The 247,454-nt window shown below is 46.5% G+C and overlaps 3 protein-coding genes and 1 long non-coding RNA gene across 10 annotated transcripts; 3 read left to right on the top strand and 1 right to left on the bottom strand.

The window, feature by feature from the left end:
* Nucleotides 1-30,275: 30,275 nt before the first annotated feature.
* On the top strand, nt 30,276-135,728 carry pom121 (POM121 transmembrane nucleoporin). 4 transcript variants are annotated; one of them, XM_072469311.1, is made up of 14 exons: nt 30,276-30,962; nt 55,422-55,637; nt 58,650-58,799; nt 66,079-66,159; nt 70,390-70,561; nt 75,974-76,071; nt 77,121-77,200; nt 88,353-88,477; nt 96,801-96,903; nt 98,474-98,665; nt 106,407-108,227; nt 112,210-112,248; nt 126,185-126,307; nt 128,024-135,728. In XM_072469311.1, exons 1-14 carry the CDS (start codon nt 30,421-30,423, stop codon nt 128,113-128,115), a joined length of 3,834 nt encoding a protein of 1,277 aa, XP_072325412.1. In that variant the 5' UTR covers nt 30,276-30,420; the 3' UTR covers nt 128,116-135,728. The 4 variants fall into 4 exon arrangements, with proteins under 4 accessions (XP_072325412.1, XP_072325411.1, XP_072325414.1 ...); XM_072469310.1 differs by having other exon boundaries at nt 30,277-30,962; nt 128,021-135,728; XM_072469313.1 differs by lacking the exon at nt 112,210-112,248 and having other exon boundaries at nt 30,277-30,962.
* Nucleotides 135,729-136,964: 1,236 nt separating this feature from the next.
* nsun5 (NOP2/Sun RNA methyltransferase 5) lies at nt 136,965-182,735 on the bottom strand. Of its 3 annotated transcripts, none has more exons than XM_072469308.1 (10): nt 182,581-182,735; nt 181,270-181,392; nt 176,524-176,695; nt 171,077-171,185; nt 166,395-166,533; nt 164,703-164,818; nt 162,363-162,541; nt 161,355-161,568; nt 139,102-139,260; nt 136,965-137,611 (listed from the first exon to the last, which is right to left on the bottom strand). In XM_072469308.1, exons 1-10 carry the CDS (start codon nt 182,671-182,673, stop codon nt 137,476-137,478), a joined length of 1,440 nt encoding a protein of 479 aa, XP_072325409.1. In that variant the 5' UTR covers nt 182,674-182,735; the 3' UTR covers nt 136,965-137,475. The 3 variants fall into 3 exon arrangements, with proteins under 3 accessions (XP_072325409.1, XP_072325407.1, XP_072325410.1); XM_072469306.1 differs by having other exon boundaries at nt 182,467-182,688; XM_072469309.1 differs by lacking the exons at nt 161,355-161,568; nt 162,363-162,541 and having other exon boundaries at nt 182,467-182,689.
* Nucleotides 182,736-182,806: 71 nt separating this feature from the next.
* On the top strand, nt 182,807-188,288 carry LOC140386715 (uncharacterized). The gene is made up of 3 exons (XR_011933659.1): nt 182,807-183,057; nt 183,172-183,458; nt 188,030-188,288. It is a non-coding gene; the product is annotated as an uncharacterized lncRNA (long non-coding RNA).
* Nucleotides 188,289-202,443: 14,155 nt separating this feature from the next.
* On the top strand, nt 202,444-240,212 carry LOC140386714 (E3 ubiquitin-protein ligase TRIM50-like). 2 transcript variants are annotated; one of them, XM_072469305.1, is made up of 6 exons: nt 202,444-202,965; nt 219,445-219,540; nt 230,277-230,474; nt 231,924-231,946; nt 236,018-236,142; nt 239,373-240,212. In XM_072469305.1, the coding sequence occupies exons 1-6, from the start codon at nt 202,561-202,563 to the stop codon at nt 239,915-239,917; spliced, it is 1,392 nt and encodes a 463-aa protein (XP_072325406.1). In that variant the 5' UTR covers nt 202,444-202,560; the 3' UTR covers nt 239,918-240,212. The 2 variants fall into 2 exon arrangements, with proteins under 2 accessions (XP_072325406.1, XP_072325405.1); XM_072469304.1 differs by having other exon boundaries at nt 202,445-202,965; nt 230,244-230,474.
* The last annotated feature ends 7,242 nt before the right edge of the window (nt 240,213-247,454 follow it).

Genomic DNA, 247,454 nt, shown 5'->3' with positions numbered 1-247,454 from the left:
GGCCGGCGGCTGGATCGTCTGGTCCCTCCTTGGCAACGGGGTTTCCCATTGAATGCACCCCTTGCCGCTGGGAAACCCGAGGTGGGGCGGTGGGGGTGTACGGTTGGCAGGAAGGTCCCGCCACCCTGAATGGCTGGAAAATTCCGGCCCTGGTTCTAGATTCTCCCACAAGAGGAAACGTCCTCTCCAGATCCACCCAGTCAAAGCCCATCAGGATCTTACAAATTTAATTCAAGAAAATGCTAAAAAAGGTCAAGGAGATTGGTCAGGCTGGATGTCGACAGACTGCGGTTCACGAGATTATTGGTTTATAGTTAATCTTCCAGGTGCTTCTTAAAAACCAATTCCATTCGTGACACGGAGCTGAAGGAAAGGTGATCAGGCAAAACATAATTTCTTCTGGGAATTCTGCTGACATTATAATTTTGGAAATAAAATAATAATTGTACAGCCTTCAACAGAAACCTTCAGGGCATTGTTAAAATAAATGGTCAAAATGTTGAACTACTTGGAGAGATGTAAAAACAAAACTCATTGACCAATCCCACAAGTCATTCTATTAGGATGCATATATAAGGATAGCAATTATTCAAATGAGAAACAAAGGAGTGGCAATCATCGGTTAGTTTTGTTGGTTGATTTTAGGTTCATTATACCAATGTGTTATCTCTTTGGGTCAATGTGCCTCCAAAATGACAGAGCAATGGAATTAAATCAAACCTCGGTAACAGTTTCAACAATTTGATTTCTGAGATCAAAGTGAGTCTGCAGCGCTATAGGTGGAGCGCGAATTAACCAATCAACCACTTCATTCATGGGGTTTGTTTGTGCAGGCATATCACTCAGAGCAATTGTCCTTCCCACTTGCCTCCAGGTAACCTTGAAGGTCAATGGCTCCGTCAAAGTCAGTGGGAAGCTTACACTTGCTCAGTGTCAGAACCCCCACGAGCTTTCATTGATCACCTCGTGGGACAGAGGCCACCCACCTGGGGCTCGTTATGAGCAAAGCTGAAAGGCAGGCCCAGATCAGGGTATGGTGAGATGAGTCCTCCGAGCTAGGATTGCACTCGAAGTGAGATGCTGTGTTAGGCTGACCCTTGTAAATACTTGTATATAAATCTATCGCATGTTTACCATGAGCTTTCTCTGTGTCATTATACTCAGTTTCATTGGAACATAGGAGCAGGAGTTGGCCAGTTGGTCTGTCAGGCCCACCCAGCCATTCATAGAACATAACGTGCAGAAGGAAGCCATTCGGCCCATCGAGTCTGCACCGACCCACTTAAGCCCTCACTTCTGCCCTATCCCCGCAACCCAATAACCCCTCCCAACCTTTTTAGTCACGAACGGCAATCTTTCATGGCCAATCCACCTAACCTGCACGTCTTTGGAATGTGGGAGGAAACCGGAGCACCCGGAGGAAACCCACGCACACACAGGGAGGATGTGCAGACTCCGCACAGACAGTGACCCAGCGGGGAATCGAACCTGGGACCTTGGCGCTGTGAAGCCACAGTGCTGTCAAACAGATCATGGCTGATTGTTGTCATTAGTATCCAGAAATCCATCGATTTCTGCCTGGATCATGCTCAGTGATTGAGCCTCCACAGCCCTCTTGCGTAGAGAATTTCAATGATTCACCACCTTCTGAATGAAGAAATGCCTCCACATTTCAGTCTTCACTGGCCTACCCCTTATTCTGAGACTGTGCTCCCTGATTCTAGACTCACCAGCCAGTGGAAACAGCCTCTCTGCATCTACCCTATCGAGCCCTGTAAGTATTTTGTAGGTTTCAATGAGATTACCTCTCATTCTTAAAAACTCTGGAGAAAACAGACCCCATCTCCTCAATCTCTCCTCATAAAACAATCCTGCCAACCCAGGGATTAATCTGGTGAATCCCTGTCGCACTCCCTCTGCAGCAAGTATATTATCCTTCCTTAGATAAGGAGACCAAAACTGTACACAATACTCCCGGGTTCTGTCTCACCAAAGCTTGAAACCATTGCAGCAAGACATCTTTACGCCTGTACTCAAATCCCCTTGCGATGATGGCCAACATACCATTTGTTTAGTTACTCATGAGCAAGGTCAACCAGATCTCTTTGGACATCAACATTTCCCAAGCTATCACCATTTACAGAATTCTCGGTCTTTCTGTTTTCTTCTCCCAAAGTGGATAACTTCACACTTAATCACAACATATTCCGTCTGCCATGTTCTTGTCCACTCATTTAGCCTGTCCAAATCCTCTTGAAGCCTCCTTGCAATCTCTTCACAACTTACATTCCCAATTAGTTTTGTGTGATCAGCAAATTTGAAAATATTACACTTGGTCCCCACATCCAAACTATTCATATAGATTATGAACAGTTGTGACCCCAGCACTGATCATTGCAGTACCTCACGAGTAACAGCCTGCCTTCCTGAGAATGACCCATTTATTCCAATTCTATGTTTTCTATTTATTAACCAAAATTCTCAATCCATGTCATTATATTACCCTCAATCCTATGCACTCTCATATTGTTCAACCTTTGTTGAACCTTTCCAAAAACCATCTGAAAATCCAAGTACATCATGGCCAGAAATCTCTGCTTGGGAGACAATGGGAGCAATCTGCCAGCCACATCCTATCCGAATGCAGGCGTGGCTCAGACATTAGGTGCCAGGAGTGGCCTCTTCCCGGGTTTACCCGGCTCGCTATGCCTCGCGAGGTCCAGTAGGATCTCCTGAGACTCACGATCTGGATCCCATCCATAGTGGGTGGGATCTGTATTTGGCACTCTGCATATTACAGTGAGTAGCTAGTCTCACTCTGGCTGGAAATGGGATTGTGTGGTCTCGGAAGGGTGTTCCCTGGTGAAGCCCCTGATTGCAACAAAGCCTTGTTCGATGGTGTGGTCTTTCACAGCATTTCAAGCGTCAGGAAACACCCAGCTAAACGCAGTTGACACGGGATTCTGTTGAATTTGGTTAGATCATGGCCTATGTTCTCTCACCAGAGCTGAATCTCACCTGATTTGCACTCGTGCTGTGAGTGCAAATTCGAAAGTGATTCAAAATTATTCGCTATGCAAATGTTTTCATGGTGGGGATTGCTAGGGATTCTGCCATGGATTTTGCTATTGGGTCACCATTTTGAGCAGTGGCCCGATAGCGAGGTCCGGTGGCTGGGTGGTCCAACGCAATTCACCTCCTGACATCTCCTGCATCACATCAAAGACAATTAAGTGCTTTCTGCAGAGAAAAAGAGAAAGTGAGACACTGAACTGGTTAGTTTCACAGCTGCCTACTTGAAAGTCACTCAAGGTGAAGAGAGATGAATTAAACAATGCAGACAGTGTGTGGAAGCTATCAATCACAGTCTAGTTAAAGCAATTTCACACAGAGCTATGAATGAAAGGCTTTCAGATCAAAGATCTGAGGTGGTTTAAACCCAGCTAACTGGTTTTCTCTTCCCAGGAATTGACAGGTGCAGCTTCCTCTGTCTGAGCCAGCAGATGTATTGCACAGATCAGTTTTAAGGCAACAATTTTTTTCACTGCCTCTGCCTGAACTAATCTCTAGCTTCCTGTTGGGAGTCTTTATTAAATGAAGCTGCCAGGCAGGGTTCTCTCATGGGGACTTCCCAGGCAGGGGTCATTCTTGGGGAGCTCCCAGGCAGGGGTCTCTCATGGGACTTCCCAGGAAGGGGTCTTTCTTGGGGAGCTCCCAGGCAGGGGTCTCTCATGGGGACTTCCCAGGCAGGGGTCTCTCATGGGGCGCTCCCAGGCAGGGGTCTTTCTTATGTGGGGTTTCCAGGCAAGGGTCTCTCATGGGGACTCTGGTGGGGACTGTCTCTGTTTTTTTTAATTTTTTCAATTTAGAGTGCCCAATTCATTTTTTTCCAATTAAAGGGCAATTTAGCGTGGCCAATCCACCTACCCTGCACATCTTTGGATGGTGGGGGTGAGATCCATGCAAACAAGGGCAGAATGTGCAAACTCCACACGGATAGTGACCTGGGGCCTGGATTGAACCTGGGTCCTTAGCGGCAGGAGGCAGCAGTGCTAACCACTGTGCCACCGTGCTGCCTTCGAAACATTTGAAAAAAAATAAATTTAGAATACACAATTCATTTTCTTTTCCAATTAAAGGGCAATTTAGCATGGCCATTCCACCTATCCTGCACATCTTTGGGTTGTAGGGGTGCAAATTCCACATTGGCAGTGATGCCCTGAGGGAGGGGGTTGTCTCTGTAATTGAGGATCTCTGTTGGAGGTCTTTGTAATTTGAGGGGTCTCTGGTGGGGGACTTTGTAATCGGGGGGTCCCTGGTGCGGATCTCTGTAATTGGGAGGGTCTCTGGTGTGGGGGAGGTGGTGGGGGTCTGGTGGGGGTGGGGCCGGCAAGATTCGCATTGTGGGGGGTGGGGGTGGGGGGGGGTGGGGAGAGGGTGGCCCTCCAATGGACTTTGGGGCAACTCCCTTAAAGAGTTATCCCCTTGGCCCACCATGAGGTCCACCGCATCAGGTACATGCTTATCAAGACCTGCATCAATTCACGCCTACGTGATTCCCGGCCCAGAGGACCGGAGAATTATGTAGGCTTGGAGATCATATGCCCGACCCGTTAATAGGATGAAAATGGGTTTTTTAAAAAAAAATTTAGAGTACCCAATTCTTTTTTTCCAATTAAGGGGCAGTTTAACGTGGCCAATTCACCTACCCTGCACATCTTTGGGTTGTGGGGGTGAAACCCATGTAAACACGGGGAGAATGTGCAAACTCCACATGGACATGATCCAGAGCCGGGATTGAACCTGGGACCTCGGCGCCGTGGGGCAGAGATGCTAACCACTGCGCCAATGAAAATGGGTCTTAATGACCTATTTGCATCTTCCCTACGGCGCAGAGCACGAACCTTGGAAACTGTTTTTCTGCCCAACGCTGGGTTCTCCGCCTCATCGGGGTCTCTGCTACCGGCAGTAGATGGTGGTGAATCCAGTCCCACATCCACAGGTTCTCCTTTATCTATGCTACAGGTAATAGCCTGAAAAAAAACTCCAACACGTTTGTTGAGCATAATTTCTCTTTCATAAATCCATGTTGAATCTGCCCAATCATATCATTATTTTTGAAGTGTTCAGTTATCATGTACTTCATAATAGATTCAAACATTTTCCCCATTACTGATGTCAAACTAACAGATCTATAGTTCTCCGTTTTCATCCTCCTTCCCTTCTTAAAAAGTGGAGTTACTTTTGCCACTTTCTTGTTTTGCTACATAAGCTAGGATGTTTTATCTGGTTAAACTCCAGCAATGTCCCTGTGCACACGTGGGAATTTGGAGTCACATCAATCTATGCATAAACTCCTTGAATTCAGGTAAGCAAGATGCATGCCTATTCTGAGAATCTAGTCTCTTTTCTTTGGGAGGTGGATCTGTGGCGCGATTCAAAGAGCAAGGAGTTCTCCCAGTTTCCCAGCCAATATTTATCCTGAAACTCCCCTAAAATACTCCATCTGATAATTGATCACATCACTGCCTCTCGGACTTGTTGTGTTCAAGTTGCCGGCCGTGAGTCCGACATTGCAACAGCGACGACACTTCATAAAGTACTTCACTGGTTGTAAGAACATCCTGAGGTTGTGAAAGCCTTGATTATGAATGCAGAATGTTCTTTCTTTTCCTTTGTATTAGACAGGAAATGTGACAAATTACATGAATAATCAGTAACAATAAATTACAGTTATGTAATGCCTTTGACAAAGCTAAATGCCGCAAGGCGCTTCACACAAGCATCAATGAAGTTTAACACTGAACCACTTCAGGGGATACTGGGTCAGATGACCAAAGCTTGGGAAAAGAGGTAAGTTTTCAAGGGTTACACCATAAGACCATAAGGCATAGGAGCGGAAGTAAGGCCATTCGGCCCATCGAGTCCACTCCACCATTCAATCATGGCTGATTTCAACTCCATTTACCCGCTCTCTCTCCATAGCCCTTAATTCCTCGAGAAATCAAGAATTTATCAATTTCTGTTCTAAAGACACTCAGCGCCCTGGCCTCCACCGCCCTCTGTGGCAATGAATTCCACAGACCCACCACTCTCTGGCTGAAGAAATTTCTCCTCATCTCTGTTCTAAAGTGACTCCCTTTTATTCTAAGGCTGTACCCCCGGGTCTTAGTCTCCCTTGCTAATGGAAACAACTTCCCTACATCCACCCTATCTAAGCCATTCATTATCTTGTAAGTTTCTATTAGATCTCTCCTCAACCTCCTAAACTCCAATGAATATAATCCCAGGATCCTCAGACGTTCATCGTATGTTAGGCCTACCATTCCTGGGATCACCCGTGTGAATCTCCGCTGGACCCGCTCCAGTGCCAGTATGTCCTTCCTGAGGTGTGGGGCCCAAAATTGCTCACAGAATTCTAAATGGGGCCTAACTAATGCTTTATAAAGCTTCAGAAGTACATCCCTGCTTTTATATTCCAAGCCTCTTGAGATAAATGACAACATTGCATTTGCTTTCTTAATTACGGACTCAACCTGCAAGTTTATCTTTAGAGAATCCTGGACTAGGACTCCCAAGTCCTTTTGCACTTCAGCATTATGAATTTTGTCACCATTTAGAAAATAGTCCATGACTCTATTCTTTTTTCCAAAATGCAAGACCTCGCACTTGCCCACGTTGAATTTCATCAGCCATTTCTTGGACCACTCTCCTAAACTGTCTAAATCTTTCTGCAGCCTCCCCACCTCCTCCATACTACCTGCCCCTCCACCTATTTTGTATCATCGGCAAACTTAGCCAGAATGCCCCCAGTCCCGTCATCTAGATCGTTAATATATAAAGAGAACAGCTGTGGCCCCAACACTGAACCCTGCGGGACATCACTCGTCACCGGTTGCCATTCCGAAAAAGAACCTTTTATCCCAACTCTCTGCCTTCTGCCTGACAGCCAATCGTCAATCCATGTTAGTACCTTGCCTCGAATACCATGGGCCCTTATTTTACTCAGCAGCCTCCCGTGAGGCACCTTATCAAAGGCCTTTTGGAAGTCAAGATAGATAACATCCATTGGCTCTCCTTGGTCTAACCTATTTGTTATCTCTTCAAAGAACTCTAACAGGTTTGTCAGGCACGACCTCCCCTTACTAAATCCATGCTGACTTGTCCTAATCCGACCCTGCACTTCCAAGTTGGCTATGACTGGATAGATAGGAATGGAACGAGGCAAGGGCAGTTTAGTCAGATAGATTCAAATGTGTAAGCTTGGCCATGCATTTGGGAAGCAATGCCACATTTAAAGAGCTTGATGAGGAAGTGGTGGTCGTGAAGTACATTGCAACGGCAGATGGGTAAACGGTTGCTATTTCACGGTAACACAGTGGTTAGCACTGTTGCTTCACAGCTCCAGGGACCCGGGTTCAATTCCCAGTTTGGGTCACTGTCTGTGCAGAGTCTGCATATTCTCCCCGAGTCTGCATGGATTTCCTCCGGGTGCTCTGGTTTCCTCCCACAGTCCAAAGATGTGCAGGTTAGGTGGATTGGGGGCAGCACAGTGGCGCAGTGGGTTAGCCCTGTTGCCTCACGGCGCTGAGGTACCAGGTTCAATCCCGGCTCTGGGTCACTGTCCATGTGGAGTTTACACATTCTCTCCGTGTTTGCGTGGGTTTCGCCCCCACAACGTAAAAAGATGTGCAAGGTAGGTGGATTGAACACGCTAAATTGCCCCTTAATTGGGAAAAAAGTGAATTGGGTACGCAAAATTTAATTTAAAAAAGGTTAGGTGGATTGGTCACGCTAAATTGCCCCGTTGTGTCCAAAGGTTAGGTTGGGTTGCTGGGTTGCAAGGATTGGGTGGAGGTGTGGGCTTATGTAGGGTGCTCTTTCAGGTGGCATTATAGGCCCGATGGGCCAAATGGCCTCCTTTTGCACTATAAATTCTATGATTCTATGAAGCTGATTTGAAGGGAGTAACACTTTGCCTGTGGAGAGGGATCCCTAAACAATAGTTTCTACCACGGAGGCCAGAGAGAGAAATCAGATGGTCAATTGTTTTCTGGGAATAGGGTCAAGCCTCATAGCTTAGGTAGGGCATGATGAGACGGAGATAGGAGAGAAAGTACGAGTTCAGTGCAAGGATAGGGGAGGAGCCTTGGGGATATTTCACCCAGTGGACTAGGGGAAGGCAGGGAAGTGGCAAATACAGTTTGATGGATGGTCTCAGTTTTAGTTACCAAGAAATCCATGAGCTCCTTGAATTTGTTGTTGGAGGTGAGAGTGGAGGAGACAGTCAGGAGAGTTTGAAGGAAGCCATTTGCAGTGGGGGGGAAAAAAAACCCAGGGGTTACCTTTGCACTTCAGGCTGACCGAAGTGATGGAAGATAACAGAACAAAATGTGAGAGCCTGTCCAGCTTCGTCAATAAACATTCAAGTTGTTTCCCTTGGACTTTTGCAAATTGAGATGAGGGCCCAAATGAGAGAAAGGAATAGTTTTAATGGTATGGGGTCAAAGGTGGTGTTGCCTGATTGAGGAGGTTGTTGCTGCAGAAATGTGGTGAATGAGGGTTTAAAGTTGGGGATCTGAAAGTGCAGTTGTAAGTGATTAGGACAGAATTATTTCCAGCAGTGAGTACATAAGCAAGTGGGAAAGGGGGAATGTGGATAGAGAGGGGTTCAACTTGACCTGAAATTGACAATCTGCGGGGGGGCCACGTGAAGTGGCATGATCGAGGGAGTGGGTCTGAATTTGTGTTGGGGAGCTGAAAAGCTGTGAGAGATTAAGGGAGGATCGGAGGCATTTACCTCAAAGAGAAGTGAGTGTGACGTGTTGTGCTGGATGCTGAAATCGCTGAAGATGAGAAATTGCTCAGTGCAGAGACTGAGGGAGCAAAGCAGTGAAGATATTTTAGTGAGTAATGTTTTTTAAAAAAAAAATAATTTTAATTAAGGTTTTCATAAAATATCAATAACAAAATGAAAAAGGAACCCAACAGGGTTAAGTACAAAACAGTCAAGAAAAGCAACCCTCCATACCCCCCTCCCCCCGTCCCTCCTGTACATAAATAATAAATTAACATTAACACCCCGACTTAACACAACAGGTATATACACCCCCTCAGACCCTCCAGTGTAAATAACAAAACAAAAATAAAGTAAACCCCCCCCCCCCGCGAGTTGCTGCTGCCATTGACCAATGTCTACTGTTCTGCCAGGAAGTCTAAGAACGGTTGCCACCGCCTAAAGAACCCTTAAGGTAAATTTCACCCTCTCCAATTTAACAAACCCCGCCATATCGTTGATCCAGGATTCCACGCTTGGGGGCCTCGCATCCTTCCACTGAAGAAGAATCCTTCGCCGGGCTACCAGGGGTGCAAAGGCCAGAATACCGGCCTCTTTCGCCTCCTGCACTCCCGGCTCCCCTGCAACCCCAAATATTGCGAGCCCCCAGCCCGGTTTGACCCTAGATCCTACCACCCTCGACGCCGTCCTCGCTGCGCCCTTCCAAAATTCCTCCAGCACTGGGCATGCCCAGAACATATGGGTGTGATTTGCTGGGCTCCCTGAGCACCTAACACACCTGTCCTCACCCCCAAAGAACCAGCTCATCCTTGTCCCGGTCATGTGTGCCCTGTGCAGTACCTTAAACTGTATGAGGCTGAGCCTCGCACACGAAGAGAAAGAGTTCACCCTCCCTAGGGCATCTGCCCACGTCCCCTCTTCGATCTCCTCTCCCAACTCCTCCTCCCACTTACCTTTCAACTCCGCCACCGAGGCCTCCTCCTCCTCCTGCATCACCTGGTAAGTTTCCGAGATCTTCCCCACTCCCACCCACCCACCCTCCCGAGAGCACCCTGTCCTGTACTGTGCGTGGCAGCAGCCGCGGAAATTCCACCACCTGCCGCCTGTAAGTATCTGAGGGTGTTCCCTGGGGGTTGCCCGTACTTCTCCTCCAGCTCACCCAGGCTTGCGAACTTCCCGTCCACCAACAGGTCCCCCAACCTTCCTATCCCTGCCCTGTGCCACCCCAAAAATCCTCCATATGTTCTCCCTGGGTCGAACCAGTGGTTCCCCCATATTGGGGTCCACACCGAGGCCCCAACGTCCCCCCTGTGCCGCCTCCACTGCCCCCAGATTTTGAGGGCAGCCGCCACCACCGGGCTTGTGGTATACCTCCTTGGAGGGAACGGCAGCGGTGCCATTGCCAGCGCCCCCAGACTCGTACCCACACAAAACGCCATCTCCAGCCTCTTCCATGCAGCCCCCTCCCCCTCCAACACCCACTTGCGCACCATCGTCGCATTGGCGGCCCATTAGTACCCACAGAGGTTGGGCAGTGCCAGACCCCCCCTATCTCTACTCCGCTCCAGGAACACCCTTCTCACCCTCGGAGTCCCTCGTGCCCACACAAACCCCATTATACTCCTGTTGACCTGCCTCAAGAAGGCCTTTGGGATAAACACAGGGAGGCACTGGAACAGGAACAAAAACCTTGGGAGCACGTCATTTTGACTGACTGCACCCTACTCGCCAAGGACAGCGGCAACGCGTCCCACCTCTTGAACTCCTCCTCCATTTGCTCCACCAGCCTTGTGAAATTAAGCCTATGCAGGGCCCCCCAGCTCCTGGCCACCTGGACCCCCAAATACCTGAAGCTCCTCTCCGCCCTTTTTAGTGGGAGCTCACCCATCCCCCTCTCCTGGTCCCCTGGGTAAACCACGAACAGCTCCCTCTTCCCCATGTTGAGCTTGTACCCCGAAAAATCCCCAAATTCCCTAAAGATCCTCATTACCTCCGGCATTGCCCCCACCGGGTCCGCCACATATAGCAGCAAGTCGTCCGCATAGAGCGACACCCTATGCTCCTCCCCACCCCGCACCAGCCCTCTCCAGTTCCTCCACTCCCTCAGTGCCATAACCAGGGGTTCAATCGCCAGTGCGAAGAGCAGGGGGGACAGGGGACACCCCTGTCTCGTCCCTCGGTGCAACCGAAAGTACTCGGACCTCCTCCTGTTTGTGGCCACACTTGCCATCGGGACCTCATACAACAGCCTAACCCACCTGACAAACCCCTCCCCAAACCCAAACCTCTTCAGCATCTCCCACAGGTACCCCCACTCTACCCTATCGAAGGCTTTCTCAGCGTCCATTGCCACCACTATCTCTGCCTCCCCCTCCCTCGCCGGCATCATGATAACGTTCAAAAGCCTCCGCACATTCGCGTTCAACAGTCTCCCCTTCACAAATCCCGTCTGGTCTTCATGGATGATCTGCGGCACACAATCTCCAATCCTCGTGGCTAAGACCTTCGCCAGCACCTTGGCATCTACATTTAGCAACAAAATCGGTCTGTAAGACCCACACTGCAGGGGATCCTTGTCCCGCTTCAGGATCAAGGAGATCAGTGCCCGGGACATCGTCGGGGGCAACACCCCCCCTCCCTTGCCTCATTGAAGATCCTAACTAGCAACGGCCCAACAGGTCCCTATATTTTTTATAGAATTCGACCAGGAAACCGTCCGGCCCCGGTGCCTTCCCCGCCTGCATGCTTCCTATCCCTTTGGCCAGCTCCTCCAGCCCAATTGAGGCCCCCAATCCCGCCACCAGTCCCTCCTCCACTTTCGGAAACCTCAATTGATCCAGGAAGCGGCCCATCCCTCCCTCCTCCCGTGGGGGCTCGGACCGGTACAATTCCTCATAAAAGTCCCTGAAGACCCCATTGATGCCAACCCCACTCTGCACCATACTCCCTCCCCTGTCCTTAACTCCCCCGATCCCCCTAGCTGTGTCCCGCTTCCGAAGCTGATGCGCCAGCATCCGGCTTGCCTTTTCCCCATACTCGTAAATCGCCCCCTGGGCCTTCCTCCACTGCACCTCCGCCTTCTTGGTGGTCAGCAGGTCGAATTCGGCCTGGAGGCTGCGTCTCTTCCTCAACAATCCTTCCTCGGGCACCTCCGCATACCTCCTGTCTACTCTCACCATTTCCCCCACCAGCCTCTCCCTCTCCCCCCGCTCCTTCCTCTCCTTGTGGGCCCTAATGGAGATCAGCTCTCCCCTAGCCACCGCCTTCAGCGCCTCCCATACCATCCCCACTCGGACCTTCCCATTATCGTTGGCCTCCAGGCACCTCTCTATACTTCCTCGGACCCGCTCGCTCACCTCCTCGTCCGCCAACAGCCCCACCTCCAAGCGCCACAACGGGCGCTGGTCCCTCTCCTACCCGAGCTCTAAGTCCACCCAATGCGGGGCGTGGTCCGAAATGGCTATCGCCGAATACTCGGTATCCTCTACTCTCGCTATCAGCGCCCTACTCAAAATAAAAAAGTCGATTCGGGAATAAGCCTTATTATAGGCCTTGCAAATCTCCAAGGGTCCACCCCTCCATAAACTGGTCCATAAACCCCTTCAGCACTCTAGGCGCCGCCGGCTTCCTACCCGTCCTAGACCTGGAGCGATCCAGGGCCGGAACCGGCACCGTGTTAAAATCTCCCCCCATTATCAGGCTCTCCACTTCCAAGTGAGGGATCCGCCCCAACATGCGCCGCATAAAACCCGCATCGTCCCAATTCGGGGCATACACATTGACCAGTACCATCCTCTCTCCCTGCAACTTGCCACTTACCATTACGTACCTACCGCCATTGTCTGCCACAGTGTTCAACGCCTCGAATGACACCTTCTTTCCCACCAAGATCACCACCCCTCGATTTTTGGCATCCAGCCCCGAATGAAACACCTGACCTACCCACCCTTTCCTCAATCTTACCTGGTCTGCCACATTCAGATGTATCTCCTGGAGCATAACCACATCTGCCTCCAGCCCCTTCAGGTGCGCGAACACGCGGGCCCGCTTGACCGGCCCATTCAGTCCCCTTACATTCCAGGTTATCAGCCGGATCAGGGGGCTACCCGCCTCCCTCCCCCGCCGACTAGCCATAACCCCTCCTCGGCCAGCCACGCGCCCGCACCCCACGCCCGGCCCGTTCCCCACGGCGGCAGACCCCTGTCTCGACACACCCCCACTCGCTCCAGCTCCCCCTTGACCATAGCAGCAGCAACTCGGCTAGGACCCATCCTAGTTGTTTTACTCCCCCCATTGCACTTCCGCAAGTCAGCTGACTCCTGCTGACCCCGGCCACTCCCGCCTCTCCTTCGACTCCTCCCATTGTGTGACACACCCTCCTCTTCCGTTCCCCATCCACAGGCTCTCCCCCTCCCCCTTCCATCCTAAGCACGGGAAACAACCCTGGCTTCCCCGCCCCGGCCCCGCCCCCTCCATTCTTCAGCGCGGGAAAAAGGCCGTGCTTTCCACCTACCCTACCCCGCCACCTCTGACGCAGCTCCTTTTACAGGCCCAGTCCCCTCACCCCCGACTCGGGCCTCTCTCTCCCCCGCGGGGCCCCATCTCACCGCCGACCATCCACACCTGTTCCATTTGCTTACCCCCCTCCAAGAGCCCCCCCCGACCAACCCAACCAAAACAGTGCCCAACCCGCCCAAACCACCCTCACCGACCAGAAAGAGAAAAACACAAAGAAAAAGAAACCAAGAGCAAAGGACCCCCCCTCAAAAAGTAACATATCAACCACAGTCCCTAAACGCCCATCTCGACCCTCAATCTGTGTCCAACTTCTCGGCCTGAACAAAGGCCCTCGCCTCCTCCAGAGACTCAAAATAATGGTGCCGGTCCTTGTAGGTGACCCACAGTCGCGCCGGCTGCAACATGCCAAACTTCACCCCCTTCCTGTGCAGCACCGCCTTCGCTCGATTGTACCCGGCCCTCCTCTTCGCCACCTCCGCACTCCAGTCCTGGTATATTCAAACCTCTGCGTTCTCCCACCTGCTGCTCCTCTCCTTATTGGCCCACCTGAGCACACACTCCTGATCAGCGAACTGATGAAACCGCACCAGCACCGCCCACGGAGGCTCGTTAGATTTGGGCCTTGTGATGAACGGTTACTGCCTTATCATCATGTAAGGTGATGTCCCCTGTAAGACCGGGCTTGAAACCGTGGGGACTCCGCCTCTGGCTCCGCCCATCTGTGAGCCATATATAAAGGGCTGCCTCATGGACTGTGCAGCAGTCAGCACATGTCTCAGCTCTAGCATAGTTCTTAGTCTAATAAAACCTCCTTTACCGTTTACACTCTAAGCATCGTTATTGAGGGTACCTCAGGCCTCCTCGCCAGCACTCTATGGGACCCTTCCAGCTCCAGGGGCCCCTGGAAGGACCCCGCTCCCATCAGCTAGTTCAATATGGTGACCACATAGGCCACCACGTCCTGCCCCTGCAGCCCCTCCGGGAGGCCCAGAATCCGCAGATTCTTCCGCCTCGACCGATTCTCCATCTCTTCGAACCGCTCCTGCCATTTTTTGTGGAGCGCCTCGTGCGCCTCCACCTTTACCGCCAGGCCTAAGATCTCGTCCTTGTTGTCGGAGATCTTTTGTCGGGCCTCGCGGTTCGCCATCCCCTGGGCCGTCTGTGTCGCCAGCAGCTTATCAATAGAAGCCTTCATCGGCTCTAGCAGGTCCGCTTTAATCTCTCTGAAGCAGCGCTGGATGCCCTCCTGTTGCTCCTGCGAAATGGAAGAAGTGGTCGGGGCGGGAGCCCCGCGCCTAGGTGACTGGAGGGTGCAGGAGGCGCGAGCACGGGACTGGCCTAAGATAGGAGATGGCTAGTCGACCGGGGAGTGGGGGGGGGGGGGCGGGATAGGTAACCCCCCAATCCGGCTGATCACGTGGAATGTGAGAGGCCCAAATGGGCCGGTTAAGAGGGCCCGAGTGTTCGCGCACCTAAAGGGACTGAAGGCAGACGTGGCCTGCTTCAGGAGACACATCTGAAGGTGGCAGACCAGGTCAGGTTAAGGAAGGGATGGGTGGGACAGGTGTTCCATTCGGGGCTGGATGCGAAGAATAGAGGGGTGGCAATACTGGTGGGAAAGAGGGTGTCGTTTGAGGCCAAGAACATAGTAGCGGACAAGGGAGGCCGATACGTGATGGTGAGTGGTAGATTGCAGGGGACGGAGGTGGTACTGGTGAACGTATATGCCCCGAACTGGGACGATGCTGGATTCATGAAATGGATGTTGGGGCGTATTCCAGACCTGGAGGTAGGGAGCTTGATAATGGGTGGGGATTTTAACACGGTGCTGGACCCAGCATTAGATCGCTCCAGATCTAGGACGGGGAATAGGCTGGCTGTGGCCAAGGTGCTTAGGGGGTTTATGGACCAGATGGGGGGGCGTAGATCCGTGGAGATTTGCCACGTGGAGAATTTTCTTTTTTCTCCCACGTACATAAGGCCTACTCCCGGATAGAATTTTTTGTTCTGGGCAGGGCACTGATCGCGAAAGTGGAGGGAACGGAGTATTCGGCCATAGCCATTTCAGATCATGCCCCGCATTGGGTGGAGCTAGAGCTGGAGGAGGAGAGGGACCAACGCCCGTTGTGGAGGTTGGATGTGGGACTGCTGGCAGACGAGGAAGTGTGCGGGAGGGTGCGGGGGTGTATCGAAAGGTATCTGGAGGCCAACGACAACGGGGAGGTTCTGGTGGGAGTAGTATGGGAGGCGCTGAAGGCGGTGGTCAGGGGAGAGTTAATCTCCATCAGGGCTCATAGGGTGAAGAGAGAGGGCAGGGAAAGGGAGAGGTTAGTGGGGGAGATTTTAAGGGTGGACAGGAGCTATGCAGAGGCTCCTGATGAGGGACTACTCAGGGAGAGACGAAGTCTCCAGATGGAGTTCGACCTGTTGACCACAGGGAAGGCAGAGGCACAGTGGAGGAAGGCACAGGGGCTGATGCATGAATATGGGGAGAAGGCAAGTCGGATGCTGGCACATCAGCTCCGTAAGAGGATGGCAGCGAGGGAAATAGGCGGAGTCAAAGATGGTAGGGGAACTACGGTGCGGAGTGCAGGGAAAGTGAATGAGGCTTTTAAGGCCTTTTACGAGGAGCTGTATAGGTCCCAGCCCCCAGGCGGCAAAGAGGGGATGCGGCGATTCTTAGACCAATTGAGGTTCCCAAGGGTGGAGGAGCAGGAGGTGGCTGGTTTGGGGGCGCCAATTGGGGTGGAGGAGCTGGTTAAAGGACTGGGGAGCATGCAGGCAGGGAAGGCCCTGGGGCCGGATGGGTTCCCGGTGGAGCTTTATAGGAGGTATGTAGACCTGTTAGCCCCGTTGCTGGTAAGGACCTTCAATGAAGCAAGGGAGGGGGGGGGACCCTGCCCCCGACAATGTCGGAGGCGACAATCTCTTTGATCTTGAAGCGGGATAAGGACCCACTGCAATGTGCATCGTTAAGACCGATCTCGCTCCTTAACGTAGATGCTAAGTTGCTGGCAAAAATGTTGGCCACGAGGATTGAGGACTGTGTCCCGGGGGTGATTCAACCAGACGGGATTCGTAAAAGGGTAGGCAGTTAAATACTAATGTGCAAAGGCTCCTAAATGTGATAATGATGCCATCGGTGGAGGGAGGAGCGGAGATAGTGACAGCCATGGATGCGGAGAAGGCCTTTGAACGGGTAGAGTGGGAGTATCTCTGAGAGGTGTTGAGGAGGTTTTGGTTCGGGGGAGGGTTTATTAGTTGGGTTAAGCTCCTGTATAAAGCCCCGGTGGCGAGTGTGGTCACGAACCGGCGGAGGTCGGAGTATTTCCGGCTGTATCGAGGGACGAGGCAGGGGTGCCCCCTGTTCCCTCTGCTGTTTGCATTAGCAATTGAACCTTTGGCCATGGCGTTAAGGGAGTCGGGGAAATGGAAGGGGGTGGTTCGAGGGGGAGAGGAACATCGAGTGTCGCTGTACGCAGACGACCTGTTGCTGTACGTGGCGGATCCAGTGGAGGGATGGTTGAGGTAATGCAGATCCTACGAGAGTTTGGAGACTTTTCGGGTTATAATCTCAATGTGGGAAAGAGTGAGCTCTTTGTGATCCATCCGGGGGACCAGGGAAGAGGGATAGACGACCTACCGTTGAGGAGGGCGGAAAGGAGCTTTCGATACTTGGGGATTCAGGTAGCTAGTAGGTGGGGGGCACTGCACAAACTTAATTTGACGCGGCTGGTGGAACAGGTGGAGGAGGATTTTAAAAGGTGGGACTTGTTGCCACTCTCACTGGTGGGTAGGGTACATTCGGTTAAAATGGTGGTCCTCCCGAGGTATCTTTTTGTATTCCAATGCCTCCCAATTGTGATTACTAAGGCCTTCTTTAAGAGGGTAAGCAGGAGCATTATGGGATTTGTGTGGGCGAGCAAGACTCCGAGGGTAAGGAGGGGGTTCCTGGAGGGTAGCAGAGATAGAGAAGGGTTGGCGTTGCCGAATTTCGGTGGTTGCTATTGGGCAGCCAACGTGGCAATGATCCGTAAGTGGGTGATGGAGGGAGAGGGGGTTGGAGATGGCAACCTGCAATGGAACGAGCCTGGGGGCGCTGGTGATGGCACCGCTGCCGCTCTCGCCGACAAGGTACACCACGAGCCCAGTGGTGGTGGCAACGTTAAAGATCTGGGGGCAGTGGAGACGGCACAGGGGTGCGACGGGAGCCTCGGTGTCGTCCCCGATCAGAGACAACCATCGGTTTGTCCCAGGAAGGATGGACGGGGGGTTTCAGAGCTGGCATCGGGCAGGGATTCGAAGAATGGGGGACCTGTTCATTGACGGGACGTTTGTGAGCTTAGGGGTGCTGGAGGAGAAGTTTGGACTACCCCTGGGAAACGCTTTCAGGTACATGCAAGTGAGGGCGTTTGTGAGGCGGCAGGTGAGGGAATTTCCGCTACTCCCGGCACAGGGGATACAAGATAGGGTGATTTTGGGTGTATGGGTCGGAGAGGGCAAGGTGTCGGCGATTTACCAGGAGATGAAAGAAGAGGGGGAGGCTTTGGTAGAGGAGCTGAAGGGTAAATGGGAAGAGGAGTTGGGGGAGGAGATTGAGGAGGGACTGTGGGCTGATGCCCTAAGTAGGGTTAATTCCTCTTCCTCGTGTGCCAGGCTTAGCCTGATACAGTTTAAGGTAGTTCACAGAGCGCATATGATGGGGGCGAGGCTGAGTAGGTTCTTTGGGATGGAGGACAGATGTGGGAGGTGCTCAGGAAGACCGGCGAACCATGTCCATTTGTTTTGGTCATGCCCGGCACTGGAGGGGTTCTGGAGGGGAGTTGCGGGAACAGTATCTAAGGTGGTGAAAGTCCGAGTCAAGCCAAGCTGGGGGCTAGCACTATTTGGAGTAGTGGACGAGCCGGGAGTGCAGGAGGCGAAAGAGGCCAGCATTCTGGCATTTGCGTCCCTAGTAGCCCGGCGAAGGATCTTGCTAATGTGGAAGGAGGCGAAGCCCCCCAGCGTGGAGGCCTGGATAAGTGATATGGCAGGGTTTATCAAGTTGGAGAGGATAAAGTTTGCCTTGAAAGGGTCTGCGCAAGGGTTCTACAGGCGGTGGCAACTGTTCCTAGACCATCTCGCGGAGCGTTAGATGATGGTCAGACAGCAGCAGCAGCAACCCAGGGGGGGAGGGGGGAGGGGAGGGGGGAGGGGAGGGGGGGGGGGGAGTGGGGGGGAGATCGTTCGTGGGGGGGGCGGGGGGGGAGGGGGGGGAGGGGGGTTTCTCTGGGGGGCATTTGAGCAAGAAAACACATGAATGATCCGGAAACTGACATGTACGGGAAGAATCCAATGTACAAAGTTCTGTATCGTATTGACTTGCCATGTTCATGTCTTGCCACGCGAGCTTTCTTTTTTCTTCTTCTTTGTTGCGGGGGGGGGGGGGGGGTTCTCTGGGGAGCATTTGAGCAAGAAAACACATGAATGATCCGGAAACTGACATGTACGGGAAGAATCCAATGTACAAAGTTCTGTATCGTATTGACTTGCCATGTTCATGTCTTGCCATGCGAGCTTTCTTTATTTTTCTTCTTTGTTGCGGGGGGGTGGGGGGGGGGGGGGTTGTGGGGGGGGGGGGGGGTTTGTTTGTATGGGGGGAAATATTGTTGAAAAAAAAGTGAGGGACTTTGCGCGGAACATATTGAGAGGATTTCCCAAGCTGCCGGAGTACACTCTACTGGAGCGGGTTGCTGCTCCCGGACGTGGAAGGGGAGGGTAGGATTGGGGTACAGATGGGTGACTGGGGGAGCAGAGGGGACTGCAGGTGGTGACGGTTAAGGAGAAATGGGAGAAGGAGTTAGGGGATGAGATAGGATGGGGAGTGTGGAGTGAGGCAATGCGCAGGATGAATTCCATCTCCTCGTGTACGAGGATGTGTTTGATACAGTTTAAGGTGGTACACATGGTGCACATGACTCGGGCAAGGATGAGTGGGTTCTTCCAGGGGGTGGAAGATGAGTGTGAGACGTGTCGGCGAAGTCCAGCAAACCACATACATACATTCTGGGGCTGAGAGAAGTTGGAGAGATACTGGGAGGGGGTGTTAGGGATGTGAGCAAAGATTGCGGGGCTAGAGGCCGAGCTGGACCCTATGGTGGCGATTTTTTGGGTATCGGAAATGCCAGACCTGATGGAGAGAAGGAGGGCCGACGCTGTAGCCTTCGCCTCTCTAGTTACCTGCCAACGGATTTTGCTGGAATGACGGTCGACAGCGCCACCGGGGGTGACGGCCGGCTGGAGAAGATTAAGTTTGAATTGAGGGAATCAGCGAGGGCTTTCAGACACGGTGGGGACTATTCATGACCATGTTTGAGGAATTATTCATTGCTGGGGGGGGGGGGGGGGGGGGGGGTGAAAAGAGGGGGAAATGTGTACAAACTAAACTGTGAGATACGGAGAATGTTCTCTTGATTTATTTATGTTTTTGTATTTTTGAATACATTTGGAATAAAATACATATTACATTTTTTTTAAATGCCTTAATGCAGCAGCTGGGAGGGGTGGTGGGCAGCGACCCATGGAGGTTCAATTGCCTGAGGGAAAAATAATTCTCCATTTTCTCCCACATGCACAAGGCCTACTCCTGTATCGACTTCTTCATCGTAGGGAAGATAAGGGTGGAATACTCTGTGATCGTAATCTCTGACCATGCGCCGCGCTACATGGAGATGAGGTTGGAGAAGAGCTGGGCCCAATGCTCTCCATGGAGGTTGGAAACAGCCCCCCTCGCTGATAAGGGATTCTGTACAAAAATATCCTAAGCCATCAATGGTTATGTAACCTGCAACCAGAATGGGGAAGTCTCACCCTCCACGCTCTGGGAGGCACTGAAGGCGGTGATCAGGGGGAAAATAATAGGGCCCTTAGGTACAAGAAGGAAAGGATAACGAGGCAGCGGCTGACTGACTCCATACTGGAGATGGATCGGTGGTACTCCATGGCCCCAACCATGGAACTGTTGGCGGAGAGGAAAAATCTGCAGATGGAATTTAATCTGTGTGGTAGTATGCATTAGGGGTCATGTGGGACTGTGAAGCCGTGATGCTATTGGCTGACAGATCCCGGGTCCTGGTTGGCTGTTGATCCCTAGCTCCGCCCTGAAGGCGGAGTATAAGAACCTGGGCTTCTCCCCGCAGCTCCAGTCTGTTGCTGAACTGCGGGGAACAAGTCACGCTTAATAAAGCCTCATTGACTTCATCTCTATTCGTCTCTCTCATAAGTCGTTGTGCGCTACAATTTATTAAGCGTGCTTAAAGGACTATGGAGCTCAGGATCGCCCCGGAATGCCTGCCCTCACGCAGTGAATGCGGCAGCAGTTTTTAAACACTGGCAGACTTGTTTCGAAGGCTACCTCCGACGGGCCCCGGCCGGATCACAGAAGACCAGAAACTACAGGTCCTGCACTCAAGGGTAAGCCCGGAAATTTACCCTCTCATAGAAGACGCAGAGGATTTCCCGACGGCGCTCGCAGCACTAAAGAGCGTCTCCGTTCGCCCAGTGAACCAGGTCTACGCACGCCACCAACTCGCAACGAGACGGCAAAGTCCCGGAGAATCGGAGGAGTTCTACGCCGCGCTGCTAATTTTGGGACGGGGCTGCGGCTGCCCGCCGGTAAACGCGACTGAACACACGGACATGTTAATTCGCGATGCGTTTGTGGCAGGTATGAACTCTCCCCAAATCCGCCAAAGACTTTTAGAAAAAGAGTCGCTAGGACTCTCAGAGGCACGGGCCATCGCAGCTTCCCTAGATGTGGCCTCGCAAAACGCCCGCGCCTACGGCTCCAACCGCGCGGCAGCCCCTTGGGCTCCGTGGACCACCGTCGCGACAAACCCCCCCCCCTCCCTCAGAGGCTTGCGCGGTTAAGGCGCCAGATCATCCCGGGGGGGCCCGCTGCTATTTCTGCGGGCAGGCAAAACACCCCCGGCAGCGCTGCCCGGCCCGCGCAGCGACTTGCAAGAGCTGCGAAAAAAGGGCCATTTCGCGGCTGTGTGCCGGTCCCGGGGGGTCGCCGCTGTCCCCGGAGAAGAAAGAGTCCAGCGCATCCCAAACGCTCCCCAACCCCCCCAGCGCCCCATGTGCGACCCGCGGGCGCCGCCATTTTGGGTCCCGGCCACCACGAGGGGAGGATGGGCGCCGCCATCTTGTGACCCCCCAGCCATGTGCGATGCATGGGGGTGGCCATTTTGTCCACCCCCGACCACGTGCGATCCGTGGAGTCGGCCATTTTGTCCACCCCCGGCCGCGTGCGATTCATGGATGCCGCCATCTTGGATGACAACAAAGGACCCCAGCATCGACAGCTCCACGGGGTCCGAAGAAGACGCTGAGACACTACGACCACATCTGGCCTCGGTGACGCTGGATCAAGCACGGCCCCGGACGCTCCAGACGACGACAACAACGGTGCTGATCAACGGACACGAGACACCATGCCTGATCGACTCCGGGAGCACCGAAAGCTTCATCCACCCCGACACGGTAAGACGCTGTTTTTTGACCATCCGTCCCAGTACGCAAAAGATTTCCCTAGCTGCAGGATCTCACTCCGTAGAGATCAAAGGGTTCTGCATAGTGACCCTAACGGTGCAAGGAAGGGAGTTTAAAAACTACAGGCTCTACGTCCTTCCCCAACTCTGCGCGCCCACATTACTGGGATTAGATTTCCAGTGCAACCTGCAGAGCCTAACGTTTCAATTCGGCGGCCCTATACCCCCACTCACTACCTGCGGCCTCGCAACCCTCAAAGTTGAACCGCCATCCTTGTTTGCAAACCTCACCCTGGATTGCAAACCCGTCGCCACGAGGAGCAGACGGTACAGCGCCCAGGACCAGACATTTATCCGGTCCGAAGTCCAGCGGTTGCTGAAGGAAGGCATAATCCAGGCCAGCAATAGTCCCTGGAGAGCACAGGTGGTAGTAGTAAAGACCGGGGAGAAGCAAAGGATGGTCATAGACTATAGCCAGACCATCAACAGGTACACACAGCTAGATGCGTCACCTCTCCCCCGCATATCCGACATGGTAAATCGGATTGCCCAATATAAGGTCTTCTCCACCATGGACCTCAAGTCCGCCTATCACCAGCTCCCCATCCGCCCAAGTGACCGCAAGTACACAGCCTTCGAGGCAGATGGGCGACTATACCACTTCCTAAGGGTCCCTTTTGGCGTCACAAACGGGGTCTCGGTCTTCCAACGGGAGATGGACCGAATGGCTGATCAACACGGGTTACAGGCCACGTTCCCGTATCTCGACAACGTAACCATCTGCGGCCACGATCAGCAGGACCACGACGCCAACCTCCAAAAATTCCTCCAGACCGCAAACGCCTTTGAGGATGCCTTGAACCTCACATACAACGAGGACAAGTGCGTGTTTAGCACAAACCGGCTGGCCATCCTGGGATACGTAGTGCGCAATGGGATAATAGGCCCAGACCCCGAACGCATGCGCCCCCTCATGGAATTTCCCCTTCCCCACTGCTCCAAAGCCCTGAAACGATGCCTGGTTTTTTTCATATTACGCCCAGTGGACCCCCCAGTATGCAGACAAGGCCCGCCCACTAATACAGACTACTACCTTCCCCCTGTCGACAGAGGCTCGCCAGGCCTTCAGCCGCATCAAAGCGGATATCGCAAAGGCCACGATGCGCGCCATCGACGAGTCCCTCCCCTTCCAGGTCGAGAGCGACGCCTCCGATGTAGCTCTAGCGACCACACTTAACCAAGTGGGCAGACCCGTGGCCTTCTTCTCCCGAACCCTCCACGCCTCAGAAATCCGCCACTCCTCAGTGGAAAAGGAAGCCCAAGCCATAGTGGAAGCTGTGCGACACTGGAGGCATTACCTGGCCGGCAGGAGATTCACTCTCCTCACTGACCAACGGTCGGTAGCTTTCATGTTCGATAATGCACAGCGGGGCAAAATTAAAAATGACAAGATCTTAAGGTGGAGGATCGAGCTCTCCACCTTCAACTACGAGATCCTGTACCGTCCCGGACAGCTGAACGAGCCGTCCGATGCCCTATCCCGCGGCACATGTGCCAACGCACAAATAGACCGTCTCCAAACCCTCCATGAGGACCTCTGCCACCCAGGGGTCACTCGGTTCTACCATTTTATAAAGTCCCACAAACTCCCCTACTCCGTGGAGGAGGTCCGTACTGTCACCAGGAACTGCCACATCTGCGCAGAGTGCAAACCGCACTTTTTCAGGCCAGATAGAGTGCACCTGATCAAGGCTTCCCGCCCCTTTGAACGCCTCAGTCTGGATTTCAAAGGGCCCATCCCCTTCACCGACCGAAACACATACTTCCTGAACGTGGTGGACGAGTACTCCCTTTCGCCATCCCCTGCCCCGACATGACAGCGGCCACAGTTATTAAAGCCCTTAGCACCATATTCACACTGTTCGGTTGCCCCGCATATATCCATAGCGACAGGGGGTCCTCCTTCATGAGTGACGAGCTGCGCCAGTTCCTGCTCAGCAAGGGCATAGCCTCAAGCAGGATGACCAGCTACAACCCCCGGGGGAACGGGCAAGTAGAGAGGGAGAACGGCACGGTCTGGAAGACCGTCCTACTGGCCCTACGGTCCAGGGATCTCCCAGTTTCACGGTGGCAGGAGGTCCTCCCGGACGCTCTCCACTCCATCCGGTCGCTGCTGTGTACCACCACTAACCAAACGCCTCATGAGCGCCTCCTTGTCTTCCCCAGGAAGTCCTCCTCCGGAACGTCGCTGCCGACCTGGCTGGTGGCCCCAGGACCCATCTTGCTCCGGAAACATGTGCGGGCGCACAAGTCGGACCCGTTGGTCGAGAGGGTTCATCTCCTCCACGCGATCCCGCAGTACGCCTACGTGGCGTACCCCGACGGCCGACAGGACACGGTCTCCCTGCGAGACCTGGCGCCCGCCGGCAACACGCACACCCCCCCGACACCGATCACCCCCTCCCTGCCACCGGCGCACCCCGCGACCGCCCCCTTCCCGGGAGGATCGGTCCTCCTCCCATGTCCGACCAGGAGTGAAACAGAAGCAGACACCGAAAAGCTCCCGGAGACGACAATGCGGGAACAAGCACCTGCACCACCACCGGGGCCGAGGCGATCGACAAGGAAGACCAGACCGCCCGCTCGACTCGTGGCATCAGTGTAACACAAGAATGTTGTGGACTTTAACGAGAATGTTCTTTTTCCTCTTACGAATATTGTAAATAGTTCACAAACCCTGTACATAGCCCAATGTAGGGCAAAGTGTAGAGCATTGAAAGGACATGCCAAAAATTTTCTCCTCCCAGGATCAGCCTTGTAAACCCCTACCACCATGCGAAGCACCACCCCGCCGGGTTTATTTTTAACAAGGGGTGAATGTGGTAGTATGCATTAGGGGTCATGTGGGACTATGAAGCTGTGATGCTATTGGCTGACCGATCCCGGGTCCTGGTTGGCTGTTGATCCCTAGCTCCGCCCTGAAGGCGGAGTATAAGAACCTTGGCTTCTCCCCGCAGCTCCAGTCTGTTGCTGAACTGCGGGGAACAAGTCACGCTTAATAAAGCCTCATCGAATTCATCTCTATTCGTCTCTCTCGTAAGTCGTTGTGCGTTACAATCTGCTCTCCACGAGGAAATCAGTCCACCAGCTCCGCCAGTCTCAGGGGCCTTTTACGAACATGGAAACAAGGCCAGCCGCATGCTGACGTACCAACAAAGGAAGCAGGCTGCCGCAAGTCAGGGACAGGAAGGGCAGCACGGTACCGCAGTGGTTAGCATTGCTGCCTCACGGCGTTGAGGACCCAGGTTCGATCCTGGCTCTGGGTCACTGTCCGTGTGGAGTTTACACATTCTCCCCATGTTTGCGTGGGTTTCACCCCCACAACCCAAAGAGGTACAGTGTAGGTGGATTGGCCACGCTAAATTGCCCCTTAATTGGAAAAAATGAATTGGGTACTTTAAGTTTACAAAAGAAAACGTCAGGGACAGGAATGGGAGGATGGTTGTGGCCCCGAACGAGGTCAACGAGGCCTTTGCAAACTTTTACCGAGGCCTGTACACCGCTGAGCCTTGGAGGGGGCCTCGGAGGTTAAACAATTCCTCGATGGACTGGATATACCAGTGGAGGAGGAGGACAAGAAGCAAGGGCTATAAGCACTGCCATGACTCGATGAGATCATAGAATGCATTAATTGAATGCAGTTAGGGAAAGCTCCGGGACCAGATGGGTTCCCAGTAGACTTTTACCAAAAATCCGCAACAGTACCAGCCCCACAGCTGCAGGAAACTCACTGTCAAAGGGGGCTCAGCCGCCCATACTGGCACACCCCAATCTCATTGATCCCCAAAAAAGACAAAGAACCGACGGAGTGTGGATCATACAGACCCATCTCTCTCTTAAACACTGGCGCTAAAGTCCTGGCGAAAGCATTGTTGAGGCCCCTGGAGGGTTGTCTGCCAGAAGTGATCAGGGAATATCAGACCGGATTTGTCAAGGGAAGACAGCTACCAGCGAACATCAGATGCCTGTTGAATATAATAATGACCCCATTTGGGGAGGAGACACCAGAAGTGATCATCTCGGGGCGGCACGTGGCACAGTGGTTAGCATTGCTGCCTACGGTGCTGAGGATCTGGGTTTGAATCCCGGCCCTGGGTCACTGTCCATGTGGAGTTTGCACATTCTCCCCATGTCTGCGTGGGTTTCACCCCCACAACCCAAAGATGTGCAGGTTAGGTGGATTGGCCATGCTAAATTGCCCCTTAATTGGAAAAGAAATAATTGGGTACTCTAAATTTTAAAAGACAGAAGTGATCATCTCCCTGGACACTCAGAAAACCTTTGATCGAGTAGAATGGAGGTGCTTGAACAGTTTGGAGCAGGATTCACCATGTGGATGAAACTTCTGTATAGCACTCCCATGGCGAGTATCCGGACGAATGCCACCAGCTCCGAGTACTTTCACTGTACAGCAGCAGTGCCCCTGATCCCCACTGGCAATTGAGCCACAGGCAATCGCCCTTAAATCGGCGGAGTGGTGGCCCAGCATTCGGAGAGGGGGCAGGGGAGCACACATTTTCACTCTATGTAGATGACTTGCTCCCCTACGTGTCAAACCCCCCGGCCAGCATGGCGAAGATAATGGAACTCCTTAGAGAGTTACAAACTCAACATGGAGAAGTGTGAAATATTCCCGGTGAACCGCCAGAGGGGGAGGAGCGAAGCTGGAGGAACTATCATTTAAGATGATCCAAACTAAGTTCAGGTACCTGAGGATGCAGTTAACTCACAACTGGACCAGGCTCCACAAGTGGAATAACTCCAACCTGGCGGAGGAGGTGAAGGGGGACCGACAAAGATGGGACTCACTCCCGCTCTCGCTAGCGGGAAGGGTACAGACAATTAAAATGAACGTGCTGCCCAGGTTCCACTTCATATTCAGATCGCTCCCCATCTACATCCCCAAATCCTTCTTCACCAGGGTTGATAAGTTAATCATGACCTTTGTCTGGGAGGGAAAAGTCCCTCGGGTACAAAAAGCCATCTTGCAGAGAGGGCGACAGGTGGGAGGCCTGGCCCTGCCAAACCTCTTAAACTACACCCGGCAGCAAACGCAGAGCGGGTGAGGGGGTGGTTGAAGGAACCAGAAGCGGATCGGGTCCAAATGGAGGAGGCCTCCTGCAGGGGCACGTCTCTCCAGGCACTGGCCACCGCCTCACTCCTGCCCCCCCCCCCCGCCCCCCCCGCACACATACGCTAGGAGCCCTGTGGTAATAGCCACATTAAAGACTTGGCACTGGTTCAAGTGCCACTTCAAACTCAGTTGTATGTCTGTAGAGGCCCCCATCTGCAACAACCATAAGTCCATACCGGCTAGCCATGTGTAGGACATGGAAGGAGGACAGAGGGGCCTTGAGGGTGGAGGACCCTATGTGGACGGTAGATTAGCGACCCTGGAGAACACTTGGAGAAGCTCCAACTGCCAAAGGGGAACGAGTTTCGGAACTGGCAGCCACGTGATTTTCTCCACAAAGAGACAAAGACATTTACCCAGCTAACCAGACACACACTTTTGGACACAATGGTAGGGCTGGACTGACTGGGGACAGACAAATGTGGCGACATATACAGACATCTCATAGACAAGGTCAGGACCCCACTAGACGAAACACAACGGAAATGGGAGGAGCTGGGCATGGAGATAGGGGGAGGACTCTGGATCAAGGCACTGCACAGGATCTACTCCACCTCCTCTTGTGCAGGGCTAAGCCTGGTGCAGCTCAAGGTGGTGCACAGCGTGCACCTTACCAAGAAATTGATGAGCGGATTCTTCGCAAAGATGGAGGACAAGTGCGAGCGGTGTTAGGGGGTCCTATCCAACCACACCCTGGTCCTGCCCCAGACTCAATGGGTTCTAGACAGCCTTCTTCGAGGCCATATCCAGGGATTAAGATGGAGCCATGCCAAACTCTGGTGGTGTTTGGGGTGTCAGAGCATCCAGAGCTCTCCATAGGGAAAAGGGCGGAGACCCAGCGGAGACTGCTGCCAGGTTGGAGATCGACAGCACCAACCAGAGCCTCGGAATGGCTCTCAAATCTGGCTGAATTCCTGAAGCTAGAAAAAATAAAATTCATAATCAGGGGGTCGAGGAGAGATTCCATGATACGTGGAGAAGGTTCACCAGCCTTTTTGAGGACCTGCTCATAACCAGGAGCGAGGGGGTGCAGACAAGAAGGGAGGGGGAGGCACAAAAGGTGGTATGGGCACTGTTAGGGACTTCAATTACCATCATTAAGAGCGACACCACTGCAGTGATATGCATCACTGTATATACACAAGGGGTTAATGTAAATACATTACAACTAAGTAACCACTAGAGGGAACACGAGAAATGTCATTACAACCAATGGGTCATTCGAACAGGACAGAATGGGTAATCAGGACACCCAGAGGTGGCATTACCACAAGGGGGCACTACACAGCCCATATAAAAGGACAGGGCACACAGACTCTGCCTCTTTCCACAGACAGACATCTAGAGAGTTAGATAGGGTTGATCAGCAGCATCACAGCCCAGCACGTGGCCTAGAGCAAGCTGGTATAGTTAAACTGAGTTACTAGAGAGGTAGATTAGCAGAATGTCGAACTCATTTAAGAACTGTGTTAATAGTTCAATAAACACATTGAACTCATTTCATAGTCTGGAGCATCCTTTGGTACAGACTACAACAAGGCAGCAGCTTGTGTTATCCGAAGCAGCATAACACAACAACCACTACTGAGCTGGCCACACCCTAAACAATATAACTGCTAGACTGGTCTGCGATCAACAAGAGAGAAAAACATACCTGACCTCATCCTCATCAACTTGCTGCAGATGCATCTGTCTATTACAGTATCGGTAGGAGTGACCACCGTACAGTCCTTGTGGAGACGGAGTCCCGTCTTCACATTGAGGATACCCTCCATCGTGTTGTGGCACTACCATCATGCTAAATGGGATCAGAATAGATCTAGCAACTCAAGACTGAGCATCCATGAGACGCTGTGGGCCATCAGCAGCAGCGGATTTGTACTCAGCCATAATATATAACATCATGGCCGGGCATATCCCCCATTCTACCATTAACACTAAGCCAGGGGATCAACCCTGGTTCAATGAAGACTGCCAGGAGCAGCACCAGGTATAATGAGGTGTCAACCTGGTGAAACTATAATACAGGACTCCTTGCATGTCAAACACCATAAGCATAGACAGAACGAAGTGATCCCATAACCAATGGATCAGATCTAAGCTCTGCAATCCTGCCACATCCAGTTTTGAGTGGTGGTGGACAATTAAACAACTAACTGGAGGAGGAGGCTCCACAAATATCCCCATCCTCAATGGGCCCTGACAATAGTACTGAAGACTTGTGCCAAGCTGTTCCAGTACAACTGCAACACTGGCATTGTGGAAAATTGCCCAGGTATGTCCTGTACACAAAAAGTAGGACAAATCCAACCAGGCCAATTACCCCCCTATCAGTCCACTCTCAATCATCAGAAAAGTGTTGGAAGGGATCTCAGTACGAAGTCTTACAACACCAGGTTAAAGTCCAACAGGTTTGTTTCGATGTCACTAGCTTTTGGAGCGCAGCTCCTTCCTCAGGTGATCTCAACAGTGCTATCAAATGGCACATACTCAGCAATAACCTGCTTCCGGACTCTCAGTTTGGGTTCCCCCTCATAGGGAATGCCTCGGTCAGATCCCCTCTAGCAATGACTCTCCAGCAAGTTTGGATAAAAAACGTTAAGATTCTGGGGGGAAAGGCTGGTTGCTGGAAGTTGTTTTGATTCGTTCATGCGAAATCATTGGTTGGGCCAATATTTGTTGCTCATCCCCAATTGTCCTTGAACTGGGTGGGTTTTGCTGTGGGTTTGGAGGTACACACGTCAGCCAGCCAGACTGAGTAATGATAGATTCCCCTCCCCAAGGGCATTAAAATGATGAATCAGATTGATTTTACGACAATCGTTAGACTTTTAATTCCAAACTATTTTTCATTAAATTCAAATTTCACCATCTGCCTCGGTGGGATTCGAACCTTTGTGCCCCTCCACCAACCCTGATTACTCTCTGGATGCCGACTCCACTGACAATACCAATCTCGCCCCTCCCACCTCTGTGACGCCACTTCCCCTCTCCCTGTCCCACTCCATCCCCTGTGACGCCGTTTCCCCTCCCCCATTAACGTCCCTTCCCGCTCCACCTCGACTCCCCCTCGCAGTGGCGCCTCCTTGGGAAGGGCGCGTGCCGTTGTCACAAGCCCTCTGACGAGGACGCGTACGTATGGCCGTCCGTATTGCGCGATGGGCGCGCACGTTGCCTGGCGACCAGCGGCGGGGATGGGAGGGCGCATGCGCGTTGTCGGTGGGGAGTCCGGCGGCGAGACCGGGGTGGCGGCTTTGCTGACGCTTTCGGGCAGTGGATGCCGGGTAATGGCGCGCATGTGCACTGTGTGAAGCGTCCGGTAATGGCGGACAGACCGAGAGCAGAATGGCGGCGAATGAGACGGGATTGAATCCGCCGCCATGTCTCCCGCACACAAGCGGTCTGTGATAACGTGGGCGGCGGGGCTGAGCTTTGCTTTGCTGCTTTCCTTCTACGTCCTGGGCTGGTACCTGCTGGGCCTCTTGGCCGTGGCGCCCGCTTGGGTTTATTACTCTTCGCTGCAGGGGGAAGGCACCAGGCCCGGGCCCCGAGTTTTACTCGACCGCGTCAAAGCGTTCCTTCTGGGGACGCGTTGGGCCGAGGTGGTGCACAGCAAGCTGAACGGCGGAGGCGGCCAGTGGAAAGGGAGAGGCAGAGGTGCCCGCGGCAGGCCTCAGCAGGGCCTCTGGAACCCCAGCCGGGCCCAGGGGAACAGCTGCAAGTGGGAGGTGGTGAACTGCGAGGAGCGCAACTCGCTGGTGGTGGCGGCTTATGCGAGCGAGCGGAGCCCGGCCGGCTTCATGATGGGCAGCTACTTGTCGAACGAAAACTCAGGGCAGGCCACTTTTGGCAGCAAGGAACTGAAGAACCGCTACAGTCGACCGAATCCCATCCAGACTCCCACCAGGAGGCTGTCCTTTGGGTAAGAGTCTGGAGACAAGGGACCTGACAGCAGTTAAAACACAATGACCACAACCTGTTGTTATTCAACTTATTCTCATAAAGCTTTCTGTTGTCTCATATTGCTCAAAAATTACCAAAAGGCTGTTCATCCCCTGATGTGCTGTGAAAGAAATTGAGATCTGAGTTATTGAATAATTTTGGAGTATTTTACTGGGTTGGTAGCACGAAGATTGGAAATTATGGGACGTGGGAAGGTGCAGTTGAGGTAGAGGGTTAGTCATTTTAACGAGTAACGGAGCAGGCTGTGGAGGTTGACTGAGCCCACTCCGACAAGAAGATTGAATGTAGAAATAAAAATGAAATAAATACTGGAAACCTGAAGTAAAGCCAGAAACTACTGGAAATGTGTATCAAATCTGAAAAAGATAATGTAGGTTTGTAGTTCTCAGAACATTACAGATTAGGGCTTTTCCGATTTTAAAATATGTTTCACCATTTTTTGCTTCAGTAATATCTCTGCTGATTTTTTGTGGGCATTTCAAACTTCTTTATACATAGTTAAAGTTCTTTCAGAAAGACACTTTATTTGTGGAAACACCTTTAATTAAATAAAGAGCTGCATTTCTATATTGTCTCTCATGACCTCTGGTATTGACGCTTTACAATCAATTGAGTATTTTTTGAGGCTTAGTTACTGTTGTAATGTAGGAAACCTGGTAGCGAGGGTGCACAACTGGATCTCGTAGGCAGCATTGTGATGACCAGATAATCTGTTTTAGTGATGCTAATTTTGGGATACAATTTTGGTAGGTTGATGGATAGGGTGCTCCTCTTCGAAATAGTGCATAGGATATTTTACACCCACCTGAAAGGCAAGGCAGGTTCACTGTTTAACATCTCACCTGAAAGACTGCACCACTGATGGTTTGTCAGCATGAATTTTGTGCTCTGTATTCTGGCTTAACAGCCAGTGAAAAACTTCTGAAAATCCATATTCAGGCCTCTTGTCCGTTATATTGGTATAAAACCTTGATATTTCTGCCTTCGGTCAAGTCATGTTTATAATTGTTCATTTTGAAGCCTGGTATTGAAAAATAAAATTAACCCATAAGAATTTATACTGGGTATGTTGTAAAGGAATCTAGGAATGAGTTACGCAAATCACTAAAACCGGTTAATAATATCGAAATAAACAAATAAAAGAAGAGACTTAATTTCTCTGAGTTTAGAATTGAAAAGCAGAGAAGTTGTATAAAACTTGAAAAGAGTTTTGTTTAGATCACTGTTAGAATGCCAAGTGATGATTAAAAAGGATAAAGAGACACTGGATGAAGCACCAAAATTATTCATCAGATGATACCAGGACTGAGGTCATACTTATCAGGAAAGACTGAGAACACTGTGGGGTGTTCTTTGTTAAGTAATGGGCTAAGAGACATTGCATGATAAATAGATGTTTTCGATGTGATTCTCCATACCATTGTCTTCAACTGTTCAAAACGTTATGATAGTGTTTGAAGCGACACATGACACGGAAGAGTCAGAAGAGGAAAAAGATAGTGTTCAGAGAGAAGACATTGTCCTATTAACAAGCAGTTTTACGCCAATAATGAGGATGTTGGTTGCAGAATCCTTCAATTGTGCTGTATTGGACAGTGGCTGCACATCTACTGTGTGTGGAATTGACTGGTTAAAATGTTACCTGGACTCCTTGAATGCTGAAAGTCGTAACAAGATTAAAGAATTTGAAAGTTCCACAAGTTTCAGGTTTGGGGATGATAATACTCTGAAGTCGCTGAAAAGAGTGGTGATCCCTTGCAATATTGCCGGAGTGAATCATTTCATTAGCAAGGATGTTGTATCAAGTGAGATACCTTTGCTTCTGAGCAGACGGTCGATGAAGAAAGCACACATGAAACTGGATATGGAACAGGATAAGGCAACCGTTTTTGGAAAGACGGTGGACTTACAATAGTGTCCCGACTGTAAATTGTATTCCATTACTGACAAATTTCAAGTAGAGTGGTTAAGGATGTGTTAATGGCAGTTGAAAATGGGACTTTCGCTGATAAAGCTTGTTGTATTAAAACTGCACAGGCAATTTGCACATCCGTCTCCTCGGAGGCTGAAAAATGTATTAAAGGATGCAGGGGTAAGGGATGAAGACTATACTAAACTGATAGAACAGGTTAGTGACCGCTGTGAAGTTTGTAGGAAGTACAGAAGGACAGCAGCACGACCGATAGTAACCCTACCGTTGGCCAGGGATGTTAACGACATTGTAGCTGTTGACCTTAAGATCTGGGATAAGGCCATTTTTCCGAAAGGACAACTACCAAAAGTTGGTACAAAGGTGCCATACTTGCCTGAAGGGCCTAGTCAATGGAAGGATGCAACTGTTATTAGAGCAGGGAAGGCCACTGGAAAGTATAAACATTGGTTGAATGTACAGCATTCAGGGCAGGGAGTTAAGACAATGGATTGGGAACACGAAGTTCAAAATTGGAGGTCACAGAAACGCAGTGCCAGTTCAGATAGTACATCGGTTAGTGAACAGGTCCGCAGGAAAAGGTCGAGAATTTTGAAAGGACATCCCACAGCAGATAGAAATGATCAAGCAGTAGCAGTATAGAACAAGTTACCAGGCGGGAGAGGGGACGAAGTTTATCAAGGTCTCGGAACATGAGCAAGACTACGGATACTAATAGGAGTAGAAGCCCACATGCACGTGAGACTTTGGTGGCTTCCAATAAATTATATGAAAAGTTATCAAAGATGCTAAACAACAAGAATTGCATAGTTGGAGTGAATTTGGGGTACACACGGAAGTACCGGATAGGGGACAAACAGCTCTATCCCACAGATGGATTTGCACGGAAAAGGTTCTTCCAGGTGTAACTTGTAAGGCAAAGGCCAGGCTTGTGGCAAGGGGATTTGAAGAAAACTTAGAAGATCAGGATTTAAGGGTAGATTCACCTACAGCAGGAAAGGTTATTTTAAAGATCTTCTAAATGATGCATCTAGAGTCTGGTATTTTTCGGTAAGGTCAGTTTTGTTAAAGTTAGGCAGTTGCCAGTTGAAAGCAGATCCTGCAATGTTTTGCTGGCACTATAAAGGAAATCTTTCTGGCATTTTTATGATGCACGTCGATGATTTTCTATGGGGTGGGACTAGTGATTTTGAAGCTATTGTAATCTCTGGTTTGAGGAAAGAATTCAGGGTTGGAAGTCAGGCTTCCGGTGCATTTAAATATATTGGACTGGAAATTGGACGGACTAAGTCAGGGGCAACTTTACGTCAGCAATCTTATTTGGAAAGCATCAGCCCAATAGCAATTAGTCATGGCCGAGTTTCACAAAAAGACGCAATGGTTTCAAAGATAGAAAAAGAGCAACTGCGAAGTTTAATTGGGCAACTGAACTGGTTAGGTAGACAGACTAGACCGGATGTGAGTTTTGATGTCTGAGTTGAGTACAAAAATGAATGATCCCCAAGTGGAAGACATAATAGCAAATAAAGCGTTGGCCAAACTAAAAAAAATGCAGGAGTGTGTTTTGAAGTTCCCGGTTTTAGGTGATCGTTTATAGTGATGCGTCCTACGCAAATTTATGTGATGGGGTTTCAAGCGCAGGCGGTTTTATAATTTTCCTTTTGGGGAACAATGGTAAATGTTGTCCACTTGTGTGGGAAACAAAGAAAATAAGGAGTGGTAAAAAGCACTTTGGCTGCTGAGATGTTAAGCCTTGTAGAGGCGGTGGATATGGCCTTTTATATAAGTATGATATTGACAGAAATTTTTGGATTAAGGGATTTGGGTAATATACCTATTGACTGTCACATTGACAATAAATCCCTGTGGGAAAATGTGCACTCTACAAAAAGTGTCAATGAAAAGAGGTTACGGATAGACATCGCAAGTTTGAAGCAGATGTTGGACAGAGGGGAAATAACAAAAATTAAATGGGTCGACAGGAGCTATCAACTGTCAGACTGTTTTACGAAAAGAGGGGTGAGTTCACAGAAACTTTTGGATATTGTTAATGAAGGGCACTTGTTTCTGTGACTTTTTTTTTTCTCCAAACAGAAAAAGGGGAGGGGGGGAATCATGTGTGTTTTTGAGTTTCTTGAAATTTTGTTTTCACCTAATTATTTTTTTTCTCCAAGGAAGGGGAGACTGTTAAGTAATGGGTTAAGAGACATTGCAATTAGTTGTCTCATTTATGTTAAGTATCCATTAATTGACAGATATGTAAAGGGACTTCAGGTGGCCTCTGTCAGGTGGTGTGTTGTTGGAGTTTTGTGCAGAGGCTGTGGAAGTGAAATAAATGGGGTTTGGTGAAAAGGAACAGGACTTCTGACTCTTCATACAACGGTAACTAAAACGTATAACATTCTTGTAGAGGATTATAATATTATTAAAGGATTTGATTGGGTACACCGAAGATGCTCACTAAAATTCAATGGGGAGTTCAGGAGACTGCAGAACTAGCTACACATTTAGTTGAGTCTAATAGTATGGATGAATTTAAGGGGGCAGCAGATAAACAAATCAGAGAAAGAAATAGATGATTTTGCTGATACTTTGATGAAGAGGGGTGTGAGGAGGCTCTAATGGAGCATAAACACCAGCATGGATCAGTTTGGCTTAAAGGCCTAATTCTGTGCTTTCTATTCTGTATAATCTTGGAAAGTGGTTGGTGTTAGTATGTTTTAGATAGTGTTCCAGAAGTCAGTTGCTGCATCAATGTTATAATTTGGAAGAATTTGGTATAGCTCTTCAATGTGGGTTTAAATTGGTTTAGTTTGCTACAGTATAGCCAAAGATTTTGCCTTGAATATTTTTGGTTTCCCTCCCCATTCTTGCCCCCCAGTATCTTTTAAGCAAATGAGTCAGCTCACTGGAAAGCAGGAGGATAATTTGAATTTTTAAGAACAATTGTTTGTTGAGATGTTAAAATTGTAGATGAAGTTAAAACTGACTTTTGGGAATTTTACAAGTCTTGAATATGCTGTTGATGAAGTACATAAAGCACCTTGTGATAAAGTTACTGTGTGAAAAGGGTGCCAGGGTAATTTGTAGCGCAGTGGGTTATGCAACATACAAACTCAAACAATGTTGGTACATAATTGCCTTATTCATATAATATTTTGAAGTAAGTGTCTCTGCCTCCTTTGTCAAAATGGGGCATACTCACCAATTGATGCAGTGTGTGAGGTGTTCTGTTTAAATTAAGGGAACGATGAATAACAGGAAGACAGAGTACTGGGCTAATGGTAAGATTCTTGGCAGTGTGGATGAGCAGAGCGATCTCTGTGTCCATGTACATAGATCCCTGAAAGTTGCCACCCAGGTTGAGAGGGTTGTTAAGAAGGCGTACGGTGTGTTAGCTTTTACTGGTAGAGGGATTGAGTTTCGGAGCCATGAGGTCGTTGCAGCTGTACAAAACTCTGTTGCGGCCGCATTTGGAGTATTGCGTGCAATTCTGGTCGCCGCATTATAGGAAGGATGTGGAAGCATTGGAAAGGGTGCAGAGGAGATTTACCAGAATGTTGCCTGGTATGGAGGGAAGATCTTATGAGGGAAGGCTGAGGGACTTGAGGCTGTTTTCGTTAGAGAAAAGGTTAAGAGGTGATGTAATTGAGGCATACAAGATGATCAGAGGATTGGATAGGGTGGACAGTGAGAGCCTTTTTCCTCGGATGGTAATGTCTAGCACGAGGGGACGTAGCTTTAAATTGAGGGGAGATAGATATAAGACAGATGTCAGAGGTAGGTTCTTTACAGAGTGTAGTAAGGGCGTGGAATGCCCTGCCTGCAACAGTAGTGGACTCGCCAACACTAAGGGCATTCAAATGGTCATTGGATAGACATATGGACGATAAGGGAATAGTGTAGATGGGCTTTAGAGTGGTTTCACAAGTCGGCGCAACATCGAGGGCCGAAGGACCTGTACTGCGCATTAATGTTCTATGATGGTCAGGGTTCAGCCATGAGTTGGACAATCATCCCCTGCCAATTCAATAGGATGGTGACAAAGACTGCAGTATCTATACCATTCTGTGTAACTGGCAGAGTATATGATCAGGTGAGATGGCACAGTATTCGCCATTCAAACTCTTTTTGGTGTTGATTGTAGCTATATTGTAGAACATCAGTTTGTTGCTTTTTGTGTGTTAGCTGCAGTTGAATTATGATCAAGCTCAAGATTGACAGGGCTTGTGACAGAAATTGGAATTTGTTTCCAATATCATGACTCTACATGTGTATAGAGTACTGGAGCTATTAACCATTTAGAGAACAAAGTTATCCAAGTGGTTAACAGCTGCAGCCATTGTGTAACATTGCAGCGAAACTGGAAAGCAGGTCCACAGCAACTGTGGTAGGCTATTGCAGAAAATACGGAGGCTGGGGATTGAGGGTGATTTAGAGATGTGGATCAGAAATTGGCTAGCTGAAAGAAGACAGAGGGTGGTGGTTGATGGGAAATGTTCAGAATGGAGTTCAGTCACAAGTGGAGTACCACAAGGATCTGTTCTGGGGCCGTTGCTGTTTGTCATTTTTATCAATGACCTAGAGGAAGGCGCAGAAGGGTGGGTGAGTAAATTTGCAGACGATACTAAAGTCGGTGGTGTTGTCGATAGTGTGGAAGGATGTAGCACGTTACAGAGGGAAATAGATAAGCTGCAGAGCTGGGCTGAGAGGTGGCAAATGGAGTTTAATGTAGAGAAGTGTGAGGTGATTCACTTTGGAAGGAATAACAGGAATGTGGAATATTTGGCTAATGGAAAAGTTCTTGAAAATGTGGATGAGCAGAGGGATCTAGGTGTCCATGTACATAGATCCCTGAAAGTTGCCACCCAGGTTGATAGGGTTGTGAAGAAGGCCTATGGAGTGTTGGCCTTTATTGGTAGAGGGATTGAGTTCCGGAGTCGGGAGGTCATGTTGCAGCTGTACAGAACTCTGGTACGGCCGCATTTGGAGTATTGCGTACAGTTCTGGTCACCGCATTATAGGAAGGACGTGGAGGCTTTGGAGCGGGTGCAGAGGAGATTTACCAGGATGTTGCCTGGTATGGAGGGAAAATCTTATGAGGAAAGGCTGATGGACTTGAGGTTGTTTTCGTTGGAGAGAAGAAGGTTAAGAGGAGACTTAATAGAGGCATACAAAAAGATCAGGGGGTTGGATAGGGTGGACAGTGAGAGCCTTCTCCCGCGGATGGAAATGGCTGGCACGAGGGGACATAACTTTAAACTGAGGGGTAATAGATATAGGACAGAGGTCAGAGGTAGGTTCTTTACGCAAAGAGTAGTGAGGCCGTGGAATGCCCTACCTGCTACAGTAGTGAACTCGCCAACATTGAGGGCATTTAAAAGTTTATTGGATAAACATATGGATGATAATGGCATAGTGTAGGTTAGATGGCTTTTGTTTCGGTGCAACATTGTGGGCCGAAGGGCCTGTACTGCGCTGTATTGTTCTATGTTAGTAAAACTCTTCATCTTCCCAGGTGTAGCAGAAACTGTTAGTGATTTGACAGCATTTTGTTATTATGCTTTTTCATATTTATACTTGATCTGTGGTTTAACATTTTAGTGTTACACACAGGTGCATGTTTCAGTTGCGGTGTGTGAGACCAGTAGCTGCAGTTAAAGGCACAACAGAAGTGATTCTTCATGCACAAACAAGTGGATCTAAACTTATTAACCTTTTTAGGGCTATGGAAATATTTCTGCTCCAAAACGAAATGAAGCAGAGCTAAAACTGGAGGAGTAAGGTAATATCTTGATGCTCTCTGCCTTTCTGAGTCCTCATTTATTTTCAACATTAAATTTTAATGTTCAATCTTGAGTGTCAGTAACTGGTGAAACTAAATTTTTCAAGACATGGATAAAGAATGGACAAAAACACCTGTTGCCCTCTTTCCTTTGTAATATTGCTGTATTCCCAGTTAAGTTGTTGATGCAAGCTTCATGTAAAAGAATCCTCTGGAACATTGACCTTTTGATCATGACTTGTACATTTTCCCACATTGAGGCGTGTGCCAGCCGCAGAATGAGGAATGCCATTCAGCTCAGCTTACCTCACCAAGAAAAGCGATCACTCCATCACTGGATCCAGCTTGCACACTTATGCGAAGAGCATCTATACAACTTTATTGCTTAATATTTCTTTCCCCTGTGTCCTGTTCTCCGGGTTTAGTTTGCAGTGGTGTTCCAGATTCACACTGCCACCATCACAGTTTATTATTCAAAAATATTACTTCTCAGTTGTCTTCCTTCAAGATTCATTAGCCCAAGTTCCTCCAGTCTTTCTTAATAGTTTGTCATCAGTCTTGAAACTTTTTCAATGCTTTCAAAGTTTAAAGAACTAGAAGTTGGATTCAAACTATAAAATTATCACAACTCTATACAATTAAGGCTTATGCTCTGACTTGCTTGGCTCTGTAGCAGTAATTGTAGATTTGACCACTCGATTTGTGTGCTTCACATTCCAGAGTATATGTTTGAGCCCCAAAGCGAAGTAACAGTTGCATTTTTAAAAATCAGTTCTCTCTCATCTAAGCTTATTCCAATGAGCTATCCTCTGCAGGTATGCAATCTAACTGTGTGATGCATTGAATCATCACAATGAGGGGCACTTCCCAAGTGCATTCTCAGCAAATGGTAAAATACTGCATAATTTAAATTGAATTTCATCTTTGGTGTTCCCATTAAAAGAATATGTACTTGTCTCTCAAAGCCTTGTGTGTTGTAACCAATGAACTACATTGTGGCATGGTCACTGGTATTTTTTGGATAAACCTGGGATTATTTAGGTAATAGGTTGTCAGGAAAATGTTGAGTTCATCCGTTCATGTTGGCATCTAATTTGTCAATTCATATTGTTCCTATCATTACAACCAGCAGTTGCTCACCTTGATTTTACAATGCCCAGAATGCTTTCTTGGGATAGCACAGCATTTGTGTTCTTCACGGTTGAGGCAGTATGAAAAATGTTCATACCCACAATTGTACTGTACTAAATCTAATGATGACACTGAAACTGGCCATTTATAATTGGGGATTTAAATTTCAGCAGTTTGTTAATTACACGTTGCAGTAATTTTTCCAAAAGTAATTTTAGTATGATTCTTCATGCTGATAACAGATACTTTAATGAAGGGATTGAGCAATTTCCCAGGATTTGTAACCTGTTACGAACCACGCTGAAGGGTAACTTGGGAACACTGGTTTGTAGTGGTGTATCTGGTTTTTTTGGTACAATGTGAGGAACGGTGTTCAACCCAGTGAGGAACAGTCTAGTCGTTGTGTGAAAAATCAATGAAGACTATTTATTAACTTAAAAGAAGATGCACATGACAAGAAGGGCTATAATACGCTATGACACTTACTACCCCTTGGTCCCCGACTATGTTGCCTGAACTCTGAGACGCCCCTTTTCCCAAACAACATCCAATTTTAAGTAACTGAGTGAAATCCAGCAAGTCATTACCACAAACAGGTTACGGTGGCCACATCTGGGAAAAACAGTCTTCAGGTTCAGCGACGAGGGAAGCAATTGCTTCTTTCAGGAGACTATCTGCAGCTTGATGCAGTTCTGATGTTATCTGCCTCTCACTCTCCTTGGTTGGGGTTCTATAGTTATACTATTTCTTTACCTTTTATGTTCACCTGTGGAGTTGGCTTTTGGCAGCTAATTGTCCATTCCTTTATCTCTCCACTTTTAAGTTACCGCCTCTAGCCCCATTGTTTTCTCGAACCACGTTTGTAAAATACTTGTTTTTCACAATCTCATTGTTTCTCCAGACGTCTGCCTCTAGTCAATTCCCTGTTTTATTTTGTATTTTTAATCTTAATTTTCCCCAATTCTTAACACTTTCCCACTTTAAAAAAAAAATTGTTTAATTTACACAATTTAATTTATTATCAATTCTACCTTAACCATCACAAAGATTTCAAAAGCATGCATTAACATAAAATATACCTCAGAGTATTTACACCCATTGTTCCCAAATTGTCTCTTTTACCCTCTGCATGAAGCATCCGCAGTGATGTTTTCTCTACTGGCCATATGAATGATTTTTAAATTGAACGGTTGTAGTAACAAACTCCATTGAAATAACCTGGTGTTCTAAACGTGAGATTTCTCCAGATATTTAAGGGGATTATGGTCCGTATATATGGATTATTGGCAACATAAATTTCAATGTTGCTACTACCAAACTTGAAGTCTCCTCTTCAATTGTAGAATACCTCTGTTGGTGACGATTTAATTTCCTCGAGAACTGCCCCACAGGCTTCTCAAGTTGTTAATCTTATAACAACACAGGTCCCACACCAATGTCACTAGCATCCACAACCATTTTAAACAGTTTGTCATAATTTGGTAGGGCTAATGCTGGCTTTGTTGTCAACACAGTTTTCAGATGTTGGAATGCAGTTTGGCAGACCACCGTCCAGTTAAATTTCTTGTTCTTCAAATGTTCTGTTAGTGGTGTTACCACACTGAAAGTTTGCCACAAATTTACGCTAAAATCCACTAATTCCCAGAAACTTAAAAATCTCTTACTGCTGTCAATTGCCTGTAGTTTCACATCTCATGGGGCCATTTGACCATGTCCCACAACGTGTCCTAAATATGAAAAATTTGAGCTGTAGCAAATTTGCTTTTTGTCAAATTCATGGTATGATTAGCCTCTTTTAAACGCTTAACATGTTCTTCCCAACTTGTCTAAACCCCACTAAATCGTCAATGTACACTGCATTGTGTCTTGTCCTTGAATAATGTTGCGGGTGCATGCTTTATCCCGAACGGCTTAATTTTAAATTGATGAAAATCTATTTGGTGTCATGAATGCTGAGATTTCCTTTGCCCTCTCAGACTAGCCCTTTCGCAAGTCTATTTTTGTGACTTTCCAACTCTTTCAATGCAATCCTCTATTGGTGGTAGAGGAAAGAAATCCCTCCTGGTGATGGCGTTCATTTTCCTGTGGCCCATGCAAAGTCGTTGTGTTCCATCCGGCTATGGCACCATTACAATCAGAGGGCTCCAATCATAAATTCAGTAATGTCAGATAATTTACTTCGTTCAATTTTCTTTCAATTTGTTACGGTCCACAAAAGCTAGCTTTGTGGTTGTCCAATCCCAGGTAGTAACACTGGCACTTTTTCTCCTTTAAAACTGAGTCTGCTTTCATTCCCTGCTGTGCTGTCGTTCAATGCTTCCGTACCACTTCCCAAGCCCCATTCAGTCTTTCTCTGAAATTCAATACATAGTCCAAAAGTGTAGTCTCTTGATTTATTACTGAACTTTTCCTGGGTCATCTAGCTTCATGTTGTTAGGAATTTGGGAAATTAACGAGTTTTACAGTGAATTTGAGATGAAAGCAAAATAAAAGACATATAACAAGACTAATGGGAGACTCGAGGAATATTGAGTCATAGATTTTACAGTGCCGAAGGAGGCCATTTGGCCCATCGAGTCTGCACCGGCCATTGGAAAGCACACCCTACTTAAGCCCACGCCTCCACCCTATCTCTGTAACCCAGTAACCTCACTTCACCTTTTTTGGACACTAAGAGCAATTTATCATGGCCAATCCACCTAACCTGCACATCTTTGGACTGTGGGAGGAAATCGGAGCACCCGGAGGAAACCCACACAAACACTGGGAAAACGTGCAAACTCCGCACAGATAGTGACCCAAGCCGGGAATCGAACCTGGAACCCTGGAGCTGTGAAGCAACTGTGCTCCCGTGCTGTGGGATGCAATTTGCCCAGTAATAAGATTAGCAGGCGTTTAGAGACATTGAGATGAGAATGGCCAGATGAGAAACCTTGTTTATCAGTGGGGCTATACAAATTATATATTTTAAAGATCAGGAATTTGAGAGATGTAGATAGTCAAATCCACAGGATGGAATATCACAGAGACAGAGCAGTATATCTGTTAACACCCTCAATGGGGAAGCAAGCTAGTTCTCCATCCAACTGTTAGGCAGGCCAGTCCCATCTATGATCCGAAGTATGGAGACCTGTGCCATCTAACATTTGGAGCCGCTGCAGATATCCTTCACTGAACCAGAAAGATGTTTTCCCAGACTTGATCACCTAAACGGTATTGTGTGGTAACTATTAGCGGGCTGAGTTACTAAAATTGGATGTTGCTTGGGAAAAGGGGTGCCTCAGTGAGTTCAGGGAATGTGGGTATATTTTGGGTTTAGTTATTAATCTTCTTAAATGTCATAGTTGTATATTAGTCTTTTGCGGTGTTTTTTTTTACTGTAATAAATATTCTGTATTAATTGTCTATACAGTGACTGGACTGTTACCTCACTCAGTTGTCCATTGTTCCTCACATTATTCCAAACAAATATGCACCACTAAGAAGATGTTTCATTCTATACTTCGGGATTTTGAAACACATTCGCAGGTAACATCGGGGTTGTTAACAATATCCATAGACCAATTCAGAGGAGTAAATCTGGCAAAATCATTTGGTGCATCCCTCATGGCAAAAAATAGAAATGTGATCCCTTGGTTGCAATCATGAGGGCAGTCTTGGCGATAGGTTGCATCATTGCTTTCAAAGTTTGATGCCACTTCTCCAATACTCGCTGTGACTCTGGATGATACGGCAATGAGTTGTTTTATTTCCAGGCTGTTCATGACCTCTTTAAATACTCCTGACATGAAATTTGACCCTTGAATTGATTGTATCGCTTTTGGTAAGCCTTATCTAATAAAGAACGTGGTTAATTCCTTTACCACTGTCTTGGCTGTAATAATAATAATTGCTTATTGTCACAAGTAGGCTTCAATGAAGTTACTGTGAAAAGCCCCTAGTCGCCATATTCCGGTGCCTGTTTGGGGAGGCCGATGCTGGCATTGTTCTGTATTACAAGCCAGCTGTTTAGGCCACTGTGCTCTTAGCAGTACAGCTTCAAGAAATCTAGGGGATATATTGGATTGGTTTATTGTCACGTGTACCGAGGTACAGTGAAAAGTATTGTTCTGCATGCAGCTCAAACAGATCATTCTGTACATGAAAAGAAAATACATATTCGGGCAAACATAAAATACACAATATAAATATATAGATGCAGGCATCAGGTGAAGCGTACAGGAGTGTAGTACTACTCAGTAGAGAAGATGTGTGAATAGATCAGATATATCCATAATAGTTGACCAGTATTGGATTTCCACTTGCCGTTTTCGACTCCGGTCTTACACAGTTGACTAGAACACTTGTAAAAGGTTCTTTGAAAGTTGGGATAGCGATCAATGTTGCTGGGTTTATTGCAGCTTGTGGTTTCCCTATTACTTGACATGTGTGACATTTTAACTGCATCTTTATGTAGCGCTGGCCAGTAAAACTTTCTGTATCTTCGCTTGTGTTTTCTTTATTCCTCCATGTCCCCCAAACAGAATTTCATGAGCTATCCTTAGAATCTTTTTCCTGTACGCAGAGGTAATACAATTTGATGCATTTCTGCCCATTTGTCATCTGCACTAGCATGTGTAGGATGCCAATTTCTCATTACTATCTGATCCTTCACATCGCATTCAGGAATACACTGAGCCTCCAAATCTGAGTAAACCGTTTTCGATATGTTTTAATTTGGAATCACTCTGCTATTATTCTTTTAGAACTAAACACACAGTTTCTTTCCCTTAGTCTGTTCAGCTTAGTAAAGATAATGTCAGAACCTTATCTTACCTTTCTCATCCTGTGCTCATGACTCCTCTGTTTCTTGTCATATCTTGTGTTCCTGTGACCTCGTTACTCCCCTTAGTCTGTTCAGTTTAGTAAAGATTATGCCAAAACCTTATCTTACCTTTCTCATCCTGTGCTCATAACTCCTCTTTCTTGTCGTAACTTTCGTTCCTGTGACCTCGTTACTACACAATCAGGAAACACTCTGGGATGGTCTGTTTGTAATTTTTTTGTAGCTAGATTTTCTACTGGCTGTTCAACCACAGTAGGCTACTATCTGTGGTCCAGTGCCATCATTCCCGAGAATGAATTGAATACCTGCAATGGGCAATGTTTCTACTACTCCTACCATCACTTCTCACATCTTCAAGCTACTCCAGTTTATTTTCACCAAAGGAATTTCTCTTGTTTCTCCATGAATACAGCTGACCAGAGGCTGTTCCTTCAATACTCCTTCTGGACAACGAATATCCTTATCCCACAACATTAGGGATTGACTTACACCTGTATCTCTTAAAATTTTAATATCTTTCCCTCTCCCATTTTTTCCACATGGAAAAACCTTCTCTTCACATACAAAACCCTATATCCTCTAGTAATTGACTTTTCCACCCTGGGAAATAGCGTCTGACTATCAACTCTTTCCATGCCACTCATGTGTAAATCTATCAGGTCACCCCTCAACCTTCGTCGTTCCAGTGAAAGCAGTCTGGGTTTATCCAATGGCACAGTGGCTAGCACTCATAACTCCAGGGACCTGGGTTCAGTTTTGGCCTCGGGTGAGTGTTGCACTTTCTCCCCTTGTCTGCGGGTCTCCGGGTGTCCCAGTTTCTTCCCACAGTCCAAAAATGTGCAGAGTAGGTGGATTGGCCATGCTAAATTGCCCCCTAGTGTCCAAAAGGTCAAGTCAGGTTACTGGGTTTACAGAGATAGGATATGGTAGGGTGCTCTTTCCAAGGGCCAGTGCAGACTCAGTGGGCTGAATGGTCTCCTTCTGCTCTGTAAACCTGTATGAAAATTCCTGAACACGTCAGCTACCTTCTGGCCACTCTGCCCCAGTAAATTTGTGCACACGTTTTCACCCCTTTTGTTTGGTCTTCTCTGTGTAAATCCTATTGGATGCTCTAGTTTTCCATTTTCAGATGAATAGTTCCTTTGTTAAGATTTATAACTCCAACCGGCTTTTTGTGTAACCTCCAGCATGATGATTTGGTGTGGCCCAGTTTATTACAATGAAGGCTTCTAACTTTCTTCATATCTCTCATTCCCTCAGCGTTTTCTTTTTTTAATTTGGAGGTGAAGTCTTCTTGGAACTTGCAACCACTTTCTGTCTTGCTTGACTCTCTTTTCTCACACCTTCCCATTTTCTATCTTTCTTAGATTTAAAAGTGAGTCGAAAAAAAAAAAAAGACTTTCATCTTTGAACCAACTCACGCAGCTTGTCTTGCAGTTTTAACTCTGTTCCTATCACTGCAGGTAATGAATCTTTGAATTCTTCCAACAGAATTACTTCTCGAAGGGCCTCATAGATTTTCCTATTTTTAATGCTCTCATCCACATACCAAACTTACTTTGTTTGACCCTTTCAAATTCAATATAAGTCTGTTCAGGATGTTCTCTTACATTTCTAAACTTTTGTCTGTGAGCCTTGGGTACTAACTCAAGCACCCAACATAGCTTTCTTAACTGCATCGTACTCCCCAGATCTTTCCTCTGACAAAGACGCAGAGATTTCACTAGCCCTACCTAGAAGTTTACTTTAAGAGCAGTGTCCAAACATCTTGCTGCCATTGCAAATATATATATTGTTTTCTTCAATAAATGCACCCTACTCCCACTTTTTCACTCGCATATCTCTTCCTTATCGAAAAAAAAACACACTTTAATAATTGCTAATAACATCTTCGAGGTAGCCTCTTTTTTCATCAGTCAGATAATTGGTAACTGCGATCAACCCACGTGACCTTGTGAGTCTCCCTGTTCTCTAGCATCTGTTTAAGGATCGCTATGTCATTAGGTGGCCTCTTCTTTGACACATTTTACAGAGTGGACATTCTCCCAAAGAGACTCATTGTCTATGTGACTCTCTATCGGTACTGTTCCCGAATACCCTGTTCCATTTAAAATTTCAATCACAGGGGGCAGCACGGTGGCGCAGTGGTTAGCATTGCTGTCTCACGGCCACGTTAAATTACCCCTTAATTAGAAAAAATGAATTGGGTATTTAAATTTAAAAAAGAAATTTCAATCAGGATCTTAGATTTAAAAAATGCCATATCTATTGCCTCCACTAGGGCAAGTGTCTCCACTGCCAATGTACTTTTTACCACTCTTTTTAGTTTCCCATGCCGAAGTGCAACATTTTACCTTGCTCCCCATAGGGGAATAATTATAAATCCTCTTGCACTCAAAGCCATCACAGATTAGCATAAGATGCGTCACTATAAACAATCGGTTTCAGTTGTCTAATGCCACCTAAAGATGTGAATTTCAAAACACAATTCTCCAATTTTAATTTCACCAATGCAGCACGGTGCATTTAGCACTGCTGCCTCACAGCGCCAGGGACCTGTGTCGGGTTTGCACTTTCTTCCGTGTCTGCGTGGATTTCCTCCTGGTGCTTCGGTTTCCTCCCACAGTCAAAAGATGTGCAGGTTAGGGGAATTGGGCATGCTAAAATTGCCCCTTAGTGACCAAATTTGTGCAGATTTGGTGGAGCTGCGGGGATAGGGTGGGGAGTGGGCCTGGGTGGGGTGCTCTTTCAGAGGGTTGGTGCAGACTCGATGGACCACATGGCCTCCTGCACTGTAGGAATTCTATGTTCTAATGTTTTGTTTGCTCTAACAATTTCTCCAACCTTGGGATCCTTCATTTTAGTGCTTAGTTTTAAGACATCAAAACCTGTGTCTGGACTGGTTTGTCCAGGTAACCAATTGAGCTTCCGAATTAAACTTCGGAGTTCCTCTTTTTTCCTTTTAGAAGTTGCCATATCCTTCAGTGAGACCCTACCATGAGGAATTGCACCTGACCTTTTGGACACTAAGGGACAATTTATCATGGCCAATCCATCTAACCTGCACATAGTTGGACTGTGTGAGGAAACTAGAGCACCCGGTGGAAACCCACGTAGACATGGGAGAATGTGCAATCTCCACACAATCACCCAAAGCCGGAATTCAACCCGGGTCTCTGGAGCTGTGAGGCAGCAGTGCTACTATCCCAGTATTTTACCATTTGTACCTGTAACCGTTCCTGGACCTTTCCACTCGTTCAATCCATCTCTTTATTGTATGCCATGTTTGAAAATAGTTTCCAATGGCTGCACATTGTGCCTCCAAGCTGTCCGAATTCTGAATTTTTTACTTTAAGGAATGCTCTTCTGCCCGTGTGCAGTGCATTCAAATGCTCAGAAAAGGTAGAGCTGACTGCCCTTCCCAAACTGGAAGATGATCATTTTTAAAAAATAAATTTAGAATACCCCATTCATTTGTTCCAATTAAGGGTTAATTTAGCATTGTCAATCCATCTAGCTTGCACATTTTTGGATGTGGGGGTGAAACCCACGCAAACACGGGGAGAATGTGCAAACTCCACACACAGTGGCCCAGAGCCAGGATCGAACCTGGGATCGTGGCGCCGTGAGGCCGCAGTGCTAACCCTGAAAATGATCCTTCATGACTGAAGGAATTTGGGAATTTGTCCCAAAAACCAACTGAGTAGCCGGCAATCATCTGTAGTGAATTATTTGCATGGGCGGCCTATGCTAAAGCTGAAGTTAATTTACAATTTTGGCTATCTGCCAAAATTTTAGAAGCATTTCATCTATCACAGCACAATTTCTCTCTCACCCCCATTACGAAATGGGCTTTCTGCAGCTGTATTCATAACTATTTCTCGCACATAACCCGATTTTCATGATTAGCGAATTCCCCCCATTATCAGTGAGGAACTGGGCCAGTGGCCCCAGTCTGGTCCCTATCTATTACACCATTATCTGTTCCACAATTATTTTCTTTTCTTTACTATTTGTAAACATTGACTGACTTTGCCAAGTATATAAAATGTAAAGTGAAAATGTTCTTTATCCCACACCTTAAGATCCATAGTCACAACTTCTGTCATTAAGGCCATACTCACTCTGGGGAGTTCTTACATAGAGATCAGATAGATGTTCAGACTATAAATTGTAAGTCCACAGCTTTTCCAAATATGATGGCCGTGTCGTTTTCAATGCCAGGTTTCATGTGTGCTTTCTTCAATGATGATCGGCACAATAATAAAGGTATTTCACTGGATAGGGCATCTGTGCAAAAAAAAATATTCCTTCCAGCGATTTTGCAAGGAATCACTACTATTTTCAGCGGATTATAGAACATTGCAGCGCAGTACAGGCCCTTCGGCCCTCGATGTTGCGCCGACCTGTGAAACCACTCCAAAGCCCATCTGTACTATTCCCTTATCGTCCATATGTCTATCCAATGACCATTTGAATGCCCTTAAGTGTTGCCGAGTCCACTACTGTTGCAGGCAGGGCATTCCACGCCCTTAGTACTCTCTGAGTAAAGAACCTACCTCTGACATCTGTCTTAAATCTATCTCGCCTCGTGCTAAACATCACCATCCGAGGAAAAAGGCTCTCACTGTCCACCCTATCCAATCCTCTGATCATCTTGTATGCCTCAATTAAGTCACCTTTTAACCTTCTTCTCTCTAACGAAAACAAGTCCCTCAGCCTTTCCTCATATGGGTATTATCATCTCCAAATCGGAAACTTGTGGAACTTCCAAATTCCTTAACCTTGTTCCGATCTTTGTCACTCGGTAACATTTCAATTAGTCCATTCCAAATACTGTAGATGTACATCCACTGTCTAATATGGCACAATTGAACGACTCTACGACCAGCACCTTCATCACCAGATTGAAATTTCTCGTTACTTAGGCAATGCCTTCTCTTTGATATCCTCTTCTTCAGAGTCTTCTGTCTCTCGTTTGGTGTCAAACTCTCAATTGTATCGCTTCGGAGTTTATTGCATCAGAGAACTTTGAATCACAGCTAAAACATTGATCACCCGTGAACATTTCTGGGGTTAATTTTTCTGTTGAAATTTCCCAATTCATTCATGTTTGTGTCCTTGTTATGTTTTAATTATAAATCCTTTCATGTTGCCACTTGCAGCTTATTTCTAGACCACCTCGCCATCCCTTTAACTTAAGTCTATCTTATTGCCGATCAACCCATTTGAGTCAAGAAGGCTGCTGTGAAGGAATATTCCCCCAATAACGTTTTTATTTTAGAGCTTCTGACATTTGTTCTAGCAGGATGCATCTTTCTGCAAATTTAACTCCCGTCAAAACCAGAAGCCTATCCATATTTATAACTTTAGCACAGTCCAATAACTTGAATATCAGCACAGATTGAGGATTTTCGAGACAAAGTTTGAAGCCTTGTTTACGATCTGTTAAATTCCATTATTTACTCTTCTTTGGAGATGCTCTGACTTTCTAAGATTGTCAAAATCTGACCAAATCTCATCAGCACTTAAGTCATCCTTTCACAGTAACGTCATTGCAGTGTTAATGTAAGCCTACTTGTGACCCTAATCAAGATTATTGTTCAAATGTATCCAAACCTTCATCTGAGTTTAAATGCTGCAGCTCTAATTATGAAAAAAAAACCCTTGCATCTAATTTTGCTTTCATACGATAGCGAAAGTGCCAAGGCCATTCCTTGTTTTTTTCCTTGGGCAAGGACGTAACCCATGTCCACATGCTAACTTCAGTCTTCCATTGGTCATAGGGCTGATGCTCAGAAAATAATAGTGGGCAGTCTCGATACTATCCTGAAATTCAGTCATTTGTTTTTGCGATGACTGGAAGACTTTAGGATTATTGGATTCGAAGTATTGGACAATTTCATAGAATCCCTACAGTGCAGAAGGAGGTCATTAGGCCCATCCAGTCTGCGCTGACCCTCCGAAAGAACACTCTACCAAGGTCCACCATGCACGATCCCTGTAACCTAACCTGCACATCCCAGGACACTCAGGTAATTTATCATGGCCAATCCTAATCTGCACATCTTTGGACTGTGGGAGGAAACCGGAGCTCCAGGAAGAAAGCCATGCAGACACGGGGAGAACATGCAAACTCCGCACAATCACCCGAGGCCGGATTCAAACCTGGGTCCCTGGTGCTGTGATGCAGCAGTGCTAACCACTGTGCCTCCATTCTGTCGCAGGTCCCACATATAATTCAGCCAAAAGTATTATGAATTACTCCCCTCCATCCAACTGCTCTGCTGAGATGCCAAGTTCCACTCTCAATCTGTATGGAGTTAGCTGATGTAAAGCCAGGGGATGTTAGGACACAACAACTGACCTAAAGGTTAGAGAGGGAAAACACTTCCGTCAGCTCCCCAGCAGACACAATTTAAAGTACAGACCCATTTTTTAAAACTAAAACTGTCTGACCCCTCCCTTCATTTTTTGGATGACGCGATGACCTCCAGTTACCAGTGGACATAATTTTTCCCTTTGGCCCCTCATAATTCTGGAAATCCTCTTCTTATTCTCCACTAGAATGCAAAGAATCTCCGTTTCCCTAGTTTTGCCCCCAAATCGGCAGCTTTTCATAAACAATACGGCATAGCAGGAGGGGGCCATTCGGCTCATCGTGCCCATGTGGGCTATTTGAAATAGCTGCCCAATTCCCATTTGCCCCATTTCCTAGTTCTTTCCTCATAGCTCTCCAAAAACATAATCCTTCAAATGTCTTTTTAACTGTCTTTTTCAAAGTTGGTACTGAATCTGCTCTAATCACCTTTCTCATTCTGCATTCCAGATTGCAGCAATAAAACATCTCTCCGCATCTCACCTCTCCTTGCCAGTTAATTCAAACCTGTGTTCTTTGGTTACTGTTTTGACCGCATCACGAACCAATTGCTCACCTACTTCATCAGAACCATTCAGGATTTCGAACACAACTTTGTCAAATCATCCCGTTGAGCGTCTCATCTCCAAGGAGACCAGCCCAACCCCAGTTTTCCCACATGACCCATTCCAGCGAAAAAGTCTCTGCGTCCTCTCCAGGGCCTTGATATCCTTCCTAAAACCTGGTGCCCAGAACTGACCACAAGACTCCAACTGAGGCAAAGGTTTGGCCGAGCTGCCTCTTACTGTAAAAAGATTAGGTGGGGTAAAGGGGTTGCAGGGATAGGGTGGGGCCTAGGTTGGGAGCTCTTTCAGAGTGGTGCAGACTCAATAAGCCGAATGGCCTCCTTCTGCACTGTAGGGGTTCTATGATGTTGTAGTCACAGGCTCAATAATAAATCCAACCCTGGCTCTGGGTCACTGTTTGTGTGGAGTTTGCACATTCTCCAGTGTTTGCGTGGGTTTCGCCCCTACAACCCAAAGATGTGCAAGGTCGGTGGATTGACCATGCTAAATTGCCCCTTAATTGGAAAAAATGAATTGAGTACTCTAAATTTAAAAAAAAAATAATAAAGCTAACAATCCTTTTTAACACTTTCTTCAAAACACCCATCTTAACTTCTCCTGCCATCTTCAAGGAATTGCGTCAAGGAATGAAGAGAGACATTTTGAAAAGCTTTAGAGAGGCAGTTTTGTGGAGAAACTTTAGAGAGAGGAGTTGAATTCTGATCTGCCTGATGCTGAGTCCACAGTCCTCCCACAGGAAGATAGATTGAGAGCTGTATATTTCTTGTTGAATAGGAAATTGAGTGGTGGTCCTTAAGGGGTAATTGTAAGCTGTTCTTTTCGGGTGTGGAGTTAAAGGGTTAATATTGTATTCATAATAAAATTTTGTTTTTTTCATGCAATCACTCCTGGAGCGAATCATTCTTTCTACAGTCTTACAAATAAACTAAAATATTGCGGTTTCCATCCAACATCCTAGCCACTGTTTGGTCTGGTCTGGGATTGTAATAATTTTCCAAGTTACTCAAAATCCCTCTTCAGGTTTGAATTCAGAAATCTTAGCTTGCAATCTTTTTTTCTTAGACGCAGAAACCATGCTCTGCTACCATTGCTAAGTTCCGATTGTAATGATATAATAAGAACGAGAAACAAGTCTCGACTTCTTCGATTCCCAAGTTTATTGTGTTTAGTAATCATTCTCTGACACAAAACAATGCCATCTGTATCCCATTTATATATTGGTGCAGTCCATTAAACAACAAGTGCAACCTGTTAAACAATTAAACCCCAAATTCCAACTTAAGTACTAGGGAACGTAACTCTCCTAACATTGATGACTATTTACACATAATTGTACATGAAACTATCCCTTGGTCAAGAACTACATTAACTGAACTCTGAGAAACCCCTTTTCTCAAACAACATCCAATTTTAAGTAACCGTATGAGCTAAATCCAGCAAGTAATTAACATAACCTGGTTAAGTGGCCATGTCTGAGAAATAGTCTTCTGGTTTAGCGGAGGGGAAAATTGGAGCTTCTTTCGGGAGACGATATCTGCAACTTGATGCAGTTCTGATGTTAGCTGTCTGTCTCCCAGTTAGTTCTATAGTTATATTATTTCTTTCCCTTTGATATTCACCATATGGAGTTGGCTTTTGGCAGGTAACTGTCCATTTCCTCATCTCTTCACTTTGAAGTTACGACCTCTTTCTCGAATCATGTATGTAAAATACTTGTTTTTCATAGGCAAATTCGCATCTCGTCATTTCTCCAGACGTCTGCCTGTAATCAACTCCGTTTTACTTTGTTTTTTTATCTTCATTCTCCCCAATTCTTTACAAGCACTTTGCAACTTGGTGAGATGTCCGTTGCTGAACTGAAGCTTGAATTGCAGTTGAATTCTTTGCTTTCTTGCAAATCTTCAAACCTGAAATTTTCTTGACAGTAATAACATTTCAGTCAGAATTTATATCCAAGTAGGGCAGCATGGTGGTGCAGTGCTTAGCATTGCTGCCTCACGGCACCGACGTCCCAGGTTCGATCCCGGCTCTGGGTCACTGTCCGTGTGGAATTTGCACATTCTGCCCGTGTTTGCTTGGGTTTCGCCCCCACAACCCAAAAGATGTGCAAGGTAGGTGGATTGGCCACGCAAATTTGGCCCTTAATTGGAAAACCTGAATTGGATACTCTTAAATTTTTTTTATATTAAATTTGTGGTCTGTAACTAGTATTTTCCCTTTCTAATTCCTTTCTCATCCTTCTTTGAAGATGTTTCTGATTTATTGGGATGTGGCTCCATTTGTTCCAGGAACTCTCTGAACCATTAGTGGCATGTCCACAGTTTGTGGGTGAGGCTGGAAGTTGAGTGTTATTAGGCCACTCCATCATGGAGGGACACCATGGCCAAACCCATTCAATATAAGAGTCACTAACAAATGTAATAAAGAACTCCTGACCGAAGTTACCCACAAAATGGTTAGAATGTGGAATTTACGACCCCGTGGAGTAGTTACAGCAAATATCATAGATCCATATAAAGGGAAGCTAGATTAGGATGCAAGCGAGAAAGTAGTAAAGGAAAAATTAATTGAATGAGATGAAGAATGGGAGGAGACAAGTATGCTTTCCAGTTGGCATAAGTGGATAGCAATGGAGGTGGGAATTCTGAATTCTCTTTCCCACCATCCTTTATCTGGACCTTTGAGGTCATTTACAGCATCCTCTGGCTGAAATCAGGACAACCTGTAATCCTTGGTCAAATGAACCAATCACAAGATTTGTGGTAAGAAGTCTTACAACACCAGGTTAAAGTCCAGCAGGTTTGTTTCAAACACTAACTTTCGGAGCACTGCTCCTTCCTCAGGTGAATGGATCCTCAGGATTTCGCAAGCCCTACCAACTGTCCTGGCTTGAATCAATTCACACCTCTTTAACCTGGGGTTACCCCTATCTCTGGATCTGTAAAGACTTAATTACCTGCAAATACTCGCATTAAAAGCATTGTCTTGCATCTTTGACTTTGTCTATGCCATGGAAATCATAATAAAGACAAATTCCTCGAGGTTCGATTTAAGGAAATTTATTTACACAAATATATTTGCGGAGAGGAAGTGTTCCAGCTGCAAAAGCTAGTGCACTGCACTCTGAGATTCGATTGAAGACAGCATGTTTTTATAATCTGAAGTAAACAGGCATGTTTATATTAAATAGACATTGGAAAGTACGTACGATGAAATACGTAGTACGTATGTTCTTGCCCTTGGCTTTGGTTTCTTTCGGAGGACAATGTGTTTTCATAATAAGGCTGAAACCAGAATATTTCAGCAGTATTTCATTTATGTTAGTTTCCCTTCCACAGTCTTATAGGTTTCTGGAACATACCTCTTCATTCACCTGAGGAAGGAGCAGTGCTTCGAAAGCTAGTAATTTGAAACAAACCTGTTGGACTTTAACCTGGTGTTGAAAGACGCCTTACTGTGCTCACCCCAGTCCAACGCCGGCATCTCCACATCATGATTTGTGGTGCCGCTGCTCATTGGACCATGGGAGGACATGGAAGTTATTTCTGAATTTGTATTGAGTTTTCAACTAATGTACAACCATTGACCATATGGATTTTCCTGGTTTTGTGCAATCAGCCTCTTCAAGGGCAATTAAGGGTGACCAACAAATGATGGCTTTGCCAGGGATGCGCACATCCCATGAAATAATTTTTTTAAAAGGTGCAATTCTTTCACACAACAAACAAGTAACTTTCAAGCTGTCATGGACACTCTACATCTCAAGTTAACCTTTGTTTCTAAACCATTTTGTCATCTTTAGGGAACATCAGGCTATGATGAACAAATTTACAGTGACCCCTCGGAGACGGTATCCAATTCATCAGCCCCAGTATTCAATACCTGGAACTCTGCCAACTGTACGGTGGGATGGCTATCAGAAGAAAAATGTTTTGTCCTCCAGGAACTCACCCATGGTACATAGTCCAGTGACTGTAAAAATTGCACGTCCTGATGCAAGCATAATGCGGTCACCTCTGTAAGTATTCTTGGTAATTATTTTTATATTCAAACATTTCTCAGGACCTTTGTTAAGTAGAATGATCTGGAAGAGTGCAAATTCTAAGTGTTTTATGTATCCGAATCAGAATATTGGATAGCAGCAGATTTGTTTGGGGAAGAGGAGAGGGAAACATCATTGTCTGTTTTATATCCATCTTCAAAATCCGATAGAAGTTGAATATTCTAATAAAACAACATATAATATCTTGGTGAAATCGATGGACAATAAGTTTTACAGACCCTTCTAACTCATCAAGCTTGGAAGTGAATTTTGTTTTCAGAATTTGCTTTAATGGCATTTTCATATTCACATGGCTAACCTCGGTGACAGAAGTTACAAGCGTAAATGGGAGAGGATGTTCACAAGATAGCTAAGTATTGGGTTGTTTAGCTCGTGGCTGTCCCTCCAAGTCCATTCTTCCTTCCACTGTAAATGTGATACCAGTGTCCTTACCTCCACTAATCCACCCTGAAGTTTTTTCTATATGTTAAGTACTTGTTGCATGAAGAATTCCTTCCTGACAATTGTCTCCAGTCACCCTTTCTCGTTTGATCCTGTGCCGTCTTGTCACTATTTCCGCGGAGCAGATTTCGGATTCCCCTTTTTAAAAAAAATAATAAAAATTGAGTACCCAATTCTTTTTTTTCCAATTAAGGGGCAATTTAGCGTGGCCAATTCACCTACCCCCTGCACACCTTTTTGGATTGTGGGGGTGAGACCCACGCAGAAACAGGGATAACGTGCAAACTCCACATGGCAGAGCTTGACCGTGCCTCGTCACTTTTCAGCATCATGTAAAAACTGTGCATCTAAAAGCACTGTGCCCATGCTACTTAATGACTACGGATTTCTTAAACCTGTCCTGTTGCTCAAAGGTATCCGCTTGGGGTGTGTTTTCAGAGTTGTTTCTTCCCGATAACCTTGCCTAAGGGACCATTAGTTGTGTGCTAACCTAAACACCAAAGTGTTCACAGGCTAATAGACTGACTGTCATCACATCTGATCATCACATCTGAGCCTGTCCCCACACAAACACTGATCGCAGTCGGGAATGGTGTTTCTTTTACCTGTTTCTTTCCCTTGCATAGTTCACAGTCAAAGGTCACTTGTAGGGTTCATGTTTCTGCTCTGGCTGAAATGAGTGAGGGGCACTGTTTAAATGATAAAAGATTTTTGTCTAGCTGCACAAAGGAATATAACAGCATCTGAATGTTGCCTCTTTTGTGGGTAGAAGCAACATCACTGAATCACAAAAGCACATAATGACGAAGCAGCAAAATGCCAATGCCAGTATATTATTCTTTCTCAATCTGAGCTGAAAGTATATGTCAAATGGTGGTAGATTGAAATCAAACCCAGGGTACTTGTTGGCTTTGTGGCTCAGCTGTTACGCAATCAGTTGAACCTTTGCGAAACTTATCGAGTGTTGATTGAATATTGATGCTTATTAAGATGAGAGATTTTCTCCCAGCCCCTCCTTTGTTCCCCATTAATTCTAATTCACTCTTACCTGTTAGTTTAGACAGACTCATTGACATTGACCACGGTGCACCTTGCAGCTGAAACTGATGTTGATGTGCATTTTGCAGGAGTTGGTTCCAGATAATCAAGAATGGGAGTCCTGGCTACTCAGTCACGGGGCTTGGAGCTCTTTGTGGCTAGTGGATGCATTTGTGAGGCTGTGGGCTGACCTTAGGTCTACATCCGTGGATATATTCGTATTGGATTATGTAGACAACATTTTTTTTTCAATATAAATTTAGAGTACCCAATTCATTTTTTCCAATTAAGGGGCAAGTTAGCGTGGCCAATCCATCTACCCTGCACATCTTTGGGTTGTGGGGGTGAAACCCACGCAGACATGGGGAGAATGTGCCATCTCCACATGGTCAGTGACACAGAGCCGGGATCGAACCTGGGACCTCGGCACCATGAAGCAGCAATGCTAACCACTGTACCACCGTGCTGCCCACAGACAAAATTTATATACATGAATAAATAAATCCGCCGTTACTTGCTCCTGCCTTCCCTGACAGCAGATTTTCACTGCTTAATTAGGTTATTTTCGATTCAAAGTAACAAATATCAAGTTGCTGCCATCGGATAATTTAACCATTTTCTGAAGCAAATATTCTCTTTGTAGCATCAAAGCAAAAAAAGGTGAGAATAGTTCAGTCGTGGCTTATGAAGCTACAATCAGCACGGTAGCACAGTGGTTAGCACTGTGGCTTCACAGCTCCAGGGTCCCAGGTTCAATTCCCTGCTGGGTCACTGTCTGTGCGGAGTCTGTACGTTCTCCCCGTGTCTGCGTGTGTTTCCTCCGGATGCTCCGGTTTCCTCCCACAGTCCAAAGATGTGCAGGTTAGGTGGATTGGCCATGATGAATTGCCCTTAGTGCCCAAAAATGTTAGATAGGGTTATTGGGTTACGGGGATTGGGTGGAAGTGAGGGATTAAGTGAGTCGGTGCAGACTTGATGGGCCAAATGGCCCCCTTCTGCACTATGTTCAATCAGTACAAAGGAACTAGTGCAGAGATTGGAACGTGGAAACAGAAATAGTTCATTTTGTCGCATGAGATCCTGGTTGATTTGTGACTCAACGCCTTGTCCCCGCCTTTACTCCACTTTGGTTAACAAAGATTTTAAATTAATAGTAAATTTAGCATCAGTTGTCTATTGCGGAGGTGACTTCTAAATTTCCACCCACCTTTTGTGTGTAGAAATGTATCCTAAATTCTCTCTGTCCTTTCTTCCCAGCTTCACTGTTGTGCCTTTCTCTCTTAGTCTTAAGATCTGATGAAAGGGCATTCCTGCAATGGCATAATCTTTCCTTTTCTCTTGGTGCTGATCGTGATTTGCTATTTTTATTCCACATTGCTGACAGTGTATTCATTTACATACCGTCTGCATTTGATATGTGACAGGCGAAATAATTCGCAAATTTCCATGACATCTGTGACATGTATTTAAATCCTGTTGACTTCCCAGGTTTGACTACATGATATCCCCTGCTGTATCTCCTCTGATTGATCCCTGCTCTAAAGCAACTGTGTTGAGTGCACTCAAGGAAAGCCGGAAGAGAATGGTTGAAGATGATGCGGAAAGAAATTTGATATCTGAACGAGAAAATAAGCGCAGGTATGTGTGTTGGTTAGTTATGATTCTGATTGGCTATCGCGGTGGGTTGAGAAAAGGGGATTTAGGAGGGTGCTGGAGGGAATGCTCGAGATATGAGGTAGGAAGAAATCATGCTTTTTTTTACCTGCAATGATAATGGACATAACTGAAAAGGTCCAATGAAGATGTATTTTACTTAAAGTAATGTGTGTTGCTCAGTTTTCATTTTGAATGAATTGTTATAGAGCTCAGTGAAGTTGGGGGTGACACTTGATCTGGGTGAGAAGAAAGGCCACAATTACTTCTCTGGTTGGCCATTCAGGTAATTCCTCCACCTACCCCCAATCTCCTGCTGGGACATGGATGTTGTCTAAGGACAGACATTTATCATTAATTTATTTTCCCAAGAACTGGTAAAAGCTAACTGGCCACTTGGATCATTTCATTTTTTTAAAAATAATAATTTTATTCAAATTTTTACATTTTCAACAAACACCCCCTTACAGAAAAAAGAAAAACTAAGAACACATAAATAAACATCTTACAATTGCATCACGAATTCCCCCAATATACGAGCCCCCCATTAAGCAATAATAAACACAGTAGAAAACACAAAGTACACCCCCCCCCCCCCCCCCCCCCCCCTTCTGGGTTGCTGCTGCTGCTGACAACCTCCTAACGCCCTGCTAGAAAGTCTCGGAACGGTTGCCACCGCCTGAAGAACCCTTGCACAGACCCTCTCAAGGCAAATTTTACTCTCTCCAATTTAATGAATCCTGCCATGTCGCTGACCCAGTCTTCCACGCTTGGGGGCCTCGCATCTTTCCCTGTAGCAGAATCCTCCGCTGGGCTACCAGGGACGCAAAGGCCAGAATACCGGCCTGTTTCACCTCCTGCACTCCCGGCTCGTCCGATACCCCAAATAGTGCTAACCCCCAGCTCGGCTTAACCCGGGTGTTCACCACCTTAGACACTGTACTTGCAATACCCATCCAGAACCCATCCAGCACCGGGCACGCCCAGAACATACGGTTGTGATTTGCTGGGCTCCCTGAGCACCTCCCACACCTGTCTTCCACCCCAAAGAACCTGCTCAGCCTCGCCCCTGTCATATGCGCTCTGTGAAGAATCTTAAATTGTATCAGGCTAAGCCTGGCGCAAGAGGCGGAAGAATTGACCCTACCCAAGGCATCCGCCCACGAACCCTCTATCTTCTCCCCAAGCTCCTCCTCCCATTTATCCTTTAGCTCCTCCACCGAGGCCTCCACCTCCTCCTGCATCTCCTGGTAGATCGCCGAGGCCCTGCCCTCTCCAACCCACACCCCCGAGAGCACCCTATCCTGCATCCTGCGTGCTGGAAGCAGCGGGAACCCGCTCACCTGCCGTCTTACAAACGCCCTTACCTGCATGTACCTGAAGGCATTTCCGGGGGAGGCCCGAAATATTTCCTCCAGCGCCCCAAGGCTCGCAAACGTCCCATCTAAAATCAGGTCCCCCATTCTTCTAATTCCTGCCCTGTGCCAGCTCAGGAACCCTCCATCCATTCTCCCCGGGATGAACCGATGGTTCTCCCGGATCGGGGACCAAACCGAAGCCTCTACCTCACCCCTGTGGCGTCTCCACTGCCCCCAAATTTTCAACGTCGCCGCCACCACCGGACTCGTGGTGTACCTAGTAGGCGGGAGAAGCAGCGGTGCATTCACCAGCGCTCCCAGACTCGTGCCCACACAGGACGCCGTCTCCAGCCTCTTCCACGCCATCCCCTGCCCCTCCATTACCCACTTGCGTATCATCGCCACATTTGGCAATCCAATAATACCCACACAGATTAGGTAACGCTAACCCTCCTCTGTCCCTACTCCGCTCCAGAAACACCCTTCTCACCCTCGGGGTCTTTTTCGCCCACACGAATCCCATGATGCTCCTGCTGACCCGCTTAAAAAATGCCTTCGGGATCAGGATGGGGAGGCACTGGAATACAAAAAGGAACCTCCGGAGCACTCTATTTTTCACCGACTGCACCCTACCCGCCAGGGAGAGTGGCAGCATATCCCACCTTTTAAACTCCTCCTCCATCTGCTCCACCAGTCGCGTCAAGTTGAACTTGTGTAGGGCGCCCCAGCTCCTGGCCACCTGGATCCCCAGGTACCGAAAACTCCTTTCCGCCCTCTTAAATGGAAGCTCGTCTATACCCCTTCCCTGGTCCCCTGGGTGTACCACGAAGAGCTCACTCTTCCCCACGTTGAGCTTGTACCCGGAAAAGACCCCAAACTCCCTGAGGATCTGCATCACCTCCGGCATCTCTCCCCCCCCCCCCCCCCCCACTGGGTCCGCCACATACAGTAACAGGTCATCGGCATACAACGATACCCGGTGTTCCTCTCCCCCCACGGACCAGCCCCCTCCAGTTCCTGGGCTCCCTTAGAGCCATAGCCAAAGGCTCAATTGCCAATGCAAATAGCAAGGGGATAGGGGGCACCCCTGCCTTGTCCCCCGGTACAGCTGAAAGTATTCCGACCTCCTCCGATTCATGGCCACACTCGCTACCGGGGCTTCATAAAGTAGTCTAACCCAACTAATGAACCCCTCCCCGAACCCAAACCTCCTCAACACTTCCCAAAGGTACCCCCACTCCACCCTATCGAAGGCCTTCTCCGCGTCCATCGCCGCCACTATGTCCGCTTCCCCCTCCACTGCAGGCATCATGATTACGTTAAGGAGCCTCCGCACATTGGTATTCAGCTGCCTTCCCTTAACAAAACTCGTCTGGTCCTAGTGGATCACCCCCGGGATGCTGTCCTCAATTCTGTAGCCAACACCTTCGCGCCCACGTTGAGAGAGATTGGCCTATACGACCCACACTGTAATGGGTCCTTGTCCCGCTTCAAGATCAGCGAGATCAACGCCCTGGACAGCGCCGGGGGTAGGGCCCCCCCCCCTTCCCTTGCCTCATTGAAAGTCCTCACTAATAGAGGGCCCAGCAGGTCCATATACTTCCGGTAAAATTCTACTGGGAACACATCTGGCCCTGGTGCCTTCCCCGCCTGCATACTCCCCATCCCCTTTGTCAGCTCCTCCAGCCCTCCCGGTGCCCCAAGCCCAGCCACCTGCTCCTCCTCCACCCTCGGGAACCTCAGCCGATCCAAAATCTCTCTCCACACCCCCCCGCCCGGTCGGGGGCTCAGACCTATACAGCCCCTCATAAAAGTCTCTAAATACCCCATTTATTCCCACCGCAATCCGCAACGTGTTCCCCCCTTTATCCCTAACTCCCCCAATCTCCCTCGCTTCCGAAGCTGGTGTGTCAACATCCGGCTAGCCTTCTCCCCGTACTCATACACCACCCCTTGCACTTTCCTCCACTGCACCTCTGCCTTCTTGGTGGTCAACAGGTCGAACTCGGCCTGAAGGCTTCATCGCTCCTTGAGTCGTCCCTCCTCAGGGACCCCTGCATACCTCCTATCCACCCTTAAAATCTCCCCCACCATTCTCTCCCCCTCTCTCCTCCTTCTCCTTGTGAGTCCTAGTGGAGATTAGCTCTCCCCTAATCACCATCTTCAACACCTCCCAGACCACCCCCACCTGCACCTCCCCATTATCATTAGCCTCTAGATAGCTTTCAATGTACCCCCGGATCTGCCCACTCACCACCTCATCTGCCAGCAAGCCCACATCCAGGCGCCACAGTGGGCGCTGGTCCCTCTCCTCCCTTAGCTCCAGCTCCACCCAATGCGGGGCATGGTCTGAGATGGCTATGGCCGAATACTCCGTGTCCTCCACCCTCTGGATTCGTGTCCTGCTCATAACAAAGAAGTCTATCCGGGAGTAGGCTTTATGGACATGGGGGGGAAAAAAAGAAAGTTCCCTGGCCCCCGGCCTGACAAACCTCCATGGGTCCATTCCTCCCATCTGGTCCATAAACCCCCTCAGCACTTTGGCCGCCGCCGGCCTCTTACCCGTCCTGGACCTGGAGCGGTCCAATGCTGGATCCAATACCGTGTTGAAGCTCCCTGCCTCCAGGTCTGGAATCCGGCCCAACATGCGCCGCATAAATCCGGCATCGTCCCAATTCGGGGCATATCCATTCACTAATACCACCCGCACCCCCTGCAGCTTACCACTCACCATCACATACCTACCACCATTGTCTGCCACGATGTTCCCCACCAAAATCACCACCCCTCGATTCTTTGCGTCCAACGCCGAGTGGAAAACCTGCCCTACCCCACCCCTTTCTCAGCCTCACCTGATCTGCCACCCTCAAATGTGTCTCCTGGAGCATAACCACATCTGCCCTCAGTCCCTTCAGGTGCGCGAACACACGGGCCCTCTTGACCGGCCCGTTCAGGCGCCTCATATTCCAAGTTATCAGCCACTGATTAACCATCTCCTTTTCTAGGCCAGCCACGTGCCCGCACTCTCCATTTCCCCCAGCAGCAGACCCCTGCCCCGACTCTCTCTCCGAGCTCCAGCTTTCCTTTGGCCAATGCAGCAGCAACCCAGTGTCCCCCCCCCCCCCCAAACTAGGTTCTCCACACTGCGTTGCTCCCCCCATAGCACTCCCGTAAGTCAGCTGACTCCTGCTGACCCCGGGTACTCCATCAACCCCCCCAAGTGTGGTAGTCTCTCCTCCCCCACCACCCCTCCTGCCCCCCCCCCCCCTTTCCCCCGGGCCCCACCCCCTTCCCTAGCGTGGGAAAAAGCCCGCGCGTTCCATCAAACCGGCCCCGCCCTCTCTGGCACAGCTCCCTTTTGCGGCCTAATCCCAGCTCCCCCACCTCGGGCTTCCCCTCTCTCCTCCCCCCCCCCCCCGCAACGGGGCCCCGTCCTTCCAACCACCGACGCCCACACTCGCACAACCCCTACTTCGAACCATTTCACCCTACCCCACCCAGCACCCAAGGAAACAATACAGAACAGAACATCCCCCAAAGCACAGTAATCACAAGAGCCTCCCGCGATTTCCCCTCACAACCGACCCTCAGTCCGTGTCCAACTTTTCGGCCTGAAATGAAATGAAAATGAAAATCGCTTATTGTCACAAGTAGGCTTCAATGAAGTTACTGTGAAAAGCCCCTAGTCGCCACATTCCGGCACCTGTTCGGGGAGGCTGTTACAGGAATTGAACCATGCTGCTGGCCTGCCTTGGTCTGCTTTCAAAGCCAGCGATTTAGCCCAGTATGCTAAACAGCCCCTAATAAAGGTCCACGCCTCCTCCGGTAATGGTGCCGGTCCTTAAACGTGACCCACAGTCGCGCCGGCTGCAGCATCCCAAATTTCACCCCCTTCCGATGCAGAACCGCATTAGCCCGATTGGACCCAGCCCTCTTCTTGGCCACCTCCGCGCTCCAGTCCTGGTATAAATGGACCTCTGCATTCTCCCACCTGCTGCTCCGCTCCTTTTTTGCCCATCTGAGGACACACTCCCTGTCCACCAAGCGGTGAAACTGCACCGATACCAGCCGCGGCAGTTCATTAGACTTGGGCCTCCTCGCCAGGACTCGGTGAGCCCCATCCAGCTCCAGGGGCCTCGGGAAGGCACCCGCGCCCATCAACATGTTCAGCATCATGACCACATATGCTCCAGCACCCGACCCCTCCTCTCCCTCCGGGAGACCCAGAATCCGCAGGTTCTTCCTCCTCAACTGATTCTCCATGTCCTCTAACTTCTCCTGCCATTTCTTATGCTGCGCCTCCACCTTCACCGCCAGGCCCAATATCTCGTCCTCATTCTCCGAGGCCTTCTGCCACACCTCCCGGATCGCCGCCCCTTGGGCCTGGGTCTCGACCAGCTTGTCGATCGAAGCCTTCATCGGCTCCAGCAGCTCTGCTTTCAATTCCGTGAACCAGTGCTTAAGAAACTCCTGCTGCTCTTGTGACCACTGCGCCCACGCTGCCTGGTCTCCACCCGCCGCCATCTTGTTTTTCCTCCCTCGCACTTTTTGCTGCACCAAAATTACTTTTTTCACCGCTCCACTCCTGGTCCAATCCATACAGTGCCGGGGAAATCATACTGTCACCTTCCCACACTGGGAACCGTCGAACAAATGCTGCCGGGGCCCTTAAAAAGAGCCCAAAATTCAGTCTCTGGCGGGAGCTGCCGAATGTGCGACTTAGCTCAGCATAGCTGCAACTGGAAGACCGCTTGGATCATTTCATAAGCAGTCGCCACATATGGAATCGTACTCAACAGTTCAGTTTCAGGGAAGGGGGGTGGGGGGGTGGGGGGGGGGGTGTGGAATTGGCAAATTGTGATCTCAACTTCTATGAAAGTAGACTTGATCTTGCGTAGTCCAAACTGGTATGCACAAAATTCATTCCGTCTTATTTGGTGAATGGTGTCATGTGAAATTGACAGGCAGGAAAAGGACATGCCAATCCTAAGGCTTTAAATTGAAGCATCTTCAACTCTGTCAAAAATAGCGAATCATATTGTCTTCGTCCGAGAGAATTCCTTTTCCTTAATTCCCCGACCACTTGGCATCTCTGTATCCAAGTGACCACATTCCCCTCGATTTCAGGTAACGCTGTTGTCAAAGGTGCTACAAATGCAGCATCCAGTAAAGACCACCTTATTTCTACCATTTTGGTTTTAAACAAAAAGCTCATGAAAGACCATGAGTTCCTCTCAATATTTTTCATGCAGTTTGCCAGTTCGCTCAGTAGATGTGGGCAGCACAGTAGCATAGTGGTTAGCACAATTGCTTCACAGCTCCAGGTTCGATTCCCGGCTTGGGTCACTGTCCTTGCGGAGTCTCCACACTCTCCCCGTGTGCGTGTGGGTTTCCTCTGGGTTCTTCCCACAGTCCAAAGGTGTGCAGGTTAGGTGGATTGGCCATGCTAAATTGCCCTTAGTGTCCAAAATTTCCCTCAGTGTTGGGTGGGGTTACTGGGTTATGGGGATAGGGTGGGGGTGTGGGCCTGGGTAGGGTGCTCTTTCCAAGAGCCGGTGCAGACTCGATGGGCTGAATGGCCTCCTTCTGCACTGTAAATTCGAAGAAAAAATGTACACCTCAAGTGACTCTGTATCGAAATGTATATCTTTGATAATACATATGCATCTAAGAATTCCGCTGTGGTTGAACAAAGCCAAAATTTAACTTTGTAAATCCAAATCTGAGAGAGAGAAGCTAATTCTGTTAAATAAACTAATTTCCAAACTTGGTGTCAGTGACTCTCCTGTGAAGTCCCATACATTTCTCAAGTGTGGGGTAAAATGAACTCCATGCCTTTGATAGCAGATATCAAGTTCCAATCAAGTCTTGTAATGTTATCCTAACTTGTTGCTTTTTGTTTCCAGGCGCCATGACAGCAGTGGAAGTGGTCACTCTGCATTTGAACCCCTATTGGCCAATGGAGCTCCGGCTTCTTTGATTCCAAAGTAAGTTGTGGGGCAGAAATGACCGGAATGATGCCGTGAATGGGTGCTTAATAAACTGGTCCTGACAGCTGAACTTACACCCATTGCTATTTTTGAGACAGAATTTCAAGATGCCATTCCGGATAGTTTTATTACTAATGGAACTATACTGTGTTCCACTTTTATTCAATCACTTGCATCTGGTCAATATCTGGAATGAATGAGTATCTGCCATTCCAGTAACTTTTTATCCAGTGCAATTTTATGACTTTTGTGACGGTCAGGGAGTCCTATTTTTAAAAGAATAAATTTAGAGTATCCAATTCTTTTTTTTTCCAATTAAAGGACAATTTAGCGTGGCCAATTCACCTACCCTGCACATCTTTTTGGGTTGTGGGGGTGCGACCCATGCAGACATGGGGAGAGTGTGCAAAATCCACACGGACAGTGGGCCGGGATCGAACCCAGGTCCTCGGTGCCGTGAGGCAGCTGTGCTATCCACTGTGCCACCATGCCGCCCTTGGTCAGCGACTCCTCGATGTGCTGGCATAAAATGGTTGTCCCATCTGTTATCATCACATGAATGCTTTTCTGTTTTTAAAAATATATATATTTTATTCAAATTTTTTTTCGGTCAAACAAGAACAATACAGGATTTTCCCTTTTTTACAGCTTTAAAACAATATAAATAATAATGACCGTTTTTTTTTAACAAATAAATAATATATTAACTAAACGGCAACTGCCAACAACAAAATAATAACTCTCCAATACAATAAAGTCCCACACGCCAGTATAAATAACTAATATATAAACAACTATATGAAACCCCTGAGTGCCCGCGTGCCCCCCCCCCCCCCCCGGGTTGCTGCTGCTACCTTCTCCATTTCCCTTATCGTTCTGCGAGGTAGTCAAGGATCGGTTGCCACCGCCTGGTGAACCCTTGAGCCGAACCTCTTAGTGCGTACTTTATCCGCTCCAATTTTATAAACCCTGCCATGTCGTTTATCCAGGCCTCCACGCCCGGGGGTTTAGCTTCTTTCCACATAAGTAGAATCCTTCGCCGGGCTACTAGGGACGCAAAGGCCAAAACATGGGCCTCTCTCGCCTCCTGCACTCCCGGCTCATCTGCAACCCCAAATATAGCCAACCCCCAGCCTGGTTCGACCTGGACCCCCACCACCTTTGAAATCACTTTTGCCACACCCACCCAGAACCCATGCAATACTGGACAACATGAATGCTTTTCAACTTGATTACAGAGTAAAGATCAGGATTGTGCACCCTTTCTTTGCAAATCTTTGAAATGGCTGGTACACACCAGTGCTTCTTGTTAATCTTCATGTTTTTAAGTTTTCCTTCTGCTCCCTAAATCTAAGCAGGTTTTAATGGCTGTGTGTGAAGCTTCTTTGCACAGTAGTTATTTTCTGTACTCTCGGGCAGCTCAGCCTTGCTAATGCCTTGCTGAAAATCTAAAATACCGTGCCGCCAAGTACTAGGGCATGGGTTTGCACCTCTGGCTTCCCATTCCTATAAGGTGTTGACTTTGCTGGACTGTTGGCACCTCCCCTGGTATCTTTCTTTGGGAAGATTCGAAAATTGAGGAACAGTTAGCTGCAACTGTTGTTGTAAACGTAGAAACTGCCCATGCAATGGAAAAAAACCTGCCTTTTCAGGTAAAATCGCTGAATTACTTTAGCAGCTCGCAAGGTCTTTGTTTCTCATCATTGTTGGGCCATGTTGTCGAATTATCATTTCTTTTACCTTGATATATGCGAGGAAGACGGTGGTGTAATGGGAATGTCACTAGGCTAGTAAACCAGAGCCCCTGGCTAATCCTTTTGGGGGCATGGGGTTCAAATCTCACTATGGCAGCTGGTGGAATTTAAATTCACTCCATAAAATCTGGAATTAAAAGGTAGTCTCTGCAATGGTGACCATGAAACCAAGGTACATTGTAGTAAAAACCCACTCATGTCTTTTAGGGAAGGAGACCTGCCGTCCTTAACCCGTCTGGCCCACATGCGGCTACCAGATCCACAGCAATGCAGTTGACTCTTAACTGCCCCCTGAAATGGTATTGCAGCCACTCCGTTCAAGGGCAATTAGGGATGAGCACCAAATGCTGGCCTTGCCTGCATTCCATGAAAGAATAAGTAACAATATACACTAACTCTGCCTGGAGTTGACTTTCCTGACCTTATTTTCTACCCTTATGGTCATGTTCACTCCCCTCTTCTTTCAGAGTGTTCAATCTCTCTCGTCTCTCAACCTCTGAGCACCAATAGGAAAATGGCATGGCTTACTTTAACAAATCATTATTCAGTACAGTGTAAATTGTTGTACTGGCTTTTTCCCAGACATTTTCCATTTTTGGTCGAAACAAATCTGACTCTGCTTGTTCAGTCACGTTTGAAATCAAAGCAAGTACTGCATATGGCGAAAAGGTTTTCGATTTCTGCCTTTGAATAGAATATCCTGAAGACAATGAATGTTCTCGAGTTGTCTCCTATATGGCTTGCTATATGAATAGTCAATATTGCTGTGTAGTCCCAGAGGTTTCCAAGTTCTAAACCTTGATTGCCAAGATTCACTAACCGTTGTAGCATTGTAATTTGCTTCTGTGCCCCTCATTTGTTCAGTAACACTGATGGAAGTTATCTGCATGGCTTATCCTTTCCATTAGAAAAAGTAATTCTGAACAAAATTAATGGCCACATGGACAAATGCAGGTTAACTAAGGAAAACCAGCCTGGATTTCTTAAATGGAAATTATGTTTAACTAACCTGCTGGAGATTTTTGAAGAAGTAACAGAGGATGGACGAGGACAATGCTGTTGATGTGGTGTGCATGGACTTCCAAAAGGCCATTAATACAGTGCCGCACAACAGAGTGTGAGTAACGTTATGGCTCAAGGAATAAAGGGGCAGTAGCAGCATGGATTGACCGAGCAGCAGGAATCAAACATGTTTTATGTAGTGGAGTTCTCCGGGGTCAGTCAGTGTTGGGACCCTTGCTTATCCTGATAGTTACCAATGACCAAGATCTTGGTGTACAGGAGAACAATTTCAAAGTTTACAGACAATATGAAACTTGGAAGCATTGTGAACTGAGCATGATGGTGTCGAACTTCAAAAGACATAAACAAGTTGGTGGAATGAGCATACAAGTGGCAGATGGAATTCAATGCAGAGAAACCTTTTGAAGATAGGACTTGGAGAGAAAATATAAAATAAAGGTTTGGATGAGTAAAGGGACCTGGGTGTATATATGCAGAAGTCATTGAAGATGACAGGACAGGTTTAGAGTGTGGTTAATAACGCTCACAGCATTCTGGGCTTTATTAATAGGGGCACAGAGTACAAGAGCAAGGTAAGTTCCTAGTTTTTCCTCATCTGGAATAGTGTGTCCAGTTCTGGGTGCTGCACTTTAGGAAGGATGTGAAGTCATCAGAGAGGACACAGAAAATATTAATGAGAATCGTTTCAGGGTTGAGGAACTTCAGTAATGAAGATAGATTGGAGACAATGGGGCTGTTTTCCTTGGAGAAAAGGAGGCTGAGGGGAGATTTGATAGAGGTATTTAAAATCATGAGGGGTTTGGACAGAGTAGAAAGGGAGAAATTGTGTTGCTACATGTGAAAGGATTGAGAACGAGAGGGCACAGATTTAAATAATTAGTAACAACAGCAAAAGTGATATGAGGGAAAGCCTTTTCATGCAGCGAGTGGTTGTGTTTGGAATGCCTGTTGGTGTTGTGCAGGCATGCTCAATTGAAACATTTAAAAGGGGGTTAGACTATTTGAAAAGGAAGTACGTACAGAGTTACGGGGCAAAAGTGGTGGGGTGCTGAGTTGGAAAGCCGGTGCAGATATGGCCTCCTATGTTGAGGCAATTCTGTGATTAGGGTCATTATCTAGTGGAAATAGGACCAACTCAGTTGGTGGGATTCCTGTAATCTTGTAGGTTATACAGGTTACATTGAGAAATTCCTCTTGGTGGAGCACCAGATCTCCATGCTATTTGTGGATATGTACCCTTGCAAGAGACAGTGCATTGACAAAAGGCTGAACAGAATATTGGAACAAGAACAAACGTTTGCAAAAAATAGATACAGTGTACTTTAGAACTTGATACGTAGGATATTGAAAATAAACTCGTAATGGATTATTTTTTTAAAAAGGCAACTCTAGCAAAACAAAGGCCACATCATTCTCCCAGTTTTGATTTCACTTTTTTCCTGTTTTCTAGACCTGGAACCCTAAAGAGGAGCACTAATTCCCAGTGTTCAGATGACCCCATCTCGAAAAGGTCGCGAACATCCTCCATCAGTTCACTGAACAGCACATGCGTGGGTGGGAAGCACAGTTCCCCTCGCAATCCCATTTTCAGTTCTTATAGTTCGACCCGAGGTCATGTTCAGGTTAGTGTACAGTGGAATATGTAGTACGAACATGCGAAATGGGAGTAGAAGTAAGCCATTCATCCCTCGAGCTTGCTCTGTATTCATGGCTGATTTGTTTGTGTTTCAAATACCACATTCTCATTCAGCACCGATAGCTTTTGGTTCCTATGCCAAACATAAATCTATCTCTACCTTAAAAGTGTTCAATGATCCCACCTTCTGAGGCAGAGAGTTTCAAAGTTGCACAACCCTCAGAAAAAATAAAATCCGCATCTCTGTCTTAAAAGAGCAACCCCTAATTTTAAAACAGTACACCCTAGTCCTGGACTCCTCTACGTAAGGAAGCATCCTTTCCACGTTCATATTGTCAAGACTCTTCAGGATCTTGTATACTTCAATCAAATCACCCCTCATTTTTCTCAATTTCAGTCGAAACAAGCCCAATTATTCCAACCTTTCCTCCTAAGACAATCCATTTGTTCCAGGTATCAATCTTGTAAACCTCTGCTGAACCGCGTTCAATGCGTTTCCGTCCGTCCTTAAATAAGGAGGCCAAAGCTGCACACCCGTGTTCAAAATGCAGTCTCACCAACGCCCTGTATAACTTGAGTAAAAAGTATGACCTTTATGTTTGATTCCTCTCAGAATAAAGAATAATGTTCTATTAGCCGTCATAATTATTCACTCTCGCTGCACACCTTTTTTGTGACTTGTGCACGAGAACATCCAAATCCGTCTGCACCTCGGAATTCAGCAACCATTTTCTGTTTAGGTAATACTCCGCTTTTTTATTCTCCCTGCCAAAGTGAACAATTTCACATTTCCCCACATTATACTACAAAATCTGTCAAATTTTTGCCCATTCACTGAACCTATCCAAATCCATCCGCAACCTTCTTTGTCCTTTTCTCTGCGTAGTCCCAGCCCCCCCCACTAAGGTCCAGCAGGTCCCCCGCCACGCCAAGGCACAAGCAGAGAAGCTGGCCTTTACCCCAACAAGACCCGCCTACGAGCAATCAGTGAGGCAAAGGCTAAGATATCTGCCCCTGCATCCTTCTGCAACCCCAGCCGGTCCGACATCCTCCACATCAACATGTACAACCCCCAATATTGTGCTGAAAACGGCCTTCCAAAACCTTTCCAGCTTCGGGCAGGACCAAAACATCTGGTTCGCAGGGCCCTCCCACATTGCTCTTAAACATCCTCCACCCCCTCAAACAGCAGGCTCATCCTTGACTTTGTTAGGTGCGCCCTGCTCATCACCTTCAATTGTATCTGCCCCAGCCTCCCACACAAAGTTGAGGCATTCACCCTCCACAGCACCTCACACCACAATCCCTCCTCCAGCGCTCCCCCAGCTCATCCTCCCATTTAGCCATAACCCTTTTCATGGACACCTTATCCACCTCCAAAATACTGCCATAAATCGAATCGTGACGAATGGTGGAGCAGGCTCGAATGGCCTCCTGGTTGTTTCTGCAATGAGACTGCGTCCCTCTCAAACCCCACCCCCCCGTCCCCAACTGACAGCACCCCTTCCAGCAACGAAGAGGAGGGCACTATCGGGAAGGTCGGGGAAACCTTCCTCGCAGACTCCCATACCTGCATGTACAGGAAACTCTCCCCCACTCCAACACAAACCTCTCATTCAGCTGCTCCAAGCTCGCAAACTGCCCTCCCAGAAACAGATCCTTCATCTCCCTAATCCCCTTACGGTCCCTGCCGCTCCCAATCGAAAATGCTGCCAAAATTGCCTCTAAATCTTTGGCGTGGCCGCCACTACTGGACTCAGCGAATACTCCTCTGGGGCCATCAAGAACGGTGCCATTGCCGGTGCCCGCAACCCCGACCCCTACATGAGCTTGCCCACAACGCCTCCACCTCCCTGTTCCATTCCTGAACCTTCTCTGCATTCGCTGCCCACTAATTGTACATCAGATTCGGGAGGCTCAACCCCCCCCAGTCATCTATCCATTTCAATATGTTAACCGCTACACCATGAGCTTTTACTTTCCACAATAACCTTTGATGTGGCACCTTGTAAAATGCCTTCTGGAAATCCAAGTACAGTTCATCTACAGGCTCCCCTTTAACCACAGTGATTGTTAGTCCATTAAATTGATTAAATATAATTTCCCTTTCCTAAAACATGCTAACTCTTCCCGATTACCGTGGGCTTTTTGAACGTCCAGCTATAACTTCCTCAATGATTGATTCCAGCACCTTCGCTATTATAGATGTTAAGCTAACTGACCGAGAGTTCTGTTTTCTGCCTGCCTCCCTTCTTGAATAGAGAGATCACATTTGCTACTTTCCAATCTGATGCAACCTTTCCTGGTTGCATTTAGCAAATTTAGGAACATTAAGTGTAACTGAATACTAACTTTGTTGTTTGCTGTTCAAACATGGTGGGATGTTGGAAATTTTCTGTACATTTATTTTATATTTTATTTGAGAAATGGTTTCGAAACTCAAGTAGGTTAGAAACATAGGAATTGGAGAACCTGCTCTGCCATTCAGTAAGATAGTGGGTGATCTGGTTGTGATCTCAACTCCTTTCCTATCTGCGCTGTATAACCCGTGACTCCTTTGTCCATCAAAAATCTGTCTAACTCAACCGTGAATAAGTTCAGTAATCCAGCTTCCATTAGTTTCTGGGGAAGAAAATTCCACAGCCAAGGATCTTCTGAAAGAAAAGTTTTTCTCATATCCCTCTTTAAAGGGAGTCCTCGTATTCTTAAACTGTGTCCTCTGGTTTTAGTCTCCCCATATTATTCATTAATTGTTTTTATGTCATGGAATTTACAGTGCAGAAGGAGGCCATTCGGTCCATCGAGTCTGCCCCAGCCCTTGGAAAGAGCATCCTACTTAAGCCTACACCTGCACCTTATCCCCGTAAGCCAATAACCCCACCCAACCTTTTTGGACACTAAGGGCAATTTAGTATGGCCAATCCACCAAACCTGCACTTCTTTGGACAGTGGGAGGAAACCCACGCAGAAATGGGAAGAAAGTGCAGACTCCGCACAGACAGGTAACCCGAGGCTAGAATTGAACCTGATACCCTGGAGCTGTGAGGTCGCAGTGCTAACCACTGTGCCACCATGTAGATGTACATACTACATAATATCGTGCTTGCCTCAGTTTGCACTGTAGGTCACCACATTCGTGCGGTACTTTTTTTCTGTTCCTTCATGGGATGTGTACAAGGCTGCCTAGGCCATCATTTGTTGCCTATCCCTAATTTCTCTTGTGAAGGTAGTGATGAGTTGCCATCTTGAACTGTTGCAGCCCAAGGGGTTTAGGGATACCCACAGCTGTTGGGGAGGGTGTTCCAGGATTTGACCCAGTGAAGGAACGACGGTATATTTCCAAGTCAGGGTGGTGATTGGTTTGGAGAGGAACTTTCAGGTGGTGGTGTTACCATAGGTCCACTGCCCATGTCCTTCCAAATTGGAGTAGTCATCGGTTTGGAAGGTGCTGTTTAAGGAGTCTTAATGAGTCCCTGCAGTGTATCATGTAGATAGTACACACTGCTGCCATTGTTCATCTGTGGTGAAGGGAATTAATCTTTGTGGATTGAGTGCCAAATAAGCAGGCTCTTTGTCCTTCCTGGTGTTGTTGGAGTTTCACTCATCCAGGTATGTCCCTTGTAGGTGGTGGAGAGGATTTGGGGTGTCAGGAGCTGACTTATGTGACGCGAATGTTCCTTGCCATTTGTGAGCCCCAGCCTGGATATTGTCCAGGTCTTGCTGCATTTGGTAATGGACTGCTTTGTATCTGAGGAGTCGCGAATGATACTGAGCAGTAGTCCATTGACTGTAGTCCATTGACTGTAAAACTCTTCCTATCCCAGATGGACTGGCCTTCACCTCTTTTACCAACTTTACAAAGTCTATTTTTTCTTCATCTAGAATCATAGAATAGTTCAGCACAGAAGGAGACCACTCAACACATTAAATCTGTACTGGCTCTTTTGAAGAGCAATCTGATTCATCCCACTCCCCTAAAAGGTTGAATGATGTCCTGTGATTCTTCTTTCCTTCCTCCTGCTTTGCTGACATTTGGATTTCATGATACACGATGAACAAATATTTCTGTAAGAAATGCAACTATTTTACAATCTATTTTTCTTTGTGTACACACAGGTTAAACTAGGATGCAATCCTATCACAAGCCTGACTATGTTGGGTGAAAACAATTCAAAATCCAGTAATGAAAAATGGGGGGGGGGGAAATATGCATCTTTAGACTGAAATACACTGTTAAGTGCTCATTACTTCCCCTTTTTGCAGCACTGTTACTGGCAGGAGGGTACAATGGCCATGTTTGAAGTTTACCTAGGACGTTTCTATTATAACTCTGTCGTAGGATTGTATTACGATCCCGGACCAGATCCCAACACTGTCGAGGATACTGGACAGAAACCCCAATATTTAATATAATTTTGTAAGTCTGAGGAAAGGATGCCTTGCTCCAGGACTGATTCCACGCAAAACAGGGATATGGTATATTAAAACAAACGTTATTAACACCGTATTAAAACACAAGAAAATAGCTTACAATTACTCCTTAAACAATGCTCAGCAATACAGTGGCACAATAACTCTTAACTGCTATCTTTACTCCTACTCAAACAACAGAACCATCTCCGACCCCAATCCATTTTTAAATACAGTTACCACTTAGGAATACTTGCTGTACACAGATGTTTAGATACTCTACTTTGAGAAAGAGAGATCTTTGGAGACTGCTTTCAAGAAAGGGACCTGACCCTGTTAGAACCATGCAGAATATCATCAGAAGCTTGTTCCTGCTTGCCTTCCAGCCACAAAACTAACTGAGCTGCTTGGAAAGAAACTGCCAGTTTGTCCACAGACAGATCTTTAACTGAACTGTATGGAGAGCAGATGCTTGATTTCTGTTCACATCCCAACAACTATACCGTTTTTCTGCAAAATGCCTCCCATTTGTTACATCATCTTACCAAGCTGAAACACGATGTCTAAAACTATGTACTCCCCAGGGAACCCTCTTCATTCCAAATAACAATCCATTAGCCCAAACTTTTGCAATGCTTTAATTACACCTCTGGCTCCCAAAAGGTCTAGCTGCCTTGCAAACCAGGATTTAAAAAAACACTAGTGCAGTAGTCATACACACATGAGCCCAGGCTTTTAACCCCTGCTGCACCAAATACATTTAATATAATATATTTGAAATTCTCCATTCATCACAAACGTATAATGGAAACATGACCAGAAGTGTGAGCAAATTTCAGATCTTTTAAAAAACACTTGGTGCCAATGGTCGATATGTGCCTTAAGCTCTTCAATGCTGGATTTTTTCATGCTTTCTTCAGTGCAGTAGCTCATTGCTGTGTACCTCTCTGTAGATAAAAGCTGACTGAATTTCTTTGTTAACCTGCAGGGTTTTAAGAATTATCCCTCTGTACGGAATGCATCCCCACTCTCGAGCCCTGCATCTTCACGTTCTCAAACACCTGAGAGACCAGGCAAGAAAATAAGGTAACTAACTGTGGTCCTGAAAATGTGCCTGACTGAAGTAAATGTCATCGAATTATCCACATGTACCTGTTGAACTAGCACAAGCACCCACTCCCGGTAATACTTCTGATAATCAGGGATACAGTTGCAAAGATGTTTATGATCAGTATTGTATTCCACTCTGCTAAGCTGTGTAACTGATGTAAATTCAAAAATGCTCTTGTTGAGTTGTGGGTAAAACCAAGGCTGCATATATTGCCTATTCTTAGTTGCCCTGAGAATGTAATGGTGGATCTTAGGCCATCATTCATTCATGATTGCACACGCACAGTAACTTAAAGGGGCTGACCTTTGTACGGCCTACAAGGGAACTTTTGGGGTGTTGCCTGACCGCGCAGCTTAGAGGGAGCATTGTTCATGAATCAGTTAGTTCAATTTTACAGATTTCATGGTCTGTTGGCCTATGCTAATCCGCATGAGCAAATCTGGTGAATTAAATTTCACATCTTGCCAGAGTGGAACTTGAACATGGACTCTTGCTAGTCCAGTATCATCATAAACTACAGTACCATAATATTTTTGCGCCCAGTTCAGCTCATTGTACCAGTCAGGCACTGACTTTTACATTTTTCATATTTGGCTGTTGGATTAGACTGGCAGAATTCTCCTGTTGTTCCCCTTGCTGCTCAGTCAACAAAGATACTATGTGATTCATCCATATATATACTAGCAGCTCCTAGGATCAATCCTCTGCCACGATAATTGTTCTTGGACCAGTGCAAATGAGTGTTGCAAATGATCTCTGTCCGGGGAGAGAAACTCAATCAGAGGCTTATCACAGCTAGTTCAGTGACCCCAGTTGGAAAACACCCGCTTGTTAGGAGAGGGCAGAATTTGGCTCGTGGCGCCTTAATGTAGGAAAGTGATTATTTTGGTGCAATGCCAGAAGGTATCTGGCACCTTTTGAACTGTACCTTGCAGGAAGGGAAGTTATTATGCTGCAAAGCAAAATCTTAAGTATTCATTTCTTGAATTGAGGAGGAATAAATTCTTTTGATGTTTATCCACAGAGAGGAGGAAGTACAAAGATCAGATGCTTCTACTCCAGTTAAGGTGGACAGGGTAGACAAAGAGCAACCTGTGGAAGAAGGTAAGAATCGAATGACATTGCAGAATAATCAGGAATAGAAGGATATGTAGGGACAAGCTGGTGGAACCAAATGTTTCACTTGCAATTTCAGGTACTTGACATTGTTTTGTAAATTTTGAGGCAAGCATGTATCTTGTATCATTGACATAGCCCCAACTAGCGGTGTCTGTTGTACTCTCTTTGCCTTTTTCTGTACAGGTTGCACAACAGACTTACACACCATCATCATCAGTGTTGTTACTATCTTTCAGTGATGACTGGAATATTTCTGTTCTGTCCACCTGAAGTTCAAATGTTCATTTGCATATCTTGTTCCAAACTTTGGCTGTACTTTGAGCAATTCCAGCTGTTGAGTTCTAGGTGAACTTTTTATAAGTTTAGAATACCCGATTTATTTTCCAATTTTCCAATTAAGGGGCTAAATTGCCAATTTGTGGCCAATTCACCTATCCTGTACATTTTTAAAAGAAAATGTGCAGGATTGTCAACAAATCAGCAAGAATGTCCAGTGTCCTATTATTCTTGAACCCAGTTGAGGAGACTGTGAAGTAGATTAGGGGCAGATGTTCATAACCATTTCCGTGAAAGACCTTTAAAAGAACAATGCTGAGCATGCAGGATGATAAATACCTACGGTTAGTAAGGGCCAACAAAACGAGCAAGGCTGACAAGTAATTAAGATTGAGCATTAAAAGCAACATTACAAATCTTGCATGAAGATCAAGGAAGTGATTAACTGGGAGGAATATGGAAATGCACTGAAACATATAGAAAGTTTGATTAAGAGTAGCAAATGAGATGTATGTAATATTAATAAATAGTTGCAGTGGATAGATATGTAGAGTAAAAACATTGCTTTAGTATTCAGAACTGGGTGAAAACATTCGAAGATGCAAATAAAATTAAAACTGAGGGTGAAATGGTAAATAATGTAAATGATTAGTTCCTTAATTGTTCACAAGCAAACAATAACAACTTTACTCACAAAAATGGTCGAGCAAAATTTGACTTAAATATGTAGACAGTAAAAGTCCCAGGCAAACTAAAAAGGTTTAAGACAAAATAATATCCCTTGGATAGTTTAGAACATAGAACTTAACAGCGCAGTACAGGCCCTTCGGCCCTCAATGTTGCGCCGACCTGTGAAACCATTCTAAAGTCCATCGACACTATTCCCTTATTGTCCATATGTCTATACAATGACCATTTGAATGCCCTTAGTGTTGGCGAGTTCACTACTGTTGCAGGCAGGGCATTCCAAGCCCTTACTACTCTCTGAGTAAAGAACCTACCTCTGACATCTGTCTTATATCTATCTCCCCTCAATTTATTTATTTATTTTTAATTTTTTATTTTTTATTTTTTTAAATAAATATTTTATTGAAAATTTTTGGTCAACCAACACAGTACATTGTGCATCCTTTACACAACATTATAACAATACAGATAATAATGACCTTTTTTATTTAAACAAGAAAAAAAAAACAACAAATAAATAAATATTAAATAACAAAAATAAAAACTAGCCCTAATTGGCAACTGCCTTGTCTCAGGCCACACCCCCCCCCCCCCCCCCAATCCCTCCCCCCAAGTCCTGGGCTGCTGCTGCTGCCTTCTTTTTCCCCCATCTATCTTTCCGCAAGATATTCGACGAACGGTTGCCACCGCCTGGTGAACCCTTGAGCCGACCCCCTTAGGACGAACTTAATCCGCTCTAACTTTATGAACCCCGCCATATCATTTATCCAGGTCTCCACCCCCGGGGGCTTGGCTTCTTTCCACATTAGCAATATCCTGCGCCGGGCTACTAGGGACGCAAAGGCCAAAACATCGGCCTCTCTCGCCTCCTGCACTCCCGGCTCTTGTGCAACCCCAAATATAGCCAACCCCCAGCTTGCTTCGACCCGGACTCCTACTACTTTCGAAAGCACCTTTGTCACCCCCATCCAAAACCCCTGTAGTGCCGGGCATGACCAAAACATATGGGTATGATTCGCTGGGCTTCTTGAGCACCTCGCACACCTATCCTCCACCCCAAAAAATTTACTGAGCCGTGTTCCAGTCATATGTGCCCTGTGTAATACCTTAAACTGAATCAGGCTTAGCCTGGCGCACGAGGACGACGAGTTTACCCTGTTTAGGGCATCTGCCCACAGCCCCTCCTCGATCTCCTCCCCTAGCTCTTCTTCCCATTTCCCTTTTAGTTCGTCCACCATAGTCTCCCCTTCGTCCCTCATTTCCCTATATATATCCGACACCTTACCATCCCCCACCCATTTCTTTGAGATGACTCTGTCCTGCACCTCTTGTGTCGGGAGCTGCGGGAATTCCCTCACCTGTTGCCTCGCAAAAGCCCTCAATTGCATGTACCTGAATGCATTCCCTTGGGGCAACCCATATTTCTCGGTCAGCGCTCCCAGACTCGCGAACTTCCCATCCACAAATAGATCTTTCAATTGCGTTATTCCTGCTCTTTGCCACATTCCATATCCCCCATCCATTCCCCCCGGGGCAAACCTATGGTTGTTTCTTATCGGGGACCCCCCCAATGCTCCGGTCTTTCCCCTATGTCGTCTCCACTGTCCCCAAATCTTCAGTGTAGCTACCACCACCGGACTCGTGGTATAGTTCCTCGGTGAGAACGGCAATGGGGCTGTCACCATAGCCTGCAGGCTGGTCCCCCTACAGGACGCCCTCTCTAATCTCTTCCACGCCGCTCCTTCCTCCTCTCCCATCCACTTACTCACCATTGAAATATTAGCGGCCCAATAATACTCACTTAGGCTCGGTAGTGCCAGCCCCCCCCTATCCCTACTACGCTGTAAGAATCCCTTCCTCACTCTCGGAGTCTTCCCGGCCCAAACAAAACCCATGAGAATCTTTTCTATCCTTTTGAAAAAAGCCTTCGTGATCACCACCGGGAGGCACTGAAACACAAAGAGGAATCTCGGGAGGACCACCATCTTAACCGCCTGCACCCTCCCTGCCATTGACAATGCTACCATATCCCATCTCTTGAAATCTTCCTCCATCTGTTCCACCAACCGTGTCAAATTTAGCCTGTGCAATGTGCCCCAATTCTTAGCTATCTGGATCCCCAGATAACGAAAGTCTCTTGTTACCTTCCTCAACGGTAGGTCTTCTATTTCTCTACTCTGCTCCCCTGGATGCACCACAAACAGCTCACTCTTCCCCATGTTCAATTTATACCCTGAAAAATCCCCAAACTCCCCAAGTATCCGCATTATTTCTGGCATCCCCTCCGCTGGATCCGCCACATATAGTAGCAGATCATCCGCATATAAAGATACCCGGTGTTCTTCTCCTCCCCTAAGTATTCCCCTCCATCTCTTGGAACCTCTCAGCGCTATCGCCAGGGGCTCAATCGCCAGTGCAAACAGTAATGGGGACAGAGGACATCCCTGCCTTGTCCCTCTATGGAGCCGAAAATATGCCGATCCCCGTCCATTCGTGACCACACTCGCCACTGGGGCCCTATACAACAGCTGCACCCATCTAACATACCCCTCTCCAAAACCAAATCTCCTCAACACCTCCCACAGATAATCCCATTCCACTCTATCAAATGCTTTCTCGGCATCCATCGCCACTACTATCTCCGTTTCACCCTCTGGTGGGGCCATCATCATTACCCCTAACAGCCTCCGTATATTCGTGTTCAGCTGTCTCCCCTTCACAAACCCAGTTTGGTCCTCATGAACCACCCCCGGGACACATTCCTCTATTCTCATTGCCATTACCTTGGCCAGGACCTTGGCATCCACATTTAGGAGGGAAATTGGTCTGTAGGACCCGCATTGTAGCGGATCCTTTTCCTTCTTTAAGAGAAGCGATATCGTTGCTTCTGACATAGTCGGGGGCAGTTGTCCCCTTTCCTTTGCCTCGTTAAAGGTCCTCGTCAGTAGCGGGGCGAGCAAGTCCAAATATTTTCTGTAAAATTCAACTGGGAATCCGTCCGGTCCCGGGGCCTTTCCCGTCTGCATGTTCCTAATTCCTTTCACCACTTCTTCTACCGTGATCTGTGCTCCCAGTCCCAGCCTTTCCTGCTCTTCCACCGTGGGAATTTCCAGCCGATCCAAAAAATCCATCATTCTCTCCCTCCCATCCGGGGGTTGAGCTTCATACAATTTTTTATAAAATGTCTTGAACACTTCATTCACTCTCTCCGCTCCCCGCTCCGTCTCTCCTTCCTCGTCCCTCACCCCCCCTATTTCCCTCGCTGCTCCCCTTTTCCTCAATTGGTGTGCCAGCAATCTGCTCGCCTTCTCTCCATATTCATACTGTACACCCTGCGCCTTCCTCCATTGTGCCTCTGCAGTGCCTGTAGTCAGCAAGTCAAATTCCACATGCAGCCTTTGCCTTTCCCTGTACAGTCCCTCCTCCGGTGCTTCCGCATATTGTCTGTCCACCCTCAAAAGTTCTTGCAGCAACCGCTCCCGTTCCTTACTCTCCTGCTTCCCTTTATGTGTCCTTATTGATATCAGCTCCCCCCTCACCACCGCCTTCAACGCCTCCCAGACCACTCCCACCTGAACCTCCCCATTGTCATTGAGTTCCAAGTACTTTTCAATGCATCCCCTCACCCTTAGGCACACCCCCTCATCTGCCATTAATCCCATGTCCATTCTCCAGGGTGGGCGCCCTCTTGTTTCCTCCCCTATCTCCAAGTCTACCCAGTGTGGGGCATGATCCGAAATGGCTATAGCCGTATATTCCGTTCCCCTCACCCTCGGGATCAATGCCCTACCCAACACAAAAAAGTCTATACGTGAATAGACTTTATGGACATAGGAGAAAAACGAGAACTCCTTACTCCTCGGTCTACTGAATCTCCACGGGTCCACCCCTCCCATCTGCTCCATGAAATCCTTAAGCACCTTGGCTGCTGCCGGCCTCCTACCAGTCCTGGACTTCGACCTATCCAGCCTTGGTTCCAACACCGTGTTAAAGTCTCCCCCCATTATCAGCTTTCCCGTCTCTAGGTCCGGGATGCGTCCTAGCATTCGCCTCATAAAGTTGGCATCGTCCCAGTTCGGGGCATACACGTTTACCAAAACCACCATCTCTCCCTGTAATTTGCCACTCACCATCACGTATCTGCCCCCGTTATCCGCCACTATAGTCTTTGCCTCGAACATTACCCGCTTCCCCACTAATATAGCCACCCCCCTGTTTTTCGCATCCAGCCCCGAATGGAACACCTGCCCCACCCATCCTTTGCGCAGCCTAACCTGGTCCATCAGTTTCAGGTGCGTTTCCTGTAACATAACCACATCTGCTTTAAGTTTCTTAAGGTGTGCGAGTACTCGTGCCCTCTTTATCGGCCCGTTAAGCCCTCTCACGTTCCACGTGATCAGCCGAGTTGGGGGGCTTCCCACCCCCCCCCCACCCCCCCCCCCCCTTGCCGGTTAGCCATCATCTTTTTCCAGCTTCTCACCCAGTTCCCACGCAGCTGTATCTCCCCCAGGCGGTGCCCCCCCGCCCATCCTTTCCCGTACCCACTCCCCCCTTTCCCCAGCAGCAGCAACCCAGTAATTCCCCCCTCCCACCCCCCCCGCTAGCGTAATTACTCCCCCCATGTTGCTCCCAGAAGTCAGCAAACTCTGGCTGACCTCGGCTTCCCCCCGTGATCACGGCTCGCACCGTGCGACGCCCCCTCCTTCCTGCTTCTCTATTCCCGCCATAATTATCATAGCGCGGGAACCAAGCCCGCGCCTCTCCCTCGGCCCCGCCTCCCATGGCCAACGCCCCATCTCCTCTCCCTCCCCACCTCCCCCCATCACCACCTGTGGGAGAAAGAAAAGTTACCATACCGCAGGATTAAAACATAAAACCCCTCTTCGCCCCCCCCCATTCGCCCCACCACTTTGTCCAAACGTTCATTTTCATAATCCACTCATTCCAATTTTTCTTCTACAATAAAAGTCCACGCTTCATCCGCCGTCTCAAAGTAGTGGTGCCTCCCTTGATATGTGACCCACAGTCTTGCCGGTTGCAGCATTCCAAATTTTATCTTCCTTTTGTGAAGTACCGCTTTGGCCTGATTAAAGCTCGCCCTCCTTCTCGCCACCTCCGCACTCCAATCTTGATAAACGCGGATCACCGCGTTCTCCCATTTACTGCACCGAGTTTTCTTCGCCCATCTAAGGACCATTTCTCTATCCTTAAAACGGAGGAATCTCACCACTATGGCTCTGGGAGTTTCTCCTGCTCTCGATCCTCGCACCATAACTCGGTATGCTCCCTCCACCTCCAACGGACCCGTCGGGGCCTCCGCTCCCATTAACAAGTGCAGCATCGTGCTCACATATGCCCCGACGTCCGCCCCCTCCACCCCTTCAGGAAGGCCAAGAATCCTCAAGTTGTTCCTCCTTGCGTTATTTTCCAGTGCCTCCAACCTCTCCACACATCGTTTCTGGTGCGCCTCCTGTATCTCCGACTTCACCACCAGGCCCTGTATATCGTTCTCATTCTCGGCTGCTTTCGCCTTCACGACCCGAAGCTCCTGCTCCTGGGTCTTTTGTTCCTCTTTCAGCCCTTCAATCGCCTGTAATATCGGGGCCAACAACTCTTTCTTCATTTCCTTTTTTATCTCCTCCACGCAGCATTTCAAGAACTCTTGTTGTTCAGGGCCCCATATGAAACTGCCACCTTCCGACGCCATCTTGGTTTCTGCTTGCCTTCCTTGCCGTTGTTCCAAAGGATCCGCTGCAATCCGGCCACTTTCCTCTCCTTTTTCCACCCGTGTCCAGGGGGAACACCCTTCTGGTTTACCGCACGGTGTTTTTAGCCGTTAAAATTGCCGTTGGGGCTCCTATCAGGAGCCCAAAAGTCCGTTCCACCGGGAGCTGCCGAAACGTGCGACTTAGCTGGTCATCGCCGCACCCGGCATCTCCCCTCAATTTGAAGCTACGTCCCCTCGTGCTAGACATCACCATCCGAGGAAAAAGGCTCTCACTGTCCACCCTATCCAATCCTCTGATCATCTTGTATGCCTCAATTAAGTCACCTCTTAACCTTCTTCTCTCGAACGAAAACAGCCTCAAGCCCCTCAGCCTTTCGTCATAAGATCTTCCCTCCACACCAGGCAACATTCTGGTAAATCTCCTCTGCACCCTTTCCAATGCTTCCTATAATGCGGCGACCAGAATTGCACGCAACACTCCGAATGCGGCCGCAACAGAGTTTTGTACAGCTGCAACGACCTCATGGCTCCGAAACTCAATCCCTCTACCAGTAAAAGCTAACACACCGTACGCCTTCTTAACAACCCTCTCAACCTGGGTGGCAACTTTCAGGGATCTATGTACATGGACACCGAGATCTCTCTGCTCATCCACACTGCCAAGAATCTTACCATTAGCCCAGTACTCTGTCTTCCTCCAGGTCATTTATAAAAATGACAAACAGCAGTGGCCCCAAAACAGATCCTTGTGGTACACCACTAGTAACTGGACTCCAGTCTGAACATTTTCCATCAACCACCACCCTTTGTCTTCTTCCAGCTAGCCACTTTCTGATCCAAACTGCTAAATCACCCTGAATCCCATGCCTCCGTATTTTCTGCAGTAGCCTACCGTGGGGAACCTTATCAAATGCTTTACTGAAATCCATATACACCACATCAGCTGCTTTACCCTCATCCACCTGTTTGGTCACCTTCTCAAAGAACTCAATAACCGTGTTGACTATCTCTAATCAAATTATTCCTTTCCAGATGATTATACATCCTATCTCTTATAAATCTTTCCAAGACTTTGCCCACAACAGAAGTAAGGCTCACTGGTCTATAGTTACCGGGGTTGTCTCTACTCCCCTTCTTGAACAAGGGGACAACATTTGCTATCCTCCAGTCTTCTGGCACTATTGCTGTAGACAAAGATGACTTAAAGATCAAAGCCAAAGGCTCAGCAATCTCCTCCCTAGCTTCCCAGAGAATCCTAGGATAAATCCCATCTGGCCCAGGGGACTTATCTATTTTCACTCTTTCCAGAATTGCTGACACCGCCTCCTTCTGAACCTCAAGCCCTTCTAGTCTAATAGCCTGAATTTCCGTATTCTCCTCGACAACATTGTCTTTTTCCTGTGTGAATACTAACGAAGAATATTCATTTAGCACCTCACCTATTTCCTCAGACTCCAAGCACAACTTCCCAATTCTGTCCTTGACTGGCCCTACTCTTACCCTAGTCATTCGTTTATTCCTGACATATCTACAGATAGCTTTAGGGTTATCCTTGATCCTACCTGCCAAAGACTTCTCATGTCCCCTCCTGGCTCTTCTTCGCTCTCTCTTTAGGTCCTTCCTCACTAACTTGTAACTCTCAAGCGCCCTAACTGAACCTTCATGTCTCATTTTTACATTAGCCTCCTTCTTCCTCTTGACAAGTGTTTCGACTGCTTTAGTAAACCACGGTTCCCTTGCTCGACCACTTCCTCCCTGCCTGACAGGTACATACTTATCAAGTACACACAGTAGCTGTTCCTTGAACAAGCTCCACATTTCCATTGTGCCCACCCCCTGCAGTTTTCCTCTCCATCTGTGCATCCTAAGTCTTGCCTCATCGCATCATAATTGCCTTTCACCCAGGTATAACTCTTGCCCTGTGGTATATACCTATCCCTTTCCATCACTAAAGTAAACGTAATCTAATTGTGGTCACTATCACCAAAGTGCTCACCTACCTCCAAATCTAACACCTGTCCTGGTTCAATACCCAGTACCAAATCCAATATGGCCTCGCCTCTCGTTGGCCTATCTACATACTGTGTCAGGAAACCCTCCTGCACACATTGGACAAAAACGAACTCATCTAAAGTACTCGAACTATAGTGTTTACAGTCAATATTTGGAAAGTTAAAGTCCTCCATAACAACTACCCTGTTGCTTTCGCTCCTATCCAGAATCATCTTTGCAATCCTTTCCTCTACATCTCTGGAACTTGTCGGAGGCCTATAGAAAACCCCTGACAGGGTGACCTCTCCTTTCCTGTTTCTAACCTCAGCCCATACTACCTCAGTGGACGAGTCCTCATCAAACGTCCTTTCTGCCACTGTAATACTGTCCTTGACTAACAATGCCACCCTTCCCCCTCTTTTACCACCTTCCCTGCGCTTACTGAAATATCTAAACCCCGGCACCTGCAACAACCATTCCTGACCCTGCTCTATCCATGTCTCTGAAATGGCCACACCATCGAATACCAACCCATGCTGCAAGTTTGCCCACCTTATTCTGGATGCTCCTGGCATTGAAGAAGACACACTTGAAATGAAAATGAAATGAAATGAAAATGAAAAATGAAAAGGGGCTGTTTAGCACAGGGCTAAATCGCTGGCTTTGAAAGCAGACCTATGGCAGGCCAGCAGCACGGTTGAATTCCCGTAACAGCCTCCCCGAACAGGCGCCGGAATGTGGCGACTAGGGACTTTTCACATGAACTTCATTTGAAGCCTACTTGTGACAATAAGCGATTTTCATTTTTCATTTTCATTTTCATTTCATGTGCACAGCAGTCCAAGTGGAACACAACTTTTTGCAACTGTTTTAATAGCAGGAAGTTCAAAGAATGCAACAGTCCACTAAAGAATGAATTGCATGGAACTGTTACTGATAATGACGATATGGCAGATATATTGAATTTACACAACAGTTTTCATAAAGGCTGGAAAATTTGAGTGATAGAAAAAGGGCTAAATCATCCACGATATATAAAAAGGAAGTTGAAAAGAATGTATTACTCAAAATCGTGAAGGATTCCATTTCCAAATGATTCCCGTTTGGGAAAAAGGTGTTCCTCAGATACTGTGCGAAATATTGTAAATCAAGTAAAACTAGGACCCGTGGGCACAGCCTTAGAATAAAAGGGAGTCACTTTAGAACAGGGATGAGGAGACATTTCTTCAGCCAGAGAGTGGTGGATCTGTGGAATTCATTGCCACAGAGGGTGGTGGAGGCCGGGACATTCAGTGTATTTAAGACAGAAGTTGATAAATTCTTGATTTCTCGAGGAATTAAGGGCTATGGAGAGAGAGCGGATAAATGGAGTTGAAATCAGCCATGATTGAATGGTGGAGTGGACTCGATGGGCCGAATGGCCTTACTTCCGCTCCTATGTCTTATGGTCTTATAGAGTATGGATTGAGTGTGAACACGAAAAAGATCAAAAGTAGTTTGAAGGAATATGTTAGAAACCTGAGTGATGACTGAAGTGGATGGTGTCACACTGGAACAAGTTGATGAGTTTGTCTATTTAAGACAAAACTGAAGATGGTAGATGCGATTGCGAAGGAACAAGAAAGATCAAAAAAGCAGAGGTTATTTTATGCAGGTGAAGGATGCGTTAACAAGAAAATTCAACATTCTAACAAGGAAGTAAAAATCATACGATTCTATCAGGCTCTGTATGCCTCAGTAACTATTTGTGGAAGAAAATAGAAGCCTTTGAATCATGGATGCAATAGTGTTTGAAATTCCATTTACACACCATAAGAAGGTTTGTGTGAAATAGCAAGAGCATAAGGTGTCATCTGGAAAATGTGATGCCACAAGCGTTATTTCCACTCCCAATTTATCCTCTACAATGGGTGGTGTCATGAGAAGATTTGAGTTGTATTAAGAGTTGTTGTAGGGGAGGTCGGTGGCAATGATGTCATTGGACTCGTAATGCAGGGGTCCAGACTAATTCTCTGGGGACACGGGTTCAAATCCCACCTTGGCAGCTGGTGGAATTTAAATTCAATTTATAAAATCTAGAATTGAAAACTAGTTGGTAACCGTGACCATGAAACTTCCATTGATTGTTGTAAAAATATATCTGGTTCGCTAATGTCCTTTCGGGAAGCAAACCTGACATTCTTAACTGATCAGGCCGCTGTGTGATTACCAGACCCACATCAATGCGGTTGACTCTTTACTTCCCTCTGAAATGGCCCATCAAGCCACTCATTAGGAATGGGTAACAAACGCTGGCATTGCCAGCAGTACACAAATAGTGAATTAACACATTGCAGTTTTTCCTGTGGTGCTGCAGCAGTGATGCCATTATAACGTTGCAATCCGACTCCAGAAGAGGCTTTTTTGCTTGTAACTAAAAGTGATTGCTGTATATAGTTGTTTTTCTGTTTCTAGAAACCGTGTCTCCGTTGTCAAAATTGTCATCCTCAACAATGGACTCTTGCCCCTCAGAGATTGATGGGAAACGGAAGCGCAAGATTCCTCTCCTGTCAAAACGCAAAGGAGATCAACTTACTCTTGTGAGTATCATACTGCTTATTCCTCATTGATTTCCAAACTATTTCACTGCTGTAAAACAAATTGGTTATAATCCAGGGAGAACCCGTCACCTTATACAACCAAAATATATTAAGAGGAGACATGCTGCTATGATATGATCTCATTGCCCCTAGATTAACAACTATTTAATTGACATTTCTGCTCTTCAGGTTTATTTATTGCGCCTGTTGGAAGGTTTGAATGAGTGGATATTGATTGATATCAAGGCTTTGGTTGACTGGTGTGAACTGTGGTGAATAGTTTATGGCATTCACTGTGTTAACTCACTACTTTGGTGAAATCTCCAATGCAGCTGGAACTGTATCTCAGCATGTCATTACTTTCAGGCAAGGAAAGTGCTGTTTAAAATTTAATTCTCCACTTTTAGAAGAGATCCCATTGCACTGCTGAAGATTTGGGAAATGGTGTAACAAATGTTTTGTAGTGAAACTTAGATGAACCCATCCCATTACCATCTAAATTCTAGGGGATACGGCTATAGGTTGCAAAATCTCTCTCTACTTAATCCTTGTGTCCAGGAATCATTTTAGTAAATCTATGCAGCGCTCCCTCCAACGATGCCCCAGAACTACTCACAAACTACAAGTGCTGTAAAACCAGGATTTGTATAACTGAAGCATAACTATTACCCCCTTGTGTTCCAGCTGTCTGGATACAGTCGGCAGCATCCATTAGCCGTTTCTATATCTGGTTATAACATTTTAATGGTCTATGTTGCGGGACTCTTTGGACCTTCACTATTTCTAGATTTCAACCATTTAGGAAGTAACATGCTCTGCCCTTTACAGGTCTGAAATGGATGGCTACAAATTTGTTGCAGTTTTGTCCATTAATTTAATCCATCAATGTCTCTCTTTAACGATTGGGATAATATTAGAGTGAAGGTTAAAGAGAGAGAAGAATCTCTGAAATGTGTTCAGGAGAACTTCATTGGCCAATATGTTCTCGGCCTAACTGGGAAGGAAGCATTGCTTGATCTGGTGCTGGGAAATGAGGTTGACCAAATGTGGAAACCCTTCAATAAAAGTATACTCCATATCATACGGTTTTGATTAGTAATGGAGAAGAACAAGGAACAATTTGAAGTAAATTGGAAGGGGGCCAACTTCAGTGGGATGAGAGGGGATTTAGCACTGATATGGAACCGAAGACTGACCGGGAAATCAAGGTAACGGAACAATGGGTAATCTTTAAGGACATAAGTATCATGCACACGCCGAGGTACACTTACAATTAGGGCAGAAGGTAGTGAACCCAAGCCAGGGATCTGTGGGAGATCAGGGAAATAAAGAATATGGTGGGAAAAATTGGGTGAATTTTTCAAGCGTCATTCAGGCCAAGTACAGTAAGTTGAAATGGAAAGTGAAGAGGAAAATAAGCCTTGCAAAGGGAATAATAATAGAATGACTGTTAACATAAAAGGGAACCCAATAATCATCATCCAGCATGTAAATTGTATGTGGGTCGTATGAGTCAAAGTAAGACCTGTTCAGGAGAAAGAGGGTGATCATGCTGAGACCCATTGAGAAAGGCAAGAATATTTCATCAATACTTTGTGTATCGGTGTTTACCAAGGAAGAGGAAGTTAGCAGAATATCGGTAGAAGGAGAGATGATATCGGTCATGAATGGGGTGAACATTGATAGACAGGATGTACTGGAAAGGCTGGCTATGCTTGCAGTGGATACGTCACTCAGTCCAGGTGGCTTGCATCCTAGGTTGCTAAGGGACTTGGGAGTGGAGACAGCGACTTACCATAATCTTCCAATCGTCTTGGGTATGGGGGAGGTCCAGGAGGATTGGAGAGTGGCAGTGACGCCTTTATTCATGAAAGGATGCAAAGATGTTCCCAGTAACTAAAGGCTGCTCAGTTTTGCATCAGTGGTGGCTATTGGTTTAGTCACAATCAGGAGAAAAAAGTCAACAGGCGTTTGCTGAGGTTTGAGTTAATTTGTGTAAGTCAGAGGAGCTCAACTAATCTAATTAAATGTTTTGATGAAGCAACAGCGAAGGTTCACTGAGGGAATGCAGTGGATGTTGTCTATAGATTTTAAGAAAACACAGGCTGATTAACAAAATTGAGGCTTTTGGAATAGGAAGGCCAGCATCAGTTTGGATTAAAAACAGTGGTTTAGAAACAAAAAACAGTGAGTTGTGGTAAATGGTTCTTTTGCGATGGAGCTTGGTGCTAAACTTGGATCTGTGACAAAAAGTGAAGATTCCATCAAACAACAATAATAGGTCAAAGTTAGGTTAGCAGAATGGGCCAAGTGTAAACTAATAGAATTCAGAGAAATTTGTGGTTATGCGTTTTGGCCGAAGGATTAGGGTGAGGTAATATAGACTTAAAAGGGTGCAATCTAACTGAACAGTCCATTTTGGCTGGATCTGCCAGGTCATTGTGCCGGGAATGACCCTGCTATCTAGCAACACCTTTTTTAGCGCCCCGGCTGGGAACGATCCCCTGAAGCTGCACTCAGCGTCATTTCCTGCATTCCTTCGTGCAGGAGGGGTGTCCTGATCTCTCGACCACCCCTCCCCCCAAACGAAACTCTCTGAACGCCCTAACTCACCCCACCTCACACGGGAAGGGCATCCCCGGGCCCGATCCTGGCTTGGGAAAAATGTCAGGCTGGCACCTGGGTGGCACTGCCAAGTTGTCTGGGTGGCACCAGCGGTGCCAGGCTGGCACCGTGTTGGGGCCGACCACCCGGGAGACTCCATCTCCTGGGAACCCCCCCTCCCCCGGTTTGTGGGGACCAGTACTGAATGGTGCCTGGCTGAGGTCGTCTCAGCAAAGCCAGTAAATGCTGGGTGGCCGTTGGATCCACATGAGCACGGCTAATTGGGTTCTTGAACTCGCTTAGCCATGCAAGTCTGGGTGCCGCCCATTGTCGACGTAACCCAGATCATTGTCTACTGAGATCTGGTTAGATCCCACGAGGCATAACAACCTAGGACGGCATGGTAGCACAGTGGTTAGCACTGTTGCTTCACAGTGCCAGTGTCCCAGGTTCGATTCCTGGCTTGGGTCACTGTCTGTGTGGAGGCTGCACGTTCTCCCTGTGTCTGTGGGTTTCCTCCTGGTGCCCAGTAGTAGTTCTAGAGATGAGGGATTTTAACAAGGTTTGTGTGGAGAAGCTGGAATTCTCCTCGGAGCAAAGGGGATTGAGGAGAAACCTGATACACAAGATGAGAGATTTAGGTGTAGAAAAAGAAAAACTGTTCCGAATAGTTAGTGGTGCAATGTCTAGAGGACACAGATTGAAGGGTTTGGACAAGATATGCAAGGGGGATGCGAGGAAGAACTTTTTTATGGAGCGAGTGGTAATGACTTGTCCATAAGGCTGGTAGAAGTGATGATCATTTATGATTTTTAAAAGTGGGAAATAAACTTAGTGGGCTGCTGGGATAAAGCAGAGAATGGAGACTGACTAGATGCTCTAGGACAGCCAGCATGGACTCGACAGGCTGAATGGCAACCTCCTGTGCCCTTATGACACTGATTCAGTCTGCTTGCCGAGCAGCAGTTGATTGAATTTACCTTCAGACAACTTGTGTGCTCTTCTGGAAAGTTGAAGTTCGACTTTCTGCCAATAGATGGCACAACTAAATCTCTTATCATAGATTATCATAGAATATACAGTGCAGAAGGAGGCCATTCGGCCCATCGAGTCTGCACCGGCTCTTGGAAAGAGCACCCTACCCAAGGTCAACACCTTCACTCTATCCCCAATACCCAGTAACTCCACCCAACACTAAGGGCAATTTTGGACACTAAGGGCAATTTATCATGTCCAATCCACCTAACCTGCACATCTTTGGACTGTGGGAGGAAACTGGAGCACCCAGAGGAAACCCACGCACACACGGGGAGGATTTGCAGACTCCGCACAGACAGTGACCCAAGCCGGAATCGAACCTGGGACCCTGGAGCTGTGAAGCAATTGTGTTATCCACAATGCTACCGTGCTGCCAAAGGTGTATGAAAGATGTAAGAGCTATTTAATAAGAACATGCATTCACATCGGAATATACCTGTTCTTATCTTATGGGTACATCGGCACTAAATATAAACGCAGACTCTTGTATGTGATCTAATGTAGCAACAGATTTAAAGATGGGAAAAGTGATAAATCATCTTCTAATCGCATTGTTTGAGGGATAATTGTTGACTGGGAGAACACCCTGCTCCTTTTTGAATGGTGCTGCAGGCTTTTTTATGCATTCAGCCGACGGGACTGAGCATGCCTTGGTTTAATTTGATCTTCAAATGGCAGTTCCAACAGTGTATCACTCCTTCGGCACTACACTGGAGTATTCTAAATTATTTGTCCGAGTCCGGGATTTGAACCTGCACAACCTTCTAACTCTGGGTGTTCATGCTGCCAGCTGAGCAAAATTGAGACGAAACAAAAGGTGCTGGAAGAACTCGACAGGTCTGAATGAGCAAAAGAGTTAACCGTTCCGAAAAAGAGTCGTATTGAAATGTTAATTTTCTTTCTCTCTCCACAAATGCTGCCGGACCTTTTGCGTTTTTCCAGTGTCTATTGTTTTATTTCAGATCTTCAGAATCTATAGTATTTTGCTTTTATTTTACAGTGAATTGACACTCTGATGCCTGTAAAATAACATTATGCTCCCCTCACGACTTGTACTTTTAACAGTGTGACGAATGTAGGAATTTTTTATATGGACTGTATTATATATATCTGCTGCAGTAATATGGTTAAAAATACTGGTTTAACATGCAGGCAGGCTTGTATCTACAAATGATGCAATTAAGGTGTTGTAAAAGTAAGATAATCATTCATTGCAACCATGTACTTGTTTACAAAGAGATGACTTATGGAACTTTGTTATGATTTCTGGAGATTCCCTGGAGTGTAGATAATTTCAGACATTGTGTTTCAGCTTGGGTAAGCAGGTCAAGGATCTGTGAGTAAAAAAAGATTATATAATTAATGGGACAAACCTGCTCTGCCTGTAGTTTGGCAGTTTGATATACTTTCGGCAGTCAGCTGGGAGTTTTTAAGTTGAGCAGCAGTTTTGCCAAATGCAGGCAGCATGGTGGCGCAGTGGTTTGCATTGCTGCCTCACGGCGCTGAGGACCCAAGTTCGATCCCGGCTCTGGGTCACTGTCCGTGTGGAGTTTGCACATTCTCTCCGTGTTGGCGTGGGTTTCGCACAAACAACCCAAAGATGTGCAGTGTTGGTCGATTGGCCACGCTAAATTGCCCCTTAATTGGAAAAAATGAATTCAGTACTCTAAAAGTTTTGCCAAATGCTGACTGGTTGAGCAAGAGTCTGACAGGCAGAAGGATTTACAAGTTGCTCCTGAAAGGGTGTGTCTCTACTTTTCGGAAAGGAAATCTCTATACATTAGTACAGCAAGTATTCATGTGTTTGCTAACTTTATTTACAAGGGTTTTTTGATCTGTAATGGGCATTTGGTTAATTGGAGAATGGAGAAGGTACAGGTTAGTAATTAAAATATTTCCTTTTATTTTAAGAAATGTTTAACTGTTTATTAAAAAGCTATATTCTGTTTTTGAATCTGTAAAACCTCAGATACTTTTGACCAGTTTACTTAGTCAAAGGTTCTACCCAGGGTGTTTTTAGTTATGGGGAAATAAACCACAAACATAAGTTCAAAATTCAAAGACATTTATTAAACACAATTAATCCTTACATTACCCATAAATTACTAGAGGCACCCAAGATCAGTGTATACTACCTGTAAAGATGGCTTGGTCGGCTATGGGTCAGATTGCTGGAATTGCTCTGGACCATCTTCACGAAGGTGGTTCTCGCTCTTCCTCCCCACCCTCCAAGCCACCCTTCCTCCCCTCCCAGCCACCCTTCCTTCCCTCCCAGCCACCCTTCCTTCCCTCCCAGCCACCCTTCCTTCCCTCCCAGCCACCCTTCCTTCCCTCCCAGCCACCCTTCCTTCCCTCCCAGCCACCCTTCCTTCCCTCCCAGCCACCCTTCCTTCCCTCCCAGCCACCCTTCCTTCCCTCCCAGCCACCCTTCCTTCCCTCCCTCCCAGCCACCCTTCCTTCCCGCCCTCCCAGCCACCCTTCCTTCACTCCCAGCCACCCTTCCTTCCCTCCCAGCCACCCTTCCCTCCCTCCCAGCCACCCTTCCCTCCCTCCCAGCCACCCTTCCCCCTCCCAGCCACCCTTCCCTCCCTCCCAGCCACCCTTCCCTCCCTCCCAGCCACCCTTCCCTCCCACCCAGCCACCCTTCCCTCCCACCCAGCCACCCTTCCCTCCCTCCCAGCCACCCTTCCCTCCCTCCCAGCCACCCTTCCCTCCCTCCCAGCCACCCTTCCCTCCCTCCCAGCCACCCTTCCCTCCCTCCCAGCCACCCTTCCCTCCCTCCCAGCCACCCTTCCCTCCCTCCCAGCCACCCTTCCCTCCCTCCCAGCCACCCTTCCCTCCCTCCCAGCCACCCTTCCCTCCCTCCCAGCCACCCTTCCCTCCCTCCCAGCCACCCTTCCCTCCCTCCCAGCCACCCTTCCCTCCCTCCCAGCCACCCTTCCCTCCCTCCCAGCCACCCTTCCCTCCCTCCCAGCCACCCTTCCCTCCCTCCCAGCCACCCTTCCCTCCCTCCCAGCCACCCTTCCCTCCCTCCCAGCCACCCTTCCCTCCCTCCCAGCCACCCTTCCCTCCCTCCCAGCCACCCTTCCCTCCCTCCCAGCCACCCTTCCCTCCCTCCCAGCCACCCTTCCCTCCCTCCCAGCCACCCTTCCCTCCCTCCCAGCCACCCTTCCCTCCCTCCCAGCCACCCTTCCCTCCCTCCCAGCCACCCTTCCCTCCCTCCCAGCCACCCTTCCCTCCCTCCCAGCCACCCTTCCCTCCCTCCCAGCCACCCTTCCCTCCCTCCCAGCCACCCTTCCCTCCCTCCCAGCCACCCTTCCCTCCCTCCCAGCCACCCTTCCCTCCCTCCCAGCCACCCTTCCCTCCCTCCCAGCCACCCTTCCCTCCCTCCCAGCCACCCTTCCCTCCCTCCCAGCCACCCTTCCCTCCCTCCCAGCCACCCTTCCCTCCCTCCCAGCCACCCTTCCCTCCCTCCCAGCCACCCTTCCCTCCCTCCCAGCCACCCTTCCCTCCCTCCCAGCCACCCTTCCCTCCCTCCCAGCCACCCTTCCCTCCCTCCCAGCCACCCTTCCCTCCCTCCCAGCCACCCTTCCCTCCCTCCCAGCCACCCTTCCCTCCCTCCCAGCCACCCTTCCCTCCCTCCCAGCCACCCTTCCCTCCCTCCCAGCCACCCTTCCCTCCCTCCCAGCCACCCTTCCCTCCCTCCCAGCCACCCTTCCCTCCCTCCCAGCCACCCTTCCCTCCCTCCCAGCCACCCTTCCCTCCCTCCCAGCCACCCTTCCCTCCCTCCCAGCCACCCTTCCCTCCCTCCCAGCCACCCTTCCCTCCCTCCCAGCCACCCTTCCCTCCCTCCCAGCCACCCTTCCCTCCCTCCCAGCCACCCCTTCCCCCCGCCCCCCCCTTCCCCCCGCCCCTTCCATATCTGATCTAGTCAAGGTCACCTCCCACGCCGCGTCTTTGCTGCCGAGCGATCTGGAGTGACTGTTTTTACGCTCCTCTGGTTTTGTGTCCTTTTCCCACTTCCTGTGCCCTTTTGCCAATGGGGTATCGAAAAGGGCTTTTAGTATCCCAAGATCCGATTGGTGCCCCATTGACAGGTCACCTGGGCCCTGGGCATTGTCGTGTCTGAACGTATACCTTGCCAAATAAGGTGACAGCGGGAACTCTAGGCACCCGAGAGTCTGGCCCGGCCTGGGTTTGCAACAATAGGCCGGTGCATATCAATCAAATTCATTATCTCTTGATGACCGATTGACAGGGCAGCCTGACTGACCTCTCGTGTATTTGAACTTGGCCAGCCCTGAATTCCCATGAGGCTGTTTGCTGAAGTGGTTTGTCTTAAAGTGACCAATTCTTTAACTTAAAATGGCCAATTTTAATCAGGCCTAAAAGCTAGACCCTGGTAGTTCACTACACTGATGTTAATGTGGTTAATCCTGTGTTAGTAACAAAGATTGCTTTAATATAAAAGACGCCCATTTGTCAGTAGAAATCACTCCTGGAACGAAGTATCCTTTCCTCACAGTTTAACAAATTGAAAAATTGTTGGGGTATCGCCCAGTTTCCTAACATAAATTTGGCTCTGGTCTGGCACTGGAACAGCAGCATTACCTCTTTCAATTTGCTGCAAAAATGAATGAATACATGACTGCGCTGCTAACTGATTGCCTCTTTCCTGCAGCATCCTCCACTAGAGCTTGGGTATACCATCACAGCGGATGATGTGGAGTCTGAAAAGAAAGCAGGTCTTGATAGAATTAAAAAAGCATTGCAGGAAAAGGAAGGTAAGGCAAAATATGGGGTGAAGATTGTCCTCATCTTTTGTGACAACTCGTCAAACTTCATGACATTTCAGACCTATGCCTTTGTTTATAACCTGATTTTGCACTGTTGTGTTTAAAAATGACCATTACAGTAAAGCTGCATCAACATTTAAAGCACACACTTTTTCTCTCCTCACTTGGGGAGGCGGGGGCAGTTAAATGGATGCTGGGTGCTCTCTACCTCAGAAGGCCATTTTCCGGGTGAGCAAAGTGAATTCCGTGGCGATATCAAGGTTGTTTTGTAATTCACCGAATGACCACTAGGAGTCTCATAAGTATATAAGTGAATGTTAGAGTCAGGTGACCTCAGACTGACTGGAGAGCTGGGAGAGAGAGGTTGCTTGTGCATGATCATACTATTATTCATCTGTTGTTTTGTATATCTTTGTCCCACACTGAATGTTTAAATCGGTTATAGCTTTAGATAAAAGTGTTCCTGTAATATAAATCAGGCAATCCGACAAGAACATCACAAATTCTATTTAGCCATGGATAATAAAGCTGAGCCTCCTCCTGTGCTCATCCAGTACATTTGCAATGGAGATTACGAGATACTGAGTAGGACCAAGGGCCTTGGTTGTCTTTTACCATAGCCCAGAGCTATTGACCCTCGTAGCTACCTATCCTCTGCCTGTTTGAGGTCAGGTACCAATACAAAGATCACAGATGGAACTTGAGAAGTGTTGGTCTTTGTGACTTGCTGCCATACCAGGAACTGTATTTATTTTTGACTACCTTTGGGGAACTTCGAATATTCTTTATAATGATTGTGTAATCACTGCCTCCAATTCTTCAATTCCAGGGGTCTTAGAAAATACCTTGAGCCCAGTTAAACATTCCCAAGATTCTCTGTGTAATGAAGGGAGCAACTCCAATACTGAACAGCACTGTCCCAATTACAGCCTTCAGCCATGTGTAATTCATCAGGCCATCAGTTCCCTTTCATTCCTTGCTGATTGGTTTGTCTTGTTTAAAGTTTGGAGGTTTGGAAAGGCCTGCTTTGCTGATTGGTTTGTCTTGTTTAAAGTTTGGAAAGGCCTGCTTTTAAAAGTTATCTCATTGATGGAACATTCACTCTTGAGCTTAGTTCATATCAGCAACCTGGCATCCCCTGAGCCTGAAGGAAGCTGCACATGATTCAGTTTTCCAAGTATTATTAACATTGATTTAAATAAGTTGTTACCCTTTCGGCTCCATGGTATGCATCCAAACGGTCACTGAAGGCAAAAAAGGGAGTTTTTATCATTTGGTATCATTCATCCCATCGTAAGATGAGAATTGCTCTTCAGAAATCATAAGTCATTCAGCAACAGGATCCCATACTTAACTCTCAGACTTCCATTTACAGTCAGTTTTTATAATTATCTTTTATGTTGTGGTTTGAACACATTTTTGATACAATGATGCATACAACCTGCTTTCTCCTAATTGGGCATGACCATATAAAGTCTACTCTTTGCCTATTAAAGCTCATTGACACTTTTGCACATGTTATTGATGAGATTTAAATTATGTTTCTTGCTGTTAACAGAGCCTTCAAAGTTGCCAGCACCTGTGACGACAGCAACAGCACCCTCATTGTCGATAGCACTTACTGCCCCAGCAGAAGAAAGCTCGGCTGACCCAACAGCCACTTCCACCTCCGTTTCTGCTATTGTCTCCAACCCTCTGCTGGCCAGTTTGAAGAAGCTGCAGAACTGCACAAATTCAGTTACCAATTCAGGTGTGTAATAATGGGCATGTGCTGAAAGCGTCCAACTGCTTAGTTTTGCTGCAGTATGTGTACAAAGGTTCAAAGAAGATATTTATTCCAAGTGTCAGTGCAATAACTTAAGAACCATTAGGCGGATTGAGTCGTTTATGGGTACAGCCAGAATCCTTTTCTCCACTAGCCTAATTATTCAACATAGTCTAGTGATGTGCAGATATAAGTTTGGACAGCTTTATTGTTACGATCCCAGATGATATTACTGGATGGGAAGATTCCAGAATGGAACCCTGGCTCAAAAGACCGTAACTTTTACCTGTTTTTTATAAAACGTGGAGGAACAGAGTGGCAGGCCCGCTAATTAGTTGTAACAAGAAAAAAAAACATTTATTAAACATGAAACGTTGGATTATTATACAATACTCCTTTACTTGCCCCTTAGCTTAACAAATACACATCGATTTTAAGATTAACACAAATTACAAAGTCCCTTTTAAGCAAATTGTCTTTGGTCAAATACACATATTCTGCTCTGAACCCAAATTAGTGTCTGTGGTTTTCTCCTCAGAATGCCCACCAGGTGAACATGAGAGTTTCCAAACTCCACTGAAAAACATGCTTTAAAATCTAATCTCATAAACACTGTTTTAAAAAGGAGGGAGGCAGAAAGCGGGTAATTATAGGCAAGTTAGCTTAACTTCGGTAGTAGGGAAGATGCTGGAATCTATCATCAAGGAAGAAATAGCGAGGCATCTGGATGGAAATTGTCCCATTTGGCAGATGCAGCATGGGTTCATAAAGGACAGGTCGTGCCTAACTAATTTAGTGGAATTGTTTGAGGACATTACCAGTGCGATAGATAACGGGGAGCCAATGGATGTGGTATATCTGGATTTCCAAAAAGCTTTTGACGAGGTGCCACACAAGGTTGCTGCATAAGATAAAAATGCATGGTATTAAGGGTAAAGTAGTAGCTTGGATAGAGGCCTGGTTAATTAATAGAAAGCAAAGAGTGGGGATTAATGGGTGTTTCCCTGGTTGGCAATCAGTAGCTAGTGGTGTCTCTCAGGGATCAGTGTTGTGCCCACAATTGTTCACAATTTACATAGATGATTTGGAGTTTGGGACCAAGGGCAATGTGTCCAAGTTTGCAGACGACACGAAGATGAGTGGTAAAGCAAAAAGTGCAGAGGATACTGGAAGTATGCACAGGGATTTGGATAGGTTACGTGAGTGGGCTAGGGTCTGGCAGATGGAATACAATGTTGACAAATGTGAGGTTATCCATTTTGGTAGGAATAACAGCTAAAGGGATTATTATTTAAATGATAAAATATTAAAACATGCTGCTGTGCAGAGACACCTGGGTGTGCTAGTGCATGAGTCGCAAAAAGCTGGTTTACAGGTGCAACAGGTGATTAAGAAGGCAAATGGAGTTTTGTCCTTCATTGCTAGAGGGATGGAGTTTAAGACTAGGGAGGTTATGCTGCAATTGTATAAGGTGTTAGTGAGGCCACACCTGGAGTATTGTGTTCAGTTTTGGTCTCCTTACCTGAGAAAGGACGTACTGGCACTGGAGGGTGTGCAGAGGAGATTCACTAGGTTAATCCCAGAGTTGAGGGGGTTGGATTACGAGGAGAGGTTGAGTAGACTGGGACTGTACTCGGAATTTCGAAGCATGCGGGGGATCTTATAGAAACATAAATTATGAAGGGAATAGATAGGATAGATGCGGGCAGGTTGTTTCCACTGGCGGGTGAAAGCAGAACTAGGGGACATAGCCTCCAAATAAGGGGAAGCAGATTTAAGTCTGACCTAGGAGGAACTTCTTCACCTAAAGAGTTGTGAATCTATTGAATTCCTTGCCCAGTGGCGCAGTTGAGGCTCCTTCATTAAATGTTTTTAAGATAAAGATAGTTTTTTGAAGAATAAAGGGATTAAGGGTTATGGTGTTCGGGCCGGAAAGTGGAGCTGAGTCCACAAAAGGTCAGCCATGATCTCATTGAACGGCGGAGCAGGCTCGAGGGGCCAGATGGCCTACTCCTGCTCCTAGTTCTTATGTTCTTATAATAATATTTTCCCTTGGTGGTTTGCATTCCAAAATCCAGTCCAGGTTTTAAAATTTCACTTTAAAACAAAGCTTTAATTCCATTTTTAACACTGAATCCAGTCCAGGATTTTACCCCACCCCTTTTTACTTTGTCTTTTCACTACTTTTACACAAACTCCGAGATCCAGCCACCGATTTCCATGGTTATTTCAACTCATGTTTCACAGTAAAATCTTAGAAACTTGAAAATGACTTTGGATATCTTTTTGTCATCTCAGCCTTCTTCATGCTTGGTCTGTCTTCACTGAACAGTGCTCTATTCTCGTACCCTTAACCTCAGACTTTTTAGAAACCTCTCTTTATTTCTCTCATTTCCATGATCAGCTGCTCTTCAGGACTCTGCACTTGTTTTCTTAACCATTACTCCATGGTATGGCTTTTCTTTTAGTAAAAGATGATCCCTTTCTAGCCTTCCTAGGGTAGGAGAGTCAAGTACCAGGAGACATTGGTTTAAAGTGCATGGGGAAAAGTTTAGAACTGATGTGCGAGGCAAATGTTTTACATGAGGGTGGTAAATATATGGAACGTACTTCCTGGGGAGGTGGGAGCAGGTACAAAAGCTGCATTTAAGGGGCATCTAGACAAATATATGAATAGGGTGGGAATGGAAGGATATGGACTCTGTAAGTGCAGGCGGTTTTAGTTTGGGCAGGTACCATGGTCGGCGCAGGTTTGGTGGGTCAAAGAGCCTGTTTCTGTGCTGTTTTGCTCTTTGTTCTAAGCCACACCCGTATGCTTATGCCTTTTATTCTTCACACCATAGCTCTCTCTGAGCACAATACTGTTGGAACTTAAACCAACCCCCATACATACAAACACCATTGCCCAGCATGAATCTCGTAACAGCCTCCCCGAACAGGCGCCGGAATGTGGCGACTCGGGGCTTTTCACAGTAACTTCATTTGAAGCCTACTTGTGACAATAAGCGATTTTTCATTTCATCTAACTTCTAACCTTCCAGGTACAGAAACATTCAATTAAACACACTTAAAACAATACCTTATTGATTGATTGATTTATTGCCACGTGTACCGAAGTACAGTGAAAAGTATTTTTCTTAGCTTTGCTGCCTCACGGCACCGAGGTCCCAGGATTGACCCCTGCTCTGGGTCACTGTCCGTGTGGCGTTTGCACATTCTAGTTAAAATAAAAAGATAAATAACCTATATTGTCACAAGTTGGCTTACATTAACACCGCAATGAAGTTACTGTGAAAAGCCCCTAGTCACCACATTCCGGCGCCTGTTCGGGTACACGGAGGGAGAATTCAGAATTCTCAGCTGGTACGGAAATTGAACCCGCGCTGCTGGCCTTGTTCTGCATCACAAACCAGCTGCTTAGCCCACTGAGAATAGTCTTCAGGAGGACATTGATAAAATGGGCATGTAGCATCGGGACAGCATGATAGCATAGTGGTTAGCACAGTTGCTTCACAGTTCCAAGGTCCCAGGTTCGATTCCTGCCTGGGTCACTGCAGAATCTGCATGTTCTCCCCGTGTCTGCGTAGGTTTCCTCCCACAGTCCAAAGATGTGCGGGTTAGGTGGATTGGCCATGCTAAATTGCTCTTCGTGTCCAAAAAGGTTAAGTGGGGGTTCTGCGGATAGGGTCGATACGTGGGCTTGAGTAGGGTGCTCCTTGTAAGGGCTGGTGCAGACTCGATGGGCCGAATGGCCTCCTGCACTGTAAATTCTATGTTCTGTGCCAGATGAAATCTAATAGAATTCTGAAATAAAATAATTTGTTGAGAAGAAAGAGAAGCTGGAATATAAGTAAATTGTACAGTTTTGAGGGAGTTGACGGAACGGAGAGACCTGTGAATGTATGTACACAAATCTTTGAAGGGCGTAGACCAAGTTGAGAAAGCTACAAAAAAAACATGGGATCCTTGGCTTTTTAAATACAGGCATGGAGCACAAAAACAAGGAAGTTAGGCTGAACCTTATCAAACACTGGTTAGGCCTCAGCTGGAGAATTGTGTACAATTCTGAGCACTACACTTTGAAATAAATTGCTTCCCCTTGAAGAGGTTACAGGAGAGGTTTATTGGAATCATGGCAGGGTGAGAGATCTGTCACATGGTGAGATGAGAGAATCTGGAGTTCTCCTTGGAGTAACGCAAGTTAAATGGAGATTTGATAGGGATGTTCATGAGTTATTTAAGTGAAGTGTATGAGGAGAAATTGTTTCCAGTGGCAGAAGGGTTGGTAACCAGAAGGCACAGATTTGAGATAAATGTCGAAAGAACCAGAGGTGAAGCATTTTATTTTACACAGAGTTATGGTCCAAATATACTGCCTGAAAGCGAAGCAGATGCAATAGTAACTTTGAAAAAGGATTGTATTAATTTGAACGGAAAAGATTTGCAAGGCTCTTGGGAAAGACTGGTGAATAGAAAGGGCACGAAGGGCTGAATGGCCACCACCTGTGTTGTAACATTGAGCAAATTTTCAGATACTTGTCCTAATGTGGCTTGGTGTCAGATTTTGTTTAATAATGCTCTTATAGAGCGTCCAGAGATGTTTTGCCATATTTTTTTTAAAAATATATATTTTATTGAAATTTTTTTCCCTGAGCAACATTTTTCCCGCTTACAAAACAAGCGAAACGATAACAGTAACAAAACAGAAATTTTAAAACTTTTTAACAATAATAATAATAGTAGTAATAATATACAAGTAACAAAACCTCGTCTTCTATTGACCTATACTCAACTGCCTCCCCCCCTCCCCCCTGGGTTGCTGCTGCTGGTCATCCGTCTTCCCTCTAACGTTCCCCTAGGTAGTCGAGAAATGGCTGCCACCGCCTGGTGAACCCTTGAGCCGATCCTCTCAGGGCAAACTTTATCTGCTCCAGTTTAATAAACCCCGCCATATCGTTTACCCAGGCCTCCAGTCCGGGGGGGATGTTTTGCCATATTAACACCACTATATAATGTGAATTATTATTGCAGGGGTGGGTGCTGAGTTCCGTATTGTGGAGAGTGAACTATAATTTGCTACCTGTTCCGACTGTAATGTGTTGGCCTGCGACCTTGCATAACTGACAACCCCAAAATAATTAGATTCTATTAAATTACTTATTATTACTTCTAACCATCAGTCTTTGAAGCAATTCTGCCACAAGAATGAGTTCTGCATTTGGGATTTGTTTCAGATCTGGGCCTCCTGCAGTTGACTTAAGCAAGGAGCCAGGAGGGCTAGAAGGGGTCACGAAAAGTCATTGGCAAATAGGGTTAAGGAAAATCCCAAGGCTTTTTACACGTACAAAGCAAGAGGGTAGCCAGGGAAAGGGTTGGCCCACTGAAGGATAGGCAAGGGAATCGATGTGTTGGAGCCAGAGGAAATGGGTGAGGTACTAAATGAATACTTTGTATCAGTGTTCACCAAAGAGAAGGAATTGGTGGATGTTGAGTCATAGATTCATAGAATTTACAGTGCAGAAGGAGGCCATTCGGCCCATCGAGTCTGCACTGGCTCTTGGAAAGAGCACCCTACCCAAGGTCCACACCTCCACCCCATCCCCATAACCCAGTAACCCCACCCAACACAAAGGGCAATTTTGGACACTAAGTGCAATTTAGCACGGCCAATCCACCCAACCTGCACATCTTTGGACTGTGGGAGGAAACCGGAGCACCCGGAGGAAACCCACGCAGACACGGGGAGGATGTGCAGACTCCGCACAGACAGTGACCCAAGCCGGGAATCGAACCTGGGACCTTGGAGCTGTGAAGCAATTGTGCTATCCACTATGCTACCGTGCTGCCCACGGTAAGGTTTAGAGTCTGGAGAAGGGTGTGCAGATAGCCTGGGTCACATTGAGATCCAAAAAGACGAGGTGTTGGGCGTCTTGAAAAATATTAAGGTAGATAAGTCCCCAGGGCCTGATGGGATCTATCCCAAAATACTGAAGGAGGCGAGAGAGGAAATTGCTGAGGCCTTGACAGAAATCTTTGGATCCTCACTGTCTTCAGGTGATGTCCCGGAGGACTGGAGAATAGCCAATGTTGTTCCTCTGTTTAAGAAGGATAGCCAGGATAATCCGGTAGTGGTAGGGAAATTACTGGAGAGAATTCTTAGAGACAGGATCTATTCCCATTTGGAACCAAATGGACGTATTAGTGAGAGGCAGCATGGTTTTGTGAAGGGGTGGTCATGTCTCACTTACTTGATAGAATTTTTCGAAGAGGTCACAAAGATGATTGATGCAGGTAGGGCAGTGGATGTTGTCTATATGGACTTCAGTAAGGCCTTTGACAAGGTCCCTCATGGTAGACTGGTATAAAAGGTGAAGTCACACGGGATCAGGGGTGAGCTGGCAAGGTGGATGCAGAACTGGCTAGGTCATAGAAGGCAGAGAGTAGCAATGGAAGGGTGCTTTTCTAATTGGAGGGCTGGGACTAGTGGTGTTCCGCAGGGATCAGTGCTGGGACCGTTGCTGTTCGTAGTATAAATGATTTGGAGGAAAATGTAACTGGTCTGATTAGTAAGTTTGCAGACGACACAAAGGTTGGTGGAATTGAGGATAGCGATGAGGACTGTCGGAGGATACAGCAGGATTTAGATCGTTTGGAGACTTGGACGGAGAGATGGCAGATAAAGTTTAATCCGGACAAATGTGAGGTAATGCATTTTGGAAGGTCTAATGCAGGTAGGGAATATACAGTGAATGGTAGAACCCTCAAGAGTATTGAAAGTCAGAGATCTAGGTGTACAGGTCCACAGGTCACTGAAAGGGGCAACACAGGTGGAGAAGGTGGTCAAGAAGGCATACGGCATGCTTGCTTTCATTGGCTGAGGCATTGAGTATAAGAATTGGCAAGTCATGTTGCAGCTGTATAGAACCTTAGTTAGGCCACACTTGGAGTATAGTGTTCAATTCTGGTCGCCACACTACCAGAAGGATGTGGAGGCTTTAGAGAGGGTGCAGAAGAGATGTACCAGGATGTTGCCTGGTATGGAGGGCATTAGCTATGAGGAGCGGTTGAATAAACTCGGTTTGTTCTCACTGGAACGACGGAGGTTAAGGGGCGAATTGATAGAGGTCTACAAAATTATGAGGTGCGTAGACAGAGTGGATAGTCAGAGGCTTTTCCCCAGGGTAGAGGGGTCAATTACTAGGGGGCATGGGTTTAAGGTGCGAGGGGCAAGGTTTAGAGTAGATGTGCGAGGCAAGTTTTTACACAGAGGGTAGTGGGTGCCTGGAACTCGCTGCCGGAGGAGGTGGTGGAAGCAGGGACGATAGTGACATTTAAGGAGCACCTTGACAAATACATGAATAGGATGGGAATAGAGGGATACGGACCCAGGAAGTGTAGAAGATTGTAGTTTAGTCGGGGAACATGGTCAGCACGGGCTTGGAGGGCCGAAGGGCCTGTTCCTGTGCTGTACTTTTCTTTGATCTTTGTTCTTTGACTCGCTGCCCAAGTGTGTATTTGAGGCAATAACATCGAGGATTCACAGAAGAGAATAGCTTTTAAAGTTTTGTTTTGAACTGTCTGAAAACAAAATGTATCAAAATGCTTAACGGTATGTCGAGGGGAGAGTTCATGTTGGTGACCAAAAAGTTGCAGTGCATTCTTTTAGGGTTTTAAACCCTTGATTTGCTGATGTGGCTTGTTATCTTACCTTTCTTTCCCTTCCCAGATTCTGTTGATGGAGTGACTTCAGGCAACATGGTTAAAGCGTTGGAGCCTTCCGTTAACACTTTCAAGAGTGATTTATTTTCTCCTTCCACTACTACTGTTAGTACGACGATGAAAACTGACGTTGCAGGATTTAAGCCAATTGATGTTTTGAACTTTTCATGTCCCTCAATTAACCAGCCACTTACAACTCCAATTAATAAGCTTGCCACCAAAGCCATTACCACCACCACTAACTCCTGCCAGGTTTCTGCTCTGGTTAGTGCACAGGAAAGTAAAGTTAGCAAAGGACCTGAAATGAGTGTAGCTGCACATATTGGGAGTTCTGCACCTCCAAGCACAAGTTTTAGCCTGCCTAGCACAGTGACTGTAATGCCAGCAGTCATTGGTGCCCCAGCTCCTTCATCTGCCAGCACACCTGGGTTTAAACCAGTGTTTGGTCTACCAGTGGCAAACCAGACCAGCACACCGCCGGCATTGAGCTTAGCAATGCCAATTACTACACCCACAACCTTGGTGGCATCAATCACATCAAGCTCCGCTACCTCAACGGTTGCATTCAAACCAGTGTTTGGGAACTCTCCAAAGCTGACAACTTCAACCACCACATCCGCACCGTTCACGTTTGGTCAATCAACTCAAGCTGCAGTTGGCAATGAAACTACTATTCTCACAACTTCGTCAAAGTCAAGTTCAAATCTGTTCCCATTTGCAGCGTCCACTACATTGGCAAGTTCAAACATTGATTCAGAAGCTAAGGGCTCAAAAGCTCCGTTTAGTTTCGGTTTAAATGTTGCTGTTTCTTCAAAACCAAGTACAGCACCTAATGCAAACAACAGCCTTTCATCCCAGCAACTGTTTCAGTTTGCTTCAAACCCTTCAACAACCACCACTGCTGCACCTAGTGCTGTGTTCCAATTTGGGAAGGGCCCTGCAGATATAGTTGCAACATCAGCTGGCCCACTAGCTGCCTTTGGACAGGCAACAGTGGTTACAAGCCAGGCATCAACGAGCATTGCATCTTCTTCAAATTTATTTGGGAGTTTTGGCACTCCGGCATCAACACCGTCTACCACTTCAAGTGGCCAGCTTGCTCTCGCATTTGGAAATTCTACAAAAACCTCCCTGTTTGGTAATGCGACAAGCACGCCACCTTTCGGAGGTCCGACTACCCAGCTGAACTTTGGAGGTTCAGGCAGTAAATCAACATTTGGAACTAATGCTGTAGCAACCCAACAAACTCCAAGTAAAACTCCTGCCTTTGGCAATGCCGTTACTCCCTTCAACTTTGGGACTTCTACTGTCAAGTCAGCTTTTCCGAGCACCACTTCACAGTCTACATTTGGAACTCCCAGCCAACCAGTGTTCGGAGGTGCTACAGCTCAGACTGGATTTGGATCAACTTCTACGCAACCGTCATTTGGCAGCACCTCTGGTGCTTTCTCATTCGGCACAACCATCTCTTCCACTACTGCTCCAATATTCAACGCTGCCAAGAGTTCAGGCGGTGGTACAACTGTGTCGATCTTTGGCTCTTCGCAGGTGGTTGGCTTTGGTTCATCAAACCAGCCAGTTGTAACAACCAGCGGTTTCACTATTGCTGCGCCAAATCAAAATATGGCTACTGCTGGCTTCTTTGGTTCAGGCCAGAGTGGATTTTGCTCTTCAAACCCTTCCGTCCCATTTGCCACTTCCACCTCAACGGCATCATCTCAAAATATGTTTGGTTCGCCTTTGACTAACCAGGGCCAGCAGAACCAGAGCACTCCACAGTTCAACTTTGGAGCTACAAACACAGTTGAGAACAAACCTGCCTTTAGAGGTGAGTGAAGCTTTAATCCTAACCTTCTGGCATTTAAAAAGTTGTCAGGGTTTGCTGCACGTGTGTTTTTTTTCTGGACAGAAGTTTGTGTGGCCTGTGTTGTTTCCAGTTACTTGAATTCTGATATTACTTTGATAGATTGGTGGAATTTGCAGCCGGGCCCTTCAAATTGGTTTATACCTCATAATGCTTTCTTACAATGGTCTGACTTAATTAAATTTAACTTGCGTTGCTGCATTGGTCTTTTGGTGTTTTGTGTTCCTCTAAATGAGGGGGTTACCTGTGGTAGGCTTTGGAAATTTCTTCTGCTTTTGGACAGCACTGGTATAATGTGCTGGGGGGCACAGTGGTTAGCATTGCTGCCTCACAGAGCCAGGGACCTGGGTTCGATTCTGGCGTTGGGTGACTATGTGGAGTTTGCACTTTCTCCCCGTGTCTGCGTGGGTTTCCTCCGGAGACTCCAGTTTCTTTCCCCAGTCCATAGATATACAGGTTGGGTGGCCATGATCAATGCACGGCGTTATGGTGATAGGGACGGGGGAGTGTTCTTTTATAGGGTCAGTGCAGACTTGATGGGCCGAATAGTCTCCTGCTCTGTAGGGTTTTATGGATTCACTACCATTGTTGGCATGATGCAGATTAATCTTAGCCACTGTTCCATGACGGAGTCTGAGACCAGCAATCTCATTACACCAGTGAGAATTTCTCATTCTTTGCATTGTCTGTTTTGATGTCTAGTTTGTTCACAATAGAAACTAGATTGAGGATGGCTTCATGGCAGACTTCAGTACTTTTGCAAGTTTTCTGCCATTTCCTTTTGTGAAGGTATTGGATTCTTCTGTTGTGTGACTCCATAGCGATTGCTATGTGCTCAAAATGTCCTCCAGTGAATCAAAGGATGATTTTTGAAATGTAGTCATTGTCATTATGCAAGGAAATCTGGCAGCCAACTTATGCATAAGAAGATTCCACAAAAACAAAGAACTGAATAACCAGTTAATTTGATTTTGTACTGTTCATAAGATGGTTGTTGGCCAGGGCAACAGGAGCATTCTTTGCTCCTCTTTGAAATATTGCCAGAGGATCTCTCGTCTGTCTGAATGAGTAGATTGAGCCTCAGTATGCCTGAGCTGTGGTACCCATACTCCCCTCCCGTTGTCCAGTGTTCATGTAAGGCACATAAGGGTGGCAGCTGCATAATGATTAATTGAATTTTGGGGTGTAAGCTGTGTGACCATATCCTTGCTGTAATTAATATAATAATTACTTGGATGCATATCTGTTGCTGTAGTAACTAATTTCCAATTACTTGTTTTGATCTTTAAGAATTTACCAGCTGGCAAGCAGCAACCCGAATGATCCTGTTGGGTTTATTTAAACCTGTATGATTTTTGACCCTTTCAGCCATCAACAATTAAAAGCCTACCTTATGACTTTTCCCAGAATTAATGCGAGCATGATTTCTTCTAACTTGTACTCATGCTGTTTTGGCTGTATAGTTCAGAATTCATTTGTTCCATTTCAGTGCTACTGTTTAGTGGTATTTTTCAACTTTATCCGTGGCTATTTCAACACTATTGATGGAGTCGACGTTACACACTGTTTCTTCATGCAGTGCTTTCTACTCATCAATGAATTTAATCAGGACAGCATGCGGCGCAGTGGTTAGCACTGGGACTACGGCGCTGAGGACCCAGGTTTGAATCCCGGCCCTGGGTCACTGTCTATGTGGAGTTTGCACATTCTCCCCGTGTCTGCGTTGGTTTCACCCCCACAACCCAAAGATGTGCAGGTTAGGTGGAGTGGCGACGCTAAATTGCCCCTTAATTGGGGAAAAAAAAAAATTGGCTACTCTAAATTTTTTTTAAAAGTCAATGAATTTAATCGTCCTTTTCTTTCAACCTGTTACATCCTTTTGTCTAATTTTGCATTTCCCAAACCACCATCTCAGAATTATCCATCCACTTAATTTTTGTATCACCCACAATAGTGACTAAAATGCATCCCTGCCGTAACTCCTGCAACAATTAACTGTGGTCTTTCCTTCTTTAACCCATTTCTTATCCATTCACACAGTTTATTCCGTCCTTTCACTTTGAGCTTAATCAGCAGCTGATTGGGTGGAACATTGTCAAATGAATTTTTAAAATCCAGGTACTCTCAGGATTTCCTCAGTTCATGTGAGAGGTCCCTTACTCAAAAGGGCATGATCGTTGACATGCAAACTGATGCTGGGTCTTGTTTATCCTTATTGCACAAATCATTAAATTTACCCCTGATAGATTTAATTCCGGTGAATAAGTGTCCTTTTCACTGCATTAGAAGATAAATCTTTGTATAATTGTGTTTCTTTACGTTCCTCTTCTGAGGATGCTGGCTCCCATTGAAGTACAATTCCCTCGGCATTTTGTCTTCATGACTATTCTTTGTGTGAGAAGAATAGCGATGGTCTTCGCAGAGATCTTTCTAAAAGCTCTACCAGTATCCACCAGTCAATTATCAGTTGTTGCAATTCTTAATTAAAGAGCTAAAGAGAGTCACGGCTGGGTACCTCATCACCCCTTAGGTTCAATTACAGACGGCATGACAGCCCATCCCATTATTGATCAATATCCAGTAAGGAGTTAAAAGCAAATTACTGCGGATAGTGGAATCTGGGGGGGAAAAAACAGGAACGAAAAATATTGGACTATCTCAGCAGGTCTGACCATATTTGTGGAGAGAGAAGGGAGCTAGCGTTTCAAGTCTGGATGACTCTTTGTCAAAGTAAGGAGCACTGGATAGTTATAAGCTAAAACCCTGGCTGATTTTCTTCACATGGGCCACAGATTTTAAGCTGTTACAGGGAAGGGTACAGGGAAATTACATTAGACTGGATAAACCAAATGGAAGTGTTCTAATCGACATGCAGGCTAAAACTGCTTTATTCTGCACTATAATTTCTGATTCTGAGTTCGGATTCACGCAGCCGAGAGTTCGTTCCTGCTAATTGCCATTGTGTGGGAGCAGTACTGATACACTACAATATCAAAATGAAAAGCAGTGTTCATAGTCCAGAAGCTACATGGTAGAGTTAATATAATTTGTAATGTATTGCTTTAAAGATTGGATAAAGTTGAAAAATCCCTGTTTGAAAGATTGAAATTTTCCCATTTAAAATCTGACCTTGGCCAGTGGAGAAGACATAAATGTAATTGAGTTTATTTGGTATGTGTTTGCTCAATCAATTATTGTACGTATGGGAAAAGTGATGGTTAGAGGTCTTAAAATGGCAATGCGTAATTTGCTTAATTACTACAGAACGATAGCGTAAATAAATAAAATTGCAGTGGTTTGACTTATTATGATCAAAGTTGTTGAAATTCAAATCATATTGGATTAGGTTCTGACAATGAATGAAGTGCTTGCTAAAGTAGTTTAAGTGAGCTTGGTGATATGATTGGTTCAATTGTCAGTGTGACAGGTTCCATGTTTGCATCCCCAATTTAATTTAGTTTGTCACCTGAACTGTTGGGGGCTAGAGTCTTCCCAGAAAAGCAGGGAAAATAGCATTTACATTAAGTATTGAGTGGTTATGCAGTCAACTGATTGACATTTACGTTGTCAATGGCGTGATTTAAGGGATTGAATTTACAGTCAAAGTCATGGATTTTATCCGAATGGGAAAGCAATTTGTAAAGAACATAGCTGAAGCTGATCCTATTCTCCCGTAACATCCAAATATATTTTCCAGCCAAAGTTAGTCAAAGCATTCATGAATCATTGCAGATTGTGGAAGTTCTTGTATTGCTCTCCAGTGGTTATTGGTTCCAGCTCCTGTGGAAAAAGCTGAATCACTAGACGAACCTTCAAAAACGTGTTGAGGCCAGTGAGAGTCTACCTTAAATGATGTGAATGCAGTGTTTGTAAGTGCATTATTTTGTTTTAAGCAAACTTTAATGATTAATTGTTGCTGGTGACAGTCACCTTTTTTTCCCACTAGGGTTCAACTTTGGAACTCCCAGTTTGAACTTTGGGATTGGTAAGTTAATGCAATGCTGCAGTGTTCTGTAAGCTTTGGCTGCTCACTGCTGGCTACTTTCGACCAGTAGCAAAGGAGACACATTAAGATGAAAACTCTGCTTTGGAAGATCATTTTGACTTGATTCTGTTGTCTCTGCTCCAGCAAGACTAGCTGCTTAATGGAAATGGCACAGCTCTTTGTGGAGATGATGCAGTTGTTAATAACCTTAGCTGCTGCTGCAATAGTTACCTTTCACTTAACCCGGGCAGCAGAAAATGGGAGTAATCTATATACGTAACAAAGAATTGATTTTGATATGAAAATAAAAACAATATTCTTCTTTTATAGCACTGCATCAATCTAGAGAAGTGTACCCTAAAATTATCAGAGTAATTGTTGGCAGTTGCAATAGAGTTGTATTCTTTCTCTTTACCCTGACACTGTCAATAGTAGCTTCCTTTTAGGTAGGTGGTAATGTGTGCCCAAATATTCCATGTATAACCGGTACCGTAAGAAATTAGAGCATACATTGTTTTTGTTGCTCGATCGGCAAGGCAACTCCAGTTATATACTGTTACAATCTCACAGGGACTGACAACTATTAAAAGAAAGGAATCCCGACAAAACCAATCCACTTAATTCAAACATTCATTTTCAAAGGATGTTTCAAACAAAGAAGTAAGTTTAAGTAGCCGATGCAAAGGGGGCAGCACGGTGGCTCAGTGGATAGCCTCACGGCGCCGCGGTCCCAGGTTCGATCCCGGCTCTGGGTCACTGTCCGTGTGGAGTTTGCATATTCTCCCCGTGTTTGCATGGGTTTCGCCCCCATAACCCAAAGTTGTGCAGGCTAGGTGGATTGGCCACGCTAAATTGCCCCTTAATTGGAAAAAATGAATTGGGTACTCTAAATTTTTTTTTAAAGTAGTCGATGCCAAAAGTACGCCTAATGTAGTTGCAAGTACTCTCATTTTTCCCTGCACTGCTGCAGTCTCGCAATCTTTCTAACTCTGCTTCAGCTACATGGGATCTCTCTATTCCCATCAATCATTTCAGCCCTCTAGTTGCATTCACCCGCAATTGCATTCCATCTGAAATCTCTGGAGACAGTTAACATTGACAAAGTACATGTCTATGAACCATTTCACTCAGGCCAAGACATCCCTGAAGGCACAGAACTTCTAGAGACTTCTTTCTCCAGTGCCTCTAAATGAACTGGTCAGCTCTGGTGGCATTGAAATAGCAACATTGCGTCTTGTTCAATCCAGACAGTCCCCGTTCCGATCTTTGGCCTGCTGCTCTTTCCAACTGTATAACAAACCCAGTAACTTTGTGTGTGTGTGTGCTCTCTTCTCCGAGACCAGCATCTTTTTGATGCCAAACAGAAAACGGTTCAATTCGGAGTGAACCAATCTTGTTTCCTCTTTTTATATACATTCTCGGTGGATTCAGAACTGCCGAACAGAGAAAATACTGGCTGCCTCACTGCAATTAGCTTTTTATTATCCTTGTTTCTTAGTTTTTTTATCCGCGTGGCAAACTTGAGTCATGTTAGATTCCAAGAAAGGCCCATGATGCTGACATCCGGAGACTAACCCTCTTTCAGAATACTCTGCAGCCCACTTTGGTCTAAATACAATAGTCTCTTCACAGCATGCACTGTTAGGCTAAAAGTTTCCTTCTTCGTGGGGTCATGGACTCGGTTTTAAAACAAAAATTAATCTGGATGCCTGAAAATCCAGAATGGTGATGCAGGCTACAACATAAGGCAGTATCTGAGCAAGTAGGGCTTCCTTGGTTGTTGAGCAAAATTGAGGGCAATAGGAGAACATTCCAGTGGCTAAACGACGTAAACACAAGAAGCTGTTTATAATTGTAGATGGTCAGGGCATTGCTGATGGAGTTCCTCAACCCGATCATCCTAGATGTGCTTCATGAATCATCCTTGGAATAAGGTCCTGAGTGTGGAAGATCATGGATGTTTCTATATGTTTCAGCCAGATTTCTATGCCGAATTACAAAGCAGCCCCTACCTGCCTGCAGGAGGTCTTGGGCAACATCTCATTTTAGGTTGACATGTGACGAGTAATATTAATCCACGTGTTTCAGACTGTGATTATCTCTTACAAGAAAACATCTAGCCACTTCTGTTGCTGAGTCCCCCGCCATTAATGTAAAGGGGGCCACCATTGGCCAGCAGCGTAACTGGGCAAGCCAAATGCTGACACGAGCAGGTCAGGCTGGGTACTCTGGAGAAGTGTCTTGTTTCTGGTGCCTCAATGTCTCTTGACTATAAAGATCAATTGAGCATTGCAATGGAATACTCAGCGCTGTTCTGCTTGAAGAACAGCTCAACACTATCTGGGACTCAGCAGGTTGCTTGTTCTGTGTTTGTGTCACCTATCTCCACCAGCTGAAGGGTATTTGGGTGCATTTAGCAACTCAGCAATTTTAACTTGAGGAGCACCTCGCTACCCATGATGCCTACCAGCAAGAAGAGAAGCAGTAGCATAGCAGTACCACCATCTCTCAGTCACACTCATCTTGATGTGGCTATTTTTCATTCTTCCTTTGTCATCACTTGGGCAAAATCTTGGAATTCCCTGACTATCCATTGTGTGAGAGTGTCTTACCACAGTACCACCTCGGACAACTGGGGATGAGCAATAAATGCAATGTTGCCCTCATCCTGAGAGCGACTTTTGTTTTAAAAATGGACTGTACTTTTTGAATGGTCTCCTTCCAAAATATTCTCTTAAATGTTACTGTTTTTTCCAAGCAGGCACTTCCCACAGTGCTAACTCGACACCTGACAAATCACTACTGAACAGCCCAGTTGTAAAATTTTTATTGTACTCTCGACCATTTGAGTTTTCAGGATTCGAAGGCAATGGGTGTGAGCACGGTGAAACTTTTAAGCTCTTTTCAAGAATATATTTAGCATTGTATTACTGGTATGTTAAGAAAATTGGGCTGAAACCGGTACAGACCAGTTATTTGCTGTTACATCACTACATGCAACTCTATTACCGTCTCCAGTGGTTAACCTAGAAACACAGGTACAATTTAAAATGCTCTATCTGCTCACAACTAAAGTTTGCGAGTGCAAAATAGAGCTTTGTTTTTTTTTAAAGTGCACATGGAGGCCAAGTGGTCTGTTTTGGTTTCAGGAGAAATCCAAAACATACCACAAATGTGATTTGAAATGATGCTTTTGTGCTTTGTACAGTCAGGGCGACACGGTGACGTAGTGATTAGCACTGCTGCTAATCAAAGAAATAACTGATGTATGTAGAAATGGTACAGCAGTTATCATGGGGGATTTTAATCTACATGTCGATTGGTTTAACCAGGTCGGTCAAGGCAGCCTTGAGGAGGAGTTTATAGAATGTATCCGCGATAGTTTCCTAGAACAGTATGTAATGGAACCTGCGAGGGAACAAGTGGTCCTAGATCTGGTCCTGTGTAATGAGACAGGATTGATTCAGGATCTCATAGTTAGGGATCCTCTCGGAAGGAACGATCACAATATGGTGGAGGGTGAGAAGGTAAAATCAAGCACTAGTGTTTTGTGTTTAAACAAAGGAGATTACAATGGGATGAGAGAAGAACTAGCTAAGGTAGACTGGGAGCAAAGACTTTATGGTGAAATAGTTGAGGAACAGTGGAGAATCTTCCAAGCGATTTTTCACAGTGCTCAGCAAAGGTTTATACCAACAAAAAGGAAGGACGGTAAAAAGAGGGAAAATCGACCGTGGATATCTAAGGAAATAAGGGAGAGTATCAAATTGAAGGAAAAACATACAAAGTAGCAAAGATCAGTGGGAGACGAGAGGACTGGGAAATCTTTAGGGGGCAACAGAAAGCTACTAAAAAAAGCTATAAAGAAGAGTAAGATAGATTATGAGAGTAAACTTGCTCAGAATATAAAAACAGATCGTAAAAGTTTCTACAAATATATAAAACAAAAAAGAGCGGCTAAGGTAAATATTGGTCCTTCAGAGGATGAGAAGGGAGATTAATAATGGGAGATGAGGAAATGGCTGAGGAACTGAACAGGTTTTTTGGGTCGGTCTTCACAGTGGAAGACACAAATAACATGCCAGTGACTGATAGAAATGAGGCTATGACAGGTGAGGACCTTGAGAGGATTGTTATCACCAAGGAGGTGGTGATGGTCAAGCTAATGGGGCTAAAGGTAGACCAGTCTCCTGGACCTGATGGAATGCATCCCAGAGTGCTAAAAGAGATGGCTAGGGAAATTGCAAATGCACTACTGATTGGAAATTAGCAAATGTGACACCACTGTTTAAAAAAGGAGGTAGGCAGAAAGCGGGTAATTATAGGCCAGTGAGCTTAACTTGGTTGTAGGGAAGATGTTGGAATCTATCATCAAGGAAGAAATAGCGAGGCATCTGGATGGAAATTGTCCCATTTGGCAGACACAGCATGGGTTCATAAAGGGCAGGTCGTGCCTAACTAATTTAGTGGAATTTTTTGAGGACATTAACAGTGCGGTAGATAACGGGGAGCCAATGGATGTGGTGTATCTGGATTTCCAGAAAGCCTTTGACAAGGTGCCACACAAAAGGTTTCTGCATAAGATAAAGATGCATGGCATTAAGGGGAAAGTAGTAGCATGGATAGAGGATTGGTTAATTAATAGGAAGCAAAGAGTGGGGATTAATGAGTGTTTCTCTGGTTGGCAATCAGTAGCTAGTGGTGTCCCTCAGGGATCAGTGTTGGGCCCACAATTGTTCACAATTTACATAGATAATTTGGAGTTGGGGACCAAGGGCAACGTGTCCAAGTTTGCAGACGACACTAAGATAAGTGGTAAAGCAAAAAGTGCAGAGGATACTGGAAGTCTGCAGAGGGATTTGGATAGGCGAAGTGAATGGACTCGGGTCTGGCAGATGGAATACAATGTTGACAAATGTGAGGTTATCCATTTTGGTAGGAATAACAGCAAAAGGGATTATTATTTTAATGATAAAATATTAAAACATGCTGCTGATGAGAGCGACCTGGGTGTGCTAGTGCATGAGTCACAGAAAGTTGGTTTTCAGGTGCAACAGGTGATTAAGAAGGCAAATGGAATTTTGTCCTTCATTGCTAGAGGGATGGAGTTTAAGACTAGGGAGGTTATGCTGCAATTGTATAAGGTGTTAGTGAGGCCACACCTGGAGTATTGTGTTCAGTTTTGGTCTCCTGACTTGAGATAGGATGTACTGGCACTGGAGGGTGTGCAGAGGAGATTCACTAGGTTAATCCCAGAGCTGAAGGGGTTGGATTACGAGGAGAGGTTGAGTAGACTGGGACTGTACTCGTTGGAATTTAGAAGGATGCTGCGGGATCTTATAGAAACATATAAAATTATGAAGGGAATAGATAGGATAGATGCGGGCAGGTTGTTTCCACTGGCGGGTGAAAGCAGAACTAGGGGGCATCGCCTCAAAATAAGGGGAAGTAGATTTAGGACTGAGTTTAGGAGGAACTTCTTCACCCAAAGGGTTGTGAATCTATGGAATTCCTTGCCCAGTGAAGCAGTAGAGGCTCCTTCATTAAATGTTTTTAAGATAAAGATAGATAGTTTTTTGAAGAATAAAGGGATTAAGGGTTATGGTGTTTGGGCCGGAAAGTGGAGCTGAGTCCACAAACGATCAGCCATGATCTCATTGAATAGAGCAGGCTCGAGGGGCCAGATGGCCTACTCCTCCTAGTTCTGAATGGTGGAGCAGGCTCGAGGGGCCAGATGGCCTACTCCTGCTCCTAGTTCTTATGTTCTTATGTTCACAGTGCCAGGGTTCGATTCTGGCCTGTGACTGTGTGGAGTTTGCACGTTCTCCCTGTGTCTTCGTGACTTTCCTCTGGGTGCTCCGGTTTCCTCCCACATTCCAAAGATGTGTAGGTTAGGTGGATTTAGTGGGGTTATGGGGATAGGGTGGGGGGTGGGCCTAGGTGACCCTCCTTCTGCACTGTAGGGATTCTATGCAGCAGGGTACTAATTGAGGGAGTTCCATCTTTCTAGTGCTGTAAACTGATCAAAAAACAAATGAGTTGAAATATTTTTGTTTGGACAACCCGAGTATAGGTAGCTGTTGTTAGAAAACATCGAGCTATACTTTAAAAAAGCATGAAGCACGTTTCCAGCACCAACAGACTGATTAACATTGGTTCCACACAATCTCTGGAATTTTGTGCATGCATGGAATACAATCCGCAATGCCTGGGAAGTGCAAATTGTTAGATAGAGCAGTGCAAGCAGGTCATGAACAGTGTGAACAGTTGGCAGTTACCACATAGTACATATCAATATGTGAGGTGAAAAATCAGGGCATCGCTCATGAACTTCTCCCTCATCACTACAGCTGAAGATATATTTATATGAATAATAGACATGTCTGGGATATCTCTTATAGTTGAATAGCCCACCGATGCTCAAGCATGAAGAATGACCACTTGATGAAGTACTAGAACATTACAGCGGTACAGGCCCTTCGGCCCTCGATGTTGCGCCGACCTGTGAAACCACTCTAAAGCCCATCTACACTATTCCCTTATCATCCATATGTCTATCCAATGACCATTTGAATGTCCTTAGTGTTGGCGAGTCCACTACTGTTGCAGGCAGGGCATTCCACGCCCTTACTACTCTCTGCGTAAAGAACCTACCTCTGACACCTGTCTTATATCTATCTCCCCTCAATTTAAAGGTATGTCCCCTCGTGCTAGACATCACCATCCGAGGAAAAAGGCTCTCACTGTCCACCCTATCCAATCCTCTGATCATCTTGTATGCCTCAATTAAGTCACCTCTTAACCTTCTTCTCTCTAACGAAAACAGCCTCAAGTCCCTCAGCCTTTCCTCATAAGATCTTCGCTCCATACCAGGCAACATTCTGGTAAATCTCCTCTGCACCCTTTCCAGTGCTTCCACATCCTTCCTATAATGCGACGACCAGAATTGCACGCAATACTCCAAATGCGGCCGCACCAGAATTTTGTACAGCTGCAACATGACCTCATGGCTCCTAAACTCAATCCCTCTACCAATAAAAGCTAACACACCGTACGCCTTCTTAACAACCCTCTCAACCTTGGTGGCAACCGAGATCTCTCTGCTCATCCACACTGCCAAGAATCTTACCATTAGCCCAGTACTCAGTCTTCCTGTTATTCCTTCCAAAATGAATCACCTCACACTTTTCTGCATTAAACTCCATTTGCCACCTCTCAGCCCAGCGCTGCAGCTTATCTATGTCCCTCTGTAACTTGTAACATCCTTCCACACTGTCCACAACTCCACCGACTTTAGTATCATCTGCAAATTTACTCACCCATCCTTCTACGCCCTCCTCCAGGTCATTTATAAAAATGACAAAGAGCAGTGACCCCAAAACAGATCTTTGTGGTACACCACTAGAAACTGGACTCCAGTCTGAACATTTCCCATCAACCACCGCCCTTTGCTTTCTTCCAGCTAGCCAATTTCTGATCCAAACTGCTAAATCACCCTGAATCCCATGCCTCCGTATTTTCTGCAGTAGCCTACCGTGGGGAACCTTATCAAATGCTTTACTGGAATCCATATACACCACATCAACTGCTTTACCCTCATCCACCTGTTTGGTCACCTTCTCAAAGAACTCAATAACCGTGTTGACTATCTCTAATCAAATTATTCCTTTCCAGATGATTATACATCCTATCTCTTTTTAACCTTTCCAAGATTTTTCCCACAACAGAAGTAAGGCTCACTGATCTATAGTTACCTGGGTTATCTCTACTCCCCTTCTTGAACAAGGGGACAACATTTGCTATCCTCCAGTCTCCTGGCACTATTCCTGTAGACAAAGATGACTTAAGGATCTAGGCCAAAGGCTCAGCAATCTCCTCCCTAGCTTGCCAGAGAATCCTAGGATAAATCCCATCCGGCCCAGGTGACTTATCTATTTTCACACTTTCCAGAATTGCTAACACCTCCTCCTTATGAACCTCAAGCCCTTCTAGTCTAGTAGCCTGAATCTCAGTATTCTCCTTGACAACATTGTCTTTTTCCTGTGTGAATACTGACGAAAAATATTCATTTAGCACCTCTCCAATCTCCTTGGACTCCAAGCACAACTTCCCACTACTGTCCTTGACTGGCCCTACTCTTACCCTAGTCATTCCTTTATTCCTGACATATCTATGATCCTACCTGCCAAAGACTTCTCATGTCCCCTCCTGGCTCTTCTTAGCTCTCTCTTTAGGTCCTTCCTAGCTAACTTGTAACTCTCGAGCACCCTAACTGAACCTTCATGTCTCATCTTCACATAAGTCTCCTTCTTCGTCTTGACAAGTGTTTTGACTGCTTTAGTAAACCACGGTTCCCTCTCTCGACCACTTCCTCCCTGCCTGACCGGTACATACTTATCAAGGACACACAGTAGCTGTTCCTTGAACAAGCTCCACATTTCCATTGTGCCCATCCCCTGCAGTTTTCCTCTCCACCCGATGTATCCTAAGCCTTGCCTCATTGCATCATAATTGCCTTTCCCCCAGATATAACTCTTGCCCTGCAGTATATACCTATCCCTTTCCATCACTAAAGTAAATGTAATCGAATTGTGCTCACTATCACCAAAGTGCGCACCTACCTCCAAATCTAACACCTGTCCTGGTTCATTACCCAGTACCAAATCCAATATGGCCTCGCCTCTCGTTGCCCTATCTACATACTGTGTCAGGAAACCCTCCTGCACACATTGGACAAAAACGGACCCATCTAATGTACTCGAACTATAGCGTTTCCAGTCACTATTTGGAAAGTTAATGTCCCCCATAACAACTACCCTGTTGCTTTCGCTCCTATCCAGAATCATCTTTGCAATCCTCTCCTCTACATCTCTGGAACTTTTCAGAGGCCTATCGAAAACCCCTAACAGGGTGACCTCTCCTTTCCTGTTTCTAACCTCAGCCCATACTACCTCAGGAGACGAGTCCTCATCAAACGTCCTTTCTGCCACCGTAATACTGTCCTTGACTGACAATGCCACCCCTCCCCCTCTTTTACCACTTTCCCTGAGCTTACTGAAATATCTAAATCCCGGCACCTGCAACAACCATTCCTGTCCCTGCTCTATCCATGTCTCTGAAATGGCCACAACATCGAAGTCCCAGGTACCAACCCATGCCGCAAGTTCACCCACCTTATTCCAGATGCTCCTGGCATTGAAGAAGACACACTTTAAACCACCTTCCTGCTTGCCGGTACACTCCTGCAACTTTGAAACCCTACTCATGACCTCACTACTCTCAACTTCCTGTATACTGGAGCTACAATTCAGGTTCCCAAGCCCCTGCTGAACTAGTTTAATCCCTCCCGAAGAGCGAATTTCCCCCCCAGAATATTGGTACCCCTCTGGTCCAGGTGCAGACCATCCCGTTTGTGAAGGTGCCACCGACCCTAGAATGAGCCCCAATTATCCAGAAATCTGAAACCCTCCCTCCTGCACCATCCCTGTAGCCACGTGTTCAACTACTCTCTCTCCCTATTCCTCGTCTCCCTATCACGTGGCACGGGTAACAACCCAGAGATAATAACTCTGTTTGTCCTAGATCTAAGTTTCCACCCTAGCTCCCTGAATTCCTGCCTTACATCCCCATCCCTTTTCCTACCTATGTCGTTGGTACCGATGTGGACCACGATTTGGGGCTGCTCCCTCTCCCCCTTAAGGATCCCGAAAACACGATCCGAGACATCACGCACCCTGGCACCTGGGAGGCAACACTCCAACCGTGAATCTCTCTCGTTCCCACAGAATCTCCTATCTATCCCCCGAACTATGGAGTCTCCAATGACTAATGCTCTACTCTTCTTCCCCCTTCCCTTCTGAGCACCAGGGACAGACTATGTGCCAGAGACCTGTACCCCATGGCTTAATCCTGGTAAGTCTCCCCCCCCCCCCAACAGTATCCAAAGCTCTATACTTGTTACTAAGGGGAACGGCCACAGAGGATCCCTGTACTGACTGTTTCCTCCTAGCCCCTCTCGCCGTCACCCATCTATCTTTATTCTTTGGAGTAACTACATCCCTGAAGCTTCTATCTATGACCACCTCTGCCTCCTGAATGATCCGAAGTTCATCCAACTCCAGTTCCCTAACGCGGTTTCTGAGGAGCTGGAGATGGGTGCACTTCCCACAGATGAAATCGCCAGGGACACTGACGGCGTCCCTCACCTCAAACATTCTGCAGGAGGAACATTGCACTACCTCGCCTGTCATCCCCTCTAGAAAAAAAAAGTAAGAAAGAGCTTACCTGTTATTCACTCCCCTTCTCAGCAAGCACTCACTCAGCAACCTCTGCTCCCCGCACGATAACACCTGAGGGAAAATAAATAAAAACTACTTAACAGTCCCCAGCCAATCCCTTACCTGCAGGCTGTGAAGTCACGGTTCAACTTTCCACTTCTACCTGCCCTTGAGCCTTCCTCTTGATCCTTACAGCGGTTGGGTTTTTTTGGTTAGAGGAGGGGGTAGGGAGGGAAACACTGAAGAAGTGTTTCGGGTTTAAGTGTCACTTGACAAGAGAAGGTCTGCACGGCTATGCAAATACACCCAGCAGGGGTCAGCTTCTCAAAATGGGGAAAAACTGTTTTTGTAAAAACAAGGTTAAACATTGGCCTTTCAGAAATGGTTTATTAGGATAAAGCATTTGTGATAAATTGGCCATTTTAGCTTGTTTTTTTGAGATATTGCATCTGGCATGCTTCATTCTGTGAATGCAGTTTTGTATTTGTACCTTACTGCTTTAAACTGCAGTGCAGGAATTCCTCCCTAAAACTGTCTGCCTTTCTGCTTCCTTCTCTTTCCCCCTTTTAAGATTCTCCTTAAAACTTCTATCTCTTTGACCAAACTTTTGGTCATCTGAGCTGTCTGTGGCTAGGTGTCATGGTTTGCTGAATAATTTTTGTGAAGCACCTTGGGATCTTGTATGGTAAAGGTGCTGTATAAACACAAACAGAAAATGCTGCACAATCTGAGGTCTGATAGCAGCACGGTGGCGCAGTGGTTAGCACTGCTGCCTCATGGTGCCAAGGATCCGGGTTCGATCCCGGCCCCGGGTTACTGTCTATGTTTGCATATTCTCCATGTGTCTGCATGGGTCCCACCCTCACAACCCAAAGATGTGCAAGGTAGGTGGATTGGCCACGCTAAATTGCCCCTTAATTTGAAAAATAGATTTTGGTACTCTAAATTTTTTTTAAAATCTCAGGTCTGACAGCGTCTGTGGAGAGAGAATGGGGCTAATTTTTCGCATCTGGATGACTCTTTGTCAGAGCTATAGATAACTGGACATAGGATCAGGTTTATACAATTGTGCGGGAGGGGTTGGGAGGGGTGCATGGTGCAGGATAGAGAGCCAGCGATAGGTGGAGATTGACAAGGATGCTGTGAACAAAAAGACAAAGGGAATGTAAATGGTGGTGATAATGACAAAGAAGGGTGCTGGTAGTGGCAGATTGAGAGATCAGAATGTGTTAATGGCAGAACAGGGGTAAGCAGTGTGTTCAAGAACAACTTGGAACAGGGAATAATAATCTTTATTGTCACAAGTAAACTTACATTAACATTGCAATGACGTTACTGTGAAAAGCCCCTGGTTGCCACATTCTGGTGCCTGTTCGGGTCCACGGAGAATTCAGAATGTCAAAATTATCTAACAGCATGTCTTTCGGGACTTGCGGGAGGAAACCGGAACACTGGGAGTCCGTGCACAACAACAGCTTAAATTTATAAAGCACTTTTAAAGTAGTTCACAGGAGTATCATCAAACAAAGTAAATAGAGAGAAGTTTTTAGGAAGCATCTTAAAGGAAAAAAGTGAGATGGAGAAGCAGAAGGCTTTAGTGAGGGAATCCCAGAACAATAGGACCCGGGCAGCTTAAGAAATAGCCATCAATGATGTGGTGATTAAAATCAGATGTGCAGGGTACCAGAATTGGAGGAATGCAAATACCTTGATAGGATTGGAGGAGATCACAAAGATGGGATGGATAATATAGGATTGGGGGAGATCACAAAGATGGAAGGGATAATATAGGATTGGAGGAGATCACAAAGATGGGAGGGATAATATAGGATTGGAGGAGATCACAAAGATGGAAGGGATAATATAGGATTGGAGGAGATCACAAAGATGGGAGGGATAATATAGGATTGGAGGAGATCACAAAAATGGGAGGGATAAGGTCCGAGAGGGATTGAAAACAAAGATAAAAATTCTAAAATTGAGGCATTGATTAACTGGGAGACACTGTAGCTTAGCAAGGGCTGAACTGCAAATGGTGCACAATAGTATACAGGGGGCTTCAGCAGAAGATAAATTGAGGTGGGGCCATGTTGGACAATGTTATGTAAATAGAGTAGTTGTTGCAGGTGTGTGGGTGGAAGCTCATCTTGGGGGTCAAATTGGCCACCATGTGCGCAAGCAGTCTGGTTTGTACTTGGGTGGTTACATCAGGCAGGGACCAAAAACAATGGCTTCAGTCTTTTACCTGAATTCTCACTTAATTGTCTCTGTGAGGGTGAACGAGAATTCATTGAGTCCATGTTCATATTGGAGCCAAGACTGAGGGAAATGTTCTGAATATTGGAAATATCGGGTGCGATCTACCAACCACAGCTTGTGCCGCAATGGGAGTGCGACGTGGCCTGTAGATCCTTGGTGAAGCCTCCCGCGGGCTTCCCGACAGCCACGACACCTCGCGGGATCTACCTAGTTCCCATGAGGCATCAGGAACCCGCCTACAATGGGCGGGACCAAGTCACACACTCATAAGTAGGCCTTAAACCTACTGAAGGCCTACTTATCCGGTATGTGCCGGCCTCCCCAGGGAGACCGCAGCCGGGCGCCATTCAGCCCTGGTCCGCACAAAGGTGGACCAGGCGGAACGGCACCCGGGGGTCCCCTAAACCATCAGAGGCCCCTGGGTGATCAGGGATATTGTAGGGTGCCCTCTGGCCCTTCCCCTGGAATGTGGGCACCATAGCACTGCCACCGTGGCACTGGTAAGGTACCTGGGTAGCACTGCCAAGCCAGCAGGTGCACTGCCAGTGTGGCAGTGCAAGGGTGGGTGGCACTGCCAAGGGTCAGGGCCTGAGGGGGCCATGCCCATGGAAAGAGGTTGATGTGGGTGTGCTGCCGGGCAGGTAATAAGGGACTCCTGGGAGGTGGATGACTCCTGGAAGGAGGAGGGGGCCTGTAAGTTGGTATTGGGGGGGGGGGGGGGGGGGGGGGGGGTTGCCCATGGACACGATAGCAGGGTGTCCTCACTTGGGGGGGGTGGGGGGACATTGCCCATGGCTGGGGGGCTCACAAGCTCACTTCGAGATTGGGGCACCCTTTCAAAGTGGCAGCTCGATCTCTTGAGTTTTGCTCCCCAATGTGGCCTGAACCAGTGAGAAGCTCTCCAGGGCCCAAAAAAGTGACTAAGTGTCGTTAGATAGCGGTGAGGAACTCCCAGAAAAACCTGCCGCAAATGACACTTAGAAACTTTTCTGTTAAATCATGCCCAACAAGTATGGAGGTGAAGGACACCACGAGCACTGAAAGAGGGCATGGGCAACTAGCCCAGGTGGAAACTTCCATCGTACCAAAGGAAAATGGTGAGCTAAAATCAACCATGTTCTATGAAAACATCGTCCAAGGATTGGAAAAATATAACACCAAAGGTAACCACGGGAACTATTGGTCAATAGTAGGTAAAGCGTTACAGGACATCCTGGAAGCGAGAATGAGTCATTAAAGGAAGCAGCAAGATTTTGTGGGGCTGTAACGTAAAAGGTTTGCATCTGTAAATAGTGTTAGAAATTTCTCATTCTCACCAGAACCAAGGCACTTTTATATTTACTATTGATTCTGTGTAAAATGGATATTTAACAGCTTGATGTCTTTTCCTGTTCTTCCAGGGAATGCTGTACCTGGATTTGGACAGAGTACTCCAAGCGGCAGCTTTTCGTTTGGCACCACTGGTGCTCCAGCATCAAACTTTGGGAGTCCAGGAGCAAGTGCAGCAGCAGCATCGGCATTTGGTGAGAAAGTTCCCATTGTCACAGACCACTGTGTGTAAAACACAATGGTTATCTGCTTCACCTCATCAGTTCTATTCATTGAGTGTCCCTGGCAGTTACGCCAACTTAAGGAACCTGCGTGACTGTTTGTAGCAGAGTAGAGGTTCTATACTAATAATAAATATTTAATAGAGGGGTAGAGATTCTACATGTTCATACTGTGGCTTGACAGATGGGAGAATTTCTAGAATACAGCTTTCAATGTTTACTGAAACCTAATATGTATGAATAGCTTTGACAAAACCTTTGGTCAGTCCATTTATTGGACAGCTGAAGTCCTGTTGAAAGGAATTGAACTCTCCTGTCAGCCTGGCCAGCTGGATTAAATCAATATACCTGAGTCAGTGTTATCATCATGAGAATCATTAGGCCTCTACTCAAATCGGCCACTAGCAAATACTAATGGTTGACTATGTCAGTAACCCTACTGACAGGTTCTCTGTGCGCAATCAAAAACTGAGACCCCACTAAAACTCTGTAACTTTGGCTCCGGCTCAAGCTTATGTAAGGAGAAAGCACTGAAAGCTGCCAATTTCAGTCCATATACTTTTGCACAAAGCTTAAAAGTATTGAAAATTGGGGCATTTGAGCAAGGAAACACATGAATGATCCGGAAAACTGACATGTACGTGAGGAATCCAATGTACAAAGTTCTGTATCTTATTGACTTGCCATGTTCATGTCTTACTATGCGAGCTTTCTTTTTTTGTGTAACGGTGGGGTGAGGTTTTGTTTGTATGGTTTAAAATGTTGTTAAAAAATTCTTAATAAATATATATTTTTTAAAAAATATTGAAAATTAGGGAGACTTTTAAAAAAAATCATAGAATCCTACAGTACAGAAGGAGACCATTTGGCCCATCGAGTCAGCACCGACCCTTTGAAAGAGCACTCTACCTAGGTCCACTCCCCTACCCTAACCCTGTAACCCCACCTAACCGTTGGACACTAAGAGGTAATTTAGCATGGCCAATCCGCCTAACCGGTACATCTTTAGATGCTGGAAGGAAAACAGAGCACCCGGAAGAAACCCACGTAGGCCCGGGGAGACAGTGCAAACTCCACACAGCCACTCAAGGTTGGAATTGAGCTCTGTCCCTGGCGCTGTGAGGCAGCAGTGCTAACCATTGTGTCACCATGCTGCTCTTTTATGTATTCTCAGGGGTTGGGTTTCATTGGCATTTATAGCCATTTGTGATTTTGTTGAGAAGATGGTGGGGTCCAACACATTGATTCTCACTGCAGTCTGTGCAGTGAAGATTGGCTTGCCCTGGGTAGTTAAGTCGAAAACATTGGTAAAGGTCAAACTTTGAATGTAGATGAGTAATCATCCATTTGGGCTCTCCAATGGAACAGCTGCTTAAAGCAATGATGAACAGTGGTAAATGTCTGAGGTTGGGATTGTCCAATCTTTGCTGAGCTCAGTCTTTTCCAGATGTGCATGTACTGTTTGGTTTATCGCTCCTGGTCTATTGTCTCTGATAACATTCTATTCCAACACCGTGAACAAGAAGTGCCTCGCACTCTTGTCAGATGGCCCAAGCACACAAAGCAATTCCCTCCTGATCTTTGCCTAGCATGGGCACAGTCATTTTGTGGGGTCAAGGGAAAGTTTCCACATGTTCCATCAGTGCTCCATGATTAACAGTCCTCCCTCAATTCTGTTTCTCCCAGCAGCTACACCAACCTTTTCTATTGGAGCTGGATCGCGACCTACTGGAACCAGACAGAGATTGCAGGCTCGACGGCAGCACGTCCGGAAGAGATAGACATTGGAAATGTGAATGGCGCAAATGAACATTGTGTTGACTATTCTGAAAACCATTACCACTTTTTACTTTTGTACCCTAAACAGCGCCAGTCGTGGATGTGCAGCCAACTGACCTCAAAAGCCGAGAATATATACTTGAGAAAATTCTGTTTAAATCTAGGTATTTTTTTCCCTCTGGGCTTGAACTGTCAACGAATGGCTTGTGGCTGCTGAAAAATATTTCTCTGCAACAATACGGAAAGCTTGTTGGACTGCAGTGAAGCCCTCATCGTCTTAAGTTCATACATCCTCTTTAAACTGACCTGACCACTGCCGAACAGTGATCTTAGTTTGGTTCAGGGTACAGCAGTAATGGGTGACTCAGTAAGCAACAGGCATAGCTTTACTTGAAACGTTTTACTTTAAAGGTTGCTGTAAAATGCAATTTGCAGACCTTTCCAGACTGACCCTTTTTTGTACATATTGCTGCACTTGAAAACATTTTTTAAATTACCTTTCTTAAGGGCACAATTCCCAGTAATATCGCCACATTCTGTGGTGTCTTCTGTCCAAAGGCAAAACTGAACTGGAGGCTAATGTTCAATCTTTTTTCTTTTTGTACTCCTTCGCATTTTCCTTGGACCCGTCATTCATTTTTGTTTACACCTGACAAGAATTCTAACCCTTGTTGAAACTTGGGAGAAGAACATGTTGTGCCTGTTTGAGTCACTTCTCAACATCTTTTGCTTTGCTGCCTACCTCTGTTCTTTATTTTTCCTCCTGTGAGTAGCCTCGTTTAAAATCTATGTTGTTTAGTTAGGTAAAGGAAACAAATCCGAATTGCTCTCCCCTCCCATGCTACTCCTCCAGCCCCCTCCCTTTTCCCCCCTTCCCCCAAGTGTCGGACTTTTTTTATATACAGTAATGTTATCAGTGTTTGCTTGTATATCTCACTTTACTGCTCAGTGAATCGAGTTTGGAGGAAAAATTTCAGTGTATGTGTGGCGGCATGTTAGTAATGCCGGACCTGGCTGGTTCATTGGATATATGTGAATCTGACTCTTGCTAATCTGATGCGATAGTGTTTTGCTACTATAACTGCGTGACACATTAAGCAGTGTTCTATGGAGAAATGGCAGTCATGGCGAGTTTTGAAGGAGGTTCCGATTACACAATATAGGACTCTCAAAAGCAGATTTTAAAAATCTGGTGCTATAATGTTTAAAAAAAAAATACAAAATTTTTCAGCTTATACCAAAACTTTGGCTGGCAATGTGAAGAATTGTACATGTATACATATATACCGTGTATATTTTAACCGCGACTAGGTACTTGCATCTTATTTGGGTGCAGCTCGCAAATGTACCTGTTTTAATTTTCTTTATTAAAAACAAACTGATTTTTCAAAAGATTTTTTAAAAGAGTAAAGTGGCTCATCAAAATTTTTTGAATAATCTTGACTTTAAACTCTCAGATTTTATTAGGAGTAGTCGTTATACTGGGTACCGTAGACATGTTGTGTAGAGCTTTTTTTATAACCGGTGGGATACAGATCACGTTTTATACAAACCTCATGCTTCCTGTTGTCAAAAATATGGTATGCGTGGAGCCTTGAAGTTGGACCCCACTAGTTTCCTGGTGGTACTGCAGTTGGAATACCAAGTTCATGGCAGGTTATGAGGTCTGATCTATTTTTGTTTTGGATATTTTTGGCAAACTTTTTTTTATTAAATCTTGTGACACATTGAGCAGGGCTTCTCAGGAACCAATTAAGTGTTGGGCAACATGACAATGCCAGTTTTGGGGGCCCTTAGACCAGTTGTGGAACAGGATGGACTGGCACTCAAATAATGCCACTGTCTGTGCCCAATAGTCCAGATAGGAGTGCCTCTTGGGGCACATCGCCAATCTGCTAATGGTCAATTGATGTGGAGGGGTTTGCATTCCCAGAGTGAGAACTGATCCATCTTCTAAGCTGCTGAATGAAAATTGGGAAAGCTCTAGAAACGGGATAGGATTGGAGGGGATTGAGAGGAGGCAGCATCCAGCACAAGTTGATCTGCATGTGTTTACATGGAGAAACAGTAAGCTTCCTTGTGCTCGTCATAAAATCACATGTAAATTTTGCAACTCCTTTTCACAAAAAGTTGTCGTCTCCAAGTGGTAACAGAACTGGACTTCCTCTAACATCCTTCCTGTTGTCTGTTACCCCCATCTAACCTCTGTTTCCCATACACTCCCATCCCTGGGTATTTTTCACGTTGCCGGCCATATGAGATTAGTTTTGCCCCTCAATGGTTCCGAAATGGTAAATAACTAATGAGGGCTTCCATCAGGTAGCATGGTGAGACGGTGTTCCTCCTTTCAGACTATGTCAGTGTACAATGCTGTATGATCTGCCATTGATCAATTTGGAAATCATTTACCTCCCCATCGCTGTGGATAAAAGTTGACTGGCTCAGAGAGGTGTAACTAACTTAAAATCAAGAATGGTTCAAGAGGGAGGACAAACGTTAAACAATGGATGGATGGGACGTAGGAGATTTAAAAAAAAACTGTGACCTCTTTTACAATATACATCCAATCATTGATTGCGTACATTGCTCTGTTAGACACTGCAATCTAACCATTTATGAACTATTTTCAGAGAATGTTTGTACTATTTCCTTTGGAAAGTTTTTAAGACAATTCTGGCTGGTCCAAGTGACGAGACAGATTGAAGGTTCCTCCTCATCCCATTATAAACGACTGCCATTTTGTGACGTCTGAGTATGAATGTGTGCGGGTGATTGGCAACTTCTAAATTTAGATAAAATTGTTTAAAAAGAAAACAATAAATTTTATTTTTATATTTAAGCAAAAACCTCTACGTTCCTTCAAGCTTGGTTCATTGAGACTTAACGCTACACTGGTTAAATAGTATACTCCTGGTAAACAATTGTATGTACAAATTGGTTTTTAACTATGGAATATGAAGTTGGTGTGAGTAATTTTGGAAGAACAAATGGTGTGTGAAAAACAGTTGGGATTCAATGATTTTTCTTTTGCTGAAAGTTACACATAGGTTGGTATACTCGTGCCTGTATATGGGCCAAAATAATACTGGATAAAATTTGGGTGTCATTTAAATGTTTTTTTTAAATTTCCTTTTGATTTCTTAGTGGATAAAGATTAATTCTGAGTTTGCATTAAGCTGTAGGGAAAAAAAACAAGTTCAATTCCTGGCCCATGCTGTTAGCAGAACATAGCCATTGTAGCTACAGGGAATGCTACATGTACCTTCCACTCTGTAGATTATGGGAGGAGAGTTGTCAGCCATTGTTGCTGGCCACTGGAAAAATGCCTGTATATGTGGATATGGCATAAGCACAGGATCCATTATGAATGCGATCCTCTCTACAGTCAGTTAGCCAAGTAGCAGTCACTGCTGGGGATTTTGTTTGAAATGATGGAAGGGGACCTTTTTTTTAAAAAAAACCATTTTATTTGGTTTCTATGATACACATTGATTATCAGAGGTGTGGGTGGAAGTGAAAATTTAGCAATGTTCTTCATGTCAACAGCTAGGAATGTTTTTTTCGATTGGACAGGACAAAAAGGATGTGATTATTGGTATGCAGGGGACAGTATTGCACTGTCTAAGGTATTGTATGATTGAGTGTCGAAATTAGGTTGGAAACCAACATCCGTTCTGAACAAAGTGAGATTGCTCCCCTAGCAGAAGACTTGTGGATGGAGAGTTTTTGAGAACAGAATCCTTTGAGGTGTAATTTGCTCCTTTGTTTGCACTCTTCAACCCCTCCCTCCCAATAAGCACTTTACCTAGTGACAGACTACTATTTTACACAGATTTATTGCTTACCAATGTCTAACTGTTGTCATATCGCAGATCAGTTAACTTAGTACAATGCTAAATTATAAAAAAGCAGCGAGGCCTCAGTAATTCTGTGGTACACAGAAAATACCAATCATAGGTTGGGTAGTTCAGCAGATACTGAAAATCATAATGATTTGGGAGGGTGTGGTGGGGGGAGTGATCCAAGGTGCACCTAATTGTTTTCCAGTGTTCCTGCTAAAATGTCTGCACTCTAGGTGTCTGAAGAGAACCGGGTTGGGCTCAATAGTGATCAGTTTGAACAGCTGGCGAGTGGTGAAGAATACTCAGCTGCATGATAGTGGAGATGCTGGTCCCTGTGCTATTGCATCCTGCCAACTGACTGCCCTCAGCAGAGGAAGATTGGAGGAGGAAGAAAATGGTTGACTTGTGAATTTTTACCAAAGCAAGTGATTGGTTTTATTTCCGGTCATGCATGCTGGAGTCTTGATTCTGAATTCAGGCGTCTCTTTAATCAAATGTCCACATTGAGTTTAACACCACCTGTAAAAGTCCCTTGAAGTTCATGTTCATAAAAAGCAATATTAACCCAGTCAGCTTTTGGGCTCATGTTCCAATAGTGGTTGTAAGTCACTTCTCTCCCAATGCTGGTCCCCAAGGCAGTTACAACGGTGGTTTTCAAATTAGGCATCTTTGAATTTTGAAATATGTATATATACTTGATTGCTGATTCGATTATTAAGGGCTGACCACTCTGATAGGTAGCAAGTTATTAACAGGTTATTTTCGAAGAGTCAAGCAGATTATGGGACTGTAAGTGAAGAAAACTTGCTACAAAGGAGCTTTAGATCATCTTACAAATTTAATTCTCTCCTCAATTTGCTGCATGGTGAGATTTATCCACATAATCCATCATCTTTTTGGAAAGCAAAATAGTCTGAAGCATTGATTTATATGTAACAATCAATATTGCTTTTTAAACCACTTCCTTGTCCGTAAGAGGGAATCTCATGCCACAGCAGGGTGCTAGCATTTCCGGCACTCTTGGCACAACTGATAACAATCGTACCCAAGCAGTTCAGTGCTGCCCATTCACTGCATTATTGAAGCATCCTGTATTAGTTCCTTTATTTCAAATCACCCCAGAATTTCGGATATTTGTTATCTTGCAGTTTTAACAAGAGATGCTGTTTCGCTATTTGTATGACCCATTTTTACTTCTGTTTTTTTTTAATATTAAAAAAAAAAATTTAGAATACCCAATTCTTTTTTTTTTCCGAATTAGGGGGCAATTTAGTGTGGTCAGTTCACCTACCCTGCACATCTTTTAGGTTGTGGGGGGTCAGACACAGGGAGATCATTACTTTTGTTTACTGTTATTATCCACCTCTTTCCTTATTTTCTGCCCAACCCTAATGAAGCATGTACTTGCGCATTTTAAATGTTTTCCCCGTAATTCCTAAGCATTTGTCAGCATTTGAGTGGCTAAAGGCAGCATTTCTTGTTCTGTACTAAAATCTTGAAGTGATTAGTTTGCTTAATTGACATCCCACTGCATTAATAATTTCCCTTCCGGTTATCGAGGTCACTTTAAATCAGGGTTGTACAATCTTGTCATCCCAGGTCACAGAGGTGGGTGTTGTGAAGCTTTGGAAGTGTGTTGGGCAAAGGGGGGTGAGGGGAGCACATATAATCTTTGCATTTTATGTTCCCATTGATTCGCATAAATCAGAATTGCTGAATCAATAGATGTCAATATCCGTAGCATAAAGGTAGAGATGGGAACCTCCCAACTTCTATACCCACAATTCCAACAGGATTGAACCATAAACAAAATACCTTTGCAAACAAGGCCAGGGTTTGGGAGTTGCAACAAACTCCATGTTGGACAGCTCTGCTTTAATTGAATTACTTAGCATGTAAATGAATTAGTTATAAATATTGATCACCTAAAATTCATATTAATATAAAAGCAAAATACTGCGGGTGCTGGAAATCTGACAGCGGTTGAACTACTCAGCAAGTCTGGCAGCATCTGTGGAGAGTTAATATTTCAGGTATATGACCTGAACTCTATGACCCAGGGCTCTTGTTAAAAGTTTGCAGATATGAAAAGTTAACTCTTTCTCTCTCCGCAGATGCTATTAGACTCGCTGATTATTTTCAGCATTAGTTAATAGTGACATTTCCCCACACATTATGAGAACTTTGCTATCAATCTTTGCCCCGAGAACCTGTTTATTAGATTTATTTCAGGTGACACTTGCTTCAGCTGCTCGGTTAGCTGCAGTCTTTTTTCAAACTGTTCAGTCTGACTGGTTCAAAATGGCTTTGAGAAAATCTGACTGTTTTGGTCATTTCAAACTATGGAAATGTCATTTCCGAAAATAGCTCAAATGATCGCAAAGGCAATGACCAATTTCATCATTATATTTATTCAGATATTTTCCTCCTAATTTTAAAAATCTCCCAGGGATGGTTCCCGTATATCCAAAAAAGAACAGCATCTGTGTGAACAACACTTCCAATTACTGGACAATTCTCTCTTTAGGGTGGTGTGAGAAACAGGATCAAGCCAGTTGTATCAACTGTTGGGGGGGGAGGGGGGGAGAGACAATGTGTGAGCCCAGTATTTTTTGCATCATTACCGAGTCACCGTGTCTTAAAAATCAGCAGTACATTTTTTTTGTTGCAGAAATTAAAATAATCATCCAAGTGTGAGGTAGTTTCCAAACCAAACTTAGTGGTCCCATAAACCGATTTCCTTTTAGTAACCAGCTTTATTTGAAATGATTGAAGCTGTCCTTCACCTCTACAAAAAGAAAATCAGCCATCTGTTGGGATTGTGAATAATTTGTTGTGTGTGAATCCTGTGGGAAAGTTTCTGCACCTTCACCAGTGACAGACTGAAGTTATAACTCTGAATCCCAGTCCCACCTGTCATTTCACTGTTGGTCTTCATCCAGGCCGTTGAATTCGGCACTTTGGTGCCAGAAGAGCTGCATTTTAGGGAGGAAAGAAGTCTGCACGTTATCTAATCACCTCTAATATACTGGCTGGCCAAAGTAATGTGACAGGATCTAGAGAGCTAAATTTAGATTTGGGGGAAATGCCAAAGACATGGAAAATGTTTCAATTAGAGCATTTTGCTGTTTTATACCACACAGGCCATGTTAGATTTGCAGAACTGAACACTCCACATGAAAATTAGGTGTGATACCTTGGCACTTGTACCTCAACATTGCATATTTCCCTCCAAACTCTTTGTCATAACTAGGTATTGAGCTGAGGTTTCCAGCATTTTGTAACTGGCTATTCCAAAGATCCCTTTATGCCTAAATTTTGAGACTGGAACATTTGAGAGTATCTCATTAACTGCCGAAGTGCCATTAATTCGCTCGATCTTCGTAACTGGTGAGGTTTGTTTCTAGATGCAGAAAATGTCCTGTGTTTACACATATCATTTTGATCCGGAAGAGGCAGCTGCCGAGTATACACCTATGTACTGCTACTGAATAAAAAAAGCAAGAAATTACATTGATCCCAATGGCATGGATGGTAACAAACATGTCTGAGTGACGAGTGCTGATGAGGAAGTTGTAGAACGGGTGGCTGTGGAGATTTGTTAGTATGCTTTTTTAAAAAAAATTGTAGTCTTCTATCAGTGCTACCTAGCTTGATAGAACTAGTGAGTGAATGGGCAGAGGTAGAGCTGGCTGCGAATGTTCAGGAGATCTGATTTTTGCTTATGTCATTAAATGGAAATGGTTTTAAATAAAAAAGCTGTGATTATATAACTTTGTTTTGCTCCAACACTGCATTCTGAAATGATTTGCACCTGAACTTTACCATCACATATTCCTATATGAGGATAATACCCATTCTTTGCTGTCTCTTTTTGTGCAAGCTTTCATCACATCCTCATTGTGTCTTGAAGCTTTTAGTTCCCTTGTTGCCAGTAGTACCTCACCAGAATTTCATTCTTCGTGTGTGAGCCTCAAGCCTTGTCAGGACTTTGCTAATTAGAACCAAGCTTCAATTTTGTCCCCCCCTCATTCTACATAAATGGATACCCACTTTACAATAAGAGTTGTAAGTTAGCATGGAACCTTTCCCATAATTTCTTCCCTAATTCAAGAGTACTGAGCCCCTTGGAGCTCAACAACTGTTGCCCCAGCACACCCAGGATTCTTAAACTGGGATGATCTGCTCTTTATGGATTAGTGCTGTGCCTTTTGGGGTGAAGTTGGAAGGGAGGTGGAAAGTTGGCGTTTTCCACTACACCAATTCATTTTAAGCCTCACGCCAAGGAAACCTTACATAATTTACTTTTGTCATAATTACCCAAGCCATTAAGAGGTAAAGCAGTGGTGGAGTGAAGAAAGTGTAACTAAAAGCTGCTGTCAAGAGAAAAGAGTGCACAGAGGAATATGCAGTGGAGTAGTTGGGGATGAATAAGTGCAAGGCCAGAGTCAGAAATCCAGCCTTACATTGACAAAGATTGAGGGCTTTAGCAGAAGACGGAGGGTAGGCCAAGGATAAGACATAATCCAGTGCCAACTTGCATTCAAGTAATCAGCGAGAATGAGAGTAATATAAAGTGCATTAAACGTGTAAAGCTTCTATAAATAGTTAAAGTTTCAAGTGATCATGAACAGTAAAGGCCTGAAGGACCCCCAGGCTGATGTGCTGTTGAGTCAGTGACTTGTTCACCCAAGAAACAGCAGGCTTCCTCCCACTATTGACTTCATTTCTTGATCCAGCCCAGGCTGTATTATCCTCAAATGTGAGTCTGCTTTGCTGCTTCCCTTTTCCGTGCCTTTCCTTGCACCTTTCTGTCTTAGCTCTCCAATACTTACGTTGTCATCCAACTTGTATTTTTTTCCTGCCTTTACTTTTTTTCAGTTTCTGCAAATAAACTTAATAATGGGGCACAGCCAAAATGCCCATTGTCTGGGCTCTTCTATTTTGTGTTGCTGCTTTTTACAGTAGAAGCAACTCTGAAGCAGAAAGGGCCACTGCAATGCAATAAGTTAATTGCTTAACTGTCTTCTCGGTTATGCTTTATTTTTCCAATTACATTTGAGGCAGCGATCGAATCAGGAGAAAAGGAATATGTATCAACCATACAAACAAAATTATAAAATAGATTCACACCACAGCTATTTCCAGCAAAGATTCAGCCGCAAAGGTCTATTTTACACTTTCTTCACTCTCGTATGGGTTATGTGGGCCTGGTGAAACAGCTCCACTGGGCCTTCACCTCTTCTCTCAAAACCACTCTAGGATCATTCTCAACAGCCAATATTGAAAGAAGATGCACATCATTCTTTGTGCACTGTGGGGAAGAGTTCAGTTAACTCCAAACCAGCAGAGGACATTCTTGGGTCATATTCTGAGGAAGATAGTCCACTCTTTCTATTTACACTTTTGCTTCTTTGTCCGGATCATCACCATTAAAGCTGAAGAGCCCCAGCGAAGCCTTCCACACTGTATTCGTACACTTTTCAGATTCCCACTTCTCCACACCAGCTGCTGTTAGGGTTAGACTTTCTGCTTCTTCACCTTTTTAGATTTCTTCTGAGACTGAGCTGATTCTGAGGATGCCACAGGTCTTTTTTCTGATACGCTCACAGAATTAAGGCCAGCTGCAGGACGTGATGTTACCTCTTCGGCTGAGCTGAAAACAACACATCAGTTTCAATTATATTACAGAATTATAACACCATTCTGTCAATGATGGTTCTCCTGAAGAGCAATTCACATACACCCTATATCCATCCGTTTCAGATATTTAGAAAAATGCAGATTTACACCCTGTCCCTCGTGTCTGCCCAAGGCAATAAACAAGCTCCTCAGCCTAATCCCACTTTCCAGCACTTGGCCCGTAGCCCTGGAGGTCATGGGACTTCAAAGGCATCTCCAGACACCTTATAAATGAGCTAAGGGTTTCTGCCTCGATTACCCTCCAGGGATGTAGAGCTCCAGACCTCTACCACGCTTTATGCAAAAACATTTTCCCCCATCTCCCCTCCAATTCTTCGAATCATAGAATCACTACAGGGCACCGACCCTCTGGAAGAGCACCCTGCCTCGGCCCATCCCCGTAGCCCAACCTCACTTTTTAGGCACAAAGGGGCAACTTAGGATAGCTAGTCTAACTAACCTGCACATCTTTTGACTGCTAGCAATCACTTTAAATTTACACTTCTCAGGGTGGCATGTGGCGCAGTGGATAGCACTGGGACTGCGGCGCTGAGGACCCGGGTTCAAATCCCGGCCCTGGGTCACAGTCTGTGTGGGGTTTGCACATTCTCCCCCTGTCTGCGTGGGTTTCATCCCCACAACCCAAAGATGTGCAGGTTAGGTGGATTGGTCACGCTAAATTGGGTACTCTAAATGTAAATAAATAAATAAATTTACACCTCTTCACTGACTTCTCCATTAAAAAAATATATATATTTTATTAAAGATTTCATCAATAAACACTATGAACAATAGTTCAAACAGTACAAATGTCACGATAACACAAGGAATCAGCGATGCAGAAAAACACAAAGGCTACATCCAAACCCCACAATCCCAAAAATAAACACTACCTCTTCTCGCCCCCCCCACCCCCCCAAACAGTTAATGGTAATTAACTCTGAAGTATGAGATAAATGACTTGTCACCTCAGGTAGAATCCCTCTCCTGATTCCCGAATGGTGTTCATGAGGTTACCCAGCCAGGCGAAGCAAAGGCAAGCGCATCCGCCTTCACCCCCAGTGAATGAGATACTCCGCAAATGGCCACCAAGGCTGTGGCGCCAAGAGCAAACCCTGCAAACTAAGTTGCGCAATTGAAAATATCGGAATAAGTGTGGCTCGCACGCGGACCCCCCCACACCCACGCACACAGCAGCTATACATGTGTAAGTACAGGTTTGGATTGAATTGAGACGATAGGTCACAGCACATTGGGGAAAATCTTCACCTGCTATGGATCCAAATAAAGACAATCCATTCATGCTGTATTACTGTTCTGGAGAATTAAACTCTTCCATTCTCATTTTATGCTGCCTAAGGACAATGTATAATATTTCTATAATATCGACATTAGAGAACCTCACAACAGAGGTTGTTAATCAGAAATTCATGGAGAGTGCGGATTTTTGTATGGAATTCGTACCTCTCTCTGCTTTGCTCCATCTCTCCACATTGCTTTTCAAACATGGCAACAAAAAAACCATTTGTCAAAGTGTCTTTGGGGGCAGCCCGGATACACCAGGGACCTTCCAGGAAAGTAGCCAGACCACGATATGGCCACGAGGGCATCAGATTGACGAGTCTATAATGGAAGAAACAGGAACACATCAAACAGACAATCCCTGAAACCCTTTCCCACTAACTTGTCCCCAAATTTCTCTCCTGGAGAGGTGCCAACTCGTTAACGTCTGGTTACACCGGCAGCCTTCAGCCATCTCACAAGTGCTTGTGTGTACTCTGGGTGCAGGGATTGAAGTGTGGAAGTGATCACAGCCAAGGCTGATCCTCTCTTGCCCCAATACCCAGACAATGTCATGAACAACAATCAGGAACGGGAACGCTTTCTCTAGACTCCAGGAGAGTGAGGTCAATTGGAAAACTCCCGCCCAGATCAACTTCCTCAGCGCGGACCAGGAACCGTTAAATAATGCTTCCCGAACTTGAGGTTAAGGGCAACCCAAAAAGATTGGATTGGATTTGTTTATTGTCACGTGCACCGAGGTACAGTGAAATGTATTTTTCTGCGAGCAGCTCAACAGATCATTTAGTACATGGGAAGAAAAGAAAATACATAATAGGGCAACACAACATATACAATGTAACTACATAAGAACTGGCATCGGATGAAGCATACAGGCTGTAGTGTTAATGAGGTCAGTCCATAAGAGGGTCATTTAGGAGTCTGGTAACAGCGGGGAAGAAGCTGTTTTTGAATCTGTTAGTGCGTGTTCTCAGACTTCTGTATCTCCTGCACGATGGAAGAAGTTGGAAGAGTGAGTAAGCCGGGTGGGAGGGGTCTTTGATTATGCTGCCCGCTTTCCCCAGGCAGCGGGAGGTGTAGATAGAGTCAATGGATGGGAGGCAGGTTCGTGTGATGGACTGGGCGGTGTTCACGACTCTCTGAAGTTTCTTGCGGTCCTGGGTCGAGCAGTTGCCATACCAGGCTGCGATGCAGCCTGATAGGATGCTTTCTATGGTGCATCTGTAAAAGTTGGTAAGAGTCAATGTGGACATGACAAATTTCCTTAGTTTCCTGAGGAAGTATAGGCGCTGTTGTGCTTTCTTGGTGGTAGCGTCGACGTGGGTGGACCAGGACAGATTTTTGGAGATGTGCACCCCTAGGAATTTGAAACTGCTAACCATCTCCACCTCGGCCCCGTTGATGCTGACAGGGATGTGTACAGTACTTTGCTTCCTGAAGTCAATTACCAGCTCTTTAGTTTTGCTGGCATTGAGGGAGATATTGTTGTCACTACACCACGCCACTAGGTTCTCTATCTCCCTCCTGTATTCAGACTCATCGTTATTCGAGATCCGGCCCACTATGGTCGTATCGTCAGCAAACTTGTAGATGGAGTTGGAACCAAGTTTTGCCACGCAGTCGTGTGTGTACAGGGAGTAGAGTAGGGGGCTGAGTACGCAGCCTTGCGGGGCGCCGGTGTTGAGGACTATTGTGGAGGAGGTGTTGTTCATTCTTACTGATTGTGGTCTGTTGGTCAGAAAATCGAGGATCCAGTTGCAGAGTGGGGAGCCAAGTCCCAAGTTTTTGAGCTTTGATATGAGCTTGGCTGGGATTATGGTGTTGAAGGCGGAGCTGTAGTCAATAAATAGGAGTCTGATGTAGGAGTCCTTTTTGTCGAGGTGCTCTAGGGATGAGTGTAGGGCCAGGGAAATGGTGCAGCTGTGGACCGTTTGCGACGGTATGCGAATTGCAGTGGATCAAGGCGTTCTGGGAGTATGGAGGTGATGCGCTTCATGATCAACCTCTCGAAGCACTTCATTACGACTGAAGTCGGCCACCGGACGGTAGTCATTGAGGCACATTGCCTGGTTCTTCTTTCGCAGCGGTATGATGGTGGTCTTCTTGAAGCAGGTGGGGACCTCGGAGTGGAGTAGAGACAGGTTAAAGATGTCCGCGAAAACCTCTGCCAGCTGGTCTGTGCAGGCTCTGAGTGCACGACCAGGGATCCTGTCCGGGCCAGTTGCCTTCCGAGGGTTCACTTTCAGGAAGGCCGATCTGACTTTGGAAACTGTGATGGTGAGTATGGGTGAGTTATGGGCTGCTGGGGCACTTGACAGCGGATTGTTGGTTACCTGCTCGAACTGAGCATAGAAAAGATTACTGGAGAGGCATGAAAGGATCAAAACCAAAAGGTGGGTTTTTTTCTGATTATTAAGGTTGCCGTTAAATGTAGCATTCCGTCTTCTTGGAATCGTAAACCTTAGGCTCGAACAAGTCAGCAGTCATTCATATGAACATGAGAAATAATAAGAGTCTGCTCCACTGTTAAACAGGATAAGCAAAATACTGCAGGTGCTGGAAATCTGAAATAAAAACGGAAAATGCCGGAAAAACCAAGCCAGTCTGGCAGCAGCCCTGGAAAGAAGGGTAGAAGGTCAATGGACTCAAAACATTAACTCGGCTTCTCTCTCCACAGATGCTGCCAGAACTGCTGTGTTTATCCAGCATTTTCTGATTTTATTCCACCATTCAACAAGATCATGACTAATCGTCTATCCCAACTCCAACTTCCCACACTAACCCCAGATTCTTTCATTTACTGCTACCTAAAATTCTATCGACCTCTATCTTTAGTATACGCAATGACTGAGCATCTCCAACTCGCTGGATAGAGAATTACAAAGAATCTCGATCATAGAATTCCTGCAGTGCAAAAAGGAAGCCATTCAGCCCAATGGGTTTGCACCGACCCTCTGAAAGAGCACCCTAACTAGGCCCACTCCCTTGCCCCATCCCTGTAACCCCACCTAACCTGCACATCTTTGGACTGTGGGAGGAAACCTGACACGAGGAGAAAGTGCAAATTCCACAGTCACTCAAGGCCGGAATTGAACCTGGGTCTCTGGCACTGTGAGGCAGCAGTGCTGACTAGGCTGCCTCTGAGTGAAGACATTTTGTTCTCCATCTTAAATGGCTGTCCCCTTATTCTGAGACTGACCATGTTTTCGATTCCCCAGCCAGGGGGACATTTACTCAGCTTCTAGCCTGTCCACCCCATAAGAATCATTTATGTTTCAATTAGATCATCTCTCATTCTTCTGAGTTGCAGAGAATACAGGCCTTGTCTCCTCAACCTCTCCTCGGAGACCAATACCCTCGTACCAGGAACCAGTCTTGTGAATCTTTGTTACACTCCCTATAGGGCAATGTGTGATATGGTACGAATTAAGTAATGGCATGATGGGAAAACTGGTCAATGGGAAGACTGGTCAAAAGGTTTGATACAATACAAGAAAGACTGAAACTACCCATTCCAGCTCACCAGTCCCAGGTAAAAAATGCTGCCCTAACCATTTTCGGACTAGTTTGGCCGTAGGCCAACTCTGCATAACTTGAAGTCTGAAAAGATCAGCGAAGGTCGAGCCATTCCAAAGCACCGGACCTCGGCAACTCCTGATAAAACAAACTCGTCATAACCCAGGGCCGTAGGAATTTAAAACAAAGATAAGTTCAGGAAGAAACAAGTCTATTCTGACCTTTCAATGTTCCCTCCGAGGACTAAATAATGGTATGAGTGATATGACCAAACATGGTCTGGTCTTTGCTTCCGTTTGTATTTCCGATCAAACTCCTGACCATACTGTTGTCACAATCTTGATAAAGATAATGTATAAATATTGAGCTAATTCTCCACGAAAAGCGCAGAACTTGTGAAAGACTGAGCAGTTTTGTTGACTGCTCTCTGACTTCAAGTTTCAGCCATTACTGCAAGCAGTTGTTTTCGAAAATAAAGCTTGTTATTCTGTCTTAACGAGTGTGTTGAATTTTTCTACCACAGAAGCGGGAAAATATTGACTTTGATATTTTGGCGCAAGCGAGCAGTTACCAATATCCTGAGTGAATTCCGTGGGGGACTGAAGAAGTGATCGAGCCAGACCCGGAGGAAAGAGACAGACGCCGGCACAAGGTAAGATTAACCTTGGTCTCTCTCTCTCTCGGATTGGTGGTTCGACCCCTCATCCCTGATGGAAGTAACTAAACAGGTGACGGTGCTCGAATCTAAATTGTACTTATTAAATTGTTAGTAGAGTACTGCGGGTCAGGGACCCCAATTGTGGTTAGCCTTAGGTCAGGGACCTCTTGCTTGTTTTACAGGTTTAAATTTGGGTCAGGGACCTCATACAGTTTGGGTCAGGGACCCTGCAATTTGATTTGGTACCAGGGATTTTTTTGATTGCCAGGGGCACATTTTATTGACATTATGGGACAGAGTTTAGACAAAACCGGGGGCAATTCCCCTCTATTTTTCATGTGTTCCGAAAACCCTTCTCAAAAACGTAATTTATCTGCAGCGCTGAACAATAAATTGGGTAATGATATTTGGCCACTAGGGGGCACTTGGAACTACGATAATTGCATTTCTGCTGAGAAAATCATTTGGCAGACAAACGCCGGCTTCCATTGAGCGCCACGAACAATCACTATTAATGAGTTGGAGAGATAACGCCCGTAGAAAAGGGATTGATGATTGTGTGGATGGTAAAACAAAAAATTGGGAGACTTTAAAAGTGGAATGTGAACTTTGGGATAGAAAGCATAAACAACAAAGCGAAAATAAAAAATCTCCAACCAATAGGCAAAGAGGGCTAGCCAATCAAATTCAACTAAAGGAGGATCCTCCCAGTTGCTCTGGCATGCCGATGTTTCCCTATTCAGGCGATACGGAAGAGGAGGAGGATTTAACCCCTCATCCTGCACACACCGATTCTACAATTCCACCGTCCCAAGTCCAGACTCCCCCTTATGGTCCCACTGCCGATGAAACTCCTGCTAACGCATCCCCCGTAGCAACACGCACTCGGTCACATACGCAAGCCGTTAATATGGAACAACCCTTCACCTCTGTTAATCAGGCTTTTCTTGATTTATCACTCCAACCTGAGGAGGAGGAAATGTTTCCGCCACCACCTCCCCCCGCAAATTATCCCATTAGGAGTGTTATTAACCCCCACGCTGGTGATAATGACGACCCATTCATTGAGGTGTGGCAGGCTTTTAAACCCCATGAGCTATGTTTGATAATGGCCCAATGTCCCTCCTGCAAAGAGGACCCAGAGGGGTTCACTGAGTTTTTGAGGAGAACTGCGACCATGTACGGTGCTACCGCACCTGATCAATATTCTCTGATTTATTCATCCCTTCCCCAGAATTAGGGGAAAGATGGAAAAATGAATTAGGACTTCATGGGGACAAGTGGACGGCCTTCAGCGCCGCACACCAAACGGAGGATATTCCCTGCACTAAAACGGGCTTTCCGTAAACCCGTTGACATCGCCAAACTCCTTGAATGTACCCCCACTTCTAAGGAAGATGGTCCAGAATTTTTTGACCGCTTTTGTGGCGTGTACACTCTTTACTCGGGGGACATTGCTTTCAATGCAGGCACACAGTCTCCCCAATTTAATGCACTATTAATGCAGGTTTTGCCTGACCGCGTAGCATCCAGTATTAAAACTAATAACATGGACTGGTCTGACAATTCTAAACCTCAAATGAAACGTGCTGTATCTTATTATTGGAGCAATGGCCGCAACCGTGAAATCTGTTACAAAGACACTTCGACCAAAATTAAATTCGAATTTATCCAACCCCCCTCTCAAAGAAGAGCTCCGAAAGGTCAGAACTCTCAGACAGATTCACGTTACTATCACCCAGATTGCACGGACCCTCCTGAATTTGGTTACCACTCACAGGCTCCTTACCCCTTCACTCCACACATGGAGGATTTCGACAGCGCTCCTCCGGCCAAATATGTCACTTGCTTCAACTGTCAACGTACAGGCCACTATGCTAGGGATTGTCCAGCACCCTGACGACATGGTTGATTTCAACCCCGTCAGCAGACAGCCTTTACTACCTCTAACCCCTACTGACTAGCCAGATCAAACTTTCCGGTCCTCTCAACAGACCACTCTGACGAGCCCACCGCTACGATTTACATAACGATGTACCTATCCCCTTCCTGATTGACACCGGCGCGACTCATTCTACGCTGGACTGGACATTAATTCAGAAACATTGCTTTCCCCTTACTGATAAGCATGTGGAACTTGCTGGTTTCATGGGGGAAGGTACTGTTTATCCGCTTACGAAGCCGCTCTCTGTTCAATTTGAGGGCCGGGAATGTTGCATCCCTTTCAGTTACCCGCGTCCTCGGTGTCAACTTGCCAGACTTGACTTGCTGTGTCCCTTGCAGGTGGAAATTGTTTACCTTGATAACGGCATTACTATATCAGCTATCCCACAGGCCCAGATTCGAAATGTTCCCCTTTTCACTACTCCACAGTGGTGGTCGGTTGATTTTGACCCCTCACACTTTTCACCTCCCTTAGATATTCCCGATCCACATGTCACTCTTTGCTACGATCATACAGGATGCTCGCCTGATTTGGAGAGCATTTACCAGGACGCCCTCGGTTCGCTACAATCCGTTTCCTTTGTTGGCCTCGCTAAGGGAAAAGAAGGGTCTGCCTTTCTTGTCAATTTACCCCATGGCCTCTGGCGTCAGTCGGGACTTATGTCACCCCACGTGACCCTTTCTGTCAACGAAGGCTACAGTGCCAAGTCCTTGGGATTTCTGGCAGCTGCACTGCGAGGACAAGCTGATCCTTTCTTTAATGGAAGTCAAATCCTACCCGCAGGCACTTTAGAATATTTTCAACGCCCATTTGGCCTCATTGGCACACTGCACCACCATCGTTCAGTCCAATCAACGACTTCTGAACTACCCACAGATTTATGGGCGGCCTCCAAACACGAAGTTGGTCTCACTAATGTCCCTCCCGTTGTTATTAAAGTTAAACCTAACATGCCCTTGCCCTCTATTTCACAGTACCCTTTGCGCCCCGAGGCTGAAGAAGGAGTCTCGGTCATGATTCAATCGTTCCTTTAACAGGGAATTGTGGTACCATGCCAATCGCCCTGTAACACCCCGATTCTTCCAGTTCCTAAGATAGGAAGACCATCTGAATGGCGTTTGGTCCAAGACCTCCGACGTATTAATCAGATAGTGGAATCCTTACATCCTATTGTCCCAAACCCGGCAACAATCCTTAGTAATGTCCCACCGGAAGAGACTGTTTTCACCCTTGTTGATTTACAACATGCCTTTTTTGCGATACCCCTCGCCCCTGAATCACAGTATTTGTTTGCCTTTATATTTAAAGGCAACCAATACACTTGGACTAGGCTCACACAGGGCTTCATTCATTCTCCAACCCTTTTCTCACCAGCATTGCACTCCCAGTTAGTGACATTATCAACTCCTGGTGGCTCCACCATCATCCAATCTTACTCCTTACCAGCCCTGACTTCAACGCTAACTAGCGTGACACCATTTACCTGCTCATCCGTCTCCATTCATGGGGATATGTGATCCCGCCCACTAAAGTTCATAAAGGCCAACGGCAGGTCAAATTTTGGGTGTCCTAATAAGTGCTACGGATCGCTCCCTTACTCAGGAACGCATTACTCCTATACTGCAGACCCCATTTCCTACATTGCTCAAGCAGGTGCGAGCCTTTTTAGGATTGGTGAACTTTCGCAGACAATGGATTCCGAATGTTGCTGTCCATACTAAAGATTTAACTCCGTACTCCTCTCAAAATGCTCCTCTTAAGTTTGAACTTCCTGATTCAGCAAAACAATCTTTTGTTACTCTCAAAAACGCCCTGGCTACTGCCCCAGCGCGAGGACGACCCATGTATTTTTTTTTTTTTTTTAAATATGTTTTATTGAAATTTTTTTCCCAAACAACAATTTTTCCCCTCTTACAAAGCAAACACAACAATAACAATACAGAAATTTTTAACAATACACAAGTAACAAAACCCCTTTATCTTTGACCTAAACTAAACAAAACCCCCCCCCCCTTCCCCCTGGGTTGCTGCTGCTGGTCATCTGTCTTCCCTCTAACGTTCCCCTAGGTAGTCGAGAAATGGCTGCCACCGCCTGGTGAACCCTTGAGCCGATCCACTCAGGGCAAACTTTATCTGCTCCAGTTTAATGACCCCCGCCATATCATTTACCCAGGCCTCCAGTCCGGGGGGTTTCGCCTCCTTCCACATGAGTAGGATCCTGCGCCGGGCTACTAGGGACGCAAAGGCCACAACGTCGGCCTCTTTCGCCTCCTGCACTCCCGGCTCTTCCGCAACTCCAAATAGAGCTAACCCCCAGCCTGGTTTGACCCGGGCCTTCACCACCCGCGAAATCACTCACGTCACTCCCTTCCAATACCCTTCCAGTGCCGGGCACGCCCAAAACATTTGTGCGTGGTTTGCCGGGCTCCCGCCACACCTCCCACATTTGTCCTCCACTCCAAAGAACCTGCTCAATCTTGCCCCCGTTATGTGTGCTCTATGTAGCACCTTAAATTGAATCAGGCTAAGCCTGGCGCATGAGGAAGAGGAATTTACCCTGCTTAGGGCATCAGCCCACATACCCTCCTCTATCTCCTCCCCTAGTTCTTCTTCCCACTTTCCTTTTAGTTCGCCCACCGACTCCTCCCCCTCTTCCCTCATCTCTCGGTAAATCTCTGACACCTTGCCCTCTCCGACCCACACCCCTGAAAGCACCCTGTCCTGTATTCCCTGTGTCGGGAGCAACGGAAATTCCCTCACCTGTTGTCTAGTAAACGCCCTCACCTGCATATATCTCAAGAAATTTCCCCGGGGCAACTTATACTTTTCCTCCAATGCTCCCAAGCTCGCAAAAGTCCCATCTATAAATAAATCTCCCACCCTCCTAATTCCCAACTGGTACCAGCTCTGAAATCCTCCATCCATTCTTCCTGGGGCGAACCTATGGTTGTTCCTGATTGGGGACCCCACCAGGGCTCCCCGCACCCCTCTCTGTCGCCTCCACTGTCCCCAGATATTCAATGTTGCCGCCACCACCGGGTTCGTGGTAAACTTTTTAGGTGAGATCGGTAGCGGCGCCGTCACCAGCGCCTCTAAACTCGTCCCTTTACAGGACTTTCTCTCCAGTCTTTTCCACGCCGCTCCCTCACCCTCCATCATCCATTTACGTATCATTGCCACATTGGCGGCCCAATAGTAATCGCCCAAGTTCGGTAGTGCCAATCCTCCTCTGTCCCTACTACGCTGAAGGAACCCCCTCCTTACTCTCGGAACTTTCCCTGCCCACACGAAGCTCGTGATGCTCCTGTCTATTTTATTAAAAAAGGTCTTGGTGATTAGTATAGGGAGACATTGAAATACAAATAAGAACCTCGGGAGGACCATCATCTTAATTGCTTGCACCCTGCCCGCCAGCGATAGAGGCTGCATGTCCCACCTCTTGAAGTCCTCCTCCATTTGTTCTACCAACCGTGTCAGATTAAGTCTGTGCAAGGTTCCCCAGCTCCTAGCGATCTGAATCCCCAGGTATCGGAAGTTTCTTTCCACTTTCCTTAGAGGCAAGCCTTCTATCTCTCTACTCTGGTCCCCTGGATGTATCACAAATAATTCACTCTTCCCCATGTTTAGCCTATACCCCGAGAAATCCCCGAACCCCCTCAAAATTCACAATCTATCATCCCCCCCCCGCTGGGTCCGACACGTATAACAATAGGTCATCCGCGTATAACGAGACTCGGTGTTCTTCTCCCCCTCTAATCACCCCTCTCCATTTCCTGGAGTCTCTCAACGCCATGGCCAGAGGTTCAATTGCCAACGCGAACAACAATGGAGACAGCGGGCATCCATGTCTTGTTCCCCTATATAGTCAGAAATACTCCGATCTATGTCGACCTGTAACTACGCTTGCCGTTGGAGCCCCATAAAGAAGTCTAACCCAGCTAATAAACCCGTTCCCAAACCCAAACCTCCTTAACACTTCCCATAAATACTCCCACTCCACCCTATCAAATGCCTTCTCTGCGTCCATTGCCGCCACTATCTCTGCCTCCCCCTCCACTGGGGGCATCATTATCACCCCTAATAGTCGTCGCACGTTAACATTCAGTTGTCTCCCTTTTACGAACCCGGTCTGGTCTTCGTGCACCACCCCCGGGACACAGTCCTCTATCCTCGATGCCAGTACATTTGCCAACAATTTGGCGTCCACGTTCAATAATGAAATGGGTCTATAGGACCCGCACTGCAACGGATCTTTATCCCTCTTCAAAATTAATGATATCGTCGCCTCGGACATCGTCGGGGGTAGAGTCCCCCCTTTCCTGGCCTCATTGAACGTCCTCACCATCAACGGGGCCAACAAGTCCACATATTTTCTGTAATACTCCACCGGGAACCCGTCTGGTCCTGGGGCCTTCCCTGCTTCCCAGTCCCTTAATAACCTCGTCCACCCCAATCGGTGCCCCCAGGCCTACCACCCCCCGCTCCTCCACTTTCGGGAACGTCAATTGGTCCAGGAACTGCCGCATCCCCTCCTCTCCCTCTGGGGGTTGAGACCTATACACAGTTCCTCATAGAAGGTCTTGAACACCTCATTTATCTTTCCTGCCCTTCGCACCGTGTCTCCCCTTTCGTCTCTAATTCCTCCTATCTCCCTCGCTGCTGCCGTCTTTCGCAATTGATGAGCCAACAGGCGACTAGCCTTTTCCCCATATTCATACCTTCTCCCCTGTGCCTTCCTCCATAGTACCTCCGCCTTTCTGGTGGTCAGAAGGTCAAATTCCGTCTGGAGTCGTCTCCTCTCCCTGTACAATTCCTCCTCCGGGGTCTCTGCAAATTCCCTATCCACCCTTAAAATCTCCCCCAGTAATCTTTCCCTTTCCTTGGCCTCTGTTTTCCTTTTGTGGGCCCCAATGGAGATCAGCTCTCCTCTGACCACCGCTTTTAGTGCTTCCCATACCACTCCCACAGGGACCTCGCCGTCGTCATTGACCTCCAGGTATCTCTCCATACACCCCCGCACTCTTGCACACACTCCCTCATCCGCCATCAGTCCCACATCTAATCGCCAGAGTGTTCCCTCTGCTCCCTTTCCTCTCCTAATTCCAGGTCCACCCAATGTGGGGCATGATCCGAAACCGCTATGGCTGAGTACTCAGCTTCTTCCACCCTAGAGATCAACGACCTTCCCAAAACAAAAAAATCTATCCGGGAGTACACTTTATGGACATGGGAGAAGAAGGAAAACTCCCTAGCCCTAGGTCTAAGAAATCGCCATGGATCCACTCCCCCCATTTGGTCCATAAACCCCTTAAGTACCTTGGCCGCTGCCGGCCTTCTTCCGGTCCTTGAGCTGGATCTATCTAGCCCCGGGTCCAGCACCGTATTAAAGTCCCCTCCTAAAATCAAGTTTCCTACCTCCAGGTCCGGTATACGCCCCAGCATCCGTCTCATAAATCCCGCATCGTCCCAGTTTGGGGCATACACATTAACCAACACTACCTCCATTCCCTCCAGCCTGCCACTCACCATTACATATCTAACTATCTGCTATCTGCTACGATGTTCTTTGCTTCAAATGCTACCCGTTTCCCCACCAAAATGGCCACCCCTCTATTCTTTGCGTCCAGTCCTGAGTGGAACACCTGTCCCACCCGGACGACCCATGTATGACAGACCCTTTCAGTTGTACGTTAATGTTCTTGATGAATGTGCCACTGGTGTTCTAACACAAGAACACGGTGACCGGCGTCGCCCGGTCGCCTACTATTCTACGAAATTGGATCCTGTAGCTTGCGGTCTACCTCCCTGCACCCAAATTCTTACGGCTGTCCATTTGTTAGCACAGGCAGCCTTTAATCTGACCCTTCACCAGCCAGTACAAGTGCATACCTCGCACTCTATTGTGGCTCTCCTAACGTCTCAGCAAACCCAGCATCTGACACAAGCCCGCTTGAGCCGCTATGAGGTTTCACTATTGCAAAACCCCTACCTCTCTTTTCATTACTGTTCTACCTTAAATCCTGCTGTGTTCCTCGAACAGCCCCCCGATAACCTTGCGGACCCGCCACACGATTGTTTGCTTAGGAATCACTTCCTTACCGCGCCTCACCGGGATTTAACGGACCGGCCTATTGATAATCCAGATCTAATTTTTTATGTTGTTGGCAGTTCCTCAATTTCTCTCACTGGCATCCCACAGTCGGGATATGCAGTGGTAACCGACACTGACGTGCAGGAAGCAGCAGCCTTCGAGACCCCTGTCTCCGACAGAAAGCCAAGCTATTTGCCCTTACTCGAGCATGTATTTTGGCCACAGATAAAAGTACTAATGTTTACACTGATTCTAGGTATGCCTTTGGCGTGACCCACGATTTCGGTCGCCTCTGGCAACAGCGAGGCTCTCTCACCTCTGTGGGAGCTCCCATTCAAAATGCTCTTTGGGTTAAAAATCTCCTCTATGCTATTCAGCTTCCCGATCAATTGGCAATTATTAAATGTGCTGCGCACACAAAGGGGGACACTCCTGTTCAATTAAGAAATGCCCGTGCTGATTCAGCTGCTAAGGCTGCGGCTATCTCAGCCTCTCTGATTGTTTCCAGTGGGGCTAATCAGGCTCTAAATCAGGTACCTGCATTAGGAACGAAGGGCATGCCAGACATAACTGAAGTTCAAAATTTACAGAGGGACGCCTCGGATTCCGAGCGCACACTATGGAAGTCAATGGGGTGTTCACACTCCTTGACACAAGACCTCTGGCTTACTTCCGTTGGTCAAGTTTGTATTCAGAATTCTTTATTGCCGGTACTTATTGATTATTTGCATTCTTGTACCCATCTTGGCAAGGAGGGAATGGTACAGCTACTCCTGAAAACTTGGTGGCACCCAGATTTGAATACAGCAGCCCAAACGCGGCTGGATCGGTGCGTTATTTGCATGAAACATAATAAGGGTAAAGGCATTAAATGCCCTCCAGGAACCACTCCCTTGCCAAATGGCCCTTTTGCCTATAATACAGCTTTATTTTATCGAATTGCCAAAAGCACAGTGCTATAAATATTGTTTAGTAATAATCGATGTGTTTAGTAAATGGATTGAAGCCTTCCCCACCACTAATTGTACGGCACATACAGTGGTGAAGTTGTTGTCAACGGAGGTTATTCCTCGTTTTGGGGTACCCAAAATGGTGAGCTCAGACAATGCACCACATTTTGTAGCTCGGATCAATACTGAATTGTGCAAAGCACTTATAATTAAACAGCAACTGCTCTGCGCGTATCACCCGTAGGCTGCAGGAATTGTGGAAAGAGCCAATGGGACTTTAAAAGAAAAATTATCTAAATTAACTGAAGAAACTGGGTTAAATTGGCTAAAAGTATTACCCTTGGCACTGTTTCACATGCGAGTGACTCCCCATTCACGTACCGGACTGTCAGCTGCAGAGATAGTCTATGGTCGGCCAATGAGGACTCCCTGGGATGCCCATGAAAAACCCCTAGAGGGAGTAGACCTCCATGTGATGGGGGAACAAATGCAGAACTATTTGAAGCAATTAACACTTTCTCTGAAGTTTCTCCACTCACAGGTAAAACAGGCACATCTCCCAGTAACGGCAGGGACAGCCGTCCCTTGATAGCTAGTGATCAAACCCGGAGACCACGTGTTGGTGAAAAACTGGGACAGAAAGAAACTAGGACAACGCTGGAGCGGACCCTTCCTCGTACTGTTGACTACACCAACTTCCGTCAAACTTGGAAGGACGTTCAAGTTGGATACATCTATCCGATTGCAAGAAGATAGTCTCCAACCCAGACGAGAACACAGGATTAAGATCTTCATTATAATTTTTGGACTCTCTGGACTATTTAGCCTTAATGGCCACTCGGTAGTAAAAAAACGACCTAAACGAGACCTGCCTTCCAATACCTATTTATATATATCTTTATGCCGAAAAATTGAACGTAAGCAAGTGTTAGGTTTGTACCCACATCCCCGTCCATTCGAGGGAAGGAATACCTCTCCAATCCCTCCCCTTTCATATCGCAGAGACGGTTGAATGGATTTTACGACAAAATCAAACAGGGAGCAGGGGAGATATGGGGGATATGGAAATATGGAGATGTGCTGGCTATGACATGACTAAACTTTCAGCTTCGTATCAACCTACCTATAATCATGCCTTGACTCCACCTTCCCTCACTGTCCACTCGTATAATGTTCAAGGTTCCATGTGTTTTAATAAATCAGGGAAAGGAAAGTTAATGGGGCAAAGTAGGTGCAACCTTACAGTTGACTGGCAAGGACCAGTACCAGGCATATCCAACAAGGGCATGTTTAACTGTGATTGGTCTAAGGTATGGAATATAACCTCTAACATTTCATGTGGACTGACATCCCCAATCCCCTGGATGGCATCAGCTGATGATTTTGCGGCCTATAATGGAACCCATTTCATATGCGGCACTAAAGCATATCCATGGCTCCCCATTGGATAGGATCCTGCTTTTTGGGATTTGTTGTACTGTAGCCACGTAAAATGGCTGCGTTCCGATTAATCTGGCCAAAACCCAGTTTGAAATGGCTAACCCGAAAGACTGCTGGGAAAAGCAGCTAACGAGACACAAGCAGGCAGCTGCAGACAGTATTGCATATTCGGCTCTGGGGAAGTTAGCCCAGATCGATACTCAGGGCTATCAACAGCCCATCAACCCAGGTATTTGCAGTTACATTCAGGACTGTTTGCAGCCCATCTATTCAGACATCTGCAGTTAAATCGGCTATCCCCGGGAACAATTGCAACATATTAGCAATTGAATACCGGGCCAGACCTGTCGGCGCCTGCAGTGGCCGAAACAAAGACAGGTGAACGACCACCCCCCGATCGAGGAATCACCTCACCATTGGGCACATCGACCCCATGGATTGGGGACAAATCCAATCACTTGGGACTCAGGGTCAAGGGCCGCCCCGGGAGGCGGGAAGCCCCTGGGCCCTATAAAAGTGAGGGGCCAAGTTCAGATCTCTCTCTCTCTCCTCTTCTCCTGCTCGAGACCTTCGCAAGAACAGCAACCGGCAACTGTAAGTTTGAATCCAGCGATCGCTATCCGGTAGAGACACCTAGCCACCGACCTGTAGCAGCCTATTGAATCCCGCGGGCCAGATCTGATTGGACAAGCCATTCGTTTCCCTGACCTGGTGGGCTCTTCCTAAGTTAAGTATTGGCCAGTAGTGATAGGTTTATTATATAGAAAGTAGTATTAGGGTACTAATATTGCTTGTTGTATATAATAAATGACCATTGTTTTAATCCTTACTAAGCGGTGTGCTGTATTATTAATCATAACCTGAACTTGAACCATGTGGCGGTATCATAAAGATACCTGGCGACTCGTGAGCAAAGGTGACGTAATCAGAGCCAATAGACTAAGGCTAAAAAGAGCAACAGTACCCAAATGCGTCACCTACCCACCCTTAAGCACTCCCCCTCGCGAACAAACAGGACTATTTCTAAAACGGAATAGTTCTTTATGATGGCCTTTCCCTTGTACGGAACGGGCAAGGCATCCGACGAACTGATCCACATGGCCACAGCATTGGAACAACTGGCGAACGTAACGGCAGCAGAAGCCAGGGAAACTGGACAGGCACTGGCTGAGGTCTCAGCTGAGCTAGTAGCTGTCCGGACCGTTGCATTACAAAATCGACTGGCTTCGGACTATCCGTTAGCCTCGCAGGGAGGAACGAGCACTATCATAGGTCAGGAGCGCTGTACTTGTATTCCAGATGGCTCTGAAAATATCACTAACCTGGCCGACCACATTAAGAGACAGGCTGCTCAAATTCAAGAGATTGGCAGTGAATTTCATGACTATAACCCGTCGGGTTGGCTAGGATGGTTGGGTCACGGATTATTTGATTGGATCTTTAAGGCCTTCATTCTACTACTCGTAATTCTAATAGGGATAGGATTGCTTGGTTGCTTTGTAAATGCATTTTCAAACGAGGCATGGATATACCTATTTAACTAGTTGTCATGATATGACAAAAGGAGGGAATGTGATATGGTACGAATTAAAGTAATGGCATGATGGGAAAACTGGCCAAAAGGTTTGATACAATACAAGAAAGACTGAAACTACCCATTCCAGCTCCCCAGGCCCAGGCAAAGAATGCTGCCCCCTAACCATTTTCAGACTAGTATGGCCGTAGGCCAACTCTGCATAACTTGAAGTCTGAAAAGATCAGCGAAGGTCGAGCCATTCCAAAACACCGGACCTCGGCAACTCCTGATAAAACAAACTCGTCATAACCCAGGGCCGTAGGAATTTAAAACAAAGATAAGTTCAGGAAGAAACAAGTCTATTCTGACCTTTCAATGTTCCCTCCGAGGACTAAATAATGGTATGAGTGATATGACCAAACATGGTCTGGTCTTTGCTTCCGTTTGTATTTCCGATCAAACTCCTGACCATACTGTTGTCACAATCTTGATAGAGATAATGTATAAATATTGAGCTAATTCTCCACGAAAAGCGCAGAACTTGTGAAAGACTGAGCAGTTTTGTTGACTGCTCTCTGACTTCAAGTTTCAGCCATTACTGCAAGCAGTTGTTTTCGAAAATAAAGCTTGTTATTCTGTCTTAACGAGTGTGTTGAATTTTTCTACCACAGAAGTGGGAAAATATTGACTTTGACAAGGAGGCCTAAACTGCGTACAGTATTCTCAATTGTGCCCTCATCAATGCCCTGTCTGATCATAGTGAGATTTTGTTTGCTCTTAAAGTACAAACTCTGCGATAAAAGCATTTTAGCTCCTAAATGAATTGGGTCTTAACGTAAAATTTCCCATTTGATCTTTGCAAAAGATTTAAATTTATATCCTGATGTGGGCAGCACGGTGGCGTAGTAGCACTGCTGCCTCACAGCGCCGAGGACCCGGGTTTGATCCTGGCTCTGGGTCACTGTCTGTGTGGAGTTTGCACATTCTCCCCGTGTCTCACCCCCACAACCCAAAGATGTGCAGGATAGGTGGATTGGCCCCGCTAAGTTGCCCCTTAATTGAAAAAAAAATTATTGGGTACTCTAAATTTATTAAAAAATTAAATAAATATATTTATATCCTGATGTGAACAGACCAAGGGAATCGGTGAGACTGAAGGTGAAACTGGATTCACTCCAGAATAAGATCATTGCAACCAAAACCAAAACAGAAAAATGCTGGAAACTCAGCAGCTGCAGAGTTGGCATTACGAGCCAGTGTGACTATTCTGCAGAAGTTATTCGGTATTTTGAAGAAGAAACAAAACGTTAATTGTTTTTCTCTCTCCACAGATACTGCCAGACCTGCTGAGTTTATCCAGCATTTTCTGTTTTTAGGACCATAAGACATAGGAGCAGAATTAGGCCATTCAGCCCATCGAGTCTGCTCCACCACTCAATCATGGCTGATATGTTTCTCATCCCCATTCTCCTGCCTTCTCTCCATAACCCCTGATCCCCATATTAATCAAGAACCTTCCTATCTCTGTGTTAAAAGCCCTCAGTGATTTGGCCTCCACAGCCTTCTGCGGCAAAGTGTTCCACAGATTCACCGCCCACTGGCTGAAGAAATTCCTCCTCTTCTCTGTTCTAAAGGATCTTTGTCCCTCCAGTCTGAGAGTGTGCCCTCTGGTTCTAATTTTTCCTACAAGTGGAAACATCCTCTCCAATTCCACTCTCTAGGCCTGTAAGTTTCAATAAGATCCCCCCTCACTCTTCAAAACTCCAATGAGTACAGACCCGGAGTCCTCAACCGCTCCTCATACGGTAAGTTCTTCATTCTAGGGATCATTCTTGCAAGCCTCCTCTGGACCCTTTCTGAAGCTGGCACATCCTTAGATACAGGACCCAAAACTGCTCACAATACTCCATAATGGAGTCTAACCAGAGCCTTATACAGCCTCAGAAGTATATGCCTGCTCTTGTATTGTAGCCCTTTCGACATGAATTGGCCTTCCTAACTGCCGACAGAATCTGCACCTTAACCTTAAGAGAATTTTGAACTAGGACTCCTAAGTCCCTTTGTGCTTCTGATTTTCTAAACCTTTTCTCATTTAGAAAATAGTCTATGCCTCCATTCTTCTGTAGCCATCTGGGATGGCCACTTCCAACAAGGTACAGAGAAACTCGCAAAGTCTAGTGGGTAAAATGGACAAGCAGGCTCAGAGCCTGAAATGCATATTCGTAAGCCAGAAGTCCAGACGGTATTGAAACTCCGTCCAATTAGCATTTGATGGCCCAGCTTCACCAAAACAAAGGACTGGTACTCAAGCAACCGGGACAGTCCCAGACTTTTCAGCGCCACTCCCTGTTCAAGGGAAACGCAAACAACAGGGTCAATGACCGCTTGGGACACGCCCAGCCATCTAAATCCCCGCCCACGTATTGGCTAAGGAATCGAACAGAGTGATCAGAGATCACCCAATTAGTAAGGCCCAAATCGAAAATCCGAGTATAAGAAGAAGAGTTCGCCATATGTTCGCTCTCTCTTGGTCTTGGTACCCCGGTCACGGCCATCGCCAAGTGCAGCAACACCAGAAGCAAGTCCAAGTTCAACGCTCACTACCAGATGGATGAGCCCAGCTGAGCAGCAGTTACTCCTTCGAACCCGATAGATCCAGAAGCGAACAGCGGCCACTGTTTTCTGACCTAAGCCAGGTGCCCGAAGTTAAGTACAGGTTGTCTTAGTCGCTAGGTGTAGTTAACTAGTAGTGTTTATGTTGCATGACTAATTGTGTGTAAATAAAGTACCCTTGACCTTGAACTAACTAACTGGTGTTTGGCTCTTTGATCGATAGCCAGTTGAAACTTGTGGTGGTGATACCTGGTGACTCGAAGCATTAAGACATAGATAACACAGAAAGAAGGGCAAACTCACTGATTGCCATAATTGGAACAGAGCCACAGAAAAGACATAGCAAAAGAAACGCGCAACACTTCCTACCAAAGTGCATAACCTCACACTTTTCCACATTGTATTCCATCTGCCACTTCTTTGCCCACCCTCCTAGCCTGTCCAGGTCCTTCTGCAGCCCCCTGCTTCCTCAACACTAACTGTCCCTCTGCATATCTTTGTATCATCTGCAAACTTAGCAACGATGCCCTCAATTCCTTCTTCCAGATCATTAATGTATATTGTGAAAAGTTCTGGTCCCAGCACAGACTAGAGACCCACCACTAGTCACCAGCTGCCATCCTGAAAAAGACCCCTTTATTGGATTGGATTGGATTTATTTATTGTCACGCGTATCGAGGTACAGTGAAAAGTATTTTTCTGCAAGCAGCTCAACAGATCATTAAGTACATGAGAAGAAAAGGGAATAAAAGAAAATACATAATACACAACATATACAATGTAACTACATAAGCACTGGCATCGGGTGAAGCATACAGGGTGTAGTGTTAATGAAATCAGTCCAGAAGAGGGTCATTTAGGAGTCTGGTGACAGTGGAGAAGAAGCTGTTTTTGAGTCTGTTCGTGCGTGTTCTCAGACTTCTGTATCTCCTGCCCGATGGAAGAAGTTGGAAGAGTGAGTAAGCCGGGTGAGAGGAATCTTTGATTATACTGCCCGCTTTCCCCAGGCAGCGGGAGGTGTAGATAGAGTCAATGGATGGGAGGCAGGTTCGTGTGATGGACTGGGCGGTGTTCACGACTCTCTGAAGTTTCTTGCGGTCCTGGGCCGAGCAGTTGCCATACCAGGCTGTGATGCAGCCTGATAGGATGCTTTCTATGGTGCATCTGTAAAAGTTGGTAAGAGTCAATGTGGACATGCCGAATTTCCTGAGGAAGTATAGGCACTGTTGTGCTTTCTTGGTGGTAGCGTCGACGTGGGTGGACCAGGACAGATTTTTGGAGATGTGCACCCCTAGGAATTTGAAACTGCTAACCATCTCCACCTCGGCCCCGTTGATGCTGACAGGGATGTGTACAGTACTTTGCTTCCTGAAGTCAATTACCAGCTCTTTAGTTTTGCTGGCATTGAGGGAGATATTGTTGTCGCTACACCACTCCACTAGGTTCTCTATCTCCCTCCTGTATTCGGACTCATCGTTATTCGAGATCCGGCCCACTATGGTCGTATCGTCAGCAAACTTGTAAATGGAGCTGGAACCAAGTTTTGCCACGCAGTTGTGTGTGTACAGGGAGTAGAGTAGGGGGCTAAGTACGCAGCCTTGCGGGGCGCCGGTGTTGAGGACTATTGTGGAGGAGGTGTTGTTGTTCATTCTTACTGATTGTGGTCTGTTGGTCAGAAAATCGAGGATCCAGTTGCAGAGTGGGGAGCCAAGTCCTAGGTTTTGGAGCTTTGATATGAGCTTGGCTGGGATTATGGTGTTGAAGGCAGAGCTGTAGTCAATAAATAGGAGTCTAATGTAGGAGTCCTTGTTTTCGAGATGCTCTAGGGATGAGTGTAGGGCCAGGGAAATGGTGTCTGATGTGGACCAGTTGCAGTGGTATGCGAATTGCAGTGGATCAAGGCGTTCTGGGAGTATGGAGGTGATGCGCTTCATGATCAACCTCTCAAAGCACTTCATTACGAATGATTTGTCAGGGCCACTGGTCGGTAGTCATTGAGGCACGTTGCCTGGTTCTTCTTTGGTACCGGTATGATGGTGGTCTTCTTGAAGTAGGTGGGGACCACGGAGTTTATCCCCACTCTCTACCTTCTACCAGTCAGCCAATCCTCTATCCATGCCAGGATCGTACCCTTAACACCATGGGCTCTTAACTTATTTAACAGTCTCCTATGCAGCACCTTGTCAAAGGTGATAGGTTTACTTCAGAATTCCAGCATTCGCAGTATTTTGCTTTTATTTCAATGCAACTGAAGCTGGATTTATCGTCTCTGGGTTAAATCATGAGTGAATTGCACCAAGACCTTTCCCATCCCACCGTGATCCTCTGTGAGGGCACTTAATATATTATTGCACTTCGGCCGATGAGACCCTGGGCCAGATTTTCAAATGGTCGTAGGTCAGGACTTGATATGGGTGTGACTTCACAATTGTGGTTGCAGAGGTAATCTGGGGAATCCCAATGCCTCGGGCACATTTTCAAAGTGAATGAGGGACTCACTCATTAATTCACTCACTATCAAAGGCACATTAACGTTTAGGAGCTTATTTATTTAAGGGCCAGCAGAGTTGGGTTAGGGTATGCAGTTTTTAATGCTTTTCTCACCAAAACCAACCATCTGGTTCATGTTAGCGCCCAGCTGTTGAGTTCACTCCGGGGATCAGAATGTTTCTTTTTATTTGTGGAGAACTGAAACCTTAAAGGCCAATATGCGCCGGGTCGACACTGTACATTTACATCATCTTCAAGGCCGTTTCTCTCTGTCTCAAGTTCTGCTGACACACTTGACGAGCTGTCTGCTCAAATCAGCAAGGCAGCAGCAGCAACCCCGAACATGGCTGCTGTCTGCCTTTGCTGCTGGCACCAAACAGGCAGCTCCCATTTCCTGGAGGTTCTCAGCACCACTAACTGCGCACTGAGCCCCCCTTATGCCCAATTTGGGCATCTACATTTGACAAAGCGCAAGGTCAGGACCCAGAATTGATGTAAGCGTCGAGTTCCCGCCCCTCATTGAACATCCGGCCTCAAATGTCTGAAGTAAATTTATTTAACTTGTGTTCTACTAAACTATCAATTCAACTGAATTAACATTAATTTCATGTGCACCTCTCAAAATTCTGAATAACGGAATCTGATGAATGTGGCTGGCAAGTTGTAGTCGACAACATTTCAGCTATCAGAAGGGACACAATTCCATCAGTTTAGGAATAGGCACGCTGGTTACCCAATGGCTTATGTCATAAAGGTTGTGAGCAACTAAATTAAATAAAGCAAGATGATCCCAGATTAGTCAATAGAAGGTCATTTCAATTGATACAAGTGGTGCCTCTACTCCCCACAAACCCAGTTAAGGAAGGTTTCCAGCCAGACACTGATCCCTGCTGCTAAGTGCCTGTTAATAACGTAAGCAAGGGCCGAATCAGACTGAGTTGGAGTTAACCTCCTGCCTTTCTCATATAAATAACACTTAGCAGCAAGTGCCTGTTAACTGTCTATTCAAGTTGAGAGGTGAGTGTGTAACAGGTGTTTTCCACATTGGGGCAGAAATGATTGTACAAAATTGGCAAAGAAAATCTCTATAGGTTGTTAATTCTAATCTTTCCCAAGTGGAACGGAGGGAAATGATCTAGGGGAAGTGTTAAAGGTCACTGCCCTGAACGCCTCATATAAGATCATGGAGCCTCTACCTGATCCGGTTGCCGTGTTGCTGTAGTATCTCCTCTACAACATCCTCATTCTCCTCACGATGGATTGAACACGTCGAGTAAATGACCCGTTCCACACCCGGAAAGCTCAATGCGTGATTGAGGGCCTTGCACTGGAAACTTGCTAGCGCCAGCAGCCGTGGTCTGGACGATGATGTCTCATCATCTGTGAGCTGGTTCAAGCGGTTTACAATTCCTTGTTTTAAAAAATAAACTAATTAAAAGCCTCAGTACCTGCGGATAACATTAATTCCTGACAGCAAATCTAGAGTCCGAAAGTATTCCAGTGGAGCTCAGGCTGTGCAGAATTCTAACAACTCTGCACCCCACCTAAATGGCCATCCTTTCCAGTAAGGGGGATTGGGGGTCCTCAAAGGGCAATGGTGGCTTGGGAATTATTTCTCTCCTTCTCAAGCATTTCATAAAAATCCATGGATTCAAACATTTCTTTGGTCTCTCCTTCCCCCATCCCTGCTCTGTGTCCAATGCTAATTACTTAAAGAATAATAAATGCAAGCTCATGCAGACACAGAAGAATCCTTCAATCTGATGAAGGTACACGTTTATCCCTCTTCTTCACAGCTGCAATACAAGGTGTACAGGTGACCTTCTCCGAGTCCTCCAACACTGGGCCAACCTAGGCTCCGTACCAAACCAGACAGTCAAAGCGTGACTGCTTGATAATTATGAGGAATAATTTCCAGGGCAGGAAAAATATTTTCAAAAACTGCAACAGTAGGCAGTCCTTTTAGATTATGTCTCGTTCAGTTTTAGATAGGGTCATCTATAATCTGACTAAAGAGGGATCATTCAAACCCTCCCAACCACAGCCTCCCCCCACCCCATCCAAATCCATGCCCACCCACAGCACAACAGAATCCAGGAATTTAATAGCACTCAGCTCCCCCCACCACCCCAGTCCTCTGCACCTCCACCCTTTATAAAGTACAAAAACCACCCTGGCGTCCAGGTGGTGGTAATTCTCCTCACCAGAACCACTGCATGATGGGTCCAGTAGAATATACTTTACATTCTGATACTTGGGGTTGCTGGGATCTACTAGTAAGAAGTCCTGATTGGCCAGCTCGTGGCATGTAACTCCAGCCCTCAATAACAGAGTGCCCATTGTCGACAAACGTTTTGTGTCGAGATCAAAGGCAAAGAGTTTCCTTCAAAGAAGAAAGCAGAAGAGCTCCATTGGTATTTTCACAACAGACGACATAACAGATAAAAGACAGGCATCAGGACACGGGCTGTAAACCAGAATACAATGTGTGTCCATGTCTATACAGTTCATATCACAGACAATTTATCCGACAATATCCTCCGTCTCTCATGTCTCTCTGGTTACACAGCTTGCTCCCTGCCTTTGTTCCGAATAGAAACAGCCCATCCGTTCCCACCCGCATCTTCCCATGCTGCAGAGAGTGAATGGTTAACGGATGCTGGATCAATGAGGTGGTCGGATTGGGGGATGGGAATTTGCCTATAATTATGCTCTCGATTTATACTGGAAATATTAATCACATGGAGGTGGAAAGAGAATAGACTGAAGGGGGAAAGTTAAACGCTGAACAAATCAGACTGACCTCAAGACGAGAAGAAATAGGAGCTGGAAATGACATAGCACAGCCAGGAGGAACGGGCGGGGGGGGGGGGGGGGGGGGGGGGGGGAAAGAGGCACTGCACAATTAAAGATCCACTGGAGCAATTTGTTCGAATGTGAACATGGACAACAGGAAAAAAAATGACCACATTCATACCCTGGCTTTGGCAAAACTTTCATCAATTTGTTGAAAGTGTGTGTTTATTTAGAAAGGGACCAATGGTACTTTGGATTTTATAAATAAGGACACGGGGTGCAAGACTAAAACAGTCATGATGAATTTGTAGCAGATTGTGCCTAGACCACAGGTGGAGTGCAGCGTGCAGTTCTGAATGACCAGTTCTCAGAAAGGCATTAAAACTACAGGGCATGTGGTGTAGATTCACCAGTACCCTGCCAGGAAATAGAAACTACAGTCTGCAGAACAAACCCAAAACGTTGGGGCTACACTTGAGCAGAATAGGACTAAGAGGAGTTGCAAGAGAAATGATGAAGGGTGACAAGGAAAAAGAATATGTCCTCTGGATAGGGGAAGTGGATGAGGGGGGTCAGCAATTTAATATCGCTTATGATAGAGGGAAGAGAGAGGTCAAGAGAACTGTCTTTACTCAGATTGCTGGAAAGCAGCATGTGTTAAAAGCAATATTCTTTTAACCAAATATTCGCTAAATATTTTAAACCAAGTATAAAGTAGGTTTCCAGGGAGAAATGTTTGGATTATTCAGCAACACATTGAATCAACGAACCTCCTCCAATGCTGTAACATCTATGGTTCTTAATATTTTATGCATATTTTCTATTTGCTGTTTTCACGCCAATTGTATTGGACCAGTATTAAAAATTATACTAAATCTTGTGCTCGTCTCTCTCAACAGCTCCATTGAATTTCCACACTTGTTTAGAGTTCTGTCCTGCTGTTCCCCTCTCCCGTGATGCTCTCACAACCTTGATCTGAACCGCCCTCACCCCAGTGATAATCCCGCAGAGTTTCCCATGATACTGAAAGAAAGGGTTGGCGTTCTCATCCTGTCTGCGTCTATTATTCTTAGAGTTATCCATGATCGCCCGCAGGATTAATAGCAGTTATCAGTGATCCCCACACTAATAGTCATAGAATAGAATCATAGACTCTCTACAGTGCAGAAGGAGGCCATTCGGCCCATCGAGTCAGCACTGACCCTTCGAATGACTACTCAGGCCCACTCCCTCTATCCTGGTAACCGCATAACCAAACCTGCAGATCCCGGGACACTAAGGGTCAATTTATCATGGCCAATCCACATAACTTGCACTTGGGCTGTGGGAGGAAACCGGAGCACCTGGAGGAAACCCATGCACACGGGGAGAATGTACAAACTCCACACAGACATTGACCCAAGACCGGAAATGAACCAGTGTCCCTGGCGCTGTGATGCAGCAGTGTTTCCCAACATGCCACCCCAGAGCTTCCCCAATTCTTCCTCAGTTATCCTCTGATACCATTGCTTGAATGTCACTACGTCCCTCAAGTCAAGCTCAGTCAAGAATGGATCAAGTAAAAAAGGTTCAAGTGTCACCGACAACAAGAGAGCTTCAGTTTATAATGAAAGATTTTGTAAAGTGTAATGGAGATGTTTTGCGGGAGAGCCATTTGTTCTAATAGGTAGGTGTGGGTGTGGGGGGTGTATTTGCAAAATTAATTCCTTTCCCTCAGTCTTGTTTGATGTACTACGGCCAAGACTTACCCTTTATTACAGAGAATAGCAGCAAGGTGGCTGGTCTTGTTTCCGGGGGCTGCACATGCGTCAATCACGTGAGAACCTGTTGGTGGGTTTAAGAGATGCGCTGGGAGACAACTGGCCTGGAAATTGGAAAAAGGGGAAAATTAGGCATTTGCTGGATCTATGCCAATTCTGCCCAAGAAAGCTGGCTATAGTGAATGATTCAGTCAGAAGGAATGTCTTACGCCACAGCAATTGCTTCATTAGCAGAGACTACAGCTAGTCCACAATATACAACAGTAAATCTGTCAGCCGTTTACAAAGTAACAACATCAGCAACAAAAGAACTGACGCGTAAACCTTCTGCAGATACACCAATTCATAAAACTTCCGCAGAATAAAAAGCTGGACACATTGTTCCTCTCGCCTGGATAGCTCACTTGCAGGTGGCTAACTATTCAACAAACCAGGGTTTCTACATCAAGAAAGTCCGTACCCATTGATGTGCCAGCACGACTTCCTGAAATTCACATCACCAAATTTAGGAAAGTCAATTATGACCCATCATTTAATCAGAGGAAGCATTTCAATATATACATTGGATGAAGGTGGATGTACTTTACTTACATTTCCAGAAGACATTTGATAAGGTGCCACATAAAAGGTTATTGCGGAAAACAAAAGCTTGTGTGGTGGGGATAACATATTGTCATGGATAGAAGATTAGCTAGCTAACAGAAACAAAGAGTAGGCATAAATGGGTCTTTTTCTGGTTGGCAAGATGTAACGAGCAGTGTGCCACAAGGATCAGTGCTGGCACCACAAATGTTTATAATTTATACCAATGACTTAAATGAAGGAATACATAGTTGCCAAATTTGCTGACGACACAAAGATAAGAAGGAAAGTAAGTTGTGAAGAGGACATAAAGAGACTACAAAAAGATATGGAGACTACAAAAAGATAAGCGAGTGGGCAAAGATCTGACAAGTGAAGGATAATGTGGGAAAATGTGAAGTTGTCCATTTTGGCAGGAAGAATAAAAAAATAAACATTGCTTAACTGTTGAGTGTTTGCAGAGCTCGGAGGTTCAGAGGGATCTGGATGTCCTAGTGCATGAATCACAAAAGGCAAGTAGGCAGAGACAGCAAGTAATTAGGAAAGCTAATAGAATGTTATCATTTATTACAAGGAGAATTGAATGCAAAAGTAAGGAGCTTATGCTGGTACAGGGCACGAGCGAGACCATATTTGGAGTACTGTGTACAATATTGGTCTCCTAATTTAAGGAAAGATGTAAACACATTGGAAGCAATTCAGAGAAGGTTTACCAGACTAATACCTGGAATGGATGATGTGGATAGATTCTTGGTAAGCAAGGGGGTGATAGGTTAACAGGGATAGGAGGGGTGCAGATTTGAGATTACTATCAAATTAGCCATGATCTTATTAAATTGTGGAGGTTTGAGGGACTGAATGGGCCACTGCTCCTTGTTTGTATGTTCGATCCCCAAGTTTTGAAGCAAAATTGAAGAATATTACTCTTGTCTTCACTGTTGCCCTACACCGCAATACTCACAACCTCTCTTCTCAATAGATGCATTTAATCTCCTCACTCTATTCGGAAGGTAAAAGCTTTCCATTATATACATCACTTCCTAGGAAATCTTTGCAGCCACTATTTTTCCAGAATCCACTGTATGTGACCATGCTTACCTTATCCTGCAGAATGATATGCCCTGCTGTGTATAAGAAATGTTCATGGAGATCGATCTTCGGATGAAAAACCAGCAATTCTGGGAGGTGGAGGTCACCAATGAACTGTTTCCGACCGAGGTGCTTCAGATCAGCTACACTGTGTGATAGAGAGTTTAAGTGCGGGAATGCTGGACATAAACCTGAGTAAATACCTGTTAGGTTTGCATAAATAATTGCCACAATAATCAAACTGATGATTTGGAACAAACATAAAGTAGGAAATTAGTCTGGTTAATGGATACGTAAGGGAACTATCCTGCATGTATAATCTTAGGCTCTTGAGCAAGTGACATCTCAAGCAGACAATGGAAAGTCCCATCATGTAGTGTACCTAGGGCAGCACGGTAGCACAAGTGGCTAGCACTGTGGCTTCACAGCGCCAGGGTCTCAGGTTCGATTCCCCGCTGGGTCACTGTCTGTGCGGAGTCTGCACGTTCTCCGCGTGTCTGCGTGGGTTTCCTCCGGGTGCTCCGGTTTCCTCCCACTGTCCAAAGACGTGCAGGTTAGGTGGATTGGCCATGCTAAATTGACCTTAGTGTCCAAAAGGTTAGGAGGGGTTATTGGGCTATGGGGGTAGGGTGGAAGTGAGGGCTTATGTGGGTCGGTGCAGACTCGATGGGCCGAATGGCCTCCTTCTGCACTATGTTCCAAACAGAAAATAAGTCTTTGGTAAAGTTCCACATGAAAGGCTGCTAAACACAGCTGAGCATTGAATGAGGTTCCTAGCTAAAACTTGGGAAGTGAATTTTAAAAACCAGCTATAAGAAAGGAAGTAGTGGGTTGTATCTCAAACAATGACGAATCGGACTACAGAAGGGAGATAAATCACTTGGTTGCATGATTTACCGAAAACAACCTCTCTCACAGCCTGGTATGGCAATTGCTCGGCCCAAGATCGCAAGAAACTGCAGAGTGTGGTGAACTCAGCCCAACGCATCACGCAAGCTTGCCACCCCCACATTGATTCTGTATACACCTCCTGCTGCCTCAGGAAGGCAGACAGCATTATCAGCGATCCCTCCACCCAGGCTTTGCCTTCTTCCAGACCCTTCCATGAGGCAGAAATACAGAACTCTGAAGACCCGCAGATCCAGACATAGGAATAGCTTCTTCCCCACAGCTACTAGACTCAACGACTCTCCCTCGGACTGATCTGTTCCCTGTAAGAATACTATTCCAACTTCCTATGCTCCTCTTGTTCATGTATTTGCTTTGTTTGGCACCTTGTTCCGCACTGTAACCAATCACTGTATGTCGATGTACCATTTGTCAATGTACTCTGTCGATTTTTCTTTTTTTGTCTACTATGTAGCTACTGTGTACGTTCCCTTGGCCACAGAAAAATACTTTTCACTGTACTTCGGTACATATGACAATAAAACAAATCAAATCAAATCAGTGCGTACAAGGTAAGGGGAGTCAGTACTGGGAAATGTCCCAGTATTGGTGCTGGATCTGGAACTAAAAGAGTAGGTGGTTATTTGCTCATTATACTAAACAGCTGGAAAGTCATGTCTGAAGGAGCAGGCGAGATACAAGAAAGGCCTTAACAGCATTAAAAATAGGAATAGCTTTAACAAATGTAATTCAGTACAAATTGCTGCGCAATGGTAGTCACCGGAAGACATGAGAAAAGCACTGATTGGTGCTGCTGCGGCAAGGGAAGGATGAAAGAGATTGGGTGAGAGCAGACTCGGCACTGATAAGTCAGTGCAGGCAGTAAATCAACACAACAATGTTGTATTTTTCTTTTTGGCATAATAATAGAGGAGACTCGGGTACAGAAACAAAGAAAATTACAGCACAGGAACAGGCCCTTCCACCCTCCAAGCCTGCACCGACCATGCTGCCCGTCTGAACTAAAGCCCCCAATCCTTCCGGGGAACCATTTCCCTCTATTCCCATCCTATTCATGTATTTGTCAAGGCGCCCCTTAAAAGTCACCATCGTATCTGCTTCCACTACTTTCCCCAGGCAGCGAGTTCCAGACTCCACCACCCTGTGTAAAAAAAACTTGCCAATTTTTAATCTCAGTAACAGGCCGATGAAGGCAAGCATGCCGTATGCCTTCTTGACTACCTTCTCCACTTGCATTGCCACTTTCAGTGAACTGTGTACCTATACACCCCGATCCCTCTGCCTATCAATGCTCTTGAGGGTTCTGTCATTTACTGTACATTTCCCATCTGACCTTCCAAAATGCATTACCTCATATTTGTCCGGATTAAACTCCATCTCTCCACCCAAGTCTCCAACCAATCTAAATCCTGCTGTATCCTCTGACAGTCCTCATCGCTATCTGCAATTCCACCAACCTTTGTGTGGTCCGCAAACTTACTAATCAAACCAGTTACATTTTCCTCCAAATCATTTAAATAAATTATAAACAGCAAATGTCCCAGCACTGATCCCTGAGGAATGCCAGTCATAGCCCTCCATTCAGAAACACGCCCTTCCATTGCTATCCTCTGTCGTCCATGACCAAGCCAGTTCTGCACCCATCTTGCCAGCTCACCTTTGATCCCGTGCAACTTCACCTTCTGTACCAGTCTGCTATGAGGGACCTTGTCAAAGGCCTTACTGAAGTCCATGTAGACAACATCCATTGCCCTAACCTCAATCATCTTCATCACTTCCTCGAAAAATTCAATCAGGTTAGTGAGACACGACCTCTCCTACACAAAACCATGTTGCCTCTCGGTAATACGTCAACTTATTTGCAAGTGGGAGTGAATCCTGTCTCGAAAGATTTTCTCCAATAATTTCCCTCCCACTGACGTAAGGCTCACCGGCCTGTAATTACTTGGATTATCCCTGCTACCTTTCTTAAACAAAGGAACAACATTCTCCATCCTCTGGGACCTCCCATGCAGCCAGTGAGGATACAAGGATTTCTCCCCATGCCCCAGCAATTTCCTCCCTTGCCTTTCTCAGTATTCTGGGGTATATCCCATCAGGCCCTGGGGACCCGTCTACCTTAATATTTTTCCAGAACCCCCAATACGTCCTCCTTTTTGATCTCAACATGACCCAAACTATCTATACTCCCTTCCCCAGACTCATCATCCACCAAGTCCTTCTCTTTGGTGAATACTGACGCAAAATACTAATTTAATACCTTGCCCATTCCCTATGGCTCCATGCATAGATTCCCTCCCCTGTCCTCGAGTGGGCCAACCCTCTCCCTGGCTACCCTCTTGCTCTTTATATATGTATGAAAAGCCCTGGGATTTTCCTTAATCCTGCTGGCCAATGACTTTCCGTGACCCCTTTTAGCCCGCCTGACTCCTTGCTCAAGTTTCTTTCTACTTTCCTTGTATTCCACACTTTGTGCGTTCCCAGCCTTCTAGCCTTGACAAATGGTTCCTTTTTCTTTTTGACTAGGCTCACAATATCTCTCGCCATCCAAGGTTCCCGAAACTTACGATACTTATCCTTCATCCTTATCCTTCATCCTTACAGGAACATGGCGGTCCTGAATTCCTATCACCCTACACTTGAAAGCTACCCACATGCCATATGTTGATTTGTCCTCAAACATCCTCCCCACATTCTCCCCGTGTCTGCGTGGGTTTCACCCCCACAACCCAAAGATGTGCAGGGTAGGTCGATTGGCCACGTTAAATTGCCCCTTAATTGGAAAAAAATAATTGGGTACTCTAAATTTATTTTTAAAAAGAAAAACATCTGCCCCCAATCTACATTCTTCAGTTCCTGCCTAATATTGTTGTAATTTGCCTTCCCCCAATTTATCATCTTCACCCGAGGACTGCACTTATCTTTATCCACCAGTACCTTAAAGCTTACTGAATTGTGGTCACTGTTCCCAACTGCTCCCCTACTGAAACGTCCACCACAAAGGATCATTTATTGGCCAATGTGTTGGGAGAGCACAACTTCTGAGACGGGACACCGGATCAGACTCTACCCCAATCGAAAATCAAGTAACATTTATACATTGCAGATCACATGGGCAAAGACATGGTTTACATTTGAGCATTGTCTGGGGCAACTTTACATTTAAACAAGTTGCAGGTGTGCACTCAGGCAGAGTGAGTATTATCTACCCTTATCTTTCTATGACCCTTTCCCAATCTCTGTCTTTGTTGTTAGAACAGTTAGATGTGTTTGGTCTATAGGTTAAACTGTAAAAACCTTTATTCTGACTTCTTGCAGATGGTGCCACAAAAAAACAAATTAAGAACCAGTTAGACGGAAAACATGTTGTTATACTCTTATTCTGAGGACATGCAGATGGTGTCACATCAGCATTCAGTTAGCATTGTTTGTGTCCATTTGCCACAGCAGCATATTAATGGTTGACATATTTGTAAAATTATCCTCTGCTGCTCTAGTATATTATACTACACTACATAAATTCAAAAATCTCCAAGAATAATTGTTGATTTCCCAAAATCATTGTTAGTAAACCCTATTCAATTGCCTCCCTACAACAACAGACATAATGCTGATCTATATTGTCAAATTGCTAATGTGTGAAACCTTAATGCTGTGTGCTGTGGTCTGACTGTTCTAGATCCTCTCAATGACAGTCAGGGGGCTCTGGTAACTTGCCCCATTCTGTACAACACTCTTTGAACTAATTTCATGCTTGGCACTGAAGTAACGATCTAACATACCTGGTGGCCTGCCCCAGGTAAGTGTAATCCTCACGTTTGAAGTAGTCAATCACATCCTCCACGGTGTTTTTCAGCAGGTTCACCCGGACATAGCGAGGCAGCTGGCAACCTGGGATAAAAGAAAGGGATTTGAGGAGAAAATCCAGCAGCCAATGCCAACATAACATGAGGCAATCAGAGTGTAAGAGGGAGGGAAATGGGTGCAAGACGTTTCTGCTTTGCTCCAGGTACAGGCCCTAATGCGATTAACTGAGCCACTATCACAAAGCTGACGGGAATCCACACCCAACTACGGCAACAGAAAACTATTTGGGCCTGGCGTTTGCAGTGAGCAGCAAAGCAACGGTGATGGCGGTGAACCTCGAAGTGAAACGCACAAGAGATCGAGCGATCTCTGTGGCAAGACTTTCACCTCCTATCAATGACGACCACGTTTCCTAACTGGGAAAATTCCAGATTGGAACTGGAGTGATGTCACCAAGATGTCCAAGCAGCCAAACGCATTAAAGGATTTTTGCAGACCTCATCCAGGAAAGCACTAAAATAAAACCACTTGTAAAATTTTCTACACTGAGCAGATTAGGACACTTCCACTGGCTGGAGAACTCGGGGGGGGGGGGTTCAATGATTTATTAGTAAATCATTGAACCGCACTCCACGAGTACAAAGTTACTTTTTTTTTAAATCACATTACCATTAAAATCCCAGTTACCCCTGATTGAACGAGATGGAACTGTTAATGGGGGTTTTAACAATGATTTAAGAATGCGAAAGTTGAAATCTTGGCTGATTTGATTGACTGTCAGCTCGGTGAAGAACCCACTGCATAGCCAGTGTTGGAGCCTCGAATGACAGACTGCAACATCAGGAATTCCACAATAATCTGCATGTCTGACATCCTGAAGTTGTGGTCAGTTTCAGAAGGGTAATCATGGCGAGCACGAACAGTTCACTCTTAACCATGGTGATCAACCATCCCGTATTTTAGGAGGCTGTCCCCGATTTTGACTCTTCGCCTCACGGGTCCTTATTTCTAGGAAGGCCTGTGGGAGAGACTGACACTGGGTGTCTCCTCTTTCCTTTAATTCTTCATTTATTCTAGTGAGCATGCACACTGGGGCCAATACACTCACCAACACCACCCCCACCCTGCTCTTAATGTCACCGGCAACACCCCCACCCTGCTCTTAATGTCACCGGCAACACCCCCACCCTGCTCTTTTGTTTTTAAATTTAGAGTACCCAATTATTGTTTTTTCCAATTAAGGGGCAATTTAGCATGGCCAATCCACCTAACCTGCACATCTTTGGGCTGTGGGGGTTAAATCCACGCAGACATGGGGAGAATGTGCAAACTCCACACGGACAGTGACCCAGGGCCGGGATTCGAACCAGAGTCCGCAGCGCCGCAGTCCCAGTGCTATCCACTGCTCCACATGCCGCCCTCCCCACTCTGCTCTTAATGTCAGTGGAACCTGCCCACCTCCTTCCCTTCCCAATTCAAGTGTCCCTTATTTTATTTCATCAAAGTTGGTCATCCTGCCTTGATGCACCTCCAAAATCAAGCCCAGTGCCTTTGAATTTGCTTTGTGGGCGGCACGGTAGCCCAGTGGTTATCACTGTTGCTTCACAGCACCAGAGTCCCAGGTTCGATTCCCGGCTTGAGTCACTGTCTGTGCGGAGTCTGCACATTCTCCCCATGTCTCCGTGCGTTTCCTCCGGGTGCTCCGGTTTCCTCCCACAAGGCATACTTGTTATTTTTAGATGAACTGGACATTCTGAATTCTCCCTCAGTGTACCTGAGCAGGTGCCGGAGTATGGCGCTAGAACAAGCTCCGGTTGGTGCTAGAACAAGCTCCTCTACAAAACTGTCCCAAAAACATGATGAACTCATTATCCAGACTACCTTTGCCAATCGGATTCATCTAATCTAATGCAGATTTAAATCACTCATGATTATCACAGTACCTTTCTGACAAGCACGCATTATTGCTTTCTGTATAGGCAGCACGGTGGCGCAGTGGGTTAGCACTGTGCCCTCATGGCGCCGACGCCCCAGGTTCGATCCCTGCTCTGAGTTACTGTCCGTGTGGAGTTTGCACATTCTCCCCAGGTTTGCGTGGGTTTCACCCCCACAACCCTAAAGATGTGCAGGGTAGATGGATTGGCCATGCTAAATTGCCCCTTAATCGGAAAAAAATGAATTGGGTATTCTAAATTAAAAAAAATATATATTGCTTCCTGTATTGCCCATCCTACAGCACGGTCACTGTTAGGGGCCTATAAACCATTCCCACAAGTGACTTTATAATAATAATAATCTTTATTGTCACAAATAGGCTTACATTAACACTGCAATGAAGTTACTGTGAAAAGCCCCTCGTCGCCACATTCCGGCGTCTGTTCGGGTACACAGAGGGAGAATTCAGAATGTCCAATTCACCAAACAGCACGTCTTTCGGGACTTGTAGGAGGAAACCGGAAAACCCGGAGGAAACCCACGCAAACACGGGGAGAACACAGATTCTGCACAGACAGTGACCCAAGCTGGGAATCAAACCTGGGACCCTGGCGCTGTGAAGCAACAGTGCTAAGCACTGTGCTACCATGCCGCCCACTTCTCCCCATTACTATTTCTCAGCTCTACCCAAACTGATTCTACTTCTTGATCTCCAGTACTACGGTAATCTCTCTGTTCTGTATCAACGTCATCCTCAATCAATAAAGCTACCCCTCCCAGCCGGGGTTGGCGCGGAGGCAGATGTTGTAGCCTTCACCTCGTTGATCGCCCCAAGGCGGATTCTGTTAGGGTGGAGATCAACCTCTCCACCCTGTGCCCTGGCGTGGTGGGGGGGGATCTGCTGGAATTCTTGATGCTTGAAAAGGTCAAATTTGAACTGAGGGAAGGATGGAGGGGTTCTACAATTCATGGACATTATTCATTATGCACTTTCGAGAATTGGATCACATCGAACATTGAGGGGGGGGGAGAAGAGCTGGGAGGGTTGAGGGGGGGGACTGTGTGTGTTAATGGTGACTATGGGTGATTCCTGATTCCTTTTTGTCATTTGTGTATGTTAACATGCGAGCTAATCTTTGGGGTTTGGTGGGAGGATGGGATCGTTGTTATTGGTATGGGGATTGACATTGCATTCGTTATTGATTATTGATTATTGTTGGGTCTAAATTTGGGAGAAAACGTGAAAAAGGAGAATAAAAATATTTTTAAAAATAAATAAAGCTACCCCTTCACCTTTTCCTGGTTTCCCATCCTTCCCAGCTGTCATATGCCAATGAGTATTCAGATCCCAGTCCTGGTCATTCTGCAGCCATGTCTATCAGATCCATCAGGGAAAATAGTGATGACATGAAAATATCAGTGAAATTGAATAAATTGGAATGTCTTCTGTTGGATATATATTTTTTTTAAATTATTGGAAAATGTAACCTGCTTCAAGACAGGGACAATTTGGTTGTGTTAATAGAACTAATGCTTTTAATATGTTGATGAGCCTAGCAATACTGCAACCAGATGTTTACCTAAGGCAAGCTGGTAACAATGGGGGACAGAACATAACGGGGTTGAATAAGGTCTAAGAGGTTCAAAGGAAGAGACAAGGTGCAAACCTTGCATTTAACCTTCTAAAAGGTAGGCGTACAAAATTAAGGTGATCAAGTTTGACTTTTGAAGCGGTTAGTTGAGATAAGGAAAGATCAAAAGGCAAAAACTGTATATCAGAAGCATTCAACCTATGCAGGAGTACAGTTTTTAAAAAAAATAATAATTTAGAGTACCTAATTCATTTTTTCCAATTAAGGGGCAATTTGGAGCGGCCAATCGACCTACCCTGCACATCTTTGGGTTGTGGGGATGAAACCCACGCAAACACGGGGAGAATATGCAAACTCCACACAGACAGTGACCCAGAGCCGGAATCGAACCTGGGACCTCAGCGCCGTGAAGCAACAGGGCTAACCCACTGCGCCACCGTGCTGCCCGGAAGAGTACAGTTTGAGACCTCAGCCAACAGCAGAAATGCCTGTTTTAGCTCCCAGCAATTTGTGTCACTGAAGAAAGCCTGCCTTGTAAGGCCAGTTGTTTTGTTCTAACTCAGAAGCAACTTCAAAGAGATATAACAACCTTGTTTCGTAACTGTATCCGACAAGATGTTGTTATGACTCCCCCAAAGGAGTTTGAATCTGCACTGTATTAGATTCTCCTCCTACACCTTGGAATATGAACTCCCAAGATGATTAGAGGGCAGAGCTTCCTCCCAATTGGAGGACCCAACCACAGAATATAAACCCCGGCCTGGGAACAGGTTGGGGAAGAGGACCCTGAGGGCGAGTGGAGTGAGAGAGTATTGTATTAAGGAGTAGCAGTAGAATAAACCAAGTGTAATTTGCCTGTTTGGCTTCGTGTGGAATCCTCACCTTCATTCACAACAGATGTGCAAATTTGGGGAGAATTTGCTCTGAAGATAGTGAAATAAAGGTGTTTGGAAATGGGTAAAGTTAGTGAAACTGTGTATAGATAGCCATTGTTTTAGTTAAATGTACTTCTGGTTGACTTTATTGTTGAATAAATATTTATTTTATTTAAAATCATCAGAAAATGTCTGGGACATCATTCTCTTGATCTCAAATCTTTCGTCATATTATACCAAATCGAAAAATACAATTGAGAGCAGTTGTTTCACGTTTCTCTTCTGGGATATGGAGTAACTCGGCGTTTACTATCAGATGTGTTCTTAACAGATCACACAGATTTATTTTGGTTTTTGCTCTCAATTCCTCTGTTTTGATTCAAATTCCACATACATTCACATACAGAGCCTTTAGTTCTGTCTTTACACTATTTTTGTACCTTCTGGACATATCTGATGGCGCACTCTTAGGTTTGTACACTCTGTCCCTTCCTGCCTCGCTCTCATAATAATTTCCCTTATTCCTACCTTGTCCTCTTGCCTTATCGTCTCTATTCAATTTGTCACATCTTCCCAATTTAAAAAAAATTGTTTCCAAATAAGGGCCAATTTAGCATGGCCAAACCACCTACCCTGCACATCTCTGGGTTGGGGGGGGGGGGGGGGGGGGGGGTGAGACCCACGCAGATACAGTGAGAATGTGCAAACTCCACATGGACAGTGACCCGGAGCCGGGATCGAACACAGGTCATTGGCACCGAGAAACAGCAGTGCGAACCACTGCGTCGCCGTGCCGCCCTCGCCTTCCCAAACTTGATCTATTTTCTCACATTTACTATTTCTGGCCTCATGTTCTCAATAAAATGATTTCTCATTTTCAAATAAAACTGCAGAGATTGTACATTTAAAAGTAATGACATGACTGTGAAGTGTTAAAGGATGTTCCGAGGATATGATGCGGTACGATAAATACAAGTGGTTTCTTATCTTTAGGCTTTGCTGTGTCAGAAGGATCCATACCTGCTGTGCTGGAAGCTTTCGTTTCTAGAAGATCCTCATTGCAGCTGACTTTCCTTTTCACCTTCAGTCTGGCAAGTGCAGATTTTAATTGGGAACGATGTTTCATGATCAGTGCTTTCCAACTCCCACCACACTTCAAACCCTTTCCAAAGAGGAGGTCATACACCAGGACCTGTGTTTGAAAGGTCAAAGTATCCTTTTTAGGAAGGTTCTATATTAACTATCGTATCTGGAGAACTTTCCCACAAACAGAAACTCTGCTAACACTTTTATGCGCCAAATAGGTTGGGGCAGCATGGTGGAGTAGTGGTTAGCACTGCTGCCTCACGGATGCCGAGGTCCCAGGTTCAATTCCAGCTCCATGTGGAGTTTGCACATTCTGCCCATGTTTGTGTGGGTTGTGTGGATCATACAGTGCAGAAGGCCATTCGGCCCATCAAATATGCACCGACCCATTTAAGCCCTCACTTCCACCCTATTCCCGTAACCCAATAACCCCTCCTAACCTTCTTTGGTCACTGAGGGGGCAATTTATCATGGCCAATCCACCTAACCTGCACGTCTTTCGACTGTGGGAGGAAACCGGAGCACCCGGAGGAAGATGTGCAGGCTAGGTGGATTGGCCACGCTAAATTAACCCTTAATTGGAAAAAATGAATTGGGTACTCGAATTTTTTTAAAAGCTACAAATACATCAACCTGCACATTTTTACCTCCTCCACCTGCTTACATTTAAGTCTCATTTCGGTCTGAAATCCATTCTTTCAAAACAGTGGAACAACTTACAGTGAGGCATGTGGAGGGATCCAGGAGGTAGGGTTGCAGGTGCCTCAGCCTTTATCCCTGTCCAACAGGATTGAGATTCTTGCGCCCTGTGTGGATGGAATGGAGACTGCTGGGAAGATGAGCAAACTGACTACAGCACCATGGTACAGGAAGCCATTCAAGTGGGGAGAGAGAAAAGAAATGTAGTCGTAATAGGGGATAGTATAGTTAGGGACACTGTTCTCTGTGACTAGGATCAAGACTCCCGAAGGTTGTGTTGCCTACCTGGTGCCCGGGATATCTTGTCTAGGCTGCAGAGGAACTTGGAATGGGAGGGTAAAGATCCAATTGTCGTGGTCCACATTGGTACTAACGACATAGGTAGAACAAGGACAGAGGTTCTGTTAAGTGGGTATGAACAGCTAGGAGCTAAATTAAAAAGCAGAACTAAAAAGGGAATAATCTCTGCATTACTACCTGAGCCATGAGATAATTGGCACAGGATCAATAAGACTAAGGAGGTAAATGCGTGGCTCAAAGATTGGTGTGGGAGAAATGGGTTTGAATTCATGGGACATTGGCATCAGTACTGGGGAAGAGGGGATGGAGGAGGATTTTAAAAGGTGGGACATGTTGCCACTCTCGCTGGCGGGCAGGGTACAGTCGATTAAAATGGTGGTCCTCCCTAGGTTTCTTTTTGTTTTTCAATGCTTCCCAATTGTGATTACCAAGGCCTTCTTTAAGAGGGTAAGCAGGAGCATTATGGGATTTGTGTGGGCGAGTAAGACCCCGAGGGTAAGGAGGGGGTTCCTGGAGCGTGGCAGAGATAGAGGAGGGCTGGCGTTGCCGAACTTGGGTGGCTACTACTGGGCAGCCAACGTGGCGATGATCCGTAAGTGGGTGATGGAGGGAGAGGGGGCGGCGTGGAAGAGGTTGGAGATGGCGTCCTGCAAAGGAACGAGCCTGGGGGCGCTGGTGACGGCACCGCTGCCGCTCTCGCCGACGGTATACCGCGAGTCCGGTGGTGGCGGCAACGCTAAAGATCTGGGGGCAGTGGAGACAGCACAGGGGTGCGATGGGAGCCTCGGTGTGGTCCCCGATCAGAGATAACCATTGGTTTGTCCCAGGAAGGATAGATGGGGAGTTTCAGAGCTGGCATTGGGCAGGGATTAGAAGAATGGGGGACCTGTTCATCGATGGGATGTTTGCGAGCTTAGGGGCGCTGGAGGAGAAATGTGGACTACCCCCGGGAAATGCCTTCAGGTACATGCAAGTGAGGGCATTTGTGAGGCGGCAGGTGAGGGAATTCCCACTGCTCCCGGCACAGGGGATTCAAGACAGGGTGATTTCGGGCGTATGGGTCGGAGAGGGCAAGGTGTCGGCGATATACCGGGAGATGAAAGAAGACGGGGAGGCTTTGGTAGAGGAGCTGAAGGGTAAATGGGAAGAGGAGCTGGGGGAGGAGATTGAGGAGGGTCTATGGGCTGATGCCCTAAGTAGGGTTAATTCCTCTTCCTCGTGTGCCAGGCTTAGCCTGATACAATTTAAGGTGGTTCATAGAGCGCATATGACGGGGGCGAGGCTGAGTAGGTTCTTAGGGGTGGAGGACAGATGTGGGAGGTGCTCGGGAAGCCCGGCGAACCAAGTCCATATGTTTTGGTCATGCCCAGCACTGGAGGGGTTCTGGAGGGGAGTTGCGGGAACAGTATCGAAGGTGGTGAAAGTCCGGGTCAAGCCAAGCTGGGGGCTAGCACTATTTGGAGTAGTGGACGAGCCGGGAGTGCAGGAGGCGAAAGAGGCCGGTATTCTGTCCCTAGTAGCCCGGCAAAGGATCTTGTTAATGTGGAAAGAGGCGAAGCCCCCCAGCGTGGAAGCCTGGATAAATGATATGACAGGGTTTATCAAATTGGAGCGGATAAAGTTTGCCTTGAGAGGGTGTGCGCAGGGGTTCTACAGGCAGTGGTAACCGTTCCTGGACTATCTTGCGGAGCGGTAGGTGAAGGTCGGACAGCAGCAACAGCAACCTGGGGGGGGGGGGGGGGGGGGGGACACATTGTTTGTTTGGGGGTGGGGGGTTCTGGGGGGCATTTGAGCAAGGAAACGCATGAACGATCCTGAAAAATGACATGTACGGGAGGAATCCAATGTACAAAGTTCTGTATCTTATTGACTTGCCATGTTCATGTCTTGCTATGCGAGCTGTCTTTCTTTTTGTAACGGGGTGGGGGGGTTTTATGGAAATTAAATTTTTTTAAAGTACGGGGGAAAAGGGGGCCTTGTTCCAAAGGGACAGTCTTCATCTGAATCATGCTGGGACCAGAGTCTAGCAAATCGCGTAACCAGGGCTGTAGACAGGGCTTTAAACTAAATGGGGGGAGGGTTCAGTTGTAGGGGAAACTAGAAAACACAATTTAAAGGAGGAGGTAAGAATGCAGCTTAGCAATGTGGTGGCTGATTACCAGAAAATAAAGGTGAGGGACTGAACAGGTGAATGTCTTTATGCACCAAGGAATTACAGAAGAGTAGGGAAATCTAACGTTAAAACTAATTGAAAAGCTTTGTATCTAAATGCAAGAAGCATTCGTAACAAACTTAATGAGCTAATGCCACAAATAGAAACAAAAGGTCATGACTTGGTGGGGATTACTGAAACATGGTTTCAGGGAGACCAGGTCGGAGAGTTGACTATCCACGGGTACGCAGTATTTTGGAAAGATAGGGTGAGAGGAAAAGGAGTGCTGTAATGAGAAATGACACAAGCACTGGAGATCAAGATGTTGAATCAGTCTGGATAGAAATAAGAAATAACAAAGGGAAGAAGTCCTTGGTAGGAGTAATCTATAGCTCCCCAAACAGTAGTTCTACAGTGGGGTACAGTATAAACCAGGAAATACTGGGGGCTTGCAAGAAAGATACGGTAATATTTTTTTAAAATTTAGAGTATCCAATTATTTTGTTTCCAATTTTAGGGGCAATTTAGCATGGCCAATCCACCTAACCTGCACATCTTTGGGTTGTGGGGGTGAAACCCACGCAGACATGGGGAGAATGTGCAAACTCCACACTGACAGCGACCCAGAGCCGGGATTCGAACCCGGGTCCTCAGCACCACAGTTCTAGTGCTAACCACTGCGCCACATGCCGCCCCCAGCACATATACTATAGCAGAGAGTAGCAGATGTTTTAAAAATGAAGGTCCCACATGTATTACAAATAACCAGTCTCTCGCATTGTTTCCTAGGAAGCAACGTTTCTGCTGCCAGTCCATTCCATAGAATCCCTAGTGAAGGAGGCCATTTGGCCCGTTGAGTCTGCACCGATCCTCCGAAAAAACACCCTACCTCGGCTCATTCCTCTCGCCCTATCCCCGTAACCCCCCAACTAACCTGCACATCTTTGGGCATGAAGAGGCAATTTATCACGGCCAATCCACCTAACCTGCACATCTTTGGACAGTGGGAAGAACCGGAGCACCCAAAGGAAACCCACGCAGACACAGGGAGAAGGTGCAAACGCCACACAGTCACCCAAGGCCGGAATTAAACCTGGATCCCAACAATTCCTGCAACATTCCAACAATCCCTGCAGGTAAATTCCAGGAACAGATTTGAGAATTCTACACAAGGTAGTCATCTTTCTTTTGTCATTTAAATTGGGAAAACAGGGCGGCATGGTGGCTAGCACTGCTGCCTCACGGCACAGAGGACCCGGGTTCGATCCCGGGTCACTGTCCGTGTGGAGTTTGCACATTCTCCCTGTGTCTGCATGGGTCTCACCCCCACAACCCAAAGATGTGCAGGGTGGGTGGATTGGCCACTCTAAATTGCCCCTGAATTGGAACAAAAAAAAGAATTGGGCACGGTAAATTTTTAAAAAGAAAAAAAAAAAACATGGGAAAAGATCCATGCAAGAAATGGTTAAAAGGGAAAGGAGAAAATGACCCCAAAACTCCTGTCCACTTTGCCATGTGAATGATCATACCTTGGCGACATTGATCTGCAGTTTCTTCTCCTTCTTTAACAGGTCTGTTGTGTTAATAATTTCCTCCAACACGGGAGTATATTTCAGTGTTTCACACACCAACGCAAACAGCTGCTTAATATTCTGAAAGACAGGGACACAATACTATGACCATTTTCTGTTGGACTCAACCCACCTACTTTTCCCCTTCAAGTTCCCTTGGTCCAGAATTGGCCGACATGATGTACCCAAGCCTCTGTCAATGTTTTACTTGTGGATGCTGATCGAAGACTATGCAATGTGACCAAGGAGATACAGTTTTGGGTTTCTCCTGTGGAGAATGGGGAATGTATCATTTCGCCAGTCAGCAGACAGCCGAGATTGGGAATTTAATACAGTGGAAATCTGGGAAAGGTCTTTTGGACTGTCAGCCCGATCATTCCAAATTAAATCTTTGGACAAAAGCAGCAAGCACACCAGAGTTGGCTATATTGTAGGGGAATAGCATATAGAACTCTCCCTGCACTGTAAGTCAGTAATGCCATTGGAAGATCAGTTGTTCTGAACCATGCTCAGATCTCCCATAACACAGAGGGTGTCACGATATTAATGTAAAGGGAATTGGATAAAATTTGTACAGCTATGGATAAGGGCACGGAAGTGGGACTGTCAAAGAATTGACGCAGGGGCAATGGGTTAATTGGCCTCCTTCTGTGCTGCATTAGTCTATGATTGAACGCAATTATTGAGCCTTTTAAAATAAATTTAGAGTACCCAATTCATTTTTCCAATTAAGGGGCAATTTAGCGTGGCCAAACCACCCACCCTGCATATCTTTGGGTGGTGGGGGCGAAACCAACGCAAACACGGGGAGAATGTGCAAACTTCACACGGACAGTGACCTAGAGCCGGGATCGAACCTGGGCTCCCCCTGAGGCAGCAGTGCTAACCACTGCCCCACAGTGCTATTATAATGCCTTTCATAAACAAAATCTGATACACTGGGGCACAGAAACTAGGAGGGTCCCTGTTCAATCCCGAGTTCACCGATCTGCTATCGGGATGGTGATCGAGTGTTACGATTTGTCTTAATGCCCCCAAATAGGGACAGAAAAACGTGGTAAAGGCTCATGGTCACCGCTGCCGTTCCGTGATCCCAGTTCTGTGGTTTTTTTTTTGGGGGGGGAGGGGGGAAGAGGGGGTGTATGCCTCACTCACTCCCCGGGGTCTCTCTGTCTGCTCCTCTCCCGGGAGTCTCCCTCTCTCCCGGGGGTGTCCGTCGCTCGCTCTCCCCCTCGCCCGGGAGTGTCTCTCGCCCCGGGCCGCCCTCACCTTATGGCCGCTGTTATAAACCAGAGTTTTGACCGATCCCCGTTTCCCCTCCAGCTGCCCCAGGATGGCTGCCGCCTTCACATAGAGCGCCATGTTCCCAGCCGGATCATAGGTCACAACCTCTAACCCCCCCCGCCCCGCGCGCGCCCAGCTCCGTCATGTGCGACAATGGCGTAAAGGTGGAAGCTCGCTGGCTTTGCGGCAGTTCACTTTACGGCAGAAGGTCAGGACTGCAGTGAACTTACCTGAGATTTGTAAACTTATCTCAGTGCTCTATTCACTGGTAAATCTGACACCAAACTGAAGAAATAGGAATAAAAACAGAAAATGCTCAGCAGGTTACCCATTGCGCTTTGGGACAGATCCCCATTGAGTCCCCCAACATTCAGGACCAAGCTACTCGCTTTAATTCTGGACCACAGACCCATTCTGACTTCTCTATCCTCGGTCTGCTGTGCTGCTCAAATGAAGCTCAATGTAAGCTCCAGGAACAGCTTTTGATTGCATCCTTTACAGCTTTAGTTGAGTTCAGCAATTTTGGATTGTAACCTTGTACACTTTTTCTCAGTTTTGTTTTTCTTTCTTCTTTAGGCAGCTGCTCTGGGTGATTATATTTCTCGGTTGCACCTCCTCAAGACGTGAGACATTTCTTTTGTTCATCTACTTGTTCCATTGCCATGGTTCTGGCAGTCAAGAATACTGTATCAGATATTTAATGAGCAGCGGTGCAGCAAAGTGGAAAGGTCATAATCATCATGCACATCACAGGCCTCCCATCCACAAGCCTGTGTGTAGCCTTCAATAGTAATGACCATTCAAAGAACAAGGACAAAAGGAACAAGTAGAGGCCCCTACCATTGTTTTACTACGACAGAAAGGTCAGTATGAGGGACAAGCACTATCCTGCAGCAACAGTTTGCATTGTTGTAAGCTGAATAAAAATACCAGACAGAAAGTCGACAGATTGCCTGAAAACCAACTGTCTGGTATAAATCTGGACAAATGGCCACTCTACCTGTTACCACCTAGAAGAAAAACCCAGTTCAAAATGTTCAAACCCCAGTATCAATCAGTAATACTGGAGTTCCATCTTAACTATACAATTTACAGCATCTACAGTATTTTGCATTTGTAGCAGGGAATAAATGGAGATTTTACTGAGCAGCTTTTATATCTCATCCCAATTTGGCTGCACCTTTTTTTTCAACATTGTAACTCCTGCCAATACAAGGTGACCACCGACAGCGCTTCAGCAGAAATCAGCACTAAGTATGTGCGAGTGAGATAGTGTGGGGAAGGGTAAACTTTGGTATGCTTAAAAACTAGCAAGGGGGTAAATCAGGGCAGCATGGTGGCGCAGTGGTTAGCATTGCCGCCTCACGGCGCTGAGGTCCCAGGTTCAATCCCGGCTCTGGGTCATTGCCCATGTGGAGTTTGCACATTTTTCCCGGTGTTTGTGTGGGTTTCACCCCCACAACGCAAAGATGTGCAGGGTAGGTGGCTTGGCCACAATAAATTGCCCCTTAATTGGAAATAATGAATTGGGTACATTAACTTTAGAAAAAAAGGGGGTAAATCAGATAACTTTCATATCACAATAGTCCATTCTACATTTATTAACAGAGCAGATCATCACATCAGCCTGTCCAAGGCCATGGTTTTTAGCAAAATTTGTGGTAGACTACTACCAGGTATTTAATTTATTTTATTTTTAAAAATAAATTTAGTGTACCCAATTCATTTTTTCCAATTAAGGGGCAATTTAGCGTGGCCAATCCACCTAACCTGCACATCTTTTGGGCTGTGGGGGCAAAATCCATGCAAACACGGGGAGAATGCAAACTCCACACGGACAGTAACCCAGAGCCGGGATCTCAGTGCCATGAGGCAGCAGTGCTAACCACTGTGCCACCAGGTATTTAATTTATTATGGTTTACTAGCAAGGGTAAATCAATCAACCTTCAAGTCACAATAGTTTGTTCCATTCCTCCAGGTTAGAACATAAGAACTAGGAGCAGGAGTAGGCCATCTGGCCCTTCGCGCCTGCTCCGCCATTCAATGAGATCATGGCTGATCTTTTGTGGGCTCAGCTCCACTTTCCCGCCCGAGCACCATAACCCTTTATTCCTTTATTCTTCACCAGCTTTTCTAGTTTCCTCCCACAGTCCAAAGATGTGCAGGTTAGGTGGGGTTACGGGTATAGGGTGGGGGAATGGGCCTAGGTAGGGTGCTCTTTCAGAGGGTCGATTCAGGCTTGATGGGCCGAATGGCCTCCTGCACCGTAAGGATTCTAAGATTGATCTGTGATTATTTTAAACAGAGCAGCAGCAGCTTCCTTTGAGTCAGTTCAATTTCGCTGAATTATTGATTTCTGATTGGAAAATATTTTTCACATGATTTGACAATTCAAATAATGGAGTTATGGGAGTATTGGGTTTTCATATATATATTGTATTGTCTGTAAATTGTTTTGCAAGAACCGATAAATTAATGCTTTCAGCGCAGTAATATTTCCAATTGCAATGCCAGTGAGGACTGTGCATGTGGCCTGCTGCGCATCCTGCCCCCGGTAAAGATGGCGTGCAAACAACTGCACATGTGCGGCGATGGCAACAAACGCAGCCTTTTTTAAATTTGTTACCAGGATGTGGATAATGTGGGAAAGCTTAGAATTATTGTCCATCCCTAGTTAGCCTGTGAAGGTAGTGGTGACCGTTCTTAGATCGTTGCAGCCTGTGAGATGACAGTGCTCTTCCATGATGCTAGGCAGGGAATTCCAGAACACTGATTCAGCAACAACAAAGTAACAGGAATATATTTCCACATCAGTAGGATCTGTGACTTGGAAGAGAAATCAGAGGTGATATTGTTCCCTTGGATTTGCTGGTCTTGTCCTTCTTCATGGTAGAACTTGCAAAGGATGGGAGTTGTTGTTGAATTTACCTTGGTCAGTTGCTGTACTACTTCCTGTGGGTAGTACATATTCCAGCCACATTGGGGATGGCATTATTTCCGTCGTCCGAGCATAATAACGAAATTCCACAACTGCGACACTGCCTGTCTCTGTACCTCGTTCAGTCCATCTTCTACTGAAACCCATATCCAGGCTTTTTGTTCCCTTCAAACTCGACCATTCCAATGTTCCGCTGGCCAGCCTCCCATAAAATCCCTACAGTGTAGAAGGAGGCCATTCGGCCCATTGAGTCTGCACTGACATGCTGAAAGAGCACCCGACCCAGGCCCATTCCCTCCGTCTTATCCCTGTAACCACATCTAACCTGTACATCCTTGGATACTAAGGGGTAATTTTTAGCATGGCCAATCCACCTAACCTGCACATCTTTGGACTGTGGAAGGAAACTAGAGCACCCAGGGGAAACCCATGCAGACACGGGGAGAATGTGCAAACTCCCCACAGACAGTCACTCAAGTCCGGAATTGAACCCGGGTCCCTGGCACTATGAGGCAGCAGTGCTAATTACTGTGTCACCGAGCTGCCCTATCTTTCATATTGAGATTCACAGCAGTGACTAAAATATTTGATTTATACTAGTGTGTTTACAGAGGCTGAAGTCTAGTTGGTAACACAAGGTGGGCTTTGAAGGGGAGTAGAGAGCTTGAAGGATAATAATTGTCCAGTGACGGAATGGGACACAGAGGTAAATCATTCCAGTTTTGGGATAATCGGTTATATTTAATTTATTAAATCATTGTGCTTTATATTCATTCGTGGGATGTGAGCATCACTGGCAAGACCAGCATTTATTGCCCATCCTCAAATGTCCTTGAGATGTTGGTGGTGAGCCCCTTCTTAAATCTCTGCAGTCCCTGTGGTGTAGTCACACTCACAGTGCTGTTAGGAAGGGAGTTTCAGGATTTTGATCCAGCAACAGTGAAGGAATGGCGAAATGGTTCCAAGTCAGGATGGTGAGTGACATGGCAGGTGTTGGTGTTCCCTTACACCTTGCTGCCCATGTCCTTCGAGGTGATGGAGGTTGTAGGTTTGGAAGGTGCTGCCTAAGGAGACTTGACGAGTTGCAGCGGTGTGTCTTGTATATGGTACATACTGTTGCCACTGCCCACCTGTGGTGGAGGGAGTAAATGTTGAAAATGGTGGATGGGATGCTTGGTCCTGGATAGTGTGGAGCTCCAGGAGTTGTTGGAGCTGCACGCAACGGTCAGTGGAGGATATTCCATCACACTCCTGTGCCTTGTAGGTGGTGGACAGGGTTTGGGGAGTCAGGAGGTGAGTTACTCTCCAAAAGATTCCCAGCCTCTGACCTGCTCTTGTAGCCATAGTATTTATGTGGCTGGTCATGTTTAGTTTCTGGTCAATGATAACCCCCTGGATGTTGAAAGTGGGGGATTCAGTGATGGTAATGCCGTTGAAAAGGGAGGTGGCTAGATTCTCTCTAGCTGGTGATGGCCATTGCCTGGCACGAATGCTACTTGCCACTTGTCAGCCCATGCCTGGACATTGTCCGCGTCCTGCTCTTTTCATATATGTGTGTGTGTCTTCATTTTTATTATTCTTTCCCCCCGAGTTTATTAGCTAATACACTTGCTCTTTGACTTAAGAAACCCTTAGTTGATTGGCTCCTTATTAAATACATTTGAACTCGGAAAAGGCATATCCTCGTGGAAAGGAAATGTAAACCTTTGATGTGACCAACCAAGTAGGTTGAAAAAAGAGGAGCCAGTTAACCTGGTCATAACAGCCTCCTCGTGTGGCTCAGTGTCAATGTTTGCTTTATAATGGTCCTATGACATTTTATTACATTAAAGATGCTATAAAAATAGAAGTTCTTGTTGAAACAAGCTGTACACTATCTGGAGATTATAACAAACAATAGCTTGACCAAGGTGAAAAACAGTGATGTTTTATAAAAATAGTACTAGCAAATAATAAAAACTGGAAAAAGAACACTCGGTAAAGTGCACGTCCCCACGGGTGATGGCCCCAGCAATCACATGAAAACATTGTTTGCCGAGTTCCAGATTAACATGAAGGGGCAGGATCTTTTGAAGTAACTAGGTGGGGTTTTGTTTGTTGGTTCCTATTGTTATGGGTCCGGGTTTACAGAACCCCAAAGTGTTTCATGGAGTTCAACCGACCCACAGCTTTTAATAGATTGTGGTGTGGGAAGCACACGGCCCACTCTACAGGTGTGATACAGCAGAAATGGATAAGTGGTTTTTAAAACAAAACAAAGTTTATTTTATGAACTCAAGTTAACCTTTTCAAAACAAACATTGAATATCTTAACACCCATTACTTCAAAGATAACCCCAAAAGACTACAACACTAAATAATCCTTCAAACTGTTCCTTTAAACATCCAAAAGACTTCAAACCTTCAAAAACAAGAACAAATCAGGTTACATTCAATATATTTATAGTCTTTGGATTGTAGAAATCAACAGACCAGCTCTGTGTTTCTTCCTGCAGCTCTCAGCAAAACACACAGACATTCCCAGCTGCCTTCTCAAACTGAAACTCAAAAAGCAGAAGTCAGCTCAGCTACCCTCGCCCTCTGACATCACTTCAGTAATATGGTCAGCTCCATTTCTTAAAGGTACATTGCTTAAACATCCATTTCGTAACGGTACTCTCACATGACATCTCCCCCCAAGAAAAAAAAAGCCCCATCAACTTCAAGATGGTTTCATTTTTCACCTTTGCACCATCAATTAAGAAATGCACACAGTAAAAACACTTTACCGGTTCAAATAAAACAACACACGCAAACAGGTATAATAATATAGTCCTTTTTCGTTTTTCTTCCTCCAACAAAGCATCGGCTATCACGTTTTACCGTCCTGCCACATGTACTATTTTTAAATGAAATGGCTGTAACAATAAACTCCAGCAAAACAGCCTCGCATTGTTATTCCGGAATCGCTCCAAAAACGTCAACGGATTATGATCCGTATATATAATGGTGTCAGACGGATTGCTGGTCACGTAAATGTGAAAATGTTTCAAAGCCAGAACCAAACTCAAAGTCTCCTTCTCAATCGTCGAACACTTTTTCTGGTGAGAATTCAATTTCTTTGAAAAATAACCAACAGGCCGCTCTAGCCCTTCGTCGTTGTCTTGTAGAAGCACCGCACCTACGCCCACATCACTCGCATCAACAGCCACTTTGAATGGTTTGGTATAATTTGGGATGACTAACACAGGAGCAGTGGTTAACACAGCCTTCAGGCCATCAAATGCCTGTTGACACTCCGCTGTCCACTGGAATTTGTTACGATTCTTGAGCAAGTCCGTCAGTGGAGCGACCACACTGCTAACATTTGGTACAAATTTCCAGTAAAATCCACTCATACCAAGAAATCGCATTATTTCCCGTTGTGTCGAGGGTATCGGAAACTCCACAATAACTTTTGTTTTCACATCCCGTGGGACCAATTGACCCTGTCCGATTGTATGGCCAAGGAAAGTGACTTGGGCTTTTCCAAATTCACTTTTGGCGAGGTTTATCACCAAACCTGCCTCCTGAAGTCAATCGAATAACTCCATAAGATGTTTTAAATGTTATTTCCATGTCTGGCTGAAAACTACCAGATCGTCGATATATACCGCACAATTGGGTAATCCCGAAACGACTGTATTAGTTAACCGTTGAAATGTGGCTGGGGCGTTTTTCATGCCAAATGGCATAACTTTGAATTGGTATATACCATCTGGAGTCACAAAAGCTGAAATCTCCTTCGCCCTTTCGGATAAAGGTATCTGCCAGTAACCTTTATGAAAATCCAGTTTGGAAATAAAAGCTGATTGTCCCACTTTCTCAATGCAAACCTCCAAACGTGGGATAGGATAAGTGTCCGTTCTTGTAACTGCATTAACCTTTCTATAGTCCACACACAACCATTGGGTACCGTCTGGTTTAGGTACCATCACTATGGGTGAGCTCCATTGGCCGCAACCCACTTCAATTATGCCAATTTTAAGCATACTCTCAATCTCTTTGTTAACCTGTGCCAATTTTAAAGGATTAAGTCTATATGGATGTTGTTTGATAGGAACAGCATTTCCCACATCGACATCATGTATAGCCATTTTAGTACTTCCCAATTTACCTCTACAAACTTGCCCATGTGATATCAATAACTCTTTCAGGTCAGTTAGTTTTTCCTCTGGAAGGTAACTTAACAGTTCATCCCAATTTTTAAGAACATCCTCATTTTTCAATTTAATTTGAGGTATGTCAAATTCACAGTCATCTGGATTTGGTTCGTCACTTTGAGTTAGAATCATTAAAATCTCCTTTTTCTCTCCTTCCCTTTCAAAGTACCTTTTAAGCATATTCACATGACCACTCGGTGAGTCTTCCTTCTATCTGGTGTTTTTACCAAATAATTCACCTCACTTAATTTCCTTTCAATCTGATAAGGTCCACAAAACCCAGCTTTTAAAGGCTCACCTTCCACTGGTAACAACACTAAAACTTTATCTCCACTAGCAAAACTACGAACTTTGGTTTTCTTGTCCGCTACCCGCTTCATCACATTTTGTGCAACTTTCAAATGTTGTCTAGCCAATTCACCTGCTCTATTTAATCATTCCCTAAAATTTGACACGTAATCCAATAGTATAAGTTCCGATTTCTCACCCACCAATTTTTCTTTAATCAATTTAAGTGGTCCTCTTACCTCATGACCAAAAATTAGTTCAAAAGGACTAAATTTGGTTGACTCATTAGGTGCATCCCTAATTGCAAACAGTACGAACGGAATTCCTTTATCCCAATCCTCTGGATAATCGTGACAATAAGCCCTCAACATTGTCTCTAATGTCTGATGCCACCTTTCTAACGCTCCCTGCGATTCTGGATGGTATGCAGATGATTTAAATTGTTTTATCCCTAAGCTATCCATAACTTCTTTGAATAACTTTGAGGTAAAATTTGATCCTTGATCCGATTGAATTTCTGTGGGTAGTCCATATCTAGTAAAGAGTTTAAGTAACTCCTCCACAATCTTTTTAGCTGTAATATTATGTACTGGAATAGCCTCTGGAAACCGAGTAGACACATCCATTATAGTCAAAAGATATTGATTCCCACTTTTTGTTTTAGGAAGTGGTCCTACACAATCAATTAGGACCCTTGTAAAAGGTTCCTCAAATGCTGGAATGGGTATTAAGGGCGCTGGTTTTATCACTGCTTGAGATTTCCCTATCACTTGATATGTGTGACATGATTGACAAAATGTAACTACATCTTTATGTAGTCCAGGCCAATAAAAATGTTTCTGGATTTTAGCTTGAGTTTTCCTTTTCCCCAAATGACCTCCCACTGGTACCTCATGTGCCACTCGCAACACCTCCTTTCTATACCCTACCGGCAATACTACTTGGTGAACTTCTGCCCACTTTTCATCCGCCTGCATATGTACAGGTCTCCATTTTCTCATCAAGACATCACTTTTACGGCAATAACACTCTGGTATACTCTCAGATTCCTCTTCCGTATATGCTTTCTGATATATCCGTTTTATTTCTACATCTTTCTGTTGTAACTCCGCCAATTTTCCTGAACTAAAAATATCCGCCTCATCCTCCACCTGTTCTTGTTCTTTTTCAACTATTTGATTAAAAATCGTTTCTGATAATTGCACTTCCACTTCATCTTCACTCTTTGATTTCTCCTCTTGTCTTAACCTGTGACTTTGCGACCTTGTTACGACACAATCCGGAAAACTCCCAGGATATTCGTCCTTCAACACATCAGTTGTCTGATTTTCCACTGGTTTATCAACCACAGTTGGCATCACTCCCACCTGCGATCCAGCTATATCATTACCCAAGATAAACTGTATTCCTGGACAAGATAGTTTCTCTATTACTCCTACTACCACTTCACCACTCTTCACTGGACTTTCCAACCTTACCATTATAATGGAACGCTTCTCCTCTCACCCTGAATTCCACATATTACGACCTTTTCTGGCAACATTCTTCCCAAACTACATAATTCCTCATCGCTTACCATTAAAGATTGACTAGCTCCTGTATCTCTTAAAATTGTTACTTCTTTACCTGCTCCTCCTGATACACATGAATAAACTTTGCCCACACAAGTAAATTCTTTAAAGACATCTGGCACCTTCTTATCAATTACTTCTTGAACAGGCTGTACAATCGTTTGCACCTCCTTCGCTTCCCTTGGGCTTTCCTTTACCACTCTAACAAACCCTACTGTCTCATCCTGTTTTACCACATCAGCCTTCCCAGTGCTTTTCTTCAACCACCAACACTGTGACTTTACATGGCCTAGTTTATTACAGTGAAAACATTTGAAACTTTTCATTTCTCTTCCACCCTCCTGGATTTCTTTTTTTAATCTGAGGTACACTCTCTTTATTATCTCCCATCAGATCACTTTTACCTTTACCACTTGAGTATTTCTCATGTCCCCAGTTTCGATCCGTCACTGGCTGAAATTGATGTCGGAAATCAAGCCTTTATTTATGAACTAATTCATAATCATCTGCCATTTCTGCTGCTAATCTCGCAGTTTTAACCCTCTGCTCTTCCACATGAGTTCTCACTACATCAGGAATTGAATTTATTTATTTATTTTTTATAAATGTTTTATTGAAATTTTTTTTTCCCAAACAACAATTTTTCCCCTCTTACAAAGCAAACGCAACAATAACAATACAGAAATTTTAAACAATACACAAGTAACAAAACCCCTTTATCTTTGACCTAAACTAACCCCCCCCCTCCCCCTGGGTTGCTGCTGCTGGTCATCTGTCTTCCCTCTAACGTTCCCCTAGGTAGTCGAGAAATGGCTGCCACCGCCTGGTGAACCCTTGAGCCGATCCTCTCAGGGAAAACTTTATCTGCTCCAGTTTAATGAACCCCGCCATATCATTTACCCAGGCCTCCAGTCCGGGGGGTTTCGCCTCCTTCCACATGAGTAGGATCCTGCGCCGGGCTACTAGGGACGCAAAGGCCACAACGTCGGCCTCTTTCGCCTCCTGCACTCCCGGCTCTTCCGCAACTCCAAATAGAGCTAACCCCCAGCCTGGTTTGACCCGGGCCTTCACCACCCGCGAAATCACTCCCGTCACTCCCTTCCAATACCCTTCCAGTGCCGGGCATGCCCAAAACATATGTGCGTGGTTTGCCGGGCTCCCGCCACACCTCCCACATTTGTCCTCCACTCCAAAGAACCTGCTCAATCTTGCTCCCGTTATGTGTGCTCTATGTAGCACCTTAAATTGAATCAGGCTAAGCCTGGCGCATGAGGAAGAGGAATTTACCCTGCTTAGGGCATCAGCCCACATACCCTCCTCTATCTCCTCCCCTAGTTCTTCTTCCCACTTTCCTTTTAGTTCGCCCACCGACTCCTCCCCCTCTTCCCTCATCTCTCCCAAATCTCTGACACCTTGCCCTCTCCGACCCACACCCCTGAAAGCACCCTGTCCTGTATCCCCTGTGTCGGGAGCAACGGAAATTCCCTCACCTGTTGTCTAGTAAATGCCCTCACCTGCATATATCTCAAGAAATTTCCCCGGGGCAACTTATACTTTTCCTCCAATGCTCCCAAGCTCGCAAAAGTCCCATCTATAAATAAATCTCCCACCCTCCTAATTCCCAACTGGAACCAGCTCTGAAATCCTCCATCCATTCTTCCTGGGGCGAACCTATGGTTGTTCCTGATTGGGGACCCCACCAGGGCTCCCCGCACCCCTCTCAGTCGCCTCCACTGTCCCCAGATATTCAATGTTGCCGCCACCACCGGGTTCGTGGTAAACTTTTTAGGTGAGATCGATAGCGGCGCCGTCACCAGCGCCTCTAAACTCGTCCCTTTACAGGACTTTCTCTCCAGTCTTTCCCACGCCGCTCCCTCACCCTCCATCATCCATTTACGTATCATTGCCACATTGGCGGCCCAATAGTAATCGCCCAAGTTCGGTAGTGCCAATCCTCCTCTGTCCCTACTACGCTGAAGGAACCCCCTCCTTACTCTCGGAACTTTCCCTGCCCACACGAAGCTCGTGATGCTCCTGTCTATTTTATTTAAAAAGTTCTTGGTGATTAGTATAGGGAGACATTGAAATACAAATAAGAACCTCGGGAGGACCATCATCTTAATTGCTTGCACCCTGCCCGCCAGCGATAGAGGCTGCATGTCCCACCTCTTGAAGTCCTCCTCCATTTGTTCTACCAACCGTGTCAGATTAAGTCTGTGCAAGGTTCCCCAGCTCCTAGCGATCTGAATCCCCAGGTATCGGAAGTTTCTTTCCACTTTCCTTAGAGGCAAGCCTTCTATCTCTCTACTCTGGTCCCCTGGATGTATCACAAATAATTCACTCTTCCCCATGTTTAGCCTATACCCCGAGAAATCCCCGAACCCCCTCAAAATTCGCATAACCTCTATCATTCCCCCCGCTGGGTCCGACACGTATAACAATAGGTCATCCGCATATAACGAGACTCGGTGTTCTTCTCCCCCTCTAATCACCCCTCTCCATTTCCTGGAGTCTCTCAACGCCATGGCCAGAGGTTCAATTGCCAACGCGAACAACAATGGAGACAGCGGGCATCCCTGTCTTGTTCCCCTATATAGTCGGAAATACTCCGATCTATGTCGACCTGTAACTACGCTTGCCGTTGGAGCCCCATAAAGAAGTCTAACCCAGCTAATAAACCCGTTCCCAAACCCAAACCTCCTTAACACTTCCCATAAATACTCCCACTCCACCCTATCAAATGCCTTCTCTGCGTCCATTGCCGCCACTATCTCTGCCTCCCCCTCCACTGGGGGCATCATTATCACCCCTAATAGTTGTCGCACGTTAACATTCAGTTGTCTCCCTTTTACGAACCCTGTCTGGTCTTCGTGCACCACCCCCGGGACACAGTCCTCTATCCTCGATGCCAGTACCTTTGCCAACAATTTGGCGTCCACGTTCAACAATGAAATGGGTCTATAGGACCCGCACTGCAACGGATCTTTATCCCTCTTCAAAATTAACGATATCGTCGCCTCCGACATCGTCGGGGGTAGAGTCCCCCCTTTCCTGGCCTCATTGAACGTCCTCACCATCAACGGGGCCAACAAGTCCACACATTTTCTGTAATACTCCACCGGGAACCCGTCTGGTCCTGGGGCCTTCCCTGCTTGCATGCTTCCCAGTCCCTTAATAACCTCGTCCACCCCAATCGGTGCCCCCAGGCCTACCACCCCCCGCTCCTCCACTTTCGGGAACCTCAATTGGTCCAGGAACTGCCGCATCCCCTCCTCTCCCTCTGGGGGTTGAGACCTATACAGTTCCTCATAGAAGGTCTTGAACACCTCATTTATCTTTCCTGCCCTTCGCACCGTGTCTCCCCTTTCGTCTCTAATTCCTCCTATCTCCCTCGCTGCTGCCCTCTTTCGCAATTGATGAGCCAGCAGGCGACTCGCCTTTTCCCATATTCATACCTCCTCCCCTGTGCCTTCCTCCACAGTACCTCCGCCTTTCTGGTGGTCAGAAGGTCAAATTCCGTCTGGAGTCGTCTCCTCTCCCTGTACAATTCCTCCTCCGGGGTCTCTGCAAATTCCCTATCCACCCTTAAAATCTCCCCCAGTAATCTTTCCCTTTCCTTGGCCTCTGTTTTCCTTTTGTGGGCCCCAATGGAGATCAGCTCTCCTCTGACCACCGCTTTTAGTGCTTCCCATACCACTCCCACAGGGACCTCGCCGTCGTCATTGACCACCAGATATCTCTCAATACACCCCCGCACTCTTGCACACACTCCCTCATCCGCCATCAGTCCCACATCTAATCGCCAGAGTGTTCTCTGCTCCCTTTCCTCTCCTAATTCCAGGTCCACCCAATGTGGGGCATGATCCGAAACCGCTATGGCTGAGTACTCAGCTTCTTCCACCCTAGAGATCAACGACCTTCCCAAAACAAAAAAATCTATCCGGGAGTACACTTTATGGACATGGGAGAAGAAGGAAAACTCCCTAGCCCTAGGTCTAAGAAATCGCCATGGATCCACTCCCCCCATTTGGTCCATAAACCCCTTAAGTACCTTGGCCGCTGCCGGCCTTCTTCCGGTCCTTGAGCTGGATCTATCTAGCCCCGGGTCCAGCACCGTATTAAAGTCCCCTCCTAAAATCAAGTTTCCTACCTCCAGGTCCGGTATACGCCCCAGCATCCGTCTCATAAATCCCGCATCGTCCCAGTTTGGGGCATACACGTTAACCAACACGACCTCCATTCCCTCCAGCCTGCCACTCACCATTACATATCTACCTCCGCTATCTGCTACGATGTTCTTTGCTTCAAATGCGACCTGTTTCCCCACCAAAATGGCCACCCCTCTATTCTTTGCGTCCAGTCCTGAGTGGAACACCTGTCCCACCCATCCTTTCCTTAGCCTAACTTGGTCCGCCACCTTTAGGTGCGTCTCTTGGAGCATAACCACGTCTGCCCTTAGTCCTTTCAAATGCGCGAGCACTCTGGCCCTTTTTATCGGTCCGTTCAGGCCTCTCACGTTCCACGTGATCAGCCTCACTAGGGGGCTACCTGCCCCCCTCCCGTGTCGACTAGCCATTACCTTCTCTAGGCCAGTCCCATATCCCGCCTCCGCGCTCCCGCTCGCTCCCCCAGCGTCGCACACCATCCCCGCCCACCCACTCTTTAGCCATTTCCTTTTGGATTTCCGCAGCAGCAACCCAGTTGTCCCCGTCCCCCCCCCTCCCCCTCCCTCCCCCCCTCCCCGCTAGATCTCTTTCTAGCATGATTGTTCCCCCCATATTACTTCCGAAAGTCAGCTGACTTCAACTGACCCCGGCTACTCCTGCTCACGCCTCGACCCCCCCCATGTGGGGAACTCCCATCCGCCTTGCGCCTGTCTTCCCGCCTTATTCTTTCTGGTGCGGGAACATCCCTTTACCTGACCCGCCTCTTATGGCGCAGCTCCCTTTCCCCTCCCCCTCCCCTTCCCCATTCTCCAACTATGTCCCGTCTTTCCCCCCTCACCGGCGCCCACATTTCCCCAATGTCTCCCCCCTTCCCTGTTTACTTCTCAATTAACTTCCACCGTAACATTAACAATAACATTTCCTGCAGCATCAGTCCCTCCGTTCCGATCCAATTTCTCTTCTTTGATGAAGGTCCATGCTTCCTCCGCCGTCTCGAAATAATGGTGTCTCTCCTGATACGTGACCCATAGTCTTGCCGGCTGCAGCATCCCGAACTTCACCTTCCTTTTATGCAACACCTCTTTGGCTCGGTTGAAGCTCGCCCTCCCTCTCGCCACCTCCGCACTCCAATCCTGGTATACCCGTACCACTGCATTCTCCCATCTGCTACTCCGCACCTTTTTAGCCCATCTCAGGACCTCTTCTCTATCCTTAAGGCGGTAAAATCGCACGATTATCGCCCTGGGTGGTTCTCCCGCTTTTGGTCTTCTCGCCGGAATCCGATTTGCCCACTCCACCTCCAAGGGGCCCGTAGGGGCCTCAGCACCCATCAGTGAGCTCAGCATCGTACTTGCGTACGCTCCACAGTCCACTCCTTCCACACCCTCAGGTAGACCCAGTATCCGAAGGTTCTTCCTTCGCGCTCCATTTTCTAGGGCTTCGATCCTTTCAGTACACTTTTTATGAAGTGCCTCGTGCGTCTGTGTCTTAACCGCCAGGCCCAGGATCTCGTCCTCAATATCTGTCACCTTCTGCTCCACCACACGGAGCTCTGTCTCCTGGGTCTTTAATGTCTCCTTGAGCCCCTCAATTGCCTGTAGCAACGGGGTCAGCACCTCCCTCTTCAGCAGCTCCACGCACCGTCTCACAATTTCATGCTCAGGCCCCCATGTCGCCTGCGCTTTCTCCGCCGCCATCTTGTACTTCTCTCTTTCTGACCCTTTGGTCGACGATTCCTCGCGCTGCAGCCGCCGCCGGTTTTTTCCTCCTTCGTTTGGGGGGGGACTCCCTTCTCACACGCCCCACACCGGGTTGCGTCGTCGAAAAATTCCCCGTTGGGGCTCTTAAAAGAGCCCGAAGGTCCGTCGGAGCTGGAGCCGTCGAAGCGTGCGGCTAGCTAGGCATCACCGCAACCGGAAGTCCCTTCAGTGGCCTTGATGAGGTCTTTTCACAGTTGTTCCCTCTGCTGCTAGAATTCACTTTTGATACAGGCCCTCAGGTCAGCTTGCAGCTTTAAGCTTGCCCTTCCCCCGCCTGCATGCTGGAAGAGGCCCTGTTTATCCTGCAGTTGCAGCCAAATCTTTTACTGTTTCTGCGTGTGTCTGGCAACCAAGAGACATACCCTTCCTGGGGGACACTGTCGGGGGAATATTGCAGCCTTCTTCCCACACCGGGAAATGTCAAACAAATGCCGTGGGGGCCCTGTAAAAGAGCCCAAAAGTCCGTTCCAAGCAGGAGCTGCCGAATATGCGACCTAGCTCTGCATAGCCGCACCCGGAAGTCAGGAATTGAATTTTTAAACTCCTCTAAAAGTATAATTTCTCTGAGAGCTTCATACGTTTGGTCTATTTTCAAAGCTCTTATCCACCTATCAAAATTACTCTGTTTGAGTCTTTCAAACTCCATGTTTGTTTGACCAAATTCTTTCCTTAAATTTCTAAAGCTTTGGCTGTAAGCTTCAGGCACTAGCTCATATGCACCTAAGATGGATTTTTTCACCTCCTCATTCGTTCCAGATACCTCCTCCTGTAGTGATGCAAACACTTCACTAGCCCTACTTACCAGCTTTGTTTGAATCAGTAATACCCACATGTCCTGTGGCCATTTCATTTGTTTAGCTACCTTCTCAAATGAAATGAAAAAGGCTTCTACCTCCTTCTCGTCAAACCTTGGCAATGCTTGGACATATTTAAATAGATCCCCACCACGTCTTCGACTATGATGCTCTGTCTCACTATCTTCATCAATCTCATCCAACTGTATGTTTCCCTTTGCGTCTGCAAATTTTAACTGATTTTCATCTTTCATAGCCATTTTATGAAGTTCAAACTCTCTCTCTTTTTCCCTTTCCTCTCTATCTCTATTTCTTTCTTCTCTCTCCTTTTCTTTTTCTTTCATTGCATATTCAAGCTGCTTTAATTCTTTTTCATGTTCAAATTGCTTAATCTGCAACTGGAGCTTTGCCATTTCTAATGAGTCAGATTGTATCTCAGGCAAATTGAAATGCTCAGCTACCGCGGTAAGTACCTCATCTTTTCGCATTTTGCCAGGCAATGTTAACTGCAATGCTTTTGACAAATCTAACAGTCTGCTTTTAGTCTCTGTCCGTAAGGTATTGCGTGTTAACCGTGTCCACCCCCAAAAACTCCTGAGCCTCTGAAAGAGCCATTGTCCACAACACACTCCCCACTTAAACTAAAATACCACACCTGAAAGGCAACCACACTATATGCTCACCCCTCACTGTCCTTAAGTTCACTAAGCCAATCTAATAGATAGACTTTTATCCCGGACGAGCCCCCAATTGTTATGGGTCTGGGTTTACAGAACCGCAAAGTGTTTCATGGAGTTCAACCGACCCACAACTTTTAATAGATTGTGGTGTGGGAATCACACGGTGTACTCTCCAGATGTGATACAGCAGAAATGGATAAGTGGTTTTTAAAACAAAACAACGTTTATTCTATGAACTCAAGTTAACCTTTTCAAAACAAACATTGAATATCTTAACACCCATTACTTCAACGATAACCCCAAAAGACTACATAACTAAATAATCCTTCAAACTGTTCCTTTAAACATCCAAAAGACTTCAAACCTTCAAAAATAAGAACACATCAGGTTACATTCAATATATTTACAGTCTTTGGATTTCAGAAATCAACAGACCAGCTCTGTGTTTCTTCCTGCAGCTCTCAGCAAAACACACAGACACTCCCAGCTGCCTTCTCAAACTGAAACTCAAAAAGCAGAAGTGAGCTCAGCTCCCCCCACCTCTGACATCACTTCAGTAATATGATCAGCTCCATTTCTTAAAGGTACATTGCTTAAACATCCATTTCTTAAAGGTACTCTCCCATGACACTATTTTGCTTCAGAACAGGAGCTACAAATGATAACAGTTGATAAATCATTGATTGAGGTGATCAGAAGGAATGATACTGATCAACTAAAAAGAAAGATGAGAAGTACAATGCACACCGCAGCAGTCAAATAAACCATCCAGATTTTCATTCTGTGGAACAAAGTGTTGCAATTATGAATGTGCTTCACATCCAATTTATTTTGTGCTGGTGACAGAGAAGAAATGTCCACGTTCCACTGTATGTTTTGGTCCCCATCTGTGCTGTTAAAACCTGAGTTGGTCAGCCTAATTCTAGGATTTTAATCGAGACACAGAGTTAAATTGGACGTAGGAGCCTTTTTTTTAAAAAAAGGGCCCATCTTAACTCCTACTATGCTGCCTAAAGAAGTATTATATTGTATCTGAATATATATTAATGCTGAGTGATTTATAACATTCCATCATGAAATGTAGAAGTGCCAACATAACAACTTGCATGTTTGTAGCTGTTGTAAACCATCCCAACATGCTTCGCAGGATCGATATCAAAGAAAATGTGACGAGTCTCGCGCTAGTTGGGCTGGTGATCTAAAGTTTTGCCAAGGAAGTAGGTTTTAAGGAATATCTTAAATGAGAAAGAGTTGGAGGTTCAGGGAGAGAATTCCAGAGCTTAGGGCACAGGCAGCAGTTAGCACGGCTGTCACCGATGGAGTAATGAACATCAGGGGGTGGGCATAGGGCTGGAATTAGAGGAGAGCGTTTTTCATGGATGGTTATGGGACTGGAGAAGGTTACAGAGATAGAGAAGGATGAGACCACGGTGCGATTTATAAACAAGGATGAGTAATTAAGACTTTGCTAGACCGGTCAGCAAGCACAGATCGGGACGGGGACGTAAAATGTGGCGAGCCATTCAAAGGTCCGTTGACTTTGGCTGGACTGGAAAATCCCACCAGCAGGAGGCACCGTAAAATTCTGCCCCTTGTCTCCTTTCCTCTTCTCCCCGCTTCATTCCTCTGTTCTCCCGATTACCCATTCTTCTCTTCTTCCCTTTTCCTCTCTAAACCCTGTCCCCACCTCAACCTTTTCTTTCTTGGGGGTTGAAAAGGAAATTTCCAAACTGGACCTATGTTTTTTGTCTCTCCCAGGAGATGTGGCTGAGGAATGGCCACATGTGGTGCCTATATAAGGTGCATCAAATCCTGAAGAGTCAGGCTTATGGACCATTTGGTTTTCTCTTGTCCTTTGCCATTTGTTCATGTAACTAGACCCCTAAAAATGATTGTCAACTTATTGTTTGGTTAAACATTACTATGAAGCCATATTCATGGAAAACTATTTTCCGCAGTTCAGGGGAGATTCACCACATTTATTCCGGGGGATGAAAGGGTTGAGCAGAGATTTAACAGTTTGGGCTTATACTCGCTAGAGTTTAGAAGGATGAGAGAGAATCTGATTAAGGTATATAGAATACCGAAAGGGATTGATGTTGTAAACGTAGACCAAATTTTCCCCCTTGTGGGGCAGTCTGGAAAGGAGAGGTCACAGATATCGATTGAGAGGCAGCAGATTTAAAAATGAGTTGAGGAGGAACTACTTCTCGCAGAGAGTGGTGAATTTGTGGAACCCGCTGCCCCATAGTGCGATTGAATCTGAATCATTAAATGGTTTTAAGAAGGACATAGATATATTTCTGATTTTAAAACAAGTGGGTGAAAGGGTAGGGAGCTGGATTTGAGACCAGGAAGACATTAGCCATGATCTGATTGAATGGCAGAGAAGGTTTGAGGGGCTGAATTGCCGACTTCTGCTCCTAATACCTATGTTCCGTTTATTCATACACCATGTAAAACAAACTAGTTAATTCCTTGACAATTCATTTCATTTCAGTTTATCAGCCTGCATTTCAAAGATAGGTGGTTATGTGAGTGATCAAAGTGTCCAGTAAGATAAAGAAAACAAACTTGCCTTATATGGTGTTGTTCACAACCTCAGGACTGCTTAAAGTGCTGTGTAGTCAGATAAGTATTTTGGAAGGATAGTCATTGTTGTAATGTAAGAATTATTTACAGCAAGATCCCATAAAGCACAATGAAAAAAATAACTCAATCTGTTTTCAGTGTTTATTCAGGGATAGGTATTGGTTGCGGGAATGCTGGCAAAGGTACTGGGAGAGCTTCCCTGCTTTTCTTCAAATTATACTATGGTATCAATTAAATCCTCCTGTGAGGGCAGACTGACCCTTCGTTTACTGTGTCATTCAAGACAACCAACAGCACCTTCAACAGTGCAGCACTCCCTCAATAATGCACCGAAGACCCAGTCTCAGTTAGTGTAGTCAAATCTCTGGAGTGGGGCTTGCCACAGAATGAGGTGTATTATCATGAGCTAGCAGTACAACGTTTTCTTTTCTAAATTTAGAGTACCCAATTCTTTATTTCCAATGAAGGGGCAGTTTAGCGTGGCCAATCTACCTGCCTTGCACATCTTTGGATTTGTGGGGGTGAGACCCACGCAGACACAGAGAGAATGTGCAAACTCCACATGGTCAGTGACCCAGGGCCGGGATAGAACGCAACAAAGGTGGTAACGGTGCTATGTAGTCTGTAGGCATACCTCAGCCATATCCGTGAGCAGTGCTAAACCCAAGAAAATGCCCCGTGCCGACATTACGTTTATAACCATGAGGTACCAGAGAGCAGCCACAACTGTAAATTCAGAGAAAGTTTAGAATAGAGGGAAGAGGAGGGGGAAAATAATAAAACTAAATGTTTCAAAGGCACACAGTGAAATAACAAATACTGACCTAATTCTGATAGAATCTACAGTATATATAAAACCATCGCTCAGTTTTAATAGAAACAAGATCATGTGATTATCGTGCTCAATGGTACCTCCCTCCGCCCTTGAAACAAAGATAAGAGCTTAAGTCTGGTCAACACAAGGAGAGGAGCGATTGCATTTGAAATTCAAAACATGGCAGCGAAGCAGAATTTTCAATTCCTGGAGGATCATCTCTTGTGCCCCATTTGTCTGGAGGTCTTCAAGCAGCCCTCGATGCTGCCGTGTGGTCACAGCTACTGCAAGACCTGCATCCTCTCTCTTTCTGGAAACCTGGCCGGCTATTTCAATTGTCCTGTGTGTCGGAAGGCGGTGGACAACAGCAGCTCTTCCCCCAATGTCTCACTGGCCCGTGTCATTGACACCCTGACAGTAATGAGTGGTTCTAGCGGCGACCAGGAAAACTGCCGGGACCACCACAACCCGCTCAGTCTGTACTGCGAGACGGACCAACAGATAATCTGCGGGCTCTGTGGAATCATCGGACAACACAAGCAGCATAAAATAACCCCACTCTCCAGTGTGTATGAGAGAATGAAGGTAATGATCATAATCCGTGTATTCACTTTCTACGTATTAACTCTCACAGATTCCAGACTTCTCAAAGGTGCTATTGTTGCCATTTCTGTGAGTATAGGTTTCTAACTCGCTGAAGTGATTGAAGTTGCAAAAGTGAAATGCAAAATCTGTTACGATTTTCTCACAAAAGTCAGGCTTATGGCACGGCTGAAACAGATTGTTATTAATCAAGGCAGGGCGACACGGTGGCGCAGTGGTTAGCACTGCTGCCTCACGGTGCCAAGGACCCGGCCCCGGGTCACTGTCCATGGGGAGTTTACACATTCTCCCCATGTCTGCGTGGGGCTCACCCCCACAACCCATATGTGTGCAGGCTAGATGGATTGGCCACGCTAAATTGCCTCCTAATTGGAAACAAAATGAATTGGGCACTTTAAATTTAGTTTTTAAAATATATATTTTTTAAGTTTAAAAATCAAAGTCCAGGATATATATAAGTTCACAGTGGGGGATAAGTTAATAAAGAGGAGCCATAAACAACAGGGATGGGGGACAATAGATTTGGTCCAAATCACAGGCGGCGGGGAGGAAGGGACAGAGGGCCCACAGACCAAAGAGAATATATGGAGACAATGATAATGGGAGGAGAACCCAACATCACGTTGATCACTCGGTTGACTCTGATATTCTGGTAGAGGCCAAGTTGAGTCTTCGCTGAAGCCAAATACTTCAGAGTTGGACAAGGGAAGATGGGGTTGCCAACCCTCCAGGATTGGCCCGGAGCCTCCAAGAATTGAAGATTAATCAGCAGGACACTGCTGTGCACAACCCTGGAGAAGACCCATCGGGACATTTAAAGAAAAATGCTTTTTCTTCTTATTTTCTTTGAACATTTCTCTACCAGCCACTAAAATATTAAAAACGGTTAAAATTTTTAGCTGACGGTCAAGCTTCATCCATTGGATAATGTGCCTTTTTGGTGTACAAAGACAGTGTGTTACAAGGATGGGTGTATTGGCTGACTAATGGATGGAGTGTGGGGGCAAGTCATGTGTTGAAACCTCCAGGAATATATATTTAATCAGAGTTTGCAACCCTGAGGAAAGAAAGGGGATATTTGTAAATGTGGGATGGAAGCAACTGGGCAAGAGTGGGGAGAGCAGTGATGTGGTCAGAAGGAAATTGCTTTGAAATGGAGTTCCACAGTGGCCACAGTGACGTCTGAGTTCGAGAACATTTTTCTTGTTAAAGTGGCAGCCCTGTATTCACAGAAACAGCCAATTTCTACAAAGTTACAGTGTAGACATGGGCAATGAAAATAAGGAGAACTAGCATTAACATCGGATGAGTGCTTTTAGTGAAACACACCAATGGCCATTCTGGGATGAATATTTGTATGAGCGATTTGATACAGCTAACTTTCAATGCGGTGCGAGAAGAGAGTACACAAACCTTAGAAGGTGGCAGGATAAGTTTAAAAGAGTGTTAGAACAGCATTTGGAAACTTGACTCGATGAATTGGAGTCATAGGGTGGTATTTGATGGAAGTGCCGGCATCAGACAGCCAGTGGGAGCCCCTGTCATCTTTATTAAGGAAGGCCCACCATATTAAGTGCCGCTAACGCACTTAAATGTACAGTGGTGAGCCTTCTGGAGTCTGCATTCATCCCCTTACAGTAATACATATACTATCCCTTTGACTCCTTTGCATGTTTCATTCAGCCTTGTTGGGGTCCAGTTTTCCTCCCCACGGTCTTCCCTTTGCCTTCTGTTGTTTGTCTCCTTCATTCACCTCCTTGCCCTTCTACCTGCAGTTATGAGCCTTTCCCACCTCCTAGCACAGTCCTCCTTCCACATTGCCCCCTTGGCCTCACCAGCCCACCCCCAGCCTCACCTCGCACTCCACCCCGGTCGAACTTGAACCTTGGTTGCAGTGGCTGCATGAGTCCCACAGCACAGTGCTGTCCAGGTAGACACTGGTGTATAGAACCAAGGGGAAGGAGACCCCTTGCACTCCCCATCCGCTGGCACAGTACTGATCCCAGTCGGTGACACAGGAGTGTCCTTGGGTCCAGCAGCACGGTGCTGTCCATGAGGACCAGCTCAGCATGGAGATGGAGGGCAGGAACTGGTCTGCCCCGGCAGAATGGTGAACTAAGCATCAGGAGCAGCACAGCATTATGTCAGGTAGGTTTTATATGTTTCACCCCCCCCCCTTAAAATCTCTTGTGAACTGAGGGCTGTCTTGTGCGCACCAGCCTTTATCAATCGGGTTCCAGTCCAACGTAATTCCCAGCTGGCGTGACACAAGTTTGGGAGGCCAGATTCCGGTGGCCAGTTGTTTTAATGAGCATTCTTTTCTTTTTTTAGGAACCATTTTCTTGAGGCATTTATAATTTTAACATATTAACATTTTAAATAAGACTTCCGGTTGCGGCTATGCGGAGCTAAGTCGCACGTCCGGCAGCTCCCGACAGAAACTGACTTTTGGGCTTTTTTTTAGGGCCCCCAGCGGCATTTGTTTGATGGTTCCCAGTGTGGGAAGGTGATAGTAACATTTCCCCGGCACTGTATGGATTGGACCAGGAGTGGAGCGGTGCAAAAAGTAGTTTTGGAGCAGCGAAAAGTGCGAGGGAGGAAAATCAAGATGGCGGCGGGTGGAGACCAGGAGTTTCTCCAGCGCTGTTTCACGGAATTGAAGGCAGAGCTGTTGGAGCCGATGAAGGCTTCAATAGACAAGCTGCTCGAGACCCAGGTGCGGCAAAAGGCTTCGGAGAACGAGGACGAGTTCTTGGGCCTGGTGGTGAAGATAGAGGCGCACGAGGTGATGCATAAGAAATGGCAGGAGAAGTTTGAGGACATGGAGAACCGGTCGAGGAGGAAGAACCTGCGGATTCTGGGTCTCCCGGAGGGAGTGGAGGGGTCGGATGTTGGAGCATACGTGGTCACGATGGTGAACACGTTGATGGGTGCGGGGGCCTTTTGGAATGTTGCAGCCGGCGCGACTGTGGGTCACTTTCAAGGACCGCCACCACTACTTCGGGATGCCGGAGGAGGCGTGGGTGGACCTTTATCCAGGCTGAAAAGTTGGACTCGGATTGAGGGTCGTTTGCGAGGGGATGTCGAGAGGGGATTGATGTAATTGTTGTGTTTTGGGGGGATGTTCTGTTCTGTTTGGTACTGTTTTCTTTTTGGGTGCTGGGTGGGGTAGGGTGAAATGGTTCGTAGTGGGGGTTTGGTGAGAGTGTGGGCATCGGTGGTTGGAGGAGGGGGCCCCATTGGGGGGGAGGGGAGAGGGAAGGCCCGAGGTGGGGGAGCTGGGATCAGGCCGCCGCAAAAGGGAGCTGCGTCTGAGGGGGCGGGGCCGGCTTGGTGGAAAGCGCGGGTTTTTCTCCCGCCCTTGGGAAGGAAGGGGGCGGGGTCAGGGGGAGGGATAGTTCCGGAGAGGAGCGCCCACTGATGGACAGGAGGGGGGGGGGGGGGGGGAGATTCTCACACTGGGGGGGTCGATGGAGTGGCGGGGGCAGCCGGGGTCAGCAGGAGTCAGCTGACTTATGGGAGTGCTATGGGGGAGCAATGCTGCTAGGGGGGGGACCTAGCTGAGAGCGGGGGGTGGGGGGGACTGGATTGCTGCTGCATTGGCCAAAGGGGAGCTGGAGCCTGAAGAGAGAGTTGGGGCGGGGGTCTGTCGCTGGGGGGGAACGGAGAGTGCGGGAAGCGCGGGCACGCGGCTGGCCGAGAAAGGAAGATGGCTAATCGGCGTGTATGTTTGGGGGGGGGGGGGGGGAGTTGGTTGGAGGTTGGGGGGAGCGGCGGGAGCACCCTGATCCGGCTGATAACTTGGAATGTGATAGGCCTGAACCGGCCGGTCAAGAGGGCCCGTGTGTTCGCGCACCTTAAGGGACTGAAGGCAGATGTGGTCATGCTCCAGGAGACGCATTTGAGGGTAGCAGACCAGGTTAGGCTGAGAAAGGGGTGGGTAGGGCAGGTTTTCCACTCGGGGTTGGACGCAAAGAATCGGGGGGTGGCGATTCTGGTGGGGAAGCGGGTGTCGTTTGAGGCGCTGAACATCGTGGCAGACAATGGAGGTAGGTACGTGATAGTGAGTGGTAAGCTGCAGGGGGTGTGGGTGGTCTTGGTGAATGTGTATGCCCCGAATTGGGACGATGCTGGATTTATGCGGTGCATGTTGGACCAGATTCCGGACCTGGAGGCAGGGAGCTTGATAATGGGGCGGGGGGGGGGGGACTGTAATACGGTATTGGATCCAGCATTGGACCTCTCTAGATCCAGGACGGGTAAGAGGCCGGCGGTGGCCAAGGTGTTGAGTGGGTTTATGGACCAGATGGGAGGAGTGGACCCATGGAGGTTTGTTAGGCCGGGGGCCAGGGAATTCTCTTTCTTTTCCCACGTCCATAAAGCCTACTCCCGGATTGACTTCTTCGTTTTGAGCAGGGCGCTGATCCCGAGGGTGGAGGACACGGAGTATTCAGCCATAGCCATCTCAGACCATGCCCCGCACTGGATGGAGCTTGAGCTAGGGGAGGAGAGGGACCAGCGCCCGCTGTGACGCCTGGAGGTGGGTTTGCTGGCGGATGAGGAGGTGAGCGGGCGGATCCGGGGCTGCATTGAAAGATACCTAGAGGTGAACGATAATGGGGACGTGCAGGTAGGGGTGGTCTGGGAGGCGCTGAAGGCGGTGATTAGGGGAGAGCTAATCTCCACTAGGGCCCACAAGGAGGGGAAGGAGAGGAGAGAGAGAGGGAGAGGTTGGTGGGGGAGATTTTAAGGGTAGATAGGAGGTATGCAGAGTTCCCCGAGGAGGGACTACTCCAGGAGCGACGAAGCCTCCAGGCCGAGTTCGACCTGTTGACCACCAAGAAGGCGGAGGTGCAGTGGAGGAAGGCGCAAGGGGCGGTGTATGAATATGGGGAGAAGGCTAGCCGGATGCTGGCACACCAGCTTCGGAGGCGGCGAGGGAGATTGGGGGAGTTAGGGATAAAGGGGGGAACACGGTGCGGTGGGGATAAATGGGGTATTTAGAGACTTCTATGAGGGGCTGTATAGGTCTGAGCCCCCGACGGAGGAGGGGGGGGATGCGTTGTTTTTTGGACCGGCTGAGGTTCCCGAGGGTAGAGGAGGGGCAGATGGCGGGGCTTGGGGCACCGGTAGGGCTGGAGGAGCTGACTAAGGGGCTGGGGAGTATGCAGGCGGGGAAGGCACCAGGCCAGATGGGTTCCCAGTGGAATTTTACAGGAAGTATATGGACCTGTTGGGCCCACTACTAGTGAGGACTTTCAATGAGGCAAGGGAGGGGGGCCTATCCCCGACGATGTCCAGGGCGCTGATCTCGCTGATCTTGAAGCGGGGCAAGGACCCTTTACAGTGGGCCGTATACGCCAATCTCGCTCCTCAACGTGGATGCAAAGCTGTTAGCGAAGGTGTTGGCTACCAGAATTGAGGACTGTGTTCCGGGGGTGATCCACGAGGACCAGACGGGTTTCGCGAAGGGAAGGCAGCTAAACACCAAGGTGCAGAGGCTCCTAAATGTAATCATGATACCTGCAGTGGAGGGGGAAGCGGAGATAGTGGCGGCTATCGATGCGGAGAAGCCCTTCGATAGGGTGGAGTGGGGGTACCTGTGGGAAGTGTTGAGGAGGTTCGGGTTTGGGGAGGGGTTCGTTAGTTGGGTTCGGTTACTGTACGAAGCCCCGGTGGCAAGTATGGCCACAAATTGGAGGAGGTCGGAATACTTCTGGCTGTACCGGGGGACGAGGCAGGGATGCCCTCTATCCCCCCTGCGATTTGCGTTGGTAATTGAACCTTTGGCGATGACTTTGAGGGAGTCCAGGAACTGGAAGGGGGGGGAGGAACACCGGGTATCGCTGTATGCAGACGACCTGTTACTGTATGTGGCGGACCCGGTGGGGGGGATGCCGGAGGTGATGCGGATCCTCAGGGAGTTTGGAGACTTTTCCGGGTGTAAGATCAACATGGGGAAGAGTGAGCTATTCGTGATACACCCAGGGGACCAGGGAAGGGGGATAGACGAGCTTCCACAGAGGGCGGAAGGGAGTTTTCGGTACCTAGGGATCCAGGTGGCCAGGAGCTGGGGGGCCCTACACAAGCTCAACTTGACGAGGCTGGTGGAGCAGATGGAGGAGGGGTTTAAAAGGTGGGATGTGCTGCCACTCTCCCTGGCGGGTAGGGTACAGTCGGTGAAGATGACGGTGCTCCCAAGGTTCCTTTTTATATTCGAGTGCCTCCCCATCCTGATCCCTAAGGCCTTATTTAAGCGGGTCAGCAGGAGCATCATAGGGTTTGTATGGGCGAAAAAGACCCAAGGGTGTGAAGGGTGTTTCTGGAACGGAGCAGGGACAGAGGAGGGCTAGCGTTGCCTAATCTGTGTGGGTACTACTGGGCTGCCAATGTGGCAATGATACGCAAGTGGGTAATGGAGGGGGAGGGGGCGGCGTGGAAGAGGCTGGAGAGGGCATCCTGTGTGGGTACGAGTCTGAGAGGGCTGGTGACGGCATCACTGCCGCTCCCGCCAACAAGGTACACCATGATTCCAGTGGTGGCGGCGACCATCAAAATTTGGGGGCAGTGGAGACGCCACAGGGGGGAGGCAGAGGCTTCGGTGTGGTCCCCGATCCGAGAGAACCATCGGTTTGTCCCGGGGAGAATGGATGGGGGGTTCCTGAGCTGGCACAGGACAGGTATTAGAAGGATGGGGGACCTGTTTATAGATGGGACGTTTGCGAGCCTTGGGGCGTGGAGGAAAAATTCGGGCTCCCCCCTGGAAATGCCTTCAGGTACATGCAGGTAAGGGCGTTTGTAAGACGGCAGGTGAGGGAATTTCCGCTGCTGCCAGCACGTAGGATCCAGGATAGGGTGCTCTCGGGGGGAGGGGGGTGGGTTGGAGAAGGCAAGGTCTCCGCGATCTACCAGGAGATGCAGGAGGAGGAGGAGACCTCGGTGGAGGAGCTGGGGGAGGAGATAGACGAGGGTACGTGGGCGGACGCCCTGGGTAGGGTAAATTCTTCCTCCTCTTGCGCCAGGTGTAGCCTGATACAATTTAAGGTTCTGCACAGGGCGTACATGACTGGGGCAAGGCTGAGGTGGTTTTTTGGAGTGGAGGACAGATGTTCGGGGAGCCCAGCAAATCATGCCCACGTGTTCTGGGCGTGCCCAGCGCTGGATGGGTTCTGGAGGGGCGTTGCGAGGACGGTGTCTAAGGTGGTAAACACCCAGGTTAAGCCGAGTTGGGGGCTCGCACTATTCGGGATATCGGACGAGCCGGGAGTGCAGGAGGCGAAAGAGGCCGGTATTCTGGCCTTTGCGTCCCTGGTAGCCCGGCGGAGGATTCTGCTACAGTGGAAGGATGCGAGGCCCCCAAGGGTGGAAGCCTGGATCAGCGACATGGCAGGGTTCATTAAATTGGAGAGGGTAAAATTTACCTTAAGAGGATCTGTGCAAGGGTTCTTCAGGCGGTGGCAACCATTCCTAGACTTTCTAGCGGAGCGTTAGGAGGTGGTCAGCAGCAGCAGCCCGGGGGTGGGGGGGCACTTTGTGTTTACTACTGTGTTTATTATCGTTTAATGGGGAGCTTGTATATTGGGGGAATACATGACATAGCTATAAGATGTTTATTTATATGTTCGTTGTTTTTTCTTATTTCTGTAAGGTTTGTTGAAAATATGTACAAAATTTGAATAAAAATATATTTTTTTAAACATTCTAAATAACAGAACGGTCTGACACACGCAAAAGCCCACAGTAACATACCCAACTTCTCCCCGCCCTAACTCCTAGCTACCCATATATTAGATTCCCTCCCTTTATTGTCCACTTCCATGCGCGCCCCTCCCCCCCTCCCTTCTGCTGACGGTCAATTTTCCATGAAGAAGTCGACTACTGCCACCTCCGAGCGAACTCCTGTATTGAACCCCTTACAGCGAACTTAATCTTCTCTAGCCTGAGAAACTCTGCCTTGTCGCTGACCCACACCCCCGACTTTGGAGGCTCCGAGTCCCTCCATCCCAGCAAAATCCGTCTCCGGGCCTCCAGGGAGGCAAAGGCCAAAACGACACCCTTTCTCCTGCCCCCGGCTCCCGGATCTTCCGACACTCCAAATATTGCCATCTCTGGACTCTGAGTCGCCCTCCCTTCCAGGACCTCTGACATGACATCTGCAAATCGCTGCCAAAATCCCCTCAGCTTCGGACACGCCCAAAACATATGAACATGATTCGCCGGGCTTCCCCCGCACCTCCCACACCTATCCTCCACCTCCTCAAAAAACCTACTCATCTAGGCCACAGTTATATGAGCCCTGTGGACCACCTTGAACTGGATCAGGCTAAGTCTGGCACATGACGAGGATGCATTGACTCTCCTCAGGGCCTTCTCCCATAGCCCAACTTCCAACTCTTCCCCCCCCCCCCCCCCAAACTCGTCTTCCCACTTCCTCTTCACCTCCCCGATTGCTTTAATGAGCATTCATGAGATGCAAATGGGATTCATGCCAGCAGGAAGACCGACCCACCATTGGGAGAATTGCAACATGTTTTAAGCCAGCGGGTTTCTGACTTTTTAGTTCCTGCTAGATTCGCCGTCTCCTGCTCGCCACCAAACCAACCTCCGGCGGCATGGGAGAATTCCACCCATAGTATTACGTTACAGACACCGGTTAGGGGAGGCGGTGGTGTAGTGGTATCATCACTGGGTTGTTGATCCAGGGACCCAGGTTAATACTCTGGGAACCCACCACGGCAGATGGTGAACATTGAATCCATTAAATATCTGGAATTAGACGTCTAATGATCGATTATTGTCGATTGTTGTAAAAACCCAGCTGGTTCACTAATGTCTTTTGGGGAAGCAAATCTGCCATCCACACCTGGTCTGACCTACATGTGACTCCTGATCCACAGCAGTGTGGTTGACTCCCAAATGCTCTCTGAAATGGCCCAGGAAGTGACTTTGTTGTATCAAAATCCCAACAAAGTCAATAAAAAGGAAATAAACTGTTTGGACCACCCAGCATCAAACTGGGCAGTGGAAACAACAATGCCAAATCCATCCCTGTTGACCCTGCTAAGTCCTCCTTCCTAACATCTGGGGGCTTGTACCAAAATTGGGAGAGCTGTTTCACAGACTAGTCAAGCCTCACATCTTCATACTAACGGAATCATACCTGACAGACAATGTCCCAGACATCCCTAACTATCCCTGGCTATGTCCAATCCCACTGACAGGACAGACCCAGCAGAGGTGGTGGCGCAGTGGTATACAATCAGGAGGGAGTTGCCCTGGGTGTCCACAACATCAACTCCGGACCTCATTAAGTCTCATGGCATCAGGTCAAACATAGGCAAGGAAACCTCCTGCTGATTACCATGTACCGTCCACCATCAGCTGGTGAATCAGGACTCCTCCATGTTGAACACCACTTGGAAGAAGCACTGAGGATGGCAAGGGCACAGAATGTACTCTGGGTGGAGGACTTCAAAGTCCATCAATAAGATTGGTAGCACAGCTACTGACCGAGCTGCCAAGCCCTAAAGGACATAGCTATTAGACTTGGTTTGCGACAGGTGGTGAGGGAACTAACAAGATGGAAAAACATACTCTACCTCATCCTCACCGACCTACCTGCCACAGATGCATCTGTCCATGGTAGTATTGGTATGAGTGACCACTGCACAGTCCTTGTAGAGACAAAGTTCTGTCTTCACATTGAGGACACCCTCCATCGTGGTGTGGGATTATTATCGTGATAGATTAAGAACAGATCTATCAACTCAAGAGTGGGCATCCATGAGACGCTGTGGGCCATCAGCAGCAGCAGAATTGTACTCAGCCACAATCTATAACCATATAACCCAACATATCCTCACTCTACCATTACCACCAAGCCAGGGGAACAACCCTGGTTCAATGAAGAGTGTGGGAAGGGCATACCATGGGCTGCACCAGACATATAGAGAAATTAAGTGTCAGTCAAACTGGTGAAGCCACAGCACAGGAGTACTTGCTTGTCATCAGCATAAAAGCAAGTGATAGACAGAGCTAAGCGATCCCACAACCAATGGATCAGATCTAAGTTCTACAATCTTGCCACATCCAATTGTAAATGGTGACGGACAATTAAAAACTCACTGGAGGTGGAGGCTCCACAAAGGTCCCCATCCTCAGTGTTGGAGGAGTCTAGCACATTAGTGCAAAGGATAAGGTTGAAGCATTTACAATAATCTTCAGCCAGAAGTGCCGAGCGAATGATCCATCTCGGTATCCTCCAGAGGTCACCAGCATCACTGATGTCAGTCTTCAGCCTATTCGAATCAATCCACGTGATATCAAGAAATAGCTGAAGGTGCTGGATATTGCAAAGGCCTTGACAATATTCTGGCAATTGTACTGAAGACTTGTGCTCAAGACCTTGCTGAGCCTCTAGCCAAGATGTTCCAGTACGGGGTGGCACGTGGTGCAGTGGTTAGCACTGCTGTCTCACGGCGCTGAGGACCTGGGTTCAAATCCCGGCCCTGGGTCATTGTCCGTGTGGAGTTTGCACATTCTCCCCGTGTCTGGGTGGGTTTCATCCCCACAACCCAAAGATGTGCAGGTTAGGTGGATTGGCCAGGCTGAATTGCCCCTTAGTTGGATAAAAAAATAATTGGGTACTCTAAATTTTTTTTAAAAAGATGTTCCAGTACAGCTTCAACACTGGCATCTCCCCGGCAATGTGGAAAATTGCGTAGATATGTCCTGTACACAAAAAGCAGTACAAATCCAGCCCGGTCAATCACTGCCCTATATTTTTAAAAAATAAATTTAGCATACCCAAGTATTTTTTGTTCCAATTAAGGGGCAATTTAGCATGGCCATTCCACCTAACCTGCACATCTTTGGGTTGTGGGGGTGAAACCCACGCAGACACGGGGAGAATGTGCAAACTCCACACGGACAGTGACCCAGGGCCAGGATTCGAACCTGGGTCCTCTGTACCACAGTCCCAGTGCTAACCACTGCGCCACATGCCACCCTCTATCTGTCTACTCTTGATCATCAGTAAAGTGATGGAAGGAGTAATCAACAGTGCTATCAAGCAGCACTTACTGAGCAATAACCTGCTCAGTGAAGCTCAGTTTGAGTTCCACCAGGGTCACTCAGCTCCTGGCCTCATTACAGCCTTGGTTCAAACATGGACAAAAGAGCTGAACCCCAGAGGTGAGATGAGAGGGACTGCCCTTGACATCAAGGCAGCATTTGATCGAGTATGGCATCGAGGAATCCTAGCTAAACTGGAGTCGATGGGAATCATACCTACTACAAAAAAAGATGGCTCTGGTTGTTGGAGGTCATTCATCTCGGTCCTGGGACATCACGGCAGGAGTCCCTCAGGGTATTCCTCGCGGGTAGCACGTTAGCATAGTGGTTAGCACAATAGCTTCACAGCTCCAGGATCCCAAGTTCGATTCCCGGCTTGGGTCACTGTCCATGTGGAGTTTGCACATTCTCCCCGTGTTTGCGTGGGTTTCACCCCCACGACCCAAAAGATATGCAGGGTAGGTGGATTGGCCACGCTAAATTGCCCCTTAATTGGAAAAAATAATTGGATACTCTAAATTTTCAACAAAAAAAAGCTCGACACCAGGGGCAGCACGATGGCGCAGTGGTTAGCACTGCTGTCTCACGGCGCTGAGGACCCGGGTTCAATCCCGGCCCTGGGTCACTGTCCATGTGAAGTTTGTACATTTTCCCCATGACTGCGTAGGTCTCAACCCAAAAAGATGTGCAGGATATGTTGATTGGCCACGCTAAATTGCCTCTTAATTGGAAAAAAAAAGAATTAGGTACTCTAAATTTATATTTAAAAATAGAATCTTGACACCATCCAGGACAGGGCAGATTGGCACCCCTTCCAAAAATGTTCAATCCCTCCACCTCCGACGCACAGTGGCAGCAGTGTGTACCATCTACTGCAGCAACTCTACAAGGCTCCTTCGGCAACACCCTCTAAACCCAAGACCATTACCACCTAGAAGGACAAGGGCAGCCTGTCCAAGTCACTCACCATCCTGACTTGGAAATATATTTCATGTCCCTTCACTGTCACTGGGTCAAAATCCCAGAACTCCCTCCCTAACAACAGTGTGGGTGTACTTGCACCACATGGACTGCAGCGGTTCAAAATGGCAGCTCACCTTCTCAACGGCAATTAGAGATGGGCAGCACGGTAGCATTGTACGGGCAGCACGGTAGCATTGTGGATAGCACAAATGCTTCACAGCTCCAGGGTCCCAGGTTCGATTCCGGCTTGGGTCACTGTCTGTGCGGAGTCTGCACATCCTCCCCGTGTGTGCGTGGGTTTCCTCCGGGTGCTCCGGTTTCCTCCCACAGTCCAAAGATGTGCAGGTTAGGTGGATTGGCCATGCTAAATTGCCCTTAGTGTCCAAAATTGCCCTTAGTGTTGGGTGGGGTTACTGGGTTATGGGGATAGGGTGGAGGTGTAGACCTTGGGTAGGGTGCTCTTTCCAAGAGCCGGTGCAGACTCGATGGGCCGAATGGCCTCCTTCTGCACTGTAAATTCTATGAAATGCTGGCCAAGCCAGCATCGCCCACATCCCATAATTAATTTTTTAAAAAACATTCTGAGGCAGCTAATTAAGTCCTAGCTGAGTGCAGCTAATGGGGACCAAACCATCCAAACATAAGAAATAAGCAGGAGTAGACCACACAACCCATTGAGCCTGCACCGCCATTCAACACGATCATGGCTGACCTTGGGCTTCAACTCCATTTTCCTGCCTGCTCCCTGTGTCACTTAATTCCCCGAGTGACCAAAAATCTGTCTAACCCCAGCCTTAAATGTGTTCAACAACCCACTGGGATAGAGAATTCCGAAGATTCACCACGCCTTGTGTGAAGAAATTTCTCCTCACTCAGTCCTAAATGATCGGATCCTTATCTTGATACTATTTCCCACTCTCGCTATTTTTAGATTTCTCGACCAGGGGGGTGCAACGAGGGAGGATTCAGGTGGGTAAGGCAGAGTAGTGGCTGGGTAGGTTGGGACCATTTTATCTCCATACAATAGGAATAAATAATAAATCATTTGGTTCATTGGAACCTACTTTTTAATGAAGTATCTACTTCAAAATGAAGTATTTTGCCTTTGCATCACCCTACAAATTATTCCTGTTGATTTAAGGGGGGGAACAATGCTTAATATGTTTGTACAATACTCATCTATCTGTAATTTTTGGAAAGACATTAACCCATTTTAAAATTACTAGTTGAATGACATGCACCTATTAAATGGCCATTATTCTTTACTATTCTGTAGTTGATTATTTGTCCTGTCTTCACTTGTGAAACTTGTTTAAAAAGGCAGTTTTTAACATTTTGAGTCCCTTGCATCATCTAATGGTTGTGTGCTGGGTAAAGTAGGTGGGGTAAGCTATTGGACCCTAGGGCAATCTGGTTGTGGGCCAGAATCATATTTATTTTGCTTCGGACAGAGGACATGCCTTAATTCCCTCTTGAGCTATACGTCATACCATGTAATGTTGACATTTTGCATAAGACCATATACTTGTTGCTACGAATTGCAGTTCTGTGGATCTTGAAGTGGCTTTGAATGCAACCTGAGCATGCATTGTAATCCCACCTATTTGCCCTTACGGTACTTAAGAATCTCAACAATCAACAAATTGAAGAATCTGGGGAGGCAGTGGCACAGTGGTATTGTCACTGGACTAGTAAACCAGAGACCCAGAGTAATGCTCTGGGGACACAGATTCAAATCCCGCCACTGCAGATGGTGAAATCTGAATTCAATAAAAACGATCTGGGATTAAAAGTCTAATGATGACCATGAAACCATTGTCGATTGTCATAAAAACCCTTCTGGTTCACTAATGTCCTTTAGGGAAGGAAATCTAACGTCCTTACCTGATCTGGCCTACATGTGACTCCAGACCTACAGCAATATGGTTGACTTTTAACTGCCCCCTCAAGGGCAATTAGGGATGGCAATAAATGTTGGCACGTCCCATGAACGTATAAAAAACAAAGTATTGCTGCTATCTCACTTGTCATGAGTAAGGTTTCAAAGTTGCAGGAGTGTACCGGCAGACAGGAAGGTGGTTTAAAGTGTGTCTTCTTCAATACCAGGAGCATCCGGAATAAGGTGGGTGAACTTGCATGGGTTGGTACCTGGGACTTCGATATTGTGGCCATTTCGGAGACATGGATAGAGCAGGGACAGGAATGTTTTTTGCAGATGCCGGGGTTTAGATATTTCAGTAAGCTCAGGGAAGGTGGTAAAAGAGGGGGAGGGGTGGCATTGTTAGTCAAGGACAGTATTACGGTGGCAGGAAGGACGTTTGATGAGGATTCGTCTGCTGAGGTGGTATGGGCTGAGGTTAGAAACAGGAAAGGAGAGGTCACCCTGTTAGGGGTTTTCCATAGGCCTCCGAAAAGTTCCAGAGATGTAGAGGAAAGGATTGCAAAGATGATTCTGGATAGGAGCGAAAGCAACAGGGTAGTTGTTATGGGTGACTTTAACTTTCCAAATATTGACTGGAAACACTATAGTTCGAGTTCTTTAGATGGGTCCGTTTTTGTCCAATGTGTGCAGGAGGGTTTCCTGACACAGTATGTAGATAGGCCAACGAGAGGCGAGGCCATATTGGATTTGTTACTGGGTAATGAACCAGGACAGGTGTTAGATTTGGAGGTAGGTGAGCACTTTGGTGATAGTGACCACAATTCGATTACGTTTACTTTAGTGATGGAAAGGGATAGGTATATACCACAGGGCAAGAGTTATATCTGGGGGAAAGGCAATTATGATGCGATGAGGCAAGACTTAGGATGCATCGGATGGAGAGGAAAACTGCAGGGGATGGGCACAATGGAAATGTGTAGCTTGTTCAAGGAACTGCGTGTCCTTGATAAGTATGTACCTGTCAGGCAGGGAGGACGTGGTTGAGCAAGGGAACCGTGGTTTACTAAAGCAGTTGAAACACTTGTCAAGAGGAAGAAGGAGGCTTATATAAAGTTGAGACATGAAGGTTCAGTTAGGGCGCTCGAGAGTTACAAGTTAGCTAGGAAGGACCTAAAGAGAGAGCTACGAAGAGCCAGGAGGGGACATGAGAAGTCTTTGGCAGGTAGGATCAAGGATAACCCTAAAGCTTTCTATAGATATGTCAGGAATAAAAGAATGACTAGGGTAAGAGTAGGGCCAGGCAAGGACAGTAGTGGGAAGTTGTGCGTGGAGTCCGAGGAGATGGGAGAGGTGCTAAATGAATATTTTTCTTCAGTATTCACACAGGGAAAAGACAATGTTGTCGAGGAGAATACTGAGATTCAGGCTACTAGACTAGAAGGGCTTGAGGTTCATAAGGGGAGGTGTTAGCAATTCTGGAAAGTGTGAAAATAGATAAGTCCCCTGGGCCGGATGGGATTTATCCTAGGATTCTCTGGGAAGCTAGGGAGGAGATTGCTGAGCCTTTGGCTTTGATCTTTAAGTCATCTTTGTCTACAGCAATAGTGCCAGAAGACTGGAGGATAGCAAATGTTGTCCCCTTGTTCAAGAAGGGGAGTAGAGATAACCCTGGTAACTATAGACCAGTGAGCCTTACTCCTGTTGTGGGCAAAGTCTTGGAAAGGTTTATAAGAGATAGGATGTATAATCATCTGGAAAGGAATAATTTGATTAGAGATAGTCAACACGGTTTTGTGAAGGGTAGGTCGTGCCTCACAAACCTTATTGAGTTCTTTGAGAAGGTGACCAAACAGGTGGATGAGGGTAAAGCAGTTGATGTGGTGTATATGGATTTCAGTAAAGCGTTTGATAAGGTTCCCCACGGTAGGCTACTGCAGAAAATACGGAGGCATGGGATTCAGGGTGATTTAGCAGTTTGGATCAGAAAGTGGCTAGCTGGAAGAAGACAAAGGGTGGTGGTTGATGGGAAATGTTCAGACTGGAGTCCAGTTACTAGTGGTGTACCACAAGGATCTGTTTTGGGGCCACTGCTGTTTGTCATTTTTATAAATGACCTGGAGGAGGACGTAGAAGGATGGGTGAGTAAATTTGCAGATGACACTAAAGTTGGTGGAGTTGGGACAGTGCGGAAGGACATTACAAGTTACAGAGGGACATAGATAAGCTGCAGCGCTGGGTTGAGAGGTGGAAAATGGAGTTTAATGCAGAAAAGTGTGAGGTGATTCATTTAAGAAGGAATAACAGGAAGACAGAGTACTGGGCTAATGGTAAGATTCTTGGCAGTGTGGATGAGCAGAGAGATCTCGGTGTCCATGTCCTGTACTGCGCTGTAATGTTCTATGTTCTATGTTCACGGGTGAATGTGACGAAGGAAGCTTGTCGCAGGGAAAAATTCCACAGTCTAAATCTTTGTGTTGGGCAGGACAAAGATCCTGTGAAGAAATATTAGGTGCAGCCTAATTGCTTATTGCATTTCTTCACAGGAACAACTCGCTCTGCTCATAACCGGAGCTCAGATGCAAACGAACAACACGGAGAGGCAAATGAACAAGCTCATACACAACAAGAGCCGTATCATTGTGAGTCTAGTAGTACTGGAGGTTGTTTACAAGGTTCAGTTCATGCTTTTCTGAAAAGATCATCTTTGCACTCTTCCTCTTTGGCATAAAATGTAATGTGAATGGATAAATAGTCCATAAAGGATTTGTATCATCCGTTTTAAGGACAGAGTCGATTGCTACCTCAGTCAGAATGTTCGGAAATATGTGCTTCAAGAATTTCCCGATGGGAGCAGTTTATTTGGACATTGCATTGGTTGTCCAGCACATGCTCATATTCTCAACAAAGGACAGAAAATGCCACATTCAAGACTGTATTTTTCAGGCTAAATCTAATACATCAAATTTATTTAAAAGACTAATTATACCAATGCAAGGGTAATGCAGCAGAATAATTAATAAAACGTATACCTGTACACTACTGAAAACATTTTCAACAATAACAAAAGATCCAAAATATTGAGGGTCCCTTCCAGAATCTTCTAACCTGGTTCCTTATGACTGTAACATGATTACTTCTATTCTTCACAGAATCCTAACCCATTGCTACAATGGACATATCACAATTGAAGTTGGGGAATTAGGAATCGATAAAGTATTAAAAGCTCTCAACTATTACACCATTACTCGAGTTCTTTTCATTAGAAAGATTATGTTATTAACCAATTTTGGCAATCATCATGTTATGTGAGATTCTGACATGTACATTGAATAGAATCATGATTGTTTTTAATACCTCATTTGCATTTTAAACACATTTGTCCTAAGAGCAACTCTTCATGATGGTTATGTGCTGAGAGCTTCAAAAAGTCTCATATTTCACAGGCAGGATGAAACTCCTGATGGAGTTATAAGGAACGGGCAATCACAAAATGTTCATTTCCAGAACAGGTCAGATAAATTGCAAAGTCTTTTCTGTGCTCCAAGTAACATGTAATAGGTTAACTATTGCTGAAAAGAGAGACATGTTTTTGCACCTTGCACTTATCAGGAAAATGCAAGAGTGCCAAATTTCAAAAGACCACACCAATTTAACTCTCACCGCACTCCCTCCATGGTCAGTATATCCTTTCTCAGATAAGGAGACCAAAACTTCACACATTATTCCAGATCTGGTCTCGCTAAGGCCGCGTACAGCTGCAACAAGACATCCTTGCGCCTGTACTCAAGTCCTTGTGCAATGAAGGCCAAAATACCATTTGCCCTCTTAACTACTTGCTATACCTGCACGCTTGCTTTTAGTGACTGGTGTACCAGGACTCCCAAGTCTGTTTCTCTCAACAATACTTGTGAATTGTTTTAATTCATTTCACCCTCCCCACACCCCAGGCATATACAAGATACAAAGCATTCCTTTCAGAGGGCAACCTACAGTTTTCATTTTAAAGTTTTATTGTTCCTGAATCTTTTGATATTATGGTCAATTTTATATGCCTGACACTAGAGGCAGTGGGAGTCTTGCCTTGCGGCTGGGCAGCTGGTGAGAGCCCTACTTCACTTCTTTTGGGGAAGGTCCAATGAATTAAGAGCAAATAAGTCAAACTGGGCAGTAACAGGCCTTCCCTGGGCGTAAATCCCACACCCAGAGAGCTGCTAGACAATCCAAGGTTGGCAGCTGTGCATTGCTTACGCAGCATTGCCATGGAGGCAGTGGCTGCTGCAAAGTAAGGCGCTTACCTGAAGCCCACGAATGCCGAGGGACCCACTCCATAGATGAGTGATGGCAGGAGTGGAGGGGGGGGGGGGGTTTGCAGGGGAAGAGGTGGAGCCCCCCCTCCTCCTGCATGCCTTTGATCAAGTGGGTCACCTCTGGAAGCCTACAAGCCAACAGGGCTTGCTTTTCAAGTTTCCTGCATGGCAAGTTCCCCCAACTATCGCTGGGTAAATAGAGCAGCCGGTATGAAGGCCCCACCAGCCTTCCTGCCCAAAACTTAATTGAGACAGAGGCGGGGAGGTGGCAGTGCCCCATCCGCCACCCTCTCCCGTGATTAAATGCCCACCCCATCACCAACCCCATCTCGGGGGAAGTCATTAAATTCAACCCTATGGATCTGCTTTAAGTCTCTGCAACTGATTGAATATCTCCTCGGTGGCTTGCTGGTTAGATGTGGTCTGCTTTGAGCACCCATTCATCATGATTTCAACTAATCTGCCCTCTCTGGATTTACATAGAAACAGAAAAATCTGGCCCTTTGAGCCTGCTCTGCCATTCATTGTGATCATGGATGATCATCCAATCGAGTAACCTCTTCCCGCCTTCCCTCCCCCATAATCCTTGATCGCCTTTGCACCAGGTGCTATATCTAACTGCTTTTTAAAAACATATAATGTTTTGGCTTCAACTACTTCCTGTGGTAACAAATTCCACAGGCCGACCTGGGTAATGAAATTTCTCTGCATCTCTGTTCTAAATGGTCCATATCCTCAGACTGTGGCCCCTGGATCTGGACAGCCCCACCATCGGGAACATCCTTATTGCATCTACCCTGTCTAGTCCTGTTAAACATTTATAGAATTAGCCCATTATGCATTCTATCTGATTTGTTGATTTCAACTTCAAAGTGATTGCACAGGTTAGGCACCAAGAACACTCATACAACTCAGTATTTTTAAACTTCACCCTTCGACACCTCTCATACTCCACTCACCACTCACGTCACGCATCATAGAGTTTGCTACAATCGACTTAGGATGTCCCTTACTCATTAAGAAAGTAAAATAGGTTAGTTAGGCAAATCATTACCCCTTCTATTAGATAGGATTTACTCAATGAATTTTTTTTTTAACAAACAATTTTATTGAGGTATTTTAGGCAGATAGAAAAAATGACATTGTACAGTACAAACAAAAAAAGAAGTCAAGACACAAATTCCACATTAAACATAATGCAAACCATGGCTCTGTTCACGCACGGACCTGCCTCAATATCCCTATACTCTACTCCACCCTAGTCCCCCCCCCCCCCCCCCCGCGCACACACACGCCCCTGCTGACGCTTACTCCTCTGCGAAGAAGTCAATAAATGGCTGCCACGTTCAGGCGAACCCTAGTAGCGAACCTCTCAAGGCGAACTTGACTTTCTCTAGGCCAAGAAAGATCGCCATGTCCAATAGCCATACCTCAGCCTGCGGGGGCTTTGAGTCCCTCCATGCTAACAGTCGCCGGGCTACCAGGGAAGCAAAGGCCAGAACATCGGCCTCTCTCTCTTCCTGGACTCCCGGGTCCTCTGAAACCCCAAAGATTGTCACCTCCGAGCTCATTACCACCCCAGTTTTCAACACCCGGGACATGACATCTGCGAATTCCTGCCAATACCCCCTGAGTTTAGGTCACGACCAGAACATGTGTACATGGTTAGCCGGCCCTCCGGCGCATCTAGCACACTTGTCCTCCAGCCCGAAGAATTTACTCATCTGGGCCACCGTCATGTGGGCCCGGTGCACAACCTTAAACTGGATCAGGCTGAGCCTGGCGCATGTTGCGGTCGTGTTTACTCTGCTCAGGGCTTCTGCCCAAATACCGTCGTCCAGCTCCCCCCCGAGCTCCTCCTCCCACTTAAGCTTCAGGTCCTCGGTCTGCGTATCCTCTGCTCTCATTAGCTCCTTGTAGACGTCTGAAACTCTACCCTCTCCCACCTCTCCCCTAGAAACTACCCTGTCCTGCCTTCCCTTCGGCGGGAGACGTGGGAAGGACGGCACCAGTCTGCGTACAAAATCCCTCACCTGCAAGTATCTAAAGTCGTTCCCTCTCGTCAGCCCAAACTTCTCCTCCAGCGCCCTCATGCTCGGAAAGCTCCTTTCCAGTAACAGATCCCCCATCCTCACAATCCCCGCCCTCCTCCACAGTCGATACCCCCCTGCCCATGTTCCCCAGGGCAAATCGGTGGTTGCCGCAGATTGGGGTCCACACTGATGCTCTTACCTCCCCTACATGCCTCCTCCACTGGCCCCAGATCCGAAGAGCTGCCACCACTATCGGGCTGGTGGAGTACCGTGCCGGCGAAAGCGGCAGAGGCGCCGTGACCAGGGCTGCTAAGCAAGTGCCCCTGCAAGAAGCAGCCTCCATCCGCTCCCAAACGAACCCTGCACCCACCATCCATTTCCTTATCATTGCTATATTGGCCGCCCAGTAATAGTTGCTGACGTTCGGCAACGCCAGCCACCCTTCTCCTCTGTTCCTTTCAAGCATCACCCTCTTCACCCACGGGACTTCCCTGCCCATACAAATCCCAGAATAATTCTATTCAGCCTCGGAAAGAAGGACCGCGGGATAAAGATGGAGAGACACTGAAAAACAAACAAGAACCGCGGGAGAATCATCATCTTAACAGTCTGCACCCTCCCCACCAATGACAGCGGGAGCACATCCCATCTCCGGACCTCCTCCCTCACTTGTCCCACCAGTCGGGACAGGTTGAGCTTGTGCAACCTGCCCCAGTCCCATGCCACCTGAATCCCCAAATATCGGAAACTCTCCCCCACCAGCCTGAACGGCAACCCCTTCAGCCTACTCTCCTGCCCCCTCGCCTGAATTACAAACAACTCGCTCTTAGCCATGTTCAGTTTGTAACCGGAGAACCGGCCAAATTCCCTCAGGGTTGCCATAATACGGTCCACCCCACCATTGAGTCCGATACATATAACAGCAGATCATCCGCGTATAACGAGACTCTTTGTTCCACTTCCCCCTGGACCAGCCCTTTCCAGCCACGAGAAGCTCTCAGAGCAATTGCCAGCGGCTCTATGGCCAGCGCAAACAGCAGTGGGGAGAGAGGGCAGCCCTGTCTTGTCCCACGGTGCAGTCTAAAGTAGTCCGCTGTCGTCCTGTTCGTCCTTGCACTCGCCTCCGGGGCCTGATACAATAGCCTAACCCAGTCGATGAACCCCCCCCGAACCATCCTAGTACCTCCCACAGGTAATCCCACTTGACCCGGTCAAAAGCCTTTTCAGCATTCATGGCTACCACTATCTCTACCTCCCTACTCTCCGGGGGCATCATAATCACGTTGAGCAGTCTTCTTATGTTGGCCACCAGCTGCCTCCCCTTTACAAACCCGGTTTGATCCTCCCCAATTACATCCGGTACACAATCCTCAATCCTGGTCGCCAAAATCTTGGCCAGTAACTTGGCGTCTACGTTAATCAAAGAGATCGGCCTGTATGACCCACAGGCCTCCGGGTCCTTATCCCGGTTCAGAATGAGCGAGATGGTGGCCTACGACATCATCGGGGGGTAAACTCCCTCTGTCTCTTGCCTCGTTAAAGACACTGAGCAGCACCGGCCCCACTATCCCAGCAAATTCTTTGTAAAACTCCACCGGATACCCGTCCGGCCCCGGGGCTTTACCTGACTGCATGACCTTCAGGCCCCCCAACACCTCTTCGATCCTGACCAGGGCCCCAGTCCGTCCACCAACTCCCTCCCCACTCTTGGGAAGGTTAGTCCATCCTAGAATCGCCTCACCCCCCCCCCCCCCCCCCCCCCCCCCGGTTCCCCGGGTGGTTCCGAAGTGTACAGCTTCCTATAAAAGTTCCTAAAGACCTTGTTCAGACTTGCTGGATCACCCACTAGATTATCTTCCCCATCCACTACCCTCCTTATTTCCCTAGCCACTTCCCGCTTCCTCAGTTGCTGCGCAAGCATTCTACTGGCCTTCTCCCCATGCTCATAAATCGTGCCTTTTACCTTTCTAAGCTGCTCCACAGCTTTGCCTGTAGTCAGCACCCCAAATTCGGCCTGCAGCCTCTGTCGTTTCCTGAGTAACTCTGGCCTCGGGGATTCCGCGTAACTCCTGTCCGTCCGTGGAATTTCCTTAACCAGTCGGTCCGTTTCTGCCCTGTCTGTCCTGTCCCTGTACGCCCGGATTGAGATCAGCTCCCCTCTCACCACTGCCTTCAGTGCCTCCCAGAGCACCGCTGCCGAGACCTCTCCAGTATCGTTCACCTGCAGGTAATTCTGCATGCACCTCCTCAGCCTCTCACACACCGCCTCGTCCACGAGTAGTCCAACTTCCAGCCTCCATGGTGGGTGCTGAAAGCTGTCCTTTCAAAACTGCAAGTCTCCCCAGTGCGGAGCATGGTCCGATATGGCAATTGCCGAATATTCTGCCCCCACCATTCCAGCCAGCAGGTCCCTACTCACAACAAAGTAGTCAATTTGGGAATACACCTTGTGGACGTGGAAGTAGTACGAGAACTCCCTCGCCGTCGGCCGGCTAAATCTCCACGGATCTGCTCCCCCCATTTGCTCCATGAACCCTCTCAGTTCCTTTGCCATCGCTGGCAACCTGCCCGTTCTTGAGCATGACCGGTCCAGGCGCGGGTCCAGGACTGTATTAATGTACCCGCCCATGATCAACTTACGCGAGTCCAAGTCGGGGATCTTCCCTAGCATCCTCCTAATAAAATCCACATCGTCCCAATTAGGGGCATACACACTGACCAGGACAACTCTCACTCCTTCGAGCTTACCCCTCACCATAACGAACCTGCCACCCCCATCCACGACTGTGCCCTCCGCCTCAAATTGTACCCTTTTATTATTCAGGATCGCAACCCCCCTCGTCTTAGAATCCAGCCCTGAATGAAAGACCTGACTGACCCAGCCCTTCCTTAATCTAACCTGGTCTGCCACTTTCAGGTGCGTCTTCTGCAACAAGACTATGTCCGCCTTCAGAACCCGCAGATGCGCAAACACACGCGCCCTCTTCACTGGCCCGTTTAACCCTCTAACGTTCCAGGTGATCAGCCTGGTTGGGGGGCACTTCGCCCCCCCCCCCTTTGCCGATCAGCCATCCCCTTTCCTTGGCCAGCCTCCCAGCCATGTGTTGCGCTTCCTCTGACCCGCCTCCTGGCCGGCTCCACCCATGACCTCCTCACTGTTGCCATGCCCAGTTCCCCTCCCCGTCAGCAGAACAACTCCCCCTCCCCCCCCTTAGCAACACCATCCTATCACCTAACCCCTGCCCTAATCAAACTATATGGACACCCCCCACCTCGGCTCCTGTTGACTAGCTGCACTCAGCTAGCCTGGGGCTCCCAGCCTCGGCTCCAGCCCGTCTCCCACCGATTGTTCCCAGTCACCCCGACCCCTCCACACCACTTCCCCAGATCAGCCCTACTTAAGCAAACACTCTATACAAGTCATAAACAACCCCACAATAGCACAATTCAAGTCAAACAAGAAAAAGAGAGATAAGAAATAACAGGCACTCTTCAGTCCTTCCCCTACAGACACAGAAAAAGATAGCTCTAAGTTCCCCTGAAGCATCCATTTTAACCCAACCCTTTTAACTGTTTTCTTTATTAATTCTCCCCCCCCCCCCCCCCCCCCCCCCCCCAGCCAAACTCCAACTAAGCAAAGAGCCCAAACAGGAAACATTCAGGTAAACCACGCAAAGAGCACGCAAAAAACAACCACAACAAAAAAAAAGATGCATCCCAAAACGGGAGAGACACCACATATACTTAAAAGCTCTAACATGAGTCCAAACGTCCTCAACCCAGGGCCAGCCCTTGCTTCTTAACGAAGTCCATCGCTTCTTCGGGTTCCTCAAAATAGTGGTGCTGACCCTTATACGTAACCCACAGTCACGCCGGAAAAAGCAGCCCGAATTTCACCTTGTTGTTATACAGTATCTCCTTCACATGCCTGTAGCCTCCCTCCTCCTGGCCACCTCAGCGCTCAAATCCTGGTACACACGGAGGGTGGTATTGTCCCAAATACAGCTTTGTGTGCTCTTTGCCCATTGCAGCACCCGTTTCTTATCCAGGTACCTGTGAAAGCGTACCACCATCGCTCGTGGGGGATCCCCTTGTCCCGGCTGCCTCACCTGCACTCTGTGTGCCCCGTCCACCACCGGCGGGCGCGGGGACACCTCGTTCCCCAGCAACTTCTGAAACATACCCTCTACATATGCGGCAGCGTCTAGCCCCTCTGCCCCCACCGGGAGGCCCACGATTCTCACGTTCTGCCGGCGAGATCTGTTGTCCAGGTCCTCCAGCCTTTCCAGAAGCACTTTTTGCTGGTCCCTCAGCCTCTGAATTTCCACATCTGCCACCATTTGAAAGTCAGCCTGCTCCTCCACAGACTTCTCCAACTGCTGGAGCTTCTCTGCCTGATCATCCAGCCTTTTTCCTATCCGATCAATCGACTTCTGAAGCGGCTCCAAGTTGTCACGCTTCAAAGCCAAAAAGCCCTCCTGCATAGTCTGCAGCAGTTGCTCCATTGTCGGCTGGGCTGTCGGCTCCTTGCTCTGAACACACAGCCTCCACTGTGCCCTTACTCGACCACTTCTTCTGCTGTTTAGGATCCCTCCGGCTTCTTAGGTCCATACAATTCTGTATGGGTCCAGTGCCTGAGTACTATTGCTTTCCAGTTCCGCGCTCAAAAGCGCAAAAAAGACAGGGGAAAAGGTCCAAAAATCCGACCGAAACAGGAGCCACCAAATGTGCGACCTATTCCCTCATAGCCGCCACTGGAAGTCACTCGATTTTTAAACAGTCTTAATTTCCACTCCTGACAATTAGCGTATTTATTTTATTCAGAACAATGTGATGCTATTATGTTTGTACTTTTCTGGGTCTCTTCTGTCACACCATGTTCACCTGTTTCCGATTTAATGTGACTTCTCCAGAGTTCTTTAATTCTCACACAACGGGCAGAATTCTCCCATGTGGGACTAAGTCCCATGGCTGTGGTGGGGGAGAGGACGGGAGGTGTTTCCCTTTGCAGAAGCCAATGGAAAACCACGGCATATCTTTCATCACTGGCATAATTAGTGATCCGTCCATGGATCTTGCACGGTCTTCCGTGGGACCCGGGCTTGATTGCGTGTATCCTGCCATTATATTCAGGTGCCAAATGTAAAAGGCTGACTCAGCATTGGAGAAAGTAGTTTGTTCTCTTGAAGAAAGGAGATGGACCCCTCCAGATAGAAAGTAGACTCCCTGAAGAATGAAGATGAACCTCCTGAAGAATGAAAATGGACCTCCTGAAAAATGAAGATGAACCGCCTGACGAATGAAGATGAACCGCCTGAAGAATGAAGATGAACCGCCTGAAGAATGAAGATGAACCGCCTGAAGAATGAAGATGAACCGCCTGAAGAATGAAGATGAACCGCCTGAAGAATGAAGATGAACTGCCTGAAGAATGAAGATGAATCTCCTGAAGAATGAAGACGAATCTCCTGAAGAATGAAGATGAATCTCCTGAAGAATGAAGATGAATCTCCTGAAGAATGAAGATGAATCTCCTGAAGAATGGAGATGAATCTCCTGAAGAATGGAGATGGAATCCATGAAGAAAGGAGATGGACTCTATGAAGAAAGTAGATAGACTCCATGAAGAAAGTAGATGGACTCCATGAAGAAAGTAGATGGACTCCATGAAGAAAGTAGATGAACTCCATGAAGAAAGTAGATGGTTTCCATGAAGAAAAGAGATGGAATCCATGAAGAAAGGAGATGGACTCCATGAAGAAAATAGATGGACTCCATGAAGAAAGGAGATGGACTCCATGAAGAAAAAAGAGGCACCTCCTGAGGAAAATAAATGGACTTCCTAAAGAAGATGGTTCTCCTCAGGAAAGAGGATAGACCCCCTGAAAGAAAGGTGATGGACTTCCTGAAGAAAGAAGATGGTCCTCCTGAAAAAAGATGTATCCCTTTAAGAAAGAAGATAGTCCATCTGAGGAAAGAAGGTGGTCCCCTGAAGCACGAAGATGGTCCTCCTGAAGAATGAAAATGGACTCCTTTAAGGAAGAAGTAGTCCACCTGAGGGAAGAAGATGGTGCCCTGAAGCAAAAAGATGGTCCCCTGAAGCAAGAATATAGTCCCCTTTAAGAAAGAAAATGGACATCCTGAAGAAAGATGGTCCCGCTGAAGAAATAAGATGGACCCCTTAAAGAAAGAAGATGGTCTTCCTGAAGAAAGATGGACTTCCTCAATTATACTGAAGTTGGAAGCTGGAAGATTCACCAGATAGATGCCCCCCGCCCCTCACACCCACTACTATGGTCTTCCAGGCTCACTAGTGACCTCCGTCCCAAACTCCAGAGGCAGCCCACGGACCTTCGTCAGGTAAGTCCTGACTGTTGAACATCACATTGGTCCAGATGTGTTCTGGACTGGTGTATTTTCCCACTGGCATCATGGAGAATTGGGCGTGGGAGGCCTTCATCCACATCCCATTAACTGGATGCAAATCAATTTTACACCAGCCTCCAGTGGGATTCCCGATCCGCCATGGTTAACAGCATCGGAAGAACCCCCCTCCGACTTGCCACTGATCCTGTCTGCGAGGGCATGGGAGATCCACCCATTGACTATGCACTTGTTTCTTTCAGGGTGATAGGTCAGGAAGGTGTAACTGAGGGTGGAAGATCAACCATGATTTTATTGAATGACGGAGCAGGTTTTTTTTTTTTAGAAAATATTTTATTAAGGCATTTATAATTTGAACACTTTTAAATGGAAAGATCCGACAAAGACAAAAAACCTGATGGAACAGGTTTGATGGGCTGGATTACCCACCCCGCTACATCTTGTCATGTCATGGCCCCTCTGACATTTTGAATCACGTTCCTCCTAAGCACCAGATATATTTGGCCTGAATGCGAACCCGACTGCTCCACATGCTCCCCACTAACCCTCTGGATTCTTATATTTATTCAGTTTTCCCAAAAAAGAATACTACCTTTTATGTTGTCTGTATTTCACCAGAATGAATCTGATGTCTTTAAATTGGTGATTCAGAAAGAGTTCCAGGAACTCAGAAGTTTTGTAGATGAAGAAGAGGCGAACATCATCCAGACCATACAGTTAAAATGTACCACTGCTGTTGAGTCAATTGATGAACAATTGGAAGACATGTCCAAAACTCTAAAGCAGTTTGCCGAGGTTGAAATTTCATTGAAAAAACTGAGCAACGAAAATCACTTGGAATTCATAAGAGTAAGTACAATTGAATTCCCCCAATCCATGCTCAAGTGACATATAACATACAAGATAATAGAGCTGTGGAAACAGATAAATGTCTATCAGGGAACAAATAGAAAATAAATATGGGAAGATGTTGGGTGCAGAGGACATAGTGATGTAATGTTGGACATCCAACTAGAACAGATCTCAACCCATCCTCAAATGTCATTCAGATGCTCCCCGATGAGATTCTACCCCTTCTTGCTTAGATTATTCAAAATTAGACATTTAAAGCAAAACACGCTATCCAGATCAGACTAACTTAACAGAAGCACATCTCCTATTGCCTGATCTTGGTTTGATGGGATCTGTCCTGTTTTCTTACTGTTGAGCAATAGGACACAAGGATGGAAAATATCGCAAAAGCAGGCAAGCACCTCAGTAAAATGAAAGCCTGCATAGGGAAATGGTGATCAAGAATCAAGCAGCTACGAACCAGGTTCACTGATGAAATGATTATATTTAACACAGCACTAATGAATCAAATATGGGGTGGCACGTGGCACAGTGGTTAGCATTGCTGCCTTTGGCGCTGTGAACCCGGGTTCGAATCCCGGCCCTGGGTCACTGTCCGTGTGGAGTTTGCACATTCTCCCCGTGTCAGCGTGGGTTTCACCCCCACAACCCAAAGATGCGCAGGTTAGGTAAATTTTCCCTTAATTGGAAAATAAATAATTGGGTACTCTCAAATTTTTTTTAAAAATGAATCAAATATGAGCAGGTCTTGAGGTGCAGTGAGTACCATCCCTGTCTATGAGACTTCAGGCTCCCTCTTCTCCAGAGCGTTACCTCTTTCATTTTCTGGCAGCCAGTCTGACATCACTGTGGGCTGTAGGGTTGCTAACCCTCCAGGATTAGCCCAGAGTCTCCAGGAATTGCAGTGAGGTGCAGTGAGTACCACCCTGTCTATGAGACTTCAGGCCCCCTCTTCTCCAGATCGTCACCTCCATGGCTGACAGTCATCATCAAATTGGGTAATGAGTCTTTCTGCTTTCCAATTGGCGTGGGAGTGTGAGGGAAAATCATGGTGATGATACCAATGCAATTAATTGCAGTGGAGAACCTCACCTCCCTGGGTGGGGCGCCTGGAAGTGGCATCTTAATTGACTGCCCATGTGACTGACAACCCGTCACGGCCACTCCCGGCTTGGGTTCCCCAGACAGAATTATGGCAACGTTTTGATGCACCTGACAAAATTGAGCCTGACATCTCTACTGGGTCAGCATCTTGTATTTGGTATTAGCAGTGATTAATGGCAGGTCACTAACTGGTTTCTAGGATTTGAAGGGTGTGTGGTCTTGAAAATGTGCAGATGTGATACAAAATGTAAGATGAATAGATAAATAAGAGTTAATATCTGATCTTTCCTTTGTATCTATCTCTTCCAAATCTTTTAATTATATTTTCTATACATTTTGCAGAAGTACGGTTCAATTGTTTCAAGGTAAGAGTAATCTGTGATCTCTCTCTTACATTATTGGATGCTGGGGGAATGAAGTTAAAGGGATTCTTGACTCTTGTTGTCTTTACCTGAAAGCTGTCAAACCTCTCGAAGTTTGGGGGGAACAAATGGTGGCAGATTATACAGACCAGCAGACCAGGCGCAGCGCGGTGTCACAGTGGTTAGCACTGGTGCCTCACAGCGCCAGGGATCCAAGTTCTATTCCGGACTTGTGTGACTGTCTATGTGGAGTTTGCATCTTCTCCCTGTTTCTGCGTGGGTTTCCTTCAGGTGCTCCGGTTTCCTCCACAGTCCAAAGATGTGCAGGTTCGGTAGATTGGCCATGATCAATGCGCAGGTTACCGGGATAGGGCGGGGGAGTGGGCTTCGGTAGAGTGCTCTTTCGGAGGGTAGGTGCAGACTTGATGGGCCAAATAGCCTCCTTCTGAATGGTAGGGATTCTATGATTCCTAACCCAGGCCGCCAATAGATAACTAAGCCCAAAGTTGGCTTTGTCACCCCTGAGCTGGGAGGCAACAAATACAATTAGCAAAGGTTGTTATTCTTCCCTGGGAAAGAGTGTGGCTACTTGTGGAGAACAGGATAGAGCTACGCTATGATGACTTCCACAGTCAAACAGCCTGATGACACTCAGGCACTAACAATTAAGATCCCCCATTCACCCTCAATACACACAATGCTATGATACTGGTACTCTTTTCAAACAAGCACACTACTTGTGTAAAGGCTCTTGTGCCCTCTGTGCTGGCCACCTACATAGTCTAAGATCACCGTACTTTGTTCCTCTTTGGTGGGAGAGAGATCTGAGGCTGGAATTCTGGGCACCAGCTGCTGGTGAAGTGCTGGTGAAGCATCGGCAATTTCACCTACCGGCGAATGGGAGGGAAAAAGAAAGCTGGTTTGGGTGGCAGCAGTGGGGGAGGTGAAAGAAGAAGAAGACGACTCTGAAGGTTGTGGTTGTCGGGGCGGAGAGGGTGGGCTGGTGATGTAGTAATCATTCTTTTTATTTGGTGCCTCCCTCTCAGTGCTCATTCTGGCTGGGTGAGTGGGCTTGCTGTTCAGGTGCCTCAGTGCTTTAGGCCCATTCTGGGCCTAAGCAACCCCTCCATCACCAATTTAAACATCTTTCAGCGGGCTAATGAACCTCGAGCGCTGCTTGTGTGAAGGTTCTCGTGCCTTCACCGACATTAACACATTGCAGGCTGGCTCGGTGTACTTTGTTACCCAGGGTGCCCGTCATAGTATCATCAGCCCTTCACTGACCAGACTAGCAGGTGACTGCTGGAACAGGACTCGAAACCAGTAATACATCTGTGGGTGTGTGCAAGATGTGAATTACTGGGTTATTGATTCAATGTTTGTAAAATCCTCATCATGGAAGGAATAGGAGCAGCACAGTAGCATTGTGGATAGCACAATTGCTTCACACCTCCAGGGTCCCAGGTTCGATTCCGGCTTGGGTCACTGTCTGTGCGGAGTCTGCACATCCTCCCCGTGTGTGCGTGGGTTTCCTCCGGGTGCTCCGGTTTCCTCCCACAGTCCAAAGATGTGCAGGTTAGGTGGATTGGCCATGATAAATTGCCCTTAAGTGTCCAAAATTGCCCTTAGTGTTGGGTGGGGTTACTGGGTTATTGGGATAGGGTGGAGGTGTTGACCTTGGGTGGGGTGCTCTTTCCAAGAGACGGTGCAGACTCGATGGGCCAATTGGCCTCCTTCTGCACTGTAAATTCTGTGAATAGGCTATTTAGCCTCTCGAGCCTGTTTAAGCAAGTCAGCATCCTACACCCCATGTTCCTTCAGGGTATTCCACATGGGTTCCAAACTCACTGATCAAACTCTATCAGGTAAAATAAGTCTCATCTTATTTTCAGTGTTTCATTAAAATGTTTTTATTTTTTCCAATTAAGGGGCAATTTAGCGTGGCCAATCCACTTACCCTGCTCATGTTTGGGTTGTGGGGGTGAGGCCAACACAGACACGGGGAGAATGTGCAAACTCCTCACGGACAGTGACACGGGCCGGGGATCGAATCCGGATCTGTGAGGCAGCAGTGCTAATCACTACGCCACCCTGTCGCCCCCAATAGTAGTGGTTTTGATGACTCTTTATTGTACACACCAGATCAGTTTGATTTTAGATTAATAATTTTAAAACCTGAAACATCACGGTGGCACAGTGGTTAGCGTTGCTGCCTCACAGCGCCAGGGACCAATGTTCCAGCCTTGGGTGACTGACTGTGTCGAGTCTGCACGTTCTCCCTGTATCTGCGTGGGTTCCCTCCGGGTGCTCTGGTTTCCTCCCACAGTCCAAAGATGTGTTGGTTAGTTGTGGTTATGGAGATAGGGCCGGCAGGGGGGCGGCCTAGGTATGGTGCTCTCTCAGTGGGTTGATGCAGACTCGATGGGCTGAATGGCCTCCTTCACCACTTTAGGGATTCTATGGATTCTCTACGAATTCTAACAGAATAATCCCCAATAACAATAGAAACCTGGGAGTTGGGAATAGTCAGGCAACTGGTTAATTTTATCTCATAGTGAGAAATAGACACAAACAGTGGAGAAGATGTTTGGATTGTGTCTGTTTCGGCAGGCTACATTAAAAATACCCTATGTTTTTCAACATAATTTCCTCTGCATACTTTTCTTTAATTGCTAAGATTGAAATAAGTACTTCATGTGTGTGAATTAACATTGGTATGAGCAATGATTAAATATGATCAGGTGCTAATTTTAAGAGAGATGACCGCTAGATAGGGGAGGGCATCAAATCCGGAGATTGAGAGAATTTATTTGTTTTAGAACAGTGTGTGTGTGTGCTGAATTTCCCATTGATTAGATGAGTTCCTTTGTATCGGGCTGGTTCTGTTGTGTAAAACTGCAGAGGATTCTTATCACAGCCTCAGTGTTTACATGAATCATTACCCAATGCACAATAGGTGTTACTCATGCACTCCAACTAAGCCAAGAGCAAATAGTTTTCATACAAATAAACTCACTGCATCAGCCAATGAATGATTATAGTAGTTACATAGTTAAAGGTGGTTACTATTTTTAGCACAGTGACTTTGCTATTTGGAACCGGTTTAGCTCACTTGGCTTGGCAGCTGGTTCATGATGGAAAGTGAGGCCATCAGCGCGGGTTCAATTCTTGTACCGGCTGAGGTTATTCAAGAAGGCCCTCCCTTCTCAATCCCTGGCAAGGTTGTGATGATCCTCAGGTTAAATCACCCCTCGTCAGCTCTCTCCCTCAAAGGGGAAAGCAGCCTATGGTCATCTGAGCCTTGATGAGTTGCTGCAGTGCCCCTTGCAGATGGTACACACTGCTGCCACTGTGCGTCAGTGGTGGAGGGAGTACATGTTTAAGGTAAGGTGGTGGATTGGGTACAGTCAAATGGGATGCTTTGTCCTGGATGGAGCTTCTTGAGTGTTGTTGGAGCTGCACTCATCCAGGCAAGTGGCGAATATTCCATCACACTCCTGACTTGTGCCTTGTAGGTGATGGATAGGCTGTGGGGAATCGGGAGGTGAGTTACTCACTGCAGAATTCTCAGTCTCTGACCTGCTCTTGTAGCCACAGTATTTATATTGCTCGTCCAGTTCAGTTTCTGGTCAATGATAAGGCCCAGGATGTTGATGGTGGGGTGGAGGTAGATTCAATCATAGCTTTTAAAAGGTAATTGGATAATTCTCTGATGAGCAAAACCTTTGCAAGGCTCTGGGGAAAAGGCAGGGGACTGAGACTAGCTGAGTAGCTCTTACGCAGGGCCAGCATGGACTCGACAGGCCGAATGTCCTCCTCCTGTGCTGTCCCTGTTACCATACCATAATTCTATGAATCCAAAAAGAAAGGGCTGAGAGACATGCAGATTACCAGGTGTCTCCATCTGTTACATTTAAGATTCCCGAATATCCTTCCCCTCTAATTGAGCCTTTAAACTTGTTCACTGACAGTAAATCAATGGACCAACTTGCTGTCTGTTCAGAAAGGCATGAAGCTTCACAAACTAATTCGGCCATGTAGCTCCGAGTGTTTAATCTGTTTATGATTCTTTAGCTGCGAACAGGTTCCACAGCCACAGTCAGACAAAAACTTCAGCACCATCTCCTTCCAGCCTGGCTTTAGACATGATGACATCAAACTGACAGTCTGGAAAAAACTGCAGAAGAGGATTTTACCAGGTGAGTTTGAATGGTGGGATCATGTTAACAGGTAAGAGAATAGTTGTAACAGGTAAGAGTAAAGGCATCATATGACCAGTTACGTGTGAGGAAAGAGATCATTACTAGGTGCTTCATTAAGGGTGGAACTTACAGATTAATTTATTTATCAGAAAATATATTTTTGTTCATCAATGGCCAACGTTACCTCCCGAAGGTGTAGGAAGAGACATGGATAAGGTTATATAAAATAGAGGTCTGGATTTTTCGCCCGCACCCACCGCAAGTTCACCACGGATGGGACAGGGACCATGTAAAGGTCCGTTGACCTCGGGCGGGAATTTCCGGTCGCCGGGTGGACGCGGCAGAAATATCCCGCCCAAAGTGTGACGAGACCCGCAAACACTGGTCTAGTGTTAAATAACCTGTTTTGGTTATTGTCACTGTGGCTGTAGTCACTATATAATATCTAAGTCACACCTCCCCCCAACGTTCTACTATAGTGTAAAATGGGTAAGAGCAGTTAACAGCCTAGTTTTTATCTCATGAAACACCACCAGCAACAAGACTGCAATGGTCCAAGGAGTGCAGCAAAGGTTTACCTCGCTGATTCCTGGGATGGTGGGACTGTCATATGAGGAGAGATTAAGTCAGTTAGGATTATATTCATTGGAGAAGAGAAGAGTGAGAGGGGGTCTCATAGAAACTTACAAAATTCTAACAGAATCAGGCAGGGTCGATTCAAAAGAATGTTCCCGATGGTGCAGATGTCCAGAACTAGGGGTTATAGTTTCAGGATAAGGGGTAAACCTTTTAGCACTGAGGTGAGGATAAGTTTCTTGCCCCAGTGAATGGTGAATCTGTGGAATTCACTACCACAGAAAGTAGTTCAGGCGAAAACGTTGTGTAATTTCAAGAAGGAATTAGATAGCTTTTGGGGCGAAAGGTATATGGGGAGAAGACACGATCAGGGTATCGAACTTGATGATCAGCCATGATCATGATGAATGGCGGAGCAGGCTTGAAGGCCAAACGGCCTCCTCCTATTTCTATTTTCTATGTATGTTTCTATGTAAAGCTTACCAATATCTTCGGGATGGAGGGGAAAATAAATGCCAGTGCTGGTCCCATCCTGAAGCAAATGATAGAAAAATAACACATGTAAAGATCTGTATCTACATGGGCTTGTGCAGTAAAAGACAATGCACCAAATGCGCCACCACAAAGGTAACACTTTAAGGGATGTGGCCCTGATATGTTGCAATCCACAGGACTGTGGTGTACAGGTAATTGAAACTACCAAATTGGTTCTGAATTCAGAAAAGCTTTATGCTGTTGTCTTTCACTTACTTAGAACTGGGATGTTCCATTCCAAATTCATTACAAACTTGAGTCGGCAGAAATAGACTTTAGTTAAGTGAATCTGTGCTATATTCTACTCCAAACTTGGAGTGAAATCCTGGTACACTTTCCTCTCTGGATGATAAGTAGGCATCGGAGGTTAGACGAGTGCCTATATTTTCCGCCTCCAGGCTGTTTGAATGAGGGAATTCCAGGCACCGGCCCATCTTGACTGGACCTTGTTCAAAAGAAATAAGGTAGCAAGTTCGAGCCCAACTGCAGGTCTGTATGTTAGGAAGCGTCAGGAAATCCCAGTGGAATGCTAAAGGAGTGGCGACTTGACATTTAAAAAATAAATTTATAGTACCCAATTCATTTTTTCCAATTAAGGGACAATTCAGCGTGGCCAATCTACCCACCTTACACATCTTTGGTTTGTGGGGATGCAACCCACGCAAACACGGGGAGAATGTGCAAACTCCACACGAACAGTGACCCAGGGCCGGGATCGAACCTGGGACCTCGGTGCCGTGAGACAACAATGCTAACCACTGCGCAACCGTGCTGCCCCTGGAGTGACGGTTTGACATGATGTTTACTGTTACTCCTTACTGCTCTTCCATGAATCTTAACATCAACCAGGACAAAGCAGTCAGATTGATCCCCCATCCATTCTCTTCACCACCAGCACACTGTGGCTTCAGTGAGTACTGTTTATGGATGCACTGCAGCAACGTGCCATGGTTCACTTAATGGCACATCCCAAAACTTGTGGCTTTCACCACTTAGAAGGCCAAGGGCAACAGCTGCTTGGGAACACCATCATGTCCATGTTTCCCTTCAAGTCATGCACCAACTCGATTTGGAAATACATTGCAATCCAGTCACTAGTGTTTGGGACAAAATCCTAGACTGCTCTACCGAACAGCACTGTAGGTGCTTCACTACATGTATTATTAAGAACATAAGAAATTGAAGCTGGACTAGATAGTAGGATCCCTCATACCTGCTCCACAATTCAAAATGATCAAACTGATCATGTGCCTTAGTTCCACTTTTCACCTGCTGTCCATATCCCTTGATTTCGTGAGAAACAGAAAATCCATCTATTTAAGCCTTATATATCCTCAACGATGAAACTTCTATAACTCTCTGGGATAGAGAATTCCGAAGATTCACAATCCTCTTAGTGAAGACATTTCTCCTCATCTCAGTCCTAAATGATCGGCCCCTTATCCTGATACTGTGCCTCCCTCTTCAAGCTTCCCCAGTCAGAAGAAACAGCCTCGGCTCTCAGTGTCTACCCTATCAAAGCCCCTTCAGAGTCTTGTATGTTTCAACAAGTTCACCTCTCATTCTTCTCAACTCCAGAAAGTATCAGCCAATTAACTTAGCTTCTTGTAATTGGACAACACTCTCATCCCAAGAACCAATCCAGTGTACCTTTACTGTACCACCTCCAAAGCAAATGTACCCTACCTTAAATATGGAGAAGAAAACTACTCATAGCATTCCAGGTGTGGTTACATTATTCTTGTACACAAGTCCCCTGGCAGTAAAGGCCAACATGCCATTTGCAGTCCTAATTTCTGCTGCAGTTCAAGAGAAAGACCCAACACCACCTTCTCAGTGCAATTAGGGTTGGGTAATAAATGTTGGAGTTGTCAGCTGTATTCCAAAATGAATTTTAAAATAAAACACTATTGCAACATGCTTATTATCATTATTATTATTATTAGCTTCCTCTAAGGACGGACTTTGAGGCACGATATCCCAATTTGCATAACTAGAGGTGAAGTGTAAATCCATAAAATTGAGGCCTAGAATTTAATATTTATCTTCAGTAGTTCAAGCTGGAAGTTTTCTCCATGTAGATTGATTACTCTATGGAATTGTTTGATTTCTTTCAGAACCCGAGCAATTAAAATTGGATCCCAGCAGCGCACACCCACTTCTGATCATAACCAACAGTAGCACCAGGGTAGAATGTGGAACGTACCTCAAGCGCTTGTCAATAATACAGGAGCGATTTGACTACAACACCTGCATCCTCGCCAACAAAGGCTTTTCCTCTGGCAAGCACTATTGGCAAGTGATTGTCAGTGACAAAATGAAGTGGCGTCTCGGTGTCGTCAAAGGCACTACCTGCCGCAAAGGAAAGCTGAACAAGACTCCGGAGAATGGAGTCTGGATGATTGGAGTGAAGGAAGGAAAGATTTACGAGGCGTACAAGAATCCTAGAATCCAGCTTACACTCTTTGTGAGGCCGCGGAAGATTGGTGTGTTCCTGGATTATGAGGGAAGGCGACTCTCGTTCTACAATGTGGATAATCCCGATGAGCTGAGCTTGATCTACACTTTTGATGCAGACTTTCAAGGGAAGATTTATCCAATTTTTGACCTTTGCTGTGTTGACAGAAGTGATTTAGCACCTATCACACTTTGCCGTGTATAACCATCTCCAAGCACTCAGCAAGAAGCCTAATGCATAGCCTGTAATTACATGATGGTCCAAGATGGTGCCGGAGCGAGGCGACATCCTGCAAGCAGTGCCCGCCATACCCTCTGATTCTATCTTTTACTCTCGCTCTATGCTTCTAAAACTTCATTCTAACTCTTTTAAACTCTGCATTCTGCAGTCTCTCTTTCCTTCCCTATGTATGGTTTGCATTGTTTGTATAGCATGCAAGAAACAATACTTTTCACTATTTACTAATACATGTGACAATAATAAATCAAATCAAATATCACGACAGCTATTCTGGTGTCATAATTACTGTCAACTGATTTTGTAACATGGTTCGCCCAAGGAAATGCAACATGTAGTTCAGGAGATCCTTCTTTTCAAATTAATAGCAGATCTCCTGTGTGATCTGAAACACTTGTAATGTTTAGCTGTAAGTTGGATCCCTGTTTAGTGGGACCTATCCCTCTCTGGCTACTAAACTGTTTGGGGCGATAGTTTTTGCATAAGTTGTCAAATGCTCGGAAAGTGCTAAGGTCAAAGGGAAGGTAATTAGCTATTGGTAAATGTCTGGCTCCAGGTCGAAAGAACCAATCATGAATGGTTTGGCTTTCTGTCTCATTTTTGTTCAAGATTGTTTCCATTTGTAACACAATGATGTCCAGTACATGGTGTCTATTGGATGAGATTTGGAATGTGACAGACATGCGTTGGATGCAAGATATTTGTTATATATTATACATTGAATCCTATAATCATATAAAATCTTACAGCACAGAAGGAGCGCATTTAGCCCATTTTACCTGTGGCAATTGTTTGAAAGGGTTATCCAATTAGTCCCAATCTCTTTCCCCAATAGCCCTACTGATTTCTCCCCTACAAGAATATATCCAGTCTCTGTTAACATTGAGTCTGATCCACAGCCCTTTCAGACGGTGCATTCCAGACCACAATAACCTGATGCGTAAAACAATTTCTTCTCATCCTACCTCTATCTGATTTGCTAGTTATCTTAATTCTGTGTTATCTGGTTACCGACCTGTCAGGAGAAACGGCTTCTCTTTATTCCATTAATGCCCCTATTAAGTCTCCTCTTAACTTCTTCCTTGAGGGTTTATATCCAGCTTTTCTCGTCTCTCCGCAAATCTGAAATTCCCTCATCCATTCTCAGTTTCCACCCTCTCTGAGGCCTTGACATCTTCCCTAAAGTGTAGTGCCCTGAAATGTACATAATACTCCAGGTGAGATTTACTTATCCCGTGATTTGTAAAGGTTTTTTCTTTTTTTAATAAATTTAGAGTACCCAATTATTTTTTCCAATTAAGGGGCAATTTTGTATGGCCAATTCACCTACCTACCCTGCACATAATTTTTGGGTTGTAAGGGGAAGACCCATGCAGACACGGAGAGAATGTGCAAACTCCACACGGACCCAGGGCCGAGATCGAGCCTGGGTCCTTGGCGCCGTGAGGCAGCAGTGCTAACGGCTGCGCCACCGTGCTGCCCCGTGATTTGTAAAGGTATGGTACAAATACCTTGTCTTTGTACTCTGTACATTTATAAAGCCAAGGGTATCATGGCTGGGATTTTCAATAGGAGATGGGGTCAAGACTCAGTGTGGGTGGGCATTGAAAATTGGGTTCTTTGGATGTTGTCTCTGGTTCCTGACATCTTCTGAAAAGTTTTGCATTTTCCAAGGATTGTGGGAGGGGCTGGAGCGGGGAAGGTGTCTGATCCCAATTAACATCCCCTGACTTATCAACTTCTTAGGAACTTATGAAGAGGCCTACCCAGACTTGAATTGAATTTTCAAAAAGTTGTCTCCTGGAGGTGCTCAGTGCCACATATTGGACTGCCGAGCTTGAGTCTGGTACATTTAAAAATCAGGTCAGGGCACATATCAGGCGCACAAGGAGACGTGACCTTAAATCCACCTGCGTGTCACATTCTTAACCCGATATTGAAAAACCGCCCCATGCGATTTTTTTTTTTTTTACAGCCCCGTCAGTGGTCTTGTCATTGTGAAAGATTTCTGGACATAAATTGCGCTGTGTCTGCTCCTGCACCCTCTTTAAATTGTAAAAATTAATTTTATTGCCTCTCCTTATTCTTTGTATCAAATTGCACATCTCTGCTGAATTTCATCTGTCTTGTGTTTCCCCATTTCGCCTGTCTGTGCCCTCCTGATGTTTGCGACTCTCCTTTTCATTGTTTACTACATTTTCGAGTTCCTGTAAGCTTTGAAATTATGCCCGCTATATCCAAGACCAGATTATTAAGAGATATCAAAAAGGACAAGTGGCGAGGCCCACCACTGTATATTTCCACCCAGTCTGAAGGACAACGGTTCACTGCTGTGTTTTATGTTGCTTACACAGTTCCATATTGATGCTGTCACTGCCTCTGTCATCCCATCCATATATATATTTGAACGATATAATGGCTGGGGAATAGATTAAGTATTTATTTGCATGCTGGCTTTCACTATTGTTAAACCGTATCCTTCCAACCTGCTGTATGAGGCGAATAGAATTTGTACTAAAAACTGCAATGAATTAAAAGAGCATCAAAGGTTCCTAAACAGCTGCTCCACTGCCTTATAAAGGTCAGTGGCAGAAAATTAATGAATAAAATCAATAACTGCAAATATAATAAACCTACAATAGCACTTTGTACTGTTTTACACCTATTGTACTCTTTCAGTACAACGGATGGTTGTCTGTTGTAGAAAATTGAAGTATTACATTTCTGTGGTTCAGTTGGCAGCACTCATGACTCTGTTCGCAAGCTTATGTACTTTGACAAATTTCATGCATCGGGACCATTTCAAATAACAGGCTGCCTCTATGTCATTGTCTAATCAATGATGGTGAGCACACTCCTGAGGTAGGAGGCCTAATCGGAGGACCTGGAGCATTAGATGGACAGCAGCCTGCCTAGAAAGTACACACAGCTGTGGCAGGTGGGGGGGTTCGAGGGCACCTTGAAATGGAGGCACTCTCAGAAGCCTGGGTAATATTTGAAAAGACAGATGGTCTGCAGCTAACAGGCCCATCAGCGTGGAGGGGAAAGCCCCCCACCTCCCCAAAACAAGGAAGTGTTATGGCCAATGCTGCGGCCTTTTCACTTTTGTGGTACATTCGTGGTGACAGTAATGGGAGCACCTGATGGACCTCCAGCCTGCCTCTGCGAGGCTGTCTCTAAGTTGCTGCCGATATCCGTATTCTATTTTTAAATTATTTTTTTTAATTCAGAGTTCCCAATTATTTTATTTCCAATTAAGGGACAATTTAGCGTGGCCAATCCACCTCGCCTGCACATCTTTGGGTTGTGGGGGTGAGACCCACGCAGACACGGGGAGAATGTGCAAACTCCACCCGGACAGTGACCCGGGGCGAAGATCAAACCCGGGTCCTCAACGCTGTGAGGCACTTTATGTAAATAATTAAAGTTGACCAATGTCAGTAACTCAGCAGAATAGTAGTAACAGTAATAACTATGAAAACAGGAACAGTAGGTCTTGCTTACAGGTTTTGCAGACTGAAAAACCTGCCAAAGCCCGCACATGGTCAGAACCCTCAACAAATACCAGTAAAGCAATTACACAGGAGAAAGACTTAGAAGAGCACTCTGTACTCAAAATGACATTCAGTAACAGACATAATGTTGTCGGTGCCAGCTAGTGATTCCTAAATAGACAGCTAAAATCTTTCCTTTGATACAGGAGGTGGGGGGTGCAAATTCCACTGTGGAATTTGAACATAGAATCCAGCTATCACTTCAAAAGAAGACTGCATTTGTATAGCACCTTTCATAACTTCAGGATCCCTAAACATTTTTAAATGAATACTTTTTGAAGTATAGTCACTTTTATAGGGCTGTGACTTGTTCTGAGTGGCAATCAGCGTACTCTGTACCCACTCTGTACCCACTTACCTGCAGCAAATTTCTTTTGTGCGTGTTTCATCTGACCTTCCTGACTCAGGCTGGGTGGGATCCAGGCAGCAAAACTATCCATGAGGCCCACCGTCGAAGTCTGACAAGAGTTGAACTGAAGGAGGACATGCCCCCCTTTTGACTACATTAGCTGCCATAAAGCAGGTAAGTTTAAAGGACTGATTGAAACTGGCAGGCTGGGGAGAAGATAAGCGTTGAAGGTAAGTGGATAGATTTGGTAGGGGGTAATTGGAGAATGGGAGGGTTTGGACATCAGGAGGGGGTGTGGGGGGGGTCAAATGTCAGGGGGGAGGGGATGGTCAGACACCAGGGGTTGGGGGAACAGATATCGGGGGTGGTAGAGTGGATTGGGGGTTGGGCATCAGGAGATATGGGGTCAGGTTGGACATTTGGCAGTCGCACATCAGAGCGGAGTTCGGACACTGAGGGGATGTCCAGGGGGCGGGGACCAGGTCAGGGGGGATTCCAACCAGATTGAGTCGCGTTGTGGGGTCAGATGGGGGGGGGGGGGGGGGGGGGTTCAGCTGGGTTGAGGAGGGCACTGGTCGGGTCAGGGCAAGAGGTGTTCTATTCGAGTCAGGAGTCGGATTGGGGGTGAAAGTCTGGCAGTTTGGGAGGTGAGAGTGGAGAATCCTATGCAAGTGTGGTGTTGGGACTAATCCCGTGGGAAGTTGAGGGATGGGGAATACTGAGGGGGGTGGTTAATCAGTGGGTATGGCCAGTCTAATGTGGGGGGGGGGGGTCAATGGTGTGAGGAGTCTTGTGCGGTGATCAGTCTGGGTATTTAAAATAGTTACACATAGAAGAGATTTTATTTCTTCTAACTTTTTCAGAGCAATTATTAGTGTAAACCTGACAGAACCATACAACGTTTGCTATTCTGTCTTCTTTTTCCATGGTTCCTAGCACAGGGCAGCATGTCTGGGCAATTGCTGTGCAAACCCATGCCTGGGAACCTCCGAGAGGGATTCCCCAGCATGTCTTTGGGATACCCCTCAAATCTGATGCTGGGGAGCTGGGAGAATATCACATTGTACAAGGTGTAGTCTTTTGGATAAAATGTTAAAGGAATGCTTGCTTTCTCTGTTCAGATGTGGCACTATTTGAAGAAGAACTAAGAATTCTCCTTGTAATCTACCAAACATTTCTCTTTTAACTCAATGCCATGAAAACTGATTAACTGCTCATTCGCTGATTTTTATATTTTGTTGTGTGCAAGTTAGCTGATGGATTTACATGGCAGCAGCAGTTTTTTATTTTTTATATAAATTGAGTGCCCATTTCTTTATTTCCAATTAAGGGGTAATTTAACGTGGCCAATCCACCTACCCTGCACAACTTTGGGTTGTGGGGGTGAGACCCACGCAGACACGGGGAAAATGTGCAAACTCCACACGGACAGTGACCCGGGGCCAGGATCGAACCTGGATTCTCAGCGCCGTGAGGCAACAGTGCTAACCACCGTGCCGCCAGCAGCAGTTATATTTCAAACATAAAGCATGAGTTGTAGAAAGCTTTGGGATGTCCTCAATATACACAAGTGCAAATTCCTAATCCTGCTCATGACTTGGCGGCCACATTTAGATTAGAACAGACATATGTATTTTAGGATCTGACAACAATTTTATTTAAAAGCAGGAGACTGCTTTGCAGAACACCTATTCAGTCTGCAAGTATGACGTTTCAATTACTCGCCATTTCAATTCACCACCTTGCTCTAATGTTTACGTTTCTGTCCTCCCCTGCTGCAATGAATTTACAGTGCAGAAGGAGGCCATTCGGCCCATTGGAAAGAGCATCCCGTAACCCCACCCAACATCAATCCACCTAACCTGCACATCTTTGGACTGTGGTAGGAAACCGGAGCACCCAGAGGAAACCCACACAAACACTGGGAGAACGTGCAGACTCCACACAGGCAGTGACCCAAGCTGGGAATCGAACTTGGGACCCTGGAGCTGTGAAGTAACTGTGCTAACCATTGTGCTACCATGTCGCCCAATGAAGAAACAGGAACTCATCTTCCGATTAGGCACTTTGCAGCCTCTGGAGTCAAAATTCAGATCTGCAACTATAGACCGTGTATTCTGTCCTCCATTTAGTATTTTTGCCCAGTGCCAGTCTGTATCCTCATGTTTTGCTTTGAGGCAGCGCTTCTTTTAGTTCTGCTATTAACACCTACTCTGAATCACATGCTTTATTCCTTTACCACAGTGGTTACCGTGGCTGCCTCACAGCACCAGGGACCTGGGTGCAATTCCAGCCTTGAGTGACTGTGTGTAGTTTCCACATTCTCCTCGTGTCTACGTGGGTTTCCTTCAGGTGCGCCGGTTCCCTCCCACATTCCAAAGATGTGCCGGTTAGGCAGATTGGCCATGAGAAATTGCCCCTTAGTGTCCAGGGATGTGCAGGTCAGGTTTACGGGGTTATGGGGATAAGGCAGGGTGGGCAGTGGAGCGGACCCCTCTTTCGGAGAGTTGGTGCAAACTCGATAAGTCGAATGGATTGGATTTGTTTATTGTCACGTGTACCAAGGTACAGTGAAAATTATTTTTCTGCGAGCAGTTCAACAGATCATTAAGTACATGAAAATAAAAGAAAATACATAATAGGGCAACACAAGGTACACAATGTAACTAGATAACACCGGCATCGGGTGAAGCATACAGAGGAGTAGTGTTAATGAGGTCAATCCATAAGAGGGTCATTTAGGAGTCTTGTAACAGTGGAGGAAGAAGCTGTTTTTGAGTCTGTTTGTGCATGTTCTCAGACTTTTGTATCTCCTACCCGATGGTAGAAGTTGGAAGAGTGAGTAAGCCGGGTGGGAGGGTCTTTGATTATGCTGCCCGCTTTCCCCAGGCAGCAGGAGGTGTAGATGGAGTCAATGGATGGGAGGTGTAGATGGAGTCAAGGGATGGGAGGTGTAGATGGAGTCAATGGATGGGAGGCAGGTTTGTGTGATGGACTGGGCTGTGTTCACGACTCTCTGAAGTTTCTTGCGGTCTTGGGCCGAGAAGTTGCCACACCAGGCCGTGATGCAGCCCGATAGGAATGGTAGGTGTGTATTAATAGAATCCCTATAGAATACACGCCTACCATTACCACTTTCTTTGCCCTCTGTCACTTAAACTCCCCTGCCCTGTAACCTATCCCAGAATTTCCCTTTCGCTCCAATCTGATCCAACCATAAAATCCCCCACCTTTTTCAACAGTACAAAACTCATCATATTTCTAACTCCCAGCAGGTCCGAAAGCATCTATGGAGAGAGAAAATAGAGCTGACCTTTTGAGTCTGCATGGCTCCAGGTACAGCTCTGACAGAGAAGTCATCCAGACTCGAAACGTCAGCACTATTCTCTCTCTCCTCCGCAGATGCTGTCAGAACTGCTGAGATGGTCCAGCATTTTCTGTTTTTGTTTCAGACTCCAGCATCCGCAGTAATGTGCTTCTGTCATCCTAACTTTCTCCAGTCCCACTCGACTCCGGGGACATTAACTCTATGTCCTTCTCACACAGATGCTGCCAGAACAGCAATTTAAAAAAAATATTTTCAGGCTGTGCGTTGTAAGCC

This window comes from Scyliorhinus torazame, chromosome 12 (assembly GCF_047496885.1).
Source record: "Scyliorhinus torazame isolate Kashiwa2021f chromosome 12, sScyTor2.1, whole genome shotgun sequence".
In the NCBI taxonomy this organism is placed as follows: Eukaryota; Metazoa; Chordata; class Chondrichthyes; order Carcharhiniformes; family Scyliorhinidae; genus Scyliorhinus; species Scyliorhinus torazame.
This window is presented reverse-complemented; position numbering and strand designations above follow the sequence as displayed.

Bases quoted from the DNA above. Each gene is read 5' to 3' on its own strand.
- pom121 (XM_072469310.1), top strand. From the start codon at position 30,421: ATGTCTCCCGCACACAAGCGGTCTGTGATAACGTGGGCGGCGGGGCTG. The intron at 76,072-77,120 runs GTAACTAACTGT...GTTTATCCACAG, and splicing joins AGACCAGGCAAGAAAATAAG to AGAGGAGGAAGTACAAAGAT. The intron at 126,308-128,020 runs GTGAGAAAGTTC...TGTTTCTCCCAG, and splicing joins AGCAGCAGCATCGGCATTTG to CAGCTACACCAACCTTTTCT.
- LOC140386714 (XM_072469304.1), top strand. From the start codon at position 202,561: ATGGCAGCGAAGCAGAATTTTCAATTCCTGGAGGATCATCTCTTGTGC. The intron at 202,966-219,444 runs GTAATGATCATA...ATTTCTTCACAG, and splicing joins GTGTGTATGAGAGAATGAAG to GAACAACTCGCTCTGCTCAT. The intron at 230,475-231,923 runs GTAAGTACAATT...TACATTTTGCAG, and splicing joins ATCACTTGGAATTCATAAGA to AAGTACGGTTCAATTGTTTC.
- nsun5 (XM_072469306.1), bottom strand. From the start codon at position 182,673: ATGGCGCTCTATGTGAAGGCGGCAGCCATCCTGGGGCAGCTGGAGGGG. The intron at 181,393-182,466 runs GTGAGTGAGGCA...CCTGTCTTTCAG, and splicing joins AGACAGAGAGACCCCGGGGA to AATATTAAGCAGCTGTTTGC. The intron at 162,542-164,702 runs GTAAGTCTTGGC...TCTTCTTTGAAG, and splicing joins GCTATTCTCTGTAATAAAGG to GAAACTCTTTGCCTTTGATC.